General features: G+C 46.6%; 2 protein-coding genes across 2 annotated transcripts; both read left to right on the top strand.

Annotated features, from left to right (window-relative positions):
- Positions 1–84222: 84222 nt before the first annotated feature.
- Positions 84223–97714, top strand: LOC142777038 (uncharacterized). Its single transcript, XM_075881341.1, has 3 exons — positions 84223–84545; positions 86562–86804; positions 97285–97714. The coding sequence occupies exons 1-3, from the start codon at positions 84226–84228 to the stop codon at positions 97433–97435; spliced, it is 714 nt and encodes a 237-aa protein (XP_075737456.1). The 5' UTR covers positions 84223–84225; the 3' UTR covers positions 97436–97714.
- A 17573-nt stretch (positions 97715–115287) lies between these two features.
- On the top strand, positions 115288–271591 carry LOC119177157 (sal-like protein 3). Its single transcript, XM_037428557.2, has 2 exons — positions 115288–115836; positions 263165–271591. Exons 1-2 carry the CDS (start codon positions 115752–115754, stop codon positions 266596–266598), a joined length of 3519 nt encoding a protein of 1172 aa, XP_037284454.1. The 5' UTR covers positions 115288–115751; the 3' UTR covers positions 266599–271591.
- Positions 271592–288358: the final 16767 nt, after the last annotated feature.

The following is a 288358-nucleotide window of genomic DNA, read 5'->3' as shown; positions in this document are numbered from 1 at the left end:
ACCTTCATCCGGACATCGTCGACGTGAAGCATCGCTTCTTTGTCGGCGTTGGTTGGGGGTCGCCTTCACAGAAGCATGTACAACCCTAATTGGAGTGACCGACAGTGCGAAATGCGAGGTCTGCGGCACCGAATAAGACATCGACCCACTGCTATGCCGTTGCCTTTGATTTGCCGCTGCATGAAAGACGAAAACTTTCTGACGCGTTCCGACAATTGAACGATCGGCCACTCTTTGTGCTGATGCTGCTGGAGAACCGTCCTCGTCTTTCGTTGGCTCAAAAGCACTGAAAGCCCTCTTGCGTTTTCCGAGGACTATACGGGCCTAGGTGAACGCCTTTAACTTTGGTGTAGTGCCGCCGCTGCATATGTGCCATCCCATTTACTGACAGATATTTTGTTTCTTTCTCTTCTCTTCCCTATCTCTTTCATGTTTATACTCCCATTTCCCATTCCCCCAGCGTAGAGTAGCAAACTGGGCATGTGCCTGATTAACCACTCTGCCTTCTTTCTTGTTGTTCTTCCTTCCTTCCTTGTCAATAACTTTGATAAAGATCGACATATAAATATTCAAAAACGTGAATGCGTGTGCAGTCATCATAAATGCCTTAATGAATAGAGTAGATTGATGACTCTGTCACTTTACTGACACTGGAACATTAAGTGACACCACCTTCATCCTTTGATCAATATAGCGTCAATAGTACCGTAAAACTTTCGACAGCATGCATCTTGTTATTCGAATATTAAAAGAAGAAACGTTGGCCCTCTCTGTCTCAACATTCCGTTCCCTTAGAGGTCTCTTCATCGGGACTCATTACTCGACATATATTCGAAAGGTTTTTGGTATTTCTAGTATGCGTCAATGGATTCGAATGGAACACTATTGAATTCATCATTCGAAATTTTCGAATATTGCAGCAGCCCTATAGTTGCTTTCTGACAAAGCATGCGCTATGGATTAGTGGTTACTGCATCGGGCCCCCGTACGAAAGACACAGAGTTCCAAAACAACAGTTATAACATTCCGGTCAGAACTCGAGAATGTTTCAAGGACCTTGTGGCGGAAATCGTTCCAAGTTTGCAAAGTAGCATCCGTGTTCTCTTACCACGTGCGAGCGCTTTTTTGCCAGCACGAAGTATACGCATCGGCAAGTTTTTCTTGCACACTCCAGCAATGTGCCACAGCGACCAGTTCGAAGTGTTCAAGCCAGTCCTCAACATCCGTGTCCCGACGGAGACTTCAGCGGTGCAAAAATGTCACCAAGGAAAGGAGAGCTATCTGTGAAGGAAGGTGATCCGCCGATGTGAGCTGACACGCCGGTAAGATCAGTCAAGAACTCTGGAATCAGTCCTAGTAGTCACCGGTTCAGCAACACAGGAGTCGTGATGAGAGGTGGAGTTTCCAGACTAGTTGTATCGGTTCCAGTAGGCACCGCCTATGAGAGGGTGATAGAGTAGAGCAGATGTTGACAAATTAAAGCGTCAAGGCACGCACGGTCGTGTTGAGAGGCTGCAAAGGGGCCCCTTGATCTATGTGATCGTATAATTGCGATGACCTTCTGGATATGACTGTGTTCGTTGCAGAAGTTTTTAGGAGCACTTTTGCCTGCCCATCAGTTGGGGCCAGAAAGCCTTTCCCTTTGCACGCGCGTGATAGTATTTGTGTCTTTTTTTAATTGAAAAGAATGCCCTCTGGCATAACAAGCATAGATATAAACGACACAGGTTCATCACGCATACATAAACAAGTTACACTCATGCATAATGTTTAGCAAAAATCGGTGAAAAGGTCCTTTTAGCCACTCTTGTAAGTTCGGAGGGTGACCGGGACGGTGACCTGTTGTTCTAAGATGACGAAGGCGCGCTTGCTCTAGGCCCGGGCACGACCAGAGCAAGTGTGTCACGTCCATGACAGTTATGGAAGCGTCACAAAAGGGGCAGGTGGTTCCTTACGCTGCGCGGTACTGTTGCGGCCAGTGGGCAGTAACTGCCGGCGTAAGACCTCATGCACACGTTAGAGATTGAAGGAGAGGTGGATAGGTCGGCTTTAAAGTCCACGTCGCCCGTACTTTTTTGCAACAGTCATGAATGTTGTTGTTTTTTTCGATAATTCTAAGCCTATATAGCCACACCAATCACTGGTAACATCTAAGCCCATTCGAAGCCCCTGTTTACACACTTAATATATGATCTGGTAATTGTGGTGCCTGACTGCTGACGCAAAGGTTACGGGATCGGATCCCGGCCACGGCGGTCGCATTTCGATGAATGCCGAACGCTAGAGGCCTGGCACTTAGATTAAGGAATGTTGTGGGAAACGTGAGCGCGGCAGGGAATCAGCACAGAGAGGCAAGGAGCGCGTTTCTGAAGGACACAACCAACTTTTTCTCAGCGACTGTGCGGCAGACTATAGGCACTATAGGCTCGGTCGCGCACCCTCGCATCACTTCTGTTCCCGCAAACAACGCGATAACATTTCACCGAAAAGATGGGAAAGGGTGTCTGGCTATTTCTGTGCGACCGTGAGGCTGTCATATCACTTCCCCTCCTAGTGAGTTAACGAACGTTCATACCAAGATGCACATTTTTCTCAGTTCCATACGATGGGGCGCCTATAGAGACCCGTCCACTGCGTGTCTTTGTGACTTGGCGTGTTTCAACGAGTACTACCTTCGAGGGTGGAGTCACAGATGAAGGCACATGTGAAATGGTGTCTGCCTCTTCAATGTGCGCTGGTTTCAATCGATCTAGTGAGTCGACTTCGAGAGGACAACTCACGTCGATGTAAGTCAGCTAGCGAAGTTCTTGGGCCAGGTTGTAAAGCCCAAGTGGTTTAAATTTCCAGAGCCCACCAACGGCATCCCTCAAAATCATGTCGTAGTTTTGGGATGTAAAATCCCAACAATTATCATATTATCAGATGTAGATAAGCGCTGCACTGATGTCACTAATGGTTTTAATTGCACCGGGTCCTGTTAGTGTCAGATAACCGATCAGTCCAAATGTAGAGAAGCTAGCTGCAAGCCGGCCTTCACTGCAGTGTCACAACCAGCTATGAATACTGGATACGCGATAACTAAGGCTCTATGTTTTCGGAGTTTATTTTTCTTGAAGTTAACGAAATTGTTCTGTTTTTTTTAAAAGAAAATCCGGTGTTTATCAAGCTCATTTCTCGTAAACCTCCCAATTTGATCAGGTTCAGTACAGCGCATGTGTTTGCATCTTTTTATGTGTGCGGTGTTTGTGTCCTGTGCACTGCATCCTCGAAAAAAAATTATCTAAAATTCGGCGTTTAATTTTCCAGTATAAGTAGTTGCAATGTGCTGTTCTTGCTTTTCTTTCATATGAATATGCTTTGCATTGTTTCTGACAACCTTGTTTGTCTATCCTTTCATTGCTTCGAACTTTCTGTAAATTCAGTTGTTCATTCGCACTGTTGTAAACGTGCCAAAGCATGCATGGTTGCTTGCTGCAAAAAAGCATGCGTTATTTTTTTTTAAAGGGAGGGGTAATTCAAGCTGCTTCTCAGCTTCTTTCTCGCAGCTTTCCTCATCTTCTTTAGTAAAAATTAATAATTTTTGTTAATGTTACTATTCCCAAAAAGTCTGGGTGGTTACACGAGAGATCAAACATGTGCGTCCGGATGATTCTTTTGTTTTGTCTGGTTTTTATATGTTACGTGGTTATATTTGAGGTGCACGGAACCAAAAATTTTATTTCCAAAAACGAATCCCAGCGCATCAAAAAATATGTTTGAAGGTGGCAGCGCACACGTATCGCTATATTGCTTGCTGCGACATTTCCCGATTTCAGAGGCGAATTAAATGCGCATTATAAACGTTGTGTCAAATATTTTGTCTTCGAGTTTTAATACGCATCACAGTTAATAACATCTACGCTTTCTTTAAGCTGTCTGCAGAACCAAAAATTTCTGAAAAAAATGGAAACCCGAGTCGATGCGCCTTGGTGCATTTCTTATTTAACGAAAAAATTTCAAAAAAGTGCCAATATAGAGCAATATCTTTTCAACGTTCTTACGAAAGATTGTTTTTGTAGAAAAAGTACTTAAAATGAGAAAAAGTCTTATATGAGAAAAAGTACTTAAAAAAGTTAATTTTTTCAAAAAAGCTCATTTTTGAAAGATAAAAGAAGCCTCCTTTCCAATTTCAAGCAATTTTCTTTTTATCGAAGTCCGCTTATGTCACTCAATACATAGTTTCAATACAATAGGCCCTAATTATTGTTTTTTGTGATCGAAATACAGCGGGAAAAAGTGGCCCTTGCTGAGGGTGCTTGGTTCATGGCCATCAACAGTTGTCCATGAGCCTGCATTATACGAACACCTTCAATTATAATTTTTGCAGCAGTAGAAGAGCTTCATTCTGATATCTTTCATTGAACAAAAGTATATTGAAATTTTATAGAATCTATGGCACGCCGTGTGCGCCAGACTGGAGACGACCACCCTCCAAAGTTATCATGCGTGCACAGTTTGCAGCCTACAAGGTGAAGGTTACGTTAACACTATTTGCTAACACTATACGTTAACACTATTTTGTTGCCAAGAGCATGCGAAGCACGGCGAAAGGATTTCTTAGGGGACTTTGCTAAAACCAGCCAGGCGCACACAGTACAGCATATGTAATGGGCGCCAAGGAAGATTATTCATAACTGCTGGCTTCCATAATGAGCACGTGTGCTCGTATGGAGGTGCTTCTTCACGTCCCGTTTCTCTTGCACCACGTGCAGTAGATAAGGGGGGGACCTTAGATCCCGTAATGCAACGCACAAGGTACGTAAATAAGCTTTTGGTGGTGGAGGTGACGTATTTATTTCTCACAGAAAAAAATAATGTAAAAAATGGAGGGCACCAGTACAGGGACTGGTTGCGCTATTTCAGAGGAGGGATACCGCAGCCTCCACCGCGCGCTGGATAAGGTGGCGTTGGTCTTCTGACTCGGAGGCATGCGAGAGAGACTCGCACGACAGACAACATAAGCTTTCGGAGACATTATTACCTCAGTCATCTACCGAGCCATTCATTTCGTTTACTGTTATCACCTCTTCCAGCGCGTCGCTTACACTGCAGATAACTTGTTTCTGTACTGGCTCGATCCCGATGTTTCGGCTGTTTGAAAGCGTGAAGGTGGCATTTTATGTCGCAAAACCACCGCATCAATATGTGAGACGCTGTAGAGGGGGGATCTGAAAACTTCGATCACCTTGTGTTCATTATCATGCATATAAATCTAAGGTGCCTCTTTTCTGCAACTTTGCCACCATCGAATTGCAACATTCATGGCCGGGATAGAGAACTGCACAGGGGCGCCGGTGGCCCCAGTCAGGTTTTTTTCCTTCGACACACGCAAGGTGGGCCACACGTCATCAGAGTAAAAAGTTTAGATGGTCCTCTTCGCAAAACGTGAAACCGCGAGGCGTTCTTGAGACACGGCAGTGCCATAGGAGAAGCGACAGTATACGAGTGTGGCGTTGTTCAGTATACAAACGTCTCGACTTGGTATACAAAGCTGTTCACTATGCGCGATGTATGTGGCTCATAGCTCAGACCGGGTATTCTGTGCCGATCATTTACGCGTTCACAAGAAAAAGATTGCTACGAAAAAAATTTCGTTGCGTAAACATTTTGGATGTTGCGTCTCTGCGGAAGCTGCCAGAGGCTCAGGCTATTTATTCGGAACACCGACGAGATTTGCCGGCCCATTTTCACGCGCTGCAATTAAATCATCTCTTGATCCAGCAAGAAGCGCAATGGAATCAAAATTTTCTGAGTGGTAACTAAATAAACTTGTTCGATCACATGCATTGTTCAATCCTGTTTTGAATCGGCAAATACAAATCAGAAAACATGTTATCTGCCATTACCATAATATGAGACACACGTAAACCTTAGTTTTTACCAGCCGTTACTACTATCTTTGTTATTTTTTCTAAAAAAAAAACAACATAAGTGTTCACAAGCTGAAAGGTGTCTTATGACAGCACTGAAGGCAGTGCGTTCTGCGAGGCCACCTTGGCCCGTTATATTTCGTGAAAAAAGCCAATGAGGACATAATATTAAAACACTGTACTGAGTGACATATGCTGACTTCGATGAACAATTTTGGTTATAATTGGGACCGAGGTTTTTTTTTTTTTTGCTTTTTCGAAAGCGTGCTTTTTTTTAAAACTCGCTCCTTCGCGTGCTGCCACCTTCTTCAATCGCGCTCCATCTAGAAAAACAATCAATCCTGTTTTGAATCAGCAAATACAAATCAGAAAACATGTTCTCTGCCATTACCATAATATGAGACACACGTAAACCTTAGTTTTTACCAGCCGTTACTACTATCTTTGTTATTTTTTCTAAAAAAAAAACAACATAAGTGTTCACAAGCTGAAAGGTGTCTTATGACAGCACTGAAGGCAGTGCGTTCTGCGAGGCCACCTTGGCCCGTTATATTTCGTGAAAAAAGCCAATGAGGACATAATATTAAAACACTGTACTGAGTGACATATGCTGACTTCGATGAACAATTTTGGTTATAATTGGGACTGAGGTTTTTTTTTTTTTTTGCTTTTTCGAAAGCGTGCTTTTTTTTAAAACTCGCTCCTTCGCGTGCTGCCACCTTCTTCAATCGCGCTCCATCTAGAAAAACAATCCTTTGCGGGAATGTTCAAAAAAATTTTGCTCCATACTCGCACTTTTTTAAATTTCTGCGCCAAATAGAAAATGCGCCAAGGCGCATCAAAGAAACCATGCTTTTTTATTTTTGACCTAATTTGCCATTTTTTCAGAATTTTTCGGTTCTGCAACACAACTTAACAAAAGCATGGAAGTGATTCCCTGTGATGTGTATTAAAACATGAAGAAAAAAATCTCCACACAACATTTACAGTGCGCATTTATTGCGGCTCCGGAATCAAGAATTGCTGCGGCAAGCAATGGCGAGACGCGTGCGCTGCCACTTTCAAACATTTTTTTAGCATGCTGACATCAATTTTTGGAAATAAAATTTTTAATTCCATGCACCTTAATATACCCACGCAACATATAAAAAAAGACAGATGAAACAAAATCATAGTCCGGACAGGCATGTGTGATCTCTCGTGAAATCACCGTACACTCTGAAATCGTAGATGAAATATAAGCATAAAAACGCGAACATATTAGGTGTATTTAATATGTATGGAACATTCAAACGCACAAACGCGGATACATACACGCACGTACATTTGAATACATAATACCTACGTTTGTTCGTGCCACAGCCTTAAAGCTTGCTGCAATAGGCGCAAGCAGACGTCATAAGGTTACTACCAGTGATGCAGGTGCGTTCCTATTGATTGATAATTCTCAGCTTTTAAAATGTCGTCCGAACGTTGAAAATGCCCTTTTAAAATTGCAGTTTGTTTGATAAACGTGAATTGTCAAAAATTTTATAAGTCAGTGTTTATCGATTTTTTTTTTTTTCAATATATTCGAAAACACGGAGCCCTAATATTACCAGATTTCAAACGACGGTGCTTCAATTAATGCCCAACATAGACTTTAGAGTACCTAATGGACATATACACTCAAAGTATTTTGTCTTAAGGCTAAGCTTTATCACAATAAAATAAAGCTAAATAAATGCTATGCACATTTAAAATCGTCATGCTGACTCATGTGTTCCACGATAATGCATGTTAAAAACATGCAAGTTCCATGTACAATTCATCAGCAAGACCAGAAAGATAGACAGCTAAGTTTAGTGTAGAGTGAGCGCACGCCACTGCTCTGAGCTTCACAGTTTGCTGCGGCCGTATGGTACCTTTAGTCATACAAAACAGGCCTAAATACATAAAACGTCCTACGGGGGTATTCTAGATTAATTTTACAGCAGCCTCGAAGAAACACGAAAATCAATGAAACGAGCAAAACACATTGGTCCACCAAAGAAGTTTCTCGCACTTTCAGCGAAAGAAGGGAGAAACCAGAAAGACGAAAAGAGAAAGGTAAAGTTTTCGGAGGGCCGGCGAGTTCCATTACAGCCGCGAGGAAAGGATTTATGTGCTGCGGTGCCCAGCGAGATCTAGCGCCCCTACCTTTCACCCTCATTCTTTCTTGGCGTTTTGGGCCGCTTCACATTAAGCAGCAGCGGGCTTCGGCGAGCTCGGTCAAGCCAGTCCCAGCCGTAATCCGTACCGAGCCAATCGACGCTGCCACTAATGAAGCATGGACGAGGAGCGCCACTCGCAAGATGATTTCCAATTAAGATAGAACGGTAATTATGAGAATAACTCAAGAAACCGTCCACGCAACTCTGGTCGCGACGTGCTTTTGTTCGCCTTTGTGCGACCCCCCCCCCCCCCCCCCAGTACAAAATGGAAAAAGAGCACTGCCCTGCGGCGATTGGAAGTAAGTGCGGACTGGTTGAAGCACGTTACAACAAAAGCAGCTCGCGCGGGGTCATCTTTGAAGCGAGTCAAGCACTCCGAAACTGGTGGTGGCCATACATTGACACCTGTCCGTTGCCTGCGCTCGCTTCACACTCGCGAGTTGCGCATGGCAGTGGAGCATGCGTTAAAACACGTCGTTGAACACCGCCGTGTCCATCCATAGGGAGCAATTTATGGGTGCATATAAAAAGCGTGAGCTTGTTTTGTCAGGAAATTAACATGCTGTTGCACAAGCACTCAGAGAGAAAGAGCCAAAAAAAAAAGAAGAAAAGGCAAGTGTTTCGCCACTGCCTTTCCATCGTGCGAAGTGTGACTGGAGAGAAAGTGAACGACGACGACGACCGGATAGTGAATTACGCTCAGCCATAAAGCTGTCGAAATGATGGCCCAAGCGACACCACGCGTAGTTCGATTCCGGGAAGATCGCCAGCCTTCCGTCCAGGGGTAAACGCCCGGAAAGGCCGAGAAATGCCGCGTCGACTCATTTCGTCTCGATCAAGCGGTGTACGCGAATGGCTCCGCTGTATATTCTTGCTTCGGTGCGAGTTTATACGTTGTATACGCCGGCGGGTGGTCCAAATAGTTAGTTCCCGAGAGAGTTGGGCTCAACGAATAGGCAGGACAAAATTGTGTAAAGCCTTGCCGCTTAACCAAACCCCCCTATCCATGCTTTTACGATTCCCTGCAAACTGATCTCGTGGTTTCTATGCGCACTCTGCCTCGGTATGATATTGTTACCCCTCATATATCTCGGAAATTATGCTGAAATTCTTCTGAATCGAACACGTCTGTTTCCCGAGCACATTCACTGACTCATGCTAGGACACGCCTCCAAGAGTAGCCCATGCATTCATGCAGCGTCCGCCTAGTATTACGCTCTCTACGTATGGTGGTTGTTGCCTTCGAGATTTCATCTAACGCTTTCACATATGGTTTTTATTAATTTTTTGTTTGTTTCATGGTTGTTTATGGCTCGTAAGACGCTTAATGAGATTACATGTACCGGTTATTATTGCGAGTAATATTGTTCGCCGTGGAGCTGTCGCGGTGACGTTGCTGGGCTTCGGGTCTCAAGGTGACGGGTTCAATCCCAGCCACGACGGTCGTATTTCGATGAAGGCGAAATGCCAGAGCCCCGTGTACTGTGACATGTAAGTTCACGTTAAAGTACACCAGATGGTCAAAATTTTCACAATCGTCCACTACGGCGGCCCTCATAATCATATTAGTGTTTGGGGACGTCAAACCCTAAATATTAACATTTGCGAGTAATACTTTCTGTGAATGAATATTGTGGGCACGTATGACACAAATAACGCTTCAAGAGCCTTCATCAATAAAAAAAAAGGTATGTAGAGCATTACTTGAATCACTGACAGCAAATTACTATAAAACTTACGCGCGAGTCTGGCCGTAAAGTGGCAGGTTTAAATTGAACAGTTCATGCGTTAAAGACAGTTTTGCCGCCATGCCGCACATGAAGGTCATAGTTTCCCCAAAGTGTTTTAAACGACAAAAAAAGAGCACCATAAAGGAGAGTGTATTGGATGTCTGCCATGGAGGGAGCAGCTAACAACACATATTGTCTAACAGTGGTGGTGCTATTGCTGACCGACACATAGTTTCCTAATATACACTAGAGGGAACTCTGGAGCTAGTGTCTATGTGAGCTGCAACGCACGGTGCTTCAGCGAGCATGGGAATGATGGGTAGTACAGACATTTGTCTAATATTCGTACTTCTGGCCTGCTTTTGGCTCCGTGTGTGTTCGTGGGGCTTGGAGCTGTTTTCTTACGAAACAAATATTAGCAAACGTTCAGCGGATGCGCTTCACCATTTTATTCTTTTAGACTTACCTTTCCAAATCGGGTCACGAAGTTCAAAAGGTTTGAATCTTTCTTTCAAAACAAAACCGAAACACAGTAATAAAGGAAGCCGCAAGTACGATTCGCCGCCCGCAAGTGCGAAGACTAGGCAAATGTGTGTACTGCCCATCATTCCCATGGTCGCTGAACAATCACAGTGCCAGAGTCCCCTCTAGTTAATTTGAGAAAACTCTATGGACTGACACTCTTCTAAGCCTACATGAAGGAATGCGCATTGAAGCACACAAGTGAGAAGGCATTTGTCCTTGCTAATTTATGCGAGATAAAGCCGTTCAATACAAGTCATTCAAAAGGTACAATCATCGATTGGTGGGAGGCCTAATATCCTCTCGGCTGTATGAGCATTTATAATTTTACGTCTGTGCAATTATTGAAAGCTACAACTGTAAACATCTGATTGCAGTAAATGTCAGCAACTATTTCTTCTGGAAGAGCGCAGGGTCTGTATAATTTTAGGATGAGGAGAAGATTAGAAAGCCTAAGGAAGCGAGCGCGCAATGTCAGAAGTTACTAAGAAATTTTGAAGAGGCCAGCTCGACTGCACATGCCGGTGGCGCAGCGTATGCTGCAGACTCGTCCCCCCTCCATAAACAGAGCAGCCTGAATACAAGCGAAACACTGCAACCTCGTGCAGAAAACTCAGTTATATTCAGGATCTCACGATGAGGTCTTGTTTACACGGGTCATTAAAAATGCGAAAGACACTAATAAGGTGATCTAGTTTTCGAATCTGTCAGAGCTCCTTTTTCTTGTGTTGAAAGAAAAGAAACCGAGAGTAGCAGGTTATTTTGATTCGGAAGCATTATTATTATTATTATTATTATTATTATTATTATTGAAATCGCAGTGACACGCATACGCCAGGCGTGTTTTTTTGCATCGTCGTGAGAAAAAAATTAGCCCCATATCTGCATATTCATTTGCAAATGTCGTCGAAAGACGATGGTCTTGCGCCTGGAGAGAGTGAACAAAACGTTTATTTCATGCTCTGCATAAGAAAATCGGTTAATGGTATTTTGGAGGCGCTGAGTTCGAGTGCCTCGAGTGTGCAGCGGAGGCGAACGAGCCCATCAAGTCACGTCACACGTGAGACATCAGCGTTATCGGGCAGTTGCCTTGGAAAACAAAGCGTGCGGCTCTGAGACGGGCGTGCGCGCCTGTCTCAGAGATGATAAGGTGTAGAACGCAAAGTGACGGGTAGGTGCCACCACCATGTCGTCTTATCAAAGCTTTGGTACTTTTCGCCTTTTAGTGCAAGCGTTGCATGGTCAGCGCAGCGTGATAAACGCTGCGATCCATATAAAACTTATGTATGCCTTTTATAGTAAAAGACGCATATACAGTATAAATTACGTGTTGTTATGGTGCCTTAGATATGTGCAATAATTGCTTTTTAATTGACAATCACACAAGTAGGAACCACGAACCTTGAGCAACATTGGTGGCGCTGCGGATGGGGTCTGCCGTTTGGGGTATCGGCTGGTGCCGCTTAGAGTACCGGGTATCATTAAGGGTGGACAAAGAGACAAATTGACAGACAAACCAATATATTCGCGTCGAAGGTCCCCAAGAAAGACTATCGTCTTTATTACTATCACTAGACGCGTTACATGTTCTATGTGCGAGCGAAAGCGTGCTGAGGCAGCCGACAATGACGCATCAAGCGGAAAGGAAACTCACCACCCGTCCTCCCTGACGCGAAATGCCGATAGGGGAAGAGGGGCGGATGACCACATATATCAGGAGATGGCGAATACCTTTGTGCGTGTTGTGCTCTTACCTTGAGGAGGAGGAGGAGGAAAGAAATAAGCGGAAGGACAGGGATGTTAGCCAATTATTTGACCAGCTGGCCACCCTGTGCTGGGGAAAGATGTGAGGGGAATAAAAGATGATAGCAAAGATATGTTACATAGAGAGAGGGAAAAGACAAAAGACAGTGAAAGAGGAAAAGCAGAATCAAAGAGAATGAGACACGAAAGTCTGTCTCTAAGGCCAGTTGTGCCCAAAACGCAATAATGCTTTCGAAGCCTTCTGGGTCTAGGATGGACTCGGACAATAACTCAGAACCCTTTGTTCTGTATCGCATTGTGAAGTCGTGGCTCACAAATAACAATGTTTGGAAATTAGTTCTTGAACACAAATGGTCGGATATGAGAAATGCGGAGCTTGAGGTCTTGGAGATTCTACTAAAAAATCGAAGCTCCTTTGACTTATTTACGAAAGACTTGCCGAGGAGGAGCCATGGTGCTTTTCCAGACTTGATAGCACCGGGTTCAGCGCATCCACTAACTTAACTGCACTCTCAGCAGCCGGACTGTTAATGTTAGTGAGGAGCATATATGGTACTAATGAGGACCTTTACCATGGTTACGACTTCCTTATCTCGACTATCGCCACATTCTTGTTCCGAAGCGATTGTAGACGAACGACGCGGCGGCTCAAACGGCGGGTCTATCGCCGGCAGCGCTGGCCATGCGTCGGGTGCGCCGGCGATGCTCGTGTTTTGCTAGGATGATTTGTCGTTAGCGTTGTCGGACGCTTGAGGTGGTAGGCCGGCGATCATTTGATGAGGTGCAGTCCTTGCTTCAGCACTGCGGTTCCTCGGAAGCCTCTGGTGATCAGACCGCCGGCGTCGTACTTTGGCAGTGGCCTTCCTGTGGGTTGATCCGTCCCGGACCATGTGCCTCAACACTTGCATTTCTTTTTTCATGCTTGGGCAATCATTCGAAGATTCAACGCGAGGACCATGACAATTTCCTCACCTACGAAGTTCTGCCTATCAAGCGTCTGCGCTGTGTGACTCTGGGCACCACGAGCACACAGCAGGGTTTGTACAAACAGTACTGACATGTCCCAACCTATACCAGTTCCGGCATTGAAGTGGCTTCGGTACGAAGGGTCGCAGTGCGTGTCGAAAATGACCGACCTTGACTTGCGATGAAAGGCCGTCTTCCTTGACAACGAGTTTCACACAGCATGATTTGACAAGGCCACGGGCTTGCAGTATAGTAAGTTCTTCAAACACCGGTTTGACGAGAGCTGGAAAATCACTTTCGCCGATGGAAATGTAGTCGTCATAAATGACACCACTAGAGTCGCGGCCATCAGGTATGTAGGAGCGAACGTTGATGTCCTCCAACACATTTAAGTTGCTCAAAACTTCAATGTGCTTCGTTGGGTGACGTATATGGCGAGAAGATTCTTACGGCCGTTGATCCGCACATCCACGATCTGTCCCCGCGCGAGTGCTTCAAGAGATCTAGACGTGGCTTGACGATTGAGCCGGTTAAGACTATAAGCCTCATCGACCGGCACAAACAGAATTGTGTGAATCGGAGGCTCTCGCGTCTTTGTAGTATTCTTACTTGTTAATGGAGACGTCATCACTAGTCTTCTTTTTGGCTGACGACTTGTCGCAGACACGAAGTCATCTTCGTCGGAGCTTTCGTCGCTGGCCGTATAGTATCAGCGTGTCCTTGCTCTCGGCATCACTTGGTTGCCCGGTATGCTTTCTCGAAGCAGCTGCAAACGACGTGGATGGTTGGGCTGGAAGCCCAGGCGAATCTACGTCTATCGCCACAGTCACTGGAAGGGTGTCTTCCGCAAAGTCACAGAAAAACTTGTAAAATCACAGATACTGGTAGCAGTGTTGTACACAAGCACCACTTCATCGTCCTTCGACGGGAAAAATACAGCGATAGACTGCCCTTAGGTCACTCGGATCTTTACGGCAGCCGCGTTCTCTACATGACAGCATTTCTTCACGTGAGGTTCGATGCTAAAGAAGTAAATTGTTATAGCCTTACTTAGTATAGCATTCTAGTTTGAAGCAACGCTCTTGGAACAAACTCATTTGAATTAACGGTTTCTGCGCAGGCACACAGAGATAAAGAGTATAGGCACACGAGCGGGTGCAATCTTACAACTTGTTCATTAATTTTTTAAACATTCACTTAAAAATACTCAGATCTGCGCGATCTGGTCAAAAAAACACTGAGCGGCGCACATAGCTCCGCTCGGGATCACATGCCCTAATTAACAAATGACCGGAGCGAAATTTCTTTCTCAACAAAGGTAACCAGAGGTAACTAACAGACTTTTTGTGCATGCCAATCAAAAAAGCCTTTACTATGTTTTCCGAAGTTTGATATGTGGCGTTTAACGTCTCAAAACCACAATATAAGACACGCCTTAGTGGAGAGCTTCCGAAATTCAGACCACCTTGGGTTCTTTAACATGCACCGAAATCTGAGCATACGGGCCTATACAACATTTTTGCCTGCAGCCGCCGCAGCCAAGATTTGATCCCATGACCTGCGGGTCAGCAGCCGAGTACCTTAGCTACTAGACCCCCGCGGTGGGGTTTTCCCGAAGTTCGATTGCGATTCCTGTATTTGATGGTCGTGCTACTAAAACGAGGTGCACATGCGCACTCATTGAAATCCAGTAATAAATATGTAGTTGGGCGACCTTTCAGTGTATAGACATAAGTTCACTTACACTCGTGTTAGTACGTCTGTCACTCTGCCCTTCGTGCTATCAACAGCAAAAGCTTTGGGACGCGAAATGTTCGATAGCGTGAAATTACCGCTTTGTCTGTGAATGTAATTTCGAAATATATGTTCTACACTGCATTTGCCATTCCTACCTATACAGTAACTAGCTTTATTACGAGCACTAGGTACTAATATAGCGAAATTGGCATTTGTTGTTGATCCAACGTCCTGCAAACTTTTGCTGTTGATAGTACACATGACTGTGCGTGTAAGAAATACTCTACAATAAATTGTTCCGGGTACTTGTGTTTTACACTGCAGTTTGCCTGATGATTGATTGATTGATATGTGGGGTTTAATGTCCCAAACCCACCATATGATTATGAGAGACGCCGTAGTGGAGAGCTCCGGAAATTTTGACCACCTGGGGTTCTTTAACATGTACCCAAATATGAGCACACGAGCCTACAACATTTCCGCCTCCATCGGAAATGCAGCCGCCGCAGCTGGAATTCGATCCCGCGACCTGCGGATCAGCCGCCGAGTACCTTAGCCACTAGACCACCACGGCAGGGCTGCAGTTTGCCTGTGCCCTGTTGAATTCGATTGTGAGTACCTCAAATTACGCGCAAGTTTAGTGATGTCTAAAAAATGGGCATGCCGAAAACCGTCACCCACAAGTTTTGCTGATATTAACAGTCGTACTCAAGACCAGGATTAAAAAGTTACCAACGCCTGTTCTCGCCGTGCCATGGGTAGATATAAACTAACACCTATAGCGCATACCCGCCTACCGGTGCCCGTAGAATACAGGTATGTGCCACAAGTAATAGGGTTGGTTTGTAAATGCAACCTTGACTGTAGTTTAGCTTACCTTCGCTCTTCGGCTCGACGAGACATGGATAAGTCTGTCTTCAGGGCGCTGGTAGTCCGTGAATGTTACCTCAAACCCCTGCTGGTGTCGGGTGGCTTTTCATAAAATTTTGCGCTTTCCAATGTCCAGAAACCTCGCCGATCACTGTACGGGCAATACTGATCTTTTTCGAGCGTGCACGCACATATTACCCTGACATTCAGTGCTGCAACTACCATCGAATGGTGGCAGTGATGAAATATTGGCCTCACAACGGTGAACCATCGCTGTAACAACCGACAGTGATGGCGCAAAGGTTATCATACGCGTGCTGCAGCCAAACAGCGTGGTGACGCAGCATTTTTAAGTTTGATGGCCTGCCCGTGTCATTCAGGTGTGTGTAACGTGTGGCACGGTTGTCAAATGTATATGTTGCTTCCTCCCTGCATGCTCTTATCAAGCTGACGACGTTGTCCGTTCCCAGCAGAGTTACTCTGGTTCCCAGAGCATTACTTCGTGCACACGACGTCATGTCATCGCATTCGTCATCTGCTAAGCCGAGTCAGCACCGAGGTTTTCGGAAAAGTGTCGCTGCGACACTGCTGTACGCATGGGATTGCTGGGATGTGTCGGATTCTGATTTGACATCGTGTTCAAAAAGAGCCTGCACACCTCGAAGAAGCGCCTGACTACAACGCGTCCTTTGCGTTAAACTTTTTAATGTGGTACTGAACTGGCACCAAGTAAGGTATTTATCTTGTTAGCTTTACATTCTAACGGCTTTCGTTTAACTCTGAAAAGTTCTTGGTTGGCGTGCAACTTTGCGAAACGTGAAATTAACGAGCGGCGGCTCAAGTTAGAAGGCAGGCAACAGAGTCATCGTTGACTCTAATACTTTTTGTCGCCTGTTTTCTTCACCAGTTAGTTAGGCAGTACACGTGGGTCGGCTTACGCTAAAATGTAAGTTGCGTCAATAAGATTCGTTTATAACGATTTTATGTTAGGGAATCCCTATTTGTGTAGCCGTATTCACATTTGAAGCCAATGCTCGCTCATTTCCAGCTAACACAAGCCTCACAGACACCTATCCCGTCATTCCCTTGTCGGCAAAGCACCCCTGGCATCAGAACTTCACATATAAGGTGGCGCCTAGCTAGTTTTCCTGGAGGTATTATTGTGAAGAACTGTATAGCACCGATGGCAAACTCGGAATTCACCTTTGCAAAATGTGTATAGGAGCGCATGAAAGGAATCGTGGTAAACTCCAATTCTAGCATATTCTGGGTTTTGTGAAGACTGAATGAGAAAAGCATATAGTTTCACTTTCTATACGGATGTTAGAGCAGCGTGGCCACGTTCCTGCCTTTTACAGCGAAAGCTGTTATGAGACCACAACTTGGGTCACGCGCAGTTGTCCGCAGCCGCTGGTGTCCGTAACCACACCACGCGATATTAGAAAAAAAGATCAGCAGGAAGAAAGAAAACTCACTACCAAAGACACAGTGGGGCTACAACCCGGGTCCACTGGGTGCCAGCCCAGTATTATACCGCTAAGCTACGCTTGTGGTAGTGACTTGATGGCGAACTTGCCTTAGGCAGGCTTGATGTTGGGAGCTCAATCGCGTTAATACGACTTACAAAGCGTTTTAAAACACCGAAAGAACAAGCAGTCGTGGTACAATGCGAATAGTGTAACGAGTGAGTCATCCAGTGCTCGAACCCATTACAAAAGCTTGTTTTTGTTCAGCTATTAACTGTGGCGGATACCCACTTCAGGCAAAATTCCTCATCGTCGTCAGCCACTGCATGAACAATTGGCACAAAATTCCTCGCACTAGTTTAACGCATACCACGCTTTTAAGAAGAATGACGAAAAATAGAATAGCGAATGCCGGCCTACTACCCAAAGGATTATTATTAATGCCATGGTGGGTATCAGTCAAGTGTGCTTGCAGTAGTTACCCAATGAGTGTTTTGAAAAGGCTACGAAAGGCCGCTCTTCTAGCTTACGATGTCACGGTGCTGCACCTTCCGCGCAGGCCTGGCCGGTAACTGTATATCTTCGGCTACACTACCGCGGCTAATACAGCATATAGTGCATGAAGCCATGCTTTAGCGTTCCAGCATTCAGTGGGGTTGGCGGCGTTACGACACTTAATCCTGTTAATTGGCATTCTATCTTCTTGGCGCGGGTAAATAATTACCACTGTTTCTTTTTTTTTTCTTTTATAACCTACCACTTACCGCGCCTATGTTGTGCTTCCGAGCCCAGTGTGTGCACCAAAAATTATTCATCACTGCGCTTTATTGCAACGAAAAATGTGTTTAGCAGCTGCGAAGGACGTGAGGTCAGAGCCGAGTTCCTATGACTTGCAAGCCTTCATGTCATCACCTGAAATTATTAAAGCAGCAAAAATTAGACATCAGCCAAGCGGTCACATTTGATCGAATACGTTCGACGTGGAATGACCATGGAAGAAACAATTGGTGAACTTTGTAGAAGACTCACTAAAGTTGAATCTGAATTTGCTTTCCTACATCCCACATAAGGAAAGAAGGAGGAAACTTGCAAGTATGTACGGAAGATTGCTTAATCGCTGAGCATTTTCGCTGGCTTTTGAAATCTATGAGAGGAAATATACCCATCCCATCATTATAGTTTTGTGTTTCTGCTTTAAGCGATGCGCAAAATTAATATTAGTAATATCATGGAAAGATTCTCATTTGCCATGTGGCTTGAATGGGCACATTTACTATGTGAACTGAATGACTTCAACAGTGTAAGAATGAAATAAAGACAGACCAATTATAATGCTTTTTAACTTTAAAAATAGTACATTCAGTTATGAAATAACAAATTCGTTTATGTACAGGGTATTATTTTTTACACAATACTTTTTTTTTAATTTTAGGACAGTCACGCTCCAGTCATTTTCATACACGTACTCTATGCCAAAGCGGAAGGAACTACTTTGCTGCAACTAAAACTACATCCAAAGGACTAAATAACGACAACTTCATCGTTAAGTATATAATTATTGAGTAGAGGGCAGTAGTTTATAATATAAAACTGTAGTGTGTGCCAATTTGAAGAATAATCAATTTTTATAAGTTACGATAGTTGCACTTAGAGATATTCATCATTAAATTTTAAGGGTGAAATGAAAACTAATGACGTCTGGCACGCAGAAAACGCGGTCTTTTACTGTTACCTTAGCCCAAAACTGCAAGTAACACGGAAGTGCCGAAATTGGAGTCTATAGGTGCACCTAAATAGGATATCGTTGAGAAAATCGGCAGGCATTCTGAAATACACGAACAGACAGCGTGTTCTTTGGATGCGATGTGTGGTGCTTATCAATTTCTTTCTGATCTAGAAAGAAGAGTGAAAAACTCTTTCGCCTGTTTGCAACAATAAGCGCCACAGTGGCTGGCCCTGCGTTTTTTGGCTACACCAGGAAAGGAAAAATAGATATTTCAGCATCCTTGCACATTGCTCGAAAACAAAAAAAAAGAACACGCTCCAAGTGCGACGCTCGCAAGGCGATCCGCTGGTGCAAGCGAGATGGCTAGGCTGCTTTTTGCGGAAAGATACGGCCATGATGCGTCTTCATTAAAATTTTGTCACGTGTAACTCAGGTCTGACGTAAAAAGGTCGCGTTTCCTGATTGTCGGGCGCGATTATATTCAATTTCACCCTTAACATTTGATAGTGAATATCTGAAAATGTCCGGAACCTCATGATTTCCAGAAGATTAATATTCTATGAATTGGCACGCACTACGGCTTTCGAATGTAAACAAGGTCCTTCGAGTCAATAATTGACCCCCTCAGTGTCGAATTTTTTTTCGCGAAATGCAGTCCGAAAATGTACAATCTTTATTGCAGAAATAAAATTATTCAGATGATTCGATTTACGGAAAAAATGGCTAAAGTTGTTTTGCGGGTCGGTAGTAGCATCAAGGAAAATTATTGAAATTTTTTTTCTAAATAAAAATTAAACATTTCATTAAACAGCTCACACACCCAAACAAACGCACCGGAGTATTTTTCCGGTGAAAAATGCTTCGCTCTAGCACTAAACACTGGGGAATCGTCACCTTTGATCCTATCTAATCGCGCACGCTTCTGAGATGTCACTCCTTCAACCTTTTCTGAATCTGAACTTGCAAGTAAGTCCTCGTTCGATGGATTGAAATCCAATGAATCAGATTCGGCGCTTGGGGAATAGTCCACATCGGAAGAGTCGCCGCTCGACTCCCTAGTGCCAGAGCAACCGGCACGCACCTCTATAGCGTAAGCGAACTGCATGAGTGTGCGCGCGGAAGAAAACTGTGTGGTAGTGCGCCCGTTCGGAAAGCAAAACGAGTGAAAGAGCTATAATAATCTTTCGTCTTATCGCCAACGAGACGCAGATGGTTTTTCCGAGTCCTCAAAACAGGAAGCGCTACAACGGCGGCGTCAGATGTTATCGTGCCCCGGGGAGCAATAAACGAGAGTCACAAGCGTTCACCCTTTGAGATATTAGAAACCCATCAGGTATCAGCTTTGCGGGTGCGAGAAGCGATAACCACCCGAAGGACAAAACCGAAACCAGCCGCACCGCGTGCAAGCGTTTGGAGGCACGAGTGAAAGCCGCCGAGCCTCTTCGGAAAGGTTAAAAAAAACAGAAACGAAGAGATGGATAGATGAAAACTTTATCATATCTATTGATGAATGTGTGAAGTTCCTAGTCCGGGACCCCATTGGCTTGTGCCCCGGTCCTTGCGCGGGCCACCAGGGCCTCTTGGACACCCCGGTCCGGGCTGGACAGGGCCGCCTCTCACACATCTCTACTGAAATGCTAAAGACAATCTGTTTTGGATCTGTTGCTTTGGCACTTCCGTGCCATATGATACAGTGTTGCTAGATTAGTGTGGCACAGCCTGCATGTGGGTGAGGGGCACTGACAGGGTAGATTTCAGGGAGTACGTGTGGGTTGCAATACGATAACGTTTGTAAACGGTGCCAGGCTACCTGCGCGGCTTTACTGAGTTAAGGATGGGGTGGGGGATATCTTCTCCACGCAAGAATTTGGTTTTGAAATACTTCAGTGTATGTGGTCAGGTGGGCCATGTGGTTTGCCTGGGCTGGAGTCCCTGCACTGAAGATAGTCCCGGGTAAAAGAGCTTGGGTAGAGGCATGAGCTAGCTTGTCGCCTCTGACTCCACAGTGGTTATATAACTTGTTTCTAGTCTGCTTCAGGACGGCCGTCTGCTGCTTGTGAAAGTATTCTGCATCCTAGAAGACCAATTTTGCCTTTAAGGTGGTTATAGTAGGCTGCCATTGAGTCCGTAAGGATGAAGATTTACGCTGTGTTTCTGAGCGTGAGGACGATATAGACCTTCTCCCTGCTTGTAACATCATAATGTATGGTAGATATGCAGTAGACACATTGCCTCTGGTTTACTATATGCCATAGCGCATTTTCCTGTATGTAACCGGGTGGTGTCTACGAGAAAGGCGCTCTTGTGTTGGAGTGTTTATCATGGGCTTTGGCTCTTTGCGCCTGTCTGCATGGAATGTGGGGTTCATATTCAGAAGAAAGGGCTTGATGCTGATACCTTTCCGCCATGCCTCCGGCAGCCTGTGTTTGTTCATAACTTGCGTCGGTGGTGTAGTGTTTAATTTAGCAAGCACAGTCATGCCAGTTCTGAAGATCACTAGTCTGTTTATTTGATTATCGAGGTGGATGCTGCGGTGTGAATTCTGCGTTGTCGAAGTCGTCCTGTGGATGTTCATTGAGGGAGGTTCAGTGTCTTTTCAAGTGTATCGCGCAGTATATTGTTGATCTTTTGTTCATATGGCCTGGATATTCGGAGGTATGGATAGCTGTATATTACCAGACTTACTACAAAAGCTTGAAAGAGGCGCAGGAGGTCTTGTTCCTTTAGCTATCTGTGTTTGATGGCGATTCGGCTAAATACGCGCGAGACTTTCAGGCACCTGTTCCTAAGTTACTCTATAGAGACCGCGTTGTTTCCCATTTTGTTAAAGTGTGCTTCTAGCACCTTGATGTTCCTGGCTTCCTCAGTGTATAGGTGTCTCCTATCTTGATTTTGAGAGGTGTGGTTTTCGAATATCTGGGCCAGAAAATGAGCAATTCTGACTTAGATGGTGAGCATTCAAGGCCCGCTGCGTTACCGATTGACTATGCTGTCGAGGCTGCTTTTTGTAGGTTGCTCTCTATGAGTTGCAGTGAGCCCTCGACCATGTGGCTACATCATCTGCATACTGGGCGTGGTCGATTTCTGGAATTTGTTGTAAGGTGCGCGGTAGTTTAAGGATAGCAATATTCAAGAAGAGTGGTGATATCACTGCGCCTTGCGGGGTGCCGTGGTTACCCATGGTTATCGGTAGTGAAGGTACGTAGATCACCTATATGTATTGTGGCCCTTAGTTCTTCTAATACAGCTTTGACGTATACATATATTCTTGGTCCATAGCCGACTTCTGTCAAGTTAGTCATGATGGTGTGGTGCCTTACGTTATGAAATGCCTTTTTAAAATCTATTGCTCAGATGGCCTCTCTTGTCGTCGGGCACCTGAGATGGGTAGGTCGATTATCTGATGTTTAAGCTGTAAATGAACATCTTCAATCGAAAGGTGGGGGCGAAAGTCAAACATGGTGCCAGGAAGGAAATGCAGTTCCTCTAAATATTCTGTTATGCGAAACTGTATGGCTTTCTTCATGCCTGCGCACGATGTAAGGGATACCGAGGTTGATTGTCTATGTTAACAGGTTTGTCTGGCTTGGGTAGAAAGACTCAAATTTGCTGTTTTTCATTCTGCTGGTAGAGTGCCTGTTTAACAGTGCCTATTGATTTGATCTGTGAGGAGTTAGGTCTTGTCGTAACTGAGATTGGTTAGCGTATTTGTTGACACGTGGTCAGCACCTGGCGCTGTGCTTTTCCGCGTACAGTGAATGACTGTCTTGATTTCTTCAAGTCAGAACTGTTTAAACAGGCTTTGGTTATCGGGTCCATGGTAAGCTAGTATTGGGGTGGGGTTTATTGCTTTGTTAATGTATTTAGATGCAAGTGTCTAAAGGAGGTCATTATTTGTGCCTTGAAATCTGTGGACCACTCCGTTCAGAGTTCAGTGAGTGGTACCCTGGTAGATGCCATCAGGCGGCGCAAACTATGCAATGTGGCCTTCGTATGAAGCATATATACCCGTCAGAGAGTTGCAATTATTGAACCAATTTTCCTTAGCCAAGTGTGCTGCATACTGCTCTGCTGTGTTCATTATGGTGGGAACGCGATCCCTAAGTTTGCGGTTGTGTTTTTGCCGCTTACAACGCCAGGTGAGTGGCCGTCGTGCTTCTCACAAATGGATTAAGTGTGGGTCGACTGCCGCAGTTCCTGGTGTCGTTTGGATTGTTCGGCTCAATTCTGTCTGCAGCCGTACTTTGTGGTCGCCCATTCGGAGTACGAGCCGGGAGTGTTCTGAAATGGACAGTTTTCCGCTTTTCTGAAGGAACTCCAGTCCACCAGTTGCGTGGTTTTGAGGTGTCTTTTATGCTTCCTGTATTCTATGGCAATGCGAAGGATGTAGAGGTCGCTGCCTAGGTTTTCTTGTGAGTTCCACCATTGTGGAACGTTGGGCGCCACGTTGGGCGCCATTTTTCACAGGGTAGCCAGCCGGTCTGAGAACTGGCTAACCTCCCTGTCCTTCCTCATTTATTTCTCCTCCTCCTCCTCCACCATTGTGTTTTCGAGAAGTTATGGCCTAACTTTAAGTCCGGGCAGGTGTCCCGGCTAACGCTGTTGCGAATGCGAGTCGATTAGGCCGGTTCCGTATGAAATATGAGGTGCTCCTGGTTGATGTCGTTATATAGGTTCCTGTCTTTTTGATCCGCACTGTGATATCCCAACACGAGATGGTGGGCGTTGAAATCCCCTATACGATGAGTAGTGGGTTATGTTGAGGTTCAGTTTTGGCTTTCCTTGTGATGTCTCAGAAAGATTGTTTCATGGTTTGGCACCTGCTGTATAAATTAAGAACATATACGGATGGTTGTGATCTCTTATTGGGAAGGAGCTGCATACTGCTCAGCTATATGAAGATATAGTACAGGTTGGTGCCCTGATAATCTAGGTCGATATTGATCGCAGTACGTGCATTATGTAGAAGCATGCGGACTAATGTGTTATATTCGTTGTTGTGCGTGTTATATCTAGATATTTTGGCATCTGCGACTGCTGTTTTGGTGATGCCGTTGGTGATGTTTTGGTGATGCCGTTGGTCATGTTTGGTGATGCCGGTGGTGATGCAGCTTGCTTATGTCAAGCTGCAATAACTGCAGCTTGACATAAGCAAGCTGCAATTAGTCAAGCTGCAATACCTGCAGCTTTTTGCCGTCTCCCCATTTTTTTCTTATGGCTATTGCAACGCGCGCTGGCACAGAGCTGGCGCCACTATGCTCCGATACACTTTAGACAATTATGTGTGAAAAGTGTTTGTGGGGGAAAAAAGCGAAAGTGAATAAAAAGAGTGAATCCGCCTAGCACAATGGCATCATTTACACGTGGCTGTGCAAAGCATGCCTGCGCATGCTGTTGACCCTTTCTAGGATGTGCTCCTTCGTTCAGCACTGTTTACTTGAAGATTACATAAAGATATTTTGAACCACGGCCACCTGGATCATTGGTGCCCCGATCCAGGCAGCCGTGGTCGAACTAAACAGCGTAGCAGATGACACTCGCCGCTCAGTGTGCCTTGTGCGCTTGTGCATTGTCGGCAAATCTCATTACCTTTCAAGAATACTAGACTCTACCATAACCCACGTTCAGCGCTCACGTGATTTCGGTACTTTGTCCTAGCAAATCAGTCATACCGCAGCTTAGCCCTAGCATTCCGTCTTGTTTAACTCCTCGCATACGACTTTCATAAAACCTAAAACAGAGTAGCTAGCGCGATTTTTTTTTCTCCTCATCAGGTATACCGCGCAAGTGATGTTGAAAGTAAGCCACATGACGAAGTTCGTCATTTGTAACTGTCGGTCATGGTGGATTAGTGGTTAAGTCGCTCGACTGCTGACCCGAAGGTCGCAGTTGCGATTACGGCAGGCCGTGGCGGTCGCATTTTGGTGGAGGCGGAACGGTATAGAGGCCCGTGTGCTGTGCCATGTCAACGCACGTTAAAGAACGCCCCATGATCAAAACTTCCGGAGCCCACCGCTACGAGGTGTTTCATATCATGGTTTTAGGTCGTAAACACCAGACATCATTATCATTCTTTCTAATTACGGCTACAACATTAGAGTACCAGCATTATAAACACAAATATATTTTTTTTTTAATTTCGGCCTTTCACCGTAAGATAACTGGTGTTGGCCTTCATCATCATTTCTTTCAGAGTATTCCAGCATGTTGCACATGGAGCCGACCATCTCGCCGATTTTACCACCACAACCATAGAAATCCTGTTAATTTCTAGCGTGCCGGCAAATAAAAACTTTTCAGCCTACCTTTTTCGAGTATACAGCAGAAGAGTGCAATTTTCTGTCCATTTACAATGTCTTGATAACAAATCAGACGCACTTCGGGACTCGTTTCAAAATCCATCCTATTTTTATTAATATTGATTTACATTCTCACATCTTCAACAACACCTAAATGCCTCAGTGGGACACTTAAGTGACAAATATAAATTAATAATAAATAATTAGTTAGAAGTATTCACGAATCAGTACACTGATTACTGAACCACATTTATTTGCCCGCGGCTATTCCACAAGTGGAACGGTCACTTGAAAATAAAAGTGCGTGTATATGTGGACTGTGTGGGGTGGTTGCCCAAGGAATGCAGTTCCCACCTAACGGTGTTCCTTAATATCTGCACGAGGTGCACGTTCTGCGCATGTGACGCATCTCCATGCCAAGAACGATCCTGTCATTCTCGGAGAAAAGAGAGAGAAATAAACGTTTATTTAGAAAACATTGTTCCGACGGAGGCCCGGTGTCACCCTAAGGTGGGAGGGTTCCCTAGTGCAGAAACCCTCCTCTGGCTTCGACGGCTCTCTTGGCCCTGGCGACGACTTGCCGCTGGGCTTCCAGGTCCTCGAGGACGCATTTATAAATATCAGTAACAAACTATGGTGTTTGGGCACGCGCTAAGATCAAGCGGCACTCTACTTGCTAAATGCAAAGCATTTTTTGGCGAACCGACGCCTTTGGCCGTTTCTTTCTATCTATCTATCTATCTATCTATCTATCTATCTATCTATCTATCTATCTATCTATCTATCTATCTATCTATCTATCTATTTACCTATCTGTCTGTCTGTCTGTCTGTCTGTCTGTCTGTCTGTCTGTCTGTCTGTCTGTCTGTCTGTCTGTCTGTCTGTCTGTCTGTCTGTCCGCCTTCGTCAGGGTGATATCGATCCTTAGCATGGTATATACCAAATCATCATAGAAAGACATGAATATAAACGACGAACATCAGTGACAGCCACTGACTGGTCATGGCATAAATAACATGACAAGCCCTTTGTGTACGTCATTAAACCTTTCCCCATGTGCTTTAGTCCATATCAATCTAGGAGCATCTGAAATAGACATTGAAAAGTTTGTCACTTTTCTCATGGATTAAAGAAAATAAATAATTAAGCCACCCCTTGTTGTATTTGGTCATTCTATTGCAGCAGACAGCGTCTCTCATAATCATATGGTGATTTTGGGACGTTAAACTTCACATATCATCCTCAATATTGTAGCAGACAAATGCTCCAAAACATGTTGGAACGATCCTTAGTCATTAACCATTCGGTACAGATAGTTAATAAATGTAGTAAATGAACGGTCACCTAACACCAGATGTGGGTGTGTGTGTGGGGGGGGGGGGGGGTGCTGGTCTAATGTTACTTGCGGTGGCGGTGTTGACTATCCACTTTATAACAATGCAACAAACACCACATGTGTGCTCCTATGAGTTAGAAAGCCATAGTCTAGCGTTGCTGTTCCCCCCAAGAGAGTGGCAACATTTTTTTTTATTTTTATCCTTGTAGTGGTTCCTGAAAGAAATGAAAAAGAAGATAATTTCTGTCAGCCTTGTAGGCGGCACGGCTAAGTTTCTTGTAGAGGATAAAAATATAGGTAGAAAGATATAGGAGACTGGACACGTACTCACTGCACACGAGTGCAGAAAGAGGAGAGAAGACATAGGAAATATGGAGGACATGGTCGAAGGAGTTCGAGGATGGGGCACCGCTCCAGCGACACGGCGTCAGGAGAATCGGCGGCAGCTACGCTGGCGTCGGACATCGCGGGCGACACAACCGTTCAGAACGGAATCCAACACGCGTGTCCAAGAAATTAATTTTTCCCCTTATACAAGGCCCTTTCGTAAGTCTGGGATTAACTACATGCGCGCCTGGTTACTCTCCTTTACATTCACCTCTCTCTCTTTCAAAGGATAAATGTAGGGGTCCCAGCAGGAATTTGAATCCCGGCATTTTGCGTGACAATGTATCCTATCACAGAGCCACGATGTAGGATAGCAGGCCGAAGAGCACCCATCCATCTATCCCTCTGATCCATACTCCTAATGTTGTTTGACTTCAATATTCTTTACTGATATCATAAAAGGAAATGTTATGGAGTACATTTAGGGCACCGACTATTCGTTGACTCTATGGCAGGTCCGCGTACACCGAGTTATCGTTCTAATTACGCCTACGGGAAGTTTGACTTAGTTACATGTGCGCGAAAGTGCCTGTTTTGATAAATGCTATAGAACGTCCGGGCCGTCGTTATTGCCCCGCCTAGCAGGCCCATTCATCAGCACATCGTTGACCTTGTTCGAAGTCGGTCTGCACGTCGAAAACGAGCTACATGCCCAATGTCCTCGGGAATGCCACGTAACAATAATGGTTCGCAAAGTTGTCCCTCGTGCCAGCGGTCTCTTGTCTCCTCGGCTGGGCACCGGTCAGAGGAACACCACCAATGCACGTTCAGCGTGTGGTGTGCTTGTGCGCCGCCTTCCAGAGGAGGGCAGCAGCTTCATCGAAGGCCTAAGAAGGCAAGCCGGGATACGACGTGGGGAGTGAGCGCCGCCTCTCGGTTTGTAATTGTAACGGCCGTCCGAGAGGCCGTTTTCTCCGCGGGGGTCAGCGGATTATGAGGCGTCGTAAATCTTGGCTGCCCGGGCCGTGGCGGCGGCGCAGGGGGGTGGGCCACGGAGATGCCGGGCTAAGACTGCGCCTTTTCTCGTACTTCGCTGGAATGCGCCGGCCGCCGAGGCCCGAATAATATACACTCTCGCCGAGTATTGCCAGAATCACGATCGATAATTTTTACCTCCTGCCCGAATGCACTACGTCAAAAGTGACTTTTCCTCCCCTTTCTTTTCCTTCTTTTAGGCGGGTGAAAACAATGTAGGCGGGAAGAAAACGCCAGAACGTGGCCGCACGGAGTCGAAATAATGAGCTCACCAAGGATATCTGTATGCCTGACGGATCGGTAGGCCTTGCTGACACGGCCCGTGTCGCTGCCTTCATTAGCGCATGCGTTTTCAACTTAGCCACGAATACTCGAGGACTCCCGCGGCGTAGAAACTTTGTATACGGACGACCACGTAAAATGAAGTCATTCGACGACGCAATCTATTCACACTGTAGTAAGGAAGAAAAAAAAAGGTAATTGAGATGAAAAGAGTAAGAATGGCGCGGAAAAGGATACAAGTATACGCTGAAGAAGCGTCATATTTTGTACCCGCTTCAGCTCTATCGCAATATAGGAGTGTGCTGTAAACAACTTATGCCGAATGTACATCCTTCTCTTCCCCTTTTCTTTCTACGGAAGTTTTGGAAAAACAACAGCATGCGGACTGACGCGCAATCACAGCTGTTTATTTATAGTGATTGTCTCCTACGCATGGCTAACTTTACATGGTTGAGCAGCCTTTCTATTATGGTCATTCATTACTTCAGGTTTAATCAATAACGTTTAATTGGGAGCTTAAGGGCCCACGTTGCAATGTCAATATTGCCGACGTCGCTGCGGGATTCTCGAGCAATTTACGTGACTAAAAAAATACGACGAAATGGAGCACATGTTTATTGCCGACCAATTTTTCACGCATTCCACTAATTTGTTGGCTTTTTCCTCGTTGCGAAACCACTCGATTTTTGTTGTTCATGTTCCCAACGGTGTCGAGTGTTTGCACAGACCAGTCCTTTCAGATTCTCATTTAAGCGGACTTAAGTTAGGTACAGATGGAGGGAGGGAATCTGCGGATGCAAAAAAAAAAAAATACATTTTCTTTTCTTGGCTTTGCTTATATTTTTTAGGTGGTGGAAGGGGGGGGGGAGGTAACTGCATGTTCCGGTCTTAGATGTCTTTTTTCAAGGGGATTTGTCGGGGCTGTAACCATGTGATGAAGGACACGATTTTCAAAAATGTGATTTTATGTAACGCGACACTTTTTCAAGAGATCACATGTAACTGTTATCATTAAAGATTATGTCTGTTGTAAACTATCACTTGGAGCACTGTTTTCTAAAACCAGGAATCTGTTTTCTTTCGTTGGTCGATCCCTGAAGAAGCGATCACAAATTTTGGCTTTGGACTTACTAATTTAATGCTCAGCTAGCCCCCGTAAAAATTATTCTATCACAGCACGTCCTTGAGGTACCTCAATGAAGTTCCGAGTCTGTCTGCCTGCCTGCCTGCTTGCCTGCCTGCCTGCCTGCCTGCTTGCCTGCCTGCATGCCTGCTTGCCTCCCTGCCTGCCGGCCTGCCTGCCGGCCTGCCTGCCTGTCTGCCCGCCTGCCTGTCTCATTTTCTTGAAAGAGCACAAATGTTTCAAAGGTGTACCATCTGACGCCATTATTTGACATTATATTATCACACGCAAAATTGTACCACGAACATCGGCTGCTTGATGGGGGAACATTCTTTCCACTATACGTACCTTGGCATTCATTCCTTTCTAAAATTGTGATGGGTACTTCTCTCGTGACCAGCGAATGATTTTTTTTTTTTTTTACAAAGGGATGTGTTAGTGGGAGAAACGAGGCGATGTGGAGGTTGCTTTTTCGCGCACATTTTCCAAGTGAGAATTCCTTTATAATCTTTCGCATAAACACGCAAGTATAGTTCTGCACTCTCTGAAAGACTGCTTTCTAGAATAGACACCACCGCCACGGTGGTCCAGAGGTTCTGACGATGTAGTATACTGACCAAATGTGACGGAGCCGAATCCCAGCCCTGGCGGCCACCTTTTGTTTAACTAGGGGTCCATGTACATAGATTTAGGTGCATGTTAAAGAAACCCACGGGGTTGAAACTTCCCTAGCCCTCCACTATATCTCTCATAATCATGCCATCCTTTTGAGACAGAGAACCCCGGCATATATTTATGTAAGAAACAGACATGATAGAGTCAGAGCACTGCAATTTCGTCCGTAAATATTACTGTTATATTGCGCGTAAGCAACCTCCCTAAGATTTATGGTAAACTGGCCTGACCTTCAAACATTGATTTTCTTGTGCACTGTCGACCATTGTATTATACAGATAATCCAACACGTATAACCTGTTCTATAACAAGCCCCACCGCGGTGGTCTAGTGGCTAAGGTACTTGGCTGCTGACCCGCAGGTCGCGGGATTGAATCCCGGCTGCGGCGGCTGCATTTTCAATGGAGGCGAAAATTCTGAGGCCCGTGTGATCAGATTTGTGTGCACGTTAAAGAACTCCAACTCCACCAGGTAGTCTAAATTTTCGGAGCCCTCGACTACGGCGTCTCTCATAATCATATGGTGGTTTTGTGACGTTAAACCACACATAACAATCAAATAAATCATTTTCTATAACAATAAGTTCAACGCATTTATGAGTCGTTCTTTATTACATCTGCCGATGCATTCACAATTTCTTGTGCCGCTGTTCCATATATACACAGCATGCTGGGTGCGTCGATTAATTAGAAGCATGGCGGATAATCTGAGGTCAGGATTCTACTTCTTACTAAGGAAAGGAAATGAGGTAACGGCTTGGCAGATATGTCACTTGGCGTACAGGAACGATAACTACAGAAATTACTGGCCCCTTGAATGGCAACTTCAATTAGCCAGGTTCTCAAAGTGAATGTCGACAATACCAGCATATCCTTCGCACCACGGGAATCGATTGCATTCGGAGCAGTCATCGAGTAGTATAGCCCGTACCAGATTTTCCACATTAAGCCATGCGTTTCGAGTTGGGTCGAAGTCCTTGTATAAATTTAGTAGCAGACAGGCGGTCGGGTAGATTAGCATAATTGAAGCCCTTTCTGCGTAGATACCATTGCTGATTTGACACTTTCAGGAAGCAGTCACTGGTAATTTTCGCAGAGTGATCAAACCTAACCAGTTTCGCCAGTTAAACTGCAGTGAATCGCAGAAGAACGCTACTTTCGTGTTCTTTCGAGGTGCCCAGAATGAGCGAGACTTCCGCAATCTATCGACATCCCTCCGTGCGTATTCTGGCTGCGCTTGGGATTACAAGACGCGTGGCGCACGCACACGTTAACGAGTGTAAAATAACTGACATTACTGCAGTCGTTGTCGTGAAAAATGGCGCCATTTTGATCGCCCACTAAGTTGCGATCATTGGCTTTTGGTTTCGGTTTCGCCAGTGAATTTGGTAGAATTTCATTACTCCGCAATAATTACTAGAAGCCGCCTTTTCGAAATATAAAACAAGCCATGAACTCGTCGCATGATGTGCTTTGACCTGAGCTATTTAACCCGACCCCCAATCTCTACTAAATAAATATAATTAATTCGTTTAAAATACTGTCATAATTAATACCTTAGCCATCTTATTGAGAAAAGACTGTGATGGCCCAATTACGTGCAGCACCGTAAAATCTGCCAGAAAAGTATTTACTGTGGGGCAGGCACGTGGCCAGGATTTTTTCTGTTTTTCGGGCGAAGCCGGGGTGAGGAGGGGGGTGGAGGGGCAAGGCCTACTTTTTTGAAAGTCTTTCCACGGCAAAAGAAAAAAAGTTGCCCAGGAATATGGCCGACTGGATGAATTTCAGTGGTTGAAGGGAAGGGGGGGGGGGGGGGGGTCCCATGCCTTTGTGCCTGTTGTGGAGTCTTACAACACTTGCCAGAGGATGTGGTTGTTACTGAGAATGAAGTTGTGCCCACGACGAGTGTGACTTCCGGGAAAATTTCATTGTTGCTTGACAACGCTCGTTTGCTCATTTGCCGATATCTTCTGAAGCAGCACCCTGATCAGCGTGTCGCAAGCAGATTGTTGATAGTGACAGAGACCTGCTGTAAAGCTATAAGAGTTGGCTCTAGTGTTGGTGTGCGAACGGTTGCACGGCCAAAGACGTGTGTACGGTATCTTATAATATGTACGGCATGTGGCTCTTGTGAAACACTTGAACACCTCACTTTAGATTGTCATCCCGCACTCGTTATGCGGCGAGCACTGTTAATCAATGAATATCGACGTATTGGACTTAAGTGCACGACCGTTGATGATGAATGTTCTCGGTAGGATCTGCTGCTCGGAGTGTCTATAGGCCTCCAAAGCCTTGCTAACTTTCTTAAACAAAACGGTTTGCCCCCCCCCCCCCTCCCCCGTTTATAGATATTGTTTCGTGTGACAACTTTATTGCGTTTACGCCTGTGTTCTTTTTTTTTATCCTTCCTCCTTTCTTTCCACCTATTTTTTTTTTCTCTGTGTTTCCCCTTACCGAAGGAGCACGCTGGTGTTTACCCATCTATACGGAAGTTGACTTGCTCTTTGCTTATTTCCTCTATGTCTTCGTGTGTCATTTTCATCAAAATCAAATATTAAATAATAATAATATTCATCATAAACTGTATGCCACTAAAACGTACACTTATGAAGACTGCAAGAATATATTATATTTCCGTTATTTTTAAATATTTTTGGACACACGTTTTGGAGCACCCTATATATTTGTATGGTGAATGTTCTCATACCACTCTGCCATAGACATACATGTGATAGTGGTCTGGAAACTTTCGAGCTACCCTGTACGTCGCTGACTGTATCTGCTACTCTTGTATATATGTGACCAGTTTTTCCGCCATAATTAACACCTCGCACCTGAAAGAGCAAGTCGGGTGATCAACCAGGCTATGTTTACCATACAATCATAGTTTGTTATTCTTTATCTCCTTGTATGCCTTTCATAGCCATATTGCCATAAAAATTACACGGACCTTTCTCAGTTGCTTGAGTATGCGTAAATACCGGCGCGCCATCGAAGGAGCGCCTTCGCGATCTCGTGAGCGATGTGCGGCGCAGCCACACGGGAGCGCCGAGTATACTGCCATGACGTGTGGTAAGACGTGTCATGTAACGTCATATCGATAACTTGGGTGTTTGCATCCCGTATGCTTACAGCCGTTTTGATACCGAGAATGTTTAAACCCCTCTCTCATAAATGCGATTGATTAAAACCTTATCGGACATTATCCGAACAGATCGAACGCGTTCGGGCACTCACCAGATCCGATCAGGGTCAATCCGAGCCCTGAAGAACCTAATCAGGATACAACCGAACCTTATCGGTCTTGAGTAAACTTTCTAAAACAGTAATCGAAGCATATATCAACAACTAACTCGCATCGACTAAGCACATGTCCATATGCACCTTTAGCACCTCTCCATTCACTCACTCCCTGCCTTTCCTCTCTCTCTCTCTCTCTCTCCATTCACTCAGATGCAATGCCGTTCAGGGTTCCAGTTTTTTTAATACCTCGCAGGATATCGGTTCAATTCGCAATACAGTAGGTATGTCATGGGTGCGAGTCTTTAATCTCAATACCTCATCACTTCATTGTTACCATTTATTCAAACTAACAGAGAAGAAAGCGAAGGAAAGTATAGGGGATGTTATTTGTACGAATTACGATGTAAGTGTGAAGGAAGTAGAGAGAGAGAGAGAGAGAGAGAAATAGAGAGGAAAGGCAGGGAGGTTAACCGAGCTTGGCTCGGTTGGCTACCCTACACTTGGGGTGGGGGAAAAGGGGAACAATAGAACGAAAAGAGACAGAAAAGAAGAGGAGTAAGAAAGAGAAGCATAAATAGTCAGGTCGAAACAACACAGCACGGCCTCGCACAGTTCTTTCACAAGCGGTCGTGAAGTTTCGTGTTCCTTAAAAAGTACAAGAGGGCTTTCGTGGCTTGGCGCGTATGGGAAGCCGTCGGCCAAGGTCCCAGGATCTTCTCTTCTGTAAGCGGCCGTGAATCCAGCTGACAGAGCTTGGCTTCCATAATACGTCGTTCGGTCTGGTATGCTGGGCAATGACATAGAATGTGCTCAAGCGTCTCCTCGCAGGCGCAGATGTTGCATGCCGAAGTGCTCGCCATTCCAAGGAGACGAGAGTACGAATTCGTAAATGCCACGCCCAACCTCATGCGACACAGTAAAGTTTCAGCGCATCGTGGGAACCCGGATGGCAAACGAAGTTGCAAGTTTGGGTCGATCGAATACAGGTGCGTGTTGGAGAAACCCTGCGTATTCCATTGTAGGAGAGATATACGGCGAGCAAGTGATTGTAGTAGCCTTGCAGCGTCCGTTCTCAATAGTGGTATGGGCGTGCGCTGGTCTTGGTCATGAGCCGATCGAGCAGCTTCATCTGCGCGGTCATTGCCAACGATTCCGCAATGACTCGGCAACCACTGAAATACAATATCGTGACCTTCCGTGAGCGCTTCGTGGTAGTCGTGCCTTATCTGATATACTGATTGTTCATGTAGCCCGTGCTGCAGAACAAACCGTAGTGACTGTAAGGCTGACCTGGAGTCGCAAAAGATGGCCCATTGGTTAGGTTCCTGGTGAAGAATGTACTTTACTGCACCTTGAAGTGCTGCGAGCTCTGCTGCTGTCGACGTCGTGGTGTGAGAAAACTTGTACTGAAGCAACACATTTTCAGATGGAACAACCACTGCTCCTGTGGAGCTGTTGGAATTAGTGGAGCCATCGGTGTAAACATGTATGCGGTCGAAGTACCTTTCGTCCAACAGACGCAAAGTCAGTTGCTTCAGGGCTAGCGTTGACATGCGTGCCTTCTTAAAGATTCCAGGAACTGATAAGCGCACGTCAGGTTGACGAAGACTCCATGGCGCAGTTGCTGGATGCATGGCAAGTTTGAAGCCAGGCGGTAGTATCGTCCTGATGTTTTGTCACGATACCGCAGTACGAAGAATGGGGCCTCCGAGCTGTCAAACACGCTAAATGATGTGACGGTAGCCGTGATAAATGCCGAATGTGCGCTCTCAGCGTCTCGACAATGATGTGCGTTGTGACCGGTTGTTCTTGTGCAATAACAATAGTTGACACTGTCGATGAGCATCTTGGAAGGCCAAGGCATGTCCGAAGTGCTTGGGCTTGTACGCTTTGCAGTGCACGGATGTTAGTCTTGCACGTGTTGGACAGGACCGGAAGGCTGTACCGGAGAGTTCCGAGAAAGAGGGCTGTATAAAGCTACAACATGGAGTGCACGGATGGGCCCCATGATTTTCCGGCGACGAACTTGAATACATTCTCAATGCCAATGAGCTTTTTCTTCAGGTATGTGACATGCGGGCTCCAGGTTAGGTCACGATCTACGATGACGCCTAAGAATCTATGAGTGCTCTTATATGGGATTGATCTGCCATCGATGCACAAGGAGTAGAAAGACATCGGTTTGCGTGTAAACGCCACCGCTGCGCATTTTTCTGTGGCGATAGTCAAACCTTGCTGGCGAAGGTATGTCGATGTCATTGTTGCCGCTTTCTGTATTCTTGCGCGCACTTGAGGTCGTGTCACGCTGGACGCCCAAATGCAGATATCGTCAGCGTAGAGAGATACATAAGCCGTCTGTGGCAGCATTTCAGTGAGCCCCACGAGAACCAGGTTGAAAAGTGTAGGACTCAAAACACCGCCTTGTGGCACCCCACGACTTGTGAAATACTTATTCGTAGACCCATCTTCAGTTAAAACGAACATAGATCTCTTTGTGAGGTAGCTTCTTACCCATCGAAAGACACGATCTCCAAGTTCAGCTGCTTCAAGAGCATTGAGAACAGCCTCGTGGGTCACGTTGTCATAGGCACCCTTCACGTCTAAGAACAGAGCTACCGACAGCCGCTTCTGAGCTTTCTGATGCTGAACAGAGGTCACTAAGTCAATAACGCTATCAACTGAGGAGCGACCTCGTCGAAAACCAGCCATAGCATCAGGATAGATGTTATAATGTTCCAGGTACCATTCCATGCGTGTAAGCAGCATCCTCTCCATGACCTTGCCAACGCAGCTTGCTAGTGCTATAGGCCGGTATGATGCCAAATCGAATGGAGACTTTCCGGGCTTCAGCAAAGGCACCAGGCGACTACACTTCCACTCATCAGGCACCATTCCATCATGCCAAGACTTATTGAAAATGTCCAGGAGACAGCGCTGTGCCTTCGGGCCTAGGTGACGTAGGGCAGTATAGGTCACTCCATCCGGACCTGGGGACGATGAGCGTCTGCATGTGTTCAATGCCGCATGAAGTTCTTCCATGGTGAACGCAACCTCCATTTGCTGATCTCGTGCGACTGGAACATCCTGTGGCATTAGATCGATCGGTATAGAGATGTCGCCAGCGATCTTTGCACAAAATTCCCCAGAAACATCAAGCTGTGAGCGACGTTGATGTAGCGCCAGAGCGGCGAAGGGGTGACGCTGTTGCGGATGCGAGTGAATACCTCGAAGAGTCCTCCATACGGGAGACAAGGGCTTTCGAGGGTCTAGCGAGTCACGAAAATTCTTCCACCGTTGTTCATGAAGTTTGTGCATTCGACGCTGGATTTTTTTCTGAATGCGTCTGGATTCTCTGAGGTCAGAGATAGATTTCGTGCGTCTGTATCGTCTTTCGGCACGTCGGCGGACCGCTCTAAGTTGTTCCAACTCTTGGTCGAGTGCCGTGCGTCTCGATTCTTTCGAACATATCTTCGTGGAAGTCTCCATTCCACAACTAATCACTTCTTCAATGGATTCCGGTGGTCCGTGCATGCACTTGCTCTCCACTGATACCTGAAACTCTTCCCAGTCAATAAGTCTTGAATGTCCAGGGGAAGGAGAATCGTCCAAACCTCTGACTGTCACGTACGTGGGGATATGGTCGCTGCCACGTGTTTCAATATCTGTGAACCACTGGACTTTCGTGACAATGCTATGCGACACTAATGTCAAGTCCAGGCAACTGCTGTAAGTTACTCCTCGGAGATAAGTAGGGCTGCCGTCGTTCAGCACCTGAAGCCCGTGCTCTGATGCGAGATCAACTAGGTCCGTGCCTTTTCGATTTGTCCTGATGCTTCCCCACAATGGATGATGGGCGTTGAAGTCACCCATCAATATCCAAGGCACTGGAGTCGTTGCAAATATACCATTCAAGATTTGTTGATCTAGTCGACCTGACGGCGCTATATATGCGCCTATCAGTGTAAACGACCACTTCTTCTTTTTAACATATAGACACACCTAGTGATTTCCATTGTGAGAATCTACTCTTTGGAGAACGTAAGTGAGTTCTTTACGGATGTACACAGCAACTTGACTTCGCTCAATGCACGTTGAAGAAACGAACGCTTCATAGCCCGACAGACGAGGTATTTTTGAAAAATGCGGTTCCCAAATGATGATGATGGGAACCTTATTTTCGAAAATGAATTGTCGGAACTCAGGCATTTTTGACTGTAGACCTCTTGCGTTCCACTGAATTATGGAAGCACGCTTGACTTTTTCTCGGAAAGGCTGACGCGGTCTATGGTGCGCCATCTTGTTACTGAAGTCCGGCAAGAACTGGTTCTAGTGTGTCCAAGATTTGCAGCGCGCATTTAGCGGCAGGGATCTGTAGACTATCCAATAGAGTGCGAATAACACTCATGAACGACCTCAGTACAGAAAAGACTTGTACCTCTTGGGCGGACAGACTGCCTGCTGGGGGCATATGCGTTGTTGACTGTCGATATTGCGGTTCCGTAGACACGTGTACCCGCGGTAAAGTGGGCCAGTCAGAGCCGGATGTTCTCTGTAGCGCCACAGTGTCTTCCGGTACCTCTGGACGTACCCCACCTGGTGGCGGGGGCGGGGGAGGTCTCTGTGGTCGTGGCGGCGGTGGTGGTGGCGGTGGCGGCGTTAGTGAAGGCACCTTCGGCACAGGACTGCTTTTTCTTTTCTTCGAGCACCACCGTCGACGGGAACGCCGTCGTTGAACAACCGTTACCGCTTCCTTTCGTGAGGATCCGTCTTTAACCATTTGTCTCAGAATGCTCCTCTCTTTCTTCAGTACTGGGCAGTCTTTGGACGAGGTCTCATGGTTGCCGTTGCAGTTGCTGCATTTTAGGAGAGTTGCTTGGCAAGCCTCTGCTTTGTGGGGTCCGGCACAACGTGGGCATGCTTGCTTGTTGTTGCACACAGCACTAACATGACCCAGTTTTAGACAGTTGTGGCACTGTAGTGGTCTTGGGATGTATGGTCGGACAACGTGACGAAAATGACCAACCTTTACATGTGATGGGATGCAATCACCTTTGAAGGTCACCTTGATGCAACGGGATTTGCCAAGCCGGCATACTTGCAATATGTCCGTTGCCCCAGTAGCTGGCTTTATCAGAACAGGAAGGTCTGCGTTCGGTATGGAAACATCAACGTCATAAATGACGCCTGTCGTCGTGTCACTATCCTGCGGAATGTAAGTTCTGAGATAGATGCCTCCAAGCTCAGTGACAGTTCGCAGGGTATGAAGCGTAGCCGGGTGCTCAACGTCTATGGCCAGGATATTCTTCCGTGGGTTGAGTCTAATATCCTTTATCTCATTAGGCACGATAGCTTCGAGACGCGCTGATATCACTTGCCTGTTCATGTTCTTCAGGTTGATCGAAGAGTCGACAGGAACAAAAAGTATGGTATGGTGTTCAGAACTGCACGCCGCCTTCACGGTAGAGACGCTAGCTGGCGAAGACGCGCCGACCATTCTTCTTTTAGCTTTACGCTTCACTGCAGGGATGAAATCTTCGTCGCTATCTTCACTACTCGCCGTGTACAGTTCAGTGCTGTCACTGGTGCTGTCGTCCTCCCGGCTGTTGCGCTTCCTTGAGGTTGACGTCGAAGGTGACGCCAAGTCCGGATTGCGTACGGTGGGGCCTGGATCCATCGCTGCCCGCAGGAGAGCGATGATCCTCGGATAAAACGTAAATTCACACAAAAAACACCAAACGAAATAGGCAGCGTTCGGAACGAAGGAAGTAATGTGGACGAAAAAGTATACCCTTTGAAGGCTGAAGGTGTTGTCGCTGCCAGCGGCAAGTCTACATTTCGTCCAGTTTACTTTTTTCACATTTACATCATGGTTGCTCTAAATAATCCTTCCAAATACTTTCCTATATCTTGTTGTCTGTTAGTTCTAATTAATGTTGTGTCTAACAAGAAGAAACAAACCCTTGAAATTAACTTTTAGATTTTTGTTGATGTATTTCCAATTGAGTTCCATGTACTCCTACGGTTTTCTATTTTTAAGGATCATCGTAATGTTTTCAATTATCTGAATTTTCTGCGTTCTAATATTCCAATGTCACAAGCATAGGTCGGCGAACTCACTCATTTGTCGACTCACCCGAACTCTGACTCCGACTCACATCAAGTCGTGAGTCTAAGCGAGTCCGGATGTGTAATACTTCGGTAAGTCTGACACCGAGTGGGTCCGGTCAGATGAAAATTTTCATGAGTGTGAGTCAGAGTGAGCCCGTATTTGTTCCTTGAGAGAGTCTGAGAGAATTTGACTTTCTTTTGCCGACCTATGGTCACAAGTTGTTCAATCATGGGATTACTTATCAATTTCAAGATATACGTAACAGACACGATTTTTCTTGGATACTTGCTAAGGAATTCTCCCGTACTAAAAAAGCATAGTTTGCTACTAAAAGATCGTTCTGTGTTTCTAACTCGTTCACCCGAGGGCTTAGTAAGTGTTATATTAAACCTTTCTCAAGACACATAGACGTCTAGACCGGTCGATTTACACGGACACATAGATCAGTCCATTAAACCAGCGAGTGTAGTTGATAATGATGGGGGGAAATTTCGTTGTCCCTGGGACATTTCGGGGGTATGCGAAACGAACTGTACAGTACGCAAGAACGTTTACACTCTCGCATTTGTAACAATTTGAAAAAAAAAAGAGTTTACATAGGTTACAAGAACAGCGAACACTCTGCTACTAAAACATTTTCTCATTAAAATGTGTGCGTCAAGGCCGACTATATTACGCCTTTCCAGTAATGCATAAGGTGCTCTTCCATGAAGATATGTTCGAGAAACGATAGGCAGCTTAGCATAAGAGCTAGGTAAGCTCGCGTAGCGAGTCTTGGAAATAAAGGATTCAGAAAAAAAGGAAAGAAACAGATAGGCGTCACCCTCTGCAGACGATAGCGCATGGCATCGGGAAAGGACAGTTGTGACGCCCTCCTAGCCGCAGTTCATTGCGTCGAGCAGAATCGCCAAGCAGGCAGTGTTTCGGAGTCTCAATGAATCTCTGCTCTCACAGCGATAAAGATACAATGATGAGATAGACAAGATGAAAACTTCCGACCATCTGTGTCCTATGAGTCATAAGAATACTAGGCAGCTAAAACTTCGTGCATCTGAGGAGTCGACGGCCGTGCTTCAGAAAACAGAGGGGGAAAAATTACGCCTTTTCTTTTCTTCTTTTAGATGCCTGGATGTTCGTCGGGAATTGCCTGAGCCTCGACACCGTCGATCACCCATTACGGCGAGTCGGACATTATGAATGATCAGCAGGACTGAAAGAGAGAAGCAAAACGCAGTCCAACGGGCGAGACGGGTAGCGACATAAAATGGGAGAAGGGCGAGGGGCGGAGGTGAAACCCGTTTTGACAGACTGAAATCTATCTCTATGAATTTTGCGTTGGCGGCTGCATCTCAGTTCGAATGGGGGGGAACGTACTGGCGGCGGCTATGGGGAGGGCCGCCCAGAACGACGCATTTTGTTGTTGGCCGATGCCCTAAGCCCCGCGCTTCAGATATGCCGCACGTACGCTTTCTACCTGAGCCAGCGACACGGAGGGGAGGGGTTGGTTGTGGTTAGAAGAAAAAGGCGCCTAATTTCTGCAGCCCGGTAGGGAGCATGGCGCAGCGCCTGGAGGGGAGGGCACCGAAGCGGGCGGTGCCGAATGCAATCGGAAAACGCCCCCCCCCCCCCCCTCACTATCTGTTTTCGCAGAGCCAGCCGGCTTCCCTGCACTCTGTCGAAGCCCGCATTCGTTACTTGGCGAAGAAGAGCCGCCGGTTTTGAAATCGTCGCCTATACCGTCCCCGGTTTGGAAATTGTCGCCTATACTCTACCGCAAGTCTTTATTTGCGGCAGTACTGAACGCGGCTTTTCCACTCAACCTCATGCTTCGTATGTCTTTACCATCGTATATCTCTCATAGCACCCATGAAGTATCTGTCTCACCAGTACCAGAAAAAATCGACCTGTGCATGGCTCAATCTTTATCGGAAGCCACAGTCACGTCGTCTGACGCCTTTGTAGTGGCCAGCTGCTCACAACTTTACACTCAGTGCAAGAATATTGTTACGAGCAGACGACAGAAGGCGGTACAATATTTGCACAATCAAAGTTATTGGGGCAAGAACGACCAAGATGGCGCAAAGAGGAGGCAACCCGTCCTCCTTTTGTTCATCCTCTAGGCGTGGCGGGTGGGGGTGGGGGGGGGGGAGCAAATTGCGCATGTTGCGTGTGTGTGTGTCGAATTCCCAAACTGATTGTGATGAATAAAGACTGGATTTTAGGTAAATGCTTTTTTTTTTGTTCCTTGCCTCCTATTGTGCTACTTCCATATATGAGCATGAATGAGAAGCTAAGAAGGGCTTTCGTAGGGTTTTATAGTGCGTATAAGTGCCTATTTTCCAAATCGGTGCCTCTATGGACACTATTTAACTTCAAATTTTGCTTTCGAGTACCGTTTCAGATTGTTAATTCATGTTACTGGATGAAATGGAGATTTGTGAACTCTACGGGGGGCAACCCAGTTATGTAGTTCAACAAACTTCCGTAATGCAACCGCCACCAGCCGTGAAATGGGACGCGCCGGTCACCTCACGCCACTGCACTAATAGAGGAGCAGGAGACAAGGAAAATACGCTATTACTGTAAACCTCAATGAGAACACGTGCAGGCGTATACGCGAAAGTGGGGAGAGTAAGATAAAGGCGGGAAGTGGGCAAGAAAGAAGAGGAGAGTGGTATCTGTTGCCGAGGGCGTGGCAGGTGGCTTTTACCATCCGTTTTCCAATCCAGTGTACCCAAGAACTTTATTTTGCTAATTGCTTGGGTTTTAACGTCTCAAAACGGCCATATGATCACGAGAGACGCTTTAGTGGATGGCTCCGGAAATTGCGACCACCTGGGGTTCTTTAACGTGCAACCGAATCGGAGCACATGGGCCTACAACATTTTCGCCTCCATCGAAAATGCAGCCGCCGCCGCCGGGATTATTCCCAAGGAACTGAAGTGCCTCTTTGAAGACCTCTGTGTGGGAGCACAGCATGTATGCCTCTGTGCATCCGCAAGAAAACGCAGAACGAACGCCAAACCGTGGAGTGCCGTCAGGGGCAAGGAGAGTGTATACATAAGAAAAAAAAACTCCCGCGCTGTTGGCTTTTGTTTTGTTTTTAATCTACTTCTTAAAGGGCACATTTAATCTACTTCTTAAAGGGCACTTTACAAGGTCACATGGTAAATTTCATTAGTTGGATACTGGAAGTTCTTACGTGCACAATGGCATTCTTTTTACTCCAAGAATTTTTTAATTGGTTCATTACGAGCCGGGAAACCATGGTGTGAAGTGAGCTTTAAACTTTTCCACTCACCCCGGGCACTCGTAGTAATAATACTCATTATTCTGGCGTGTGAACACGACAGTTCCATTCTAGTGAGATGAGGCAATAGAAAACAACAGACGTAACTGCTGGCCAAATTTCTTTCCAGCCCTCCACGGTATCGGAGCAACTCGGAGCCGGAAGATCACACGACGCAGACGCACCAACAGGTCATGGGTGCGCAAAGTTGCACGCGAATGACATGCCCAAGCTATAGGTCGTGCACACCAGCGGTGTTGTGCCGTTTCGTCGTTCTCTGAGTGCCGCCTGTTTCTGAGGAATCGATCCCTGTATACGCGCACGTTCGAAGAGGCTGGCACGGATCATGTATCCTTACCACGATCAGCGGCATCGCCCCGCTAGAACTGCTCTGAGGGACGATGCACCAAAAACAAGCCAAGCGTTGCGGGGCTGGCGCCGGCACGACGCGGAAACGGCGAGAATACAAACGCAAACGAAATCTATAGGCAGCTTAGTCTCGTATCTCAGTAATTTTTTTTTTTAATGTGAACAGATTTTATATGTATGTTTCAATATTTGTATTAACGTTCATTCTTCTATATCGGAGAAACATATTGGGCAAATACGCATGTCACCTCTAACAATTTTCGCAGTGAATAATTCTGCAACGTAAGAAGTACTAATCATTGTGCGTCATATCCTCCATGTTGGGCCCCACGCTCATGAAATGAAGGGTAAGCAACGTTCAGCCTCACATTTAACCTTTTTGCGGGTTGCGTAGCATTGCAAGCCTTGGTAGACGTGGTCGTAAAAGCCCAGTGAATGCATTACGCTTGCCAGCTCGAAATGCTCAAACCTAGTCAGGGGCCCATTAAAAAGTGTTCAGACTAGGGAGAAATTGATCCTGCGCGACTAAACCGCGCCCATACGAGGCACTCTTCTGGCCGTTTAGTGGTCTGGCTGCTTGCTTCAGTTCTGCTCTTCTCAATCATGTCGAGGCCCAAAAGCTTGTTTATTCGACGGTGCAGACAACTACCCATGCTGGACAATAAAAGGAGAGGCCGTGTTCGGCATACCCTGCAGAAAAAAAGGACCATTACAAGCTATGTTTGGCACCTTTGTGCCATAAAAATAATTTTTTTTTGATTTCCTGTCTTAGGCACAGGTGGCGTGTGTCCTTACTGCAAGATTTGATTTTTTGTGAAAATTTACTGTGCTCATTTTTACGCTTTTACGAGCCTCAAACTGTGTTTTGCCTGCATATTTTTGGGGCCTAATATAGATTTTCTGTGCCTGAAAATCCGGCTTCTTGTGATGAATGCTCTGATAAACTCTGCAAAGATTTCGACCACCTTAGATTCTTTAACGTAACCCTATAAATCTATGTAGGTGCGCCAGCGTTTTCGAATGCTGCCCAAATTTAAATCAACGACGAGGAAATGGGCCGAAATAGATGAGAGATGAAATAAATGAGGGGGAGAAAGAGCATGTGATTACGATGGCGCTGGTAGCATGGCAGCTATTTTTGTAAAAAAAAAACAATTTCACAATTTTTCCTCTTCTTCTTTCAATTTTTTTATAGTGTGCTTGTGGAACTGAGGGAGGGATGGAAGAATGAGGGCATGCAGGTTTCGTAACTGGTCATTGTTATTGCGCATACGCTAGGCGACATTGCTTAGTATAACGGCTGTATATCTAAAGTGCTAATTGGGAAAAGCTGAAACACGTCATGCCGAGTTACATGCACGTTATTTTCTTCTGTATAGTGTCCGGCGCCCGCCTTACGCTGCCAGTGAAATGGGTCGTGTGGGCTGCCATTTGACTATAGGATGCAGTGTGAGAGTGACAGCGTTCGCCTCTTTGAAAAGTGTTTTCGCTTCCTTCCGCTTCACTTGCCCCCGCGAAGCACGTAAGCACACTTTCCCCACAACGAAGGAATTTTCCCCCTTAGTACCTTAAAGCTATACCTGCTCACACATGGCAACAGTAAAAGCAGTAGTTGACTCCCTGATGTTTTTTTTACACATTTCTACCTTCTCTTTTTTTTCCACCAACCAACGTCGCAAAGCGTTCTTGGAGCACCATTGCTTGCTGGTTTGTTTCTTTGTTTACGCTTTCTCTCTCTTTCTCTCTCTTATGATTGTCCCTCATACTTTGTTGTCAATTATTCGCTTTATTTGCTACGTTTTATAAGGAAGGCTGACCCTCCAGCTAACACTGTTAACGTAAATGGGCCAATTTAATTGCATTTTTCTGAAAGAAAAAAACTTCAATTCTATATGTTGACGCCAAGCGAGCGAAATGACCACCATAACTACTGGACGCAGCATGCGACCACAACGCTACAGCTCATAATCTGTCTCCACATTGCCCTAGCGTTCCCATGTTCCCGTTCGTCCTTCCTGCTCTGAAACTTTAAAATTGTACCGCAAGCAACCTTAGCCTCCGTCCCGGTCCGTAGCACGGACAGTCACCGATGTTTCGTGATTCTGTGGCGTCTACTGATCGCACACTAACCACAGTGGCTTCGCCGATTTCGGCACTCTTCACATCTAGGGAGAAACGCGATATTAACGCACGAGAATTGTTCTAGCAGATTAGTCTACGGGCGCACGAGTGCGTCGTTCTCAGAAGAGGACCATCGCAAAGCATGCCCCCGCTCCACTTTTCATTTTCTATTTACCATCGGCATAACCCGTGAGTGCAAACTTTGTGGCCATCATTGCGTCGGTGCACGGGCGAAGCGGGAGCAAGGTGGGCGGAACGGATTGCGGAGATCGTCTCTCGCCGGGCATCAGCGTCAACGAAGCAGGGACAGCGTGGCCGCAGCGGGACGACGCGCTGCGAACCAGGCGCGTCGCGAATCGCGGAAGGGCTGCGCAGAGCACGGCGGACCAGCTTCGATCGTCGGCTGTAAATCACGCCGCAGAGCAGCGAACGCCCCGCGCGCCACTTTTTAGTTCACCGCGTCTGGGCGAGGCAATTAAAATTGACCGCGCCGAGCATTTAACAGTTCCCGGGGAAACACGTGTCTCGTCGAGGCGCGACGGAGGTCGCGCATCTCGCGGCCCATTTGCGCGTGTTGTGGGCACAAACACACGTGCGCAGGCTTAGGCCGCGTAACTCGACTGCACGTCCTCGAATTTTATCTTGACCTTCCCGGCTGCCTGATTTATATGTCCAATGGCCCCGAAGCAGAAAGGATTGGTCGAAAGCCATACGGGCCGCCGCTCTGAGGACCAAGCCGGAATGGTAATGATGACAAACGAGCCTCCCCTCTGGACTCGAGCGCCTATCTGGGGCATGACGGTCGGTGTGCGCAGTCCCTCACGCGGCGGACAAGTTCGGAAAAACGCGTTGTCACCTTGTACGTCTGGACACCGTATTCGTGTTTGTTTTGCTATGTCGCAATAATCTCTGACAATATGTGCATGCCATTTTAAAACATAGAGGATACACACTAAGATCTTACTATTTCAACTATTCACATGCACAATATTTCACGGGCGTAAGTCCAAAATACTTAAATTGAGGCTGGTACAACTTACTGGGGGTGAGTTTGGTGTAGCATAACTAAAAAAAGCAGCGCAAAAATAACACGAGGGTAAGAATAAAATACCACAGGGAAGTGCGAACTTCAAACTGAATTTTATTTCAAGACGCATGAAAATGTGCATGTGTGTAATTGAGTAGCTGGGATCACTAGCCTTGATAATGAGGAAAGCAACTTCATTGACGGGAAAGGGATAGGGCCTGATTAGTCCAGGTTTCCGACGACGTGTAGGCGTATACAGCGATACCCTTGCCCGTCGAAGCAAAGCCAGGAGGACCTCGGAGTTGCTGTTGGGAAAGGCACCCTCTGGTCTGAGGTGCGGGAGGGAGGAAGAATGCGGTCGAGCGGAAGACTACATCGCCCTTCAGAAACCCGTCTTACCAGCTAAAGAAATGGCATTCACATTTAATACCTTCAGAAACCAGCTTATTTGCGCTGTTTTGTCCTGCGGCGCTATTGGCGGCGTCTTTTTGTTCCAAGTTTCAACATTAATAACCGCATAGCTATGTTGAAATCTGAAATAGCAGTACCATTCACCCCGACTTAAGCCAAGGCAGATCCGGGATGCTTTCCTTTTTTCCGTTCTTTTTTTTTCATTTTATTTCGTCAGCGTAGAAAACACATTTTGTACAGGCAGCTAAGCTACAACGCAACATCGTAGGAAGTGAATTGTTGTCCGTGCAGCTCCGTGTCTACCGATGCAATATAATAGTGAGGCTTAGAATGGAAGCTTTCGTGGGAACTTTGGCGTAGACGTGTATCTCGTCTCATTTGCATACGGAAATGCTTGCATGCAAATGTCCATCACTACAGCACTTCTCTTTTTCTCCTTCTGACTCAGAGAACTTTGCCCAATCAAGGGCGCTCAATAACAGCGGCGAGGTGGCGACAAAGCGATAAAGACGACAGGTGTTGCAAAGTGGATTGACGAAATCACCCGTGTTTTGTGCAGATGACCGCACTCGAGCCCGCACCGTCGCCACAGAACTGTTGACAATGCTGACTACCGAGTGCAACTCTTTATCGAACTTTCGTCTCTCTATCGCTACTCAGGCCTGTTTTTCTACTCGCCCTTCCACGGTGGTTTAGTGGCTAAGGTACTCGGCTGCTGATACGTAGGTCGCGGGATTGAATCCCGGCTGCGGAAGCTGCATTTTCGATGGAGGCGAAAATGCTATAGGCCCGTGGGCTCAGATTTAGGTGCCCGTTAAAGAACCCGAGGTGGTCGAAATTTTCTGAGCCCTCCACTACGGCGTCTCCCATAAGTATATGGTGGTTTTGGGACGTTAAAACCCACATATCTATCAAATTTCTCCTACTGAAATACATTACGGTGCGCGCCTTATAATGGTATGGACAAATGAACACTATCACATAATGCGAAGGAATGCAAGCTATGGTTATTACATATACGTTTCGTTTTAGATTTGGTGTTAGGTTTTGTCTTTTCTTTTGATGTATCATTTTTTGCTTTGTATAGTTTAGCTCAGTTTCCCTTTCAGCAGTGTATTCACCTTTTAGGCCGATGTCAATATAGCAATACCAGCAGCACGTGTTGCTTCGCAAGAAGCTTCCGGTTATTTCAATTATCACTCTCTAATGCTGAAGCAGAAAACTTGTTTTTTTAGTTGCGCCAGAGTAAGGAAACACTCTTTTTCCGCTTTCTGGTAAAATGAAGGCGCTGAAAGTTAATGAGTAACCCCTACAATGTTATGTGTAGCATAGAAGAAAATGTTTTTGAATTATTTAGCCAGACAAAACCGAGAAAAAATGATGAAAATGAGGGGGTTACTCACTAAAGCATTCGTTTCCCCGCCAATGCTCCTATAGGCTACATTGGTGCACAAAACCGGAAGCCATCCAGCAACTCTGTTTGTAAACATCTACCATAATAATGTATGGCATAGGGACCCCTTCCACAACAGACTTTGGGTGCCGTCGTCCCAACTGTATAAATATGGTGCATTGTGTTCTTTTTTTTTCTTAGAAATAATATATTGCCTGAATGTAAGAATCGCAAATCAGTGATTGGGTATGTACTGCTACAAGGGACGAAAAAGGACGCCATTCCTGACTCATTCCCTCTTCAGCTTGCTGAGGCCACTCCCGGCACCAGGGCGAGGTGGTCACACACAATTGAGCGAACCGCAGTGCACACAAACATACACCACTGCGGCACAGGTGGGTCAGGCCCGACGCGCTCGAGCGCCCGAATGGAATCTTGCCCGGTGAGCAACTTTTGAAGAGTCTACCCACCACTAGCCGCAAAAAAACTGGAGGGAACGCTAGGGAGTTGTGCATGTGTGTGCGCAAGCCAGGAAGAAAGTGAGAGAGTGCAAAGCACAGATTGCGAGAATAAATGAAGAGCGGAGAGAAAAGAGGGCATAAAACGTCCCGTGCTGAGCACACCTTACGCGCGCGCAAGCCAGGGGGTGAAAGGGGGGCTCAGTAGTAAGGGGGGAGGACGTGGTTTTCTTCGAACGGTTCCCGAGAGGGAGGTGCTTTTCTTCGTCCGGGCCTGGGGCGGCCATAAATCGGCCGCTGCGTCGTAAATCACTCCTATGGCAGGCAGCAAAACGCAGAGCCATAGGCGAGGCACTTGTAAATCATCGGGCTTTAGATCCTGCCTCTCTCGTCTCGATCAAGAATCGTCCCCCGCTCTGCCGGCCACCAGAGCCGCGGCGGGCTGCTGGCAAAGCGCGTTACTTTTAAAAGCGACGCTGCGTGCCTCGCGACTCGCGGCCGCCGCCTCTGTGGGACAGGGTCATCTCTCGACCGAGTACACTCTCCCAGATTTTGCATTTTTTTTGTTTTTTATCCGCCAGTCGGCACGCCGATTTCTTCCTCCTCTCGTAATATTGGTTCCGTTCATATTACTCGATCTTTCTTTATCTCTCTATCTCTACGTGCAGGACCGTCTTCAGCAGCCACTTTTGCATTTGTTGCTCATGCGGCTGCCCGACCACTCTTATCTCATTTCGATTCTATAGCGTCGATGTCCGGCACGGTTTCAGCGCAGCGTCAGCAGGCTGCTAGGTTGATACACCGGACATTGTTCTTCGCGTTTTTCTATTTTCTTCGGCAGCGCAACATTGAGCGCCCGACTGCTTGCTAGAGATCACTTTTTTTCTTCGTTTGGAAAAAGCAAGCATCGGCGCAAAGTTCATCTTTAACTCAACCGAGCGGAGCATAGCGCCGCTCATCGAATGAAGAAGGCAACACTCTTCGGCAGTACTCTTCGGAGATTCCTACTCCATTTCAGTGTGTTGCATTAGAGAACTCTCGTTGCGAAATCTTCGGCTGACATTGGATTGTGAATTTTATTGTAGCAAGCAAGCAAGCAAGACAGAAAGAAAGAAAGCAAGAAAGAAAGAAAGAAGAAAAGAAAGAAAGAGAAAGAAAGAAAGAAAGAAAGAAAGAAAGGAAGAAAGAAAAAAGAAAGAAAAAAGAAAGAAAGAAAGAGAGAAAGAAAGAAAGAACGCCTGCTGTGTGTTCCTACTTTCTATATGTGTTGTTGCTTTTTTTGTGTGTGTAGCACGTTTCCTCATTTCGTTTCGTAAGCAACTTGTAGCAGGAAACACAATTTAACTACTCATTCCTACGCTATAAACTAACGTCACTTCGTTTCATACTTCTCCAGTGCTCCTTTCTCGATGGCTTTTGTCCCAGTACATCATTGGGCCTCAACCGGTGACTCATACCATGATGGGTGGTACTCAATTAATCAACTGGTGAGGTTCATTTGCATTCTGTTTTGCGAAGTGACGGATGGCGCTGGTTCATAACTTTGTTCAGCCCGTCCCTCTGGACGGGTAAACGTGTATTTTGGTTCTTAGCACTGGCGTAGCCAGGGGGATTCAGAGCCGCTAAACATTTTTTTTCAGTTTTGCTTGTGTATATACGCACGCACACATACAAACGAACGCAATAACATACATAAAATTGCATTTGAAGCACTCCTCCTTCCCCCGAAAAAAAATGCTGGTAAGTTTTATCATCAAGACCAGGATGATCGAGAGGATTCATTCCGTTCGTATCTCATATTTGGGGTTTACTGAAAGAGAACAAGAACATGCAACAAATATTTTAAACATTGTTCATTTTACATGTACCTATTCGCTTCGTTTATTGTTATTTTGCTGTTGCAATTATGTGTGGGTCAAGTACCTAAGGTTCTTCAATTGTTCATTGAAGTCCTACGAAAATATAGAAACGGTTCAGGACTAGATACAGCTGATTTCAGGCTGAAGCAGAATCGTGAGTTGAGCAAGTTGGTGGATGTTCATCGCAAGTCATCCATCTATCAGTCTTCTAGATGAAGAATAAAACTACCTCTTAGACAAGACTTAAATCGTGTTGTAACACTTGTGCACAAGCGCAAAGTTTTGTGGGGCCAATGTTTGCTCTATATGTTCCTTCCTTTTCCAAATAAATTTCAGTTGAAAGTTCAGCGCTGTCTTCCTTAACTGTCCGTATGTAACTGTTGCGCGGTAAAATATTGTAGAGTGATTTCAGGCCTCGGTTTGCAACTCTTTGTATAAGCAAGCCGGAGAGATAGATGATGTGCGCAATAATTACTCAAGCTAAAAACGAGAATAAAAGAGAACGCTGCAGCCATGTGCACAATACGTGCACTGAATGGTACATCTTGGGAACACCGAATAGCGATCGCGCTTGCCTGCCATTTCAACTGATTCTAGTTGATGCACACGTTTATAACACAATATTCAGTTTTGTGAACCTCGTTTAGAGACGCCATTTTGAGCAGCACCATTTCATACTAAGAAAAAAAAAATGAAAGGGTCGTCATATACAGGTATGGTATTTTATTTTATCGAAACAGCACGAAACTACTTGTACCGCGCTGATTTGAAACATTTGCTTCGTTCATAGACACAAGAATACTGGTAAAGATAAAGCAGCGCAAAAAAAGACAGAACACACAGAAAGATGCACAACAGGTCATGCAGTATAGCATTGGGTCTCGCTCGCTGGATTCCGTGCCGACCGGTTGTGCCCTCGCGATCTCCGACGTCAGCGTACCTTTGGCCGACTGGGCTGGCCCTACGTCATCTCCTGACGCCGACCTCCGACGACAGCGTAGCTCTGACCTACTGGACTTGCGCTACGCCATCTCCTGACGCCGACAAGAGCTCTCGCAATTGTTCCCCGTCCTCGGACTCCTGTGACCGTCTTTCCATCTTTCCTATCTCTCCTATCCCACGGCTACTGACCCGCAGGTCGCGGGTTCAAATCCCGGCTGCGGCGGCTGCATTTCCGATGGAGGCGGAAATGTTGTAGGCCCGTGTGCTCAGATTTGGGTGCACGTTAAAGAACCCCAGGTGGTCGAAATTTCCGGAGCCCACCACTACGGCGTCTCTCATAATCATATGGTGGTTTTTGGACGTTAAACCCCACAAATCAATCAAATCAATCATTATCTCTCCTATCCCCTCGATGTGTCCTCGCTCACTGACTCTGTGCATCTCTCTCTATATATATACCTTTAATCCTATCCTTTTAATCCCTCCTCACCCCCATTACTTGTGAGCTACTGTTTATTGATTTATTTGTGAGGTTTAACGCCCCAAAACCACCATATGATTATGAGAGACGCCGTAGTGGAGGGCTCCGGAAATTTCGACCACCTGGGGTTATTTAACGTGCGCCCAAATCTGAGCACACCGGCATACAACACTTCCGCCTCCATCGGAAATGCAGCCGCCGCAGCCGGGATTCGAACCCGCGAGCTACTGTTGAGGTGTCGCACTCTGATGCAGACAGTTACGGGGCTCACTTTTCTCTTCTTTTCCATCTTATAACCACTTCAGTATAGCATTAAAAAAAACTGACAGCATTAATATATTATTATTATTATTATTATTATTATTATTATTATTATTATTATTATTATTATTATTATTATTATTATTATTATTATTATTATTATTATTATTATTATTATTATTTATGATACCCTAAAGAAATGTACAAAAGCGAAAGAATAAATAAGGAGGGTGCGGTGGACAAATGCCACCTTCAAGGCGCGCACTCAATGTTTCGGATGTAGGGAATAAAAAGAAAAGACGAAGATGAAAGAATACGCCGAGAAACCAAAGAATCAACAGGCAATGCACAGAAAGGCACCTCAATAAAAAAAAAGGAATCACGAGTAATATATTCCCCTAATGGGTTGAGAACTTAAGGAAACTCATAAACCATAATATCTGGGGTTTTACGTCACGAAAGCACAACAGGATGATAAGGGACGCCGTAGTGAAGGATTCCGGAAATGTTGACCACCTGTATTTTTTTTTTTACATGCACTGACATCATGCAGTGCACGGGCCTCCGTCATTTCACCTCCATCGAAATGAGCGCGGCCGGGATCTAGCCCGTGACATTCGGGTCAGCAGTCAATCGAGCCACTGTTCCAGCGAGGCGGACTAAACACATAAATGAACGGCGATACGTTTATGTGCTCTCAGGCAGCTTCGTCCCATTCGCAGTGTTTCCGTTGAAAATGTTCGTCCATGCTATGGTTCTGCCGTGCTCTACAGTGAACTCGAGGGTGAAGTTATCAGCTCAATTAACGTATACCGTTTCAGTAATATCTTCAGAAACCCACTGTGACACCGAGACGACGAAACATTTCTGCTGGCACATCTCGTGCACAATCGTAGCTGTAACTGCAATAACCTACTCAAATCACAGTAGCAGCTTTCTTATAAAGCAACTCTCACTACCACTGCAGAGATCGCATACTTCTGGCTGAGCATTTGGCCGCAGTTTTACGTATCCGAGTGCAACCAAGTGAAGCTGGTAGCATCCACTGGCTTCGTCGTTACAGCGTTGTGTATGCCTGCTTGAACACGTGTAGCGTGGTTTCCGCCCGCCTGTCGGTGCACCCAGCTGCCGCTTTTATTATAAAGTCCGGCGGAGACAACGTTTGCGCGGTGGTCACGAGCCGCACAATAATGTACTCGGCCGCAGCCTCGGGCATTCTGATAAGCACGGCCGTAGCACATTTATTAAAATGCGGCATAGCGTCGCACGCAGCCCACCGTTTGCGCGCGGACCATTTTCATAATGGGTGCGCCGTTCCATTCAGCTAGGCCCACGTGTCCAAAGCCGCAGCGCGTCCCTGAAGCCCGACCAAGGTGCGCAAACATGGCGTGGTGGTCGCGCTAGGTCTCAAGCTCCTTTTACGTTTTATTGCTGCTATCTTTTTTATTGATTATTTTTACAGCTTTCGCTTATCCTTAAAGCTACCGCACTCTCTACTCAGTCGCCGTTAAATGTGCGCAAATCTCACGCAGGCATTTTTTTTTCGCTTGTATTGTTTTACGGATGGCCCTGCGCACTGTTACATCCGAGTGCGTGACATGCGTCGTGGAGTCATCGATCAACAGTGAATTCGTGGTGGCCAGCGTCCGCACGTTCTTTCGGTGCTCGGCTACGTGCTTGGGCCGCGGGCCCCGTACTTGTTGCGGCTATCGATGATAACCCTGGCTGAACGGTGGCTGATTCTGTGAGGCGCAGAAAGGTGCAGTGCCTTGATAAAAGCCGACTTACATCCGGGAAATAAACACTTGTCAATGCAACAGGACCTTAAAAAAACAAAGAAGGGATGAACTGAAAGACGATGGGACTAGAGTGCTGATCAACAATAAAAGTCATTGAAGGAAATGCCGCAGCATAAAAAAGCCTTTGCCACGCAGAGCAATATTTAAGAGCTGAAACATGGTCATCGTGTTAAGTACACCCGTTGGTAAATAGTGCGCACCTCTGACACAAATTGAACGCCACTCAAACTGACTGAGATGACTGAGATGTAGTAGCGTTGCTTCTATCGCATGTAATTGGTTTAGAAAAATCGTCCAGCCGGGAAAATTGCTTTCTAGTGAGCACTGAGAGAAAAAAAATTCTTCGCTTTTCTAGGAAGTGAATCATGACAGATGGGGCGATGCTCTGGGTATCGAATTCATGAGTAACCGTACGTTAATTACCCGAGATTACCACTGTATCATCTAAATTGAGGAACATACAGTCTATATTCAAATCTAAGTTTACTTTGCCTTCCAGTTGTCTTAGGCAATTCAGGGAGCCTTCATAAATTTGCTGGACTGGAGGACACGCCTCGCGAGTGAATTCAACAACTCGCTATCTTACCGGTGGCGAGATACCATTTTAATATGGATAATTTGTGGTGACGTATACAGTGCTCGACGTGTGCCTTTGTGATACCGGTTCCCTCGAGAAGCTTCAGCATCTAGGCTTATTGGTGGAGATCAACTCATCAATACGCTTCTCGATAGGTTATTTTCGCCGGGAACAACGATATCTTACCTCACAATTAGCCAATGGCTACGTGTAGTTTTATCGCAAAACCTTTTTTTTTTTTTGTCTCGCATATGTTGAGACTAAAGAAAAGGGGCTATACATGCATGACCACAACGGAAGACAACGTCCTGAAGAGCTTCACCCCTAAAATCCTCTTATCGAAACGTTGGCTTCTGCTACATGTATACCCTAAGCGAAGACTTACAAACACTTGAAACCAGCGGGCATTTTCTACTGAAAAAAAAAAAGCAACGTTATTGTTCGAATGTGTTGATTAGCATTACTATTACGTGAGAAAAAGTAGACATCAAAGTCATTAGTGACTAAACGTCTTTCAATTATTTACGTTTGAAAAAACATAAATTTTATTCAGCTGCGCCACAGTCATTGCTATTTTCCTTTGTTGCAAAATGAAGCATACTGGCCTATTGGTTTCTCGTCTTAATTCAATGTGGCTTGCACCTGCTCCTTGAGTAGGGTCTATTTATAGCGCAGTGTCGTGCGATTGATCAGTCACTCCTGTTTTGCTTTTTTCTGTTTTCTTTTTTAATAAGCACGTATTCATTGGATGGAGCGCTACGAAGCTGACCCAAAATTGCTTTCTTCGTTATTACGAGGTGTACGTAATGCTATTAAGTTTGGCAAATGTGCGTAGACTGCTTGGCTAATACAAACTGGTTTACAATGCCAGTCGTATCAGCATGGGTGTTTAGGATGAACAGATGCCTTCTCGAGCCCGCTCTTCAGTCGGAGAGCAAGACACAACAACGGAAAAAAAAGAAAGAAAGAAAGAAAGAAAGAAAGAAAGAAAGAAAGGAAGATTATATTTTTGTTTCATTTCTCTGCCCGAACTTCCGGTATGCGCTACCCACTTTGCAACCATCTGACCAAACGCACGTATACGACGAAACAGCGCGTTCGTACAGGCATCGCATTGCAATTGTCCCGGTAGCTAACAGTTCGAAAAAAAATGGAGCTTTACCGTGCCGCCTGTGGCTAGGAGTGGCTTGTACTAAAGCCTGCTCTTTTCGCATAGAAAAATGGGACACTTCCAGATGTGAATCTTGCAACTGTGACGAGTCGTTAGAACATTTACTGTGTTTTTGCTATGTCACCGAACGCGTTGTTCTTCGAACTGCGTTGTACCAACTGGCCGAAAGAGTGTTTCCAGAAAAAAAAAAAAAGATCCGCGGATTATGGCTATATATACACGCATCTCCAGCGAACAAAGAGATGCGCGCGTCGCTACACTTTTTATAATCAACTGACCTTGGTCATCAATTGTAGGTATGGGCTGGACATGTATGTACACACATTGCACGCCTTCATATAACTTTACTATCTTTTCTTTTTTTATTTTTATTTTTATTTGTCGCAAAAAATATACACGCATTGAGGTAGAATATACAGAAGGAGGTCCCATAGCACAAGGCTGAAAGGGGACCTCCTGTTAGAAAATGACATGTTGATAAGTACAACAAAATTAACAGCGAAGCTATTGTTCGTTGAGAATTTCATGCCCGGTATACGTTGTGACGCTTCTGGGCATCATAAACGGGCTACATCGCGGTCTTGCTGGGCATTGATTGATTGGTTTGTGGGGTTTAACGTCCCCAAACCACCATTTGATTATAAGAGACGCCGTAGTGGAAGGCTCCGGAAATTTGGTCTTGCTGGGCAGCCCATTTCTGGTCGGCTAGGCTGGAGCTACGCAAAGCAGCCGCTCACCTCGCCGAAGAAGCAGCGGGGTTAACATCGTTGTACATTGTATTGCACTGTACCTTGTATGTCCCGCCGCGGTGGTCTAGTGGATAAGGTACTCGGCTGCTGACCCGCAGGTCGCGGGATCGAATCCCGGCTGCGGCGGCTGCATTTCTCGATGGAGGCGGAAATGATGTAGGCCCGTGTGCTCAGATTTGGGTGCATGGTAAAGAACCCCAGGTGGTCGAAATTTCCGGAGCGCTCCACTACGGCATCTCTCATAATCATATGGTGGTTTTGGGACGTTAAACTTCACATATCATCATCATGTACATTGTATACATATACATTGTTGTGTCTGTGTGTGCTGCACACTACTAACCATTGTCCACTAGTAATAAGGGCAACAGTTAGTCCAACGAACGGGTATGTGCCACATAAATCTGTGCGGTCTACCAGAAAACAATCACCATCAGAAACCCGTACGTGCCACAGATATAGGGTAAATCCTACTGCGCACAACTCCCACCAAAAATAAGAAGGCAACAGTATAGCCCAACAAGTAGCGTGCGCGTCACCACAGTCACACCACCGTAGCGCGATAATTTGTGGTTACAAAAGGGGGTGGATATCTACTACCACCTCTAAGCTTTACAAAGAGTGTTTCATAAAGAGCAGCGATGCAATATATCAGAACATCTTAAGCGAAGGCTCCCAGGCAAACCTGTGTAGGAGTGGTAAGGTGAAGATGCGATAAATTGTATACTACCACCTCAAAGCTTAACAAAACGGAGTGCTTAATTAAGGGCAGTTATGCAACATATGTGAAAGACTTGCAACACACAAAAATATGTTAGCCTGACGAAGGAAACGCCAGCAGCTTCGATGTTTCATTGGTGCTGAGTGATGTTTTTAACACGAAAGTGTTTTATGCCGGGGTTCACCACGGCTCTGCTAACATACTACCGTCACAGAAGTGAGGTTTAAAAATATATATCAAGAGATTGAATGAAAAAATCAGAAGGCACGCATTCGTAGCGCTGAGTCGAACCAGCAACCTCACACTTCCCTGCGAACGGCGCTAACCACTACACCACAAAGCATGCGTCGTCGGGAAGGCTGACTGCAAGCCATTTATACTCACCATACACCGTTTGGTAGTCCTCAGAGCTTCGAAACGTAAGCGCGTTTTCGTTATCAGTGGCGACATCGCCACGGGCTCCCGTTGCGCTCTAGAGGTCGTCGCCTCCACGAAGCGCCGCCTCCACGGAGCGTGGTGTCTCCTGCTCGCACGCTTATCACTGCAGACTTGTAATCCGAGAAAGGACGAAGGTCACTTCGCACGCTGCCGCGGCTACGTTTCCGAAAGGAGCGTGCTGCTAACACACGACGCAGGAAGAGTTGTGACAGTCGTTCGCGCTTGCGCTCGTTTCGTGCGTCTTTCTTTGTGTAGAAAAAATACAAAAAAACACAATATTCTCTCCTGATACATCTTGTCCTTCTTGCGAACTTCTGTGACGCAGCCAGTAGTTCCCGTAGCGTTTACAGCGTACATGCCCTCGACTGGTCCATATACATGAAGTACCAAATGTGATTTGCCTCCTGCACTGCCTTGCCAGGCCGTCGACCATCCGTTCTTCTTTGTCTCGCATGAATATCGTGCACGCTCCACCCATCACACTTCATTTTGTGTGTTTACAACTGCGCAAGCGGCGATAACAGCGTGCAGCCGAGAAGCGCGATGTCCTGTTGAGCTTTAGCGCTTACTGCTGACATTGATCACGTGCCTTTAAGAGCTAAGCGGCGATGAGGATGCATCGTGTGTACGAAGGAGAGGAGAAATTCGCGCCCTCGTCTTTAAACGCGGGGTGGTGAGTGGCCCTTCAAGTGTTGAGCTGTGACACTTGTTGGTCCACGCTCGTTCTATGTATATGCTTATTTTATGCGTGCTTGCTGTGTGTGCTGGGCGTTATCAGATGCTTGCAGTTCTTGTGTGACTTTGCATTTTGTTGCTGTTCTTGAAACAATCCACAATGAACGTTCAACTACCTCTGTGAAGACACGTTTCACTTTCGTGTTGTAACAATTCCTATGTAGCGGTATCAGCCATGTTTTTTTTTTCCTTTTGTTTTAATTTCTGAATTTCTTTCCCCCAGAAGAAGGTAGCAAACGGGACGCACGTCTAGTTGACCGCCTTCTATTTCTTTCCTCTGCTCCTCCTTCAATTAAAGCGTGAAACCGCTTTTACAGACGCCACGCCACGTCCCTCTTCAAGGAACGCCCGAATCTTTTATTTATGTTTGAAGACAACAGTGGTAGAAAGCTGTCGGCTTGAGGCGCGCACAACTCGTTGAAATAACATCACGGAAACACGCAAGTGTTATAATTGTAGTGCGTTGAAAGTTGCTACTGCGAACTGTAGTAGATCGTATTGCGTAATAATTACCATATCTAATTATTTTCATCAAGCCAGTGAGGCTTGCTGAAACACCACAAACAGGCTTAGGCAACGCTATTATAACACTGTTGACTTCGGAATTGAGCTTCGTTCGTGCAAGCATTCTGGCGAGTGCGTGCTTCGAGCAGCCACCCTTTGACGAAACCACCCGGTTCCGAACGGTCGCCTCAGGGTGCGGCATCTTTTTCAACCTTGACGACTTCATTCTTTGTGCGCCTTGCGGTCTTCGGGACCGGGAATGGGAAAAAAAAAGTTTAGGAGAAAAGCTCGGGAGAGCGCACGCGTTTGCCTTTGGACACTGCGCCACGCTGGCCCCGCTTTCCGCCTGCGCACGCATAGAGCGCGAGATTCCCGTCAAAAGCGGCTTTTTTACTCATCGGTCTTTTTAAGGGCTCAAAGACGCCTATCTGTCTCACGCATCTATTTTTTTCCCCTTTGAGCAAAGTGAGCGGGAAAAAAAAAAAAAAACGCGTGGGAGGACGTCGCCGCGGGAACCACAGATGGTTTTTTTTTTCTCTCCATTCCTCGGGCAGCGTGGACGAAGCGGATGAAGAATGTACCCGCGTGAGCCGTCAAACGACGCGACACTGGAACAGGCCGAAGAAACGAAAGAATTATGACGACCCATTGTTGTCGAAGGAAGCGTGTCTGAAGAGCTCCCACGTCGGGTCGGTGTGACGATCGCACAAAAAAAAGTGCACCTTTGTTTCCTTGGCGTCTTACTGTACGCATCCTCTTCTTCGCCCCAGAAGAAGAAACCTCGGGGTTCTCAAACGGCTTTTAGCCGCGGAAAAAAAAATGGGAAGCTCATATCGGAGGCTCTCTCCTAAGGACACGTGTGCCATGCATGAGCCACGCGCGACACACGGACACTGGGCGAAGTCGCGGTTGCTATTCCCGGTCGCTCTAACGTTTGCTCACTGTCAGAATGATAAAGATCACTTTTAAAAAATGCTTTCTTGCCTCACGCGATGCAAAATTGAGAAGAATAGAGAAGATGGTTCCAGGCAAAGCATCCGAACGCTCCTTGCTTTGTCGAACTCCGCGCGGTTACTTTTGGCTGTCGATATAATGTGCTGGTTGTGACCGTGCTCCTACAGCTGCTGTTATGAACAGTTTTCTCAACTGATTACAAGTTCAGGTGCGCCGTTTGGAAACCCTCTATGCATTTTACTCACTAAACTATGTACTAATGGATATAGAGCGCAGTACTGATTTATCTGTGTGTTACTACAGAGTGGTAGTACCCTGAATACAGATATGCAGTATATGCAGTGCTACAGTCTCGTAATGAATACGCATGATGCTCTTATGACACTCTGCTTACTGATAGTAAAACACTCTGGGCATGGACATACGCAGTATAACCAGAGTGCGGCTACACTCCCTGTGCTACTACAGTACAGCAATAGATACAGTCTCTGGCTCGTAAGCGCTGTAAAGGCCTTATGTAATTGCTTGCCTTCGATTACCTACAGATTACCTTTGCCTATATCAAAGGGTAGTACTTGCCTGACACCTTCCCTTACAAATACTTGTAGCTAAGTGCTCCGTCACAAACATCATTTTATTGCGAATTCGGAGAATTCGCAAAACTTTTGGCATATAAATGGTGCTTTTTTTCTTATAAAACCATTGTCTTCAATATGCAATGGCTAATTTGCACACGCTCTAGGTAAAAACTTCAATTTAGGAACATTTTGTGGTTGTTGGCCCATACTTCAAGGAGTACACTTTTTCAGCATTCGTCAAAATCACCTACTAATGGGGTGTTCAGATCAAATAACTTTATTCAGTGCCCTGCAAAATGGTGCGACGGGCCTGGATTCCACCTAAGCTTCAGGCGCTGGGAGTCTGCATTGCTCAACTCGGACCAGGAGGAAGAACTCTTGAATATCGAGGGAGCCGACGCAGCCGCCAAGGTCCAACGACTAATATGGTGTTCATTCCTTTTCTTGGAGGGACAGATTGTTTTGACTTTCTTTGTATTTTGACCCCCTCCCTCTCGTTCGTATCAGACATTAAGACAAGCTTAACCCTCCGCACTGGAACGGGTGAAAGAAGTATACTACCCAACGCCTTCTTATGACTGTGTCGCCTCAACAATTTGAAGGTGTATCCCACATGACATTATTATAGCGCTAGTACGCGTATCTTGGTAGCCGCCCGGTTTTTTATAATGAATCGATTAACTATCCAGCCGAAGTTATTGTAATAGCAGTGCAAGAAAGATAGCAAACACAAGACCTAGAGATAACAGATGCTGTATTTACCTTGCCTGGCTGTCTCTCCGAGTGTGAGCGCACAAGACGTTGGTTACACAGGGGACAGATAAGTGCTTCGGTGGGCCAACAGTGCCCCTCGAAACCAGTGTTGGCCAGCGTGTTTAGCTGGGGTGAAGCAAAGCTAGACTATAACGTATAAGGAGGCAACATAAGCATAATGGTCGAACGTACGCGTGCGTGTGGCTTCCCCGGTCCCACTGGCAAATACCCAGGTCCCACTGGCGAATGTATACATATAGTGTCATTTTGAGTGAGTGCACTTGAGCTCACAGAATGTCCCTTCCGTGGAGTGCTGCTACACGAGAAAGGGAAGCGTACTTTCGATATTAATGACCATGGGTACCTCAAGCACAACAAACACTTGTTATTTCACTTTAATGATAGTTTAAATAACGTCTTGGGCTCAGCGGCCAGTATTAACATATTTATTATTCAGCCATGACTACCGAGGCTTTCACTCAGCCACAGTAAAGTGAGTTTAGCGAACGCACTCGCCGGAAAGTGCACTTTGCAGCGGAACGAAACTAGTGGCGAAGTGCACTCCCTCGAAGTGCACTTAGGTTGCCCCGTGTGAAAAGGGTGAAATAGTGATGACATGCAGCGTCACGGTTAGGGATCGAGGCCTCGCCACTCAGTACTGTTATAGGAAACGTGCAGCCCCTGCGCCGTCACTGCCATGAGTGGCTGCTCGCGGCCACTTCACGATCTGAAGTGCCCTCGCGGGCTACGATTCTTCATCTCAGCGTCTGTTACGCCCGCGTTGTATGCAAGTGCGTGTGCGCGAAGGCGACATGTTTGATATAACAGGTAGGCTTTCAGAAAGTTAGCAGCGCGGGATTAATTTAGGGCCTCAAACGGGCATATAATGTACTGAATCAATCCTATATATATATATATATATATATATATATATATATATATATATATATATATATATATATATATATATATATATATATATATATAAATATATATATATATATATATATATATATATATATATATATATATATATATATATATATATATATATATATATATATATATATATATATATATATATATATATTGATGAGATAGAAAGCACCAACTTTCCACATTGCTTTAAAAGCACGATTTTTGCGGCAGACTGGCGTAATCCTGCAAGCATAAGCCGACATTGGTGATGATGTTTATATGCATTCTTTCCTGTCATTTGCCTGCTTATCGCTGAGTGAATGATCACATTTCTACCTTACATGTGTTAGACAGCCCACTGTGGTTGATTGATTGATATGTGGAGTTTAAGGTCCCAAGACCACCATATTAATATGAGAGTCGCCACAGTGGAGGCCTCCGGAAATTTCGACCACCTGGGGTTCTTTAACGTGCACTCAAATCTGAGCACACGGGCCTACAACATTTCCGCCTCCATCAGACATACAGCCGCCGCAGCCGGGATTTGATCCCGGGACCTGCTGGTCATCAGCCGAGTACCTTAGCCACTAGACCGCCGTGGCGGGGCAGCTCATTGTGGTGAGCGCAAGTAAAATGTACGATCGCCGAAATACATGCGTTGCATCTATATAGTGATGCCGTGTCAGTTTCACGGAGTTTGCTGTGCTGCAATCCACCCCGTTTATAGAGGTTACTCGGGATGCATGAGCGATTAAGAAACTTTGTCACGTGCCAGCGTTGCACATGATATTTCACGCAACAGAACGGCATTGTGTGGCTTCGCTTGCGCGTGCTGTGCTGTTAAGGGGCGAAGACAGTACGAGGGCAATACATTTTAAAATTGTCGTGGTCGCCGACGCATTTTGCCACTCATGCGAGGCTTCTTTCTTACTGTTCCTGTTTACGAACTTCGTTTCTCGACTAACGGTGGTACGGTGGAAAAACAGCAGCAGCGCACAAGGGAGAATCACTCAACCTGTCGACGGCATCCTGTCAACGAAATCCAGTCTGCCTCCTCGAGATCACTTGTGAATTTGTGAAATTTGTGAACTGCTACTGAGTTCCTTCAACCACTGTTAAAAATTCATAAGTTAACCTGCGTGAAGGGTAAGTTTACGGCAAACTAGAGCTACACATGTGGCACAGCATAAGCATTCGCGTGATCGCTTCCTTTATATACGTGGCGTATACCGCTGTGAATCAAGCGTTTCCAGGAGCCCGTTTCCGAAGCATATAGCCACGGCGGAAAACGGAAAAAAACTTTGTTCCAGGTGGATAATTTTTATAGTTATTTGCACAGTTTACGACACTGCGATTCTTACGGGACATTACTAAGCACCACTAACGATTAACCTGGCATGGCTATATACGTCCATGGGTTGGCTACTGCACGGAGCACGCGAGTCGCGTTCATTCACTCCCCCGTGGTGGCGAGATGAGGCCAACGGCAAACCGTAAGCGCTGTTAAAAAGATAGTAAGAGTATGAACGCGCGCTGTTTTGCTCGAAGGAAGTCTTTGAGCAAAATATAAGCGATGTCCGAACGCACCACCTGTCTTGAAGCGTTTTGCTTGAGCTACCTCACTTCTTCCCTATATAGTGGCAAAAAAAGTTTGTGTCCTCTAAAATCGCCTGCGTGATACGAGCCGTCACTAATCTGCAAATCGGGGTTGTTTTCTTCTGCCTGTTTATGCATGTGCCTGTGGCGTGCACAAATCATTGGGCTGCTGTAAGATCAAGTCCGGCCGTCGGGGCATATTTATATACTTAGCATCGTACAAGGACGACAGCTGTTATAGCGGCTATATATCTCGGTAGGTGAATATATTATATAGTTTGCCAAAGTATGCCTTTAATAAAAAAGAATAATAAGGAAGGAAGAAGGTGGGAGGAGTGCAGTCGTCTCAAGGATGTACTCGTAGCTCATCGTCGCCTATTGTGCATAGCACACGTGCTGTGCGAACAAATGCTCAGCTAGCAATTGTCGCTTCTTTCTCTGCATGAACTCACGTTTCACCATGCGTTTAGCACCATGCTTTTGTGTCTTGTGAGCACAAGCAGAACTCTTTAAAATGGCCCCTGTTTCTTTCTTTTTTTTTTTTTTTTTTTTTGAGGACGCAGAGCACAGTCAGACATTATGCTTGGCGTTATAATCTGTCCAGAAACAGAGGCACACGGTACACATAATAATCCGGCCTACCTTCTCCCTTTTGCCTAATAGTGCTTTCTTCGCCCGTATGCACTCCATGAACGACCGTGCCTACGTCGGAACGCAAGCAAATGCGCGGGTATGGTATACTTTCCACTGAAACGCACTCGCTCCTGCTTAGCTAAAATAAACAAAAAAGAAACAGGCACCCATACCTGGTTTCCGGCGTCTCGGAGGCCGAGGCGGTGCGCATCGTGACCTAATGCGGCGCTCGTCCCAAACTCGAGCAAACCTGCGTTGATCCCTTCTTTCCTTCGCGGCCGCGAGGGGCGGCGTCAGCGACCAGGCGCCGAAATTAATCACTGGAGCGACAGATGCGCTTATTGCCGCGGCTGAGAATGATTTCCCCGCACCAATCATACTCCGGCGCCTAGCGCCCCGCCGCCATTAATCAAAGGGGCTCTCGCATCCTATGTTCCGCGTTTCCCAGGCGTCGTCGTCACAGCGGGCTTCATTAGCCAAGCAGCCCCCCGCTCTTCGCAGTACTACGACGCGTGAGGCGGCCGTCTCGGCTTTATCTTCCTTTTCTGCGTTTCTTCGATGCACGGACCACTTTGTTCTTATCTTGTTATTCATTTTTTTCTCCGAGCCACCAATCCCAAAAGACGCTTGGATTACGGCTGACGGCGCTTCCTATGCGAGAGACAGGTGTTGCCCCGGCTGTCATTTTCTACCTGATGCCGCACTGGCAAAAAAAAAAAAAAAGGCATGCAGCGGACTGTGTCCCTATAATATGTCGACCCGCTCCTGTTCCCATTGGCTTTCGTCAGCGTTGCTCTCAGTAAGCATTTCGTGAATTGAGTGTAATCTTTTAACAGCTATGGGTTAATTGGAGAATAAATAAATCCTGCCCAATCAATAGATAAGCAATGTCGTATACCGTGTTTAGTTTTGATCCTGTAGGCCCATGTGCTCAGATTCGGGTGCACGTTAAAGAACCCCAGGTGGTCGAAATTTCCGGAGCCCTCCACTATACGCCGTGTCTCTCATAAGCATGTGGTGGTTCTGGCGTGTTAAACCCCACATATCAATCAATCGTGTTTAGCTTCCTAATTTTTCTGAAAAGACGCGTACCATGCCCCAGAATAAAGAAGAACGTCTATGCCTTGGCATTGCTCGCGCGTTTGCGGGTTTGGCGCCACAGCGTCGTAAACACCATTTGTATTCCTTAGTATGAGAACAGCAGTGCGTATGAAATAAAGTAAAAATGGGAAACAACGCGGCGTGGATTGGTGAAGATCATCTACCAGTTTAGTCTGGTGAAAGTGTACTACGACAATAATTTCCTCGTATTGGCGCATGAGCTTTCCTTGCGCATGCATACAATGACAATGGTCTCTGATGTGTTTTGCAAGAAGGTTCCCCGCTATATAGCTGTACACTCTTAGTAATGTTTTCTTTCTTTTTTTTTTTTTGAAAGAAATATACTTTCTTAGTGCACACGGAACGTTTCAGAAGGAAGAAAGAGCAGAGAGATAGGACAGAGCGCACTGTCTCTCTCTGCTCTTTCTACCTTCTGAAACGTTGCCTGCGCACTTAGAAAGTATATTTCTTCCAAAAATACAATAACAACCAGCCCATGTATAGCCACCCTTTTGCTGAGTAATGTCTTGCGAGGGAAACGAAAATGCTTGTCTGCTTTCCTGTCTATAGGGAGCAGCTTATCCAGGTAAATGATATCACTGTTTAATGCAATCAAGCACCGGATACTGAAATCAAGTTTGTTATGATTGTTTTACTAGTTATTTTAAAAATTCGTTAAAATAATCGAAGTATTCGTAACTGCGCAATATTTCTCCTATTCGTGACGTACACGGGGCCACTGAAAAAGCTTGGCGAACAGGGCTGGCCTGAAATCACCTTCATTATTCCTGCAGAATCTAATGTCAATTCGCTCCTTCGAATTAAAAAAAGAAATAAGAAAATAAGAACCAAGGAACATTATACTATGACACTTGGACAACATGTTATAACCGTGTACATACGTGCATAGCCTTGTTTTTATTTTCATTTTTTTTTCGAGTTCAAGTTTTTGCCGAGCTTATTGCATAACAGTATAGTCACCCGCTGTGGAGACGTGTACGGTATACATACACTGTACACGCATACTATACGAAGTGCGTAACGCAGAACATCGGAGGCGCGCGGAAAGAGAAGCACGAATGGGACACAACCGGGCGCTGGCTTGTTTTACTGCGCGTAAATAACGCATTGGCTTTAGGAGCACGTATGTATCGAGCGAATAAAACCGCGACACGTAATAAAGGGCGCTCACGCACGCAGCACTGGCCACTCGGACCGACGAGCGAGGACATAAGGGCAGCTGCGGGTCCAGTCTGGCCGAAAGATTTTGAGCCGCGGCTGACCCGCGAGACCACCGCGGAACAGAGAGGTCTCACCGGCCTTCTCCTTCCCATTCCGCGGTCAGTCATCACAATACTCACGTCCACTGCGTGCCTCGAAGCAATACGCGAGACCCCAGCGGCGATATAGGAGCGAGTCCGCGCCACCGCTGCTGGCGTTTGGCCGAGCGGCAACGACGCACATACGCGACGCGCGTGATTGCTAAGACAGCTGTCGACGTCCCGCGACAATTCCAGCCTGCCCGGGGCTATGGATCCATAAATGTTTCAAGAATCGTAAAAACGGGACTCCCCGCGGCGCCGTGCAAACCGTATAAACATGCGTCCGCGCTTCGGCGGTCAATACGGGACGCCGTGTTTGGAGGCCTGGCTCGGTATGTACAGGCGTGTGTTCGTACGTACTTGCAAACGTGGCTACGCTCGATGGGTCGTGACCGGCGCTTGCGTGACGAGCAACCACGTCCGCCGCCGCTGCTCGGGGCAACAGCGCGCCCGTTAGTTATGGGTCGCCACTGAACACGCACAGTCTGACGTGTGTGTACTTTTGTCAACGCTGTTCGGGCTTGTTTGGCGGCCGTTTCATGCGTGCACGCAAAACGAACACACAACAAAAACATCTTAAAGTTTCAAAGCGTCGCAAGTGCTAAAGAAGACTTCAATTCTACTGCATCGTTGCGCACCTTAAATGTGGGGATATAAAAGTTTAACAGGCATCCTCTGTTCCTTGTCTGCTTTATGAATCTCATATACAAAAAAAACACAACTTCACTATAAGAGGAAACAATTGGGATCAATACTTATTTATTGATGCTCCCTCTGTTTTCATTCTAGCATGCACGGAAAATATGGAATTTTGTATTTAGCCCGATGTAGCATTCGATAATATTGCAAAACATGAAAACTTATGATATAGTTTCATATAACGCTCTTTATGTAGCTGCTTAGTGCAGACTATTCAAAACGAGCACACTTGAATTGAATCAAAGAAGTGAGTATTCGCGTATACTTGAATGTTCTCAACTTACCGTGCGCCAATAGAGATTGATGTGTAGTAGTGTCTGCCGCAGTGTACTCACCGACTGGAGGCAGAAACCTATAGACGCTATCTGGAGATCATCTAGTGTCATAGGGATGCGCGGTGTATGTTCTCAGAGCTTGCAAGTTTTTTTTTCTTTTTGATATTCTGTAGAATTTTTTCTCAATATATGCACAGTGCGCTCACGGAATGGAGACTACGAATAAATGGCATTGAAACGACAAGATATGCGAATACAGTGGCGAGTGATTATGCGTTTTATCTGCTATACTTTCAAGGGATAATTGCATGATACAGAGAGACGGAGACAAAAAATAGAAAGAATATCATACATCAAATCAATAACATATATACCAACAACGTGCGGACAACAACAAGGTTTTTCAGTTTGTACGAACATTACTACCAACGCGATCATATTCAAAGAAGCCACTAATGGTGGTAGGAAGGTGCACTGTGAGTTGAACCTGAATGCTTTCAGTATGTACGTGGCAGTCGCCGTTCCATGTTCGTAGGCAAGATACAGAAACGTGACCTTTCACGAATTGCGCTCAGTATTTCCTCATTTGTGAATGGTCCTGCTTCCATTCCATATGAGGCTGTTCTAGAATTCTACTGCACGCGCTATGGGACCCAGCTCTGGCCTGTGAAGCTTGCACTATGCAATGCCGTCTGTTGAAATGAGTATTCGTGTTATTTTTTTATAGCATACCTTTCCACTCCCCCTCCCCCCGTTCAGGTGGATGGACTCGCTTTCTTTTTGAGAATAGACTTTTCTAGCCCTCTTTTCGGTGTTTGTACGTGCTTACAAGAAAACCAGTAATAAGGAGAATCTCAGATCGGTCATCGCTATATTCCTGCTTTGACACATTTGATCTTTAAACGAACTATGACGCGTGTAATAGTGAAATCTAACCATCGCGAGTCACCACGTGGACTATATGCAAGCAGAGTCGGGCTTTTAGGTGTTTCGGTATAACACTCAGCTCCTGATCCAAAGCTCCAGGTCCTCCATGCAAATCTGGCAGGCCAATTTGCGCGGCCGTCCGTTTGTTTATCTCGTGCACGCCAACCGCGTATTGAGGGGGTCCAGCATCAGAAGCCGGTGCCTGCTCGATGGCCTCTTGCGCGCGCCGTACACATTTGAACAACGGTGACCGACACGCGTGCATTGTGCGCGTGCTCTCCCTCGCGCTGAGGCGCCTGGAACAGCAGAAAGAAGGAGATCGCAGCGAGAGCGATGAGCCGAGATGGAGGAGGGTGGGGAGGGAGGCTCTGCCGTAAAGGGCGCGCGGTTTGTTTGCGCAGCGGCGGCGTTCCTTTTTTGTCACGGGGTGCCGCTGTCCGCGGCGCCCGCGAAACAAAAGACCGCTTTGTCGCCCACCGGACACTGACCAACACGACGCTTGTGGACACAGCAGCGGGGGCCTGCATGAACGCGACCGACCGCTTCCGACAAGATGATGGCTGCGCGTTGTTTCGTGCCACCGTCGCACAGCTCTATTGATACAGTCCGCGCGCAGTGGGCCGCCGGCATGGACCCGCGCCGGCCCGCTTCACGGTTTGCTTGGAATCGGGGTGGGCGCGAGTGCGGGATCGTTGGCGAAGGTCGAGTGAACCTCTGCGCAGGTAGCGCGGTCTGCTTGGTACTTTTGTTGCCCGGCCCCCAGGAGAAAAACTGGATTTCTTAAATTTTTTATTCAACTTTTATGTTTCTTTGTGGGCTTATCTATTCTACAGTCATAAGCTATGCCTACTATTTGATTGATATGTGGGGTTTAACGTCCCAAAACCACTATCTGATTATGAGAGACGCCGTAGTGGAGGGCTCCGGAAATTTAGACCACCTGGGGTTCTTTAACGTGCACCCAAATCTGAGCACACGGGCCTACAACATTTCCGCCTCCATCGGAAATGCAGCCGCCGCAGCCGGGATTCGAACCCGCGCCCTGCGGGTCAGCAGCCGAGTACCTTAGCCACTAGACCACCGTGGCGGGGCAAGCTATGCCTACTATTTACTTCGCGAAAAATTCTACGAGGTATTTCGCACAACCACAGAGCCACCAACAGAAAGCCTCAACCTTAGCCCAGAATATGTTTTGTTACTCCTGTCTAAGCGTCGGTGTCTATTGCATGGTATACCGTTGCCAATTTATTAAGCAGCCACCAACCAGTGTATACAGCTGTCGTTTCTCTGCATTCTTGACTGGATACTCTCGCTTGATTTCGTTTCTTATTCCCGATGAAACAAAAGTTGTTCCGGTATACGATCCATGTTTTAAGTTATCATGCACGCGGGTGTCCATGTAACGCAGTATCAGCAGACATTCCAGGAAATGCTGCACCTTCAAATTGTATGCACTAATTTACCATTGTCAGTGCTGTGGCACTTGAACTCAGCGGAGCTGGCGCGAGTCTATCAATTGTAACATCAGTTTCACCATGGGTGGAATAGCTGTCCTCAGACAGCCTCATCTTTAAGTAAGTCATTCAGTTAAGCAGTGGTCGCCTTTCAACTGGACGAAGAAGCTCAGAGATATCAGCTGCGGTAACTCCCCATGAGCACTGAGCGCACCAGGACGACATTTGGCTGGATCGTATTATCGTTCCAATTGACCCCACACTGTCTAAAATGTCGTGTTCTACAATAGAAGTTTTCGGCCATTGCGTATGGTACCCGTAGTCATAGTATAAGGTAGCCCAATATACAATATATTGAAGAACTGCAAGAATACTCCCGTCTCCTTCTATCGTTATTCTTGCTTGTTTGTTTGCTTACAGCATTCTGTTTCGCTTTAATTTCTTGAACTATACGCTAAAGCACAAGGGGACTGATTTCAGTCGCTAGAGAGATGGTGTTATACTTGAGTGACTAGACCTGCATGAAAGCAGAGGCTCCAGACGCCTCGAGGCACTTGTTATTTGCTTCATGGTTTAGTGAGGCTGCTAACTATTTGTTGATAAAATTCAAGCTTACACATCAATGAGTTATGACTACTGAAGTGAGATTGAGTATCTCCCCTCTCCTTCTCGAACACTTGCTTAGAGTGAGGCTCACGGCAATTGAATATTGTGTGCAACATTATACTTCAAGAGCATAGCACGTGGCGTTTACGCATTCTGACAATTGAAAGCAGCGTATGTGATCAAAAAAGAAAAAAATCTACAAAAAAGCACAATGAAGAGACGACTCCATTCGGTGCCAGCATTTAGAAGAGACGACTTGCTCTCATTGAGCTGATTACGTGGCTTTTGTTGAAGGCGTAGTACCCATTCAAAACGATGACAGAAGATTGGTTCACTTCATTTTTGCTTTTTTACGTAGCTGATTTCTCGATCTACTATCCAGCAATCTCTTGACTTACGTTGCAGCCACACCTGAGAGCATGCTCGGGGCATTCATGTACTCGGAGCCATATAAGTCGGGGAACTCACTCATGAATCGACTCCCTCGTACTCACTCAGACTCCGATCGAGCCATGAGTCTAAGTTTGAGTGAGTCTGGTTGAGTAATATTCTTTTTTGAGTCTGAGTCCGAGTGAGTCAGGCTGAAAAAAATTTTCGTGAGTGTGAGTCCGAGTGAGTTAGACTCAGGAAAGTTTCAGTAAGACCAATTGAGTCCAAAGCACGAGACATATTTGTAGAGTTAGTCTGAGTGAGTATCACTTTTTTTGCCAACTTATGGTGATATCTACTCATATTCAGCATGAATATCAGCCTTACACGACTCACGTTTATACTCCCGTATTCTTACACGTATTCTAAGGCGGCGTCTTTCATGCACTATTTTAATATTTATTGATGAGAGGCGTGAACTGCGTAAGAGAGGGCCTTGACCCCTACTACCAACCAACTCTTCCAAGGCAGTTCTTGACAAATATGTCTTATGATGGATTGATTGATATGTGGGGTTTAACGTCCCAAAACCACCATATGATTATGAGAGACGACGTAGTGGAGGGCTCCAGAAATTTCGACCACCTGGGGTTCTTTAACGCGCACCCAAATCTGAGCACGCGGGCCTACAACATTTCTGCCTCCGTCGGCAATGCAGCCGCCGCAGCCGGGATTTGATCCCACGACCTGCGAGTCAACAGCAGCTGGAGTATTTAGCCACTAGACCGCGGTGGGGCAAATATGTCTTAAGGTGTCATTTCTTTCGTAAAAAAATGATCTTACTGGTTCAGGAGCCCTTATAAATTTTATTCGAATTTTATTATAATTTTATCAACATCAGGCGCCAAGAACAGCACCAATTACGTGAGATATCGATGCTGTAGAGCATTAACATCATAGTTGAAAAACGTAATTCTAGGCTATAGGGGACTGATGAGTTGACTCACTCGGACTCACTCAAACTCCGATTGAGCCGTGATTCTGAGTCTGAGTGAGTCCAGGTGAGTAATATTTCGGTGTGTTTGAGTCCGAGTGAGTTCGGTTGAACATTTTTTTTTTGTGAGTGTAAATCCAGGTGAGTCCAGCTGGGAAAAATTTTGGTGAGTGTGAGGTCGAGTGAGTTTAAAGCATGAGATATATTCCTTGGGTGAGTCTGAGTGAGTTCCACAAGTTTTGCTGACCTATTCTCGGAGCGTTCATGTTGAAACACGTACAGGGATAACTAGACGAACAAGCAGCTTCATAATGTCGGTATATGTTACGAGTATACGGTGGCATAGGACATGTGCCCTATAGATAGGAAATGAACAAGACTTCTTGCTTGCCGTCTGTGTCCCGTAATGATACGATTAGAGCAGACTTCAATCGGTTAGATGGTATCTTTAATAGGGCACCATTGTGACTTACAGTGAGCACAATACTGATCAGGCTCTTACCAGCATTTCCAGCTTTCCTGATTAATTCCTGCCATTCGGCACTATTCGCAATGGGATGGATTGATGGATATGGCTGTACCCTTTAGATCGGGCGGTGGCTAGCGCCACCAAGCCGTAATACTTAATGAACCAAAATCTAGATTTAGTTTTTTTTTTTTCCTTTTAAAAAGGGAGGTTGAGGATTCCTACTTTGCAGTGAAGCGTTTATTTTCACTCGTGCCTTGACTTTAGCCACCAATCATATAACCTCCTTCTAGTTAATTCTACCCGCTTAAAGTCTATTTTGCCCTCCCTATCCCTTAACTCAACTGCTTTGAAGAACTCTGCGCCATCATCCTGAACTATAGGGCGAAGCGCTTTACAGAACATTATCAAGTGTTCGGCAGTTTCTTCTTCCTCTCCACACGCACTGCATACCGTGTCTACCCCTTCGTATTTGGACCGATATGTCTTGGTTCGCAATACTCCCGTCCTGGCCTCAAACCCATAGACTACCATGCCGCCAAGCGGAATTCAGGGGCGTCCTCTCGAAGATGGTCATAGGCAGACGCTCTCTTTGTTTGGCTTTGCAACTCAGTGTTAACACGTTAGCAAGAGACGAACTCAAACCAATTTGCATGTTTCGTGCATCGGGGAATAAACCGGACCGCCCGTGAGACGATACGTTTCAGTCGTTCTTGCAAGACATGAAGTTTTCGCGAAGTGTAAAATGCGGCAACTCACGCTTTCGATAATAATAGCCCGCAGAGTACACATATCAGCTTCGCGAGATTTTCTGTAGCCCCGTGGTTAATTAAATGTTATCTTCTGACCTATGCAGTTAAAACTCACCTTGTTTTACGTGCGTATAGTATTCGCCAGTGCTTTTGTAGTGCATCAATTCCCTAACATTCATTGTACGCGAAAAGTCGCGCGGGCTCCAGATTTGCTCTCGAAAACATAGCCAACACTGCACCTATTGTTTTTGTGCGTTTGATTGTAGATGCCAGCACACTGCAAGCAGTTCACTTGCGAAATGTTCTACGCGCACAGATAAGCGCGGTGAGTGACGTGGTGTTGGTGTGGTCTTTCGGCGGAGGGAATTCCTCAGATTGCTTTCAGCAGTGATGTTGAAAGAAACCCTCGTGACAACAAGCATTTCTTATTGGACGGAGAAGGTTGCCAATGCACCGAGAGTGACAGAGGCAATGAACGATCCGCATCTAACTCACGAGGAGTGAGTTGATCTTGATCTTCACGCTCACTCGTGCGATTATGTTTTTTCATGCTCGTGAGTCACCGTGATTGTAGTTAACGTATAATATCATTCATCTAAGTCAAAATAAGTTTTTTGTCATTGTATGTAGACCAATTACAATGGATATTATATGGAGCGCCGCATGCCGCCTACACGCTCGAGCTTGACCAGCGAAGCGAAATGGTTAGAGCAATGAAATATGGACTTATATATACGACTACAATTCACGCTTCTCTGCTAACCTCTCCCGCGCTTCATCGGTACCTTTCAAACGACGTTGTTCGACAAATTTTCGCAATTTTGACGTTGTGAAAAGCATGCGTGTGCATTCTTTTCGATATTATTGTTTCGATCGCGATGATGGGACCCGCAACATACCAGTGCAGTGAATTGCGCATGATTAGAATCTAAGCATGGTTGTGACATAAGCGCCACTTAATGCGAAGTCAAGTTCTTGTGTTCCGTCGAAGAAGCAACTCCATGTTGCGGACAGTGCTAGCAATGACGATTGCGTAATATGTTTGCAAACCATTGCCACGTAAAACATTCGGTCCCGTGCAGCCACGACGGCGCACTACCCGCTAGCGGCCTAGCACTGCGGCAAATCCGTCAGGCAGGCTCGCTACCAATTACCTCGGAGTGCCGTACAGTTCATACGTCGATTCTAGCACGCACAGGATTACGCAAGGCATCCTTGATGCACGGTCAATCAGCTGACACCACCACCCTTCGCGCTGCGGCAAAAAATGGGAGGAGGAGGAAGAAACTTTATTCAGAAAAAAAAATTGAAATGCAGGCAGTTTGGTCGGGCCCTCAGTCCAGGGCTCCGCTGGCACGAGCGGCTCGCTGGACCTGGTCAAGCAAAGCTATTTGGCTCTGCTTGTCCTCGTCCGCAAGCCATGCCTCCCACTGCCTGTGAAACATGTGTGGTTGCTTCGTGATGTGTGGGCTGTCGATGTGTGTGGGCCTCTGGGTGCACTCCCATGTTATGTGGCTGAGTGTTGGTACTTGTGAACACCACGGACAGGTGTCTTTATATCTTGCGGGATATATTTTACTTAGATGGTACAAATTGGGAAAGCTATTGGTTTGTATGCGTCTCCAATCCCTGCTTTGCTGGCTATCCAAGTCCTTATGTGGAAGCCCATATTCCTTTCGTTGCTTCCTTTGTTGGAGGAGGATGTCACGCGAATTGGAAAGAGGTTCAACGTCGTGGCCTGCCGTCGCTCGGTTGGTGATGCCTCGAGCTATACGGTCTGCCACGACGTTCCCCTCCAAACCTTCGTGAGCAGGACACCATATAATGTGATGGTCTCCTGTTATGGGTTTATTTAAAAATTTATACGCTATTTTAGGTAGCGTTCCTCGGAGAAACATTCGGCATGCCGCCTGTGAATCGGAGAGCACAACCACTGATTCTTCCCTGATTTCTGCGTTGGATATGGCTATGGCTATTGCTGCCGCCTCTGCCACTCGTGTGAAACAAGTTTTAACCGACGCCATTGTGGTGTGATTTTGTGCTACAATTGCCACTACATGTGACCCTCTGCTCGCTTTACTTACGTCTGTAAAGACGGCTTCTGAGCTATTCTGAAATGCTTTGCGTAAGGAGTCTGCTCTCGCTTTCCTCCTTCCTGCGTGATACGTCGGATGGGGTAGTAAACATTAAGCAGCTCCTATCGTTTGAGAAAGTGCTTTGGTCCGATATACATTTATTTGACGAACGAGACTTCGTCCGGTGATACCGGCACGGGGTGTACATCCGTGCGTTCTATCTTTTCTTATGTGAGTTCGCTGTAATGTTGGTGGGTATACGATTCGAGTGTATTCGGGCGTTCCTGGCATCTTCCTCTGTGTGTGTGTGCATTTTGAGCCATCCTTTTCGTGCATTATAAGCCTGAACACTTTGTACAGCTACTTTATGCAAGTTCAATGCTACGGAACACGCACTTACATGGGGGTACTTCACAGATGCTCACTGCTTCGTAATCCATCTGTTCACAAGATGCATTCGCAAAGGTTATCCGGACGTTCGAATTTCTAAACCAAGGAAGCCGAAAGACCAAGTAAGCCTTCAGAGTTCATATTTTACACTTTATTTTACAGAACACACCCGCACTGTTTTTGTCGGCTTGATGAGCCATACAAGACACACGGTTAGCGGTCGTTTTGGTAAGCCAAGAATTTGCGGCCGACCTGTAATGGCTGGCGCGAATAGAGCACGGCTAGCGGCCCACGGCTAGCGGCCGGAATGGTTGCTTCTGATATCGCTATGCAGTGAGCAGAAGATCCTCTCCTATAGAGTCGGAAATGTAGTGACTCGGAGCTCGTTTTCGATGTGCTACAAATGCAGCGTATTCTGCGCAGACATTTTGGCGTGCGACGCAACGGTGCGTACTGTAGGCTTGGCGGGGATGGGGGTAGGTAATGCGAGCTAACCGAGGCAATGTATCAGACAGCGTCATTCGTGGAAAATGCGCTTGGGAGCCCATATAAGGCCCCGGCGAGCGGCCCATTTCGGTAGATTAACCCTGGGAACAATCGGCGATTCTCTCATCTTCTATCGAGCGGAGCCGGCTCTAACCTGATACCTCCGGCCGAGATCTTCGGCGCGGAGCGCTCCCTGGCGGACATTCCTGCGGCCGTGCACTTTGTATGCAGCAGCGCACCGGCGGAGTCCGTGCAAGAGCCTCGGTGGAGGCTGGAGGGGGGCATGCGCGACGCAACCTCCATGCCTGGCGGCCACTGCTCCAGCAACCGTGAATTACGACATGGACGTGACAGCGGCCGGCGACTCGTAAAAACGGTCGCTCGGCAGGTCCGGCCGCCGAAACCGAATGGCCGTCGACGCATTGCGGCCTCCTGACGACTGCGGCCGCGAGCGCACCCTGTGCCCGCGTCTACGGCCGCCTTCACCTGCGTCCGCTTCTCGGCTCTGTTCTCGCTCTCTCGGCCTGCGTGATCAAATTACGAGCCCGAAGGCAGATGGCATGCAAGGCCAGCGCTGCCCCCATATCGATTCATAGTGACCACTGGCATGACGCCGCCGCGCAAGAGACCAGCGCAGCGCGCCACGCACGGCCGAGAGGGACGCGTCAACATATCCACCCTCCCTCACGCTTGTCTCGTCACTAAACCGCCACTGGTCCCGTAAAAGTGAAGAAAAAGTAAAGATGACAAAATCCGCACTCGCGCTTCCCGACGCTCGTCCGCTTATCTTGCCTATTGAAGCTGAGAGGTCGCCACTCGGGACTACGAGTTTGCCTTTTCTGTCTACGCTTTCGAGCGAAGAGCAGCCACCTTGTGCACGCGCCACGCATCTCCACTTGGTAATTTGGTGAAGCCAAGTTTGTAACCAGTGCACTCTGACGCGTACAACGGATTTCTTGTGTTGAAGGAATCTGGCTGGCTCCACGAGAATGCGTAACGATACCATTTAATCGTCAAAGTCTGGGTCTGTTAAGGCCGTTTAAAAAAGCACCAGGAAATACAGACAACACGGCCGCTCTACTCGCGAAGTGATGAGCTGCCCCTTAATATGCAAGTCACGCTGCTTACTTCAGTCGTTGAGAGATACGAGTAACTACGTAGGGATTTACTCGCGCATCTCGCGACAGTAAGTTTCGAAACAAAGAAATCCAAAACAACAGCACAGTTTATTTTCCTCAAGCTTGGCACGCGCAGCCTGAATAGAAATGTGAAGTGAGCTGGTCGACCACTCAAGTGATGAGGGCAAGTTTCACGTTCTGGTTACGCGCTGATAAGTTATCGAGAAAGTTGCCATTTCGCTCGAGCAAAGGAGTAAGTAACTCAGGTTTCGTCTTTCGAAGGCATATGCGTATCCAAGGTGGTGGAGGGTGAATGCCCGTCTTTCTAACTTTTACCCCAATTGCATGTATGTTACATACACAAACACAGCCACAAACATGCACATGGGGTGTACAACCCTCCACACACCCCGCTTGTCAATTCCTTAGTAGGCAAAATGATCGCCGTTCCCCTGTCTCCAAGCGCCACACGCATTCTGTCTTCACAACTACATGCTGCAGTAAAGTATGTCAGCATAAGCAGGGACATTATATTCAGGCCGGATTTCTCTCATATAGTCGAAATATTCCTTTTTATTCTATATTTGATGCTTTAGCTTAGCCACTTGATAACTTGGCAAACTATTTTACTCTAACCTCTCTTTTCGCAGACAAGTCACGCGATTAAGACGTGATGCTACGATTCCGGATGATGTCACCCCCGCGCTCCCTTTCGTGAGCCTGAGTGCCTGTCCTATAGGAAGGGCGTGTCTCTTTTGACGTATGCTGTCGTAGGAAATCGTATGCTGCGATTGTCGCTTTACGTATAGCGTAGTCAAAACCATATATATATATACACACAAATATATATATATATGGTTTAACACTACTGGGCTTTTGAATACTGAGCGCGCGCTCGCACCAAAGAGAGGTCTTCTTCTTCTTCGAGCGCCTAGATGACGTTAATAAGGGCGAGCCACTTTAGGGGTCTGGTCTGTCGTGTGCTGTCGTCGCAATCGGCGTAGTACAGGCAAAACCATGTATAAAAATTAAGATGAAGCTAACGAGAAATAGAAAAAAGAAAGAAAGAAAGAGAAAAGGAAAGGACAAACAGAAAAAGCACGTAAAAACTGGAAAAGAAAAGAAAAAAAACAGGCAAGGACAAAAAAGAAACAAAAGATGCTGCCCAGCTTCGCACTTCGTTCAAGTTTGACACTCCTATAGGGCGAATATTACCCTAATTTTTTTTCTCGAGCATTCGCATACTACGTTTTAGCGAAATTTTTCATCCCATTCACCTGCCTTTTCGTTATTCCTTTAAAACCCTCCTCCCCTTTCACCATGGAAGGATAATCAAACAGAACTGCAGCTATCACTCTTTCCATTCTACGCTAATCTTTCTATCTTGTCGTGCATGTAAACCCTCGTTCCTGTTTTCCAAAATGTTCGATGCTTACATCACAGGTTGCCTGCCTGTGGGTGTGAATTCGTCTGAACACCATTCCAGATTCTCGCGCATCTTCCGTGCATGCAGTGCATGCGAACTCTCAAAGGTTGTATACAAGTCTGAAGTCCTCTGTAAATGTTAATTGTTGCACTCCTATATGTACAGTTGTGTGCGGTTGATTCTAGGCCACGGCTGCTGCATTTCAATGGAGGAACAATTAAGGAACCTATATAACGCTTAGATTTAGGCACACGTTAAACAATGCAATCTCGTGAAAATTAATCCGAAATTCTCCACAACAATGCGCCTCGTAATAATACGATTTGTTACTGGTGACTTTCAAGCTCCCACATCTATCTGCTTTATGTATATGTGGTTCACCGGTTACTCTAAATCGATTAGCATTCCTGCATTTCCTCTCTCTCGCTCTCTCTTGTTTTTCTTCCTTCCACTTCAAGTTCATTTCAATTTAAACTTTCAATCACACTGTTGCATGCACATTTACTTTCATCATCGCTTGATTACAAGATCTTTTTCTTCTTATTTTTGCTTTTTTGAAACCTTGATTCTTGATGGACATAGTTCGTTACGGCACTTGCACCGTTTTTTGGAATCGTAAGCGAAATGGCGTTATTGGTGCACTCAATAACTTAAATCTTCGGATTTAAGAAAGTACAGTTGCGTACAGGAACGTCGCACCAAACATTGCTGATATAAGGAGTAATATTGACCACCTTTGATTGTTCTATGTGCGCATATATTAAAATTAACAGTCATTGTTGTATTCCGATAGTATCAGAACGATGCTGCCCGCGTATGAAATCCAGTCAATGGTTTCGCAATTTGCTGCAGTGCGACATCTGTGCCGCATCAGTGGCATGCTCGTTGTTGGTAGCGTCTTTACTTCTGAGCACAAGTGACGTATTCGCCAACACAGTTTGCACTTGCCGGTGCGCTGGAGAGCCCTTCTACGAACTTAGAAAGCCTGTTGACTCGGAAATTCGAATTGTGCTGCGAATACGTCAGTTATTGCGCTCCGAAGGAAACACGCTATATATATATATATATATATATATATATATATATATATATATATATATATATATATATATATATATATATATATATATATATATATATATATATATATATATATATATATATATATATATATATATATATATATATATATATATATAATAAAATAGAGGTGTTGTACGTCGATAAAAGTTCAGACGCAGCTTGGCAAAATGTGCTTTATCAGGCAGGTCTGGCTGATGGCGAGCGGCGTGCGCGAGCTACTACGACAGCCACCGATCATCATCGTCTTCTTCATTACCAGCAGAGCGTCCGTTATTTAGATTCATTACAATTACTCCCCGCGAAATAAGGAGCCATCCTGGTGACCTTTGGACAAGTAAGCACCGGAGGGTTGTAGCAAGGCTTAGTCCTCGAGACGTGGACAATTTCCTGGCCACGACGACGTTGGTCAGAAGATGGTTCCAGTGGCTCGATGAGGTAATTCACTGGTGACGTTTTTTGTAGCACACGATATGGGCCGTGATACTTGGGGACCAACTTGGTAGAAAGGCCAGGTGTAGCAGAAGGGACATGCAACCAGACGAGTGAACCTGGATCGTAGGAAGTAGTGTTATTTGATGCGTCATGGTGGTGCTTTTGGCGTCCTTGGTCTTGGGTTGTGAATGATCTTGCCAGTTGGCGGCATCCTTCAGCGTATGTAGCGACTTGAGACAGAGTCGTGGACTCTGAGGAGTCAGGTCTGTATGAAAGAATGGTGTCCATAGTGCAAGAAGGTTCGCGTCCGTAATGGAGGAAAAAAGGAGAGAACCCAGTAGTGCTTTGAATGGCGGTATTATAGGCGAACGTGATAAATTGGAGCACTCGGTCCCAATTGGAGTGGTTTGACGAGATATACATAGACAGCATGTCACCAAGGGTGCGGTTGAAGCGCTCTGTCATTCCATTGGTCTGGGGATGATAGGCGCTTGTAGTGCGGTGAACGACGTGGCACTCACGCAGCAATGCTGCGATGACGTCTGACAAGAATACGCGACCGCGATCGCTCAGTAACTCCCGAAGTGCTCCATGGCGTAATACGATGTTGTGAAGAACGAAAGTCGCAACGTCTTTTGCTGTAGACGAGGGAAGGGATGAAGTTTCGGCATACCGCGTGAGATGGTCGACGGCAACTATGATCCAGCGGTTACCGTCAGCAGTGTTGGGAAGGGGACCATAGATATCAATCCCGACGTGGTCGAATGGTCGGGATGGGCATGGTAAGGGTAACAAGGTACCGCTGGCGTGATAAGGGGGAGTTTGTCGTCTCTGGTACGTCGAGCAGGCCCGAACGTATTGTCGTATAAAACGGTACATCTCACGCCAGTAATATCGGAGACGTATGCGAGAATAAGTCTTCAGGAAACCTGCGTGGCTGCATTGGGGCTCGTCATAAAACGTGGAACAAATTTCGGATCGCAGATGACGTGGAATCACGAGTAGCCACTGACGTCCACCGGGTGCGTAGTTGCGTCGGTACAGCACGTCGTCGCGAGTGGTGAAGTGCTCGACTTGCCGACGCAACGTGCGAGAAGGGGGGGAAGCCGTCCGCCCAGCCAGGATGTCTATAGAATCGAAGCAACCCAGGGGTCCTTGCGTTGCTCAGATGGCATGTCGGCGATGGTGACGGCAGTGGCATCACAGGTTAGACTTTCGCAGCAGTCCGGGTCAGTCAAGGGGTAGGGGCGAACGGGATAGGGCGTCTGCGTCTGAATGTTTCCGGCCGGAGCGATAGACCACGCAAATATTATATTCTTGGAGGCGTAATGCCCATCGGACGAGGCGACCGCTTGGATCCTTCAGTGACGACAACCAGCAGAGGGCGTGGTGGTCATTCACGACGTCAAAAGGGCGTCCGTACACGTCAGGTCGAAATTTCTCTATCGCCCAAATAATGGCGAGGCATTCCTTTTCAGTTCTTGCTGCAGTTCTTTCAGTTCTTGCCGCAAGAACATGCCCGGCCCATGTCTATTTCCTCTTCTTTATTTCAACTATGATATCCTTAACCCCCGTTTGTCCCCTAATCCACTCTGCTCTCTTCTTTTCTCTTAAGGTTACACCTACCATTTTTCTTTCCATTGCTCGCTGCGTCGTCCTCAATTTAAGCTGAACCCTCTTTGTAAGTCTCCAGGTTTCTGCTCCGTAGCTAAGTACCGGCAAGATACAGCTGTTATATACCTTCCTCTTGAGGGATAGTGGCAATCTACCTGTCATAATTTGAGAGTGCTTGCCGAATGTGCTCCACTCCATTCTTATTCTTCTTGTTACTTCAATCTCGTGGTTAGGCTCTGCGGTTATTACCTGCCCTAAGTAGGCATAGTGTTTTACAACTTCAAGTGCACTATTACCTATCTCGAAGCGCTGCTCCTTTCCGAGGTCATTGTTCATTACTTCCGTTTTGTGCAGATTAATTTTAAGACTCACCTTTCTGCTCTCCTTGTCTAACTCCGTAATCATGAGTTGCGATTCGTCCCCTGAGTTACTCAGCAATGCAATGTCATCGGCGAAGCGCAGGTTACTAAGGTACTCTACATTAACTCTTATCCCTAACTGTTCCCATCATAGGCTTCTGAAAACCTCCTGTAAGCATGCGGTAAATAGCATTGGGAAGATTGTATCCCCCTGCCTTACACCCTTCTTAATTGGTATTCTGCTGCTTTCTTTATGAAGCAATATGGTAGCAGTTGATCCCCTGTAGATTTCTTCCAGGTTGTTTATATATACTTCATCGACGCCTTGATTTCGCAGTGTCTGCATGACTGCTGATATTTCTATACTGAATCAAACGCCTTCTTGTAATCTGTGAAGGCTATGTATAGTGGTTGGCTATATTCTGAGCATATCTCTATTACCTGATTGACAGTATGAATGTGTCGATTGTTGAGTAGCCTGTTCGAAATCCTGCGTGCTCCTTTGGTTGATTGAATTCTAATGTTTTCTTAACTCTGGTAGCAATTCTCTTTGTAAATAGATTGTATATATATTACGGAGAGCAAGCTGGTCGGCCTGTAATTCTTCAAGTCCTTGTCCTCTCCTTTCTTATGTATTAAGATGATGTTAGCATTATTCCAAGGCTATGGTACTCTTCTCGTCAGGAGGCACCTCGTAAACAGGGTGGCTAGTTTTTCTAACACAATCTCTCTCCATCTTCCAGCAGATCTGATGTTACCTGGTCCTCACCAGCAGCTTTACCTCTTTGCATGCTCTCCAAGGCTTTTCTGACTTCGTCTATCATTACTGGTGGTGTGCCATCTGGGTTACTGCTAGTTCTTATAGTATATAGTATTAACGTCGGGGTTGTCCGGGCTACTGTACAGGTCTCTGTGAAACTTCTCCACTATTTCAGGTATCCTATCCATATTGGTAGTTATTTTGTCTTCTTTGTCCCTTAGTGCATACATCCGATTTATGCCTATCCCAAGTTTCCTCTTCACTGCTTTGACGCTTCCTCCGTTTTTCAGAGCGTGTTCAATTCTGTCCATGTGGGGGTTCTCGTGAGCGGCTTACGCGAAAGCGACCGGGTGTCTGATATGCGGCGGGCTTCCGCCTCGTCAGGCGTCTCCTCGGGTCTGCTCCTGGGGAATCCACGGCAGTCGTCTGCAGCCTCATCCACTTGATGCGTTAGGGGCAGGTTGTCGGACGAGGCCGCTTTACCACGATATCGAGGTGTGTTCCGTGTCGTCCTCGGGCGATTCAGTTGCGAAAGCGCCGAAGACGCGGGCGTGACCCGTCGTCTGGCGGCTTCGCCGTTTCGGCTACGTTGCTAGTGCCGGCCCGGTCCACCGACAGTGCCGTGGGCTTGGGCAACCCGCACGGCGCGACTGAGTCGATGCAACGGAAACGCGAGCAATATATATATATATATATATATATATATATCATCAGTTGGTCTTGAAAACCTAGTCTTTCTGGTTCAATAAACGCGTGCTAAAACGTCTGAGACACTCTATAATATTAAGAAGAGCCTCATTCAAATAAGCGAAAAACTTCAATTTCAAATTAAAAAACTATTCTGCCTGAAAAGAAGACAGAATGAAAACTTTGGTGTGATTTATCGGCAGGTGCATATAGATGAGCCATGTGCATTTCCATTTGTCTACACGTAACACAACCAAGGAAGGTTCTAGTTGTTTTGCCGCCTCTTTTGATGCCGTGTAATATTAGAACATTGAAATTCATGTAATTTATTGATATGTGGGGTTTAACGTCCCAAAACCACCATGTGATTATGAGAGAGGCCGTAGTGGAGGGTGGAGGGCTCCGAAAATTTCAACCATCTGGGGTTCTTTAACATGCAACCAAATCTGAGCACACGGGCCTACAACATTTCCGCCTTCATTGGAAATGCAGCTGCCACAGCCGGGATTCAATCCCGTGAACTGCGAGTGAGCAGCCGAGGACCTTAGCCACTAGACCACTGCGGCGGGGCATTGAAATTTATGACGATGGGAGGCATTTCTTATAAGAAAATATGAAACTCATTAAACTGTGCCCGAAATACCCATATATTCAATGCTACCAATGTCGTTCCAATGCTGCCAAAGTAATTCCGTAAATTGCCTCAAAATTCTTTAAAGCGCGTTTTTAAACTCAAGCACGGCGATGAAGCACACTTGGCAGAAGACGACGACGAAGCTGATGGCAGCCTCGCGCGGCCTGCAAGACAAGATTGATGCCTTTGAGAAAAAGGCTGGAAACACCATCATGTCTGCAGATAATGGCGGCCAGCAGCTCGCCGGGGCTCAGCCGGATAGCGCAGCCGAAGCCGTCGCCCCGGCACCAGGCTCCGCGAGCACTGCAGATGGGCCGGCTGCCACCAACGTCTCTCGACGACATCAGGTGCTGGCACGCACCCTCATAAAAGCGTTCAAGTCTGCTGATAAAACGCCTATGGGGATTACGACGCGGTCACGTCTCATATGCGGATGCCCCATGACACCAGAAAGAGGCTTTCTTCGGTACGTGTCTCTCTCTAACTCTCACAGTGTCGACTGTATTTGTCTGCAAAGTAAGGCAGGCGCTGCGCCATGCTCCCAACCGGGCTTCAGAAATCAGGTGCCTTCTAACCACTACCACCACCGTTGAAAAGTTCACGTCACCGAAAACTGCCGAGAAATCGGCATGAAGGTGGAACTGATATGGCTGGCATGACTGTCCGATATGGTTTGGTACAGTGAATGTTCTGTTCCCGGATGGTACGAGTTTGGGAATCACCGACCGCTGTTAACAATTTCACTCTCATATACCATCTTAAGAAAGCTAATTTGTCAATTGCACTGCATCCTCTGTAGAGGCGTTTACGGCATAAACAAGGTAGTGAATATCTACCTGTTTCGGCTAGTTCGCAATTTGCTATAGGCACGAAAAAAAGAATGTCACGCAGTTATAAAATGTGTCGCAAATGCGGCTTAAGAAAAAGAATTAAATCCGCGAATCAGTACGGCACCAAGTAGCAACAGTGGCGTGAACTTTATGATAATGCGAACATTGCTGATGACACTCGCTTATTAACCAAGGGGAGAGTGTTTTAACGTTGTCATTATATTTATGGTGACAGAGGACCTGCCTTTGGAAGCTCAATAATGAAAATCCGCATACTTAGTCTCACAAATGTCAGTATGACATAGCTTGTATTATTTCAGAAGAAGAATCATCTCGCTTCTATCACATTTCCAGAAACTTTATCACTCAACATCTTTGTTCACTGCATGCCACATCAGGGCCGCCCATCGTATCTTTTCGCGTCTTGATCACCCCTTTAAAGTGCAACCCGTTTTTGCTCGCACTAACTTCTTAAGTAAATCCCCCTTTTTCTCGCACTATATCATTGGAGCAAGCTACCTTACGACATCGTTTCTTCTCTAAATCATGAAGATTTCCTAAATAATCTTAAAAGTTATCTTAATGAACACTAATAATGTTTTTGTGTATATCTTTTCGTGGTTATTCTTTGCAGACTGTATTTCAATCAGCAAGAATTATCCTTTTTATTGTAACGTTTTCTTGTTGTTTGAGCGTTGCAAAAAACTTTTCCTTTGAGTTGTTTTCCCTGTTCCTTCTTTTCTTCATCTTTTTTATATAGTACTTTTCTTTTATCAGTGTTTCATTAGGGCTCTGTTATGTAATGGTATGTTTAAATATGTATGAAAGTTTGTACTAAAGTATAGCATATTTATATCTATTGATATCAAATGTTTTATTTTTGTTGAAAATGTTTGATGCACTTGTAACAACTTTATTGTATTATAACTTCCTTATGTACTGCCTACTCAGGCCCTTAAGGTATTTGAATAAAAAAAATTGATAGCCTGTTACAAATCATTACAATGACATATGGCTCGTCTAGAAGAAAAAAAATGACCGACATTAAAGTCTGAGAGAATGAAGATGTAGAGGGCTCGGGCCGGTTCATGATTAAGATAATTTCTGTTTGCTAGAGGCGAATTATGCCGAGCATAAATAGTTGCATTCTCGAAAGTGCGCGTGTTTTAAAACTCGAAATATCGAATTGAATCAAACGAAAATTTAAAACGACGGGCTTCTAATATATATTGAATATAATAAGAAATACTCTTGATTTTGAACGAATAAAAGGAAATTAAAGAGCTCCATGAAATATGTTGGGTAACAACATGTTAATTTTATTGTTTCATACATGAAATATATTAGCGAATGACTATCTTCTCAAATTAATGAGCACCTTGTCTACGTCTTATCATGGTCCCAGCTTGTATACTTGTGCGCCAAAAGGATAAATCAGATACAACATGGTGAAAAGTCTACATTCGTTCAACTCAGAATCTCGCAAATATGAAGCATCAAAAAAAATTGCAATGTACCGCGAGCAACAACTGAGTAGAAAGATTTGTGTGCAACTGTGAAGTATAGTTTCGAATGCATGTTTCTGTAGAGCGGTTTCGACAACACCTCGCACTGAGTGCGCACGATGTCTTTAGCGGAAGTTGCACGCACAGTCGCAGCAGGCTGCAACAGGCCGCGGGAGACGGAGCCGCCACCCCGCAGCCGTCTCGACAGATGATCGTGCTGCGAGGCCTGGTAGCGCTGGCCGCTTTCTTGGCGGCCGCTTCGTTCCTGCTCAGTGCCATGTTCCTGGCACAGTCGCTACGCTCGGAGCGCACCCGCCTGATGCAGAAGTTGGAGATCCCGCCGCCGGACCCCAAGCAGGCCCCGGTTGCGTACATGCCACCTGCACAAGAGTACGCCTTCGCATGCCCCGTGCGACGTTAATATAACAACTGAACGTACAGTCAACCACAAAGGTTTACGGTCAACGTGAGCGCGCGCCAAGCTGCCTTTCCACGTCACCTAGTGGTGCGCCATCTTCCGTCGACCACATTGCTAGGCCTGAAACGGCTCTTCACGTTATTCACTATAACCTTTCAATTTTCGCCGCCTAGTGCATTGTTATTTCACAGTTTCCACGTGAAGCGCTTATCTGTAGTATGGCCATCACATTTCTATTTTGATTGATATGTGGGGTTTAACGTCCCAAAACCACCGTATGAATATGAGAGACGCCGTAGTGGAGGGCTCCAGAAATTTCGACCACCTGAGGTTCATGCACCCAATAAGAGCACACGGGCCTACAACATTTGCGCCTCCAACGGAAATGCAGCCGCTGCAGCCGGGATTCGAGCCCGCGACCTGCGGGTCAGCAGCCGAGTACCTTAGCCACTAGACCACTGCGGCGGGGCCAACATTTCTATTTTCATAGCAGGATCAAAGCTATCACGGCGTGCCTCGAATGGTGTTTCGTTGGCCACGTATCACTTTGTGATAAAGACTGCGACTGATAACAGTTATGCGCATACACTGCTCTCGAGGCAGAAGCACGCAGACACAGATGCAGAAAAGCACGCGTCACGTTAAAAAAGTGAAAGGCGAGAATTGTTGGTACCCAATCAGAAGAGACAGGCCAGAGATTAAGGGAGGGCTCGGCCGCTGCGCTTCAGCCTATCGCCGTTGACATAGCGGAAGTGTCGCAAAAAGGCTTTTTGCCACGCGCTCGCGTGGTCCGTAAACGTTTGTGGTCAACTGTACGTGGCCTGGTTTAGCCTGGTGTAGTTTGTATCGTGGCAAAGAGATGTTCCGTCACTCGATCCGTTCGCCTCGCGTTTCCCCGCCGATAGTGGTGAAAACACCGGTTTTGGACGGAGTGTTGCGTTGTTCTATGCCTCCGCAACAAGGACACGCAGCCAGGGTTGCCGTTGAGCAGGCTTGAAAAGCAGCCTGATTTCCAGCTTGAAGTAGTCAAAGTGCCAAGCCATTTCACTCTATCGCCAAACTGAATGAAATCGGTATTATGACTAGAGTTTTAATTATTGCACAATATGAATTGAGATAAGGGAAAACATTGAAAGAAGATATTATTGTTTGCTCTTGCTTTGTCTTCAAGCCACAGGTGAGAAAATGTTTCATTTATTTATTTATTTATTTATTTATTTGTGTAAAGCGAGTCCAAGAGCATTAAAGAGGAGAGTGGATCAAACGTAAACAACTAAAAAGATGAATACAGCAAGTAAAAAAGGACAATAAACCGACTTCAAACAGACTAGTTAGTGTTTGTGCAATTGTGATTACTGCGTAACAAACACGAAGATTATCAATGAGTAAAGTAACCCTCGTATTCACAAACGCTCCTCGACTCGACTTCCACCCTTCACTTGACAGAGTTTAGCACTGTGCCACCACTCGGCTGAAAATGACGCTTCGCTACTCAAGAATCGCAGCAGATTATTGCTGATATACAGTGACTTGCCGTGCCTAGAGACGGCGCTCCCATCGGCCTTCTCAAGTGAAGGTGAAGCGCTGAGTGAAGGGACGTTCTAGAATACGGGGGTAAGTGCATTCGTTTCTTGCGCGTGTTAGGAAATCTTCGGGTTTTATAGCATAGAATGCCTACCTCACAGCGATAACCAAAGTAGTAGGACATAAAATGCGGTGATGCAATAAACGCATAGCTCGGCATACTCACTCATGAGTACACTCACTCACACTCATTCATACTCATTTGAACGTGGTGAGTGTGAGTATGAGTGAGTACTGATGAGTATGAGTAGGAGTGAGTAGAACGTGAGTGAGTACTCATGAGTATGAGTAAGAGTGAGTATGAACGTGAATGAGTACTTTCAGTGTGAGTACAAGTGAGTTTGAGCGTGGTTGAGTACTCATGAGTGTGAGTAGGAGTGAGTATGAACGTGAGTGAGGGCTTTGAGTGTGACAAGGAGGGAGTATGAACATGAGTGAGTACTCATGAGTGCGAGTAGGAGTGAGTATGAACGTGAGTGAGTACTCTGAGTGTGAGTAGGAGTGAGTATGAACGTGAGTGAGTATTCTGAGTGTGACAAGGAGGGAGTATGAACATGCGTGAGTACTCATGAGTGCGAGTAGGAGTATGAACGTGAGTGAGTACTTTGAGTGTGAGAAGGAGTGAGTATGAACGTGAGTGAGTAGGAGTGAGTGTGAGTAGGCGTCAGTATGAACGCGAGTGAGGGCATATGAGTGGGAGTAGACGTGAGTATGAACGTGAGTGAGGGTGAAGGCTGAAAAAATTGTGGTGAGTGAGTGTCAGTGAGTAGTCTCTCAAAGTGCCGACCTATGAATACACGTGTCCTAAGGGCGCTGTGGTGGTATATACTATGAAATTATTCGAAGTGGAAAAACATTTTGATGCACTCTATGAAACGGAGGGAGAAAGACTGTATTTCGTGACTTTTAATCTAGCAGCGCGATTTGGTTAGAGTATCACATTCTTTCTGCTTACATTACGTGCGAATTGAATATCAATGCAAACATTGAAATACTCATAACAAGTGACACCCCGCCGTGGTGGTCTAGTGGCTAAGTCACGCGGCTGCTGACCCACAGGTCACGGGATTGAATCCCGGCTGTGGTGGCTGCATTTTCAATAGAGGCGAAAATGCTGTAAGCCCGTGGCCTCAGATTTCGGTGCACGTTAAAGAACCACAGGAGGGTCGATATTTCCGGAACCCTCCACTATATAATCATATAGCGGTTTTGGGACGTCCAACCCCACATGTCAATCATAACAAGTGACAAGTTCTAATGCAAGGCTGTTCAAGAGGTAAATAGGATGACTGTTAGTGTTTCGGGCGACACGAACAGACTTGAACTTCGTGATAGTTTCATAAACCATATTTAGCCCCAGGTGGCAGAGCAATTGCGTCAGAATGGTTAGCACGTACAACATCAGTGTACCAGAACATAGTTATGTAGGACAGACTTCTTGCCAGAGTAATTTTGAAATAATCCAGCTGACAAGCCAGAAGGCACACTAAACATTTGTTGAGCTTGCATTGAGTGATGCAAATATCGGACAATGAAGAAGACCACAGGAGGCGGACATTTAAGCTGTTCTTCCTTAATCCAGACACTGAAATTGATTATTAAATTTATCACAATAGCAGACCAGCTTCATTTTCTTGTAGATTTACATGATAATAATAATTGTTGGTGTTTACCCTCACCAAACTACAATATGATAATGAGAGGCACCATACCGTGGAAGGTACCGGAAACTTCGATCATCCGGTCTTCTTCAACATTCCCTGACGTCGCACAGTATATACGGGTCTTTCGCATATCACCTCCTTTGAAATTCAGCTGTCGCGGCGGCGATCGAACCAACGACCTTGAATTGGGTCAGCAGCAGAGCACCGAAATCACTACATCACCACGGTGGTAATAAGAAAATTGGCTACTAAGTGCGCCAACACAGATTGTCAGTGTAGCCAAAGTCACCGCCATGGCGCCAACCTCGAATTTTCATAACCAGATGGGGTCCTAAAGTAGCCAAATGGGCGCAAAGTAGGCACCAACGGCAACACTGCACGCACCACGTCCCGGTTCGTTGTTTCTGTGTGCATGTGTACGTGTACGTTATAATATATACAATGAACATGACATACTGTTCACTCAAACCGGCTCAGATGAGAACATGTAAAGCACTGATGTTATGAAAGAAAAAAAAAGTTCTGTAGACCAGATTGATTGATGTGTGGGGTTTAACGTCCCAGAACCACCATATGATTATGAGAGACGCCGTAGTGGAGGGCTCCGGGAATTTCGACCACCTGAGGTTCTTTAACGTGCACCCAAATCTGAGCACACGGGCCTACAACATTTCCGCCTCCATCGGAAATGCAGCCGCCGCAGTCAGTTCTGTAGACCTAGAGGCAATGCCTGCGGGTGTTTTTCGTGCTCAACTACTTCTTGCGCAAGAATTTCTCAGACAAATGACGAAACATGCACGCACAGGCCCGAACATCTAATAGAATTTATTATCAAGGTGAGACATACATGTATACGCGTTTGTGACAGAACAACAGAGCCAATGACTCCGCTGTGCAGTGTACTGGCGCGCATCAGCTAACAACTCCCTCAGATGTAGCGTCACCTCCAAGAAGGCTGTTTACTTTGTTAACAATATCGAGGTCCTGCTCACGCAACTGCTACCCTCACGTTGCGTCTGAGCTGCCTCCATAATCTCACCCGTGCGCCGATCAGTGTGATGGAAAACAGCAGTGCACCGCTGTCACACAGGTCCCGTTAATTAGGGAGGCTATCGCCGGGCTAATTCCAAGGGCCGAAGTATCGGCCCCCCGAACCGCACCACGAAAGCGTGGACAATTTAGAAGTGGTCCTTTTTGGCGCGCCAGCGGACGCCGGCTGTGGCCCAAAGAACAAGTCAGAGCCGAGAGTTGATAAACAAACAAAATTATATTCTCAATAATGGCAGATCGAAAACAATACACAAGAATGCACACTCCACAATAGTTGCATACAATATGTCACCAATCAAACAACGTACTACACAGTACAATCAGCCACACTCGAAACAACGGACCCAGACAACAATACGCACTACAATGCAGTCGAATGCATCGAACAACCAAGACACTTAAAGACTAAAGAGATAGGAAATCTATTCAGTCCAAAGTTCTTGGAACAAAAGTCTGGATGATACTCTTCCGAGAATCACTCACTCAAAGTCCAGCGTTGTTGTCGTTCCGCTGCCCCTTGAAGTTTCTCTTCCAGGAAACCTCGCGTCTTCAGTTGGCCTCTCTCCAAGCTTCAAACTTCTTCGCCGGAAACACGTCGGCTTCACACACGCAGCTGTTGCCACGCGTCTTCGCTCGATAGCGGTAGACACACGCTCTTGCCTGTAGCTCGAGCCTTCACCCCTCAGGTGGAAATCCTCCTCTTCTTCTCCTGCGTTGTCGCTACGGACAAAACCTTCGCCGACTACACGGCGGAATCCCTACGCGCTCTGGCGCTAACTTCCATCTTCTCCTCCGAAGTTTCTCTTCCAGGAAACTTCACGTCTTCTCCTGCTTTGTCCCTACGGACAAAACCTTCGCCGACTACACGGCGGGATACCCTACGCGCTCTGGCGCTAACTTCTGTCTTCTCCTGCTTTCTCGTCTCGGCTGCTCGATTAAATACCTTCCGCGCGAGATTCCAGAAGGTTCTCGTCATTTCGTCGGCGCGATACGCAGCGAAGGCTGGGGAGAGGGCGAGACGGTTCGAATGCCCTCCGCGTCGGATGACTCAACTCGGTATGACCACGCCCCTTTCCCTCTAGAAAAATCGAGTGCTTGCTCGGCCGCCGTTGTGGGATGAGGAGGTTCGTCGGCGAAGCCACGCTTCCGCGGGGAGAGGGAGCGTGCCCGGGGAGCTTGTTTTCTTTTTTCTTTTTCTTTTATCGTTGACCTCGCGGCGTCACTCCGGCGTTTCGTCGCGAGGAGTTGGCGGCGCGCTCTTTTTTGAGCGCTCGTTCTGTGACAACCGCTCGTAAAACAGATTGCACTCACAATCGTGGTAATGAATAGCCAAATTCCCATCACTGCCTCTGTCCACTCTGTTCGCGTGTTCGTTAAGGCGGTGGTTCAAACAGTGACCTGTTGGCTCAATATAACGCGCAGATATGACAACTTGCACGCCGACTTTAGCACCAATCTTTTTGAGATTGTGCGTGATGCCATCCATGTCGTGGATCATAGCCACCACATCAGGGGGTGTCCTGATGGTTCCGCTGATTGTCCTTTTCACCTAGTTGAGCCGCAGCTTTCTTTTGCATCATACTAGTAGTACAGCATCAGTCCCTCCCACAATCATATCTTGCGTGTGACCAGCCGACGTAAGGCGAGGTACTTACGCGTTGAAACTTTGATCCAAGCAGTGCTTGCATATCTTACTGAGCCCATTGTTCAGATCCTAGCTGATTATGACTCCCTCGATCAATTTGGGGTAAGTGAATCTAAAGCAGAGTAGTCGTTTTTGTCTACGTGGTTCGTACACCCAACGTATATACGTGTCTTTTGGAAACATGAGGCAGATAGATGTCTAAGAACCTGAACAGCCTTGATCGGGCAACTCGTGCGTGACCACTAGGGGTGTTAGATAGGCTACGAATATTGCGAACGTCTGAGCCACATTACAGGAAAAAAAACATCGTAAGCACTTTTAGCATAACCAAAAATTTGTCAACATAACGAAACAGGCTTGGGTCTTCTAACGTGTCATCATTGAACTCTGTCCAAATGTGCCATCAAAATGTTGCTCAGTACAGGTGCAACGCCCCGGAACCCATACTATTCCTTTCTTCTATATATATATATATATATATATATATATATATATATATATATATATATATATATATATATATATATATATATATATATATATATATATATATATATATATATATAGAGAGAGAGAGAGAGAGAGAGAGAGAGAGAGAATATATCATTCAGGGGAAAGTATACGTTCAGGTATAGCGCCAATAGATCTAGAAAATACTGAACAGATATTCCACACTCGTTCTGAAACGATACTGCACCAGAAATCGAAAATGACTCAACACAGGTTAATACCAGTTAATGTTAGACTTACTACAAGTATTTAATATATCTATACTGAGAACGCATTGAATCCTACACTACTTGTTCGGAATTCCTGGTACCGAACGCGTCATCCGTTTCCAATAACGTCAAGTTAGAGTGCGAAAGCCGCACGCGTCTGAGTTCCTGGGTTAAATCTTTCGCTTCCCTTTTTTTTAGTATAGATATAGATACATGTTTACAGGCGCGAAAATCAGAGTCAGTAGGGTTTTATGCTTTCGTAACAATCCCAGCAAAAGGAAAACGCCAACCCCGCTGCCCTCCTCGTGCAATTGTACCAGGCGCAGGTTGCTATCTTTAGAGAAGGATGTCACCTTCTTTACGGTTAGGCAAATTATAGAGGCCGACATCGCATGAAAACATCAGCATCCTCTGTTTCTTTCTCAATATACGGCGCCAGGCTTGACACTTGCCGTACAATGGAATTAAAGTGTTGGAGCCGATGGGTTTGGCTGCACGAAACACTACGGTACGATACTCAGCTTATGACACACTATAGTCTGGCAAAACAATGCGGCTGTCAATGTACACGCTGTCACCTGAAATGGCTGTAAACGGTCGTAGCAGGGTCTTTAACAAAAAATGTTCCGCTATGAATCCAATTTGCACGTTGCGCTCTCGTCACCTTAACATGGGAAGGCGCCCGCTGAAGCTGCAGCTCATGGTAGAATACATCTTGGTTGAAACGACCTTGCTTTTCACATTCTGAACGTAGCATCTTGCACACGAAAATGCCATGGTTGACGGAGGGCCTGTCGCCACCGAACACGTCACACACTTCGTACAGTTGTCTCCGGCGAAGGCAATACGCCTACACCAGAGGCGAATGCGTGCTCTCCAGGCTATGCGTCGCCACTAGTCCAGTTGTAGCTGAGAAAGAAAAATGTGGCATAAAACACAGGAGCCATGCAGTGCGTTGACTGCATGAAAAAAATCGTGTACAAGTTACCACTTTCATGTGGACAGCCTTCGGGACTTTGTCAACACTGGGCAAACAAGTCGCTGTTTGAACCACGGCGAACGTGCGGACAGGGTGGAAAGTAGCAGGGATGAAAATTTGGCTGTTCATTGCCATGAGTGTGGGTGTAATCTGTTGTGTGAGTGGTGCACAGCTGTTTCCCAAGACGCTCAACAGCGCACACGTGAGATTGTGAAGACTGTCCAGATGTGACGTGAGGGCAGCAGTTACGTCAGCAAGACCTCAATATCATTGAAAAAGAAGAAAATGACCTTCTTGGAGAGGGCATTCCGGAGGAGTGAATAGCTGATGCGCGCTAGTGTACACTCTGCACCTGGCTCGGTATCATGAACAGGCACGTACTTCCAACTGAATTTATTACTCCTATATAATGTATGTGTGTTGTGTGTGTGTTTGTGTGTGTTTTGTGTGTTTGTGTGTGTTGTGTGTGGTGTGTGTGTATGTTGTGTGTGTGTTTTTGTGCTTGTGTTTTGTGTTTGTGTGTGTTGTGTGTGTGTGTTTTGTGTGTGTGTGTGTTTGTGTGTGTTGTGTGTGTGTGTTGTGTGTGTTTGTGTGTGTATTGTATGTGTGTATGTGTGTGTGTTTGTGTGTGTATTTGTGTGTGTTGTGTGTGTATGTTGTGTGTGTGTTTTCTTGTGTTTGTGTGTGTTGTGTTTGTGTGTGTGTGTTGTGTGTGTTGTGCGTGTGTGTGTGTCGTGTGTGTTTGTGTGCGCGCGTGTGTGTGTTTGTGTGTGTGCTGTGTGTGTGTGTGAGAGAGAGAGATAGATAGATAGAGAGAGAGAGAGAGAGAGAGAGAGAGAGAGAGAGAGAGAGAGAGAGAAAGAAATGTTTCGACCTTTGTTGAAGAAATTTTTGTGTAATAAATAGCTGAGCATGGAGCACCAACTACCAACTAGCTCGAACCCACACCTTGTTCATCTATTTTTCTGGCCAGTAAAATAACTGGAACGTCTCACACTGAGCCTTGAGAGCAAGTCTTATCGTTACGGCAACTGAACGGGTGCTCTGTTTTTCTACCGTGTGGCACGTTTGATGACGCGTGAAGGCAAACGGCAACAAGTGCCGCTTCGCAATGTCAGTTCCAACAGTTGCTTTCTGAGTTTTATTCACTCCGGGAGGCGTAATTGGATGTGTTCGCACTTAGAGTCAGTGAGTGCTGCTTCTTGGGCGACTTTTAATAACATACTCGTTGCGCTTTGAATTCATGGACAAGGTGAGGACCGCAGAACACGCACTCACCATGTTGTTTTAGTTGCAATACTTTTGTCGTGTTTTCTAAAGCGCAACCTAAGGAGTACGTCGTTTTCTTTTTCAAATTCGAAGCATTTCTTAGCAAGCTTCAGTGACTTAGAGCGTATCTATCTCTCTATCTATCAACCCACTTTTGTTTGGGTGCTCTCGTGGTCACCCCCTTAAAATGGCGTGAACCAAAATTATCATGAGAGGGTAAGATGTTTGACGAATATGACGCACTGGTCGAGACATGCATAATGTCACAATCTTGTCACGTACGTCGTCAAACATTTGCCGCCAGACAGTGGCACATACCCATGCTTAGGTATTTGCCACTCGTATGCGGGTATGTGCCACGAGAACACACACGGTCAATTTTAATGCGCGAGCGTAAAAAAATACCTGACATTGGTAGCGTAGTCCTGACAAATGCAAAGAATAAGTGTTAAAGTCTTAGCTGGAATCAAACCCAAACATTCTGCGTGGTAATGAAGCATTTTACCCTAGAGCTACGCCAGGTCTCAGAAGTACTTTTACGCTAACCTTCGTAAAACATCAGTAGTGGTTGCAGTGCTGCCTACAAAATTTTATAAACATTACATATGTACTCCTTTGATACAGCCGTCACGTCAGGTTAACGTCAATTGTGGTTAGTTGCCTTGCGCTGAAGTTGATTTATTTAGCAGTGTCCAGGGCCAGCGTCCTCGCGAGCATCAGCGCTTCATATTAGCTTCTGGTGTCGCTAATACGCATGTTACAGCTGGCATCGTTGCGCAAGTTCAAGCAACTGATTATATAAACATGTGCAACTCTTCAACATATATCTGTGCGTGCAACACTTGTACATATATTTAGCGTCATTTGATCCCGTGTCGCTCAATGAAAAAAATTTCAACATGGTCACCTTCCCTCCGCATGCTTCGCATAACGTCGATTCGCAGGTGCGTGGGATCTGCTGATTTTATTGACCACTTTGCACCTATGACAAAGTTTTCTAGTGCTCAAACGCCATTACATTCGCAATCGACATTCTATGGGCCGGTTCTGAACTCCTTTATTTATGAGCCCCTTTCATACCCCCTACTACTCTTATATTAACCACCATTGCTATAAACCCTTGCTATAGATGCGATTCCTGGTACAGATAAGATTCCTGCTAATGCTGAACCAGTGGACAAAGAGGCGGTGGGTAGACGAGCCGGATACGGTAAGCACTGAAGCAATATTGCAATGCTCATCGTGTCGAGTGGTGTTTTCCGTGTTTTGACGGCCACGCAGCCTCTCAGTGAGGTGGTACCAGTGGCATTTTAGACGTCTGTGAGTGACAATGTGCGCAGTTGAAAGATGTCCTCAAATATATTATGGGGTTTACATAAGACTGTGCAATGTTGTGGTAAAAAATAAATGAGCCCAGGGCTTGAGGAATGAGGAAGTCTGTTTCATTGTTTTCGATTAGCTTTCCCTGAACACAACAGGTGCATAGTTTGCTCGTCACTGTTGCGCCGTCACCAACAACTTAAACACTTCCTGAACGCGCAGAACCAACGCGGAGCCAGTCCACGTGAAGCGGCACAAGCGTCGTCACAGCAGACGCAGGCGGTTGCCTCTCGCAGAGCCGGGAACGCCGGCGTCCGGCCCTCGTCGACGTGAAGACGAGGCGACCGACGCCGAGGACCCTAGCGTCGTCTGAGTTCTTCATCGCGTTGCTACTGGCGCGTGTGTGGGCTCATCAAGATGTGACGCCTGAAGCTCGTACCGTTCGCTACGCGTACGTCTGTTCGTGACGCTACGGAGAGACTTGCAGTGCTTTAGAAACGCCTGTTGCTGAACTTTGACACCAACTCGTGCCATGGTACCGTAAACAGAAACGTGTAACGCTACGCCTATAGCCCTCTGGTATGGCTTGATGCATTACAGCAAGTGTACGTCCCCATGGGCCACCTACTCGTAACAAAGTATACCCTGCATCATTCGCTCAGCATATTCACTTTCTCTGTTCTGTGTGTCTTTAGTGGCCATAAGCGCATGTATGTGGCATGACGAAGGAGCAAGTTGATATTGAGGTTTTTGTTGCTTAGATGTGGCAATCCACTAGTTCTGCCATGTGAATCGAACAGAAAACTTTTATTGGATGCACTCACATTACCATCTCACTACTATAATCTTCTGAGCATGTTGACTGTATACGCTGTTGCGTCTTGTATGATGACCGGATATGATCTAGCCTTTCAATAACTACTGGAATGGAACAGCTTCTGCTTTTACCCGTATAGCCTTAATTACGTTTTGGATCAACACGCAATACACGCATAACGATTTTAATCAAGATTACCCACTTATGTTATAGTATAAGCCACAAATGCAGTTGCGAATGTAGATTCTCCTTCAAATATTTTCCCGAACTTATCGTACGAGGCTGTTTGAAATATGCCTCGCATTTACAAGCTGCCGTGGAGGTGCAAAAAGCTGATGGTAGCATGGACTAGTCGCGGATCTCTGTATTGAATTAGGTGTTGGCTGTTTACTGGAAACTGTTTGGTGAGTGGTCTTTAGGTGGCTTTTCAATAGGAAAGGGGGAGGAAGGTATTGTGAATATTGCTGGAAGTTGTAGGGCACCGTCTAAATAAACTTTCACCAGAGTTAATGTAGGCGAAAAAAAAAATTGAACAGTCCTCTACCTGTTAGAGGAATGGGGCCAAACGAAGCTTGACGTGGGCGTGCCTGGCCGTCTTTTTTTCTTCTTTTTCTTTTCCGTATTTATTTATTTATTTATTTGTTTATTTACTTTTCTATTTATTTATTTCTCTTTCTTTCTATTGTTTTCTCATTTGTTTCTTTTCCTTTTTTGTTCTTTCTTTCTCCGTTTGTCTCTCTCTTCCTTCTTTCTCTCTGCTCCGCCACGGTGGTCCAGTGGTTTAGGTACTCGGCTGCTTACCCGCAGGTCGCGGGATCAAATCCCGGCTGCGGCGGCTGCATTTCCGATGGAGGCGGAAATGTTGTAGGCCCGTGTGGTCAGATTTGGGTGCACGTTAAAGAACCCCAGGTGGTCGAAATTTCCGGAGCCCTCCACTACGGCGTCTCTCATGATGACATGGTAGTTTTGGGACGTTAAACCCCACAAATCAAATCAATCAATCCTTCTTTCTCTCTTTTTGTCTTCTTTTCTTTCTCTATTTCTTTTTCATTGATACATACTTTCTCTTAACATAAGCGTTCAGTTTCACGATAGCACAGGGCCATTCTCATCGAAAGGCTGAGTTCGGGCTGAACCGGCATGCGTATTTTATGTTTTTTTTTCATGGGATTCAGAACGGCTAACGAAATGAAAATCACGCAATCAGGGAAGTGCAGACTAACAATTCAGTTTTACAGTAGTCGGAATTTTTCTGAAATGCGCGATTCCCGATATCGACCTGACGCGTTTTCCACCAGATCACTTTTATTTCACCCACACGAAATATTTCAATGAAGCGCTGATAACAAGCATGCGGCTTCCCCCCCCCCCCTTTTTTTTTTTAATTTGTATGCATCAAGGCATCCAAATGCAAAAAAAGATCGCATTTGTTTCGCATTTGTATGCTTCAGTTCAGTTGGCATATGAAAAGTATTGGCGCATGGCCTGGTGGTCAAGACACTCGCCTTGGATCTCTCACCAGTGAGAGATCCAAGGATTGGATCTCTCACCTTGACCTTGGATCTCTCACCAGTGAGAGATCCAAGGTCAAACCCCAGCCCCAGAAAGAAAATTTATTTTGATTTATGAATTCTTTAGTTGACGTAGGTTGTGGTGGGCAGGGTGTTTTGGGACACCACAATCACCAGCTTTACATGCAAGTGTAAGACTAAAATACTTTATCTACAGTAAGAATATTATACAGAGCTCACTGCAGGGGAAAGGGCTAAAGGCATTCAGTCTAGGCAAGACCCCTGCCCCTCGATACAAGTCGATACAAGCTCCACTTTAAAATCTCGCTCAAGAAGATACAATAAAATGAAATGCGCCTTCAACGCGCCTGAAGAGACAAGCTCATCCAGTCACACTGAGGCTCGTTTCGAAAGCTATACCTCTGAGTGTGCGAGGGACAAATTAAGTCGCTATATAGTGCCAATGTGAGTGAGTGAGTGAGTGAGTGAGTGAGTGGGCAGTTGCGATTGGCATTGGTCAGACTGAGCAGATGTGAGTGTGACAGTAAACACAGTTACGACGAAGACGGCACGATTCCGTAGTGAACGCTTCGACCTCCATCAAAACAGCCAGTCGGAGAGCGCTCAGCAAAGATGCATTCCAAGATTCTGAAAAAAAAAATAAAAAAATTAGGGGACCCTTAATAAGCTTCGCCTTTAGGAGTTGAACGCAATAGCGACATCCTGTTCGTAGAGCATACTTCAAACACTTAGTGCATGAAACCTTTTTGAATTTGCTATGAACCCACTACGTGGCCTTAAGGGAATAGGCGCAGTAGCAAGTGCATTTTTGTAGTGGGGTACCGGCTTTCAACCACGGAGCCATTTTGATACACACATACTCTGGCACCCGTTGGCAATGAACGCTTGACCACGCATTATTACTGCAATATTTCATGTTGCACTGTGAAGGATTTATACAGGACACGTGTGTTTGTGAAGCATGCAAGCTACTTTCACTGCATTTGCAAGCAGACGAACTTCTTTTCACTTTCTTTTCAAACGGAGGCGAGGCTGTGTGGTAGAACATCCGCTTGTCACACCAGCAACCCTAGTTTGATCCCCACTCACTCTTCAGGTTGTTCTTAGCATCTATTTTATTTCTATCGTTCTAAATTTTTCGGTCACGCATAAGATCATTTTTCGCTCGCAATCAATGACGCCAACGCTGACACCGGAATTTCTGCGAAACGAGCTCTTAAACGTTATCGCGTTAAAAGGTTGGGTGAGGGTATAACATGAAGCGATAATATAGTTTAATGAAGAGCCTCCTGCCCAGTGGCGATGCAAGTGAGTGCGATGCGCTCGCGTTTGCATAACTTCAGAGCAGGGTTAACAGTAAAAGCTCGGAAGAAGTACATGTTTTAGATGGAAATGATAAAACGCATCTTTTTTTTTTGTACTGTTTTGAAGGGCCTTAAAGTTATAAACGTAAATATGCCTTTGTTCTAGTTTAACTGGTAAATGAAGTACTTACTCGAGAAGAGTGCATAGCGTGACCAAGCTTCACTTTGGCAGTTATATCTGACAGATGCGGCACATTCTACGGTTCTCGTGTAAGCGTTTCACCATTATCATCATCATCACGGCTCCTAAATAGTACTATGAGACAAATACAGGCATATTTGTACATCATGAAGATGCTGTCGTTCTGGGATATAAAACCTGAGACGACGACGACGATGACAACAACAACAACAACAATTATTATTATTATTATTATTATTATTATTATTATTATTATTATTATTATTATTATTATTATTATTATTATTATTATTATTATTATTATTATTATTGTCGGCAAGGCAAATGTGATACATAAAGTGACGCACATGAACCGAAAGCACAAAAGAAATCACGAGCAGAGCGACAATCTTTCAAACGTTATCTTTCCACCATTTTCAGTGTTCTGCCTATTGCGTGACTCAAGCACACAGTTCCAAGAAAGTTCCAAGGCTGTGCACCAGCGGCGGCGCAACGCCGCTGAGGCAGAGAATAAGCTCGGAATTCAGGCTCTGAAGCGAAAGCCTAATCGAGAGAGAACGGCCCGGGCGGAGTCTGCTGGATGATCGCGTCCTCCTCTCCAGTATGCGGCTTCTTTTACTTTTAAAGCCGGCCGGCGACCGAACGTTCTCCCTGCTCAAGTGGGGCGATGTTTTCCAACTAAATACTCGCTCTACAAGGCTTCCACGAGTGAACTTCGGGTGTCCAAAAAAATAACCTCCTCCGGCTGATCATTTCTAAAGTCATTCGATGAAAGTACGCTCCGTATGGAAGTGACATCGAAGCGCGCAGACCGAAGTGGCATTTGTGCGCCGGCCAAGTAATATATGGCGTCTAACTCCACGGGCATACTCTCGGGAGAATACTCTCACCTTTCCACTTTCTTCGACACTTTATTCCACCTCCTTCCACGATACCACGACATGCTCGCTTACGTGTTCCGGAAAGTCTATATAGTCGGCATCCGTCGAAAGCAGATAAACACACAAATGCTTAATAGAAAGCTGGAAACTTTCTAACTCGATCTTCTGCAAACTGACCTACAACTTTTTCACTGGAAACTTTCGCCGAGCTTTTTCGCTTCGAAACTTTGAGTGAAGCATGCCTAACTACACAATTAAGAATAAAAATAGTGTGGCATACCAAAGGCAATATTCAAAAACCTCCATTCGTTCGCGTCGTCACAGCCTGTGGTTTTGTCATTTTAAACTACGACCACAGATAGCCCAGAGGACACCCTGCATATAATTAATACCACGTGTAAGTGCATGTCATATATATATATATATATATATATATATATATATATATATATATATATATATATATATATATATATATATATATATATATATATAACAAGTTCGGTTCGTGCCCACGGGAAGTTTATCTTTTCACCAACTTTTCTTTCTTCACATTTTACTTACAATTTGATCTAATGACCTCTCCTATACTTTTCCTTGGCATTATTGTCTTTTAGATTTTTATTGATATTGTGTCAAAACATGGAAAAAATTACGGCATATTCACGGGGTGAATGATGATGAATGGGCGAAGCTCCGGAGGGATTCATCGGTAAACTGTGAATCTTCCGTGTAATTCGCCCAGTCGATCATCATGCAAAGACGTGAGAAACGCTGTGTGTGTATATACACAAATCAACTTTTATTTGTTCTTAGACGATGGATGGCTTGCGATGTCCCTTGCCTCGCGCGCTCGCACATCGAGATTCTGTCTGCGAGCGCGCGCTGCTGCCGCCTTGCGCTCTCTCCGCTGTGCAGCCTTATCCATCCGGCGACTCCGAGCGCGCGCCAACAGCGAACGGATTTTATTACAACGCTCCCCCTAGCGTACGTCGCCGCACTAAATCGAACGATTGCCTTCAACCAATGACACGCGCCATATGTGACATCATTCCTATTTTATAAGATCTCGCGTCTTTCATCAACTACAAGTACCGCTTTCTAGTTTATAACATCTTGCATCTTTTCATCATCAGCTACAAGTACCACCATCTAGTAAACACTACAAGAACTAAACGAGAGGTGGCTACATACAGGAGACGGTACCGCCATCTAGTGAACACTGCAAGAACTAAACTAGAAGTGGCTACATACAGGGGATGGTACCGCCATCTAGTGAACACTGCAAGAACTAAACTAGAGGTGGCTACATACAGGCTACAGGGGACGCACAGCCCACGCCCTAAGGAGCTTCGCCCCTAAAACGAGCCCTTAAGTATCCACTTCTTTCCCTTATTCATTAACGAGGGTCTCGTACTGGCAGACTTGGTGCCTCAGGTTGTATACGAGGGACTATTGGTCGGCTGCCAGCTCGTAACACGTTCACGTGTCACATGACGCCACACAGGCTCATAAAAGAGTGTGCCATACTCGCCGCCATGGCTACAGATGGCGCTGACTGACACTCCCACGTTTAAATTCACATATATACCCAATAAAGTGACTGGGAGGATAGCCGCCGTGGTAGCTCAGTGGTAGAGCATCGAACGTGTCATTCGAAGGTCGCAGGTTCTGTTCCTGCCCCCGGCAAGTTTTCTTTTGACCCGCTTTTCCTTCACATTTAACTTACATTATTATCTAATAACTTTCCCTATACTTTCCTTGGCATTATTGTCTGTTAGATTTCATTGATATTGTGTCAAAACATGGAAAAACGAGCCCATAAGTATCCGTTTCTTTCCCTTATATATATATCATGTTACCTTGTTGGTTGTTGGCCCGTACCCGTATATGTCCCTAAGTAGTTGTAGTTGTCGCAACTTCTCTGCAAGTCTACTTTCGGGGTCCGTATGACGAGTAAGTGTATGCTCTTGGCAGCCACGATGATCTTCCACATGTACATTTTGTCCGTTTACGCAAAATGAGTGAAATACAATATAGACAATCAAGTAAATTTTAATATAGCTGGCAAATGTTTTTTTTTTAAACGGAAGAATAAAATAACCAGGCCTGCACAGGATGCGCAGAACAGTCACAGCGTAAACTGCAATAAATCGTTGAACCCGTGCTAAAACGCGTAAGAGGGCATTTATTGCAGTAAGGCGATAGAACGTAATTCAAGTTGTACACAATTATCAAAAATACAGTGACGTGTGCTTCGTGACTTAAAAAGTGCGTGGAGAAGGACATGTAGCGGGACATCTCACACGTGATTGCTCACGTGAAAGGACTTCTCCGAAAGACTTTTTTACAGTAGAGAGCTGTTAGACTCGAGGTTTTTCGTGTGCCTTACAAAGGGCATTGTGTTCATGATGAACCAGCACACGCTCTCTTCATCTTCGTCCTCTTCTGTTTCGCTCCCAGGACACGTACGCCGATTTGTGCGGTATGGGATGCAATAACTCTGATGGGTGAGATAACGAGTACAGAGAGAGAAAAAGAAAAAGAAATACGGAAAATTCTTCGCAGAAAAAAACTTTGGCAAGGTAGAATTAGAACCCGTGTACCCAGGATTTGAGAAAAGCGTCGTAATCACTCAGGTTCACATGCACGCTAGCGCATTATAGCATAGCCTTGTAATGTGTTTTACAAAAGAGTGGGAAAGGGAAGTGAACGTGAGGAGGAAATGTGAGGGTGATGAAGGAAAGGATGAAGGGAGAACGAATACAGAGAGAGGACGAAATAGAAAAAAGTTATGAAGAGATAAAAAAAGGGTTTAAAGAAACAGATAAAAAAAAGAAAAAAATTCGGCAGATCGCACGCTATATCGGAAGAGGCTTCATGCGAAGCAATCGGCTAGTAATCGTCCATACTACATTTTCTGGCTTTTAGCCAGTCGCTCCGATGTGGATTGACGTGTTTTTGTAAGTGTAGCAGCTGTGTGTACATCGTGGCCTTATCAGGAACATTGAATACGCCGGTGTTTAAATGTAACTTATGGTCCGAGGTAACGTCAACTCCGGTTAGGGCATATCGAAACGAAGTGCACTTCAAGGGGTGGTGATGGGAAATCAGACCCAACTTTCACCAGCGTAATCCTCCGGGGTCAAGCAACGCTTGAATAGAGCTTGCTAAATCACAAGCATACAAATGGAACGCTTAATCGGCTGCCATAAAACCGGAGCCAACATTGGAACCGCAATTGACGGCAACTCCCCAGGACACCTGCGTCACAAGAGTATACATATGTAATATTTATTGCGTTGTTATAAGATTAAATACGCAATAGTGGAACGACATTTGCCGTTCCACCGACGTTATGCCTGCAGGTGCTCTTTATCCAAAGCACTTTCAGAACCTGGCGTAGCTCTGTGGTATAGAATACGTGACTCCCACGTAGAATTTTCAGGTTTTATTCCTCCTGGGAACCTGATTTCTATTCTCTGCATTCGTAGGGTCAACGCTACCAATGTCAGTTTTCTCTTAACGTTCTCGCATTTACGAAATTACCAACGTCTGTTCTCCCTGTTTCAGGGCAGGTATAAACTGTGAATCACCTGTGGCGCATATACCCACATACTGCTGCCCCAGGTATACCGCTACTTTCTGCATGTGTTCGGAAGGAGGGGCTTGTAACATACACTTTTATAAAAAAGAAGAGTGTGCGTGACTGCTTTCGGGGGGTTCTGACTTGTCCTGTATACGAATCTCTTTGGAGAGACGTGGTAACTGTATTGGTGGGTCAGAGTCACCGTGCTCTATAGGAGAGTCCACTTACACTGTTGGGAAGAGTGAAAGGACTATTCTGCTGTGGATCGCACCACCACTTCTAAGAGAGACAGACGACTCTTGCTGGTGACACTCTTATACATGGGTAAAATGACACCCAACGAAGCGTCAAGCGATTCTACAACTATATTAGGCGACTGAATTATGCTCTATAGATATGCATGACCACTGCTGGAAATAGCAAAGTATTCATTTTAAGCAACCCCAATTGTCATTGCTGTTGTGTCCAGTGACTGCAAAAAATAATAGTTCAATTTTTCGCACTCTTTTATTTAAGCGCGTGAAAACAGCACCCCCTTTCCAGCAGAGTATACCACAGAAAGCGCGAAAAGGTGGTCTGTGAGCTCCAATCAAAGCCGATGAGGTATTCCACATTTACATGCTTGTATGAGTACAGCCAACCAAAATGTGTATGATGTGCATAAGTCGTGCAAAATCAACTGTGGAATCAATATTACGTTTCCATATATTTATTCTTTAGGATTATGAATACATAAAAAAGTGACACTTGTGCCTTGCCATTGTCGCTACTGTTCAGCGTGAGCAGCCATGAAAATTGACCCCCCCCCCCCCCCCCCACAAAAAAAGAACGCGATATCATGAGAAAACCGAATCATAAAGAATTTGCAAAGCCTGCACGATAAGTGATTTACGCAGACATAAAGAAGGCTCAAACAAATCGAGTTCAAACAGGCACAGTGAGGAACCAAATTTTTAGCCGTTATCATGCAAAACACAAGTTCCAAATAGTAGCTTTTGCAACATGTGACTTGGTGACAAACTTGCACTACAATATGACGTTAGCTTCTTTACACAATAAACACAATTTTTATAGGCTCCTTTGTTTAGGTGCCGCTCACCTCTTTTCCTACGTCGTCTTGTCGAGCCAAAGAAAATCCAGGATTTGATTGATTGTTATGGGGGGTTTAACGTCCCAAAACCACCATATGATTATGAGAGACGCTGTAGTGGAGGGCTCCGGAAATTTTGACCACCTGGGGTTCTTTAACGTGCACCCAAATCTGAGCACACGGGCCTACACCATTTCCGCCTCCATCGGAAATGCAGCCGCCGCAGCCGGGATTCGAACCCGTGGCCTGTGGGTCAGCAGCCGAGTACCTTTGCCACTAGACCACCGCGGTGGGGTGAAAATCCAGGACCGACTGCCCCGTTTACAGGGCGAACGCCGCTGTTATTTTCCCATCACGAGTGCAGAGGCGCCAGACCATATATCAACACCTTTATTATCCACGAGTGTACCAGTCAAGTGAAGTGAAGAGGCTGGAGAAGTGATTCGGGATTCTGCGAATAGCCAACACACAAACACACAGACCTATTAATTTCATTTCAACCACCCTTTGTCCAAAATGTTTGCGGAAACACGCATCTGACAGGAGTGTTTTGTTTTCTCAACGAAAACAAATTTTAACGTAAATGAAGGAAGAGGCCTTGTTTCACAATAGACACAGGCTAGCCCGAATGCAAACATTTCTTTTCTGAGAAATCGCCCCAAAGTTTGCTTTCAGAATTAGCCCCCAGCACATTCCGAAAAACAAGCTCACCCTCTGACAGTCAGGGGCACACCGTAACCACACTCTAAATATAGTAACCTGTGCAAATGTGAACTTTTTCACATTTTTGTGCACCTATAACCTAAAAGTTACATAAGCGTAACCTTTACATTTGTAACCTTTCTAATGGTTACAAAATTAAAGATTACATCTTGTTTATTTAGGTTACACCCTTTTCTTTCGGAATGTAACCTTTGCAAAAGTATACAGCAATCGAAAAGACATAGGTTACTTTCAAAACGTCCTTTATTAAAAGCACCATACTCACAGAACCACCGCGGCCGACAGAAAAAAAAATTTTTCAAGTGTGCTGCGCCCACTAACCTTTCGAGTGCTCTGGCTGCGCGCTCTGCGTTGGCATTTCAACATTGATTGATTGATATGTGGGGTTTAACGTCCCAAAACCACCATATGATTATGAGAGACGCCGTAGTGGAGGGCTCCGGAAATTTCGACCACCTGGGGTTCTTTAACGTGCGCCCAAATCTGAGCACACGGGCCTACAACATTTCCGCCTCCATCGGAAATGCAGCCGCCGCAGCCGGGATTCGAACCCGCGACCTGCGGGTCAGCAGCCGAGTACCTTAGCCACTAGACCACCGCGGCGGGGTGTTGGCATTTCAACAACTCCACTGCCTTGTTCTGTACCACCTACGTAGAATACGCAATGAAATAAGAAACATAATCGTGTCGAAACAAAACGTAAAACTCTGTCACGCTATCGATGCCGTCTGCACAATATGGTGCGCTGAACCGTCAGACAACCAGTTTCGTTTATGTGTTGCATAAAGCATAATTCTGTGGCACCACACAATAAGCATATTCACTCGTGCCCCAAGCGTATCGTCAAAAGCTTACGGCGCAGAACTCGCTTCACAAGTACAGAAAGCACGCACAGAGTTCTAGAACACTTGTTTAAAATATTGAAGCCGCAGCCATGCACTGGAAGCTTGCGCATTTATGACTACACGAAAACCCGTAATCACCGCTGCGCACAAGCACACATGAGAAGGTGATATTTCTTTGGAGAAGGATAATCACCCAACTTTTCAAAGGTGGCACATGACAACATGACGCAGCTGCGCTGGTACTCTGTTATAAACAGGAGCACAGATAGCAGATGAATCGACAAAAATATCTCTCTACACTGTGTCGCGAGCAATAGGTCAGTCATGCGCAATGATAAACTGACTTGACTAAAACTCTCTCTCTCTCTCTCTCTCTCTCTCTCTCTCTATATATATATATATATATATATATATATATATATATATATATATATATATATATATATATATATATATATATATATATATATATATATATATATATATGCAAGAAAGAGACGACGAAACTTTCGTGGAAGCGTCTTTACTTAACGTTTTCAGCTGGCCCACCAGCTGAAAACGTTAAGTAAAGACGCTTCCACGAAAGTTTCGTCGTCTCTTTCTTGCATATATATATATATATATATATATATATATATATATATATATATATATATATATATATATATATATATATATATATATATATATATATAAGCACCCTAACAACAAAAGCCACTTACCCAAGTCAGTTATTCGGCCATGAGCCGCTGGGCAGATGTAAAGGATTTCAAAATCCAGTTTTACTACGTAGGGAGTTTTCTATCACGTGATTTTTAACCTGCGTTTCAGAGTTTATTATCGCGTGACTGCAAGGTGCAGCTGCTTCAGCGGCTTTTGCCCCATACCCCCCCCCCCTCCCCTATAGTGACGCTCTTAGTGAATCCTGAAGGTACGCGAGGACCACACATATTTTTGTTGTTGTTGTTTTTTGCATCGTCGTGCCTCATGACTGACCTCGAGTCAACGCACTTTCACTGGAACTGGAGGCGGCATAAGCACAACAAGCGAGGACAGCATTTTGTGAACGAAAAAAAAAGAAGGGGGGAGGGGGCTCTCAAAAACAAAAGAAAACCTGCTGTGGAAAGTTGTCCTGCATATTTTCGCAAATTGTTGGCTTTTGCTCGGCGGTGGCCTTGGAGACAGACGGTGCAAGAAGCTCGGGATCTGTGTGTCTGGTTGAGCTGATGGATGCCCCGTGTTTCCTACATCATCGAGCGACTATGCGCTTTTGAGCGTCCCCGAACCTGCACGTCGCGGATACTTCACTTCCGTGCCGAATCGCGAAGATCTGCCGGTGGTAAGAAAATCAATCTGGTGTCATCGTACGTCGTTGCTTCCTGGAGAAGCGTTAAGCAAAACGCTTCACTATGTCGTCGGCACCGAGCCGCGGCCGCCAGTGACCAGTGGGAGTGTGTCGCCGGGGCAGGTGAATGAAGCATAGCATTCCACAGAAGACGATGTCTGTTGGAGTAAAGTGCAGCCCGTATTGTCCGCCCCATGCGCCAACTCTTCTCAAACATGTAGCACGAAGGCGAGCACCGATACGAGCTAGACGGAACCAACAAGCGGCTGCCGGTGAGCACGAAGAAAACCGAGACAGGCCGTCTCTTTCGTTGGAAGTACATACATCGCCCCATCCCCGTAAGACTCCGCAGATAGCAGAAACGTGTTCATTTGTGTCTGAAATAACGACGAAATTAGCACAGGACGTGTATTCTGTGATCGCCAGTTGCGTTTCATCGCATAGCCATGCTCCTCGAAAAGGCCTAGCACGCCGTCGGTAAGCAGCTTGTATGCAGGCGTGCACCGCTCTTCTACGCCCGTTGTCATGAATACGTGCTGCTACCGTGTGCACCGTCGCTCAATGAAAATCATTGAGCTGCAATGGTTTGTGTGTACTTAAGTATATTTTATGGACTTGCGCATCAGCAGTGCTAACACGTGTGGGGTCAAGAACCCGATGTGCCAAGTAATTATCGGATAATCAAAATGTGAGATCAGGTAGATTTCTATTAAAAGGTTGGTGTGGCATTTAGTGGCCTGCATCCCACCTTAAGTTTACGCTTGCTCCTTTAACCGTTGTTGTAAATACATGTACAAAAAGAGCTCTCCATACCGGTACTACAGGGCCGGTCAAAAAGTTGTGCCTATATATACCGGATTGTCAAAGTACGGTCGAGTAGCGCGTGCAGTTTGTCCAAGTGGTGTTTTATTATGCATTTGTTGTGTGTGCGTGTTTGTCTGTATGTGAATCTATGTGTAATCAATTCTGCCGTAATTAAATATTTAATAAGTTTGTCGCCTCTGGGCGAATGCACCCGTCAATTTTTATTTTTTTTACCACCGGAAATAACTCCCGGAAATCACCTCAAAAACCTTGTGAAGGTAGTAAAAAATCTACTCTCTCTATACTCGCTCAAAACCTCATTGGGGTAAATAATTACTACCCTTCCTACGTTCAAAAACTCAGTTAGCACGAGAGTAAATTTTTACTTCGACAGTAGGTGGTAAAAAAAATGCAGGAAAGGTATTGCGCTTGAGGACAAGTGGTTTACCCAGTTTTTGAGGTTATTTCAGGTCACTTTCGTTTAATGTGTGGTTGCAGTAGTCGCAACGAATGGCGTTTGCTGTGGAGTCGGGATCCGGTGAACAAGAAACGACATAACGCCCACAATCACAAGAAGTTTCGTTGCAGCTGCCACGCAGCGCACCCCACATGTCTTCGCTGCTCAGCGGCATCACCGGTTTCACGCAACGCACACAATCCCAAGGAAGCGAATGGGAAACAAAGTTTGCAAGCGCCGCCAGAAAATGGCGTGCCTCACGCGTGCTGCCCGGGCGATTCGGCGCTGCACGCTGCATGCTATGCGCGCGGTGCGTCGTGGCCTGTCGTGGCGCCTGTCGTGGCGGCGCCTTCCCGCGGTCTAGACTTCGTGGCGCCGAACGCAGCCGACCGCCGAGTGGAGGAGAACCCACGCTTGCGGCTGCGGTATAGACTTTCACCATGCTTTTACCCTTTCTTTTTTGGCGAGGGACGCAGTGAGGCTGTGTACACATAAGGTACAGCGTTGTTCATAGGTTATACGGACAGGTTACACTGCGCTTTTCGCGCTGGTAACGTAAGCATTGCTCGAAATGTGGATTTCGTAACCTTTAGGCACCGCAAAATAACAAAAACGTGAAAATAAACTCCTTTGGAACCTTTATTTCATAAGTTACTCCCGCCCAAAAATTACATTATAGGTAACCGTATTTAGAGTTCACGGGGCTTACAAACGTAACTCCCCCTTACATACTCAGTAAAACACGTGCGAGTACACGAGCGTCCGAAGACATGCCATATGCTAAAACTACCGCACATAGCTCTCACACTCAGGCATACTCCCTCGATTCTGTTATGACTCCGAACGACATCGCAGATGTACGCAAAGACGAGAACAGCAAACAGAAACGAGGGAACACATCGAACGGTAGCAGCCGCAACAACGCGCGCCGTCTGGAGCTTTTCTTGTAACTGGCGAGGGGTGTCCTAAAACATTTTAAGAGACTATACCGCGTACGTGCGGACAGCATCGCGCTATATCTGCACCTCAAACTATATGTATTTAATTAAGCCAACAAAAGACATTATACACAGTGCGTCTAAGTGTCCTGTATACGCATACTTTTACGCTTCCACGCGCGGAGGCATGCCGCAACCTCCAGTATGGGTGTAAATATTTTGACATAGACTAAAGCACACCTTAAAGCGAGCCCTTTCAGCAATGCAGACACAATGTACGATTCGCCTTTGATAAGTGATTTTGAGTGATGCAATTGCTTACGCAACAGCGCGCATAGCAGTCTCAACTCGTTCAAAGACAGTTTTACTTGGACAACTGCAACAGCCTCGCGTAGGTGGGATACTGTTGGGAATGACAGGCAGCCTATCTCCGCAGGGCTACTGCAAACGTCTAGCTAAAGCTGTGAAATGAATGCCTACGAAAGCAGTACACTGGCCGCACATGGTCATGTGTCTAAAGCTATTCCTCACTCCAAGCGTCACTGCCGAGCACGGAGCATGGCGTGACGGCCGCGAAATTAAGATGCGCATGTTCGCTGGATCTCAAAAGTTTCAAAACTATACGAGACCCGCAACGGGGCCAGCAGTATACGCCGGCAACGCATTGAAAGAGACGGAGGCCCGTTCCGGCGGCGGCACGAGACACCCCGGCGCCGGGGTGGGCGGGTGAACCCGCCACAACATCGCCGAACGGCAAACGTGTGATATGCGTGGCGCGTGCGGCGACGCCTTCATCGCGGAAGCAATCGCGGTTCCCGAGAGCGCTGCGATTTCGCCTGAAAATGTTCTCTCTTTTCTGTTTCCACCTTTCAAAACGGGTCAAGTAACTACCCCAAGAGAATCGGCGTGCTATAACCCCCTTTTGACACATTTTTTTTCTTAGAGTGTACGACAGACGAGTTTCACGTTATTCATGTCATAACAAGACATAGATAGATAGATAGATAGATAGATAGATAGATAGATAGATAGATAGATAGATAGATAGATAGATAGATAGATAGATAGATAGATAGATAGATAGATAGATAGATAGATAGATAGATAGATTCAGAGTGCCTTTGGTTCACAAAAGAATGTTTCGCATTTGAAAAAACAGAAATTATAACCATATATAATATAGTATAGTATAGCAAAAAGTGGGCAAGAGAGAGGTGAGAGGATAAAATCCTATAGTAGCCAAACCAGGTTCAGCCAAGTGGATCAATACATCCCCTGTGGCCCAGCCTTTACACCAGTTTGTGCACGCGGCGCTATTTGCTCTTTTCCTTTTTCGGAGAGGTGCTCAGATTCAAAGTACTGGCACATGCAATGTGCTTACCTGCGTGTATATCTATCATGTAAACAGCTGACAAAGTTTCTTATAGTATTTCGGCTCAACAATGGAAAAAAAAAAAAAAAAAAAACTCGCGTGGTTGACTCTCAACGGTGTATTCTTGTACGGCCTTGGCACGAACGCAAGTGTTGTTTTTTTCTTCATTACGAGCAAAACAGATATATTTGCTTAAGGAGAGCATCTGCACGTGCACTGTGGCTCTATGAGTGCTTCCACGTTGTAAGCAGCATTTATTGCCCCTTAATGATATTCCACATGTACAAAGTGGTCATAACATGACCCATCGACGTCTTCCATAAAGTTAACTGTGGTAACAAAGAATTAAACAATGGGCATCCGGCCAGCCTTTCGTGGAATCCTCTTGGTGAGCTCTAAGAAGGATGAACGGAGTACCAAGGTCGATGCAAAGCTCCTCCGTGCCAGGGCGTTAGCTTTTATCTTCTGCATTTGTTGGTGCTTCCTAGTTCTCCTTTTTATTAATATTTTATTTATATTTAGCACATTATGGGAGGGTAGGCTACGTTAGAGCCAGCTATCCCAACATCATGGCAGTAATGTACACTTAAACAAGGAAGTTAGAACAACCTAATCAATCGCCACCTACCTTCTCTTTCTATTCTTTTTTCCTTCCCCCCCCCCCCATTTTTTTAATCGTTAGAGCTTGGTCGCTGTGGGGATAGTTTTTTTTTTTTTTTGCTGCTTGCATTGTCCATTGAAGCACCTTTAACATTCCCTCTTTCTTGTTCGTTCATCGCGTTCAATTTTCCAGCAGAGCCTTGCCACTGTTGTCAAGGCTTGATGGATTAGTATGGCTTTGAATGCTTTCATACAGGATAATGGTTCTGTAGCCACCCGTCCGCTGAAATCTTTGACACTTGTAGGATTGCCGTTTACGGCTGGCCATTGACAACGGGTGTGGAGGTAGCATTTGGGCCACTGACGTACGGTGTGCGAAAAACGTTAAATGGAATTGTATGAAGACGTTGCTACAACACTGCAACGATCAACGCAGTTGTATAAAGGCTATCTCGCTAGAGCAGCGAGAACATTGAACATGCATTCATGGTCGTATTAGTCGTATTAGGATCCTACACTAGTAATATACGTTGTGCCAAAAAGGAAGTACGGTTGGACTTGCGCGCACCAAATGTGTGTGCGCGTTAAGTTCAGGCTCCCTGTTGAGACATATTTTCATGAAGAGCTGGAGTGCTTTGTTTGACTATTTATCTGACATGCTACTCTAAGCTTTTGGTGATGATTGCGGTATATACACTGATAAACACTTTACATATACAGCCCTTAGGAGATCATTCTCATTACGTCTACGAATCATGTCCGCCTTAAATGAAACCCGTTGACACGGCCGTAAAGCTCTGCAATGAAGATTTGTGGGTGTCGTCAAGCTTTAGTTTCTGGCAGCTTTCTTCGCTCGTCTTTTCCAGGGTTCTTTACTTTAACCCTATAGCATTCATAACAACAACAGAAACATTATTATTATATTACATTAATAATACATATTACAATTATTATTGATGTACACAAAATGTGGAAGCAGCTACCCCTCTCTCACGTTTCTAAGCACGCGTCACTTTCACATGCTGTTTATTTTTATCGCAGCTGCACAGTGGCAAACCTCAAACGCTGCCACGTATAGCACTTGCAGAAAGATTTAAAAAAAAAAAAAAAACAGCGGAAGCAGCGCTCCATCATCGGCAGGTTATGGGCGCGAGCGCTCATATCAAACCGAGCGGCGTGGTGCAGCGGGAGAGGTCATCTGTGCACGCCAGAGTTGCGGTCGACCGCTCTGGAGCAACGACCATGGGCGCGCCTTTCGCCTGCGCGCGGAGCCCCCCGGCGGACGACCGCGGGACTCAAAAACGATCGCCCCCCTCCATAGCGGCGGTGAGCGCGAGCGCTCGTGCGCGCAGAAATACAGAAACGAAGATGGGGGGCGTTGCGCAGGCGTCAAAGGGTCCCCGCTAGTCATCCAATACGCGGCCGGTTATGACGGCTCCTCGGTTGGTGCCGTGACCGAGGGGCGGCGCTCTCTGCGGCGGCATCCCCTCCCTTCTTTCTTCGCCCACCGCCAGGGCCGCAGCGGCGCTGCAAGCGCTCCGATCACTCGAGCGCTGCTCGCCGGCGAGCCTCCATCCCAGCTCTGTGGTGTCCCGCCGACGGTATGGCGGGGGCCCCGCTGCGACCGGGACGCTGCTGCTTGTGACCGCCTGGGCGCCCAGACCGCGGCCGCCACCCCCGACTACGAGAGCCGCTGCACAGCAAGGAGCACGTCTTTCGTCGGCCGGCAAGCCGCCCCTTGAACACCGTGCGCGACTGTTTGGCTCCTCACGTGGACCCCCATCCCGTGCATCTTGCGAACCTCGTGCACAGCGACCCCTGTGACTCTCGCGGCGCCGCTCTGCATAGACCGACGCTGTTCAGTAGATCTTGATACTGTTTGGAACATTGCCTCCGAGTCAACCTGGTGCTCCGACGAAATTTCTCAGGACGACAGGTGCCTCGCTGCGTCGCGACACCTGCTAGTGTGTCGTCGGGGAACTTGTGCAAGACGTCGCTTTGCGACCGCGTGCACTTTGGGTGTGTTGTCACGGACGAGCGTCGCTTGCCGTAGCCACGCTGGAGAACTTGGTGTGAAACCCTGATCGCCGCTGGCTGCAGACTTGAGTGACCGCCAGCCGGCTCGAGGTTAGCTGGTGCCGGAGGCACGTAGTTGTCGAGTGTGGTGACGGTACCGCGGTCCAGCTGACTATGTCCCGACGGAAGCAAGCTTGTCCCAGTAGGCACATCGCGTCACCAGCGTCAAGCTCCCTCTGCGTCGGGAATAGCCACAACGGTGAGTGCGCCGCGCGTGAATCTCGCGCCGCTTCCGCTGTCAGGCCTGTGGCGGCAGCGCCTGGTGGCGGAAAGCACGTGACACCGCGCTGCACGCCTTGAGCACAGCTGCATCCGGACAACGGAGGCGGGACGTTTCCTCATAGACTTCACTTTAACGCGGTCAACAGCCCATCCATAGCCAGGTGCATGAAAACGCACAAGCGGTGACATTGCGTAACATTCACACATGAGGACGATGGCTTTTAACTTGACTACATTGCGCTTGCACACACGAGCGTTAGTATACCATTACATAATGCCTCGTGACCGCATCGCTTCTTTAGCATGTGTTTCAAAACTTTAGTTTTGGAGCACATCTGCCTCACCACGCAATTGAACCCTGTGTCTCATATGAAGCCACTGAACGGCACGTGAATCGTCACGCCTGTTAAGTAGTAAGGGCGCTTGCAACCATTGTACCATCCATAGCCTGTTGACCAATGTACGTGAACACATGATTGTTTTCTAGCAGAATTTGACGCTTACGTCGCCCTATTTTTTTTTTTTAAGTAACTCGCATTCAAACTTGGGTGCCACAGGTACATGCAATGCGGGTGGGACGCTTGACGCAAGAACTACCACTGATAATATGCATTTTAATTCTTAAACTTTGTTAAACTGATTGATTGATACGTGGGGTTTAACGTCCCAAAACCACTATATGATTATGACAGACGCCGTAGTGGAGGGCTCCAGAGATTTAGACCACCTGGGGTTCTTTAACGTGCACCCAAATCTGAGCACACGGGCCTACAACATTTCCGCCTCCATCGGAAATGCAGCCGCCGCAGCCGGGATTCGAGCCCGCGCCCTGCGGGTCAGCAGCCGAGTACCTTAGCCACTAGACCACCGCGGCGGGGCAACTTTGTTAAACTACTCATGAATTTGATGCTTCTGACAGGGATTGGTGATTAAATAACGTATGGCGCAAGCTTGCAGCTAAAAAAAAAAAACAATGGGGGGAAGGGGCAGGGGAGGCGTAATGTGAACCTTTGTGGGGCAGATGGCTTAAGACATATTTATTTCTTTAGCCATTTTTCCTATACTCACCGATCTGCTTTTTAACAAATGGCTATCTATATATGACGCATGTAATCTACAGTGAAAAAAATAATGAAGATGTATAGTTGTATTTACTTATCCTGCGCAACTTAGGAAATCGTTAATCATACAGGTGTAATCATACAGACCCGTAATGTCCGATCTATTGCAAACTAAACCGAAAGGTTCGGTATGAGCTATAACGAGACGCTTGCTCATTCCACTGACCTATAGAAATATGGTCGTGTAGGAACTGCACAGGCAACGGAGCACAATGTGGGTGCCTGATACATCTATTTAGTTATACACCGCAACTCTATATAGGAGTGATTCAAAGGAGAGAGCGCTTTGTGGGCGCAGTGAATTAAACTCGGCGTTCGTTTCATTCACTGTCCCTGCAGTACAAAAGCGGAAGGCGGTGGTATAGAATTATGTCGATATGATTTTGTCGCTTGCTTGGCTTTTGCGTGACAGGAAGCATTTTCAGCCCAACTGCATGGCGGTGGAACTGACTCGCACGATTTATGTCTCATTCTCCTCCTTTTCCTGCGCGTATTGCGGTTCTGCTCAAACATTCGTGGCTGCAATGAGTCTTGATGGTAATTTCCAGAGAATACTCAGGGACACGAGGAGCTTTTCCTGACGGCAAACAATAACTGGTCGTTGTACAAAGAGCTTCGAGGCGCATATGTGATGCAGGCTTGATTAAATTGTCAACGTCGCGCCGCATGAACAACCACACAGAGAAAGAAACACATATAGACACTACACACTGCCTTCAACAATCTCGATCCGCTCAAAGACGCGCACGTGAAAGAACCGGTGGTTGGAATATGCCCTATTGAGTTACAGCTCGGTGCTGTCATGCCGCGGACAGGCCTTGTAGGCTATAGTACACCGTCGCATATGTGTCCTGGGAGAGCTTTTAAGTAAAGTGTAAACATAAGAGTTTGTCTTCTTTGTTAGGCACAATATTAATGAAAACTGATAGGCAATAACGACAGGGAAAGTATAGAGAATGTTGTAATAAGTAATTGAGTATGTCGAAGGCAAGTTAAACATATCCCTACGTCCTCTCGTCTCGGTCATCAAAATTATAAAACGTAATCCCCACTGGCAGCACAAGTGTAAACAAGAACGACATGCTACGTGAAAACCCGGACATAGCTGTTAGATGCATGCGGATTACGGAAGCTCTCCTATTCGTGCCAGCAGCCAAACAGTTTTTGGATCGTTTAAGCTACAGAAATCAGAAAAATAGCAAGCAAAATACGCGACCCGGGCCCATATTATTAGCGTCGCAGTTGATGCGCGCGCTGTGCTTGCAAATAGTAGCAGAGGCGTTTGCATTATAGACGCGCGTGCATGGTTTTAATCTTGGTTGCGAGCAATCTCTTAAGAGTCGCACGCACATTTCAATTGTCCCCGTTCGTGCACTCTTGTCTGACTGGAAATGCACTAGATCGCGACCAGGATCGAAAACGTGCTCCATCTAGTAAGTATGACGCTGCATGCTTTCATCGAATAAGAGGTTCTGTCAGCCATCGAGTTTTTTCTTTCTTTTCGCGGATTTGTATGGAGATGCTTCGGTATTGAGCGGAAAGGGAGGGGGGGGGGGTTGCCTGACACGACGAACTACACGGGGTGCCGAGTGTTTCCTTAATGTTTGCTCTCGTTCTCCTATTCTTCAGCTCGTACACAGTGGTCACGTTATAGTTTCCAGGATGTGCGAGATAAACTATTGGCGCGGACTTCCTTCTGAAACTCATCCGCTGTGACACGCGTGCGTTGAACTGTTCGAGAGGATCCGATAGTTGGATCGCTCAGTTTCCTGCTCCGCGCGAGGTTCCATCACGCTTATCGCTTACCTCTGGGCCAGAAAAATTTAGTTCAGCCCTTCGCTTTACCGAAAACAAGTAAACGTGCTTTGAGTGAGCGAATCAAGAGAGAGAACAGTATAGACGCTGCTGATCGTGGAAACCGCAGCTCCGATTTTCTGATGGGGGTAGAATGAATCTACGTGCCGAAGCACGCATATATAACCATGCCTGAGAGGGCGTTTACCAGCAGTTACTGTGGCCTGGAAACTACTTGGCGCGGTTGGACGCAACTTGCTTGAAGGCTTGAGAACGGCGAGACAAGCTGCTCCTCCCCCCCCCCCCCCCCCTCGACTGCGGTTTTCTTCAACGCGACAAAACTGTGTCGCTCTTACTTTGCTTGTCACTCTCATGTTTTCTCATCGTCAATCTCTGTGACCCTACTCTTGAGTGCTTCCTTAAAGCCCTTCATTATCAGAAGAATGCTTGGCCATTTGATACACATGTGCGAAGTGTGCCTGCTGAGATGAAATACCACGTGTATTATGGTATGAGCATGTGCTTTTTTGATGTACTATGAGTATGTGTCCGCATCACTTTTTAGAGCTAGGCATCGTATGTAGTATCAGAGTTGCAGATAGCCTTTTAACCAAGGCGAGGGAAGGGAAGTGATTGCACATGATATTGGGCGTATTAGCTAAATAAGGACCTTGTAAAATGAAGGAGAGAGAGAAAAAAATTTCACTGATGATCATGAGAGAGGGGGGTTTGTTTAAGATGAAACATGTTATCATGTGCCGAAACAAAGTATGAAGCGTGATAAACAGTCTCATAAAATGCGGAATAAAAAATTCATGTTTGGAATTCGTGACAACTAAAATATCAGGTCTATACCAGTTAAGTTGTACTGTATGGTGTTTACGGTCACTATGGTATTTCCCCATAACGTACATATTCTTGTGACAACTTCACTTGAGTGGTTCAAGCATGTTTGCATTGAGTGCTCATTAACCTCGTATACGTAACAAAGGTTCATAAATATCTACAAGAATTCATCGCTATAGTGCTAGTGTTTAAATCAAAACATTGCAGAAGTATAAGAGAGATGTGTGCATGAAGTGACGAAAAATTGTCGAAAAGTGTATGCCGCCGGAGCCAGCGTTTCGGCACGCGCATCTTGTCCTCGTCGTCAAGGCAGCAACCTATCTTGACAAAGGCCACTTGTCAAAACGCTGGCCCTGTCGACATGCTCTGCTCAACGGTTTTTTCATTACACTGATGTTTGTGGTGGCTTTCCTGTAACCATCTAACCAAATTCACTTTTCGAATGCTAAACACTTACTGCATGCAACGTCGCACTGTTACTCAAAGTAGTTTACTTTTGTCGTAGTTCTCTGCGAAAACTTAGACGACTTATTTGCCGATTGTGTCTAAGATATTGCGTACCATTTCTTCGACTCAGTTTCCTTCCTTTCATTCTTCTGCGCGACTGACATCCACACACGAAACCGTATGCTGTAGTGCACACATTTGTAGTGTCATTGCAGGAAGGCTAATTTCATCTAACGCAACTTTAAAGACCCCACATCTGTCACAACGACGTGACTATAAACGCGCTTTAACACAAATGGCTCGATGCATAGCGCTTGTGCTTTGTGAATAAAAAGCGATTGAATCATCGCATATCGTGCCCATGTGTCCCCTCTATGTTGCGTTAAGATATAAGATGTCCGAGGCATGTCTCGACCAATTGCGAACGACCTGCTTTGTGCTTGAAAGAACGCCGTTGACGTCTTTCAAGTCCAAGGCCGGTCGGACGTGACAGTGAACAGTGTAATTATCATATCATATTAATTCTTCTTTACTTACTTTCATATGTATGTCATCAATATTTCTGTTACATATGTATTTAGGTGAAGTGCAGAAAATAAGGAGTTGATATATGAACTAAACAAAAATTAGGATTACCTTTTCTTGACTTTGTTGTTCCTTTGATCTATATAAGCTTGCACTATATACAAACATTTATATCTCATGAAGAACAGGTTATTAAACATATGCCTAAATCATACCTCGTGTTGCAAATGGAAGCACGTAAAGGAAAAAAGAAAACATGTCAGTGTAAATTAACAACACAATATACGTATCTCGTTTGTAAATTGTTTTCAAAATTGTAATTTGTTGGTAGCCTAGCCGCTTTCCTGTCTCCCTCGCTGTTTCCTGTGCTGTTTCATTTTTGGATGAATATATCGCCTTGTTGTAAACAAGCGTGTCACAGCATTGTATCTTTTCAACCAATTCGTCAAAATTGGCTTGTTCGTTCGGAACACTTAAGAGTCCTTCTCAGAAAAAAAAGTGAGCCTGACACGTTTAAGCAGTCCGTTTTCTTCTTCAATATTCAATTTATTTTATCAAAACTATCACAGGTCCTCCATGCTTGTGCAAATGTTTTTGTTTCTCCAAGTATAGACGTCAGAAACATGACGCCTGCATGGCAATATTCTTTTCAACCGCCCCCTCTAGGTACCGTTCTCAAGCCTTTCAAGCGCTGCACTTGAGTGTAATAGACGAATGGCGTGGTTTGACATTGCCTAATCGAAGTGTTTTGCTTGGCACGACGATATTTCCATGCTACCTGTTGTCAAAATCAGACAAATGATTTGATTAATTACGCTGAATAAGCTACTTAATGACAATGATAGTGAGTGACCTTTGTGCGCGACCGTGGTGACCGCAGTAAATGCAAGGGATCTCAGCCTGAATATCAAGGGATCTCAACCGAGACCCTGCCGGCCACTGCAGGGTCTCGGAAGCAGAATCTACGAAGTGTCATCGGTGGTCAAGTTCAGCGGCGGGATCGGTTGGAGTTTTCGAGTGAGGACAAAACATTTTCGTAAATTCGAGCATTTGTTTTTTCTCTAATGCTGGGGTTCATTATTAACCGATGAGCACGTCAGTGCCTCATAAAAGTTTCCTTGATAGGCTGATTAATCTAGGCACATTTTTCTATCTTTCTGTATTTTATTAATGACCCCTCATCTGCTGCAAGCCATTCTTCCATAGAACATCCATTGACACACGTGATATCGAGCACAGCCAGGAAAAAAATAATAATTATTGCCCGCGCTTTTTGTTTCCCCGTATGATAAGGAACGCTGATAATGTAGTCATACACCAAGTTCGGGAACGTTCAGCAAACTGTGTCACACAACTTAAGATCGTTATGTGCCACGCGAATACCGGTAGCGCTTGCACCTTATGAAGCTCGTTGTTTACAAAGTTCGCGGTTGCAGTATGTAGTCGCAGTGGGTGTACTAGCGCCGTATGTCCTTCAGGCGAAAAGCGATGGAAAAAAAAATAAAAAAAAGGGAAGTCATGCTGGAGTTCCCATGCACTGTAATCCGCAACTTGAAGGGGCACGGCGAATGCGAGTGGGCACGCTTTGGCCGACCGTAGGTTGGGTGGGGAGGACGATCGAGCTGGCTGGCGAAAAGCAGCGCTCATCGCGGCTCGCTCTTCCTCTCGCGGTCGTGAGAGACGCGGCCGGCAAATGGGCCCGAACCGTGAAAGCGAGAGTGTCGGCCCTCCTTCGGGCATCGCGCGCTCTCTCCCCACGCCGCGCGCGCCCCTGTGTGTGTGTAATGATAGTTTCGCTTAGGCGATGACCGTGTAAACGGAGGGCGGGAAGGCTGCCGGTTAGTGCTAAGTTGAGACATTAGCCAGCCAGTCGCGCCGCCGCCACCCCTCGTCGGGGCCGCCGGCCCCGTTTAATAGTCACACGCGCCATGCACGTTCACTGGCCGCGAGGGCAGTTCACTCCATCTTACTTCTTTCATTGTTTTTCAACTGCCAGCCTTTCGCCATCGTGAGCACCTCAGTGGACTTATTTACTTTGAGGCGATCCAAGGCTCGAAGAAAGTAAGCAGGGTACTGAAGCTGTTCTCGTTCTTTGTCTCATTCCCCCTGAAGCTGTAAGCTCAAGTTTAAGGAAGCTGGCATGTATGGACAACGTCACACTTTCAGCGTACAGCTGTACCTCCTGGCTGATGCATTTTGTCTTTCAATCTTCCCTGTCATGGTCACATCATTTGGATACGTGATGTATATACAGGTTGTCTTAGCGGAAACAACTGCCTCGGATAAGCTGGCTGGCGTTTCGATAGGTGCTCACTTCATCAAGGGTGCCTCATCATCCTTGGCGTGTTATAGTTGAGTTGTATGCCGTTACGACTATGTGTGCAATTGCAGCTGTTCTTGTTAGATTCCGTATAAATTCCAGAAAATTGTTAATACGATTCCTGGTGCATCGCTGGATAAGCATTTATTTGCATTAGCCTCGTACTGAATATATTTGCGCACGTATGTTTTCCTTGAGTGACTTGAGCCTAGTCTCAGTATGCCTGAACGTTACGCTCGAGCTAAGTCTCGATAATGCCGCCAGTTACAATGAAAAGAAGCAGAATGGGCGATAGGTAGGTGGTGGTTGGGGCCATTAAAAGCCACTACGCTGTACGGACTGTTCGAGGGAACGCTTGCGTGTATCCGGATTTTGCTCTCTCGAAAAATTGCAGCGAGAGATTTGCGCAGTACCACTGGTGTTTTTCAGTTCTTATTCATTTTGACAGACTAGCGCCGTGCATAAACTATGTTTTCTCGTTCAGTTGGAGTAAGGGGCGCCAACAATATGACAGCCGCTCATTTGAGCGGCTTTCTTGAATCGAGAACATGGCCAGCTAGGCCATGTTGGTTGGTTTCCGTGGTATAAGTTCAGAACAGCAAATAACACACGGTACAAAGCAAGAACACATCAGCGCTGTTTGTGTCACTTCATGATCTGGCCCTCATGTTAAGCGTTGTTTTATATTATCATGGCTCTCTTTAACAGTGAGTCGTACTGCACACATATGCTAAAAGGTGTTTCCTTCCAACCAGGTGGTTCAACTTAAAGGTACAAGAAGATCCTTAGCAAGCTTCGTTTTATTTTATCCGTGCCAGTGTTTCGAAGCGTCGTGATCCCGAGAAGAGGCATTCATACTTTGAGGTTACCCCATTAATCGGTGGCACCGTTTGTCTGCATTAGGGGCGTAGCAAGAAGTTAATTTCAGGGATGGAATATCCGACCTTTCTACCCCTCCCCCCCCCCCCCCGCCTTTTCTGATCATGATTGTTTGTGGGAATGTTCAATGTAAAAATTTTCCGCGGGTGGGAGTGGTTAAAGCCTCCTCTGGCTAAGGCAATCAACTGCAACACTCCTGTGATATGTGCAAACGTTAGAGCTTGGGATGACTTGTGCTCACATTTAAACAAACTCTCGGTAGCGGTAATTTACCAGGAAATTCAACGAAGCGTCAAGCGTCCCACACGTCAACGAGTGATTGCCAAAGAACTGTCGCGCTCATTATATTGCAGTGCTATTTTTTTTTCTCGGTAATAAAGCTGATTATTCTCACGCACCTAAACATTTATTCTCGTGTTCTAATTAGGACGCTGCATATGCCATAACAAAGTATAGAAAAAAAAACACAAACAGACCGACAGAAAAAAAAAAAACATTTGGATTCTGTTATCTGTGTCACTGATATTTACGTGAGCTTCTAGGATACTTACGTGACACCATACTTTGCTGATGTTTACTTCATTAAGCTCCCATAATTTACACGTTTAAAATTAAATTTTCATTACCCTTATTACACATTTATTATCGCTGAAATTCTTGTTCTTTATGTTCACTGTATTCGTGCTATATTTATTCACGAAATTAGATGATTGACTATTCGCGGTGCGGATAACTTCTCTTTCGCTTCCATATTCCCCGGTGTCCGCATATAACTGCTTATGCTTTTCCTGTTATTAAACGGTGTGGTTGTCATTGTATGCTACACTTTACTTGTATCCCAATTTTAAGCAATCTATAGAGGTCATAACTTGACGTCTTCACCATCTTAAAATAATCACCAAAAATCAATCAACAAAAGCCCTAGAAAATCACATCAAAGTTTTACACTGAAGGATACATATAGGTACTACTGCGCTTCTCATACCCCTTTTTTTTCTACTTGGTCGGTAAGTTTTATCTTATTCTAACGATTATATTGCTTGCTTCTTACTCTTTCTCTGGACAAGGTTGATTGATATGTGGGGTTTAACGTCCCAAAACCACTATATGATTATGAGAGACGCCGTAGTGGAGGGCTCCGGAAATTTAGACCACCTGAGGTTCTTTAACGTGCACCCAAATCTGAGCACACGGGCCTACAACATTTCCGCCTCCATCGGAAATGCAGCCGCCGCAGCCAGGATTCCAACCCGCGCCCTGCGGGTCAGCAGCCGAGTACCTTAGCCACTAGACCACCGCGGCGGGGCTCTGGACAAGGTTCACAGCAGTGTCCACGACACTGGTTTTTGAGTTAGCTTACCCTGTGGTCAGTTTACAGCAGTCGACTTTTGTCTGTGGTTCTCCCCGCTGAATAGCTCATCTCACCCAAACAGTGTACAAGAACAAAACATACGGCCCACTTAAAGTCAACAACGCTCCGGCCTTGTCGAGTCTGTGTGTTTGGTCACGCTCGCGAGAAATTTATAGGGCACGACTCTTTGCACCGGATGCCTTGGCCGCCACAGAGAGCACCGAGACGCGCGCATATGGCAGCGCCCATAAAGCAAAGTCGTGTTTCAGGGATCTTGTCGAAGCGCTGCAAAGGCTCCTCCGGCCTCGCGTATACGAAGTCGGGACGGGTCTTTTGGAACCTGTCCACCTTCCCTCTCAGCGTGCAGGGTGAGAGCGCATTTCTTGCATAAGGTTAACGCGAAAACAAACACGGGTTTTACGATACATGCTTGATGGGAGACACCACATGGTCTATGTGTACACGCGCACAAAACTATCAGGCCTATCGTGCATTTAGCCGAGGTGATAGATTAATGGAAACGAGGGGTTCTGACTCCCCCCACATTTTTTTTATCAATTTTTCTCTTCGTCTTTTGACACCAAAAAGCGTTGTATAAGTGAGTCGTACGGTTAAGGTGTGTGGTACTGTAAAAGGGATGGAACAGCGAGTGATGTGTTTTTGTATTAGCCACTTCCTAACAGAGTTTCGGCAGGCCTAAAGACATTCAATACGAGGGGTTGCTGGCCAACTGCTGGTAGGTGCACTGTTCCAACTGCTTTATAGATGTGACAAGAAATGTCGTATAGCTGTCACACGCGCAGCAGGAGTTTCTGTTCCACTGACTCAGCCGTTGCGGCCCTACACGGAAATAATCGCTTTGCGTTGGCAGCTGGGCTAGTCCCTTCCGGTGAATACTGTGAAACATTGCATTAGCGAAGTAAGACGTGGTGGGGATGGAATGAGACGCGTGGACGATGTGTGTCTCTGCCTGTGCTGTCGGTGTCCTTGTTCGCCGGTGTCCTTGAACGCTTTGACTAAAAAAACACACAAACCAAAAAAAACATCAACAGCAAAAGAAAGCATCTATCAGCAATATAATATGGCTACTGCAGTAGTGGTAAATGCAAAGAAATACTGAAATTAGCGTGTCTCGATTCAACACACCAGTTGTAATAGACGCCGTAATGGGGATTGCAACGGATCTGTGTAGACCGGTTCCAGTGTTTCAACGCACACGTGAATCAAGTGTACAAGCCTTCCTTATTAACTTAATTATTCTTTCGTCTTGATCAACAAAGTATTGCACGAGTGAGATTCATCAATATTGTCAATAAATTGCGTAGATGCAAGAAATGCAAGGACGACAAACAATTTAAGAAAATCGTAGCACGTAGGCAGGATAACTGCTCGTCATTAAGGATTACTCGAGGTATTTTCAGAAGGCAAACGTACGAAGGGGAGACAGAAAGCTAGGTGGGCCGATGAGATTAGAAAGTTTGCAGGTATAAGGTGACAGCAGAAAGCACAAGGCCGGGTTGATTGGCGGATCATGGGAGAGGCCTTTGCCCTGCAGTGGGCGTAGTCAGGCTGATGATGATTATGGAAATTAGGGTGAAATAGTTTGATATTGAACACAATTAGGCAACTGCTCCGCAATTTTATGATTTCATAACTGTCTCGAAATCCTTCATGACCTTACTAAATCTCAACAGCATTAAAAAAGTCGAGGACGATCGATCGATAAATTCTAGGTAACATTGTGAAGATGATTTCTCATTGTAGGCCGAGAAGAAGGAAAGCAATATGTGAATCGATGGTAGTTTTTCCGTGAGCAAGTTTATGCAGCAAGACAACGTGGTCACCATGTCTATGGGCCGAAGGCTTTAGCAATAGCTTGTTGTTATGTTGTTTTGGTGAGAAAAAGTGATTGTGATGGTCATGTGTGCATCTAATAGCTTTCTTTTTTTCTCAAGGCACTCCAACCCCTCTTATATCTTTAGAATAATGTGGTGACCACACAAGTGACTATATACTCTAGTGGAGGCCTTAAGAGATCTGCATGCCGCCGGCCGTCACTGTTAAAATGCAGCCAATACTGCCAGGAATCGAACCCACGACCGTGTGAACCGCAGCAAAATGCCAAGGCCATGCAATGAGCTACTGCAGAGGGCTAGCTGTGCATACACCATTTGTTTTCCTTCTCCCTACGTATACTCTGATGTGACAGCTGCGCCCCCTACACTAATGTTCCATGCGCTGGTGCTGTAGGCACTGTACGTAAATAAATTAACAGATAAATAAATAAACAAGTAAATAAATAAATACCTCCACTCATACACCGACTGTGGATATCCTATGATTTTAATTATTAAGGCTTAGTTTGAGATGCCCTAAGGCATTAAGGCCTGAAAGCCCGAAATGCCTCGTCAAAAGCGAAAATTGACCGGCGTCCAGTGTTGGCATCCCGCGTGGACGGCGTCAAACAAGTGGTGTAAATAAATGATCTAATTAATCAACTGTAACGAATCATTTTGCAAACCTTCTATATGTGTATGTTTCGCCGCCGCAAGTGAACGGCTTGAAGTCAACCTTCACACAAACACACACACACACACACACACACACACACACACACACACACACACACACACACATTGCTGCAAAATAATTATGGCTAAAGCACGCTTTCACTGTCAACACTTACTGCTGACTTTGTGCATGGGAAACCTGTGCCAGCAACTTCTCATTGCGCGATTACAAGTGTGATCTGCAAATACCGATAGCAAGTGATCTCAGCTCCGATTGCTGCAACGCTAACAGTTTTGCCTTCGATCCGTCGCTCTTACGCTCGCACATCCGGAAAATGCCGCTGCAAAGGGAAAGGCACCGAGCAGAATTTATACTGGAAGAAAGCAACTCTTACAGCTTTCCATATGATTAACCAGGAACAAGGCGGTTCAATGTTCTCAGGAAACCTAAAGCCTGTTTATCAGATACTAATGTGTATACGGCTCACGAAGTGCCGAATGCTTCAATGTTTACGAATGCTGCAATAAGCGTCCGGAAGATTTTGTTCCGAGGAGTTTCCACTACTTGAGACCGTTGTCCTATGGTTCATTCACGCTATTAAACATGTAAAATTGGCCCGCGGATAAAGAACCGTGAGCCTATACACGGCCGCAAGCACACGGTACACGCCGTATAATAACAGAATGTGAAGGAATGTCCGCGTCGTTCGTCAGAGTAATTGCGCAAGACAAGCCGGATTGTTTTGAATAAAACCTATTAATATTCCCCTCTCTGCGGCTTCGTGCGCACCTTGCGAGGCTTCCCGCCGCCAGTCCGCGCGGCGCTCTCTCCTTGCCACCCGCTGGGAAAACAAATCTTCTGCATTGGTTCTGACTCCCCGTCGGTTATGGCGCAACAACTCTTACCAAATGGTCGTGTCTGGCTTTCGAAACTCGCCGCATGAAGGTGAACAGCCTCGGACTCATATTCGTGGACCGTCCTGGAGCGCGCGTGCTGGCGGAGGGCGCACGCGACCGCCAGAAGGGGCCCGTCCCTGCATCGCCGCGCCCGGCCCCTTCTCGGCCGCCCATTTTTCTGGCCTTGTATAAAGTATAGACTCGTTTCCGTAAGATTCATGTTGCCAATGTGGGCGAGCAACACTCCGACAGGGCTTACTATACTCATTCGGGGGAGAATGCGGTGTTTATTAACTTTATGGTGACGCCGTGCAGGATGAGCTTGAGTTGAGAATGGTTCGATTCTGTCAGCGTCGGACTGTGTATGCGCTCGTAACCATGGTATAGTTACGTGCAGTTAAAACACCGGAGAGCCGCCATGCGGCTGTATGCTGCATAAATTGGTTGGCAGCCGTGAGAAAGGCGAGGCGTTTCGCCACCGACATCTTCTATGGCAGAATGACACACAGCCTGCAGCAACCAGGGTCGTGCGGGCACGGTGTCCAAGCATGCGCTGGTGCGCGCGCGATTTCGATCAGCTTTCCTTTATTTATCCTCCGCCAAGGGCATCCATGGGCGCCGTAGGCTCGCGCCGCTTTGCCGGATGCACGGTTCTCGTGATGCAAGGCGGTCGGGAGAAAGCTTCTAATGGGAATTCATAAAGAGGAAAGATGAAGGCGGCCCCTCAGAGGGGCGCGCACGTCGTTATAGGCATGCGAATACTGCACTTCTGACAGCTCATTAAACGAGCCGGACCCCCAACCCCATGCACGGCGTGCACGCTCATAATTGTTGAATGCGCCCGGGAGGGGGCGGTTCCGCGTCCCTGGATGGGCGAGTCTCGGCCGGCCAGAAAATACTCACCTGATGAACTGCCACGACCGCGGCGTGCTTGCAGATGCCGAAGTTGGTCTGGCCGGCCTTCGTGCGCCGGTGTAATAGTGCCGGACAGACAGCCTCGGGCTCCCAGGTGAAGTGCGCTTTCCATGCTTGCCGTTTGATTCTATGTCGACAACCTTCTGTCTGTTAGCATTGGTGCGACTCGTTGCGTTTGGACATCCCGTCCGCTCAAAACAAACAGCTGCGGGAGCGTGTGCTGGGCACGAAATTCCACGCCACCACGTGTTGGGTTAATGGCGTACACAATTTCGCAAATGTTCGTTTACCGCTATCTACGCATCCAGGTTTTCAATTACGCTAGAAAAAATTGTTGGCGCTGGCATGTATACGTCCTTAGTATAATAAACAATCTAGCGTAAAAATATAGTTCCAAAGTTGGGCTAAAATATCCGCGCGTTTGGCTGTTTAGAAATCTCAGATCGTGTTGAAATGATCTATTACCTGTGATCGGTATTTGTGTCCTTTCTATGCGGGACAGTCGCCAATGGCTGATTCCGGCTTTTCTTTCTGTTCTACTCCTTCCCTGTCCTGTATTTTTTCTGGTGTTGCGCTGTAAGAAAGTTCACGATGGATCCTCAGTTATGTACTTGACATAGCCGTCTAACTCCACCAAATGAAAAAATTGATTATTTTAACTTTCTTAATCACACACCCAAATGATCTTTTTAAACCAGCTTAGACGCCTGAGGCTACAGAAAAAGTAATTGCTAGGACATCGAACTATTGCTGCATTTCTCTGATTTTCGAGTATTTTGGACACCTTTCTTGAAACACCCGGTATACACGGCTGAATTGCTTCGAGGATATTTACCTGCCCTAAGGGTTTTTCACTTAGGGCAACCATATTTACGGCCACATGAATTTTATGACGAAGCCATTGTTGCCTTTGCAGTTTGCCCTAATCCACTTTTGCCCTAATAAGCTCATCAAGGGAGAAGCTGTCGAAATGGTGTCTTTTATTATAGCTGTGGTTCGAGTGACAATGACATTATCTCTATGTATCTCAGCGCCACATATGTGACCTAAACAAATCAGTGTAGTGGAGTCAGCTTAGCCTATGCACAGCTGCCTTGAAAATCGATTTGACATGTTGGCATTACTTCACCATTTCACACAAAAAAAAAAAAAACACCAATACGTGTCAACTTCAGTGAACAAACAGCAGCACTATGTGAGAGTATTGGTGCAGTGTAAACGACCAAACTTTTTGAAGTTCAGTTGTAGCTGCGGCGTCCATGTTTGTGGGTGCCAGGCCTACTAGTTCGTTTAAGAAGCTTCTAGAAGGTCGAATGGTATTGTAGGACCTGCTTCGAGGCCGTGCGTATCTACATAAAGCATTATCTGTAACACAGCTAAATACACCTTTTAAAAGTTAATTCTATAATTTATTTGCTGCATTGAGGACGTGGATTAAGTGATGAAGACGTACATGTCACAATTTTTGATCTGAATGGCAAGAGCGAACGTTCCAATATGTAAAGCGCCGATAATTAGCACGTTGAAGCATAGCCATAAACAAGACTTCTTGAACAATGCTAGTGCTGATGACGAAGTTGGTTAGTTTGAACGTAATTATGAACGCATTCGTAATGATTGTCATTGATTTGGAAAATGATGAGAGAAACGGAGAGAAAACTTTTATTTGTGCAAAGATAAGAGATATTCCTCGTTGGCTAGAGCCCTTAGTTTAGGGCCCCATTGGTTCGCGCCACTCCACGCGCGAACACGTTGAAGTGAAGTGGTGGGTAAGCAAATGGGCCTTGAAGGGTGATTATGATGGTGATGATAAAAGTGTTGAACATGATGATTAACGCTTTGATGATATTGATAATGAACGACGATGATGAAAATGCTGATTCAGAACCGTTATCAAGCGGCCACTTATGGTTAGGATGATAGCAGTGATGATGAATACGTTGAATTGATAGTTAAGGCGTTGAATATGATCTGTTATGATGATAATGATTAATGCGCCAAAACCGAACCGTCTGCAAGCGAATTGCCCATGTACCATAAATAAGGATGATCGACTAACTGGTGTTTCCTGCGTCCGCAAACGTAGACACTTGTTTTCTTCTAGCGCTAAAGCCTAGCTTTTCACGTTCTCGTTTTATCCTATTTTCGTATGCATTTTTGTTGCATACATGCAAAATAAAATATTTACTTGCGCAATTTGGCTGGCCGGCCGTCTTACTGTATCCGAAGGGCGGTTTTGCTATCCGTGCCTCAATGCAGGGTCAACACATCGTATTTCAAGAATACCCCGCCACATTGGAATGAACAGTAACAAAGAGGCAGACAGGTTTTCCGAAAATGCCTTGAATGAAGAGTGGCATGGCGCACCTCGTGTGTCTGGGGCGCATATTTGAAATATTATAACGCAATGAGCTAACCACTGTTCTATGTATACAAGTGGTTGCATAGCCCCAAGTCAAAGCAATGATTAGCCTACTTTAGGAAGTAGATCTGCCCGAAAAATTCTTAGTGGCGGCAGATGTCCCAGGATTAGCGATATTCTAAGATATCGAGTGGAAGTAGCTTGTACAAACAGCTTCCTACACAAAATACACCGATCCAGCTCACCGGAATGCTACCGAGGTCACGAAGATGAGAATGCTCTTATTGTCCTGTTTATTATGTCTTATTATTTTGGAGGGCGTACAGTACGCAAATGAAAGAAAATGAAAATGAAAGTTAAAAAAAAGAAACTGGAATGTTTATAGAGTGTCGGCCCCTCAAAATAAAAGAATTACTTGGTACATGGCCTGAAACAATCTTCAGAAAAAAATGTGAACATCCTCCTCAAAGACTTGTTAGCGCACACCGAACTACATGAGCGCTTGTGATATACAGCTATGTGTTATATACGGAATGATGTGCTATATTTAATGTACTGTGGGCAGAACTAAAAAAAATGTGTGCGTGTGAATGCTTTATTTCTGTGTAAAGTTCGGCAAGCGAACTGTACATCACCATGTTATTTTAAATTGTTTCAGTGTGCTATTATGTTTTCTTTTTTTAACTGCACAGTGTTCATTTCGGATGTAGCCTGTGTTATCTGTTGAGGTAACATGAACTTCAACCCCTCTCCTCAGCAGGACAGTTACGAACGAATAGAACAGAAGTGGGCATGGTATACGGAAAGGGTTATTGTCACTTCAGCGGATTTATTATGCATGAAAATTTTTTCACAATAAGAGAGAGAGAGAGAGACAGAGAGAGAGAGGGAGAGAGAAATGTAAAGGCAGGGAGGTTAACCTGAAGCAAACTTTTGGCTTGCCGCTCTGCATTGGGAAAGAAGCAAGGGCGAATAAAAGGTAATGAAGGAAAGAAAGCGAGAAAATGTATGAAGAAACTATATATTGAAGAAGAGAAATGATTATGACACCCGTGCGCGTGTGTGTGTGTGTGTGTGTGTGTGTGTGTGTGTGTGTGTGTGTGTGTGTGTGTGTGTGTGTGTGTGTGTGTGTGTGTGTGTGTGTTTTCGCGACTATAAGATGATTTCAGCAGAGGTCGGAGCTCTTGAGGGATTTCCCATAAAGTTATTTGGCGCTTATGTTTAGCGGATTGATGGCACACACTGCAGATTTTCAATTGCCTCTTCATTTTAGAGAAAGAGTGGAACTGTTTTTGTAGTATTTGGTAATGTAAAGCTGTTCCGCTGAGGTGAAAGTCTTCGCAAACACTCTGCGTAAATCATTTATTTTGAAACTGAGTAATGTACCATGAGACTTCTGCAGTAAACGCGAGCGCTATCCTTTCTCACATCGGCAAGGTTGCAATCAAAATAGTTTATTTCTCTTACGCTTAAAAATGACTCCACCGATATATTAATTCCACCTTTCTCGTTAAAATTCCGTATGGTTGATTCTTAGCTGATTTGCATTAATATTAGCCGGATTCTAGGTGATATTTATTGCTTCTCTAGTCTAACAGCAAGAAAAAAAAAGTCCACATGAGTGGTGACGCATCGGTCTTGTGATTCTTGCGAGCTGTAATATAAGATCCGCAGCTTTCTTGGTGTTGTTCTCAAAAGTATAAAGCGGTTACTTGTAGGTACCCTTTTAGTTCTTATACGTCGTGGTTCTGCTGGCTTGTCCTGCATAGTGTAGGAATGGTTCACAGATGCTGTCGTGCTACACGGTGGGAATACAAATACCGTAAGCATTTCGAAACCTGCCTATACAGGGAAATGGCAATGTGCATTGCGCGCTTCAGACATGTATAGCAAGGAGCACATAAATCAGGAAATAGATGAAGGCAGTAAAGTAAGAATTCGGATAAACAGCGTGCACGTTAATGTAGACGTGTAGTGAAAGCGGGAGACGGCATATTTCGTTCTACTGCTGCGCAGGGACTGTGTCAGCGTGTAATGAAATGTGACAGGACGCATGCTTACGCATCCGTGGACGTGCGGCTAGACTTTAGGCAATAAGTAATAAACTGCCGGATGTCACTGGCAAACCACGTCAAATGGCTGTACGGTACTGAAGACGTTTATAAATACACCACGCAGCAACCGTATGTGGCTCCATCAAGAAACGCCACCACGGCCGCTTGATGCCACTCTTTCCTTATAAGGAGACCCCTGCACGCTGGAAGAGATGAGACTGGAAGAGGGCAGAAGGGGAAAAAAAGAAGGACGGCTTAGGGAAGAGATCGCTTGAAGGGCTGTGCGGCGACTGCACATCAGAAGAAATATCCATAGTATAAGAGCAGAACAAACACATCGAAGCGGAGAGGGGTCGCGTCGCCTAGCTCCCCACGACGCATGCGCAGTGAAGCGGCAACGGCGTTTGGCCCCTGCCTGCCACTGCGTCACGTGTCAACATTGGCTGCATTTGCATAATTGATTGCGCGGCGCGCTCTCCGTGCGTCCACTCCCTCGAGCTAGGGGCGCGTGCTCGGCCCGAGGAGCCGCCGAGTCGGCTTCCACGCTTAGCGAGATGGAGCCACCCCAGCCGCCGGTGGCTGGAACTGGCAACTCCGGGTCGCTGCCTCCTGTGTGTTACAATATTTCCTTCACTTTATTATTCAGGCTCCTTGTTCGGGGGAGCACGCTGCGAGTAATTCCGCGAGGACGTCTGCGCCCTGTGACGCCGCACGTATGGCTCTGGCCGCACTCACGTGCGCCGAATGCCGACTTCTCTGGCCTTGTATTGTTTTATGATTATGCAAATTTCACGCCCCCTAGGCACCTGCCACTTTTGGCTGACTGAGCAGGAGCGATGCACGGCATGGGCTTGCTGTGTTATTATTTGAGCCGGTCTATTCGCCTCGCTTTTATTCCCTCTGATGGGGCGGCAAGTGCAATTCGAGCTCGGTGATGTAGGCGACAGCTTATCACATTTAAGGCATTTTCACCGGAGCCTCGCTACTGGTCCAGTCACGTAAAGTGCCCCGAATGGTTAACTCCGGGGTGACGCTATTTTCAAATCAGGTATAGTCTAATCGCGTTACCACTTTTGTTCTTCAATTTCGTGTTGAAACTGAACCAGGATCGGCGCTGAATCAAGGGGAGGGGGGCAACTATGAAGGATACACACCATTCCGAAACTCGTACAGAGATAGCAGGAGCGATACGCTGAATAACGTACATAGAGAGTTTCCACAGTGTAGGAATACGTCATCCTCAATGCCCGGAAGACGTCATCGCACATGGTTGGTTTGGGCAAGACTTCCGTATACCTATACATGAAGCCAACAGTTAAATTTTAACTACATGATATTACCGACGCGTTGTAGCCTGCAACTACGCATTTGCTTGTGTACGAGAAACAAAAGTTCGGAAAACAAAACAGAAGCTTCGATAAGGGTTATATCTTCTTTGGGAATATGCAGTAACGCAAGGCATATATCACCCACGTCACCGCGTGATCTATGTATAGCTCACTTGCCGTAGGTTAATGCTTTGCTTATTATTATTATTATTATTATTATTATTATTATTATTATTATTATTACAAACGTAAAGATCAGGCGCGTTCTTTTCGTTATATTTAAGGAACATAAGGTTGACTCTTACTAACTTTTTCACGCCTTATCTGCGTGATTATTTTAGAATCGTGATCGAAGTTCCTTCTATCGGAATAACGCGTTGCTGGCCATGCATACACCCGTGCACGTATAGGACTGCGTATATAGACGACCCACCACCGTGGTCTGGTGTTTATATGATGCTCTACTGCTGACGCGGAAGTCGCGGGATCGAATCCCGTCTGTGGTGGCCGCATTTTTGATGGAGGCGAAACCCGTGTACCTCGGTTTAGGGGCGTCTTAAAGAACACCAGATGGTCAAAATTTCTGGAGCCCTCCACTGTATACGGTGTCCCGCATGATCATATGGCGGTTCTGGAACGTAAAACACCAACAATTATTATATAAGGACGTTGGGGCATCCACATTGTGAAACACACACAAGAACGCAAGAACAGGTGTACAGAAGAAGTACGTAGTGTGTATTGATTGAGTTCAGTGTTTCAACGCAAGCCATCAGAGGTGCCGGATTATAGTGCCAGCTTATATGCAACCATATTTGCTTCCCCTGGGTCCCGTCTCCAAGTGAACGCTGCTGCAACGACCTGAAATCGGACCTGTCACCTACGGGTCAGTTTAGCAGCAGAATGTTACAACTGAGCCGTGGTGGTATATAGACGAATGTCAGAATGGTTACGGATTAGAGTTATTACACGGAAGTTGCATTCTTTAGCTATTTTGCATTGAACTGCCGAGCTGGTCAATAGCGGATAGTCGTAGCTAAATCATGTAGTACATTCACCGAACAGAAGTAATGCTGATTCTGATCAATTCTCTCACTATCGCCACCCATGCCGGCAAGCGTTCCGTATTCGTCGCATAGTCAGGAACGCTTGTCAATGATAACAAAGCTAAAGTATTGTACTTAGCCGCCATGTCAGTGCTCTCTCTCTCTCTCTTTTTCTCTCTCTCTCCCGCTGTCTTCGAAAGAAGCACATGTTTCAGGTGATGCTTGTAAAGGGTGATCAAGGCTGCTGTCAACCTCCTCGTATATTCACAGTTGATGTGTGGAGACTACACAGAAACCCGGTTCCAGGTTTTTTTTTTGTTTTTATAAGAGAAAGGGGGTGATAGATCACGATTGTTGATAATGATGATGGTGACTGCATGAATCTATCCGTTGAATCGTAATTAGTAGAATCGCGTCCCAGCCAGTATTGAACAGCTCATTTGTCTACTAGAAACACTGAAACGTGACATTCCGCTCGCCAAAAGCAGAAACTCTCGCTATCGGATGTAACAGGTCTGTAGGTCTGGTAGATTGAACAAGCGCGCGCACATGCTTCTTACGGGCATCAAACGGGCATGCGGCATGACGGAGGGGACGAGACCAGAGTTACCGTAATGCAGTGGGCCATATCGCATTGAAGGTGCGAGATGTGCGGTGATCGCTCCTTCCCCCCCCCCCCCCATGTTCATTTGCTGTGACGGGTAATTGTTTTGACGAAGAGAGTTGAGACCACCATCCATGGGGTCTCAACTGTTCCCGTTGAGAGACCGCCATCCTTTCCTCACGGCGTGTATTTCCTTTTTACTATTTTTTACTTTCATTTATTTACATGCTGGCGGGTTCTTTTAAATAACCAGGGAACATTGTTTCTCCGGAACAAAAGAGCAGTAACAGATGGTGTTGCACACACAAACATTATGGGGAATGGGGGATCAGGACATCCCGACCCCTCTCCTGAACTTATACTCGACTGCACAGACTTATGTACGTGGTCTTCATAACTGCGTCTTTCATTGTCGTGGTATTATTACATCTGTAAATAGCTGGTTCCTGAATGGGTGTATAAGAGAAGGTGACCGCGACGAAATTGCAATGTGCGTTTCTCTAAGCAATTAGTCGAGGTGTAACTGATTATTCAATACTTTCTAATCGCATTGCGAAGGCTGTTGACCATATAGTAAAAAAGAAAAAAAAATATTATTCTTCTTTGTCCCAATTGGTGTGGCTCGCGGATGCACTCAAGCGTTCGTTTGTTTGCAGCTGGTGGACAGGACCAGTGCAGGTTTTCGCTTGCCCGAAAATAACCTGGATTGAGAAGAGGAGCCTGAACATTTTGTAAAGACGATAGTCTTTCTTAGGGACCTTCGATGGAAAAATTTGGGTCTGTCTGTCTGTCTGTCTGTCTGTCTGTCTGTCTGTCTGTCTGTCTGTCTGTCTGTCTGTCTGTCTGTCTGTCTGTCCTTAACGATACTCGAAACGGCACCAGACGATATATCAAACGGCCGACCCGATCCGCAGTGCCCACCAATATTGCTCAAGGTTTAGCGTTCATACTTGTGCAACTTTCGATTAAAAAGCAATTATGTCGCATATCTGAGGAACCATAACAACACGTCAATATTCTGTATGTGTGTCTTTTACTAGAAAAGGCATACATAAGTAATTCTAAGGATGGTAGCGTTTATCACGCTGCGCTGACCACGCAACGCTTGCACGAAAAAGCAAGTGTTTCCAACGCTTTGCTAAAACGACACGGTGGTGGCACCTATTCGTCGCCTTGCGTTCTACACCTTATCATCTCTGAGACAGGCGCGCACGCCCGTCTCAGAGCCGCACGCTTTGTTTTCCACGATAACTGCCAGATGGCGCTCATGTCTGACGTGTGACGTGATTTGATGCGCTCGTTCGCCTCCGCTGCACGCTCGAGGCACTCTAACGCAGCGCCTGCAGAATAACATTCACCGATTTTCTTGCGCAGAACATCAAATAAACAATTTGTTCACTTTCTCCAGGCGCAAGGCTATCGTCTTTCGACGACATTTGCAGTGTAACATGCCTATATGGGGCCAATGTTTTTCTTTATGTGGTGTACATTTTGACTAACCGTTATGCGTATTGCTTGTATTTCGCAGTATAGGCGGGGGGAGGAGGGGCTGCCGGCAGAGCAGCAACAACGATCCTTCCGATTGAAAAGTGTCGGCGAGAAGCGCGTCTGTGCAGCGTGCAAGCCCGTAGGGCTTAGTGGATTCCTTACGCATGCGTGTAACACCGGCCGCTCCTGTACGTCCGGAGAGAGAGGGAGACAAAAATGCACAGACGAAGACAGGAGCTCTGCGCTCATTTGTAGGAATACCGCCTCATTTATTGACAGCTTCTGGCGCACTGCTGCAGAGACGGCTGCTGACTTGCATCCGCTGGGCGTGTAATTAAAAGGGGCGCCCGTAATTTCTCGCTCGCTCCCGGGGGCGCAATATGCGAGGCAGCGAGGCTGGGCGGCGAGTCAATATGCGCGACCGTCGTCGACTGCCGCGTTGTTTTGCGCTGGTGGAGCTGCAGCTCGCTGCGCAAATATTTAGCGGTGCGAAACGCGCGCTCCTCGCCGTCTAGTGGGCGTCGCGGAAGAAGTCGCGTCACTCGGGGTGCAATAAGCGAACGGCTTAACTTGTCGTCACGTGATTCCTCCTGTGTGCACATTACGATGGCCGTGAGCTGGCTTTTCAAGCATCCACGCGTACTCGGGGTCCCGCGATGAAAGGCACGCGCGAATACGCTTGCCAGCTATGTCATGAAGGAGTGGCAGCCCGTCGTCAGTTCGCTCAAGCTTCCGGTGCCCAGAAGTACACCAGCAAGTGGCTGCGCAGTCGTAGTTGACGTGGGGAGAGAAAGCAAGGGCAAGTGGCGTTGTGCCTGGAGCCCGTCAAGACATAGACAGACAGACAGACAGACAGACAGACAGACAGACAGACAGACAGACAGACGGACAGACGGACGGACAGACGGACAGACGGACGGACGGACGGACGGACGGACGGACAGATAGATAGATAGATAGATAGATAGATAGATAGATAGATAGATAGATAGATAGATAGATAGATAGATAGATAGATAGATAGATCCTCGCGGTGACTAGCCATAGCGGCAAGTATGAATGCCTGAAGTGGTGGTGTGGCGGCGCTGCTGGTCCTCTTACGCGCAGTGCCATCTGTGTTGTCAGCAGAGCACTCGCAGGTCTGTTGTTCACGTGCTCGTCTCAATTAAGCAGGTTTCACATGCCAACGAGTGCGCCACAGTGTCAGCGGCTGCAGCAGCTGTTCTGCAGCAGGTGCCCGAGATATTCACCATCAATGTCGTGGTTAGTATGTTGTGTTGTTCCATTTGCTGTTTCAGCAAAACGTGATTTTGTGCATCGAAGCACAAAACACACATCTTTAGTCGCACGTTAGGCGAATAAATAACTTGGGACTGTTATCAACCTGGAAATTCGCTCGATGTGAATATGCCGCCCGAATTCCCGCGCTACAATTTGTAAACTGCAATATGTGTCGGGTAAGAATGGCAAAGGTAATAATTGAACTTATGGCAACATAATACATTTGAATTTATCATGCATATTATGTCCACCACTTGATGTAATCGGTCTTGTGGATTACAATGGTTCTATTGGTCGTAGACTATTTAAAAAAAAATTCTACAAACTCAAGCCCCGCGAACATATGAGCGTAGCTGACATTTATGTCATAGTATGCTTTCCATGTGTTGGGTAGCCGACCGGGCTCGGCTTGGATAACTTTTCCTGATGCCTTTTCTCTCTATCGCTCTCTCTCTATCCTGCTAGTCGAAGGGTTTTCCTCGTAGGCCATCGAGTCTGTCATCCGGGACAAGTTGTGTTTTATAGTGGTCAGAAAACAATTTGTTGCTATAAATTTGATTCGTGTCGTTCCGAACGAAAATTACTCATACATAACTGGTTTACGTCAGATTTATTCCCTATGGGTTTTTTTTTGTCGATAGATAATGGTTAGTTTTGCTTTACTTAGTTCATTATTAATGAGCATCATTTTAAAACCAAGGCGGGGTTGATTCTCCTCGTCTGTGTGAGTCGGTTATTGAGATTACACAGCCCACCAGGCTATGGGACCGGCTTTAGGCATCCGTCTCAGTCTACTCGAAGGTGAAAGCCGTTTTTTCCATTTTCTTTTGAGTCGATGTATTGACTTTTTCCCCATCTAGTACCCGCAAGCTTCGAAAGCAAAAAAAAACAAAAAAAACTTGGTTTTGCTGACTTCAGGATTGGATGCGTTGTAAGCCTCATGCACCCGACCTCTTCTTGAAGCAAGGCCATAAACCAGGCTAACATCCCCAGGAACTTCAATGAAGATTTTTGTCTCCATCTGACCTTGTTCTGCACTGCTTCCAGGATCGTTCCACCTTTGACCAAGTGATGATGCCACATGATAACGTCACCATGTCACGTCATGGTGATCTGAGAAAGTTTGGCCATCTGGGACGTCATGATGACGTGATGTGGTGACGTCATCATGCGATAATTTTTCGCGCCGCTCCGATTCTCTCGTTAGATGCCACCGACGTGGGACAGTGGTCAATTTTCGCGTTTCATGCGGCATCTAAGGCTTTCGCTGTAATAGACACCAAGAACTTGCGGAATTTCGTGTGTCTATAGTCCAGCTCCCTCGCTTACTAGCTTGATCCCGCTTAGGGCTGCAAAAATAATCGTAGAATGCAGCTGGCAAGTAACGACTCTGAATTCGGCTCCTTGTTTATTCGTCTTCGATACTTACTGAATACTGTTAGTGGGAGACCGGGACGTCACTAAAAACTACGCGCCTTCCATGTTCTTCCACTCGGGAGAACATGTATATCAACATGTAGTTATAGTTCCTGTCGGTTAGCTTTCAAAGAGTGTATACTTAAAAAAAAAAGTGGATAATTGGGACGACTTTCGTAGCGTAGGCCGTAAGGAGTGCAGCCGCCACCGATAAGTATATATCACACCCCGCGTCGCGTCGTCACGCCCCCTTTAGGCGATCATCAGCGCCAGTGACTATGAAAACTGAGCCGGAGCGGTGGCCGTTTGCTTCGTGTCATTCTTCAGCTGTTGCGTGTCTCAATAGGATGGCTGTCGAGGGCGCGAACAAGTTGCACACTCGTCGTCGCCGCCGTATGAATGAGAGCCAGCTGCGTAGCGCGCCGTGCGTCCCGATAGCGCGGGGCGGCATTCACGGCTCGCGGAGTCGCGTGTCAGGAGGGGAACTCGGGCTCCCTTCCCTCGTCGTGCGGTGCGCGGCTGAGCTGCGGAGCAAAGAGCGGAGCCGGCGGGATTACTCGACGGGACGGAGGCAGTCCCATACCTCGCCATTAAGCTCCTGCTTGTCCATTACCGGTGGCCGCAGACATCTTGGGAGAAAGACGCGGCGACCACTGCCGCCTTCCATGTTCCAGAGAACGCTCCGCGAGGTCATCTCTGCGCGTTTTGTTGTGTCCGTCCGGAAAGAAATGCAAACTAGACCAAAAACTCGCAGCTCTTATCGCGGTTCGCACTGACTGCAGCATGTACCGCGTTTCCCCCCCACCCCCACCCCCTTTTTTTTTGAAGCTAGCTGACCGGTCCAATTTATGTCGTATAGATAGCGTTGTGCCCGTCGCGGTTATTCGGCGTTTTTTACTCGCCCGGCCGAACAGGTGCTCGTGTGCTCTATCAGCCGAGAGTTTCAAAGTGGTCACGCATGTTTTAAGCTGACCGCGCTGTCCTACGATAACATATATCTTGACTTGCATGCTTTCGTGCAGGAGGAGCTTTACTTAGCAGCATGTATATGTTATTTGTATACTCGGGGGCGCCGGTTACATAGGGTGTCCGAGCTTACGTTATCCTATATAGCTGATGCACAATATTTTTTATTGTTCTTTTCTTGTTAGCCGTGTAATTAGTACAAAGCTGGTGGAAGCGGACTGATGAACAAACAGCGTATAAGTATCAAAGTTGTTTAATATAACGGCGATTGCCTGAGCCGTTGGTTTCACATAGTGAGGGGGTTCTAGCCAACTACGTGGATGAGGACAGAAACGCCTTACACACCGCGCTGGACTAGCAACTGAACCGTTGCTAGTCCACTGGTGTGCCATCTCTCCTTATCTCCTCATCCAAGTAGTTGACTGGAACCCCTTCGTATAGTGTACCACCTTTGTAAAATCTTTATGAAGAGATAACAGAGACTCAGTATATTGCCGTGCACCGCCAGGAAAGTATAGTTGAGCAGAAGAAATGGTAATTGATTCAATCGCAAATTTAATTATTTCTGTGCTAGCTTTATCTTGATAAATCAGTAACACTAGAAAGCCATAATTGATGTGGATGTCGTGGTTAGTAAACGCAACTAGGCTGTTGAATCGGCGATTCCTTGTTGATATATAGCTAACAGCCTTATATATAGGCATATCATTATGATGGGCCATTTTGGTGTCTCCCTGTGAGCGTTCCTCTTGAAAACTATAGGTATGATAACATTGTTAGCAAGTCGCACCCACAAATACAATGCACAACATTCTCCGCTCGCGCGAATCACTTAAGTCGTAATTGTTTCTATTACGGTCCTCGATATCTCAGCGTCCGTAAAAACTGCGATAGTCGACGCATACTCCGTGCCGTAATAATGCGACCTCGATATGCTGGTCGTTGATGTGATGGCGTGACATGACGTATATATGGGTGCTCTTTCGTCCCCTTGCCAGTAAGTCGGTGATATTTCTGTAAATAAATTACACTGTGTGCAATGCTGCTACATACAACGGAACCAGTCTTTGTATATATATCAAGCCTGACATTTGTCATTACAGCTGCGGGTAACCGAGTAAGACAGATGGTTCTGACGTTACGTTAACCTCGGTTCTTTGTAGCTCTTTGTCTTTCTTCAAGCAGTGAGCTTATTAGGGCACCTCAATTGAATTAACGTTCGCAAATATCGATTGCTTAAAATATTTTTCGAAAAGGTCAAATTTTTTCTTTGCAGTTTACTGCAGCTAGACAAATGATAAAATGCGCCTGTGAGATGCTCTCTTCATGTTTTTATTTTCGTATGTAAATGCCTATTCACTAGCTTTTCGTGGCTTTCGTTATAAGTAAGTACTCGTCAAGCAAGGGTTAATAAAAAAAGGCTTCCAAAAAGACCACATACTTTTGGTCTTCCTGCAATGCACAATTGATTGAAAGCCTCGAATGCGCTTACAGAGCTGCTCACTGAATAAATGCTACATTTTTTACCATAATTATACTCAGCTTCATCAATCTCAGCAGCATGATATCGCGTGGTTTCATTCCAATTTTACCATGGTGTACGGTTCAAACATGTCTTATTCTGGCGATCTACCACACCAAGTGTCCGGTTCTTCTATTATCTTAAGAGCGAAGCTGACTTGATGCGAAGAAATGCAACCGAGAATGACGGCTAGGTGAGTGAGTTGGTTAGGGTTCGCACTGAAGTATTACGGCAGCGCGGAAACGATTACAATGGACAAGACGAAGACGAGGCATGCGCAGGACTCACAACGGGCTCCAGAAAGACTTGTGAGTACAGTGCATGTCCTGTCTCCATGTTGTCCTTTGTACCTCGATTCAGCTCTGCCGAAATACTTCAGCAGAGAACGAGGGGAAAAATTTAACTTGTCCAACGTCGTACGCTTTTGAGGTCACAGATTCGATTCTCCGCCGCCACTTGCGCATTTCGTCGCGTGCTGGTGGAAAAACTCCAGGTGGTCAAAAACAGACCGTAGCCATCGACTCGGCTACCTTTCGCTGTACACGTGTGGTGTTTTGTAAACGTAATTTCAAGCGGCTGACTGATGAGGTCCCATCAATCAATCATTTCTATCCTTAGCGCAATGACCACCGGAGAGAGCAGACAGAAGCGACGGCTTCGTTTTAGTTGCGTCACGCTCTCCAGATCTTGTTGACGAGAGAGCGGCAGATGGGAGGAGCAGCGCGAGTTGCATTGCATAACCGGCCGATCTCTTCCCGTGAAACGGACATTGCGCGTGGAATTTCGGACCCGCGCAGTCTCATTATAGAACCACGAGTGGCGGCTGCAGCGGAAATGAGCGCCGCAGAGACCTGTCGCGTCTGCCGACCGAGGCTGGACCGCTGTCAGGGCATCCGATGAGCGATGACCGGCCCGCAGAAGGCGTCCGTGCGCGGGGCAGCGAGCACAAAGAGCGCGGCGACGCGCCATTGGCCGCCGAAGCGGACAACAGCGGCCACGCTCTCTCCCTCGTCGGCACGGCGGGAGCCCGCGGCCGTATTTTTGGACGGCACATCCATAAATCTGCGGCCGTGAAGAACGTCTCCGGCCGAGGAACGCTCCGCAGCGCGAGTGGACGCCACGGGCGGTCACCCTCCTCGGCTGCTGGACGACCGGGTCTCCTCCATTGGCGGCGCTTCTTACACCGAGGGCGCCCTCCCTCGGCACATCCACAATGGCCGCCGCGGAAACGATAAACCAAACACCATAACCAGAGCCCACGCAAACCGGGATCAAAACGAAAGGGAAAAAAAATGACGGGGGGGATGGCACAGCGCATGTACAACCAAGAATGATGCACTGCTCTCGCAAGAGACCGGCGAGGCGCGCCCCCTCCTCGGAGCAGGCGCCACTTTCGCTCGGTGCTGCACGGGTGTTCTGCTATCGTCGGCCTTGCCTTATCTTTTGCTTTTCCGCCTCGACGTTTGCGTCAGTGGGATGCAGATGTCATCGCGTCCTGCTCGTTTGTGGGGCGCAGGCGGCGGGCAGCTGGGGCCGGCCGAGGTTTTACCCCCGTCTTCCCAAACAACGACGCTTCTTGGAAAGGCGCCACAGGCCACTCCTTGTCGGCACGTTTGCTCGTTAGGGCGCCCCTCCCCAGCGGAAGTCTCCCGTATGGCCCCCTTTTTTTCTCCCTATTCCTGAATGCTATCCACTGGCCTGCTTTCTTCCCTTCACTGTTTACTTGTTGTCAGACTCTGTGTCCGGCTTCCTTCAACCAACGCGCTCCTGACACGTTGGGGGACTCGGGCCGCTTTCTGCCTCTGGCATGTTTTCCATACCGTTCCACCGACTTTTTAAAATTCTTTTTTTTTTACTTGTGATTGGACACCGACCATGTTTCGTTCCTTCAAAAATGAGTTACTGGCTGCTCCGTAGCACACGCGTTTTTCGACTTCCTGGCAGCCTGCTGCGCTGTGCAAGCAAGCTAGGGGCGGTTCCTCATTTTACCAAGCCGTGTCCGGGAGGGGTTTTTTCCCGAGAAACTGCAACCCCTTCGCCCCCTCCCCCTTTCTTACTGCTCGCCTCCCTTTTTCGCATAAGCATGTGAATCTTTTGTGACCACATGCATTGACGTAGATAAATTGTCACACTTCCTGTGTAAAATGTGTAAAGGAAGAAAGGAGGGAACAGAGAAACGTTCTTGTTTTGTCGCAATATTATCCACCATTCGGTACGCGAAGAGTTCGGATATCCATCTTCAGCTCCAAAAGTCTTTTTGATTGCTTCACCCGTGGCAAAGCGCCACCTGTGCGATATGTAACACGGAAGTGCTGCTGATATTCCTAACAACTACACGCCTGGATAAAACATTATGAATTGGATACATCTTCGTGTGTTAATATACGCATTATTCGTGTGCATGTGGTCATTGCATAGGTCGCAGTCGCCACACTTGGAGTTTGCGCCAGGGGATAAACCTGGCAAACACCTGAAGAGTCATCACTAAAAATTTTTATCGGTAGTGCTAAAAGCGTCTTCCAGCTTTTTTTTTCTGTCGCTTTTCGATGCACAGTAAATTGACCACACCTCCCGGCCTGGTGGTCTATAGTGCTCGACTGATGACCTGAAAGTAGCGCGATCGATCCCCTGTCGTGGCGGTCGCATTTTTGATGGCAGGTAAAAATGTTAAGAGGCACGTGCACATAGCTTTTGGTGCACGTTAAAGGACCCCCAAGTGGTCGAAATTTCAGGAACACTCCACTAAGCCGTTCCTCACAACCATGTCACGGTTGACTTGGCCTTCTGTCTGGACTTTCTCGACTCGAGACGGCTGTGCTTTGCCGACTGTGGCTTGGTGTCGCTTTCATCAAATCTTTGGTCTTCCGGATCGTTATGGAAGATGGTGCTACCTATGATAATTGCGAATGCGATGCAACGATAGACCATGTTTTTTTTTCTTATCGCTGCATATCCTTGCTACAGAGCGTACAGACTGCCGCTAGCTACTGCGTTATCTCGCTTTGATGACAGACCCAATGCCCACACAAACTGTTTTCGCACAGAAAATCAGTCAAGGCCTTATTGAACTTTTCGCGTGGTAGTCGCTGATTGAAGAGGCTATGAGCACCCCTGCTCTTGTTCTTTTCTTTTTTTCGCGCGTCTACTTTTTTTCCGGCTTTCCTTCCCAACTTTCTTTGTGCAGGGTAGCAAAACGCATGCTACTATTTTGGATTACTTCTCTGCCTTTTTCTCATTTTATTCTCCTCTGTAGACCGTAGAACTCGAACGATTGTTATACATTGAGGAAGCCTGCATGCGTGTTTCCTTTGGTTCAGAAATCAGCGCTGTCTTGAGTTAGATGCATTTTCTAAGCAAAATCAAAACAGAAAGAAATAAATAAGTTTGCAAGCTCAGAGACGTGTATTAAGCGTTTTTATTCCTGTGTTTCCGCGGCGCCCGCATTTTGATGCGGACAAAATACAAGAACGCTGACGTACTTTAAGTGAGGTGCACGCGCGTTGAAGTACCCAGTGTTGTGAAACCTGATCCGTACATTCCCACTACGGCGTGCCTGATAATCAAATCCTGATTTTAGTCGTAAAACGCCAGAATTTAGTCGATTCTTTTTATTTAGTTAAGTACCAGAATTTCGTCAGTTCTTCTCTGTACCGCCCGAACTGAAGTTCAAGTTTAGTGTTCCTATACTTCCGTTGGACTTGAAAGAGACGTCATATCCGATTTTCGGCGGAGGCGAAAATGCAGTCCCGTGTGCTCAGATTTCAGTGCACGTACGTTAAAGAACACCAGTTGGCCGAAATTTCTGGAGCCATCCATGCACGGCGTCTCTCGTAATAATATGGTGGTTTTGGGACGTTAAACACCACATATTAATCAATCAATCAATCAATCAATCAATCAATCAATCAATCAATCAGACGTCATATTCATGATATTTGTGAAAATAAATGTAACGTGCAAAAAGCACATACATTTCCGTCACTCTGTTGGTCTTGCTCAAGCGTGGGCCGCAGTGAATGAATCTCTCTCTGAGGGTGACCACTATATACGGTTCTCTCCCTGAGGGTGTATTGTGAAACGCCTGCATTGAAAACACTCGCAGAACCGCACTGGCGGCCGGTGGAGTGGGAGCTTTGCTGCAAACGCACTGGGGAGGGGGACATAGTGCGCCGTGGCCACAGTGCCTGATTACAATCATGCGTGTCCATCGCGTTCATTGGACTCCACACTTCACTCTCGTGCATCGTGTCGCAACTATGTCCGAGCAGCGCTGAAATATGGCACGTCTCTAACGGAATTATGGCGCCAACGCGCTCTGCTGCAGTGATGGATTGCCTCGGGAGCTTTTGACCAAAAGGCCCTTCGGTCGATCCCCTTCTCCGGGTGATTGAATTAGGTCTTCGGCATTTTCCGTTTTCCCTGTCCACTCCCAATGCGCTTTCCGCCACTACGTCTCTTTTTTCGCTTCGCCTTTTCCGGTTTCGTTTTCCATCGAGTCCGATGTACCGGCACGCCGGACTTTGGCTCTGCGCCCTACTGCCACCGGAGCGCACGCGATGAATGATGGAGTTCTCGGGCGGCGCCTCTGGCGTTTTGGGTCGCCAGATAGTCCGGCCATGGGGGCAGTCGTTACGGGCTCTGGGTTGTGACGCCGCTGTTGAAATAAAAAAAAGTGCTTAAAATGTCAACGAAAGCATATGTAGACATCGCTTCACTTTTTGAAATAATACGTCAACCGTAAACTTCCTTCCCCATGCGCCTTGGTAGAGTGCATGTATGATCAAGTTCACCGGTAAGTTGTGGATATGCCACCGTGATTTCTTTACGTTTGCTCTGCATGATTCGTTGCTTGTGTGCTGCAGCGCACTGTGGTTCAGGAGGGCTCATCGGACACCGTATGCACGTGCGTGCTGTTAATGTATACATGGCTGCAGCGCAAGTCTTCGAAAGACCGCTGACACCGGAAACATGGAAGCTGGACGGAAAAATAGATTCGAAGGACATACTTTTTCTTCCTTCAGTGCGTACCACCATTTTGTGTAAACATTAGCTCGTTACACAACCGTGAGCTCTACGACAGCAAACGCCCTGCAGATTCTCGGTCGAGGCGTCATAGCGACATAGTTTGATTGATTGATTTGTGGGGTTTAACGTCACAAAACCACCATATGATTATGAGAGACGCCGTTGTGGAGGGCTCCGGAAATTTGGACCACCTGGGGTTCTTTAACGTGCATAGCGACATAGTCGCTCATGCATTTCCGTGAGTGAAAGTATCCAGGGGAAGATACTGCATGCAGGCTCAATGCTTGAATGCGCACGTTAACACGTACCAAGGAATGGTAGACCAGTAAGTGCAATGTTCCAAATTTACTATTCTTCCGTAATCAACCTTCTCCACCGTGTGTGGGGTGGTGGTGGAAGGGGTGGAGGAAAGGAAGGTAGGAAAGACGGAGGGGAATTTCGAGGGCTCATTTCTTCGTTTGACACAAGCTTAATAAAAAACCAGAAGATAATAGTGCCAAGGCAGGCATAGGGACGTTGAAAGTGCTGTTTTAAGTGGGTTGTAGTAATTGCGGTATATAAGTGAAGAAAGTAAAGTGGAGGAAAAAACAACTTGCTACCGCGTCGGATGCACGCCCGATGGTCTCACCAATCGAGCTCTGGTAGCGGTTGCCTCGTGGCCCACTTTATCGGGTATTTATGCTGGGCGATTACCGGGAATTTTTCGGGTATATAAGCAGCCGAGAATGGCAAGTTCAACTGCGTGTTAAGGTTACTCGCAAAACTGAAAACACGTGCTGTACCATGCAGAGTTGAGGTGTCATTTATTTATGATACTAATAATTGTTGGGTTTCCACGTACGTCCCAAAATCACTTCATCATAATGAGAGACACCGTAGTGGAGGGCTTCAACAATTTCGACCACCTGGGATTCTTTAATGCCCACCCATGTCTAAGCACACGGTACTCCATCGAAATGTGGCCGCTGTGGTCGGGATGCGCAGTGCCATTAGTGGTCGAGCACCACAAACTCTAAAACGGCAAATTTAGTTTACGTGTGACATTGCCAATAGTAGCGGAAGGCTTTGTCAATGTATGTTGACCGCGGCGATCGAGCCGAGTTACGTGTGCATTCGACAAGACTATATCGGCGTGCGTGGGCATACAGCGAGCACAGTCTATGTATTTCGAAATCTTATAACGCTCTTACGTAAGTACTTGACAAGGTCGTTCTGTTGTAAGGCTGGAGAGAATGAGAAAAAAAAATGGACCTGCCACATCGCCTGCGTTTTGAGGAGGCGTACTCAAGGGCGGTATATATAGCAACGCTGCGCTCACGTATGCCCCTTTTTGGAGGGAGGCAATGCGACGACATATTCCGGTGCATCCGGCGCAATAAGTCAGCGCCGGCGGCCAGTCAAGGAGAAATCTTGTTTCCCAGATCTCTTCATACGGACGCTTATTCGGCATCGAGGCGGGCTCTTTGAGGGTGCGCACACTGTTGCGTGAGCTCGGCTTAGGCGGCCGCTGTTGACAAGCTGATCCCGTCGGACAAGTGGTCCCACCGGGATTACTGCCTTGTCAACGCCCGGCGCAGCGCACCCTCCACGCGGGACGGCGCTCCGTTGGCCAGCCGGTCTGAACCGCACGCTCGTCTCTTTTTAACCACTTGGCTTGTGTTTGCCGTTGCTCTCTATAGGTCTGCACCCCGTGCGCTGTCCAGAAAATGTTCACCGAGACGGTAAACATGTGATGGGCTGCCCCTTTAATAAGCGTCAAAGATTTCGTGTTACAGAAGGGGCACATATACCGTGTGTTGTGATTCTCAGTTTTCAAGGTTCCCTGGACACGTGGTATATTGTATACGATGCGGCGCCGAAGCAGCACATTTCTTGGAATTCTTCTTGACGTAATAGGCTGTTATATAAATTGTCGTCTTCGCTTCGTTTTACTCCAGGAGTGGTTTACAAATGTATACAGGTCTCCTGCAGATTTTTGGCATCAGCAATACACGAAAACAATGCCATGTTCCGGCGTCTTCGCCGATTGCTTCGCATCTGGTTGAACTCGCTGCGGCTTATGCCCCGTTTGCCTCTTAGCTCGAAGTGAATCGTGTTTCAAAATTTTCCTTTTCATTTATACGAGGTGAAGAAAAGTGACATGGATTGACGTGACTAAAAAAAACAAAACAAAAAGCCAACTGGGCTTGAAGGAAGTGCGGAGTTGGGCGGCCTTCTTCGTTTTTGTTCTCTTTCTTCGTGGCTTTCTGTTTCTCTTTTCTCTCTCTTTCCCTATCTCTATTTTTGTTTCTGTTCCTGTTTTCCTATTTCTTTTTCTATTAAAATACTCATTTCTCTTTCTTGCTCTTTGTTCGCTTATTCTCTGTCTCTATTTCTCGCTTACTCTTTCTTTCTTTCTTTCTTTCCCGCTCTGTATTCTCGAAATCTCTCTCTCTCTCTCTCTAGGCTTTGCTTTCTCCCTTTTCCTTTTCGTCCTCCTTCTCATAATCTTGCTTTCTTTTTATACTGTATCATACAAGGCTATTCGATGCTCTGCTAACGTTTCTGGATAGCCGAGTGATTACGATCGTCGCTCGCCTTGGGATTGTGGTAACGCCGTGGGCTTGAATCCCACCTAGCGAAGAAATTACTTTCGCCAAGATTTTTTGTTTGTTTCTTTCTCTCTGTGTGTTTACTTCCTCTCTGGCCCATCATAATTATTGCAAGTCACGCCGGACAAATCGGAGCTCATGTTCTGGGAGCGAAGCATATAGGATGACCACGAAAAGTTCGGGCCCGTTCATGATGATCGTTTGTGCTCGCTAACAGATCCGATGTTTAATACTATGCGCTTACTTTCGCATGGAACGACTCGCACGTGCTAACTGACGCGAACATATGAACTCCCGTCAAACGTTTTAGGCTGCCTATTGTGTATGTGACACATACAAACACACACAGACACACGCATGCATGCTGCGCTACCCGAACCCACTGTAAATGTTGAAAGTTGGCTCAGTGTGCATGTGAGTGTCCTGTGTCCCCCTCCTTTTTTGAGTCATGTGCCGAACTTCCTCAGGCTTTCGTATGACTGACCAGTCATGGAGAATCTGACGGAATCTGACGGACAGTACACGCTAGTATGCACTGCAAGACCAACCGGCGCAGATCAGTCGTGAGAAAACGCTGCATAAACGGCTAATGTAGATGAACGAACTGTGGGATATTTCACCGCCAGCGGAAGCCTTAGATGAACTCTTTCTCGAGGCCGTCAAGTACAGTACAAATAATCGTAGTGTGTCAGTTGTGAGCGTGCGATTTTTTTTTTCATGATTTAGCGAATGATTAGGTGTAAAAATGGCGTTAGTTCAACCAGCATGGTGTAGCGTCATTCCGAAATTGACTTCACGAAATTTAAGTAAAAAATAAGCAGTGCTCCTACAAACGCGGAACATTAAGTTCCAGTGTTCGTACAAAAATCTATTTTTAACGGTTGAAAAACAAGAAAGGAGATAGGGGGTAAAGGTTCGAGGCAAGTGTGGGAATTCCGCGTGTACTTAAATAAACCAAGATTCATTTATCGTGGCGCCTTTTTTTTTTTTTGTCGCGAACGTACTCGTCAGTGAGTTATCCCAAAATGGCTAATTGGAAAACGCCAGGAAACATTTGTAATGAGAGTCCTTTCTATCTGCAGCGAATATATAGTCGTATGCTCACATGCTGCTAGCACTGAGCGTATACGGGCGGTTCGTGTTTGGGCGCGCTGGTTTACTGTGCATGCGTTTACTCTGCGCGCATGCGCCATGGCTCGACTTGGTCCACCGGCGGCTTCAACGGCAGCGCCACTTTTCGCCGTGCAACTCCTTTTACGTCGTAAGCAGCACAGAATTGGGCGGAGCGGGATAATAACACGCATACTTTAATTGTGAAAACTGGCACGCACGAAAGCATCAGACTACGCGACCACGTTCAGAAAATGATCGACTCCGTATTCCGTAATCAAGCTTCAAGGCTCTTCCAGTATAGGCTGCACAACCAGACGGTTTTGGACAATATTAAGCATGATTAAACAATATAAATGCTAGTCACAACGCGAAGAGAATGCTGGAATATGTAACTATATTTTTTGCTCTTTTCATTTACACTGCGATCTAATCGCATGTTATGGCTAGTTATTAGTCCCTTTAAGGTCAAGAGGCTATTTTTCGGCCGGAGTTTCAGAATGACACCATAGAAGGCTTCTTAACGGCGGTAGTACGTGTTTGACGATTTATAAGGGATTGATCACAATTTTTTTAAATCTACGTATTTCTTCTCTGGTCTGCATATTACACTCCGGTTAAAATTCTCTATTACAGTGTGCAGGAATTATGGTTAACTTGTCGCCGTAGAGGGTTCAGTTGTCCGAGAGTGATAGGGACCACAATGAGTAGTAGCCATGCATAATTATTTATTCCTGGCTCTATGTCACACGACTTTTATAGGAAGCATACTCTTTCTGAATTTCCGTGCAGTAACTGACTTCTGGAATACTGGGGCTTTGACTTGTAGTCAACAGTTACTCCTCAGGCTTTCAGCTCGGTCTGTCACTTCCCCTTGATTTGGTTGTTATGGCGTGAACTACTCAACCTATTCTTCATTATTCCTCTGTTGACTTTCTTTTCATTTATGTGCTCAGAGATGACGCCGTAGAAACGCATGCTTAATTCTTGCCCTCCTTTGTATCGCTGCTCCATCGCTTCGTGTCTCACACGCTTTTCTGTCGAGGCAAGCTGCAGAGAGGTGGTCTAGCTGCGCGCGCGGATCGTTTTCAGGCCTCGAGCGAATAAACTGTAGGCTTCAGTGCTCACCCAGAGAGCAGCTCACTAGGGTCGTCCTCACAAGCTGAATCGCGACTGCGCGCACTGACAAACGGAATGACGCACTCGCCAGGCCGTGTCGGAGAGAAAACTCCTGCCTGTTTGTTTATGTGCATGAAACAAAGTTGTCGGCACGACGCCACTGTCGCACCCGGCGGCCCCGTTCCTTTTCTCTCTAGCGGCTTGTTTACCAACGTCCCTGACAACAGTCCCCCCCTCCGGTCTACTTTATAGCTGTCCGACTTGCTTCTACAGTGTGCGCGCCCTGCGCTGTGAGGCACGAGCCTGCTTTCTCCGCTTCTGCATGACAGCCAGCGCGTGGAGCGGGGAGGCATGGCGCGATGGGACCGCCAGAGTTCATCCCAGCCGCGGCTCCTAACCTTGCTTCGTGTCGCCCATTTACAGCCATGTGCCGGCTACATTTAGGCCGCACGCATGCCACCCTGCACTGAACGGCGGGCCAGATTTCGCCTGCCGTTTTCCGCAGCGCCCCCCTCTTCCCCTGCCCGTTTTCTGCCCTCCCGCGGCATTCCCCTTCCATCGCGGCGCGCCCCCAGCGTCGTCATTTCTCCGCGCCAATCCCCCTCCTCCCTCATCTCGCGCAGTCCATTGTCGGGACTCCGGAGTGTGTCGCGGGCCCTCTCGACCGTGGCTGAACCCGGCTTGGACACGGAGCGCTGAGCTGCTGTCGACCCCTGCCCCGGCTACGTGTTCCTCTCTTTTCCGCATTCGTTTCTGCATTGCGCTCCTTCCCCCCCCCCCTCTGCTTGCATTGCCTCGCCTTTATTTGTTTGTCTTTGTATGTATGTGTACATCATGTTTCGGGCAGTCGCACTGACAGCCGGACCTCTTAATGCGGACCTGTAGGCTACGACCCGCACCTATACTTGCTGGCTGCGCTAAAAGCGCGTGGGAATCGCTGACACTCTGCGGCCCGCCTCACCGGAACCTCTCGAAAGCGCCGCTCCCGTCCAACAGAGCTACATTTGTAGGCTCAGGTCTGGCGGAGTCGTCATTTCTTCCATTGCTTTTCTGTGCAGGCATCACTTGTCTGAACAACGCCTCGCCATTTCTAACAATGTTCATGATTCAAAACCTTAAGATAGTTTTTTTTAAAAAATCATATGGAAATCGCGATAAGGAAAAATAACTGCAGCCAGTGTTTCTTCGCCCTCTCTGAACAACATAAACAACCTGCTCCTTCTTTTGCCTTGTTTACTCCTACCTTCAATTCTTCGTACATATTTCAGTAAGTACAAGGAAGAAAGAAAGAAACGATCAAATTAGCCCCGCATAAAAAGTTCTGTAATAAATGCTTATCAGGGTCATTTATTTCGACTAAATTCCCCCACATGCGCCAAAGCTCGACAGGCGATTCTAGCCGCGTTTCGGTTTGTTTCAACGTTGAAAGGGGGAGGCGACAAAGAGAAATAAAGGAAAAACAAAGCAGGGAGGGCCCAAAACAGAAGGGTTCCTTGAGTGTGTTGATTGCAAATCTAGATATACACACGCACTGCGCGGGAGCAATAGCAGCGGCCATAAAGCATCGCCCTAATGTACCAAGGCAGGCGCGCTCCGATCCAAGTCACTGATCCCCGGTGAACACGATGGGAAGGAGGTTTCGCGTTGCTCGGCAGTCAAGGGCTCTGCAGCGGACGGATGAAACCTGGCGTCCCGTCGGCGATAAATAATCGAACGATCGAGGGGGCTGGGCGGCCTTTGTGGCGTCCTCTCGCGGCCGGCTTAAGTCCCCGCATGCCATGTTGTCCGCGCGCACACAATGCGGCCCAAAAAGCGCCGGCTCGTCTCTCGATGCAGCGGCGAGACGCCGTCCCGCGGGACCCAGGGAAATCTGGAGCCCTCCCAATCCGCGGTTTGGCAAGGGATTACGCGGGCCCGGCGTACAAGGGTTGCGGCCTCCGCGCTATTCCCCACTCTTCGCGCCCGGCGCTGACGACAACGGCGCAAGGCACGCTGGAGAAACCTCGGTTCCTGCCGAACGAACAATGCGCAGCATCTGCGCGCGCGAAGATCCATGCGCGGTCAGCGCACGTCAGCCGAAGACGCTGCGCCATACGAGGGGTCGTCGCAGGTGCAAGCACTTGCGATACGCTATACAGCGGCAGCGTTCAAGTGGCCGGGCGTCAAGTGAGGTCTCGCCTCCGCCCCTTTCTATACTCGCAATGTCACCTTTCTTAAGCCCTGGCGCATTCTACACGATGTCTCTGCCGGAACGCTGGACGGCCAATGTAGGGATATTACGGGTGAAAGCATGCACGGGATAAGATCTTTAGGCACGTCGTGTAGGGGAGTGCTCCGGAAAAGTTTTGACCCCTAGCTGGGTGCTATTTAACGTGTAGCTAAATCCATGTTCATGGGCGTGTCTTTTTTTTTTTTTGGTAATTTTGCCCCGAAATAAGGGCATTCGCGAGTACGCTGCTAACATCGCCCTCGAGGTTAGCAGCGCGACACTCTATAGCCGCCAACTTGCCACGGTGGGCCTGTCGCAGTCAGTGCGGCGGCAGGTAAAAGTGAGCACGCAGGTACGACAATGAATAGGGCGCCTGAGCTCTACAATATCTGTACCATCTAATGTATACGCCAATGGCCGCAGTTTAGTTCGCGCTTCACAAACCAGTTGTAACGTTCGTCTACTCAATGACGCTTCTTCTCAACTTTATTGCTCGCGACATTGTGGCACTTATGGCCTCTTTACTGCTTCGTTGTCTCGCCACTCATTCGGAGTAGTTTGTGTGCTGTAACAGTGGTCCCGATCTCACGGTGTTAGGTACTGCTGAAGTGCGCCCACAACCACCGGCTTTCGCCTCTCTTTCTCTTGATCTTGGTGACAACGGAGGGCGCAGTGAGCCCGGCCGTCCAGCCCGGCAGTTGCTCCGCGACAGTGTGTATGTTCATGTCAAGTATGTCATCACGAATCGTCTCTGCAAGTCTTCCCTGAATGATAGCGAATTGAGTACGCCAGAAAGTGTCGAGCATTCTTCCGAAATTTTTGGGAGGGACTATACTACGCAATTTTCTCTTTTTTCTTTGTTCATCTTGAGTATATATGTTGAATTTAATGAATGCGAACCTCCTTATCAGTTTTTTGACTGCATGCTGAGGTGGCGCCATCAGTGAGCGAACGACTTGCCCTGCACAAACCAAATATCCAAATTAGCTCCGATGGAATTTCGTATTGCGCTCTATGTATTGACTGCAACATTGGCAACGTTGTGATAGAATGACGCAAGCAATGGGTCAAGAGTGACATCCAGCTCAGCAAAGAGAGGATCGTGAAATGCTCGCAAGTTTAGTGGGTGTGCCTTGCGTGGCTTGCTTGGTGAATGATGATTCATTGATTGATTGATTGATTGATATGTGGGGTTTAACGTCCCAAAACCACTATATGATTATGAGAGACGCCGTAGTGGAGGGCTCCGGAAATTTAGTTGCTTAGTGATTGAATATCCCCTGTGTAGTCCTGCATGAATGCAAGCTACATTAGCTTGAAGCTGTATGGAAGCCCTTTAGCGTTGTCTAGAAGTTGCAGAAATTGAGGTGGTGTTTGAGCTCTGTAAATGCTTACCAGGAGTACCGGAAGGGGCTAATAAAAATTACTTAAAAGCTTTTATATTCATCTGGAAGTCGAAGTCTCATAATTGGCCTTCGTAGTATAGTTGAGCTGAGGGTTCAATGTCTAGGCAGATTATTCAAGCTGTGGTAATTGCCATAGGTCCCTCTACAGAACCGTTGGATATCCCGAGTGTGCGTATACATCGAGTGCGGCTACATTTGTACAACGCGTCATCAGTTCACTTCGATGCCTCGAGTAATGCTATTACGAACGAAGTGGCAAAACGAGCGCACTGTGACCTAGATACCTTGCTCTGCCTTTCTTTTCACACAGACGTCACTGCGAGTGGCCGCACTTTTTTTTTTTTTCACGAAAAAGGCAGGAGAAGGGCAGCTAGCTTCGTGCACGACGCTCGGTCGCTGGGGACGAGGGATCCCACGAAACTGAAATCGCGCGCGTGCCAGCTTCGATGAGGGGCGCGATGCTCAAGAGCAAAAGAGGAAACAAAGAGAGCCCAATAATAGTGGGATGCGGGAGAGTGTGCAGGCGCGTCCGGAGGTGCCGAAAAAGTGAACAACGTGTGGGCCTCCGGGCGACGTTGGTGCGTGTTCTTTTGAAGTGCTCACTTGTGCAGGCCGAAGTCTCTCGACGAGGAGGTCGCCCCCATTTTTAGGGACGCGGGAATATGGTGGACGGAAATAGAATAGCGGGCCCGAGTCTCTTCTCTCCGGGCGCCCACAAACGCATTCTCATCCGAGGCACAGCGGGGGGACGACGCTACGCAAGCATCTATTGTCACCCGCAGCTTCCTTCCCCCAAGCTCGCGCGCCGCTGCTCTGTTGTCGCCGCATCGCCCGCCATTTGTTTTCCGCCAAGCTTGGAGGGGGGTTCGTAAAGTCGCCTTCCCTTCCAGGCCCGGCTTTGACGCACCAGCACGAACCACCGCCGATTTACCTGTGCGCGGCTCGCCCGAAACGCCGGCTGGATTTCGTTTCGCCCACGTGTTCGAGCATCCCACGCTCGCCGAGCAAACAGGGCCCCGAATCAATTGATTCCTCCGCATCGGCTGCAAAACCACTCGTCCCGCGCACGATTGGAGGTCCGTCTCGGGGAAGAAGACCGCCTGAAGTTCACATTGCACCCCCCAAGTACTGGTCGTTGCTGCGAACGTTCGTATCTTGGCCTCGTGGGTAGTCGTCTCGAGACGCTTGTACGAACGGAGAGGTCCGTTAACCACCTAAACGGGCAGTAGTCTGGTATACGGCGCATGCAGAAGAATCTGCAGTATATATGGCGAAGGATGCATTCTCCGCCCCCCTTTTTTTGTCATGCATATCGAGAAGCGTGACGTGACACTGCCCAGTTGCGTCATCGAGGTTGTCGCTGTGGTTGTCACACTATCTGTATAAATGAATATCCTTACGGATGACTGCTTCTGCAACGCCATGCATTTGAAAACAGGTGTGAGTGGTGAGACTTATTGGTGTTTCTTATGGTACATTCTTTAAGCGTTCCGGATACATTACGCTGGAGGCCTCTACACGTTGGCAATATAGGCGAACTGAATCGGGGCGATGGGGAAAGGTATACAGTGTATCCTGTAAATAAAATCAATTTCTTTTTGTCCTCACTTTTATGACATACCATAAAAGGGGGAGCTCAATTCAACAGAGTGTCCTACCGTCCAAAGCGACAATTTTCTCTATCAGAGTGCATATTTATATTGCGAGTGAGTTGCTGGTCGCACTCTGTATGAAAGAGTGGGGCGCGGTGTGTTTAAAAAAAGTGCTCATCGCAAATAAAGGAAAATGCGTATTTCGTACAGAATGAGGAGTCTGTCCCATTATCTAAGTCCCGCCGCGATGGTCTAGTGGCTAAGGTACGCGGCTGTTGACCCGCAGGTCGCGGGATCGAATCCCAGCTGCGTTGGCTACATTTTTAATGGAGGCGAAAATGCTGTAGGCCCGTGTGCTCAGATTTGGGTGCACGGTAAAAAACCCCAGTTGGTCGAAATTACCGGAGCCCTCCACTACGGCGTCTCTCATAATCATATGGTGGTTTTGGGACGTTAAGCCCCACATATCAATCATCAGTCCCATTGTCTAGTATAGTTTCAGCCAGTCATAACAACAAGATGCATTTGTCATAGCACGAGTTATACATAATAGCACGAAGTTCACTGCATTCAAACCCACAACGATAAACACGTAGTTCGCCCGTGTCTCTTATCGCAGGGATAGGTCTTACATCACATGAACAACAACAAAAAAACCCACTAAGGTTAGAAGAAGATAACGTATTGGGGAGGTAGAATTATATTACTAGAACGAGAAATGTTGTGGTATTGAAATTGACGCATTTCCACATAGCGGTTCAATATCAGCGCTAGCTGTGCATTTTATTCTCACACCGAAGCTCTTTTGTTTTCACCCCGAACAAAGAGGGGATAGCTTGTTCCATTACACGATTCATGAAATGGTTGATAGCAACTTACACGCCCGTACGCGTATTAAGCGAGCACCCCAACAGACGTCATTCATGTCGAAATAAATAAGCTATACCCTTTTCTCCGTTGGTCGTTGTTGCCCTTCGTTTAAACGCGCCCTCTCAGGTTGTGCTCTCGTGAGAAGAGGTCAAAGAGAGCAAAACGTTGAGTTGCCCAGAGCACTGTAATCATGCCAGCAGCCACTCAGTGTCCGATAACCTCAGCTAACACTGCCAGTTCGATGAGGCAGTGTCGCAATCCGGCACAATCTCGGGCAGGAAAACAAGTTTTGTTTCCAGTGCTGCAAGTGCTCTGTCGGTCGCTCGTTTCCGCGTTGTTCCTGTCGCGGCGCAAACACATTGCCAGCCTTCTCGTTTTCGCGAAAATAAAAAGAAAGGGGGGGGGGGCGAAACAAATGTAGGTAAGAGTGGGTGTGAACCCCATTCAGGCAACAAAATAGCAGCAAACAGGCACAAATGGGACGAAAGAACGAAAGCGCAAAATGTAAACAGCAAGAGGAACATACAACTGCGAGCGCATTACAAAAGGCGACCGGCTTTCAGAGTTAAAAAAAAAAAGAAATCAAGCAAGGCGCAGCAGAAAAAAAAAGCGCTTGAAAAAGCCGAGTGGAGAGAAAAAGAAATAGTGAAGTAAAACGCAAGAGAATGAAATGCAGCACGCAGAAAGGGATGAAAAAGAGGGGGGGGGGGACGAAAGTGGAGTGCAGAGGCGGTGGTGGGCTTTTCGCCAAGAGGAGGGCTCTTTTCCAGTGACGGCGGCTGCCGCTGTGTGCCGCCGCACGGCGAGTCGAACGGCTTGGGGCGAGAAAGAAGCCATTTCCCCTCCCGTGGCCATCGACTCCGTCGCTGCGTAGCGTAGCCGGCTGCAGACCCATTGACGCCGCGCGTCGGCTGTCCTTGGTTGGACCATCGCTGGGGTCGGTCGGTGCTCGCTTTCATCCGACGCGGCGCACACCTAGTCGTCTACGACCTGGCCGATTGACTTGCAACGCGGACAGGTGGGGATTGAAAATACGTATGGTGGGTCTGCTGTGACTGGATTGTCCAGTGCTTCCTGTTGTGAGCATCGTTCTCGTAAGGACGGCACGCTTAGCTCGCGTCAACACGCGACTGAGCCGTTAAAAGACAGTCACCCTCGCTCACTTTAAATTGCACATGAAAGTAGCGCCCGCGATGGACAATTGTGAATGTGTCATTGCCGTTTTTTTTTTTTGTCGTATTCATACCTCAAACTGAAGAATATAGGGCGGCCATCGGCCAGGTGTGGTGAAAGCTCTCGCTTAATATTTCTTATCGACTGTTATATAGTAAAGGATGCAGTATCATGCGTTATTAACGGCGCACATCACAATGGGCCATGCATTGCGCTTTACTGTGGCGCTTGTTTATTGCCTCCTTTGAGACGTCTTGGTGCAGTTGTTGCTGAAGGATGCTGATGAGGAGCAATAGGAGGCCACGGGCGCAGCCGGGGCGTCTGGCCGAAGCGTCGTCCCCCGGGAGTGCGTGGCGGCCGGGATTGTGGGCCGGCCGCTATTGAGGCACCGCTGGGGGACACCCTAACCCATCATCCAGCAGGGAGGATTAGGTCCGGCAAATAATCCCCGGACTCAAGCGGCTATGGCAACGGCAGAAGCCAGTCCGTTCGGTCGAGACAGACGAAGCAACGTGTCGATTGATTGGGTTGCCGCTCGCAATTTCATACCTTGCTGCCCGTGCCGGCCGAGAAAGAAGAGACGGGGAGCTCAGGTCGCCCCGGCGGAGATTTGCCGGGCGGCGCGGAATGAAAACGGAGAGTGGCGCCCGCCCAACAGCTCCCGTGGGAACCGCCGCCCAAAGGGTCAGCGAGGCAGCAACACGACCGCCCGGCAAACGATCCTCGTGCATCTCTCGCCCCGAATGCTTTCTCGCTAGCTCTGTACATGTGCGCTCAGTTTTTGAGTGTGCAAATGTGAGGTGCTAACATGAAGACACGGCATTCCATGTCTGACCTGTTTAGCGTGCTAGGCGGAATTCATATGGCCTCACTATATGAGAAGGAGGGTGATGAAAGCAATGTGCACGGCTAAATGAATGATTGTAATTAAAAAAAGTACGCGTGTATGCATATGTATGTATGTATGTATGTATGTATGTATGTATGTATGTATGTATGTATGTATGTATGTATGTATGTATGTATGTATGTATGTATGAGGCCCGTAGCCAAGGGGGGCGCCATTGCCCCCTCCCCCAGAATTCAAAGGGCGGGGGGAGTGTTTTACCGAGGACAAATAATAAAGGTTTGTGTTTTTCAAGGCCTTCAACAAGGGCCCCCTCTCCCGCCGAAAACTATTCCTGGCGGCGGGCCTGGAATGAACGAAATATATATATATATATATATATATATATATATATATATATATATATATATATATATATATATATATATATATATATATATATATATATATATATATAGCGTGCGTGGAGACCAAATTGTTTCTCATAAAGCGGGATTTTGCCGACCCCTCTAACCCTGAGCAGCTTCGAATTCGCGTTGTTCCGTTATGTTTCCTGGCAGCGTCGCCTATTACGCGAACGAGGGGAGCGGCAGGCTGGTGGTGTTTTCGGCTGTATCTTTTGTTATCGACGACAGATTATGGGTTGCGCGAACGTTCTGCTGCAGCGGAATCTCTCGAGGATTTCGTGTCCTGGCTACAACTTTTGCTTGTTTCTTCAACAACGCCATTTCTCCGGGGCCAGTGCACGTTGCGTGATTCGGGGCAACGTATAGATTGTCTTTTCATCCGCGGACCGGCGATTGCGGCGTTACGACCGCCAGGAACTATGGACGGATTTGCGACGGGCGCGGAACGGGAGAGAGCCGCATCTGAAGAAGCATTCGTGTCCGCTGCCGGCAGTTGCTTGCGATGATGTGTTTTGGCGTCCCTTCATAATGCCGCACGCAGTCAGGTACAGTGAAACCAGCTCGCAGTAACAACATGGCTTCAGTGCTTGCATGTGACACCGCCTTCCATGTGTGCTATCATCAAAAAAATTTGCACAACATGTGTTCCCCCTTCCCGCCAGAGTCGCGTGTATAGCCACACGCTTGCATTTTCACAGATTATATAAAAAGCTACTGGTGGGTGCTTAGAGACAATACAGAATGGCGTACTGATAATTTATGTTATCAAGGTGTTAGCGCACATTCGCTGATGACAGTTCGTGCAGTATACGGCAAGGTGTCTGATTATATTGGCACTAACTGTCGTCTATAGTTTGCCCCTTTTTTACATATTTAGTCTATGTTTAGTCAATTCTTGATTTCGTATCCTTCTCGTGTTTAAAGGGACACTGAAGAAAAAACAATCACTTCGTTTCAATTGACAAAGTACACTCTGAGAATTTTAAAGATTCATGTTTCACTATCGTAAGTTCATTATTAGCGGAGAAAATCCTGATTGAAGTTTCATTTCGTAGCGTTAGCTACACTGGCCTCGCTTAGAAAGTTTCGCGTGGCACTGGTCTGCGCATGCGCAATGATACTCCGCCGCCACCACGCGCGGCTCGCCGCCGGTGTGCGCGTAATTCGATGCGCTGCGCAGACGATCAGTGGTGTCACGCACCGGAGCCGGCACCTCCTTCGCACTCGGCCGCGGCCGCGCGCGACTCGCCGCCGCCGGTGAGCGCTTTCCAGAGGAGTGCCGTCACAGCCTTGGTAGACATATGGACGCCGACGCGCGCGCCTTCCCTGTGCAGTCGCCATCTGACACTGCGCTGGAGACATAGCGCCTCTGACTGGCGTTTGCCACTGTGGTATAGCCATGGAGAAGGAGAGTGCAAATGCTGCTCAACGGTGCAGTAGAGCGGAGAAGCTTAACTCATCGGATCCCGAAGTAGTTGCGCGGCAAAATAAATACGCATGTGCCACATAATACGTATACCGTGTGTGGGTCATTGGAACAGCTGTAAGCATGATATCTGCAAAGCTAAGAATAATCAGCTGAACCTTTGCTAACGCTACGTATATCCTAGCATAGCTCAGCAAAGTCACCCTCATTTTTTTTTAATTTCGCTCCAAAATCTTCACGTGTGACGTAAGAATTTTGAAGGTGTATTTATGATATATTTGTGGCGTTGGCTCGATGAAATTTTCTGAAACTTTGTATGCTAAGTCTACGGTACACACAGATTACAGTGTACTTCATTTTTATCAATCGGAAGCTACGTAGGGCCCTGTAGACGCGTTCGAAATTTGCTACACGGCGTTTGGTGCGGGAATCTAAAGGTGGCGTCACCGGCGTTTTATTTTGGCGTGCTTCCTCGCTTACTAAGCGTCGTGTCGTGGTAAGAGGGGTGTTTTCGGGATTGTAAAAGTGTACTTTACTGATACGAAAAAAAAAAAAAAACAAGACACCAACGCCAGGCCTGCGCGGAACGTGCAGCACTGTCGCAGCGAAAGCTGGAAGAGTGGCCTTTCAGAGCCTTTTCTAAACACTCGTTGGGTACCTGCTACAGGGACACTTTCTGGGTACCCACTACGCCATAAATAATCATAATTTATGTGTAACAGACCGGCATTCACTGTGCTATCCTTCGTCATTCTTTGGAGAAGCGTGGTGTCAGCTACATGTATAGACTTGGAATTTTGTGCAAATGTTCTATGCAGTGACCGACCGATGAAGAATTAGGCCTGAAGTGGGTATGTGGCCCAGTTAATAGGTGATCAAGAACAAGCTGTTGTAAGGCGTTGGAGCATTCGACGACCCACTGTTTACGCAATTCGCAGTCCACCCGATATAGTTCCTTCGCTGTTCTAAAACGCTTTATCACTCTTATAAACGCGATTTCTTTCCCGACACCAAGCCTGGCTAAGGCAAACTTGCAGAACGACTTTTAAGCACCAGTGTGGCTCAGTGGTGGAATACTGGGCTGGCATGCAGGGGATCCCGGTTCGCATCCAGCTGCGTCCTCGATGTTAGTTATTTACTTGGTTTTGTTCCTTATTTCGCGCGATAGTGGTTACGGACACTGACGGACAACTATACGGCGCCGCACATGACCGGTGTTGTGGTCTCATAACAGCTTTCGCTGTACAAATTGTTTTGCCCTTTGGTGTCCGTTAAACTGCATTTTCGCTGTGACTTTATCAGGGCTGTCAGTGCTTAATTTGCATTTTTTACTAATATTGTTAGTGATTCGTTGAGCACATTATGTTCTGCTTGCTTAAAAGCATATCTTTACTAGATAACGGGCCACTTTCATTATTACCACTTTTTTTTTTCCTGGGATGATGAATGCCAAGAAAAAAAACCATGCAGATAAAGTAACGGGATGGGCTTTAATAACCTTCGCCTCGCGCTTATCCACGCTCAGTGTGACGATGACAGTCACCGAAAGACATTTACAATGAATTTGTTGTCACACTTGGCAACATTGTGGCAACAGATTCAGCTATTTCTTGTCATTTTCTGTCGCCTTCAACGGCAAAACGGCTGCCACAGTTTAAGTCGCACGCCGTCGTGAATTCAGTTGGGAATGACTGACTTTTGCTTTATAATTTAGAAAAAAATTGTGCCTAGGTAGGCATTCACAAAACTTTATGTACGAGGAATACCCGTATGTGTGATGGCTTTGTCTAATTTAGTGTTCTGCTGTGCTTCGCTCAACAACTATCTGTTTTTGACACGTTTGTTTTTGTTTGGGCTTTTACCAATATATCTTTTCTTCTTCTTTTTTTCTAGACAAGCGCGAAAGGTGCGCTATAGCCATAAAACGCTTGTTGTTCGCCTTTCTCGCCAGCTCCAGGACATTCAGGTGGTTAAGAGCTGGCGGCTTGACTCGTTCCGGAACGGTTGAGTGCAGCTATTATAATACTTGAACCGAAGCCAACACAGTGCAGCCAGCGAGCGACCCACGCTCAGCTTTCGGCGGTGCAGCGCTGACGGAGTCGTGGTAGAGGCTCGGAGCCCTGCTGCTTGCGGTGCGTCAGCGGCGGCCGTGTAGCATAGCGCGCCGTGGCGTCACAGACAGCGCAGCGGGGAGGGACTCGCGGCGTAATTGGTGAGCGCGCGACCATGCGGACCCTGGACACGGACCCCGCTGGCAGCGTCCACTCGGCGGGAAACCCTTTATTATTGGATTAGCAGAGAGACACGCTGCGCGCACCAGAGCGCAGGCCATCTTGGCGCGTCTGTCCGGTTCGCGTCCCGGAGTACCCACTCATAAAAGCATCTCGGCGCTCCGCTGGACACGGTTGCGCCTCGTAATGGACCAGTGACGAGCCTTTGATGCCTTCCCGGCGGCTGACCGGCGGCTGCCCGGCGAATGAGCAAGTTTTCTGGCGCACCAGCTCTTTGCGTTGACTGCTGTCTGCTTCTGGGCAGGCCCTGCAGGCCGCATATTGAGTTGCTTCTTCGTGCGTGTGCCAGGTGCATTCTGTTGTGGTGGTTTTTCTAGAATGCATCGCCCGAAAGCCGTTGTCTTGCGAAACGATGGCGTAAAGAGCGATGTGTAGATCATTGAGATGAAGTTGACGCGTTTTTATACACTGACGGGACAAGACAGAGAGAGAGAGAGAGAGCCGCGTTTCACTAAGAAGCTTCGATTGACTTGATACACAGTTGTTGTTCGCCAGTTGCCTTATCGATTGAGTTTAATGTCCCAAAGCTATCAAAGACAACGTTCTGAATGGCTCCTAAATAATACGGACCGCCTGGGGTTCTTTCCAGGGCACTAAAAGCGCAATATACACGCACGCGTGGACGTATACTGCCGTCGACATGAAATTGCAGCCCCCGGGGCCTGTCGTCAAATTGGGTGCGGCTGGAAAGCGTGAAAGTTGCATAAAATACAACAAGTGAGTGGTGCACGTGTGCTCTTGATTTCCTAATTTCGCTTGAAGTGGGACATTCCTGCGTTCCATGCGTGTCACTAAAAGCACGTGTATACACGATTTCAATCTAACATGTTTCATTCAAGGGAGCTCTTTGCTCAGAGTTCAAGTATAGCGCGATTCCATTCTTCGATTGTGTAGAAATCCCCGCATTGGTCATCGGCTACAATTGAATGAAAATAACGACGTCACCTTCTAAAAGCAGCAAAAAAAAAAGTGCAGCTACACGTATGGCACGTCAGTGCTTTTCCCACGAGCAAAAAATGCAGATAGCGGCAGCACTTATCGATTTTTTTGTTTTTCTTTTCGTATATACTTATACCACGCGGTGAGCAAGGCGTGAACCGTGTGCACTCGTATCCCGCTCAGCATATCAGCTTAAAGGAAAACGGACCCTTCTCGACTGGCGGATCCGACTGTTAGGTCTTCACCGCGCCTTCTATAGATATAGATGCGCGCACGTTCACGAGAACGCAGCGCGACACGCGAGGACGGAGCGGCGTCCATATACGCGGCCGACGCTATAGTCAGGCGCGTAGATAACGCGCACTTCAACCTAGCTGCGCCGTTCGGCAAAACAAGCCGGCCAACCACAAGTGCCCCCCACGTGGGACCCGACAAAAGCTGCACGTCTAAAGCAGTTCACCACGCCGCGGGAGAAAGCCGCGATGCCACCGCTTCGCGGCGGGCGTTTATAAACCACGTATAGTGGTTTATAAACCTAACGCACGAAACAGCTTCGGTGCGATATGAACGTCGCGCCTGGTTTTCTGTCTTTTTTTGCCCCCCATCCCCGCCTCAGTTGTTATAATGCGCGGATACCGATAGCGCGACAAGAAGAGGCAACCGTAAGAGAGGCGCTGTGTCGGGCGTGCCACGTAAAAGTTGACTTTATCCAAAGGTCGCCGACTCTAAGCCGGCATATTTCAAGGCGGATAAATCCCCGAGAGCCACCACGACGAATCTATCGGCGCGGTCGTATACTCGCATGTATGGGAGGGTTTTCAGTTCGCTTCGGGCGATCACGGAGCACACGCGCTTAAGGGAGCGCCCCAACTGTGGTCATCGCGAGAATGAGCGTAAGGATCGACTCGGAACATCTCGCGCTTCTTTGTAGATACACAGGGCTGGCTGTATGGGTATCATTTTTTTCTAGACTACAGCATGGTGCTTAAACATCTCCTGTAGAGGAAAACTCCGTGTATACTGCTTGAGCACGAGGAGATGGGTAATATGGGCTCGAGAAATCAGAATGTAAGGCAGCTAATTACAAAAAACGTTGTTCAATATAATTGTTCACTAAATGTGATACTACACGGGTTACAATTTAAGAATTGCACGTGGACGATCAGTTGGCCAGGCGTATCTATACCTTGAACGTATCCTTGGAGTGACATCGGTTGCTTGAAGACGTTCATACACGAACAGTACGACAATATACACTGCTGTTTCCGTTACCTTTGCGTACTACGTCTGTGTTCGTGTCTGTTGCGACGCATGAATCGATGGTTATAGACGATAAGTAAAACAGCAGCATGCATTTTGCCGGAAGTTTCATCTCTCATATAGCACAACCGGTATACCGTCCTCAGAATTCGCTCCACACAAGTAGGAGATATTTCTCACGCACACCATATATATGTGTGCTTATATACACGTTCAAACAGGGGGAGAACGTAGGCGCATAAATACAGGTTTACAATAACCAGTCATGTCAAATGCGAGCGTTGAGCATTAAACCAGGAACGTTTTCCGTTTTTTCTATCCACGTGTCAATGCTACTTTTTGTTGTTCTATTTTACTGCGCTCTTTTTTTTCTTTGCAAACTATTTCTTCCCTTTTTCCGAATAGCAGCTGTTATTATAGCGTTAGTATTATTTTTCTTTCACGCGGCGTTGGTTATTTATTTCTTGCCATGAGCGGCACTTCCTATCGTACTTCGACAGCGCTTAATTCGTAGAGTCATAAATTCAGCCCGCATTTATTTCTTCGCGCCGTTTGGGAAACCAGCGTCTCCTCATACGTGGCTAAGGCAGGTATATAAGCAGCAGAGGGGAGAAGACAAAAAAAAAACAATAAATACGACCAACTCGAAGCCATGGACAGAAGAAAAAAAGCTTCTTTCCTCTCTGACGCAAAAGAAAGAAAATGCCAATACGGGCCAAAGAAAGATTCAGTAAGTAATATAATGAAAAGCAGGAAAGTGGAGAAGAGACAACGCCGCCATAACCGGTATAATATTAATGTCCCCATTGGTATTACGACGGGACGAGTGTCGCAGCGGAGCGAGACCGAGCAGGCCCGGCGAGATAAGAACCAGCGCCAGCGGGCACCGACTGACTGCATCGACTGCATCATGAGGCATAATGCTTCTATGCCTCTATAATAAATATTGCCCTCTCCCTGCGTCGGCTCAATCCTGCGCGCTTATTAAACGAGCCCTCGAGAGGCCAATGATGCCACTTGGTACCAGAGCACGTCTTTCGTTGCCGTCTTTCGGACGAGACCGGATCGGTTTTGGATTTTGTGCTTGGTAGCCGCCTTCTTGCGCCCGAATCGCTCTCCTGGTATGAAGAATGCCGCATGAAAGGCCGCGGCGAATCTTGCGCCCAGCGATAGCGCAGCCCTGTGAAGCTGGCCGCGTGTAGCGTACGTATACGCAACTTCCTCGGCGTGCTTGCGGTCTCGCCACCCGCGGACGCTCGAGTACACGGGCTGCGCATACACACAGCCAAAGGTCGCGCTCCGTAACACCACCTCCAAGGAGCCCGCCGAAAAATTCTCGACCTTCTCGGCGTCGTTCGATATTGGCGTCTTCAAGGTCACGGCAGGGTGTTGTATACGGCCCCGCATTTACGGAGGAGAGTTTCAGTTTCGCTACGCGGTGCGTGTGGCGCGCCATATATACACTTTGCGGGATATTGCCACTGTTGACGGTTGAGTGGCGAAAAGAAAAAAAAAAGGGGGGGGGGGGGTGTTTGGTGCTAGCATTGTTATGGTGTTCGATAAAATGGCTGGCGACGAAACTCTGCTGCATTCACGAAATACTGGCCGGTCTAATGCGGAGGTGGCGAAATTACTCCTAAAATTGTAATTTGATTTCGTTTCAGGTCTATGAATGTCTGAAATGTAATTAAGTTACGTGACTATTCGCAGCTGGCCGACAATAATTTAGTTGGATTTGCTTTAAAAACGTTCACACCATCTTCATTTCCGAGTAATAATAGTTAAACCGTCGCGAAGACAACTCGGTGCTCTTTTCATATGGCACGTCTCTCTGACATGTCCCGAAGCTAGGTTTACCTCGTTTCTACACATTGTGGCGGGAGAACCTGGGACTACAAAACAACCTATCGTCGTTTTGCGTGAAAAAAAAAAAAATGCCTGTCTCACTCTGCATCCTACCACCGCAATATGCTGTGAACTACAGCACGATGTCGTTCTATATACAGCTTTAGCCACTTGTTCTGGGAACCACTCTGTTTGACCGCCGAACAGGAGAACATGGAAGGCACGCTTGAATGTCCCTTGAAATGCAATAACGGCTACTTCGTCCCCGGCTAAGCCGTGTTAAGGCGAGCGGGTTAGCTCGAGCCATGCGGTCCACTGCTTTGAAGGGAATTGTGCTAAAGCAAACTCGCTGCCATTGATTGCCTCGCACTGGCCTGCTTTGTGTTGAGTTGGTTCGGCCGAGCTCTGGCGTCTTTTAAGGGGCGCCGGCGGACCGTATACATTTTCTCCAGATCAGCTCGTGCTGAATCTGTGCTAAAAAGCGAACGCCAGCGGAGGTCGCCTCGGATTTCGGTTCTCCGTTTCGTCCTCGGCCGAGCGAGCGGACAAAGCGTCGCCAAAGAATGCCCGCAGACGCTGTTTTCGTGAGGGCGGCGGGCTTAACGTGCCGATTGGGCTCCGGGAGCCGCTGATCGAATTTCCTCGACGGCCGTCGCCGCTCCCGAGGCTCGTCTTTCGACGCGGCGATGGGCGCCGGTGTTCGCGCGCGCTGAGACCGGAATAGAACGAGAACACGGCGGCTGAAAGGAAGGCCACCTCGGCGCGTGCCCTCTCCGCTTGTTTCGCGCTATTCCCGTCATTCAAACCGGTGCGCCCGCCGAGGGACTTGGTCAAGCGTATTGGCAAATTCGTTGCTTCATTGGGTGCCATGGTAGCCTTATTTATTTATTTATTTATTTATTTATTTATTTATTTATTTATTTATTTATTTATTTATTTATTTATTTATTTATTTATTTATTTATTCAATTTCGCGTTCGTATTTATTTCTGGGTACTATAACAAAAGCTAATTTATACTGTGCTACCAACGGCTGCTCAGACAGCAGCGTATCTCATATCACACTTCCCGTTGAATGTTACCCGATGCTTACCTACGGCGCGAGTGCAGACATGACTGAGCCTTAGGGATGGCAGAGGTCTATTAGTGCCGCGCCAACACTCAATGCATTCGAAGTAAAGCAGAACGCAGGCGTGTTTTCACCCCGTCTCGGTTCAGGTTTAGCCCTCTTGTAACAGGCCAATCACCTTCGTGGCACGTGATGTATACGTGTTTTGTGTGTGGTCATTCATGTTTACACCATGAAGACCAGTGGGACAACATGCAGCACCAATCGTTCGTTGCCCCGCCATGGTGGTCTAGTGGCTAAGGTACTCGGCTGCTGACCCACAGGTCGCGGGATCAAATCCCGGCTGTGGCGGCTGCATTTCCAATGGAGGCGGAAATGGGAAATGGTGTAGGCCCGTGTACTCAGATTTGGGTGCACGTTAAAGAACCCCAGGCGGTCGAAATTTCCGGAGCCCTCCACTACGGCGTCTCTCATAATCATATGGTGGTTTTGGGACGTTAAACCCCACAAATCAAATCAATCAAAACCAATCGTTCGTTGGTGCAAGCGTGCACTTTCTCAGCCGAAATGGCATAATTGACGAGCCGTTTGTTTCTGAAGAATGAAAACAAGAGCTCAGGTTTTTTTTTTTTAGCAATATAGTTGTCGGTTGCTGTATGCTTAACCGCATCGTGTAACCATGTTTGGTTACAAGCTATGCATCTCTTAACTGCGCATGCTTTCCAGCGTATACAGTTGGTTGATTGATTGATTTTTGCGGTTTAATGTCCCGAAACCACCATATGATTATGAGAGACGCCGAAGTGGAAGACTGCGGAAATTTCGACCACCTGGGGTTCTTTAACGTGCAACCAAATCTGAGCACACGGGCCTACAACATTTCCGCCTCCATCGGAAATGCAGCCGCCGCAGCCGGGATTTGATCCCGCGACCTGCGGGTCAGCCGCCGAGTACCTTATAACCACTATACCACCGTGGCAAGGCTCCAGCGTATACAGGGAAGAACCGTTCGAATGATCGAAGAACTCGCCATGGTGGTCTAGTAGTTGCTCGACTGCTCACCCGAAGGACGCGGGATCGAATCCTGACAGCAGCGGGCACATTTCGGAGCTCCTGTTCTTGAAATTTAGGTGCACGTGTCAAAGAACACCGTGCAGATGATCCGGTTGCCAAAGCGTTTCTCTATGACGTCCACCATAACCAGATGGTGGTTTTGGAAAGTGGAACCTCAACAACAGGCGCGTAGCCAGAAATGTTTTTTTTTTCGGGGGAGGGCACCCTCTGAGAATGGCCATTTTTCGCTCTCCATGCTATTGCGAAAAAAATTTAGGGGGGGAGGGCACGTGCCTGTTGTGCCACCCCCTGGTTTCAGCCCTGCTCAACAATTCTTATTGGTTTGGCCGAATGCAATAATGGGGAAACAAACGCGCACAGGAAGCACTCGGGAGTCTTGACGACGTTATAAAACACAAAAGTGCAGTGAACAGTGTTGAAGGTGCATTACCAAATCGAGATAAGATCAGATGACTGTTGTGTGCCATGATAAAGGGTAAAGCGAATACGCTTGAGGAACATATAATCAAGTTTTACTTTTTATACGAGTGTGACATCAAATAAAAGGTGAAAACACGGAAAACATGCTTAATATGGTGCACTGCGACGAATCGGTCCTGTGCGGATGGCTAAATTACAGCAATAGATTCGGCGTTGCCGAGCGTATTGTCAATTGGCATGTTGCAACGTCGCACTTGTACATCGTTTTGACTATTTCAGTACGGAGCGAGCAACGAAAACGGTTCGCTGCGCAGTGGTGCGTGAGACGTGGCGGCGTTTTGACAGAGATCGGCGGGAGTGAAATGCAAAGGCCATTTGGCGAACGGCGTCGCGGCAATTAATGTAAAAAGTAAATTCTCTCGCGAAATTCGGAGGTTCACGCTGCGGAGGCCATGCGGCGTTCCCGCTGCGAGCTGGCGCGTGCCTCGGCTCGCGCCAACGGCCCGCACGCGGGGCTCGTCCATCACACGTGACAACGACGCGTCTCTCTCGCTGTCGAAATGGCACCGCCGTCGTCCAGGACATCTGTCCCCTTGCGCCGGTGCGATGCAACGGAGCGCGACTGGACGCCCCCCAGTGACCATAAAGGGGTCCGACGCGCAGCTGAAGGGAGCAGCAGCTGGTGCAGAGAAGTGGACAACCGGTTATGCTGGCGGGAGGCTCGGACACGACGAAGAATGTGTCCGCGGACCTTACAGTTGCGGGGGAGGGTCTTCATATCTGGAGTGGACGGCGGGCCAGAGAGGCCCATTCACGAGAGGACAAAGGGCCGGCAATTGAGGGATGTGCGCGTGCGTGGGTCAAACGGGGTTAAAATGGTCCTCTCTGCTCTAGGGAAACTGCGCGACCTTTGAACCCCACCGCACCACGGGTCATTGCGGCTATTACAGTGATGGAAAGGGGGGCAGCGCGCGCGTTTAAGCGCTTGTTTTTATGCCCTCGAAAACGGCTGTTCCGAAGGCCGCCTCACCGCGCAATTTCAGGTGGCGATCGCCGAGCGTGTTTTTCTCTGCACCGTTTCTGGCAGCGTCTGCGAAGGCAGGCTTGCACGCGGTCAGAAACTGTCGGTACGAATATCGTTGCTCCCTGTGAGCACAGGTTCGGCATCACGCTGCGTCCGGCTAACGACTCCAAAGGCAGCGGGAAAACAGCGCACGTCGGCCTGCAGTCCGCGCCTAACAAGGCACCCGCACAGAGCAGTCCGTGACCGTCTTACTCTGCGGTGCCGCTTCTGCGCGGTGTATGCGTAAGCGCGGGCCTCACGCGGCGCCACACAGCTTCTCGCTCGTCCGTGGAGGCCCGCACGTTCGTCTGCCGCTCAAGCGCATCAAGAGCCCAGCTTGCGTTAGCACGCCTTCTCTTGCACGTTCTGCAGGGCCCACTAATCATTTTCAGACACCTCCGAAGTCTCGCCTTCGCCTTCACTGCTGTATGGCGCATGTAAGATTTGCTCCCCGAGGAACAGCGTTCCTTTATGGCGCCTGCAAGCCGCACGCATATTGCGCTGTAAACACCTTCTGGCATTTTTTTTTTCTAGTCTTTTGCTGATTGTTAACAACACAGCTGGGTGTGCTGTGCCGCCGTCTTCCTCGTTTATAGCTCCGTGGCGGAGGAAGGTTTTCGTACTTGTCTCGCTCTTAACAGCACGGCGTTTGCTTGGTTTATAATTGACTGCGGCCACGCCAGGTGTGTTACTTTTTTTGCTTTGTATGGGCAGGGATAACACGGAGAGGTGTCGTTTTGTATGCCAGAAACATTGAGCTGCGCTTTGCCCGGGCAGTTTTCCACCAATCGCGAGCACAAACATTGCGCAAGAACTCCGACAACGCACCTCTGTCTGCGTTCGGGTCGCGTGTCTTTTTCTCGCCAGAATCGGCCCGTCTGTGGTGGGCCGATCCGGGGTCCCGCGGCGTCGACGCAAGAGGTGCTCGGCTGTTCGATGGCCGACCTCGCCGGCGAATGTTTGCGCTGGATGTCGGCAAAAGCCGTCGTGGGTGGCGGCAAGCAGTTTGACTAGTGCTGGTGTGCGTTTCCTTGCCTCCCTTCCTACTCGCACGCACAGACGCACACACGCGCGCGATTGTTCGACGACGCGCGGCTGCGGTCTCTTCCGCAGCCCCTCGTCGGCGTAAATTTATTTTAGGCGGAAACGCGGCCAGATCTGCGCGCCTGTTGAGCGGCAGGCAGCTCCTCCACGCTGATCGAGCGGCCGTCTCGACGAGGAGCTACGGTGGAGGTGGGCAGAACAAAAAAAAAAAAAAATAATAAGACAGTTCATACCACTCGTTCCTTCCGTGCAGCTAATATCGCCGCCCGAAGAGAAACGAGCCAAGCTCCGTGTCTCTCTTGCCCGAGGCAAACAGAGGGATTATTCCCCGTGGCTGCCATGCTACTTTGTTTGCCGAGGGCGAAAAATGCTCCAGCCGAGCAAATAATTTGGCCGATTCGAACGCAGCAAATACTGTTCTCGGCCGCCACGAGTGCGCGCGCCTCTGTTCGCGTCGGTGTAATGCTCGGGACGAGACCGCCGTGGCGCTTTTCCCATAGGATGCCGACGCGCGGTTCAGGAGTGGCCCCGAGCTGTCAACCTCACTGGGCGCTTGCAGCTTCGCGCCTGCAGTTCAGCCTCTTTTTCTTCGTCACCGCAGCTTTCATCTTCTTATTCATCGACTAGACAGGAAAAAAAAGGAATGTGTGTACAGCGTGCGGAAGAAAGCGAACAAATACAAACAGTGATTTGGATTGCGGCGCACGAGTGAGGAATTCTTGCAGTTTTTTGGCGATTCCTCGTCTCCTGCTGGGAGTAAATTGAAGAATTGAAATTATCTTGTTTACTCAACGCATTTTCTTGTTATTTTGGGAAAACACTGCTCTCGAAGCTGCGTTACACACTCTTACTGCATGCTGAAATCAGCTATATTTAGAGGGTTATTAAAGGAAATAATAAACAGTCATTCAGAAGCAACAAACACGGGGTGTGGTAGCTTAGGAAGTAATTATTTTCAGAATTATCCCAGAGTGAAATGCCTCAAGCGAAATAAAAGGTTCGAAAGGGTGAACGGTAGAGGGAAGATGCATGGCTGAATAGAGGAGGTCCATGAATCGCGGCCCTTCACTGCGAAGAGGCAGTAAACGCTTAGAAAGGTGAAGAGTATATGTCAAGCAACGCGGTATCGGCGAAACTGGCATCCGGTAATAAGTGTAACTCGAAGAAAGCAAGCAATTCCGGGCCCTTGAGCGCGTGCAATAAATTGTGACGCGGGCAAATGTCACAAGGGGTAGGAAGCAGCTAGATTAAACTCAGATGGCAAGAATCCGCGATTTAATCGGAACAGGTTCTGCAGAAACAGGCCGAATTAGAAAAAAAAATCTTACATTGACATGAAAGTATAATTCTCACCTGAGTCAATATGGCTGAGTCAGTTCTGCTCCCTCGAATTTACACAGTCAGCCTTATCATATCTTGTATGGCAGATGAACGTTGGATAGGCAGAGAAATAGCTTTCTTTCTCAAGCGGCCTGTTCAGCTCACGCGCTTATCTTGGAATTTTAGGAAGAGCTCTTGCTTGCCTCAACTCATGTGACGGTTCGTTCTGTGTCGGATGTGCGAGTGCTAATGTATATAAGTACTGCAGCAAGTTTGTTATTGCCAGTGGGACGTAAAGGAGAAATTGCCGCTCCAATAAATATAACAATAACTGTGGGGATTGAACGTGACTCGTTCGATAATGACGAAACAGTAGAAACATCCTCCGAGTTCTTGTCGTCGTTTTGTGAGTTCACGCAACATTATACGCAATACGCTGTACAAACTTGATGGTAGACCTTTTTTCTGAAGAGCACATCGTCGCATCGTACGTGCCATACGCATCACAGGCCAGGAAATCATGTGAGCATTGTTACGTTTTTTTTTTTGTTTCCCCCCTTCAAATAGACCGGGTTAAGCGATTGCTCGTAGGCGCGCAATGGACATGCACAAATGTACCTTGACGGTGCTTTCTTACCTCTTCTTTCTTTAATACCTCGTCCCTTCCCCCCCCCCCCCCCCCTTGCAGGGTAGTTAAACGGGCGCGCGTCTGGTTGACTTCTTTGCCTTTCATTCCGTCCCTTCCTCTTTCGCCTTGCCGCCGAGGCCGGGATTTGATTCCATGGCCTCCGGGTCAGCACTCGAGTGCCGTAGCCACTGTACCACCGTGGTGGGTCAGCTTTTCATTCCAAATGTTGACGAAAACGTGTTGACATAACTGTTAAAGGGACACTCAAGGCAAATAACAATTTACGCCAGAGTGAAAGATCAGTCTTTGGCAATGTCTAAAATGATGGTATTATAAACAGCAGTGCTCTACTAATCGAGAAACTAAGTTAAAAGTACGACACCACATGTGCCAGGAGTGGGATATTTTTGAAATGGTCCCAATGTTGCGAGAGCTCCCGGCTACAATTATTCACGGGTAACCAAACCAGCTGAAGTGAAAACAGAACCTTCCATGCATTACAACATTCAATAAAGTGCCGCTTGTTTGTTTCTGTTTGATTCCTAGAAAAAAGAACCGCCTGGCGTTACTATGGGGAATAGTGTGAGTTCAAGTTCTGTTTTCACCTGTATGGTTGGATCAATGCACGGATTGATGGATGCTATGGGCGTCCCCTTTATAACGAGGCGGTGGCGTGGTTGCCACCAGGCTCGTAAGAAAAAAAAGTGAAAAGAAAACTTTCTTCTTATGTTGGCCGAATGCCTTATCTACTTCGATCAAATCGATATTATTGTAAGAAAGAAAAATCTAAATTTATGTTCCATCTCACTGCCTCTTCAGGTAGAATGACCTTATTTTCCCACTATTTCTTTCCTTTATCTCTACTTTTCTGCCACCAATACTCTAAGTGTCTCTCACTTGCTTCTATCGCTGACGTGTTCAGCTTTCTATGTTTGTCCCTAAAACACAAAACCTCATGTAGGCTAGTATCAATACGTATACCTGAGTGGATATCGCCGCATTGTCAGAACATGTTCCATCGTTTTCTTAGCTCCCCCACAGCATGTATATTGTTTATCTTCTTTATTCAATCTCGCTTTATGACTACGCGTTCTAGGGCATCCTGACGTCACTTCGACCAGTAAAGCGCTTCCTCTTGAATCATCATAAAACATATCCCGCCTTATTTCGTTCTTGCCCTTTCGGTAGTTACTGAGAGCTGGCTTCTTTTCCATCGCTGTCCTTCGAGAATTCCTCTCCGCCTGTCTGACATTTCGCTTAATGCTCCTTGTTGCCATGTCGCCCACATTGCCAGCTGTATATTTACGGGTGAGCCTCCTAGTTCTGATTCTCCACTTTGTGTCCACACTCTTCCTATACAAATACCTGAACACTCTTTCTGCCCATCTATTCTCCTTCATTTTCCTAAGCATCTCTTTAAATCTCATCTTGCTGTGAGCTTTCCTTACTGGAAAAACTGTCCATCCCATATCCCCCTTTACAGCCTGGTTAGGCTGGATAGGTGCTGTCATCTAGCATGGCCCAGTTGAACCAAGCAAGCAGAAAATTGTTCCGTTGTTGCTGTTGTGGCTCCCGCTACTTCCGCCCGGCTGCTGCTAGTGTTGTGGCCGCGCAGCTAAGGCGGGCAACATTGGGCACGGCAACAGTTACATGAGAAAGACGTCTTTCAAGCGGGTGATTTGCAGCGCGGTAACACGATGCGGACGACTAAAACGTGCTTTTATTTCAAAATAAGCACTTCCTTTGCACGAAAGTAACACTACGAGGTTTCTGGGCCCCTACTTCAACAATCACTTAAAATGTGCCCTTAGTGTGTCTTTAAGAAGAGTAAATGCGCCCCGCCGGGGTGGCCTAGTGGCTAAGGTACTCGGCTGCTGACCCGCAGGTCGCAGGATGGAATTCCGGCTGTGGCGGCTGCATTTCCGATGGAGGCGGAAATGTTGTAGGCTCGTGCGCTCAGATTTGGGTGCACGTTAAAGAACCCCAGTTGGCCGAAATTTCCGAAGCCCTCCACTACGGCGTCTCTCATAATCATATGGTGGTTTTCGGTCGTTAAAACCCACATATCAATCAAGAAGAGTAAATGCGTAATCACGTGCTATATGGCTTGCTATACCTTTCATTGTATGGTTGTGTGGATATTAGATACATCAGAAATAACTTATCTGGCGCGAACAATGTGCAGCAGGAACGTCAAATGACGCACCGGAGGTAGGGGGGGGGGTTGGAGGGGGGCAGGTTATAGAAAACTATCAAATTTATCGTCGGAGCATCGAAACGAAATCATTGCTCTTAGCGAATCGCTCAGCAGCTCACCTTAAAGCTTTTCATGTATATGCGAGAGACCTTATTCATGAGCATAGTTTAGCGTTGAAAGTGTCCTTCAAAGCTCTGAAGTGCGAAGAGGCACAAATTGTCAGCTGCCTCGTGGTCAACGTTCTCGACAAAGAACCTGTGGTACTGCGTAAAATTGTTTTCTTTTTTTTTTTTACTGCACGAATGTCTCAGGATCTGATTTCAGTTTCACATAATCTGTTTGTTTTTACTGATCGCGAGAACAAAAACAAACGCGTTTTCTTACAGCTTTGAATAAATAAAGAGGCCGAGTTAATATTACGAATGAAAGTAGACTTGCGGAATTTCCTATTGTAAAAGAATGCAAAAACAAACAAGGAACCCATTAAGAGACATTGGAGCATGGGCCACCCAGGCTCACGCTAGGACTTGCTCTGACTCAAACCGAGGCCCACTCGTGTTTACAGACAAACTCACTCAGACAAGCACACTCGCGCACAAGCTCACACTCGCGCATGTGTCAGAGCGACTCGACACATGGTGAAGTCGCCGACATGTCGTTATGGCCGACAAAACAGGGCTGATGAAAATTAAAAATGCATGTCTTTAAATTGGTTAGAAATGGCACAGGGCAGGAATACAGAGTAGTTGGATATACTATGAGATCCGTTTTCCTTTTCTTTCTGTGGTGAACATGCTTAGTTTGTACGTCGAAGGAATTGTTTCTGTTTCGACTTATCGGCATCGAGGAACATTTCGCGACCGATTCGGAAAGCGAACGCGCCTCCTGCAGCCGAGCGCGCTGTGAAAGGGGCCACTCTGTACTGCATGTACAGTACCGCTGCATACGTTGCAGAAGCGCATGCTTGCCTTCTGGAGCGGAGAAAAAAGGGCGCCTTTGCGAGGAGGCTGGTGCACGACCTCGGAGGAAAACAAGAAAGCGCGAGCTCGGGGCCATCCGCGGCTCTGCATTGTGGGAGGCTAAATTTAGACCAACTGGCTGAAGACGTCTCATCCAAGACGCTGCGGCGACGGTCGTGGTGTCACAAAGGAAGCATCGTGACGCCGACGTGCCAGATGGCTTCGCCCCCGGGCCAGCGACGACGCTATATCTTGCCTGGCCCGTCGGCGCTGCGGCGGACGTATGCAGCGTGCTCCGCCGCGTGCCGCTGGCATCGCCGATCGGGCCTATACACTCCCACCTGTCTCCATGCTGGAAGCAGCAGTGCAGTTTGGCGTTGTATTTCGCCGATAGGGTGGCTATTGGTTTCTCGACTACCCGTTCGACAAAGAATCGGTGCACTTTATATCTCGTCGTGCTTCACTCTCTTTCTCTCTTTTGCTAGATTCGTAGGGTAATGTGTTTAGTTGACAGCACTATGACAATTAGGTGAAATCTTTATGCATGACGGCGCACGTGATTCTAATTACTCAAAACGAATGCCGGCGTCACCATATTGGGCAAAACTCATTTTAAACTGTCCTCCCAGTGCACTGCCACTCATATTATTGACAGTAGTCACAACGTAGTCACAACAATATGTGATATATATGTGTAGTGTTTCTTTCTTGTAATTTGGTGTGTGAAAAAGTACCACGCGTACCACGGTCATCCGTAATCTAGACGTTACGTCACCAAATATGTGCTATATATATGCACATATTTGTGCTTCTGTAAATTTTCACATTATTCGCCACTGAGATCTAAAAAGCACTGCATACATTGCTACATGCAAGCGAAATAAGCGTCATCCACTGACGAATTTTACATGAACTGGGAAGTTGACCAATTTCGCCCTTCTCAGTTGGCGTAAATTTGGTCAACTGAGAAGGCTTGATTTCGAGAAATTCGAATAAATTTTCTGGTAACTTCAGGCTACTGACAGGTGATTGACATTTTTTTTTTCGTTTCGCCAATCTTCCTCTACCTTGCGGGATTGTTGATTTGCTACTATGCGGATATGTCCGCTTTCAACTTCAAATACTTTAGTGCGCATATCTTTTGAAGCGCGTGCCTTTTTTCTCTTCCGGGACGCCAACCTTCGTTTTCTCAATAGTGCTGCTGTAGGGCAATGAATGCAGTCTTTCTTAAGAGGGCGGAAGTGGACCTTGAGAATGAGCTGGCAGAAAGACAAACCAGGCATTTCTACATTGCTGCGGGCTTCTGTTGTGCACCTCGGAAAGCGAAAGAGAAGGCTATAGTTTTAGGGGCTTTGCATGCGTGTTTCCGCGCTCTTCCATGTAGGCCTCCTTCATTGCCACGAACGGATCAAAACGTAGCGGAGGGATAACGACTCGCAGACACACACTGGCAAAAGAAAACGAACAAATTCGCACTGCCTCGAAAAGAGGAAAGGAGCCGGATAAAACAGCTCTCCCTGTCGCGAGTGCCTTTATTTGCTTTCATTTCTTCGCCTTCATTGCTTTTTTTTCTTTATGTTTGCTCTGCTGCAGTCTCTTGAGTTCAGTTTCGAGGTGGTTGTTTTCGTCTGTCTCGGGCCCAGCGTGCGTCCCCTTGTGTGCTTTGCTTTATCCACATTTGCGGTAAAAGCAGGTTCGTCTTTTTTTATTTATTCTTGCCTTACTGGCTGCCTTTCCGCCAGAAGATTTCCGTCATTGCCTCTTCTGGAAGGAGGATTGTTTTCGCTACTGGATTTGTGCCAACTGCAGGCAAGCACGCATTGTCATGCCCATCTGCGTATTAACAGGCTTGGCAACGCACTTCCGCCTTTCTGCCCCAGCTTCTCCGTTTTATCGACTTTCTTTGTTTTCTTGTTGGTGCATGCCTACGTGCGATCTTGTGTTCGTGTCTACGTGTCTGTATCTTGCAAGGTGTAGTGGTCCTCCAGCAGTGCGCAAGCTGATACGTCCTTCCATATATACTCACGAAAACCTCCGGTTTGAGATGGCATTCCGCAAGGTGACGTTCACGAAGCGCTTGCGACGATGGATGACACGAAGGCGGCAGTCACGTGACCTTGATTCATGACCACCACTATGTTCAATTACCGCGTCTTTCCTTTTTCTCACTACAGGCTCCTCTCCAACGTCCCTCCCTATTACGTGTATTTTGATGAGCTAGATGACTCGAGAAAGCCCCTTTGCCGTCTGTCATGCCTACGTCATTGACAGCTGACAGCACAGTATATGTCAAGGTGGCCGGGTTGCGAGCATGGAGAACTAAATTGAATATTCGAGACTTTTTATGTTGTGGATAACAGCGTCAGCTCATTATGCTCATTATGTAAAATTACCCTCTCAGCAGCACTCAGCTGTATAATTTGAGGTGAGACGGCAACAAACGAAAGTGTAAATCAGTGGGGTGTTTCTTTCTAGAAATCTTGTCGCGGGCGTTTAACGCGAGTGTTTCATGCAGTATGAATACTTGCGTATCTAAACGTACTCATACATGTGCCCTGAATGATTGGCCTTTACCAACCGACGCGCTTATTCCGGTGTTCCTCTAGAGCGCTTTCTTCTTCATCAGCAGCGATGAATGCAGCCGTTTGAAGACCACATGCCACTGCAGCGTTCGTTTTACATGCATCTCTATAGAAGGACCGAGGACAGCACACCCAGTATCATAGGCGGGGATGTCGAGGTCTTCGTTCTCAGCGTACTCCATAAAGCACGAAAGGTATATCTCCAAAGCGTGACGCTGGCCTGCTAAAGACGAGACCGGCGTGCTCGCGCGTGGCGTCGTGTCCCCTCAAGTACTCTGCCATCCTGAGAACCACAGCGACCCGCCCTGTGGCTTGGCGGTCCTCTAAATCACAATGTACTCACGGAGAGGTCTCTTAACGACGCCGCTCAATAGACGACGAGTCACGATTTCTCAACGACCCCCATCGTCCTTTGTCTTTGAGCTCTTTCAGGCAAGGCTGCCAGCCCGTATCACTTATTTGTTTCAGTATTTCGGAAAACGCGCTGTCATGTGGCGCAACAGCCATCTTCCCACATGCACACGTCGCCGCCTCGCGATGATGAACCCTGCCGGGGTCCAGCGGCGGTGGCGGCATGGCGTTATGTGCTCTACCGGGTTGATGGCTGTGCCTAAGCGGCCGGTGGGTGTGCCGCCTTCTCACGACGAGGGAAGAGAGAGACAATCGCCGCGGTCTCGCTAGCTTTTGTCGCACGCTCATCGAGGCCACCTTGATGGCCTCGCGTCTCATTGTGCTCGGGCGCGCGTCCGCGTTTCCCTCTCGGATTACGCGGCGTTCGGTTTTTCGCTTGGCATCCGGGTTTCCTCGTGGGGCCATTCCTTCGGTTCGCGTAGGTGACGGCCGTGACAGTCGCGGCAGTGGACACACAACCACATTCAGACACGTGTGTCGACTTTATACTCTGATTAAGCCCGTTCCGCTGATACTGCTGCCATAAATTGTTGCTTGATAGGTGGGGTTTAACGTCCCAAAACTACCATATGATTACGAGAGACGCCGTAGTGGAGGGCTCCGGAAATTTCGACCACCTGGGGTTGTTTAACGAGAACCCAAATCTGAGCACACGGGCCTACAACCTTTCCGCCTCCACCAGAAATGCAGACGTCGCAGCCGTGATTCGATCCCGCGACCTGCGGGTCAGCAGCCGAGTACCTTATAACCACTAGACCACCGCGGCGGGGCTGCCATAAATTGTTCTTAATATCAGGTTGTCGACCTCAGTGCAGCAACAGTGAGCTAAATTCGACGTGAGACGCTGAACCAATAGTATTTTGCTTACGCTGTTCATTGGCCTCAGATAACATAATAAACTAAAAGTAGTTTTATATGATCTTCTGTATACATTCAGACACTGGTGCGCCGTGACCGTCCACTTAAAAGGCAGAAATCTGTGACTCATAAATGACGCCCATGTCCGCTGGAGATTAGGTTGTATTCATTTTCTTTCTTTTTTATTTTGTGTTTGTTGCTACGTGTACTTTGTGTTTCGGCCTCCTAACGCTTTCATAAACTCGGTGTAAGAACCGCGGCTTGGTCTAGGCCTGTGGCCGAAGTGTCAACAAAATTCACATTTCACCCTTTTTCACTTGTCACTTGGTTATTTTCTTCATAAACACATATGCTTATTTTGTAAGCCTGTTGTCTAACTGCAACGCTTTTCCTTGTGGGTCATTGATTGTTTCGGTTAGCACAAAACACGGCTTGTTGGTTTCTTAATTTCTGCTCTCACATGTGGTAATAAAATTGCGCATAAAGGTAGAAGCGATAGTCTGTGGTTGAAGTTCAAGTGCAAGAAGATGAATTTGACATGGCAATGTAACCCACCAGGTACAGCTGAGTTGTTAGAAGATTGCTGCCGTTTCAAGGAAAATGCATTGAGCTACGTAGCAGAAGCTTAGGTGCAGTGGTGACAGAAGTCTGTATTGGCCAAAGACGTCGAGCCTCAAGGGACGAAAGAAAGAGGTAATTGTATGTCCAACGCGTTATAGTAATGCAGTTAACATAAATTTAGAGTGTTCTAATTCATCTTCTTCTTGTAAGCAATAATATTATAACGCGTTGCTAACAATATTGAATTGGCCGTTCGCAGAAGAAAAAAAAAACGCAATGTTTTGCGCGCCCAAAGTTAAGGCGCACTCAAGGAGTGACGAAGCGAATAGCGCAAACCTCGGATACACAGCGCTGTGCATGTGCGTTATGTGTCTCGCTTTGTACCGCATTGCATGCGACACACCTCTGAATGAATCACCGACAAGCCCGCCGTGTAGTCTTGTGAATTTGGTATCGGCGTCAAACTGACGCAAGTCTGTTCAGGCGAATACCATGCAAGTTGCCCGTTGTTATCTAAAAAAAAAAACCAACAACAACACGTGGAGCAAAGCATTTGGCGCGCCCGTGATTTGCTGCGCATCGAGGTACGCGTATGGCTGGAGCAACGAGCGCTAACATTTGCGGGTGCAGGATTAGAGCGGGACCTTTGATATCGCATTCTCGCTGGTATTCACTATATAAATTGTGTGGAGCTGACCTTGGCTTGCTTGCTCTGTAGGAGGAAACGTCAATGAGCTGTGTAGTCGCGGCTAAGCGGTGATAACAGATCCGAAGGCTTCGTTGCCTCTGTAATTCGATAATATAATTGTATTCTGGAAGCTGTTTGAAATACCGCAATCCGAACCAGCCTATATACGCACTTTGCTCTTCATGCGCGCTAAGAAAGAAAGAAAAGGGCGAATATTTCGTCTGATGCACATCACACACGACGTGAAAGCTTAAGAATCTGTACGTTTACCAAAGCGATGCACTCATTTATGTAACCTCAAGGCATCGCAGTGGGGTGCTTTGCATTTTTTTTTTTCCCTCAACGCCGCATTCAACGCGGCAAGCACCTCGCAAAAGTCGAGAGCCAGGCTGACGTAACAACATATATGATGGCTTTCCGTGCTGGAATACATATACGACCAGCGCGAGTGGTGTGGTGTGTATACGAGATCTGAGCTATTCCGAACGTGCACAGCATTTGCAGTACTTGCACGCTGCAGCGCTACGAATAATGCCACAGTGCGCTTTAACGAACATCCACACACAACGATAATTCGGCTTTTTACCCAAAAGGAGCGAGCTTGTGCACGTTCTTAAACTGTGGAAGTATACGCCCGAGACATTTTGAAATAAGCTGTGCTACACACAATACACAGAGCTTCGGGCTGCTGCAGCTTGTGCAATAAATTGCGGTCTGCGTGCAAGTTTTAAACTCTTTGGGACCCATTGTGAAACCCGGCGGAAAAGCGGTACGCTGTTGTGCGTAGTACGTTAAACAATGCCGTGAATAAGAGCGAGTAGTTTTGTCGTAAAAAAAATGTTTCCTGCAGGTGGTGCTAAATAAATGAAAAAGAAAAGGAATTCGCACGAGCACCACCATGCGAGCCAACACGAAATCATTCGCCATGCTAAAAAAAAAAAAAAAACCTTCTAAGTGTAATTGAACTCAACATCGTATAGTATGTGTCACTTCCAGTGCAGCCCCGCCGCGGTGGTCTAGTGTCTAAGGTACTCGGCTGCTGGCCCACAGGGCGCGGGTTCGAATCCCGGCTGCGGCGGCTGCATTTCCGATGGAGGCGGAAATGGTGTAGGCCCGTGTGCTCAGATTTGGGTGCACGTTAAAGAACCCCAGGTGGTCGAAATTTCCGGAGTCTCCACTACGGCGTCTCTCATAATCATATGGTGGTTTTGGGACGATAAATCCCACATATTAATTAATTAATTTTCAGTGCCACGTCTGATTGAGCATAAACTCGAGTTCCGCGCTGCTGCATGACGTCACATCGCAGAAATAAGCGCACTGCGGCCAATAAACAGGTGGCACCAGCAACGGAAAGCAGCGAGAAGCTTCGGTGGAACATTGTCGTACGCTTCGAGCAATATACGGCCGACAATTAAGCTGAGAAAATACCGATTATGAGCGCATGATGACTAAACATCTTGACGTACCGCGTGTATGGCGTAGGGCGACGTTCGTAATTTCAATGTTGTTTTTTTTCTTTGTCAGAGGGGAATTAAAACTTCAAACTTAGTTGCATCGCCACACTGAAGTCCTTTGGGAGCGCCTTGCCCTCAGTTGTAGACCTATTCTACGTTTATGAACAGTGCGCCGTCGACATACTGGGGCGCTCGCAGTGACGTCACGACGCAGCCCGAAGCTCGCCACAGTTTTGGGCTGGGCGGAGCATAAGAGTTTCTCATCGTTAACTATAGAGGGCGCTCTAGCGCTGCGATCTTTCAGTGACCATGTTATTTACAGGCATAGCACATGTATTTGCCTAGTATTCGTGCTTGCGCACTTCGAGCGTAGTTGTGGTTTTGTTTATTGCAGTGTTTTGGTTTTGTTTCGAATAAAAGAAGGAATTGTTTTGAACTTCATGACCCAATTTGAATTGGTAAGCCTAAAAGGTTAGGTGGTGAAGCGCTTTTGCTGAAAATTGGCTGATTGTTGTTTCGTGAAGCCAGGTGAGGTCAAACGGAGCCGAAAAATTAATCAAATCCATGTACTGCATTATTCGTATGCCTGCTGAAGCGCCGTGCGTTGCACTTCCTACAGACACTATAGCGCCATACTTCCCTCTAGTGTATTCATAGGAAACTCCACAGGTCAGAACCTGTGCTTTGCGACGTCGCTACAAGTGTCTCCCAGAATGTCGACAGCGTCTGTATCGCTGTTTATAAACAGGCTTACAGCAGCCAATACGCGGCGTGCTCCTTAGCATCGTGCAGATGAGGCGTGCTTGACTGTACTTCACTTGGACAAACAGGCTGCGGTATGCGCAGACATTCGGACTTGCTGCCACCGCAGCCAGGTGGAGTTCAGTGTTTTACAGCTTCGTGTTTTATAGCCCATGTGCTATACAAGCAGACCCTGCATGTTTCGTGTTGTGATACTCAGTTCCTTCGGTGGTATGTCCCAGAGGCGGTGCAAGCTGAAATTGTGTCCCGGGTGCCCAACACAACTGGCCTTCTATCTACAAAAAAATGAAAAGGAAAGAAATGGAAAGAAATGAAATATTACATTGTAATCACGCGTTCCAAACTGAACCGTTTGGGTTACCATGCGCGACGCACGTTCACTCGGGGTGTGGATAAGGAACGTGGTCTATACTCCGCGGTGTCTCTGAAGTCCAGGATGTCTGTGCCTCTCTATACCGCGCATGGCCGGGCTTGACCGAACGGACACATCGGTGGCCGTGTCGACTCGTGTCGCCCAAATTGTTGTTCCCGTTTTTGATAAGCGGCCCTGTTGGCGGCGGCTCTAAACCGGATTGTGGCAGCTTCTGTCGGATTTCCTTGCGTGCGCCTTTTATCTTTCACCTTCGTTCCTGGCGCTCAACAAACACTCGGAGGTGGTCGTTCGTATAGACCGGCTCTGCATGCACGCTGTGAACGAGTATACTGCACGACTTGCGTGTTCTCATTTGGGCCTTGCTGCGCAGTTTCTGTTTATTACCGTTATCACATCTGTTAAGTGTGCCTCGGTGTGGCGGGTGCCTCTATATCAGGAGTCTCAGGCACGTGTTTCGGGAACCTTCTGCTAGCAGCCCGCGCCCACACGTGACTCTATTTGCCTCATACTTTAGTTACGACTTTGCGACAAAGTTTTTGTGACTTTGCTCAATTGAACTCGCATCATTTGCTTGTCTAATGCGATGAATGATGTTGTGTTCTTGTTTGCTACACACACGTGACTGGTCTCTATTGGATTAATTAATCAATCAATAATAAATAACTCATTGGTTAACACATCATGTGTTGGAACAAAAATATATATTCGACATAATCGAAATCGGGATGTTATTCAGTCTGCCGATAAATACCGATACGTTGTTCGAGTCATCTGACGCCAAATACCGTCAAGAAATAACCAACATATAAGAAAAAAATAAAGGAACGGCCCAGCTTAATTGAAATCACAACATTAGCTGTTTTTTTTTTAACAGTGAAGCTGTTTTTGGGCGAGCCTATCATGTCCGGGAACCAACGTAGATTGTAGTGAGACTGACCCGCAGAAAGTTGGTAAATCCCAGTACGGGTATGTGCCAATCCTACTATACCACTTCCGACCACTACTCCAGCAACTCACCATTTAGCTCACTGATGCTGCCTAAATTCCTTCCACTCCATTCGCCCATGTTACAGTGTACGCGAAGAGAGCAGTGGGTTTACTCCGCCGCTCCTCTCACGCTGTTAGCGTTGCATAGGATAGGTGGCGCCACAGGCAACTTCAATGGAAGCTTCACTTGCAGAAGCTGCTCGCCGCTGACCGCATGCGAGTCGCGACGTGTGATTCTTTCATATTTAAAATAATCTTACTTGTATTAATTGCCATCTGACTATATTTCGAGCGTATGTTACCTTCGATTAGGCTTTTGCTCGTGTTCTTTTCCGATAGAGTTTGTTGAAAGTCAGCCCGATGGCAGCCATTGCAACCGATTCCTTTCTTTTTGTTTTTTTAGTGCCACGCAGTTAATGCTTTTTTTTTTTGGTGTGATTGAGTTCATTGCACTATATCTTAGGTTCACTATATCTTCCTACCGGGCTCAGCCCTTGTTAACCTCCCTGTCTTTCTTTTATCATTATTCTCTCCCTCTCACTATAACCTTGTAGACCACATCGCATTTGCCCCTATATGCACCTCGCGGAAAAGGACGATGTAATACACCCTCGAAAACATGTGGTTTCATGCCGTGTAGACTGGGCCTTTCGTATCAAGACTATGCCTAAATTTTGCCTTCCAGCTCGGAGTTGGAAAACAGAGCACGCCTGCTTCTTTTCCAAGCCTAAACATCCTGCAGGTATGCTTGCTGGGTTTGTGCCTTCGCTATGGTAGAATGAAATATTGTTGCTCAAGTATTTTGTCTCCATTTTGGTTGTTGCACGAAAGATAGTAGTTTTCTGGGGGCTAATATTTACGATCTTTCGCTAAGAGAGCTATACAGGGGGAGCGCTGCAATGAACCTTTGCCCCCCTTTCCTTTTGATGGGGAACCCTGCACACGCTTATTATTGTCCGCCTGAAGTTTCCGATTTCTTCTTCTTAAGAGCGGTCCTCTCTTTCGTCGGCTTTTTACAAAGGTAGGCTGGCAGATTGGGAAGAATCGTGGCACCCACGTCATTCCCACTTCACTCAACCCTACTGCACGTCACCAGCTGAATGCAATTTTTGTTCAATTCGCTATAGTTATTTCTGAATCGCCCGCAGGGGAAACAGTAGTTTTCAATAAATAATTCCTACAAACTTCTGGGGGGGAGGGGGGGTCATGCTCCGTCACCGTGCCGAGGTACTCTTTGCTTTGTTAGACACAAATGAATGGAACAGACAAGTAAGGGAATAAAGAAGTATATATATATATATATATATGGTCTGTGAAAATGTGAAACGTGACTCTGCGTCGTCATCGCGCCACATCTGTCGGCCTCTGTCAATTGCAGACGCAACATACTTTAACTGTGCGTTTCATCTCTGTATTGGAAAAAGGTTCAATACCGGACCGTAGGTTGGCCTCGTGTTTCAACATCTTCGGTATCTGTCCAAGCTTGCTTTAGATAAGAGACCTGCTTTTCATCCGCCGTGAGCCGGAGATTGGCCCGCATTTCTATATGATTATTTTTTTGGACACGCGCGTACTGGCGGACGGGCGGCGTTTTCGGGCGAACTAGCCAGATAAGGCTGCGCATTAAAATGTGAGTAATACGAAAAAAAGTTTTCGCTTCTAGTGCCCGCCTCCACAGCCACACTTCCTTGATCATTTCACACTGTGATTGGACTCTTTAAAGCATACGGGATGCTATAGATGTACCATGCGGCGCGAGATGTTCAGAGATAAGGGTGATTTCGCCGAGGCGCGTTTGTCGTACGCATCGAAGCAAATAGTGAGACGCAATGGTAAGCATTGAAGTAAACTTGAAGACGGCCCCTGGAACGAGCAACATCTTCGCGCTCCGTACAGACGGGACGACCCTGGGTCAGTTATGTATTGCGCGAGCAACACATTCTGCGCATCGACGTCCTTATTTGATGTCTTTTTCGTCCTCGATGCTTGCTGCATCCAGATTTATCTCTGCGGGTCTTCTCGCATTTGAGTCGGCTGCCACCCGCTTGTGTATGGTGCAAGTTCTGTGTGTTTTTCTCGCTTTACGCGATAAATTTTACAGTCTCCTCTTCGTCAGACTTGACGTTCGGCGCGCTGATCCCGGCGACGTTCGTTTAGATCTCGACGGCTTACGGGCTTCTATATAGAGGCGCCGATCGCTGCGTTTCACTCCAGACAGTTCCAGCACTATATGCAGCTTCCAAAGTACCTTGAAGAACGGATGCTGGAAGCGAGCACAGAGAGAGAAAGATATCAGTCTAAACGAAAAGGCAGAAAGCGCTCTCCGGATATTGATAAAGGTGATGAAATTTTCCCGATCGGTTTGTTTCAATTTTATTTCTCCTTTGGCCAGTTCTTTGATTTCCTGCGTTATCGTCTCCCAAACGGCGTGCACGTATGTGTTCTTGTATCCAGCTCTCAAATTTTATGGCTTTCCACTTTTGGTGCAGTGCAATGAGTCTGCTTTGCGTATCCGTCTTCGACGTCTGTGCGCCCCATGGGAACTCCGGCGTGACCAAGGAAACTGGCCGTTAATTCTAATGGGAAGAGAACTGAAGATAAGGACCATCGATGACTAAAATGTGCACGTCCCACGCCGCCCAACTAGGAAAGGCACGTGGGTCTGGCGACGTTTCTCCGCGGTTACGGCTGCTGCGTGCCTTCCACTCCGCCCTCCCCCGTCTCCCTCGCCCGCGGAAAGGAGCCCGCAAATTGCCGCTCCTGCGTTCGCGACGCTCGCCGTGGTTGCGGCGAAACCAAGTGGCGGCCGTTGCGACACACGCAGAGGACTTCCGAAATTGAGTGGCCCGTTCCGTCTTTCGGGCTCATTGTCTGCTTATCGCTCGGAATCTAGGCGCCACACAATGGCCAGAACAAGCGTGGATGTTCCGTAGCTCGTTCCCTTGCCCGCTATTTGGACGATGTATGTGGAAAGCGGGGCTAGCGAAGACAGGAGGAAGAGGCTTAAAGAACAATTAGGCTTCGCAACAAGTCTTTCTGATCGGGCGAGTCCGTAAAGCGGAAATTTACTTGCCTAACGTGGTTTCCCAATGTTGGCAACCACTCCAGCCCGGTGCCTGTTGTGACGTGCGCCTAGCCAATTAACAACAACAAAAAAGCGCTCTCCAAGAAAGCCATACCTCGCGTTTAGGTTCAATTAACTTGTTTAGAGCGAGTCATCCGGTCGGTGCGCGTTAGGCAAGCCGGAAAGAAAGCACGTGACCGCTCAGCGCACCACCGTTGACGGGGACGCGCATGAATAGACATGCGCCGCGCTGCCCTCCGATGCTGTTTTCATCTGCAAGAAGCTCGCGTAGGCCAGTTCTTTTATGAAGGCTGCGATTATTTACGACGTTTGCTTGAATGCGCGGTATCGGCGGCCGCGCCGCGAGAGCTTGCAGTCATCGCGAAGGCACGTCACGGACCGGCCGCAAGATAACAGCGGCCGGGAAATGGCGCCGCTGCTACCCGCCGTGGCCACAGGCCCGCGTATGTGGCACTTTGCTGCTGCTGATGTCGAGCCATGGCTTATAAGTTATTCATAACCGCGTGCGACATCGCCGCCATCTGCGAACCGCGCACAGTGTAGGCCAGTCACTTGCTGGCACGAAATTTTTGCGACCTCGTCCCTCCGCAGCGGGCGGGCGCCTAGGTTCAGGCGCAGACCCGCTGTGATCGACGCCGCGACCCAGCGACGGGCTGCGGAAGGCGCGAACACTGGCGCTGCCGCGCTCGTTGCTCGCGCGCTTGTGCCTTAATTGCCGCACTCGAGAGGAAAGCTACGTTACGCCAAGTATAGTTCGTGGAGCTCGCGGGCTGAAACTGCTGTCGTTGCGCATACGTATACAAAGCTGAATCCTTAAAGACCTGCGTGACATTGGTATAAGCATTAAGTTTCAATGGATTCCATCACATGTGGGTATAGCGGGTAATGAGGCGGCTGGCAGACTTGCCCGGAATGCTCTGGAGCTGACACCAACGAAGAAGGCTCCCAAAGACAGTCAGCGTATCTTACGAGAGGCTGTCAATAAGCATTTTCACTCGTTATGGCTGACGCCTCACCAGCCATGTGTGATACAAGGGCTATCAAGGGAAGAGGCCTGCTTGCTTCATCGCATCCGAGCGGGATCAGCGCGTACACCAGCATGGCTCCACAAGATCAGACTCTCCGCGACGCCCTGGTGCTCGAAGTGCAAGGAAAACGGTGATATAGAACACTATTTGCTTAAATGTCGTGAGCTTAAGAAGGAACGGCAAGGTTTATTTGATGAACTGCAACAGTTAGGCTCGCCATGTGACAGCGTGACTGATATTGTGTTTCCGCGTGGTTCCGCAATCTTCAGGAAACAGGTGTCACGACTTCTCTTGAAATTTTTGATTGCTACGGACCTCGCATGTGACTGCTGATAAGTGACAATTATGTTTGGGGTATAGTGCAGCGAGATAGAGTACCGGAACAATACTGCAAGTGGAATAGCACAAAGGCCGCCGTCTTATGCAGGATTACGTCGCGCTATGCATGATTTTTATTTTAAAAGCCTGCTCGTGCTTAATTAAAAAACAAAGGACATTAACTACAACTAGCAAAGAGAAAAACCGGGCGGGGCAATTGTCTGCAAATTATGCAAGGCTATATCCGCTGGCTACTTACAACATCCTCAATCTCAACCTCTTATACAAAGCTGAGAAGCGAACGTATAACCCCGCCCATTGCAGAAACTTGCAGCTGGTGCTATAAACTGGCATCGTCCTGCTCTCTCTCTCTCTCTCTCTCTCTCTCTCTCTCTCCCTTATTTGTGTATACAGATATGATGTGCATAGTCTTGCACTCACGTTTAGAGCAAGCGAACACAACCTTAACTCAAGTTCTAATTGGTCGACCCAGCTTAGTTACGTCAGGCTTAGTTACGTCACGATAGATGGAGTATACGAACACTGGCGGCCAGCATGCGATAAGGACAGGCCGCATGCTAGCGTGGTCGTTCCACCTTACCAGCAGCTCTCCACCAAAGGCGGCTGCCACCGAAAGCGATGAAAGTTCTGGTCCACTTATATAGCTAGACGTATCATGAAGGCAGCGCGAAGTAGGGTCGAGAAAATGCGTGATTCAAGCAGCCCATTTCACTCTCACCGTATAGACTCTATGCCACCCAAAACAGCAGGCCTTGTATGTATTAGCACAGTTCCGTATTCGCACTCCAGCGGCACCCGTGTGATAACGATGGTGAGACGAATGCTCTAGGTGTTATAGAAGCGGGGACCTACTGAATGACTTCTCCGACAAAGTACTCAAGGTCTACAGACAAGAGCATCATGCTCACGAGAACACCGTGATCATTTGCGTAACACATATCCCCTTCCAGTGCGTCTCGCTACGAAGTCAACGATTGCGGCTGCGATCTCATTGCAGTGTGAGCTTCGTCCACTTCGATAATGATATGCCCCTTCTTGCTCCCAAATGTGAACACTATAATAACAATATTTTTCTCGTTTTTTTCTTCTTTTTCTTTATGAAAAATTATTATAGGCATGCACGTTTTTATTATTTTTTTGCAATAAAGCCTTTACCGAAGTCCCCCTCCTCCTCTCACTCTTATAAGTGCCTTTGGGTGCCTGTAGATCTTTCTGATTTAATAAGTACAGCAATAGTCCCTTGAAACCTTTTTGAACGTCCTGTCTGATAATGGCTGCTACATTGCGAAAATAAATCACAAATATGGGTCAAAATGCTAATTTTCTCGACACTGTTCCAATATTGAGCCAATGCGTCCGCTTCTTTTATCACTTTATATAGAAAGCTACAGAGTACATAATGTGATTATGTTTCACGCGGAAAAATCTGTGCCATTTCTTTAAAAATTGCTAAAACAGAACTGGGCACGCAAAGCAGAAAAGTACAGGTCTGAAAATTTATATCCACAAAACTAAAATAATGTGCAGTCTCAGCAGAAAACAGCGTTTTGCGATACATAAAGAAAAATTGTAAAGGAATATATCTACTTAGGACAATCAATAACCGGGATGCCGAACAATGAGAGTGAAAAACCCAGAAGAATAAGGATGGGGTGGATCACATTTACCAAGCATTCTCAAATCATTAATGGTAATCTACCACTAACCCTCAAGAGGAAGGTATATAACAGCTGTATCTTGCCGGTATTTACCTACGTAGCAGACACTTGGAGGCTTCCAAAGAGGGGTCAGCCTAGATTGAGTATGACGCAGTGAGTGATGGAAAGAAAATTGATAGGTCTAATCTCAAGAGAGATGAAGAGAGCAGAGCGAGTCGGGGAACAAACCAGGATTAAGGATATCGTAGTTGAAATCAAGAAGAAATGGACACGGGCCGGGCACGTAGCATGTAGGCCGGATAACTGCTGCCCTTAAAGGTAACTGGATTCCCAGAGAAAGCGAACGCATGAAGGGGAGAAGTTAGGTAGGCTGATGTCATTAAGAAGTTCGCATGTGTAATGTGGCAACAGAAAGCACAAGACCGGGTTGATTGGCGGGTAATGGGAGATGCCTTTGCTCTGCAGTGGGCGTAGTTAGGCTGATGATGATGATGTGATTATGATGATGATGAAATATGTAGTATTTTGAGATTTTTTGTCAATACCGAAAATAACGATAGTTAGAAAAAAATGAATAAGCTATCATAGTCATGAAATATCAGTCTCTTGAGATTAATATAAAAATTGTTCCGCAGGAAGGACTCAAAACAGTAGCATTGAATAAATTACCTAGCGTGACACTGTTTCACTCCCTTGCCCAAACTGTAAAGCGCCATCTAGGCTATAAACAATTTTTTTCATGCAAAATATCTCGTGAGTTACTACCCCTGACGTTAACATATACCAGCAACGATTTGTTTCAGTATTATTGTAGATGGTCGAAAATTTACCCTTTTACCTGTTACACTTTATATTATACTATATGGGTCATTCCATATCAAGAGTACCAGTTAACTTGCTACCATCTCCGATCATGGTAAAAAAATTGCAGCTAAATGATAATGTTTGCAGTAGTTATTGAAGCGTTATATTTTGCGAAGAAAAAAAAATTGTGGTGCCTAGAGGGCGCTTCATACTTTGGCACCTAGAGTTATATATGGTAACTCTACGGGCACCTAAAAGAAACTGTGTCGCACTAAAAAATTGATACAATATTACTGGTTTTAGCAATTACTACGAAACAATGTTTTTCCTAATCTCAAGGCGCTAATCTTTCATGACTATGATAGTTTATTCATTTTTGTTAGATTTTTCTTTAATTTTTAGCCTGGAGAAAAATTGTGATGTGTTGCATGTTTAGCATTTTTTTTATAAAAAGCCCATTTTTTTCGCGAGTAGCGAGTAATGTATTAAAATTTTCTGCTTTATAGATTGCCATGGTAAATGAATAAAATACTTCGGGAGCGATTAAAGCAAAAACATTGCCAGAGTAATGTCGCAAAGTCTGGAAAAATACCATTTTGACTCGTATTGCGCCTTCGTTTTATAATTGTAGTGGTATAAGTTAAACTATGGGTAATATATTGCTGCAGAGTATAGTTTATCAGCTACACAAGCAAAACGTTTTATTAAAAGAGTAGTTCTTTTTTGAAGGGAGAGAAAATTTTCCATCTGAACAACCACTAGGTAGAAGGAAGCCTGCCTTTGCCTCATCTTCACTGCATATCGCGTCAGCGCGAGGTTCCAGCGAGACTTTACGGCAGCAAATAATGCATGTCATACAACTGCTTGTGACTTGGTTTAGTAATATTGCTGTATGGAACGTCAAAAAGGACAATAGTGCTATGTTTATGGAACGGTATCAAAGGGCATTTCATGTTCAACCGCTTCGTAGTCTTAAAAAACAGAATTGACTGCATACAGTATCGGGGCGTTGTGTTTGGCTTCTGAATCGATACACATGATCTTAATAATTAATGTGATAATTTAGATGTACCTTACTTCAGGTAATTTTATGATGTTTCAGACACAGACCGAAGCGTTATCGTTTGTCACTGGTGTGTATGATGAAGTGATGGATCCTGGGTGTGCACGTTAGAGGTGATTCGATATCGCGCACATCATGTGTTACTTGGACTGAGCATTGTGCAGGTAAAAGAGAAAGTATACGATGTCTCTGACGATCTGGAGACACCGCAGGCAAAATGGCACCTCGCAGTTTGTGCGAGTCTTCGCGCCTCACGTTGACCCTGAGAGGAAAGCAGTGCGCATTTATTTCGGAGGTCACATCAGAGATTGCAAAGACAAATACTATGTTGTGCACACAGAAAAAAAGTTGCTGGTGTCAGCTGGAAGATTTAGAAAAGAGAGGGGGAAAAGCAAAGAAATCATTTAAGCATAACAGTTAACGCTGCACTTTACCTATTTTGCATAACTGTACATTTTTGCTATAGGCGATTTCATTGCAGGATTTGTGGGACATTCAAAACAATATAAAAGGTCAACAATGATTGATATGTGGGGTTTAACGTCCCAAAACCACCATATGATTATGAGAGACGCCGTAGTGGAGGGCTCCGGAAATTTCGACCACATGGGGTTCTTTAACGTGCACCAAAATCTGAGTACACGGGCCTACACCATTTCCGCCTCCATCGGAAATGCAGCCGCCGCAGCCGGGATTCGAACCCGCGACCTGCGGGATAAAAGGTCAACAATTGTTAAAAAGAATAAAAGGTCAACAATTACAAAATGGAATGATTTCAGTGAAAGTGGCATTTCAGTGGTATTCGAAGGTTTAGCTGTGTTTTAAGCTTTTGTAATTAAGCTTTAAAACTCAAATATGTGCTGTAGTTGTGTGAGTATATCGCACTCGTTTAATATTTCTGATGTATCACGTGTGGTACATGGTTTATTACTTAGCCTTTGCTTCGCAAGATTCCTTCATCATCGACTGGCTATATTGCGCTCAAAACCACTTTTTTTTTTTTTTGTTTTCAGCCCATGCTCCCAGGACCCCCTCATGCGTATACCAATAAGTTCCTTGCGATCAGGACACGATGTAGCGATGGATCGAGTTGTGTGTCCTACAAGCAGCAGTGCATTTGTTTTATTTTTGTACGAAGGAGCAGACATTGCTCGTTGCTGGCGCCAGTATCTTCTCTCGTATACTCTGGTCAGGAGTCGGGGGCGATTAATTAAAGAAAGCATGAATTAAAAGGTTTGGTGCATAATTAGCGAGGTGCATGTTTTTGTTGTGTGTAGCTCCAAAAGAATTCTCGAGAAGAAAAGTGAGTGGAAGACAGTATATGTGAACCGCTGGCCATGATAAGGAATCATTTCGTGGTGCACTGGGTGGAACAGGTGGTGAGCGCGGTGGAAGGGCGAGTTGCTTTCCAAATGGCGGGAACGTGAGAAGCTTCGGGTGGAATACCTACTGCGAGAAAAATGCCTTCGCTTAGCTACAATGTGGCGCGAAGGTTTTGATACCTGGTGATCGCTTGCGGCCACCTGACGGGAAGCGAGCTGGTCGAGAACCAGGAAGGCGGCATGCGTTTTGACTGTAGGCTATTTTACGGACGCGTTTAAGTGCCGCCATCATGGGCTGTTAACGTTGCCGTTTTGTGTCTGCAACAACCAAATGAAAACTGTGTTACGGCCGGCTTAAACGCATAAACACGGCTGGCATGGTGCATTTGAAGTTTTGTGACCTCGTGAAATGGACGTCACGACATACAAAACTGAGAGATCATTCAACAGATGAAGATGGCATCACCTATTAATCCAAAATAAAATCGTCTGTTGATGGTACACCTCCACTAGGAGCTTTGGTGAGGTGAACAAGTCCGGAGTTATTTTAAATGTGAAGCATTTTTTTGGTGTACCGAAGACTTCAACCGTTATTATCTGTCTGTCCGTCCGTCCGTCCGTCCGTCCGTCCGTCCGTCTGTCTGTCTGTCTGTCTGTCTGTCTGTCTGTCTGTCTGTCTGTCTGTCTGTCTGTCTGTCTGTCTGTCTGTCTGTACAGGTCTTTATAGGCTCTCGCGGTAGCTTCGCAAACCTAATTTATATCAAAATTTACATGCATGACTTGAGTATCATGACGTGCATGTCATGTCTGCCATTATATAAATAATAAGATGCCAACCTAACGCATCGGTGTCCCTTTAGTTACTTTGTTGTATACTAGAATGTGCGCAACAAAACCTGCGTGTATCACAAACATGAATTGCATAATACGCATGTCATCTAGTAACTCGTGGCAACAGTGAGATGAACTTTTCGTGAAGTCGTTATGGCCGTTTTTCTATACAATAGTACTTAATATATAATGTGCATATTTAAAGGAAAAAACATGAGGTAATGAATCACATCTCACGACATGTCATGTATGGCGTGGTATAGGTTACATAATTTGAAATACGCCCTGTTACAGTCATTTGTTTAGGTAGAATATATCTCAATGTGCATGATGTAACCCAAACGTGATCGCATGACATATCATGAGTGGCATGACGGTGATGATATAAATCGCAAGCTGTCATTACAGTAATTGCTTTAACTCAGTATGCATGACACGACATCAATGATGTGACATACATGGCATGACATGTACCGTAACTAGTCGCATATCAAAACAACACTCACCCGCAGGTCGCGGGTTCAAATCCCGGCTGCGGCGGCTGCATTTCCGATGGAAGCGGAAATGTCGAGGCCCGTGTGCTCAGATTTCGGTGCACGTTAAAGAACCCCAGGTGGTCAAAATTTCCGGAGCCCTCCACTACGGCGTCTCATATAATCATATGGTGGTTTTGGGACGTTAAACCCCACAAATCGATCAATGAATCAAAACAACACTTGTGAGGCAACTGCCATCCATTAGGTATCGTACGCGCACACTTGCGATATATATATATATATATATATATATATAACGTGCGTGTGTGTATGTTTCATGCATGGTAGCCCTCACCAGCAGAAGCGTTGGCGAAGTCATGTGGTACGTCCAATGGTCCAATATAGTGTACGTGTGACCTCGCGTCTATTCGTGTGACGCAGCGGTCACAAATTATTACCCCATTTTGTGAAATAACACTTCTAAGTGAATGAGATTTATATTTAGCGCAGAAACTTTTCCGTTTGTTAAACGCGCGTCATATCAACCTTTTCGCGTCGCTCTGAATGTGCGCACAGGTGTGTCATTCGATATTTGGCCGGCTGAGTGAGCTGTGTCTTATTCCGAGGCTTCAGACAACGTACCCTTTTATTTGTTGTCACGTTTATCCCAGACGCTGTTTCTTGTATATGACTACTCCGGAATGTGCCCGAGAAGATTCGCTGCCCTCGACGCGTGCAAGGCGGTCGCTTCGCCGCTCTTTTTCGAGTTAATAGCCTGCGCGTCACTTTCAGCCGCCCTGAAAGACTACCTCGCTGCCCAGGTCGGGTTTGAAGTCTCGTGCGTTGGTTCTTCCTGCAGTCCGAGTTGTCGAATCCCTTTAGTGTGTGTGTATTTTTTTTTTTGCTCTCTTTTCACTGCCGCAAGAAGGAGTAGCAGCGGGTCGCTCAATAGACACTTGACACCTTTTCGTCGCCCGTTATTGGATTAGGCGAGCGGCTTCGGCAGGCGGGCCGGTCTTTTGTCCACGCGCGCGTTTCCGGTGGCCGCGCCACTTATTTGCATGCCTTTATGTCCGGGGATTCGGTGCGCTTACTCGCAAAACCAGTCGAATGGCTTAAACTTTAATTAGAACAGGTGATGGCGGATATTCACTGACAATGCGATGTGTGCGCCCATGCGGTCTCTTTTTTTCCTTCCAACGGCCGCTCTTTGGCATGCTCGACGGGGCAGCTGGCTCGCTTCGCTGATTTCGAAATTCTTTCTCGTAAGTACGTCCCACTTCTTCCGCGGATATATATATATATATATATATATATATATATATATATATATATATATATATATCAGAGAGAGACATACAGACAGACAAAACAGAGAGAGAACTAATGAAACGAAGTGACAACCCAATGAAAACATAGGCGACAAACATCCGTTGGTGCTTTTTAACGTTATCGTAATTACGTTCACCTATACGTTGAAACTGGAGTAATTGAAAAAAGTTTATGCACAGACGAAATATGTAGCCTTGTGGATCTTCCTGTCCTGTCGATGTGGCAGTTAATAGGGATATATGGGGTCTTACGTGCCAACACCACGACATGATTATTAGGCATGTCGCTGAGGAAATCTCTCGCGATTTTCGATCTTGTGGTGTTATTTGACGCGCACTCACATCGCGCCATCCGCGCGTGGACAGATCTCTGCCATTTCGCCTGGATGGAAGTGTGACGGCCGCCGCAGGTATCGAACCCGGGACCATCGGGTCAGCAGCCGTACACCGTAACCGTCGCACGACCGCAAAACGGTTCCGCAAAAAGGGTATACCCTATTTTCTCGCGCATAATCCGCACCGTAACAAAGAGTGAAAATTTTTGTTTTGCAAGAGGGGGTAGGCGTTTGGGTTATATTTGAAAAAAAAAAAATGCGGCACATTGAATCGTCACAAAAAAGTAAATAATTTGGAATAAATAAACGTACAATGTGTCCTTTAAGAAGCGCGAATCTCACACGTCAGGCATACTGTGTATACGCACACAGACTATCTCATTGCAGTACAATGTCCACTATATCGCAAGTGCTCTTGCAAGAACGCACCCACCGGTTGCGTTTTTTCGCCCTCACATCCGAAACGAAACCCGAAAAGACGCAATAATGAAGTGTTGTACGACTTAACGCAGTATTCTGCACATGTATTAACAAGCACTGTGAGTAGAGGTATATAGTGTATGCGCTCACTGATATAAATCAGTCATCTGCTGCAGTTCACATCTGAGTCCCGTCTTCCCTAGCGAGAACGCTCTTGTTCTTTTGTCCCAGAAAAGGATGACGAGTTCGTCACTAAATAATCTTCTCTTTTGGATAAAGAGAAACTTACTTTTGATTGGTTAGACGCGTGAACGACTTGCCTTGCGACGCTACTGCGTCGTTGACTAAATTTGTCACCGTAGATTTATTGTGCGGAGTTCCCTGTCTCTTCCAGGCATTTCGTGGCGCTCCGTCGGCTGTCAAGCGCGCCCCGCGGCCGTCGAGCGCACCAGGACGGCCTTGTGCGCTCTTCGGGCTTGATGAGACATGTTGCGCCATCTGGCGTAACTCGTGTGAACACTTCGCCGGCATTGTGCGGTGGTTTGGTACGCTGCCCGTTTCCACACGCAGCGCGTAGACGAATTGGCAGTCATATGCTAGGAGAATATTATTATAGGTTTCGAAATAGAAGAATGCGTAAGTTGCTTTCTTGCTCTGTCATTTTTTTGTTACCGGCTGAGATTTGGCAACGCAAGCAGAGCGGAAGCTTCTTTAGGTCCCGTAATATAAATCTCTCTATTAACTGCTGTTTTACGCAGGGCTCCTCTTGTGTGCTTGGTCCGTTGTTCTACGTCGCACGTCCCCATTCACACTCAACGATTGCTACTGCGCTTTACCAACAAGGCCCATTGTAGCAACTGCCGCGGCCGGGAATAGAACCATGATGGGTGTTTTTTTTTTTTTTTGTAAGATGTAATTAGCGTGGTGAAAGTTACGTTATCGAAGTCGGCAAGCTTGTTTCATGAACTGTAAGGTAGACATAATCAGACTCGCGGAATAGAAGTGCGCTTATGCGCTGAACAGTTTCTCTTCTTATTACTTTATTTTTGTGGCACAGCACGAAGTGACGTGGAAGTTTATTATATTAATCTTTGAAATTTCAGTGACAAGTGATGTTTAGGTGAAATATAATGATTTGAACATAATAAGTATTACATTCTTTTCGCATAGTTTTCTTTTTATAATGATCGGACATTTAGCACCATTAATCGAAAATGGCCTTCAATTACTGGCATATTCATGACGGGGTGGTGCACAGAGATATGTTGGAAATATTTTGGGCTGGTGTTGTTGGGATCCTGGGGATTAAGAAATGTGGGGAGGGCATTCACTGCCTGACGGCACTTTAAAGGACACGCCCTGGTATTGTGGAAGCTAACAGTGCGCACGTGTCTATACTCCGTTTCTGCAAGATATTAGCCCATCTGGCCGCATTCTTGCTCCTATACCACTCGCAAAAAAAAAAAAAATGTTTACTGCTGGAAAAGAAGGCGCTGTCCCGGCATTACTGTTTCAGAGAAACTGGAAACATGTGAGGAAGAGCAAGAAAGGAATACTATACAAATTTTCTGCATGAACAGACAAGTTCTACAAAGGACCACGTGGCATCGCTTTTTTTTTCTTCTAATTTTCGAGCTTTTTCACTGAATGTTTCCAGTTTTTTTATATGTTCAACAAATAAAGTAGTTGCTTTATATACCGAACGCGTTCAGCGCAGAAACAGTATAGTTAGATAATTATGAAAGCGCCACACAGGAACATTTCTGCTGCACTGCATGTGACGCCACAATTGTGCACATCGTGCACAACATGCATTTTTGTTGGCGACGCACCAGGCAATGTCCATCATTTTGCTTTCTATCTTCCGTACACGTCTTCATATACTCATGATGGACTCCTTGTTTGTTCACGCACTCACTTAATAATTTTCAACAACGCCCGAGCAAAACTTTAATCGGAAATGGACTATTAAGATTGAAATTTTCATGTCAGAGCGTATGTAGCAGCGCAAAACGAAGGAAAAAAAAACAATTCTGGTGCAAGAGCGTCCGTGTGGGCTGGCGCAGTGCGCGAATGTTTATGACCCATGCACTCGCGCAACATTTATGTATAGCGGCCGCTGTGTTGCCGGGCGACGCCCATGGGGCAACTCCCGCCGACACGGCCGTTTTGCGCTGAAGGCTGACGCTTTTTGAGTCGGACAAAGCTTAGACCGGTTGCTGGCCGTGCGTGGCTCACTTGTAAAATATGCCAAGAGATTGGGGGCTCTTCATTGAAACAGTTCATAATGGTTTCAGGCGGCATTTGCTTGTGTGACGCGATTGTAGATATGTCGCTCGGCCTTCGAGTTGCCTTTGTCGGATAGTTAAGCTCGCAGAAATTAGCGTAACTCGGCGAACCGTGACTGCATTCAGGGCTACGTGGTTATGCGGAAATGTTTGAAAAAGGCGGTGTTCGGAGTGCCTAAATTTGGGCGCGTTTACTCGCGTGCTCTGTGTAAGAGAGAGACACACAGAAATAAAAGGTTTCGCACAGTCGTCTGCCTCCAAAAAAAAAAAAAACAGAAGTAGAAGAAGAGAGACACTGAGATACGAGCATACTAATGTAGAGTGTGCGTAACACACGATGAGGCGTATGACTCAGCTCTTCAAGGACCCCTGGGCCTCAATCACTTGAATCTATAATTGTTGTTTTACGTGACATCTTGAGGTGGCCTCAAATCCTGTCTTTTTGTTAGGCCCGATACCATTTTTGGCGCTCTCATGCAGCCATCATTATCACGGTGGAGGCTTTTAGGCTGTTGAGAAACGAGCGCACATTTTTGTTGCGATCGATTCAAGCATTCGAGAAAGCCGGGCATGTGTTCATAAGTATGGCCTTCAACTGATCAGCGCTCGTAAATTGTGTAGTTTCCACACACTTCAGGTTGAAGTTTAAATGTGACGCAATAGATATATAGACAAGACAGGATAAATGAGTAAATGCTTCTTTAGTCGAATACCAAGTTTTCTGACAGCGACGCGAGCTTGATACGTTCTGACGAACGAAAATGATCAACTTGGCTCTGCTAAACTTATTCTCGAGAGTTCGGCTCTGTGCCACGGAGACCGCATTTATAGATGGGGGCGGAATGCAGTCATACACACATTATTGAGATTTCGTTCCACATTAAAGACACCCAGGTGGCCTAAATCAATCTGCACTCCCTCACTGTGTACGGCGTGGTTTCGCCACGTATATAATATGGGATCCCGGAAATCGGCTAACTTGCCAACAAAATCGGTGGGGTATCACGAAGAACGTTAACGATTCAACATTTTTATTATGACGTTTTTTTTTTGCAACAGAACCATAATCATTTCTACTTCTGCAGACGGAGAATAATAGACCATGGTAGAATGGTAGGTCATATAGTAAAATAATATAGATCATGAGACTCTAGCTTGGTACGCTGTCCATCATACTCTTTATTACTGGACCATTGTTTCGTAATGGTAAACAGTGACACGTACAACGAATAGCTTTTATGGAATAAGAAACTTGGCAGGAGCTTTATTTATTGTCGAACGGTTTCGACAGCGTGGTTTGTAACTTTGCGTTCAAAGTGTTGGCGAAATGAACTCTCAAATTGTGATAACTCATCATTGTGACACAGTGTTATCTCTATGTTGGATGATTTCTTGTCGTACGCGTGCAAACCAATTTTTTTTTTACTTGCAAGGTCACCTGTAGAGTTAACAGCTTACCGTCGCAAGACGAAAGGTGTGACGATAGTTATAGCACGAGAACGAAACGACGACACAGAGACACGAAGGACAGAAGGACACGTGTCCTTGTTGTTCTCGCGCTAAACCAACGTCATGCCATACGAACTAGCCCAAGCTGCCACACCAAAGGTGTGTCATGCAAATAATAACAAATTTGTTTCCGTGCATAAGTCTACATAAAATCGAAGTAGTGTATTACTTGAAGAAGCGGATAATTGTTTTATCTTCAAGCGAAAATCTTCGAAATAACTTTCGTATATCGACAGATTCGTACAAAGCAGTGGCTCGGCTCGCAACAACTGAAGACGTAGTGGCCAATAGCATAAGAAAAACGTTAAAGGGCTTAGAGGACAGGAGAATCAATGCAGGAATTTCGTGGACGCCGGGACATACTGGCACGGACGGGGGAAACAAAGCCGCTCATGCGGTCGCTGCTGAAGAGGGTGGGCTTGGCTCAAATTCGTTCATGACCCCACACCCCAGTCCGTCGCCAAACCTGGCGGACCTCCGCAATCCCTACCTAACAACGTTGCGCGAAGGTTCTTCTAGCAGATCATTTATGCACTGCTTTCGCGTAAGATTAAAAACACCCTGCCGTGGTGGTCTAGTGGCTAAGGTACTCGGCTGCTGACCCACATGTCGCGGGATCGAATCCCGGCTGCGGTAGCTGCATTTTCGATGGAGGCGAAGGAGGAGGAGGAGGAGGAGGAATAAATGAGGGAGGACAGGGAGGTTAAATGCTGGAGGCGAAAATGCTGTATATGCCCGTGTGCTCAGACTTGGGTGCAGGTTGAAGAACGTACCCCAGGTGTTGAAAATTTCTGGAGCCTTCCACTACGGCGTCTCTCGTAATCATATGGTGATTTCGGGACGTTAAACCCCACATATCAATCAAATCAAAATTAAAAACAAACGGTAAACGAAGGGTATTACAAGCTACACCTCTGCTAAGCAACAAGGGCTCAATTACTCGCCAGCAAGATATATTTCTGAACCAGGTTAGGGCCAGCGCATGGAGCATACACACCACATGTACTTGACAAATGAATTGGAGCTAGACAAGCTATTACAAACACTTCTCGTCGATGCTTACATGTATTGTCGAGAATTATGCTGAGCAGATATGCACCACCTCATTTGGGTTTGCTCTGCCATTTCGCGAGGCCAATCACACATACAGCATTTGCCACTCGACGACATAAGGAGTTTAGGCGTTGCCCTACAGTCTAATGATGAAGCACAAAAACACTTGCGACATATTTTGTAAGTTGCCTGTTTCGAGTGCCCTGAAGGAGGTCGACCACCTCGGGCGATATAGCGATTCTACGGAACCTCTACTTCGTACAACAGGTGAACACTAACTCATGTTCGTGTGCTTATGCTGTGCACACAATAAACTATTCCTCACATATTCCGAAACTGCGGCCCAGAGCCGTCTTCGTCATTGAAATAAAGGTTTAATTCAGTCGTCCATATGACAAATCTCAGTGCGACGTTGCTTAATTGGCACGGTATGGGTTCATATGTCCCAACAACAGTTGAAACCGAGAAATAGTGATGTGACCGTTTAAAATAGCCGCTGTCTTACTGCCTCTTTCAAGATATGTGCCCTCAAATCATTAGGGGAAATACATCCCTTATAAGGGCCCTGCAACACTTTTTCAACATGGCCAGAAAACGCTGCCGATTGCTAGTCGGGGCTCCTGTGAGCACGCGAGCCAAATATTATAGCACTGCACGCGGCAGGGTTTTTACAGTTACGTTTCAAAGGCAGCTAGAGATTGATCGCTCTTCTGTCGGCAATCATACTCCATCGACTGGCCCGACCACGCCAACAGACCAAAGAAAGGACACGACAGCTCGCTGATTTGATGATCGCGACAACGCGTGCAAGGTCGCGACGTGCGCTCACGTAGACTGTTCCCCCTTTGTCGTCCTTCCTGTGTAGCTTCCAGTGCTCTCGTCAGCACCCCATAAATATGAAGAATTAGGAGCCGCCTTTTCACTAATAATACATACTTCCACACCTTTATTTGATCGGCTTGTTTTAAAAACTTCAAAATAATCAAATGGTCTGTTCGTCCGTGTAGAACTGGGGCCACAGCCTTATGCAATGCGCGGTATTCACTTATTAAGCAGGAGATTCATTTGCTCAGTTCATGCTAATGAAGAAATACTTTAAAAATAAGACACTTGGATGCGCGTATACGAGAACTGTATAGGTAAACAAGAAATTCACTGGGAGTGCACCACCGCCGCCTCCACGGTGCAGTGCAGGGTCAAACTCTCGTATTGACACAAATTGTTTTTTACACATTAATTGTAATAATCGCCTTTCTTTATGTATATAACTGTGGGTAGCTTGCCGTAAAAGGCATTGGCTTTTTGCCGTAAAAGGCATTGGCGTAAAAGGCACCTGCTTTTTTGAAGAAACAAAAAAAATCTACCGAAAAACGAAACTAAGTAAAGCAAACACCATGGCGATGGAAAGTTGGCTGGCTGTAGGCGGCTATTCAAGTCAGTCCTGCAGTGCTGCATATATTAGCCGCTCATATTAATAGGGTAGGTTCTAGGATAATGCAAAATAATATTTGTAAGAATTCGGTGATGTGAAACGAAGTCTCGTAAATTAAAATGTGGTCGCTGGCAGAGAGTTAGCCGGATACAAGTTTCTGGTTCATTGTTTTTATGGAGAGGTGGAACAGAGTGGCGATAAATACGAGAGTACGGAGAGAAAGTTAACAAAAACAAGAAACAAAAATATTCATAGCACCATACTGTGATTAACGGTTCAAGCGTTCCACACAATAAAAGGATGATAGCGTACATTGCATGCAAGGAAAATAATGTCCGTGAGCTTTTTAATTAAATTGTTATTGACGCCAACGGGAACTTCACAAAATTTTTATCCGTGGGTCGCTTTCGTGGCTTTCATGTGAAAATTCTTTTCTAGCTCCCATATGGTAGTCAATTATTTTTCCATTATCATATGCCTTGTATTTGTTCAGCAGGTATCTATGACTTCGTTTCCGCTCAGACGGTTTAGTGCATTGTATTACAGGACTCACAAAGTTGTTTAGTTGAAGCAGGAAATGCTAAGAAAACATCCTAAATGTACCGTGTACCAAAGTGTCTTAATTCAGCGTAACTGTGCTCTCACTCCTAACCTGGACGTCTTTAAAGCGGGAAACACTGGTAAGGTTAATTGAAATGCAAGACTGTGTTTTGGGCTATATACATGTACTACCTTCTAACTAAACACCGTAGCCTTTCAGTTTATGTATATTTATATTTTGAACTGTTAATGGTTTTAAACGCCTTTTGGGCATCTCATATATGACAACGCAACGTGCGCGTCGGTTACAAAGCGCTCACCCGAGCAGATAGGGCTGGAGAGCCTCCTGTTCAGTGCTGGTTCCAGCATTGGGTGTAACACGTGGGCTGTCAGCTGGTAGGTTTCACTACCCGAATGCTCGCGTTTCCTCTGAGTGTCGAAAAAAAAGGGAAAGCAGCCTCGACAGCTCGCTTTAATCCACAGTCATGGAAGCCACGAGCACAGCTTTGGCGCAACATCGTTTCAGCGTCTCTGTGTATCGAGCGGCTGGGCCCGGAGAGGGTCGGATGACCACTTGTGAATGGCGCCCAAACGAAAAGAACCCCGTGAAAACGTTGAAAAAAAAAAAAAATCGACGGGAGCGCCTTTAAGGACTCCTCGAAGCGGGGAGGTGAAAACGATTAGGTTCGCCTGGATTGGCGCCCGCTTGGCGCGGGTGGGCTTGCGGTGACAAACGGGGCAGCTTCGCGCCTTGATGCAGGCCACCGTTAGGGCAGCCACTTTTTCAGGCCCACTTTAGTCGACTAGCGTTCACCTAAACTCGCGAGGCTCAATTGGTCTAGTTTCCATTAACCTGACGGATTGTCTAGAAAACGAACGCGAAACAATAGTGATAATAACAAATACAAAGTTGAGCGATGTTCGTTGTTTGGCCTCAACTGAAGACCTGTTCTTTTTGTTATTTTACGTCTGTCCTTGTTGATGTTGCGAGGGTGGGGGGGTTCGAGGGAAAGGGGGAGAGATCTATCTGTACAGAGTATATGCGTGTAGCTCTGAACGTAACACCTGCGTATGTCCTATTCTTGTTGCTATGCGCATGTTCACCGTAAGTTTTCACACTATTCTCCCGAACTTTCGCACTCGGCAGTTTACGCCAGCGCCGCTTATGAAGGAAAACAAAAAGAAAGAGACATGCTGAAATCGTAATTTTCACTCGAATTGAAAACGAACCCGAACCGGTATTTTTGTAGCGCGCCTGAAACTATACCGAACCCGAATCGAGCCTTAACCGAAAAAGGAAAAAAAAAATCTTATCGGTTATCAGCTTCGAAAAGTGTAGTTTCAAGATGACGATGATAGTTTATAGTGATTGGCGTAAGCCGGTTCAAAGTATAAACTACAAGAGCTGTTGTAATCCAGCGACTAAAATTTACTCATTTAAGGAAATTTGGTGAGTAAATATTGTTGCGCGCCAACGACCGACTTCTCGAACAAACACACGAAAGAAGTTGCTTAATTCAATATAGTCATGCCGTTGAGTAAGGATTTCTCGCGTTCAGGTGGGCTGTCTAGTTGTTACGTTGACGAGCGCGCAGTAAATCATTATGTCACAGATCTCAATACGTTTGTATTCATTCAAAACAATAACCGATCTGTATCCGTTAACCTAATTAGTACAGCACTCCGCCGTGGGTTGTTTCTGATTCGTTGCTCTTCCTCTGATGTTCAATTTCTGGGTGATGGTGTACCAGTTGTAATATTGACGTGTCATACGTTCTGTATGCGCGTGAATGAAATTGCGTAAAGAGTTTATTTGCCGAACAGATTTTATACGAAGCCTTTTCTTTTATTTAACTTCAAATAATATTCGAAGGTTTTCTCTGGCATTCCTATTCGACTCTGCTAAAAAAAATTTGCCCCCGGACATCCGCACAAAGTTATCCTAATTTACCCATTCTCTCTAATCATGAAGTATTTATCGAACTATACATGGAAGAGAGAGCTTATTGAGACGGAAGTCTTCAAGGGACGCAAACGATTCCCACTCAACGCAGTGCTGATCAGATAACCGACGTTATGAGTATATGCCTTCTGTAGCCATTTTCGTCTCTCTGCCTTTCCTCCCCACGTCTTTCTCGCTTCACTGGCATTTATGTAACACTGAACTGGTTCGTGAACCGGATAAGTGTTGCTAACCGTTATATATTGTTATTTCTCCGAACCTGAATTTAACAGGAGTGAGATGAAGTGCTCTGAACCTGAAAAGAACGGTTTGACACGACCCTGACAAGAGACGCTTCAACCATTCCGAGTGTGACTGGCATGCTTGTTCGGCTGCAGGAAAATGATTCGCTACTGCTGGCGTCATGTCTAACAACGATGTAGAAAGAATTACCTTGCATTTATCTAATTCAAGTATCACGACAACATGCCCACATCGTTACATATTTCTCTTTATTTTATTACGCCAAGCATAAGACTAGAGCGGCTTTTCCAAAAATGATAGAGCTAACAGCATTTAATGAACATTCTTAGTGTAGCAATTGTTTTGCCATTTGGCGTCACATGGCTGAACTGCGCCTGGCTCTGGTGGCGAGCTCCGGAAAACTTGAGGATAGGCGCGGGAGAGGGCGCAGGCGAGTCTCTGTGTTTAAAGTCCCTCTAAAGCAGTGCCGAATTTTCACCGCTCTGTCTAAAACCTCTTTTGAATTGCAATCCTGCAAAATAGGGATAAAAATATTTCCGGGATTGATTTTGAGATTTTATATAAAAATATTAAAAATATCTGCACTACTCAGAACAGCGAAAAATAACTGAACGTAAGCACGAATACGCATATATTTAGCTATAAACAAATTTGAAGTACGTAGCTATAATATATTTTTTTGTAATTTATCGTCAAAGTTGCAAAAAACCAGCAGAGCTGGTAAGCGTGGCACTGCACGTCTTCGTCATTAATGATTTACTGTACTTCAAAGATAAATTTTCCGGCAAAACCAACTGCGGATCTCCTCTTTTACCTCATCAGGCAACAATATACAAATTTTTAAAGGAGTTTAAGTGGTCGACCGGCCACGCTTTGTTCGATCTTACTTGGAATCGCCCAGAAGAAGAGAAAAAGAATTTTTCGGATGGCGCACGTAAGTCGTAATAGGCACCGGAGTCCCATATGTTTACACGAAATTATTTTCGAGCAGCTTTCACAGCGTCTACACAACAATGATTGCTTGTGTACTAATATGTACACTAATATGGTGCGGCCAACTGATCCCGTAATTGTGGCTTCATTCTGGTGTGACCAGTTTAGTCACACAGATACTCCCACTCTACAGAGTCATGCATGCCACGTGACAAGAAAGTGACGAAATTTGAATGAACGCGCGCCAACGCAAGATGTGGTCAGAAACATGGGTCAGAATACTGAAATACGCTAGAAGACAGCATAATGTTTGCATGCAATGGGTTGTGCATATCCGTTTTTTTCTTAAAGCATAAATAAATGCGAAAGAGAAATACTTGGCAGTTTCCACAAAGTGCCCCAGTTGCCGCCCCAGAGTTGTATGCTTCCTAGACAAAGAGCCCCGCCGCGGTGGTCTAGTGGCTAAGGTACTCGGTTGCTGACCCGCAGGGCGCGGGTTCGAATCCCGGCTGCGGCGGCTGCATTTCCGATGGAGGCGGAAATGTTGTAGGCCCGTGTGCTCAGATTTGGGTGCACGTTAAATAACCCCAGGTGGTGGAAATTTCCGGAGCCCTCCACTGCGGCGTCTCTCATAATCATATGGTGGTTTTGGGACGTTAAACCCCACATATCAATCAATAAATTCCTACACAAACAAAAGGTTGCTATTTCGGTATTCGGGAGCACAGTTCTACAGAAACAGATAAGCGCGAAACAATCCGTGCCAAGCGAAGCGATGCGCCGGCCTGGGCGAGATGACATGCAGCTTTTCACGAAAACATGATGCCATGGCGTGCCGTCAATTGGAATTTTCTCGCTCCCATGTGACGAGTAGTTCCGGTCTGATGTAGTGGAACTGTCGCCCTGCACGCATTGCGCGATCGGTGTCGATTAATCGCTCTCCTTACGGTCGCCGACGTGGGATCTCTCGGCTCAAAGAATGGCAATAATTATATAGCCTTCTAAATGTACCAACTCAGAACTGAACTCCCGTGATATCGCTACAAATTTAGGCACTGCAGCCATCCCCATTCTTCGTTAACCAGCGAGTCTGAAATATAGCGTCTCGCTCCGGCATGAAGAAGAGCCGAAGAAACGGAGACGAATGGTCGCGGAAAGGGGAACACATGTGGAGGCCGACTTGAAAGATATGTCTCTCCGGGCCAGTGTATCTTAGTTGTTGTCACACCTGAACGTCCTCTCTTTGTGTACATGCAAATATGCGTGCACGTAGGTTCCCCGCGGCGCCCACGGGACAACGTGGTCGCTGGTGCGGCGCCGTAGGGATTCGCCGGGCGGTGGCGCTCGTGCGGCGTGTCAGCCGGTGTGTCGGGCCGGCTGGGCTCCCTGAGGGCAGGTACGCGCCGGTGCCGGCCCCATCAGTCACGGCAGCCCACTCCGCTTTCGCTCACCTGCCTATCGTGCACTGCGCGCATCCCGCCGGAGTATAGGTGCTCGGCACAACGCGAGCAGGCCGCGTTTACACGCATTGATTGATTGATTGATTGATTTGCGGGGTTTAACGTCCCAAAATCACCATATGATTATGAGAGACGCCGTAGTGGAGGGCTCCGGAAATTTTGACCACCTGGGGTTCTTTAAGGCGTACTCAAATCTGAGCACACGGGCCTACAACATTTCCGCCTCCATCGGAAATGCAGCCGCCGCAGCCGGGATTTGATCCCGCGACCTGCGGGTCAGCAGCCGATTACCTTAGCCACTAGACTACCGTGGCGGGGCCGCGTTTACACGCAGTCGCAGCGCATTCATCGCTGTCCCAAAACGCGGAGATGCAGCATCTGTATAGCACGTCCACCCGAAATACGGCTCGCGTTAAAACAAGAATGAAACAGCGTATACTAACTGCATCAGTCGAGAGACAAACCTATAAGCGCCGAAGTGACACACAAGCCGATGAAGAGATAGCGCCTGATGCGATGGACAGATTTCTGGGAAAAGGGGGCTTTACTGAAGTTGCGTGTGAATCTTTCCTACGTACCGTCCAATTGTATCTGGGGTTTTACTTTCCATGTCCACGATATAATTAGGAGGTACGCCGTATAGTGGAGGGCTGCGGGAATTTCGACCATCTGGTGTTCTTTGACGCGAACCGACATCGCACAGTATTGACGGGCCTCTTTTTCGCCTCCATCGAACTGCGCCCGCCGCGGTTGGGATTCCAGGTCAGCATCCGAGCCCCGTAATGACGGATACACCGTGGCGGACATTGTGTCCCGTCTAGTAGATCGGCTGTATACAACTTACAGTGGTGCTTTACCAACACGCCCAGTCTTCAATGATATACAGCTGTATCGAAGAGCCAGTGACATCAGACGTTAGAAGAAGGTGACTATCTATTCCACCGCCTGTTTGTATACCGTGCGATATGAGTTACTTAAATTTTGATCAACTGAATTGATCTCAAATGGGCCAGAAACTCAGAATCATGCCAATGTGATAATAATTCCTATAAGAAGGGAGACGCTGCAAAAGCTCGTCTCTATATTTGTTTGTACCAATCATTGTAACTTGAATTATTATTAAACTGACACTGAATAGCTAAAGGCACATTGTAAGGTCTTGCTATCGGAACTTTACAAAATGTTTGTAATGGTGTAATGTAACTTATAATCAGGAAAGCGCTTGACGTCAGCCAGTTAAAAAAAAAGATATTCAACCTTGCAATTAGAATTGTGTTATCACTCAGGTATTCTGATAATCTCATAATTAGCAGCCCCTACAGATTATCACAACCCAAAACACGAAAAAAATTGTTACATGTTTAGTAGCGAAATAAGCAACAGAGGAGACGTCGCGTAATAAAGGAATAAAAAATGCGTGCGTGTGAACGTCGTATAAAGCGTGTGCGAAGACTCCACAGCAAAAAATAAATTTTCATTGAAAATAAATAAATAAATAAATAAATAAATTCAGAATAAACAACTCTTTTAACTCGCTTTGAGACAACCATGAGGTCGGAGCTGGCGTATGCAGAAAAGAAAGAATACACTAATAATATACAATAGAGTTAAACAGTAAAATAGGAGCAAAGATAATCTAAATGTTACGTAATAAAAATAAGTGAAATGTAATAGGAGGGCCAAATATGTTAACGAAACGCAAGAAAAATAAGGTATGGATAAATACAGTTCAAATACAACAAATCACAGAGTAAGCTGAAAGACAAAGAAGCAGGAAAAAACTTGTACTATATGCGAGACACCATGTTAAAATGGCGTAAAACTTGCATAAAGACGATGACTGTGAGTTATGAGAAACATCCACATCAAGGAAATAAGCATAATAATGGATTTGTATGCTGAGTATGTTTGACTTTTGGCAGAGGCAGACCGGTATATGCAGAAAACGTTTGATGCGCTCTAATTACTTATTGGTGGGATTTTTTCCGCACTGAGGTGATGGCAATGGCAATACTCTAACTTTGTTAGAACGAGATCCAAAGTCACTTCTTTCTTCACTGTTTTCTGTACCTACCCAGTGGTGCTGCTGCTGTATTTGGAAATTCCATTCCAGATTGCCGACGCATACCAAGTCGGGGAAGACATATTGCTGTGTGTGTGCAATTAACGGAAGGCTACAGAATAATGGATAATCGAAATTTCTCGATGGCCGTTTCACTTAACAAAACACGTTGCGGACTATATAATTGGTGGTTGATTCTTACCTAAAATATTCCACTGTTCTTTTTGACGAAAACAGGACAGGGTATCTTGTCGTGCGTTTCTCCGTCCTCTACTCGTTAAAAGTATCGCTGAAATGCTTTAAATCAACCTATCTCGGTGATCTTCAAACAGGGCTGAGAGAGTGAAGACCCCTCAGAGGAAAACGTTTAGTATGAGCAGGAAAATGTAGGTGTATATAAAAGCGAACACCACGGGATCATTGATCTCACAAACATTACATAACAATCTAGAATTTAAGATTATTCAATTAATGTGCTTGTATAGTTTTGCTAGAGGAGGTCATGACTTCTGTTTTGCAGTATTCATGCCCTTGCGTCATTCTTAAAAAAAAAAAATCTGTCTGCACCAGGCGACAGCCGTTACCACAACAAATGTCTTCAGATACCTTTTGGTGACATCGCCATTTATCTAGAGGAATAGAATGACCCCGGATGACGAAAGAAACATCACTAATAATAATTATAAAGAACAATGGGTCTATTACTGACTCTTATAGTTGCCTTGTACCAGTGGCGTAGTGAGGAGGTGGCACACCAGGCCCTTCCCACCCCTGCCTGTACCCCACCGATATTTTTATCGCTATTGCATGGCAGAGCGTAAATATTTATTTGAAAAAGCCCCCCCACCCCACCAATTAATTTCTGCCTACGCCCCTGCCTTGCACAAAGCAGGTGTTCAGCCACTTGCGGATAGCATAACATCATCTATCGCGACTTAAACGCTGTAGTCTGATAGCTGAAAAGTCAGTGTCCAAGTGCTTATACTTGACCAAAAGCAGTGAGTGGATGACAATATCAAAAGTCTTGCTAAAGTAAATGGCATCAATATCTGAAGCAGATGCGTAGAGATCCGCGTCATGAAACTCGCAAAATTTGCAATAGCTGAGCCATCAGTAATAAATCCGTGTTGATGAGCAATCAGTTTCTTTCACCAAAACCGAAAGACAATATGTTGTAAATAGTGAACTCAAAGATCTTTGATGGGGCACAGAGACGGGAAATCGGTCGGTTATTTTCGAGACACCAGTATTAGAGGCAGGCTTTCACAATGGAACTTCATGCATTCAAATAATAATAATAATAATAATAATAATAATAATAATAATAATAATAATAATAATAATGTCATATACCACATCGTTGTCATAATAGAGTGTGGAAAATAACCGAATAATGTCAAGGTGGCTGAGCAAGAGCATCCGTCTGACAGACTTTTCGCGTTAGCTTGTTTTTCGTGCTGGTTTATTATATTTCTCTCAATTAAATAAAGAAACCTTACCGGCTTCCGACCAAAGGCGTTCCTTTCTCACTTAGCAGTAAGCTTGGGGAAGACGTATGGTGGATATACTGTACTATATATAGCGCGCCATGATCCCTTCTATACGCCATGCAGTGTTTCGTACGCCTCAACTCTCGTTGCGTGATGGCTGTAACCGAAGTAGTGAATGCTAACAATGCGAAATAGTTCGACGTGAAAAGGAGAAAAAAGTAAACAAACAAAAAGCGATGAGGCATTCATATTAGAGCTAGTGTTCTGCACAGCTTGTAACAACTATTTGTTTCTCGGCGTAAAAAGGCCCGGCAGCAGTTTTCCAAGTAATCATCAAATGGCTTCATTAAAGGAGTTTCACTGCACTAATCTACTGCCGCAGTATTTTTATTTTTCATAATCTGTCTATATGACGAGCGGAGCAATACCGGCATTCGTCACGTGCTTCTCCAGCGACTGCGCTAAATGTTATACGCACGGGAAGGCGGGATATGACAAGGAGAAATAAAAATTGGCAGTGGCTTAGCTCAGCTATGCCAGGATATGCGTAGCGTTAGCAAAGGTTTAGCTGATTATTTTTCCTTTTCCATGGCTATACCACAGTGGCAAACGCCAGTCAGAGGCGCTATCAACCGGCTCCAGCGCAGTGTCAGATGGCGACTGCACAGGGAAGGCGCGCGCGTCGGCATCCATATGTCTACCAAGGCTGTGACGGCACTCCTCTGGAAAGCGCACACTGGCGGCGGCGAGTCGCGCGCGGCCGCGGCAGAGTGCGAGGGAAGTGCCGGCTCCGGTGCGTGACACCACTGATCGTCTGCGCAGCGCATCGAATTGCGCGCACACCGGCGGCGGAGTATCATTGCGCATGCGCAGACCTGTGCCACGCGAAATCGGTTCAGCGAAGCCAGTGTAGCTAACGCTACAAAAAAAAAAAAACCGCCCGTTCGTTGGCGTGCGTCATGACCTTAGCACTTTTTTTTATTGCTCCAGACAGGCCCGGCTTACTTTCAATTTGATTTTGACCGCAAACGCGGCCATTAGGCGGCATCCCGCGGCTGCCGCTGTAACTGTGCAGCTCCCGGTGCTCAAATCAGCTAGTGGCCGTGGACTTTGGGTTTATGGCGTGGTCATTTGTGCTTATGACATCATTTGTCAAGACAAGAGCGAAACATTTGTTGCTTATATTCTATGAGAATTAATTGCGAATTGCAGAATGCGTCCTGCTCTCTAATGTTTGTTGCGCGTGTTCTCAGGAGCCTTGACTACCGGTCGGCAGCGTTGTCTGACCATGCCGGAGAAGCGTTGCAGGGTCCATCGACCCGGCTTCCGATTGAGCTCTCTCGAAACGACTCATCGTAAATGGCGTGATGGCGTACTCAGTCACTTTCCAGATGCTTCCACCAATACTCGTAAGTGAAGCAGTTATCTGTATATAGAATATAGAGCATTGAACAATAGGGCGCCTATTCACACCACTTCGGTCAGCCATATGCTAAACACGTCACATCTTCAGTCAATGAATCTCTATGAGCGAAATACAACCTCCGCCACGTTTTCACCCATTTAAACGCTATAGCGATTTTTTAAGATGTACTATAGAGTCAACAACCCTTCGGGTGGCATTCTGCACTGCAGCTATAGCTTATGCATGAGTCGTGTCTCTGTTTGTGGATGCCAAGACGCGAGAGCCCAATGTGCTCCTGAATTATGCCGTTAGCTTTGCAGCCATTACTTCATGAAGAGAGCGAGGGAAAAGTTATTTAATTTAGCATTGCTGTAGCATACCTTCCATAACATATGCCAGCTCTTAGTTTCCTGTTATGATTATTCGCATCACTCGGTGTTCATATGTGTGCTCTCGTATACAGCATTAATTATCATACCGTGGAAATTGGTTTTTCCTACACTAAATATGAAAGTTAATTAAAATGATGGAACGTTTCTCTCCATCTCTGCTAACTTGTAAGCTTTTTTTTTTCTTTTTCGTTTTGCTCGTGGCATTTCGTCGAGTATCAAAAAGTATTCACGTCTGTTTTTTTCCAGGGTTATGCTTATATATACTCGAGTGCGCTTTTGCAGAAACGAAACGTTTACGGCTATCAGCAGTCGCCAGCCTCGTTTTTATTTACTTAATGCAGTGAGGATAGACTTTAGCGACAATGTGATCATTCCTTTGTCTGCTGAGTACATTGATTCTTTAAGGTTAAACATGGCTGGGGAAATGAATGTGGCATGTAATGAATAAAGCCGGCATTAAGAGGAATATGTGAGCGTTCCGGTTCTTCCATTTTTATCGCATTAAGTTGGAGCTGAAGGTCACTGCTGGCTCGTGGTCATATGAGTCCTCTTTTAGCATATACCATGAACCCATACACCAATAATGCAAGGAATTTTCTGATCCGGCATTCGTGTCACTGATGATACTTCAACGCCCACCCACATGCCCCGCGACATTGGGTCATCATGGCGCGCGATTCAACAGGTTACTCCATATACACCTATACTGTACTTATGTGCCGTGCAATACATAGTAGTGCGACTGCAGAAATGCTACATGTGTTGCACAAGCTTGAAACAGGGGAACATGTTCTGCATAGCTATCCCTTTGGATTTCGCATGTGCGTACCTTGGCTATCTGATGTTACGACCTACGTTTATAGGCAGGCAGGCTGGCAAAGACCTTTATTATACTATCCAGAGGCTTCGCTCAAAACGTTTATAGACCTGCATCTATAAACGTTGTTCGCGAGCACAGTTTGCATGTTATATACATATAAGATGCACTGATCGCAACAGTGTGTCGTGTTTATTTTTTGGGGGGGGGGGGGGGTGAGGGGGAAGGGTAACGCACACACATGCATTGTGGTGTTGCCCTATGTTGATCGTGCTCTTACTCCTTCAGAGATGTGCGTAAGGCGTGGTCGATTCGAGCAATCAACCGTGGTCGAAAGGCTGCTCGCTGAAGCGAACTTGGTTAACGTGCGCTGTGACACAAGTTGCTGAGCATCGCCTTACGCTGCTAGCACCGCAATGTCTTTGTCTGTTGGCGTAAGCTAGGCGCAGTTTTCCAAGTAACGGCTCCCATCTTTATCTGTATCGCTCTTCGGGTCGGCGTATCCGCCGATCGTGGTCACCGAGGAGCCCATCTGCCGTCATAAAACCGTCAGCTCGCATCCGAGGGCTCGGTTGAATCCCCGGTGAGAATCTCGGCTTCCGTGCCGATGCATCAATGACAGAGCCGATTCTTAGAGGCCGACTGCTGCTGTCTTCCCAGTGAAGGCGGCCGTGCAGCGAAGCGAGCCATTTCTTCACATCGGAAGGAGAAAGAGAGCGATTGATGGGGGTAGGAAAGCGCATACATACAGCGCCTCAACTGACGGTATGGGAAAGCAGGAAGGGGGGGGTGAGTGAGCGAGCGGCTCATAACGCGCATGCGCAGAGAACCCCGACGCGCATTCATATTGGATGCTGCTCCGGCATCTGGGCTCCCCGGCGCCGCTGCTTTATGCTGGATATTGTTTCGACGGGAGGCGTATTTATCCCGAGGCCGGATCGATCGCGCTGTCTCCCATTATGGATGGACCGAGCCGTCGAGGGTGAGGGTGCACACGCGCGTGCTAAGCAAACCCAGCGCGCGAAGGGAGGGGGGCCAAAGAGGAATGACAAAAAGCGCGCGCTGCGAAACGAACGCGTGCGCGCGCTTTCTCGCCCAAGTATTCCAGTTCGCTGTAGTAACGTTGGCCGCCGTGCACTCTCCTTTTTCTTTCCGTCGCGCTCGTCTTCCGCAGGAGGGGGCGAAGCTAGACAGATGGAAAGTCCGCGCAAGGAGCGGGAGAAATGACGGAGCAACGGGGCGCGCGAAAGACGGCGGCAGCGCAGCAAAAAAGAAAGGAAGAGAAAAAATATGAGCCGAGGCAGAGGGAAAGCGCGCCAATCGCGGAAGGCGCGCTCCCGCGCCCAAGCGCGCGGTCGGGCGCTCCATCGACATTTTTCTATTAAATATGGCGGCGGCGCGTCAGTGCGCCGGGGAGGGACCGGTAGGAAAGAGAAGAGGGCGCAGAAAAGGAAGGAGTGGAATTGCCGCCCTTCTCCTCACGCTATGATTGGCCGCCTGACGCGATATGATAATGGCGCGCGTCGTGGCCATTGGTCCGTCGTTGGGTGGGAAGGGAGGTTCTGTGCTTTCCCCCGTTATGACTGGAAGGAAATATGGAGAGAGAACGTCGGTCGGGCGGGCGACGAAGCGCGGCAGCGGGCCGCCATTTTGGCCCCGGTCGGATGGCGCTTATGAGGTCGGCTGCATGGCATGCCGACGCGGGCTGCGCAGAGCGATTGCGCAGAGGGAGGACGCGTGTTTCCCTCAGGGTTTCATTTTTGGGGTGGGGCTCGGTGCGCAAGTCTGGCTGACACCCCCGCAGCCCCTGCGTGATGCCAGGCCATGTGCGTCGGCACGCAGTGGTCAGGAGAAAATGAGTGTGAATATTACTTTATTTAATATTTATGTGTGTGCGTGCACGCGCAAAAAATTTTTGGCAGACGTATCGTCATTTTTCCGCGCGTTAAGTTCACTTCGAGCATGCTTTTGCATTGCTGTGGAACGTATCTATCACACGTTTTAATAATTTTTTGAATAGGGTATTTCTATGCCACAGGAGTCGCCATAATAAGGGACACTGCAAGGGAAGTTCAAAACAGCTATCACAAATGTGAAATGAATCATGAAACCAATGCACCTCTTTTTATAAAAGCATATCCGGAATGGTCCTTTTTATGTTGATGCGGTAATGTCACTGATAAGCTACTAACTGAACATTAACATAACATATTCAAACAGAATTTGGCAATGGATTACAAGCCATATTGTCGAAGGCATCTCACGCAAAGTGACTGTGAAGAGGCGAACGAATACTGGCTTGCACATAATGGATTTCTTCGATGGTCTGAAAAAGGCAGTGAAACTTCCCCGCTAAGCGCGCCTGCCATGCTCAAATGCGTGACTCACGGTCCGGTTATAGTAGTGTGTTGTGTGTGCGCTTTGTCCTTCGTTACTAGCTCTGACGGACATGGGTTACATCATTACAGGTGCAGCGTAGCCTGGATATATTTTCGCAGTTTCAGATTATTATAGAACGTTATTTATGAATTCTAATCTAAAAGATTAAATGAATAATTGTTTCGGGTCCGTAGACGCGTACGTAAATAACGATTGAATGAAACGAAAAAAAAAATCAAATTAGGGGATGGATTGCTGCGTTCCAAAAAACGCTCTGAAAGTTTGCATTGTGCATGGAGCAGCGAAATTAAATAAACGTGTGCTGAAGGCATATTTGCCGTCGCATCGACCCGTGTTTGGCATTTCGCGGTAAGATTCAGATCCTATGAACGATATCGGCAAATGTATAGCACCTATACACCGTAACTCATTGTTAACAATACGGACACTGTCGTGGATTCACACTTTTTTAATTCAGGGAACGTTGAGCTCAGGTAAGAAATATTTCACGATGGATGTGCGAGCGCATATCTTAAGCACGGACCATTTGTTACAAACAGAGACAATGCAAACTTTCGCTTGTGATGGCTTTTGTGTCATTGCAAGTTGCGTACGTAGCACTAAGTTGAGTAAGGTTGAAATGCACGTGGAACGTGTTCTTATGCGAGGTGTGCTTACGTGCAGATACCGAAAGTGAATGGTGCTAAATCAGAACGCGACCGAGTAATTCTCATAATATCACAGATAACTTTCATTATCTCGCACTCAAAAGGTATCAATGACATCGGCGTGGGGTGTACTTTGGAATGGTGCGATATTTAGTGTCATTGAAATATGAAAAAAAAAATAGATAAATGAACGCCCACTCAATTATTTCCGCTGCTGTTGCTTTCGATTGCCGTATAGGTGCCAGAGTTGACAGGTTATACGAAGGTCGATTGCTTTGAGTTCGCTGAACTTCTTGGCCTTGTGACAACGCCGTGGGCGGTCTTATTTCTGTTGGCGGTGGTGAAGTCAACATATAATTGACGGAAGCTTTGCCCACAACACCGCGAGAATGGAGAAGTCCTACTTGAAAGCTATCAATACAACCAAGACGAGTGTGCATGATCTGCCGCGTCAATAACGATTCACTCGCGCCAAGGTAGAACATCAGGAAACAAAAAAAAAAAAGGGCTATCCGGAGTGTTTTGAACATAATTATGTGTGAGAGAATAAAGGCTAGCGGAGACTCCGCCAAGAAAGGTTTGTTTAGTGTACAGCAACCGATTTCGCAATTACTTCCTTTCTTAAAGAGCTCGTAATGTTAGCCTATTAATACGTATACATTCTAAGAAGTAAAGGAGGAAGAGCGGTATTGAGGTTGGTTATTTGGAAGAGTAACTAACCTGCCACAGCCATTCCTCTGTTTTAGGAGTAACTGCGAAAGGATGAACTCTTGCTCCCCATCCTTGCGGCTATTACTATATACTCCTTAACAGTTGCTCCTTCCCGATACTCCTCAAAGGAGCAGCAAGTCACTTTTTGAGCGAAAGGAAAATCAATGCTTGGTCGGTTAACTTTACCAACATTCTGAAGTTTGTGCAGGCATGTGATTGAATGTCGACTATACAATAGATATCGAAGCATCACATTCAGAAATCAATTTCAGGAAATTTCCCATCAGACACACGCGATTTGTACTCGAGACCTCTGAGTGAGCATGCGCGTGCACTAAGCACTACACCACGCTACGGCCCCGTATGGAAGGAAACGGGTTTACGTATAGGCACCGATTGATCGTGGTTCGTCTACGCACGGCGCGAAGATGTCTGCAATTACTAAAAAAAAAAGAAGAAAAAAATAGGGTGCGCTTTTACTCAAGGTAGGAAAGCGCCCCTCCGGCCGTGCCGTACGCAATGTTTTTCACATATAGTTCGTCCCTTGGGGTAGCATAGCGCCCTTTCCGTGTTAACTGTACAGTTACTCCGGAAACTTTAGAGTGTGGGCTATCTGCATACGAGTACTCTGTACTAAAGTTGAGCAGTACAGCAAAAAAAAAAAAAAAAGAAAAACTTAAGTATCGATTATCTATTTCATACCTATGGAACAGTTTATTAGTCATATTTAAGCGATCTTGTTTCTTTGCGGTATATTTATACTATAGTGACTGAACAAGAGATATGGCTCTACAGCCAAAAAGCTTTCGGGACATTAATTTGCTGCTGAGATCTATTATCGAGTGCTGTCTGATCGTCGCAAATGTGCATTTTACTGCAAACCGGATTGTCAGCCACATATACCATGTTTGGATTTTGTTTTATAGTGGTGTGAAACCTCTTAAGGTCAAAAGTTTCCTATAGCAAACTCCGCGACAATATGTGACGGTTATTGTTTTCTTCAAAGTCACCGGATAGGCCTATACGGCCAGGGTCAATCGTGTCTGAAAAAAAAAAAACATTGAATAATAACTTTAATAATTAAGCGGTCTTAAATACTTTCAGCTCATCAGTGCTTTCTTATCTTTCCACGCATCTCTATGCCAACAAGTTTAATTCTTTTGGGGACTTCTTGATTTATCACCTGCGTGTTGGTTCGAATGCATTAGCGATAAACCAACATGCGAATACTGGATGCATATTTACATTCTCGGCTGAATTAATGAAAATTTCTTGCACTCGTTACTACTATAGTAGCAATATCACGCGTGCGCGCGCCATGGTATAAATGAACCGCAAATCAATCAAAGGAGGAATATCTGTTCAAGAGCCATCGGGTAGCCCTTAAATTTCGTCAGCCCTTTGCTTCCGCTGACCTGCTTTTCTAGTCAAGCTTGAAGCTTCGGTTCTATGAAAAAGGAAACACAAAATCTTGAAAGAACAATGCCTCCCCGCCTTAGACTTCTGGGGAACCCTCAAGCTTTTACAAATGTCCCCATGAAGGACGCCCTCCATCCGACTTGTTCGCAGACAGCCTCACAGGAAAGCCATCGAAGAAGAAAGAAGCTCAAAAAAAAAAAAGAAAAATTAATGGAACCGTTTTGTTTGCGCAAGGTTCGAGATATATACCGATATAATGTCGAACGTATATGCATGTCGTATGCATTATGAGAACCGCGTGCCAGCAGCATTATACAACGCGTCAACGCTAAAGTAAATGCAAGCGCCTACTGAATACATCCACATTAACTTGTCAGGGCGCAGGCGAATGTGACTTGGACACTTGCCGACCCTCGTTTGTACGAATCACTTCGGCTACCGCCGCATGGCGCCGTCGTGCTTAGAAATGGTAATTTTTATTTTTTCGAGTCTGATTTCTTTTCCAGCTTGCATTTATGCATACTCATGCGGCTGATGCGAGCGTTTTCTTCGCTTAGTCGCTTGAATTTTGCTCTTGCATCACCGCCGGTCAGACACGTGCTAAGTTTTCGTGCGTGCGCACTGCTTGTGCTAAGCGGAAGGTCGTAAAATGTGCCATAAACGACTTTTAACGCTGTGTAGGAAAAAAAAATGGAGCGTCGTGCCATTAGGGCCAAAGCATGTTTTAACACGTGACCGTTTCATCGCTGTATCGGTGGTGTGCGGACTGCAGTTGAAATGCACGTATTCTCTAAGTGTTCTATGGAGTGAGTGTTTTACCAGTCTCACGGCTTGCACTAAGATCAGATTATGCTGTTCGTCTCAGTAAATGAAGAGTACATCTGGGCAAAAGTAATAGCAAAAAAAGCAGCTTAGTATAGTGCAGCATGAAAAAGGTTCTCAGGTTTCATCATGCTTGCTACCCCCCCTCCCCCTTTTTTTTTGGTGTTGTAGTCCGTTACAATATTCCAAAAAGAGTAGTTGAAATTTCTGAAGTGTCTCCGCGCAGCGATATATATATATATATATATATATATATATATATATATATATATATTCTCAGTGCATAGCCGAAGAGGACATTATTTAAAAGACAGGCCTGAGTCGGTTGAAATTTTAACGTATATAGAGATGCTCAAGCCGCGTTGACAGCGCTCTCGCCGCCGCGCATGTATACGGTGAAGCGCGGTGCACCCCGGGAAATTTTGAGCAAACACGACACGTCTTGTTTAATAGGGGCCTCGGTGACTGTGCGAAGCTAGCTTCCTCGAGTGTACATACGTGGTTGACGCGTTTTGCTTTGTGCAATCGCGGTGCCTCGCTGTATGCGGACGCATTTCCATTTGTCGTTTTTTTCTCTCCGCGCGCGCGTATTAACACTAAAGTTTTCCTGGAACCGCGAGCGGCCGCCGAGAACCTCGGCGCGCTTCGTGAATTGCACCGTCGCTTGGCATGCAAGCCGAAGTTCTGGCCATTTTCGCTCCGTACTTATTTCCGCGCGCGGAGCGTTAAGCACGGATGCGGTGCGTTGTGTCTCAAAGCTGGGAGAGATTTTGTGTGACGCGGCTTCTTCTGGAACGCAGCAAAATATGCATTCGGCGAAGTTCACTTGCGGCATGTGTATACGCATTGCCAGTGCTGCATTTGGAGCGAAATAGAAGAAGCTGCGGTGACGGGTTTTAGCCGTACGTATCTGACGTGAACCGCATTTGTGTATATATGCATTGCTCGAGCGGCCGGCTGCGAGCATACAGAGGCGTCGCCTATAGTGGCCCAGCTTCCGAATACTATACTGTTATCAACAGCTTTGAAGGTAACAGCGCGCAAGGTAGGGCAAGCGAGAATAACTAAATCTGTTTGCAAGAACAGACCCGTTTATAAACAGTCCCATCCGACACTGGATAACATGTACATAGAACACCCACTGGGGCAAGACTTTAATGTAGCTCTGGCCTTTACTCATCCCACCTCTCCCTCATATTTTTTTTCTTTTGCCCTTTATAAATAAAAAATAAGCCCCTTATATTTAAATTAGGGCAGCGAGATTAATAGCTGGTAACTATACGGCTGTCATTCAAGAATCGCCCTAATAAATCAAGACCTTGCATTCGTGTCACCGGATCAACGCCGCGTCATTGCCCTTTTATCTTTGTTTCGTAGGTACATCTACCGTAACAAATGTCACTGTTTGCCGCCTCATGTCCCTCTGCGCACATGTCGACGCACTCACAACGCACGTATATAGTTTCATGCGCCTTCATGTTCACTTGGACGTGTGGAGGTTTGGGCTAGTTAGTAGCGCTCGTCTCCTTCTTGTCTCTTTGTCGTCCTTCTGTTCTCGTGCTATGCCTTCGTGGTCACACACTGGCACTTAACTCATCACCGTTACCTCGAGCCATAGCGCACATGTGTACAAAGGAAGCAGTAGCTTCTGTGTCTACCTTTTTTCTCCGTTGTAGTCCTTTGTATCATATATATATATATATATATATATATATATATATATATATATATATATATATATATATATATATATATATATATATATATATATATATATCGGCTCCGACCGAATATTCTTCCATTTTTTCCCGCACCTTCGATGTTATAGTGGTCGTCACATCTCTGAAAAGGTTCTTTCACTGCCGTAGTTCGAGCAAACGAAAAGAAGCTCCTGATTCAAACGACGTGTTCTAATAAAACATCGAAGCATTCGTGGAATGGTTGATGAAGTGTCATCATACGAATTATACGACATCCCGTGCAGCACCTTGGACCGCCGGTATTAGCTACCTATACTGGACAAAAAGGCAGGCTGAACCACACAGTGGCTACACAGTGACGAACGTAACCCACCACTGGACAACGCATTGTACTGCATCCATGCACTTATCGGCCCATGACACTGTCTCTCCAGGTGCTCGCCGACTTTTTTTCCCCGAGAGAGCGCAATACTAAACTGCTCTTTGCTTCTGGGAGGCCTACAATGTTGACGCTCCAAAAAATTATAGCGCGGAAAAGTATGCAAAGATAAGTTACATTTATTAAAGTAATTCTGATCGTGATAGAGAATGTTTGTTGTGCCGGGATATTCAACTATCGGCGGTTGTTTTACCGCTTAATTCTGTAGATAAGATAGTCGACAATGAGCACACCTGTCGATGGAATTCGGATCGGGCTTACGTAAAAGGTAATCTGACTGCTCTCCCAGCAAGACGGCATCACTAAGCAGCGCGCTGAACAATGTTCGGAGGGCGCACAAACGAAGGACCGTTTAAATACGCACGCGCAAGGTGAATCAGGGTAGTTGACCTGACTCAACTATTGTTCCGTCAGTGTGGTTGACAGGCAGAGTTTTCGCCCCGTGCCCGGTCGAGACGGTAGGCTATAGCATCGCCACCTCTGCCGGAGGCCGCGCTGCGGAGCAAGCGCCGCCATGCGACCGAGGGGGGTTGGCGGCGGCATTATCGATCGCGACTTGAGCGTCGTTAATGAGCAGCCGACCGCCAGTCAAGGCAGCCTGCGAGGCGTCCACGCACCTCCCGCGCGGCACGAGAGCCTGCGCGTCACCATGGCGACGCCGCACGCGCTCGCATCGCCGGGATGCGCGCCGCCATCCTCAGGTGTCTTCTCTCGCTGCTTTTTGCTTAAACGTTAAAAGTGCATTTGCTGAAATATTATTCTCCCGTACTACCGTGCGCTTACATACCTCGGGTCTTCGTCACATGGCACACTGTGCTTCTTTCCGGCACTTGGAACATCCTAATTTTCTTTTTTTTTCGAAAAAGATGCGCCATGAAAACGCTAACATACTCCAGTGGCCACGAAATTTGACATTCTCCAGACAAGGCCACATATATCGTTGCAAACTCGTGCCTCGATGCAGACTATGAATTCATGCAGAGTGTAGGTGTAGACTGAGCACGCCGACGTTGTACACTCAACAAGTGCGCAGCTTCTGTAGTGCGGCCCGCCTGGTCAAGCAACATGGGCAGTACAAGTCTGGTACACCGCGCTGCAAACGCGCAAGGAAGCCGCCGTACTCCTTTTTATTTGTTTTTTCGCTCTGCACAGGAATCAACGACAACGATATCCACCTTATCACGAAATCCAAGCTAGACATCAAGCAGTTACCTGGAGGAGGCTCCAGGCAGGCACCGATCTTCGTGTATTCTGGCAGCTTCATCAGGTACTGCAGATACTAGCCGTAGACTGCTAACACCCCGTACCTCATAGTATGAGAATGCCGCATCAACCAAAGAATCTCTCCCACAGACGAACAGGGCGTACAACGAAATCCGGAAGGCCAAAGAGAGGCGTTACCATGAGCACCGACTCCGGCTCGTGGATACGGCTCGGGCGTCGTTAGCAAGCCATAGATACCCGGAATAAGGAAGCCACCCACCTCTGCGCAAGGAGGACGTGCGCTTGGTCGTTCACTACAGTTTAACTATCTCTCACGCCTTATTTGTTGGTTAAAAAGTTCAATTTAGTACTTCAGCACTGTGGTTAAAGATTTGCTTACAGGTTACGCACTATACGATCCCATGCAATAAAGCGATCGTAATTCGCACCTCACCCCATCAATGTGTACTTATGTCTTCTACAGAGCATAACTGAAAACAGAATTACGTGACTTTTTAATTATATGACTTCATCTCCGGAGTGCGCAAACTACGGAAAACGAAAGTACAGGCGGGGGGGGGGGGGGGGTGTCAAATGTTCTCAAGCCACGCTAGATAAGAATAAATGGGATAATGAACTGATAACTTTTAACTTTTGACACCCCCCCCCCTCCTTCCCCCCCTGTAACATATTACGTGCACGTATATAGCTGTTCGGTGGGGGCAGTGGGAGCCGCTACGTAATACAATGATTGCCCACCGTACGACAGTATTTGGATATATAGTTGTCGGAACTAATGATCGCCCTCCCCCCCCCCCCTTTTTTTTTTGTTCCGCTCCACAACTTTTCGTTGAGAGGTACCTTCAGTTCCGGCGCGTACAGCTCTGTTTGTTCTCTCGCCTCCGGCGGTCAGCAGCCGATGGCCGTGAATCGTTTCTGTTGGGGTGGGAGGGCGGGGAGCCTATGAATTCCACCGCCGCGCTGCCGGTGCTCATGATCCGGGAGCGCCGGTATCGCCGGAACGACGAGCGCTTCTGTTGTTCACTGCTGCCATCTTTCGCCCACGGAGTAAAACGTGTCAAGCCCGTAATGCCCTACGGGCCCTGAGGGTATTCTAATAAATAAATAAATAAAAGTGCGGGACGCCGGGAAGCATAATTTCGGTATGTGAGTGCTGTGCAGAGGACGCGAGATCGAGAGGCAATACCTTCGCGGAGTGCTGTTTCTCGTGAGAAGGTCTGTTACGCGCGTACACCAACGTCACTGATGTTACTTATGATATATATATATATATATATATATATATATATATATATATATATATATATATATATATATATATATATATATATATATATATATATATATATATATATATGCTTCCTAAGCTGTGATAACGCTACATTTCTATTGAGGGTATACCTTCTCGCGCCTCGTTGGTGGCCCGATCGGCACTTTACAAACGTCTTACCGTCGGCAAGGGTGTTTAAAGAAAGAACAGATTGGACTAAAAGTAATCCGTACTTTATGCTTACCGTAGTGTCAGCTGCAAATTAATGTTATCCGCCTGGATATGCCCAACGCAAAGTTCTAATCGGTCCCCTTCGTTGCGCGAAGAGATTATGTTACCTTGTGCGTAAGAGTATATACCCACAGACTCTGGGTGATCACCGAAGGTGTACATACGTGTTCATGCTGGCTTTTTTTTTTTTGCATTTACGTCTCTAGGCCACATAAAGCTAATTAGAGCTTGTATCACTCGGCTTATTCTGAATTACGCTTGCGTATTAGAAGTACGCTCGGCAGCGGGGATGGAAGGACATCTGTGAAAGAGGATTGATAGATTATTGGAGAGCCAACAGTGGTGTTGTGCATGTGAATACGTATGACGACATGGGCAATCACACTCCACTTGCTTTCTTTGTGTTATGGCTCAAAATAACCTCTGCGGGCACGGCCGGTCAAGTGTACTGCTGGGGTGTTGTAAGCTGTTCATCTGCACTCATGAACAGGAGAGAAAAAGAACCAGAAGCTAAAGGCCGTTCGTTTTACGTCCCCAAGCGACATTAAAACGATGCCGATTCGATTACCGACCGGACGTTTCCCACGCTCGCAACCAACGATGAATGTTGGCGCTGCACCGTGCACCGTTATGGTTTCATATTGCTGAAAACGCTTGTTTCGACGGCCAAGTGGCCGAGCTCAGCTCGTGATCAGTATGCCTGCGGGCGCAGGGATCGACAAATAGATGGTGCAGGGGCCGGGTCCCGACCCCGACTGCTGCAGCTCGTCGAGTCCGTGAGCGAGGTGGAGGCATGCGCGGTTACACGGCAAGTTATTTCCTGTCGGCTGTATAGGAGGGACATGTACATGGCCGCTTCCGCTAACTGCGTTATCCTTTTCCCCGCGCTATTCTAATGCAATTTTTGGGAGAGCGCATCCTTCTTCCTTCAAGCACCCGTGTGGTATACAGTCGGGTCACTATATATACGGCAGGTGTAGAGACGCCTCATAAAAATACACGCCGCGCAAAAAAAAAAAAAGCGCTAGTTCAGGCGTTAATGTGTGAAATATGACGCATATGTTCCTGCATTACAGTGTTTTGTGTAATGGAGGAAAACGCGCTCGAGATGTGGCATATTATTTTGGTGGTCGTCCTCGAAGGCGCTTATGATATATTTCTGCTTCAGTACATATGCTTCGCAATATTTCGTCGGTTGTGCTATACAGGCCATCTCTACGCCTTTGTATATATGTATACGGTAATAGTGCGTGTATACGATATGCCAATCTCGATGTGCGCATGCAATTACAGCGAGATGTGGGGTCGATAACGAATGTACCCCAGAACGTGTCTTGCTGCGTTGATTTCTTGGTCAAGAGCAGATAAAATGTCTTACAGGAATAACTTCACAAGTTCGAGTGTATATAGTCTTTCTTCATTCCGGTTTTTTGTGATTCCTCTTACTTCATTCCAGTTTACGAAACCCGATTTATTTCGATTCAGAAATCAATCAGAATCAGTTGATGTTTAGCACAATCCCTATGCATTGCCTTCTACAGTTTTCTTTAATTTCCTCTTCTGTGCTAAAGGATAAAAAAAGACGTGTGGAACATACACAGCCGAGGTTAGAAATACTCCCACTAGAAGTATACGGGTTGCCATTAGAAATGCGGGTTGGCTCCCGGCGGCACTAGGAATCGAATGAAGCATCTACAGCATTGTAAATGAGTGGCCCGACATCTTGACAACCGCTGCTATCAGCGTGATGACGCAAAGCAGTGCAAGGGCCTGAAGAGGCGCCGTGAGGTCAAAAGAATTCTCCGGACGAGTTTTTATTATGCGCCATCCTTTAACGTGAACCAACATCTTCGTGCAAGGCCGTATTTTTCAATAAAGGCATGCCACTCAGTCGCATGCAGTGATGGGTATACATGAATCCTACACTCCGTGACTGTTACAAGTTTCTAGTAAGGTTAACTGAATTGTCTTTGTTAAAGCTTCGAAGGGTGTTATCGGTAAACCGTGAATCATTCGCTGGCCGCGTCCGTCCGTCCGTTCGTCTGTCTGTCTGTCTGTCTGTCTGTCTGTCTGTCTGTCTGTCTGTCTGTCTGTCTGTCTGTCTGTCTGTCTGTCTGTCTGTCTGTCTGTCTGTCTGTCTGTCTGTCTGTCTGTCTGTCTGTCTGTCTGTCTGTACGTCCGTACGTCCGCCCATCTAGTCAACACTCCTATTACCGCCATCTCGCATGTTTTCATCATATAGAAGTACCGCCATCCAGCGGACATTCCAAGGACTAAAACGAGAAGTGCCTTTTACATACAGGAGACGCACGACCCACGCTTTTTGAGGAGTTTCGCCCCTAGAAGAAGAAAGAGACAGATATGGAGGCATTTCCAGTATACGTTTAATGAAATATCTGTCTATGTGTGCCTTCATTTCTCTCTGTCTTTTTTATTAAAAAAGTAAAAAAAAAAACATATGTCTATGTGTGCCTTCATTTCTTTCTGTCTTTAACGTGCGCCACGAGAAAACTTACTGCCGATGAGCTATACCAACAAGCCTGCATCGCATCTCTCATGAAGGCGTTGTTACTCTGCACTCCCGTTGAACAGCCGTTTCGCCATTCGCCTTGTCGCAGTAGGAGAAATCTAGTGCCGGCGTTAAGGAGACCCATGCTAAACAAGAAGTAAAAATAAGCAGCGTAAGGGCATGGAAAAGCGATGTTGCTGTTTCTTTACTTTCGTTCTCTGTCTTTTACCTCCCACGCAGTGTGTATACCTGCAATTCTCGCGAAAGACAACACACAAGCAAGGGCGCCACGTGCACCGATGCGCACGGACAGATGGAGAGGGAAAAAAAGAGAAAAAAGAAAACGGCGGAGGTCGCGCACAAAGCTGGTTCGCGGGCCCCGGGCGCGCACCCCGCACAAAAGGCGCGCGTCGGAGAGCTTATATGGCGCCCAGTGCACCCTGCGTGCAGTCCGGGCCTCATACGGATTGTGTTTATAAATCTTGCTCCTCCCTGCTTAGCGATGGCCGCTCGCTGTGGCGGCAATAGTCCGACTGACAAGACGGACACGGGAATGTACTCTGCTTTTATGAGGCACAGCGCGCGCTGCCTTTTCCCGCCGGACCCGGCTGCCGCGACGCGATTCATGGGCGGCCCCGCTCTGGCGCTGCAGCCTGCACGCCGTGGCTCTGTCCTACGGAGTCCGTGAGCACGTTTTCCTCAACGTCTTCATCGCTTCAGCCGAGAGAGGAAGAAGCCGCGCCTCTTTTTTTTCTTAAAAGGCGCATGCAGCTCAACCCTCGCTCGTGTTTATTCAGGCTAGTCCACGAATGCAAGCAGTCATACACTTTCAGTGGTGGTGTAAGACTGGCTCTTAACCGGCAGCAATGCCTGGAAATGGGACAGAAATATGTAAGCCGTGCCGAGTGGCTGAAACATGCAACCGGGAAGTTCATGAGCCAGCGAGTTTGTAATACTCTGAATATTGTTGCTAGATATTGGCGGACGTGCGCGTTATTGTTTGCATACAGTGAAGAAGTTTATGGTTATGAATACTTTATCTTCCGTTAGGAGAGCGAACGATGATTGTGGCTCTTTTCAAGGTTAAGATTTTTTTATTTTTGTCATTTTTTTGCATGCGTGAGTCCATAGACTTGCCAGAGAACAGACTTCTGGGCTAGTTAGTGTATTATCCTCAGTGAAGCTATAGCGCTGATAAGACAGATACTAAAGAAACAAGACAGGGCTTGCGTAGACATAATTATAATACACGATCATACGTAAGACATAATCACGTTTTTTTTTAAAATGTGTTGTTTTTTCATTTGCTTAAACAATCACATAATATCCAAGATCGCCTGCCGGCTTTGGTACTTTCGTTTAAATATAAACTCGATGAGAGATTTGAAGCAGTCTACAGAAGGTATATTTTCGAAAAAAGAAAATAAAGTGACAAATAACGCTCAGATCAGCGAAAAACGCGGCTTAGGGAACTCATCTGGACTGATCCTTACAAGCCGAGTGATCGGTTGTGCGCCATTTCGATGTTCTATTTCGTCCAGCAAGTCTGTCCGCTCCGCATTATACTTCTTTTCTTTTTCGCCTTCGGGAAAAATCCGCGAGAAAGCCACGTGGCCCGCGTCCGCTGCGAAGCTCCCGCATCGGTCGCGTGTTGCGCTTGGCGCGGCTGCCCCTCCGAGTCCTGATGTCGCTTTGCGCTTTCTTGCCGCGCTTTTGAAGGCGAACCCGGCGTTAAGCGGCGGTTGCCCTTCCTTCCATCCAGCCCAGCGACGGCGTTGGAGGTTAAGGAGGTGTACAGACTCGCGCGCGCCACTAAATGGGGATCGGTTTCCCCTTCTTTGCCGGCTTTTTGATCTTTTCCTTGGCCGGCGTCCGCTAACACGGGTTTCGTTTTAGGCGTGAACCGTTTAGGCCTCCGCCGGCGTCTTTCCCGCGCCAGTCTGCCAGTCCCCGCGGGAGCCTCCGGTTGTTATTAGTCGACACGGCATGTTGCCGGCGGGGCACGCGACGCCCCATCGGCGGCGTTCAACGAGGGCGTCCATGTGGCCCCCGCTGCGTTAGAGCTCGAACGCGAATCTACCGGAGATTACAGCCGCGATTCGATTCCATATGACGCGTAATTTGAGGCTCGGAAAAGTATAGGCTGACCGGTAAGCGGTGTTATTCATCTCTGGGCTACGAATAATACGACGAATGCGCACAGCTATCGCTATCTTCTCGTATACGCTGCATTCGCTGTAGTTTCCTTTTATTTTCATTTAGCAACTGCCTTTATAGCATTCGAAAAGGTGCATTAGGGTTATCGAGCCAGATTTAGGTAAAAAAAACGTCGTCATTGGTTACCTTCAAGATTTATTTTTAACAGTATTTAATCATTAACATCATTCAATGAGACATTTCAAGCCTATGAGAGTGTGTCGGCTAGACTCTTTTGTTGACGATAGAAGCACAAAGATAGTGAAATACAAACAATCAACAAGAAGGGCAGGCTGTTAAAAATGTACGAAAAGCAATGAAACAAAAAGGGGAAACGGTACTGGCGTTATATATATATATATATATATATATATATATATATATATATATATATATATATATATATATATATATATATATATATATATATATATATATATATATATATATATATATATATATATATCTTATTGTGCAGCAAAAGCAGATTATGCTATATAGTCGGTACGCTCCCTTTCAACCTGTTTACCGAGAGAAAAAGTGAAACCATGCAACGATGCAGAACTGACGCGCTCTTGTCTTCAACTAAAACATATGTAATCATATGCAGGAGGAGTATGGACATTTATAGTTTCATAATGATACACTCTAAATCAGGGGTTCTCGACTATGTTGCTTCAGGGAACCCCGTTAAGCCCCACTCAGTGCCTATGACCCCCCCCCCCCCCCCCCGATTCGCGCGCGCTTTCATAAAGCATTTTTTATTTGGTTCACACCACGTTCACGTGCAATAAACTTAAAAGCAGGGATATATGACAAAGGTTGATTGATTTCATATGTGGGGTTTAACGTCCCAAAACCACCATATGATTATGAGAGACGCCGTAGTGGAGGTCTCCGGAAATTTCGACCACCTGGGGTTCTTTTACGTGCACCCAAATCTGAGCACACGGGCCTACAACATTTCCGCCTCCATCGGAAATGCAGCCGCCGCAGCCGGAATTCCATCCTGCGACCTGCGGGTCAGCAGCCGAGTACCTTAGCCACTAGACCACCGCAGCGGGGCTATATAACACAGGTTATTCACTGAACTGCGACTATAGTTTCATTTTCCTTCCACCAACAAATCGATGCGAGTCTCTGTAACAATCAGGGCTAGCCGCAAGTTGGCTGCTGGATTCAGCCGACTCGTTTGCTTATTTTTCAGATAGGCAATAGTGTCGAGCATGTCCGTCAGTACTTACGGGTAGCCCAAAACGCATGAAAACTGCACAGCTTTCAGAGGTACTAATGAATGCAACAATTTATTTAAACTACTAGGTAAACGGGGTCAGTGTGAAAGGGCATGTATATTATATTTATTTCGTTATAGTATTGCAGTGTGCACAATTCATAATAGAGGGACGAGCGTATGTTGGTGCAAATGGCTACAGCCTGTCCACTGCCTTATGGTCAGCACCTGTTTTCAGACAGAAGAAAGGCGCATGGTATTACATGAGGCTTCTGAAATTTAAGTGCAATAACTTGACCGCGTACGTGCCCTGTTCAGGAGTCCGGTACGCTACAAGTCGCTGATGAAAAATATGCGCTAAGGTCTGCTTATCGACACTCGGGCGTGAGTGATAGAAGTGTGATAGATCGATCGCACCTCGCGTTCGCCTTCTAATTGAGTGGCTTGGCGAGTGCGGAAACGGGGAAAATTTATCAGAGGCACGCGAGAACCCGAAGAGGGGTCAGCGCAACTCATAGGTTCCACAGAACCCACATTGAGAAACCATGAATTAGAGGGAAATCTGGCGCTATAATGTATGTTTTGTTATCTGTTATACTTTTCGAATTTGATTTTTGTGTCCCCTCATTGAAATTAAGAAAGGAAATTTGTATGTGTTGTTCCTCTTCACCCGAACAAATGTATGGGTGGAGGGTCCTGACCTTAGTCAGGCAGAGGTAATCTGCCTTTAGTCCCTTCAACCGAGGCAATCTTATTTTTTGTCTCAATAAACAGTGAGTGACGGGAATGGAACGGGAGCTGCAGCTTACGGCACTTCAGCCATCACGGGAGAGAAAAGTAGCACATGGCTTTGCCTATATAATGTAGAATTCCGGTTGAGTCACATCAAGGTTTTCTGTTCCTTTTGGAGCAAATGTGTTCCAACGGAATTGCGAAGGTAGAGGTCAAGTTTTCCAAGGAGAGAGTAGGAGTGGATTCAGAGGGGGAGCGACTTCAAGGAGCACGAAAAGTCGCTCCGCCGAAATCGGTGGTGTGGAGTGGAACTCGGCGTGGCGCACTCCGTACACGTTCGGCCGCTTGGTGGCACCGCTGCTGTCACGTGTTTTGCGACAGCTCCGAGTCTGGAATCTCCAGTTCCTGCACGAGCAGTTGAACGGATCATGCCACCGACACTGAAACTACTTCGTACGAGTCGTAAATCAACAGAATTTGTCAACGGAATTGGCGGAATGGAATGCCCACACGCAAGGTATTCTGGGCAACTCAAAGACTTCCGTTTCTTTCTTGTTTCCATGCTTGCTCCGGGGGCGCAGATTGTGTTCCAATCGCGGATTCGGAGGCATTGCTCTACGCCACATGAGAGTGCTCGCTCACAGAATGAATCATGCTGCTCCGACTCTGCCATTGGAATTCGTCATAAGCTGCGTTCTTTTGGCTCCTCGCGCCCTCGTCTGGATTGCAGCCGATTTGTCGCACGATGAAGTTCAGCAAACGTTCAGAAGCCCATGCACTCACAACCTTAACCCTTTTAGGCTCCTCTATTCAAATCTGCTCACGAGATTCACAATGAGCTGTTCTCCGATACAAACATAGAAAAAAAAAAACGCCACAAGTTCGTTCACAGTCGAAAGCCTGAAGACTTTGCAAATCCATATTCTACAGATCATTCCTATGACGGCTAAACGATCGCAGCGCCACAGTCATCTCTAGTAGGCTAACTATTGTATATAGGGTTGACACACCATGCATATGCACCTTCCTTCATGCCCCGGTGCCTCACAACCCTCTACGAGAGAGAGAGAGAGAGAGAGAGAGAGAAAGAGACTTTTATTGACTGATATGTGAGGTTTAACGTCCCAAAACCACCATAGGATTATGAGAGACGCCGTATATGGTGGAGCGCTTCGGGAATTTCGACCAGCTGGGGTTCTTTAACGTGCACCCAAATCTGAGCACACGGGCGTACAACATTTCCGCCTCCATCGGAAATGCAGCCGCTGCAGCCGGGATTCGATTCGGCGACCTGTGGGTCAGCAGCCACTGTAGACCGTCGTGGTGGGGCATAGAGAGAGAAAGAGAGAGAGAGAGAAAAAAAAGTCTCTATTTCAGTGCGCACCGATATAGCCCGCGTATGCATCGAGGCATACGTGCGCCAATAAGCTGACATAATCCCTAGAAGTTATGACCTGCACTAGTCTGTTATATTTAGGAAGGTGGAAATCTGGGCACGCTGGCACACCATGTTTATGAACGGTAAGAGCGCACTGAAAACAAACGCCCAGTACTCAGACGGTGCGCCCTTCATTTTGTTCTTTCTTGTTTCTGCCTCTTTCATGTGATACGCATCGGCAAATGTTACAGTTTATGCGCCGTTATCCTCTCTACGGCGCCCAAGCTGAGGGCAATAAAAGCCAAAACGAAAAGTAGGAGCATGGAATAAGCTCAAGACAGCGCAAACAAAAAAGCATTCGCCCGCGCTGTGGCTACATGAGAACAGTTTTGTAGCGGTGCGCGGTGCTTCTGACGGAATGAAGAGAGCGTTTGATGCTCGCTCATCTTGCACAGAAGGGACAACATCCTTCGTTTCGCCGCTGCCTGCAGGTCCTCGTTCATAGAAGGTGCCGGTTCTTTGGTGTCACTCTTTTTTCGGCATAACCTTGGCGTTCAGCCTCGCTCCTTTCTCGGAGGCTGCAACGGTCAGCGACATAAGCGGCTCCTGGATTAGGTGCGCCGCCATCTTTTTCTCTTTGATTCCCTGCCGCTTGCAGTCCGGCAACGTGCACTGACAGCAGCGCCCCCTTGGCTGCGTGTAAGCCGGCTGCTCCATAATTGCCCCCAGGTTTACCCCAGGAGGATTATCCTTTTCCCGCTCCGACTGCATGCCAGCGAGGTCGTCAGACGACGCTCGCAGTGTGGACTATACAGCACGTGCGGCGCGAGTTACTGCTGCTCCCGGAAACTTGCTGCTTGGTCGATAGAAAAACAGCGTTTGCACCAGTTCTTCCTCGTGTCATTCAACTACGGCGACTTCGCATTTTGAAGACGTGCAAGATGACTCTTTCATTTGTGAGGGGTGGTGAGGCCCAGAAAGTAAGGTTGGCAAGCGATTTAATTGTGCTTTTTTTAATGGCTGGTGTGATAGCCAGATGGCCGGCCGTTGGCAATGCTTTGACGTTTGATATTTTACTTTCGATGCGCCGGGCTTTAATTGCAGCTAACCTTGCTGACGCAGCAGAATGCTTATTGTCAGGTGTAACTTTGCAAATGGCGCCAAATCTCCGCACTGGAGTTTCGTTACGGTAAATTCAGGCACATCGGGCTGGCCTATAGCCGACCGACTTGGCACCACTGGTCTCCCCGAATCCCATTGACGACAGTTGCACTGAAGCACTACCTTCGTGAGGTACTTGTATAGGGGTGGTGATATAAGTACATCAGAAGCGATACACACCCCACGGCGAAGGGTCTTAAGGGTTAGCGGCCCCATCCGATAAAGCTCTGCTCGGGTTTGAAATGTCAAAAAGCGTTTCTCTCCAAAGTACGCAAAGAGGTGCCTGCTTGCCTTTGGCCGTGTTTACCCTGAAGCTACAGACAATGCAGAGCTGGCACATATCGGCAAGGAGAAGAGCGCCGAAAAAGCACGGCGCGCAAGTCACGAGGCTCCGGCGGGAGCCCGATTTGTCTAAACAGCCTCGGGGAGACCCCGCCGGCCCAGAAGCGTTCCTGCTGCGAAAACGGATTACGCAGTTGCTCGGAGAGCTGAATCGGATTTAGGCCTAGCCTAAAGAGGCCGCCGGGTGGGGGCCGCCGCTTAGCCGGTGCGCCACGTCCTTCAGCCGCGGGGCAATAAGCGTGTATGGCGCGAGCTGTGATGAGCCCGGCGTCACGCTCATATATGCCGGCGTGCGCGCTATACGCACATGCGGTGAGCCGAGCTGCTCTCTTGACGTTGCCGCGTACTTGACCGTGGAGTCAGGTTTTTTGAAACAACAGTTCGAGTGAAATACGCTGACGCTAAGCCGAGTGCCGCACACGACCTACGCGCACCTCCGTTCTGGTGAATATATGTAGCCTTTCAAGGCGAGCAAGCAGACTACGAAAAGTTTGTTATTATTTACTGCTTGCTTTTCGCTATCGGCAAGAATCTGACGAAGACCGAAGAACGAAGAATACGAAGATGGCATTCTTCTACGTAACGAAGACAGAGAGAGAGATGGACGCCTATATATTGTCCTAGAAATGTTATGCACCTTATATGCACCTTAAATATGCACCTTAAAAGAAAACAAAGAATGCCTGCCGTCCACTGACACTCCTTTCTTGCCCCAGTCTTGTTTTTCAATGGGCATTGCAGTAGTTTAACGAAAATAGAAGCTTCCCTCATGCGAGACAATTCATGACCTATCTTTCTCACCTTATACCTTTGTGACACGACCAATGATATGTAATTTCTTTCGAAAAACATTGGGTAGACTGATGTGTTTTTCTGCGCTCTTGCCCACTACAGAAAATTACACACACACACAGACACACACACACACACACACACACACACACACACACACACACACACACACACACACACACATATATATATATATATATATATATATATATATATATATATATATATATATATATATATATATATATATATATATATATGACACTGGTGGCAGCGTTCACGCTGACACTCGCAGCGGCGTTGCGAAGGAGCAAAGCTTGGGGAGTCTCAAAGCACGCTGCGATGAACTTATACTAGAACATGCCAATCGCTGCTAATGGGAAATAATAGAAGAGACATCGACTGGACACAGAATATATATATATATATATATATATTAATATATATATATATATATATATATATATATATATATATATATATATATATATATATATATATATATATATATATATATATATATATATGTATATATATCTCGGAAGGAGCGGGATGTGTTTTTATTTAGACCTACTTGCTGTATAGAGGTTGCTCACAGAATATATTTTATATTTTATTTTTTAAACAGAAGACAGTAGCCATGGAAATGAAAACCAGCACGGCTGACGTCGTGACCTCGAAGTGTTGGAACAGCATGAATATTTGTAACTAAGCGAGTAACTTTTATTTACATCAATTAGGAAAGACGCATTGCCAATCTTTTCAGGGTGTGCCTGACAAGGAGACCACGTATTGTGAGTAGACTACTACTCACAAATCGAGTAAAAAATAAAGTAGCTTTTTCATAAAATCTAGCTTGTTTTTCCGTGCGACAGCAAATAAATGAAGTGTCATTTCCCTGAAATCACCTTTCATTTGCTGGGTGACGTGAGTACACCCGCGCTTTACCAGCCTCGCTTATGTCGTTAAGGTTGGCTTACTTCTAGAGATGATGTTCTAACAGGCTTGCAGTCTTATTTCCTGTGATGCTTACCAAGATAACGTTGAAGGGTGTGATTAGATTTATCGAGTGCATACTCTTCCTCGATGGAAAGGAATCATTTTCATTGCGGCAGTAACGGCCATCGTAGTATCATGCAGGTGACGGCTTTTCCGCTTTCGACGAGAATGTCGGCCATTATTTCATGCGTAACAATAAACTCACTGTATAGCTGCGCCGTCCTCGGATCCCACCATTGCTGCGGACGTGCTGTACAGCTTCTCGAGACAGCTAAGCATCTCGTGAAACGCTATTGTGCGGTCGAGGATTGCTTTCAGTCGGCTGCACAGTCACCGTGCGACACTACCCCCGCACGTCCGTTTATTATCGGTTTGAATAGACAACTCGGCTTCACTTTTGTTTTTGTTTTTTCAACCGGGCGCTAACGACACATTTAACGGAGCCGCTTCGCTGTCTATGTATACGATTTCCCGGACTGCCCACTCGAACGCTCGAGGGCAGCCGCACCCGGCGGCTGCAGAGATCGGACCACCGTGGGGCAAGGTGTATGGTGCGGTGCGGCACGGCGGTATCTTTCCCCGCCCCCGGCAGCGTTTGCGGAAGTGGGCTGCTTTCCTCACGGCGCATTTATCGCGAAGTGAAGCGGTCGCACGTGGGGGTTCGACCCGCGTCGCACGTGGCCTGGCCGGGGAGCCGAGCCCTGTCTCGGCCGACTCTGTGACGCATTCTTCACTGCAAAGCCCTGCCGAGCTGCAGCCTGTAGGGTGTACTCTCTGCCAGCTACGCGGGCCCAGCGTTTGGCCTGCGCCCGATACTGGCCCTCATTGATCCAAGCCCGTGGCGCAACAAGCCGTGTGAAAGTGCATTAGCAAACAGCAGCGTCGACTTTAAGGTCCGAGTGACGTTCTTTTGACTCTGTATCTCGGCTGAGAAAACGGAGGTGTCAACAAATGACGGAAACAGCAAAACAAGCAAATGGAAACTTTCCAAGTGCGGGAAAAAGGTGACGTCGTTGTGTGCTTACCTAATAAGTCATCTTACTTCCCCAAGCACAAAGATTAAGTTCAAGTAAATTCACATCTGACTGCTTGTGTAAACCGAGTGAAAAAAAAAAAGAAAATCACCATGTATACCGCATTTACTGGATTGTAACGTGACCGCGATTGTATAACGCGAGGGTTGACTTCAAGTAGCACCCCCCCCCCCAAAAAAAAAAACAAAAAAAAAAACAAACGCGTTACATTCAAGTAAATGCAGTATTTACTTGAATGCAACGCGAGTTGTTTCTTTTTCGTGTTTTAAAGTGAATAAAGTGATTTCTCTACCAATTAACACTACGTCTGCTATACGCAGAAGTAAGCTCTCGCAAGATCAATTCTGAAGATCATCTTCCTTGCGATGCATGAAAAGTCGTGTTTCTGTACACGTTGCAGCGTTCTGTTTTGTTACATTCTGAATTCATGCATACCCAGACATCAGTATACAAATCACAATTATGTGAGGCTCAACAATGACATGTAAAGCTTGCCAAACGTGAATGTTTCTCCATAGCGTATAGTGATTAGCTCCTTTTCAGAGACAAATCAGCATAAACCTCAACGACAGTGGGTGTGCAAAGAGTTGTTTTTCGACGTTGTCATATAGCAGCCAATTTATTGAAATGGTGGAACAGTTAAGTGTCACGTAATCTTCAATGAACAAGTCTGTCTACTTTAGAGATACCTCTGAAATAACAGTATGTGCCCATTGCAGGTTCCATGCCATGACCCACTGTTTCACTGGCAAAAAAAAAACAAAAAAAACTGACCACTGCTGCTATAGTTGTTTGTTATGTTCTATCCTAAGCAACTTGTCTTTTTGGGGCTTACAATGACGGCAACACCATTACAATGGTGGTGGTGAACAAAGCTTCGAATTTCTGTGCTCAAGCTGCAGAGATGACGTGGTGTTATGACGTTAAAGGTACAATAAAGTAGAACAACGACTTGGTTTAGGTTGATGAACGGTTCTCTGACAATTCTAATGTCGTAACTTTCACCATCATGAATTGATTATTGGAGGACAAAAATCAATGTTGAAGCTCCAGTTTAAAATTTTGTGCCGAAAATTGCGCACGTGAATCATGGATTTTAAAAAGTATTTTCCGTTCTTTCGCGACGTTTATATGACCTTCACAGATGACAATGATCATCATTTCTTCCCTATTAGGAAAGTCTATGACGTGACTGTGTTTGGTGCGGCAATCTCAGAGTGGCGTCTTCCCCTGCATTTTTTTTTTCTCGCGCGTTTGTTCGCTTACCAGACTCACGGTGAAACTGGCGTTTTCGGGAATGTGGTATTGTACTTTACTAGTACGCAAAAAAATCGTTTTTCTCTTTAGTGCCTAAGAAAAGTAAGAGCGCACTGAATACGAATACACAAAGAAAGGACTCACACACGCACACACATGGTGTGTGTGTCCTTTCTTTGTGTATTCGTATTCAGTGCGCTCTTACCCTTTTTAAACATGGAATACCAACATGCCCACCTTTCCACCTTGGTGATCTTTAGTGCCGTTTAATAAATTATAACTACGACTGTACAACTTCTGTTGTTGTAGGAAATATGCACTCTCCTGCTTATGGACTAATACTCAGACAAGTAGTGTGGTGCAAATAAATAAATGAATAAATAAATGAATGAATGAAAAAATAAATTCTTGCATATAAAAGCCCGAACAGTTGTTACGCAGTTGACTGCCATATGGCTGCAGAATCTACAACGCTAATGATTTTAAATCTACAACGCTAATGATTTTAGCCTTTGTTTGATGATGTATATAGGTCTCGTATTCGAATGTAACTTGGATAAGTACGCTGCATTGGGCATAAGAGCTGTGACAATACAGCCGTGTGTATATCCAATGTAGGAGTATTTGCTGTCATACTTTGAGCGGCATGGGCAACCCGAAACCCATTTACATCACAGTAATATATATATATATATATAGACCCATTCACTGTTTATTAACACAGCCCTTTCATGACATCTCGTTTTGTCCACCAACGTGCCTTAATAGCATAGCTGGGTACAAGAGCTTTAGAAAATTGCCCGCTGATTTTCTACACTTTCTTTCCTTTATTTGGCAAATATTTTCAAATAAATGTTTTTTTGAGCTACATAAAAACTTTAAGAGATTCCTTTTAACTTTACGCTCGTTTCTTTCATATGAAAGACCAAAAAGAGACATTTCTTACGTTTTAAAAGGAACTTCAAAACGTGCTTTCAGTTTCGACGTTAGGAGCTGGTGAATGAGGTGACCGGAAGTTTTCTGGGGTACAACACTTGAAATTGTGAAACCGTCTATGCAAAGAAGATCCATGCGAATTTTCCAGAAAAGAAATAAAAAAATATAGCACAGCTTGCACTACGGTCGTGCAAAGTTGTTTTACAGCAGAAATGGTGGGCACCTGTAGCTGGTGTGTCCGTAATTGACCAAGCTTTTACCCTCTCATCCCTCTCTTTCCCATCCCCTAATTTACTATACTATACTATACATGGAAACGCTTGCTTTCTTTTTGCTATATTTTTAATCTTTTTGGTTTAATATTTTTATCTCTGTCTATTTCTTTCTCTCTCTCTTTCTCTATGTAGTCGTTCTCTCGCCTTCTATATTTTCTGTCTTTCTTATCTTTCTTTCTACTTACTCCTCTTTTTCTCTCTCCCTCTGTGCTCATTGTCCGCTCCTTCTCCCCTCCTCCTCACCCTCGCATTACTTTTGCACGCGCTTGCTGTACTATGCCAAGCAACTATATGTTATAAGTGGCTACGATGCTCGCCTTCAGATCGCGGGTATGCGGGCGATAATCTCGCCTCGCCAAAGAAGCTTTTCCCCCAAGAGTTTCATACTTCCTGTTTCTTTATTTCTCTCTCTCTCTGCACGCATTCTCTCGCCCATAAGATTCAATCCATCCCACGCGGGAGAAATCGGCGCTTGTGCTCCAAGAGCGAAGCACCAGATGAAGACGACGAAGAAGACGACGAAGAAGAGGACGAAGAAGAGGATTAAGGTAGTGCGTGCGCGTGCATGATAGTGGTAATTTATTTTCTCTTTGCGTGGACGATTGGTCTGTTCAAACAGCCCCGTTGTTTATAAAAAAAGCTGCTTAATTGAAGAAAAGGGCATTCTGGTTAAGATTCGAACCAGGGACCAACGCCTTTTCGGTGAGGTAGCAGGATGACTTATTTGTCAAGTAACAAGATTTCTTTGTGAAAAATCCGTATGGACTTGCTTTGTGGCTTCGTCCTCGAATTGAGGGGATTGTTCTAAGAACATATATGTACTTCGGGAGATTTAACAATTGTTACGCGGAAATAGTAGGCAAAAAGACAAAAAAATATTATGTCCTTCTGTGTAATAATAACAAAAGTTTCTCCTTACAGCTTGTGAAAGATTTCTGCGAAAGATAACTAACGAAATTAAAATAGTAAAGAAAGCCAACTTTATTTTTTTTTGCCGTTTCTGGTAGCAAAACTAGCTGTTTGCAAGTTTCTATTTGTGCCCTGTCTCGCGTTAATTCTTTACTTTATAGATTGAGGAAAACGTCGGAGCATATCCCTAGTATGGCTTTTTTTTTATTGCTCCATTTATTAGCCACGAGAGAAATGTTGACACGCGCGCTCGCAAAAACGACGAACATAGATCACGCTCTTTCGTTGGCAGCTATTCGCAAATGAAAGGAGTGAGAATCCTCCATTTCCAGATTTCCAGCCACGCTCTCAGCGAGGGACGCATATGCCTTTGATCTGGGATGCTGCTTTCCAACCGAGCATCTCTCCTACCACGCGGTGAGAGCTTTCCGTAAAGAGTGGGATGCCGGGTTGCGCTGCTGCTGCTGCTATGTCTCCCGGCTTCAGTTCGAGCCACTCAAAGATATTGAATTCCCGCCTCGCGCCATTCGTATATGCGCGGGGCAATGAAGTGATTACCGGGGCAAACAAGTCAAGCGTCGCGTTATAGCGGGAAAAAAAGAGGGAGAGAGCTGACGAGAGACGCAAGGCGGCGATACACGCAGTCGACGCAGGGCAGCGGCTATGAATGGCGGGGCAGCACTGGGTGCAGGCGGCGAGCAAGTGGGACGCGCCCATTCATCTTCCACGGTTGTCGCTTTCTCAAGCGCCCTTACGAAGCGGCGCCGAGTCGACACGAGCCGCCACTCCCGGGTGTGCTGGCGCGTGCCGCGACACACGAGCAACGGAATGAGTCATTCCTGCTTTTGTGACGGCCCTCAAAACTGCAGGTATCGCCTTATTATAAAGTGTGTGCGCTCTTTCGCCTATTTTTGATTGATTGCGACTTTCGCGCGGGAAGAACGTTGCGGGGGAAAGCGTTGACGACTTCTCGTCCACACGGCGCGTCTGCAGCGTCCATAGGACGTTTTTTTTTTTTTTTTGAGAACTTCAGAAACAGCGGATGTAAAGAGGATTGCGCGTGCTCAAGGTAGCTTAGCTCTATCACCAGAGGAACTTTGGTGCACAGCTGCAAGCGTAGAACGTAGTGTAGACAGCATCCGTCAACTCTGGGATCGCTATTGATTTTTTTCGATTAAAAAAAAACAATCTAGTTTCCCCTTAGAGACCGTGAAAGCAAACTGTCCTAGCGATAGTTTGCGTGACACTGGGAACTTACTCAGATTTCGAAGCAACTGCATTCTGCATTTGAACCCGATCTCACGCGATGGCCGTGACTGTTTTTAAATGCGAAGCATTTCCTTCCGTACTGCAGGCACTTTGAGCGTCTATGCTCGTATCCATCTTTCTTTCTGGCCGCCTACGTCTGGGTGCTCTCGTGATGACCCCCTTAATTTGAGGTAAACCAAAATTAGTGTGGGAGGGTATGATGGTTTCACGAATACGATGGGCTGGTCATGATATGAATAATGCCACAATTCCGTCGCGTATACGTTGTCAAACACTTCTCGCCAGACAGTGACATACACCCGCGGGCGGGTGCGTGCCAGGCTGTTGACATTTTATGTCTACTGCAGGAACGGCGAGAACACACATACGTAATTTTAACGTGTAAGCGTTAAGAAAAAGCTGATATTGGCAGCGTTGACTGTATAAATGCAAAGAATAATAGTGAGGGTCCCATCAGGAATCGAATCCCAACATACTTCGTGGCGATGAAGCCACGCCAGGTCTCGGAAGTGCTTTTCAAATAGACCATAATGTTCGTAAAATGTCAATTCTGGTTGGAGTGCTGGCTCTCCAATTTTATAAACATTACATACGTGCTCCTTTAATACAGCCGTAACGTCGCGTTGGCGTCAATTGTAGTTAGGTGCCATCCCCTGAAGTCGATTTATGTAGCAGTGTCCAAGAATATACTATGCCTCGCAAACACCAGTGCTTAATGTCAGCTTACCGCTTCTGGCGTTGCTAATACCCATCATGGCATCGTTACTTAAATGCAAACAACAGAACATAAAACCTATGCGGCTGTTCAACGCATGGCGGTGCGTGTACTTGTATACATATCTTTATAGCTACTTCGGGACGTTACACTCAACAAAAGATTACAACAATCACCTCCCACGTGCATGCTTCGCATAACATCCATACCCAAGGTACGTGAGATCTGCCAATTGTTTTTTTACGTTTAATTCGTAGACGCCCCAATACGCTCAGCTGACTAATTTGTGCCACCAGGGACGACCAGTCGTCAACAGTGCCTTTCTCGGTCTGTAGGCTAGCTGTTCCTTTTACGCAATTAAGGTGGAATGCTGTAGTCCCACGAAATACTTAAGATCGGAAATGCTAAAGACCCGTGCAGCCCGTGCCAATCGTGTACTGCAGGTTATAGGACTCAGGATGCCCAAACTTACGTACCTTTAGATTAACGGCCGTCTTGGCATACAACATCAACTCTACGCGAAGCACTCCCTAAATAGGCAGCTTTAGAATGGAAAGGTATTGCGCTAGTGTTTGTCACCACTTCGCGTACGCAATACGCTAACCTCCTATAGGTGAGCACATTATATTTCGACAATAGTGTACGTACTCGAACAAAGCAAAGGCCAAGAACCGTAATAAAAATTCCCTAATGAGATTTACAGATATCGTCCCTAGGTGCTTTAGAGTCCACCCATTGCCCCGCCGCGGTGGTCTAGTGGCTAAGGTACTCGGCTGCTGACCCGCAGGTCGCGGGTTCGAATCCCGGCTGTGGCGGCTGCATTTCTGATGGAGGCGGAAATGTTGTAGGCCCATGTGCTCAGATTTGGGTGCACGTTAAAGAACCCCAGGTGGTCGAAATTTCCGGAGCCCTCCACTACGGCGTCTCTCATAATCAAACGGTGGTTTTGGGACGTTAAACCCCACATATCAATCAATTGAAGTGCACCCATTCGTTCTTTAAACTAAAAGATATAAAGAAATAATACTTACGACGTTTTTGTTCTTATGCGTTCCGTCTAGCTGATCGCGTCTGGCAAGCCTGAGTCCCCCTTTTCAGAGCCACCCCATTTTACATAAAAGAACAAGAAACTAGAAAAAAAAAGTCTACCCCATAAACAGCCGTAAAAAAAAAAAAAAACACTTGTAGCTGAGAAGTAACTGCGATGTCACACATTTCGCTCAGTAAAAAAGAAATACGATATACTCCATGGTGCAGAAACCGCACCAGAGTTCATGCAGTGGCCCTCCACGGCAGTCACAGGCCTGGCGCCTGGAAACAGTCTGGCCCCGTCCCAACGTTCACCGTACGCTTCGCGACAGGCCGCTGATGTTTCGGACTGTTTATGGGAGTCTGGTTCGGGGACGGCTATACGGACGGCTTGTTGCTGTCGCTTTGGTCGTCGCTTGTGCGGCCTGCCAGTACATAACGTAAAGACATGCATGATGAGTAGTTGTCGTCACTTCCACCGCATATATCTCATTCAGGTGCTGTCTCACTGGCACTTGCTAGAACAAAAAAAATGTTTGCTAGAACGCTTGCGGAAAGCTATTGACACATACAACCTACCTCGGGTTCACACCCCGAAACCACGTTGTGTGCTGTTGTGAAACACTTCGAAAATGTTGACCATCTGGTGTTCTTTGCCTTGCACCGAGATCGGAGGGTACACGGGCTTCAAATATTTCACCTCTGCTGAAATGCGACCACCATGGCGTGGATGGAACCCGTGCCTATCGGTTTAGAAGACAAGCGCCGTGAAGACTGCACCACCGCGGTGGACTCCGCCTAGTATATCTTGAAATGCATATTTAATAAGCACATTCCTTTTTGCGCATTTTTTTTCTTCAGAATAATCTGCACATCAATGTGTATGAAAGGCACGTATACTTTCACTGTCTCTTGAGTGGTGACAATTATTGCTTTGAAATATTGAAGTATTGAACTGTTGAAATAATACTACATGCTAGATCACTTATTACCTATAGGGAAAAATTATTATTACTGCGAGAAAAATAACCTCGTTTTCAAGTCATAAGTTCCTGCCTGTCTTAGATACCGAACGAAACCGCAAGTTTTTCACGCACAGAAGGAGAACCAATATTGTTTCGTGCCACGAAACAATACTGTTGTCAAGTTGGAAACTATGTGAACGTTGCTTTGCTGCTGCCTGATTTGTTACGGTTTGACAGACACTACAGTGGTTTTCGGCTATTTGCTCCTTTAGTGTATGCATGATACCGTTGTCAGTGAATGACTGTGCTTCGAGCATGCAAGCCACGCCGGTTCTTCGCGAGTTCTTTAGAGCTACGCCAGTGCTTTAATATTCTTCGGAAAATAACCCTATCATGTCGGCAAGAGAGATGCGTTGCGTGGCAGAATCGTGGAATTCCACCATGCTTCACACAACACGGAAATTGCGTGAAGAGTGAGGGGTGTAACGTTTTCTGTCCATTACAAAGGTCTAAGCCACTATTTATCATCATCATCATCATAATCATCATCAGTCACAAGGTAAAGGAGGTCTCCAGCCACAAAGGGGCGCGTGTTACCTTGTACAGACGCATAGTGTGCGCAGCTTTGAGACACCTTTGTAGCCTGCGTACCCTGATTATTGTATGCACACCTTTGAAATATATATAAAAAGATAGAGGGGGTGGCACGAGGCGTTGAAAGCGTTGATTTAGGGTATAGTAGAGTAAAATGTGACAAAAATTTAAGATAGTGAATATTTATTTTATATCACTCCTTACAATTTAAACATCAAAGCACAAACTTTCCTTTGGGTACAAGGTATGTGCTATTATATAAATCCTGCCATGCTGCCACCGTTCACAACAATGTTTGAAAAATACATAAAAAATTCTCCAAGTGTCTCGTTTTGTCCCAACCTGCGTAGAAAAACGAGACGCTTCGGGGAGCAAAACGAGACAGTGTGAAAATAATTAATTCTTTCAGTTGGGAAAATGATAATTTTTTTTAAAAACACTCCAAATGCTCTCTATGGGCTCTTACGCAGTGTTAAGGAGCCCAGTACTTGGACTCTACGCATTGAATCTAGGCAGAACGCGGTTTTGTGTACTCCGAAACTCCTTGCAGATCCTACACGGTCAGTCTTTATTTGTGGTAATGTTGTGTTTTATTGAACATTTGAACCTCATTGGATTATTCAGTAATTAAATGCTAGAGATGTTTGACGTATCTTCTTCACCTCTTTTTGCCGTATTGATACAGAACTGCTCAGACATTTTATAACTTTTAACTTCGTCCGCTGTGCTTTGCGAGGTCATGAATTTAAAACTATGCTAGATCCAGATTTTCTAGTGCTTGTTTCTTTTTTCAATCTGGGTATTGGAGAAAGGCATTAAAACTCAATCCCAAAACGTATTCGTGAACGACTTTACTTGGTGATTCCGTCATTTTTCTATGCGTCTCTTGAGAGCATCGTTGGAAACGTGGGAAAACCCATATGCTGCGCGAATGGAGGGAGTTATGTCCTCCCTCAGCGTTTTGAATGCGAAGCATTTCTTAGCGAACTTTGAGCGCATCTATCTATCTATCTATCTATCTATCTATCTATCTATCTATCTATCTATCTATCTATCTATCTATCTATCTATCTATCTATCTATCTATCTATCTATCTATCTATCTATCTATCTATCTATCTATCTATCTATCTATCTATCAATCAATCAATCAATCAATCAATCAATCAATCAATCAATCAATCAATCACTATCTATCTATCTATCTATCTATCTATCTATCTATCTATCTATCTATCTATCTATCTATCTATCCGCCTACGACTTTCAGCTCTCCTGGCCGTTTCGATAATGGTATCAATGACGATGAGCATAAACGACAAGCCATAACATGAAAATCACGTCATGTATGTCATGAATGTCATTATTTACAATTAATGGTTTTGCTGCTTCTGTGGTGGTTTCGTTTACATGACATATAGCGAAACTGGTATGGTATGAGATGACTGCATGGCGAACACAAGTGACAGACCCTGGCGTGGAAATAATGACATGCATGTCATGTAAGTCATGACTACACGCCACGCTCATGGTGCGTTTGCGGTCGTTTTGCTAGCTTCACGTATATAAAATTAGGTATTACGGGACGTGAATGGATGAAAAAGGTATGTGAGTGGTGCAAACATGATAGTCATGAGATGCGGGTCCTGTAAGAACATGACTACATGACACGGTCATGATGCGCTCGCGACCGTTTCGCTAACTTCACATATACCAAATTTGGTATTACTTGACGCGAACGGATGACGAACGTAAATGGCACGTCCAAACACGATAATCGTGACATGCGTGTAAAGTAAAACATGACTACATGCTACGCTCATAGTGCGTTCGCGGCCGTTTCGCCAGCTTCACTTATACCAAATTTGCTGTTGCGTGACGTGAATGGGTGACGAAGGTATACGACTGGTGCAAACATGATAATCATGACATGCGTGTCATGTTAGAACATGACAATATACCACGCTGATGATGCGCTCTCGGCCGTATCGCTAGCTTCACATATACCAAATTTGGTATTATGTGACGTGAATAGACTACGAAGGTAAATGACACGTCCAAGCATGATGATCATGGCATGCGTGTCACGTAAAGTATGACTACATGCTACGCTCATAACACGCTCGTGGCTGTTTGCCTAGCTCCACATATATCAAATCTGGTATTACGTGACGGGAATAGACGACGAAGGTGAATGACACGTCCGACCATGATAATCATGATATGCGTGTTATGCAAAACATCACTAATTGCTGCGCTCATAGCTTGCTCGGGGCCGTTTCGCTATCTCCACATATACCGAATTGGGTATTACGTAACGTGAATGAACGACAATGGTAAATGACACGTCCAAACATGATAATTAGGATATGCATGTCATGTAAAACATGACTACATGCTAGGCTCCTAGCGTGCTCGCGGCCGTTTCGCTAGCTCGGCGTATACCAAATTCGGTATCACGTGACGTAAATAGACGGCGAAGTCAAATGACGCGTCCAAGCATGATAATCATGACATGGAAGTCAAGTACGGCAAAATTTATGTCCGCCTCCTAACGTTGTGCTGATTTTAAAGTAGCATATCAACCTTCTTCATTCGTGTTCGCATATGATCGATTCTTACGGTACGTGGGATCTGTCACTTTTTTTTTTTTCATGTCGCTTTCTTCCCAGAAAGCTCTATTTGAGATTTTTTTTGTGTGTCCAAAACCTCATAAAGGAAGAAATATAGTATATAATGAGTGTAAGTTAATGGTGAGAGAGAGAGAGAGAGAGAGAGAGAGAGAGAGAGAGAGAGAAAGGAAAGACCGGGAGGTTAACCAGATATTGGCATCTGGTATGCTACCCAGCGCTGGGGGCGGGGAAATAGGGGCAAGAAAGAGGGGGTAGATAAAAAAAAACACTCAGGAAGGGCGTTCTAGCTACAACCGTTCAGTGAGGCCACGGTGAGTGAGGCCGGTGAAATTCACATGACACTCTCTAAGGCAATTGGATGCTTTTTTGTCGCGTTTTGACTCTCTCGCATGCCAGAATTCAATATAATTTCTTTTTTGTCCCCGGGTACCAAACGAACTAAACATTTGTTGTTATGTAGCTCGTAGTCTAAAGTAAGAAAATAAATATTTACGCTGATGTATACTGATGCATGAGTATAGCTTCATGCACGGGTCCGAAAATTTTGCTGAGCAGATATTCGCCCCTTTATCACGGGTTAAAGAAAGAAGGAGAGTGAGAGAGAGAAAATCAATTTTGGCTATGTAGCAGATCGCTGTACGCAGTTATCACGGATAGCCGATTATGTCCGTTTCGCCGCTATGTCAGTCGCTGCGTTGGCTGCGTATCCCGGACTCTGCAGTTGTTTTGAAAAACTTTTTGTGTCGCCGTCGCTTGCCATCGGACGGTCGTGGCAGAATGCTATCATATCTGAACATTGGCAAAACGAAAGAATTGGTTTCGTGGTGGACACTTCAGGCAATATTTGATGTGGCACTGTATTTATTCCTACTTTAGAGGTGGGTGGCGCACGTAAGAAAATTCGAATTTGCAAGACCGTATAGGGTGTGCTGGGGAAGGGGGGGGGGGGTGGTCTGACACCCGCCCAAATTTTTTCATGTTTAAGCTTTTCGGGTGATACTAGTCTACTTGCACGCCATAACATCAACCACTAGTTCTCCATAATAGCCGTTTTACATATAATAATAATAATAATAATAATAATAATAATAATAATAATAATAATAATAATAATAATAATAATAATAATAATAATAATAACTTTGACGCAGAAAACTTGTAGAAATCACGTCAAACTTGTTAAACTTCACCTACGTTTAGCCAGGAGAGCTATATTTTATTTATTGTGGCAACGCGTGTAGTCACACAAGTTTAGGCGTAACTCCCGAGTGGTAATGCAGGCTTATAATCTGTCTCATTTCATTGAGGCAAGTGAACGACGCCCGTGCAGAGCACGTGCATCGCGCCAAAAAAAAAGAAAGGCACCGTATACGTTTTTGAGTTGTAGTCAGGAGCACCAGGGGGGCCGGATCGAGACAACCTGTACATGTGTCGACACTCATCTTTATAGGCGATGTATACGCGAGATGGCGTTGTGAGCGCGTCTCGCTCCATAAACGACGCTGAAAGCTCCTTAGCTCGACTGCACAGTTTCGCATTCGTTTCGTGCGTGCGGCGAGCGCATCTGGTCGCTCTTCTTGCCGAGTGAGGTCGCTCGCGAGCGTAAGTGGCCCGGGAAGGGGCCCATAAGTTAGCCGAAGGAAAACACGCGATGTCAAACAGGCGCTCCTCGGTCGAGGCGAGCTTTACGAGGCGGAATGGTTCGCGCGGCGCGAGAAGGGCCTCGCTCCCGGGTGGGCCACGAGAGCATCGTTGGCTCGCGCCAACGAACGTGTTCCATGCGTGGGGGCAGTTGTCATAACAACTGAGAATAGGAGTTGATCCTTGTGCCAGGCGACTACGCAGCGGTGCGGCTGGTCTGCAGACGTGGGTAAGCACGGGCAGATGCGGCTATGTCAATCCACGCGCTCGTCTTGGCGGCGTGAGCGTTTCTTCACGCACTGCCTCTTCGCGCTGCGCCGTTACTGCGAGGCCGCTGCTTGAAATGACCAAGGTGGGTATGACGGTAGCTAGGCGTCAACCGAGGCGTTGGTTCCCCGTCTGGTCAGCGTAGGAACTGGTGGACCAAACTTATTCGCTGAACGGGAGTACGAAACTTGCGGCTAGCGTCTAAGTGGGTTGCTGCATCGCTCTCCAGGTGTAGCGGCATTGTTGCCTATTAAAAAAAGTAAAATATGAAGATTGAATAAAAATAATCGCCTTGGGAATAAGATTGAGAGGACCCCGCAAGCACGAAGTAGATACGAATTGGGAGAGGGGGGTGCAAAACGTGTATTGCTCGAGTGTATCAACACAGCGCCCATCTTATATATTATTAGGACGTTGTGGGCTGGCGCGCCGTAAACATCACGACTAACACAAGGTTAAAGGGTGTGGAAGAAACATAACAGTGCAGCGTCGTGCCATCTGTGCCACTGTATCGCTGCGTGGTTGTATTAGAAAGCGGTATTGTTCAAGCTGGGCTTCAGTTTCGCTTCTGACATTGCCCTCGATCTTTTCATGTGCGACAGCAGGACGAGTATGCAATGAGAGCAAAGAACGACCGCTTCACCAATAATGAAAGCTATAGTGTTAGCTATCATTCCAGGAGTTAGAAAGGAATATAGCGGAGAAGGTGGTGTAAAACGAGTACACGAATAGCACTCAGAGGAAAGGGTAGGCGTTGATGCGTGATTGCATGAATGAAAGACGTATCGCGCATGGACAGAAAATCTAAGCAAGCCAGAGTGTGCGAAGCAGGTGGAATTGCGAAAGAAAAGTTCGGCATTAAGTTTTTGCGCTAACATTTGTTCTTTACTGACCAATAAACACGAGAACAGCTTGATTTGAGAGATATAACTGTTTTAATATCTTGTCATTTTCATCACTCAATTGCGATGTCTTGTCGGAAGCTATAGCATTTCCCTGGTGTATATGGTTTCTCTGTCCGACCGTATGTGTTAGAAGCAAATGGATGAGCTACGGTCGTTTTCACGTACATCGCAGCATAATGAAGTTCAGAACATAATTCTATGCATAGCGAAAAGTAAGTTTCCAAGGTGCAATTATTTTCGCTGTTCTTTGTGCAGACTGGTGAACTCTTGTGAGCTCCGTCTGTTGTAAGCATTGAATTCTCACAAAAACGCATTAAAGGACGTCCCAGTTTATGAAACACATGACTCCAGCGTGACGAGCGCGAAAATTGTCAGACGGAGAAGACCATAGTGAATTGGAAAAATACGATTGCTTCAGGGGTCTTATGGATGATGGAAGACGAAAAAAAGGGGGGATCCTTAAGCTTTGCCTTCCAGAGTGGAACGCAATAGCAATATCCTGTCCCTAGTGAATACTTGAATCAATTGATGTGTACTTTTTATTGTATGATGTTACCCGAGGAGTTTAAATTGCGGATTACTACAATGTAATCAATAAAGTTGAAAGTGATTTGCGTCAGCGAAGTTTTTCCTTATGGCGTCATTCTGTATAATGGGTGGCACGCTTCAAGCCATGAGTATATACTCGTTCGCGTTAAATCTTTTCAAACTTTGTATTCACCCTTTACGTGGTCTTAAGGGAATACGCGCAGTAACGTGTGTGCCTTTTGTAATGGGTGGCTGTCTTTAAACCACGAGGTAGTTATGATACTAACCTGTTCTGACGCCCCATTACAATGTATGCTTGTAACATGCAATATCACATATTGTATTCTGAAGGCTGTATACAGGGTGCGTGTGTTTGGCAAATCATGAACATTGTTTTGTCTGCATTTCCAGGCAAAGGAAGTTTTTGTCACTGTGTTTCCGAACAGGTGCATGGCTTTGTGGTAGAACACCTACTTTCCAAGCCAACGGCCCTGGTTCGAGCCACACTCGGATGGTTTATTTTATTTGCATCTTTCTCGATTTTCTGGTCACAGACATGATTTTTCGCGTACAACCGGCGGTGCAGATGCTAGCATTTTGCGAAACAAGTTCATTAAAGCTATCGCTTTAAGGGGAACTTCGGTGTTTTTTCTAAATTCTCTGATTTCAATAAAACTTTGAACATGTGTTCTCGTCGGTATAGTGGTTACATGTGCCAAATTATACAATGGCAAGTCATTTAGTTTTTTAGAAAAGAAATTTTAAAATGGTAGCCGATTCAGGAACCACACTTGTCAACGCTGGCCGCCCTGTGTATGGGACGTAAGGGCCTACGTTTTTTTCAAAAACCCCGCCTTTCCCAGCAGACGAATGCAGCGCGCGCTTTTTTCTACGAGGCGACGACGACGCGAGCACAGTTCAGTTTCGTCAGCTGCATACAGCGTGTTAGTCGCCGTTCACGTCGGGTCTTGCAATATTGAGCAACGAGGAAATCTATTCTGGCATGTCAGGTGCTTCACGCGCTGGCGGGTCGAAAAAAAAAAAAAAAAAAAGCGGCGCTTCCGCGCTCAGATAGTTACTGCAATCATCGCTGAACTTGTCACTGGTAAGTTCAGACGAGCTGCGGCACAGCTTGATTCCGTGTCGGATGACATTTCCAACGTGCTTTTCGCGCATCAGATGAGGCGCGTGAGCTAAGTTTGCACCCTGGCCAGCCGTGGCGGAGTGTAGTGGATCGCGTGACGTCATCGGCGATGGATTCTCATGACGTCATCCGATACCCACATAAATGACGGAGCAGCTCCCTCTTTCGGTATCTGTTTTGACTCGTCGCTTATTGCTCGATGAAAATTATTGGCGAGTGCCTGGGTAAAATGAACCACCCTATAGCTTTTGCAGGACTGTCGATACTATTCGAAAACAGCAGTATGACAGTTTGGTCGCAAATGTACCGGAGTTCCCCTTTGAAAAGCGAGACGTGCGCGCCCGCCTCCCGTGGGCAAGTGAAAGCACGCAGGCGCACGTGCACGAACAGGTGGTAAAGGGGGGGTCTTTTCGTTAGCGTAGGAGCTCTGCGCAAACAGCAGGGGACTCAGGCGGAGCCGTTCTTTCACCGAGCTTGGCGTACAATTAAGCTTTTACCTTCTATTCAAGTGCACAGGTTCAGAGACAGGCGCCTTCAGGCCGCGGAATGTGCCTTAGGTTCACAACAGTCGTAGAAGCCGGGCCGCCGGAACGCGAGTGCGGAGCAAGCGGTGCTAGGAGTTTCGTTCGGGTCGCAATATGAGCGTCGTGTTAGCGCCGCCGAGGCGGCCGCTCGCAAATGGAGGTTTATGCCTGTCGTGGCCCCGTTATTGGAGTCACGCCGCTCCTGTCGACGGGAGACGCCGCACGCTACGCTACATTCGTGTCTTTGCTGATAAAAACGTTAAATGTGTAAGGCTGTCTACTCAAGATGTCGTCGTGGAGGCACGGCCGCAAAAGCGTTATCTCGAATAGCGGCAGCTCCCCTTTTTTCATTTTTATATTGCGCGCCTGCTGGCGATCTGGTTGTCACGTGGGCGCCGTGCCTCGCGACTGATCTGCCGCCAAGACAACGGCCAAATGTTTAATCTGGCGAATATATTTTGCGGCTCTTTTTGCCACGTTTGTATTTTCCCCCCCGCTAAACAACGCGATGTGCGGTTCGGTCACGTGGCGATGAGGTGGCCTGCTCTCTGTCATGTCTGCCGCTCATGTTTTTGTGTGCGCACAGGACACGTCGGCGGGGCCTGGTTGACCGAAAACGCTCTGGTCTCTGGCGATGTCTATCTCTTGAGACGCGCGCGCTCCGTTTTCCCGATCCCGCTATAAGCTCCCCACCGCACTGTCAGCGTCGCATGTGCCACCGAGATCGCTCTGTGGCTGATTTGGCGTAAACAGGCAGCGAAGAACAGTGACGAGCCTAGGAAGAGTGTGTGATCTGCCGAACTGAATCTGAATAAGGCGACTCTTGGCTACGAAAACAAGAAAAGTTTCCTTGCCGCGTTAGGTAGCTAACAGGGCCGAGTTCTCGCTTGCATACGTGGCTCAGATAGCATCATACGCGAGAGGCCAACGGCTGCGGGACTCGAGAAAGAGGAGCTATACAGCAGCTCTGGCGTGTAAGGTAAGCGTTGCGAGAAACGATGAAAACAAAAGCGAGTGCCTTCGCCGTGTTTGTTTGCCACTGATCTGTACTGCCGAAGACGCTTCTCAGTTCCTAATATACGAAAAATCGCAGAAACCGAAGGTCCACCGGTCTTGTACTGCTTTGCTGATTGTGACTCCACAGGCAAGCTCTGGCTTAAGCTTCCTCCTTCCTTACGATGCCTGAGGAAATCTGTCAATGTGATCGACATCTTTTCGACGCGTGGTTAAGCGAGCATTGCCGTAAGAACCATACCTCGAACAGCATCGCACGATATATTTGAAATGCTTTCTAATGATAGTTGCTAATATGGCAAATTGAAAATAGCAGTTTAAGGCCTGGCGAGGTGAGTCACCATCGCAACGCCGAAAACTCACCTCACCCGGCGTTTGAGTCAGATATTTGGATTAGTGAAGTGATAAGGCGCGAGCAGACAAGCGATGCTATGTCGGGAAACTTATCTCTGCAGCGTTCGTTATAAGTAGGCTGTACACACAGGTATTGTGCACTCGCGTATATCTATGGTATAATCCCATCGCCTTCCGTTTTTTTTTCGGTGTTTCAGGACGGGTCCTCCCTTCGCCAGGGGATAAGTTCATCCCCTGATATATATATATATATATATATATATATATATATATATATATATATATATATATATATATATATATATATATATATATATATATATATAGCTGCTTTTCGTCAGATGATATACACTTGAATCCGAGGAACGTAATAGTTCGTATGGAGTCAATACGCTTGTTGTGTGAGCTATAGTTTAGTTTTGCAATTTGCCTCAATATCAGTAGCGCTGCAATAAAGCTCCTTGGTGGTTGATAGGTACTAGGGTAGAGGGTGTTCCAATAAGAATTGCTTGAATGGGAATGAATTTAAGTAGCCGCCAAGATAATTTTCTCTCGTTAGTCGCCGTGTTGTGCCGTTACTACTAATAAAAATAAGGTAACAACGGGTGGAACCATACCGAAGGCGTGTGCCATAAGTTTGTCATTACCTTCTTCCGCGACTTCACAACTGAACTGCAGAACCGTGCACTCAAGTTTGCAGGAGTCGACTCCACCCCCTCTGATTTCCAACAGTGTCATGTTCCACACTCATTGGCTTCATGCCGTGGAATAGCGACAAACCAATCTGCAGTCCGTGCCGCCTCGCCTTTCTGTCGATGACGCGCGCCTGTAGCATACGACCTCGCGAAAACCATCGACGTCGGGAAGGCTAATGAAGACACGTGAATGCTCGATGAAAGACTGAAACTGTATATCGGCATCCCATAGGTCTCCCTGGTTCTTTCTTCGCGGGAGGAAGCACAGCGAAGATGGCGGCCGCTCTGAGGACGCCATCCGACCCCTATAACTCCTTGCAGCGCGAGCACAAAAGCTGCTGCTAAGGCGCAGTGTTCAGATTGCCCCGGTTCTCGATTATTTGATCTACTTTCACCCGCTCGGAGACTGATACTACTTTCTTGTTTGCTCTGGCGATCGCATTCTGATATCATAACTACATTCCCTATGCTTTGGCACCCCTCCTCCCCGTCTTCGACTCAAGCCACGCGAAAGAACGCATTAACCACTGGCCATAGTGAATGAAAGCGAAAAAAAGAAAGAGAAGAATATCAGTGCGAATGAAAACAAGCACACACGCGTAGATAGAAGAGGAGGCGGAGGCCGAGTAGCGAGCCGGGCTGCTTGGGTATGCGCGGCACGGGTTTCGCTAACGGTGTTCGGCGTTCCCCAGAAAGCGGGCAACCCGTTGCCGCTCTATACGCGCTTTGTGGCCGTAGCGTTCGCGGCATCACTTCTCCGCACGTGAAATATTGAAGGCTGGGCGCCGCCTCGGAGTAACGCGCTTGACGACTCTTCCGAGCCCATTGGACGGGGGAGCCTTCCCGGCGTCTCGGGAAGCGTACCAATCTTGCGGATGGATAGTGCGCTGGCGGTGGCCCGAGGTGGCGCGCGTGTTATTCTATTCTGCTGCTTCTGTTGTTGTCATCCGGGCATGAGCGGTTTGTGCCTGCTTCCCACCACCTTCTATACATCTATATGTATGTGCATTCATTCGCGTCGCTGCTGGCGGCGTCTCGATCGCGAGCCCCGCTCGCGAGAATCACAATTCCACTCGTATACGACTGTGCAGATGCCCTGGGCGCTTCCCCGGAGATGGCTTCCTCGCACGGTTATTTGATGCCAGGCGCCGGAGGAAGGTTTGCGCTGGCATCTTCTTCGGTGTAGGAGAAAAAAGAAAAAGAGCCGGTGCCGCCTAATTGTGTTTCCTGAGTGCGTTCAACGTCACTTGCGCCGTGATCGTCAAAACGAAAAAGGGCCTCGGGCGTCGTATTTCGGCTGATGGTGGTGATGATGCTCAGCAATCGAGCGCACCCTACGAAGGCTCTTAGCTGTTCGTTGTCGGAGGCTGTTGTGGCCTGCAGGTACAGTGCGAGAGGTAGGATGAGGATGTGCTCAAAAAAGTCTTACATCTTGTTTTGACAATTTTATGCACGCAGGGAACGTTTACATGTATTTTGATGGTCTAAATTCATGATCAGCATATGTGTCAGCATGGAGGCCTTTTCCTAATCAGTGTTAAATAATATTTTCAATATCGTTTGTTCTTTATGCGTGCGTGACCTCCGTGCCTTTCCTCCAGCTTTTTTCATCAATGCTGCCAGTCTGTGTGTCGTGATATGTTGTTGTGGACGTGACGCTTTTCGTCAAAGATTGCGGCTTCCAAACAAACGGGTGAAGGTTGACCCGCTGTTAGTGGCCTGCAGTTATACGCAATTAACTACCCTGCTTATGTCACCATTTTTACAAAATTATTACGAATTCGATACACAAAAGGCAAGCCAGTCAACGCAGAATTTTCCTGGAGTGATAATTTCGAGGCCAGCGCTCGGAAAACCTGAGTTTACACTTGAGTCCGAAATTTTCAAGACATTTACCATGCTTGATTGAACTGACAAGAGCATTTTTTTTTACTACGCCTGTAATATTTCTTTGTCTATTTTGTCGACATCTGGTGTATCAGCTTTGTGGCGTCCCACGTCTTGTCTACCTTAGCGTCTTGCTCGAGGTATGCAAGACCTGGAGATCGCGTAATATCAAGTTAGGCTACTATCGCAGATGAATAAAGGTCGAGGTATTCGAGAAACTATTCCGAGGAAGCATGGATCCCAAAGTTGGTTTCCGCGTCTTTCTCTTTACCTGACAGGCATGCTATCGCCATGCCGGAAGACGCTTAGTGAACGCTCAACATGTTTACAGCGCGCGTTATTACCTGCTACAAGAAGGACTCGCTTTACACACCATCTATTTTTAAAATGTGGGCCAGACTACGCAACGTTATCTCAGACACATAAAGGGCATAGTTGGTATATAAATAATGTTTACTTCGGTTTGACATGCCAAAATCGCGATGTTATTCTGAGACCCGCCTTAGTGGGAGACTCCAGATTAGCTTCGACCACGGGGTTCTTAACGCACACGTAAATCAAAGCGCATGTGTTTTAGTTGCGTTTCGCTCCCTAGGAATGCGGCCGCCGTGACTGGGAATCGAACCCGTTCCCTCGAGCTTAGCAGCGCGACATCCAACTTCCAACGCTACCACGGAGACTTGTAGGCACGAAACCATGTGTTTTTGATGCGCGAGTCGCGAAGAGCTGTTCTTTGGAGGCTGTCAAGAGTAGTTTCTTTGTGATATTGCGTATAATAAAGGTGGTGATATTGTGTTGTCATCAATCATGAGCATTTGCGTAATTTAGCCTGGCGGTTAGAAGCTTCACTGTTGACTTTTTTCAAAGCTGAGCCTTTGCAGGGGAGTAGGAAGGTGACAAGGACACTCGACGTTCCGGGTGTCAGTTTGCAATTAGTGGTATCATCTCCGAGCCCAGATCTTGTTGAATACAACGAAGAGCTTATGGTGTCCTGTACCACGCTGTCAATTGTTTACTAAATAATTTGACCGTGTGGTGCACGTGCCTCGCTTTCGACGAAAAGCGTGTTCGTTCTCATAATGAGCACCAGTATTATCGGTATTTCCTACGGTGCTTGAAGGAGACGTTTCAACAAAATGGAAAGTGGGCAAAATTTCGTCGCTACTCTCGGAACAAACGCCTCGAAATCGGCGATAGTTTCACAATGCGCTAGTAAACATACAGGGACCACTTACCAGCTTCATTTTCGCACATACATCATATTCGCTAATGTTCTCGAAGAGGTGATTAGCAGAATTGAAATTCGTGAATTGTTTGTTGCCATTCATTACTTCCTTTCTTTCCTCCTCCACCTCGTGAATTGTTTGTTGTTGATTACTGCACTAACTTGATGTTTTCTGCAGCCATGAATTCAGCTAGACATAATCACCGGTGTTTCGAATACCCTTGAGTTTATAACATTCGATGGACGTCCTTAAAAGAGCTCGTATATCTGTCTACCGTTCCACTGATATATCTGTATTCCAGCTACTTGTCTACATCTGTAGCATTCACGCAATGCTGAAGGCTACAGATGGGTGTTTCGTAGCTAATTATCAGTCGACGTTATACACCCTTCCAAGATTCCAAATCTGGGGCTTCCCAGACTGCGGCCGACTTTTTTTATTTCTGCATGGTCAAGAATTGGTGGTACGGGTTTTGGGAAGGGAGAACTGCACCTTTTCATGTCCATGTTAGGCGTCAACTCAGCATGAAATATAACATACAAGGAGCATTGTTCATCTTGTAAGCGTGTAGTCAGGTCTGTAATATTAGCACTTAGAGAACTCTTCAAAATCAGTGATACAGAATGTTTCAGGATTTACAAAAAATAAGTCTTCTGCGTAAAATCGCCGATAGTACTGATTGATGAGAAGCTTGTTTTAATGCCGTCGTTTAGACACGAGCAGTGCTTTCTTTTCAAAATTTCGGATGTTTTCCATTGACTACAGGTGTTCCTTGTCTTGTGTGCAGGTTCGGGCCGAGGTGGGAGCAGCACTGGCGGCGAGGAAGAGAGCAGCGACGACGAGCACGTGTGCGGCCGCTGCCGTGCCGAGTTTCCTACTCTCGACCACTTCTTAGCACACAAGCGGTGCTGCCCAAGTGTCGAGACAATGGGGCTACCAGGCAGCACACCGAGTCGGCTATCGTGCAGTGATGACGATGCGGCTGGCCGTCAATCAACGTCGGACGTGGCCGAGGTGGACGAGGATCCCCTGGTGGTGGCTGCAGCTGCGCGACTGCCTTCGACGCACGTGGCGTTGGAGGCTCTGCAGAGCACCAAGGTGGCCGTGGCGCAGTTTGCCTACGGCAGCGCTGGAGGTCCTGCTGAGATAGCCGCGCTACACGAGGCGCTGATGGCGCTGCAGCAACAGCAAGTCGTCCAGCTCCACATCATTCAGCAACTGCAGGCGTACGTGGGTGCCACACCAACGCTTCCTGTAAACCTGACCAGGGCGGCGGACAGTACACCGACACCGCCTCCTCCGCCGCCACCGCCACCACCGGCGCCTCGGACCGAGCCCAGTCCAGATGCCCCGGGGCAGACACACGCGACCCCGCCGCCGCCGAACACCGCGGTAGACCTGGCCGCCAAAGAGATTGCACCACCTGAACCCGCTGAGCCGCCACCGGAAACTATCTCCAGCGGTGCCTTGCTGGTTGCGCCGCCCGTGGGTCCGCCGCCACCGGACGAGCCCAACACGCTTGAGCTTCTGCAGCGGCACACTGAAAAGGCGCTGCAGGACACCATGAGTGGCGGCTCGTTTCTGCTAAATGGCCTCGGCTCTCCTGACCCGAGTCGTCTGCGCAGGAAGGACGGCCGGCCCGACGAGGCTTACTTGCGCCACCGGTGTCGTTTCTGCGGCAAGGTGTTCGGCAGCGACAGCGCGCTGCAAATCCATATCCGCTCCCATACCGGGGAAAGACCCTTCAAGTGCAACGTCTGCGGGAACAGGTTTTCAACGAAGGGCAACCTGAAGGTGCACTTTCAAAGACACCGTGCGAAGTACCCACACGTGCGAATGAACCCGCATCCTGTTCCGGAGCACTTGGACAAGCATTTCCCGCCGTTGGAGCCTCCCGGGGATCGCAGCCCGACATCGCCGTCCGGCGCCACGTCGTCACCACCACCGTCGCTACAACCCGCACTGGCTCTACAGACTGCTCCTTTGGGTGTCTTGGTCAAAGCAGGGTCCCAAGTGCCACGACCCGATGATCTTGTTGGACCTAGTTGCAGTGGGACGCTGGCGTTACGAGCCACGGGCAGCAGAAGCATATCTCCTGGTACTGAAACGACCAATGTGACTACATCAATGGGTTCTCCACCGCTGGAGGGAGAACGCCCTTTAAGTCTTAAAGCCGAGCCAGAGGATGATGCAGAAGACAAGGCGTCGGACGAAGACAGAGACTCCGGCGGCATCAGTGGTTCCGCTGATGACTCTATGCCCTTCACCTCAGCGGGATCGTTCATGAGCAGCTCCTTTTCCGCGCTTCCGACGCCTGCGGACGCAGCAGTGCCACTACATGCGGACCCCGCGTTTTACCAAGACTTGCTGCCGAAGCCTGGAAGTAACGACAACTCGTGGGAAACTCTCATGGAGGTGACGAGGCCGTCTGAGACATCCAAGCTGCAGCAACTGGTCGACAACATTGAGCACAAGCTGAGTGACCCGAACCAATGCGTGATATGTCATCGTGTGCTCAGTTGCCGCAGTGCTCTGCAGATGCATTACCGGACACACACCGGTGAAAGGCCGTTCCGTTGCAAAATATGCGGTCGTGCGTTCACCACGAAAGGAAATCTTAAGACACACATGGGAGTGCATAGGGTCAAACCACCGCTACGTGTACTTCACAAGTGCCCCGTCTGCCACAAACAATTCACTAACTCTCTTGTTCTGCAACAACACGTCCGTATGCATGGATCAGAAAGCTTGCATCCGACGCAAAGTTTCTCAACAACCTCACAGAGGCCCACGCCACCGCCAAAGACTTCTTCGTCACCACCTCCAACTTCTCCTTCTTCACCAATGCCTGAGCAAAAGAAAGAAGAGGAGCGGTCGCCCTCTCCGCAGCCTCTGTTGCGGCCTCTGAGTCCTGAGCGCCCACCGTCGCAACTAACGTCATTAGCTGCTCTTGAAAATCAGGTTAAGGGCATCAAGACGTCGTTGCAAGTGCCAGCATTACCTTTCGGCCCTTTCGGAATAGGCCTTTCTTCTGGTTTTGGGCGCTACGACGAACAGTCGCCTCTCTTTAATCGAACGCCAGAAGCTGGACAACGGTCTCCGGCATTTTCACCGCGAGCAGGATCTGAACTGTCAACTGGTGATGAAAGATCAACTCCAGGAGCGCCTTCGCCATCTGGTGGAACTTCACCACCCGTGAACGGTGGTCCGCTAGATCTAACGCCGCGAACCTTATTAGGTCGGCCAGCGGACAACTTTTCTGGTCGCTTTTTTGCCGCTCCGCCGTTGGGAGGATTGCCGTTTCCTGGAGCCGCGCCCGGCCGCCCGAATACAACATGCCAGATATGCTTCAAGACGTTTGCCTGCAACAGTGCTCTCGAGATCCACTATCGGAGCCACACCAAAGAGCGACCGTTCAAATGCAGCGTCTGCGAGCGGGGCTTCTCCACCAAGGGAAACCTCAAGCAGCACATGCTGACACACAAGATCCGAGATTTGCCGGCCACCTTGTTCGCAGCCACCCCTACCTCGAGTGCGAGCGCGCCGAGCCCGGTACCCAGTCCCGGGCGCTCCTCGAGCCCTGCTGATCAGCGACCCGGCGCCAGCCCCGACGAGAATCGGACCAAGAGGGTGGAACCGGTGGCTGCGCCGCCGGGTGGGCCGCCGCCGCCCCGGCGACCTCCTGGCTTGCCAAGGCACGTGTGCCACGTGTGCAACAAGCCCTTCTCGAGCTCTAGTTCTCTCCAGATCCACATGCGCACACACACTGGTGACCGGCCCTTTAAGTGCTCCGTGTGCGGCCGCGCTTTCACCACCAAAGGCAACCTCAAGGTGCACATGGGTACGCACATGTGGAACAACGGTAGTTCGCGTCGCGGCCGCCGCATGTCCATTGAGCTGCCATCGCTGCTGAGTGGGCCCAAGGCTGACTTCGTGCCGCCACCGCCGCCACCCCATGAGCTCTTCTACCCCTACCTTGGGCCGGCCTACCTGAATGGCATGCTGGGACCGAAGGCGAACGAGATCTCCGTCATCCAGGGCGCCAGCACCGAGCCCCGACCGGGAGATGAGGCCGAGCCCCACAACGGCGCCTGGGCCTGGAAGATGGCCTGCAACTTGTGCGCCAAGATTTGCGGTTCGTCGCTCGAGCTAGAGGCTCACCTCAAAGCGCACCATCGCAAGGAACTGGAGGTCCAGTCGCCTGACAACGTGGCCGTCTGAGGCCGCCCGCACCCCTAGTCCATGCCCTTCCCAATTCCTGTAGCCCAAGTGGCCCTTCCCCGTAACTTATTGTCTCGCCCTCATCCACGAGTTGGTTATGTCTTCTGTGATAGTGCACCTCCCGAACTGCCGAAACTGTTTTTCTCCCCTTGTGTAACCTCGTTTTCATTAGTTCGGCCCTCGTCGGTCGCAGCCCTTGGCGCAGCCCTGGAGTGTACAGTGTTTCTGCAGGGGCCGCCCGAGCGGTGCGGCTTTGCAACACCCCCCTCTTCCTCCTCGCCTCCCCAACGCCCCTAGGCGCCAGCCAGCCGTCGGGCACAGCACCAGCTGAGGGCCGGGGGAACCACGCGAGTGATACCTGGGCTGTGATATGTGTGGTGCCCCTGGCCCTTTTTGAGTAACGCGTTCCCCACACCTCCCCTCCACGCGCGCCATGCTCTACGACGGCAAAATACACTGGGCATTCCATTGCTACACACACGCGCAAGCGGATGCATTCCGTACCTCCTCCCTGTTGTTCTGTCTTCCTATCCAAGCCCTGGGCCGTCCCTGTTCAGGCATAGCGCTCGACGGACCCCGTGAACTCCTGCCGCCTCCTCCCCCCTCTTGGTTTCTCACTGGGCACGCTAATGTGCACGTGCTTCGGGCGACGCCGCGAACCGGCACATAAAGGCCAACAAATCACGTGTCATCGCCAGCCACTGTTTGTACTCTCTTCGAGATGCTCTTTGCAGCGTTGTTGAAGCCACAGGCGCGAGGGCATAGATTACAGTGAGGAACAAAGCGTGCGATATTAGGTGTACGATGTGAGCTAGGAAAGCTGTTAAACGTTACCTAAATCGCAGAACTCCAACAATAGAAAAAAAAAAAAACAGAGACACACTCGGAAGTGCGTAAGGCAACGCCATCGTCTCACATTAGACCGCCTATTTGGGCTCGTGTTTAATAAAAAAAAACAGACTTTGAGCCTTGAGCTATCGAACAGAAAACAAAAAAAGTTCTCATCTTTTCTTGTTCGCGAACATCATTATTTAGTCATCTCAAGTTTCGTCAAGAGAAACCAGCCACACTGGCGGCTACTTAACAGTGTTGGGAAAAGTGTAATTGAAATTGCATTTTGTTTAGCGACAGCATTTTCCGCGAGACAAAACTTACATTGGCAGAGGCGGCCATATTAGTTCTGTTTAATTTATGCCAAGCTTGCTTCAGTTTTCGGTCAACAGTTATTAATAATAATAATATTTTTTTTTGTTCAGGAACGATGTCAGCACTGAGATATCTGATGCATTGGGCGCAGTACACTGAAGCTAGGAGAAACCAAGTACAGGTCGCATCGCGGAAGGCTAAGCGAAGCCGAAAATTTGCGCATAACTTGCATTTTTCTCCACAAATCTATTTCAGTCCTGTAGGGGTTCCCGTCGTTTTTTAGGACCTAGTGCTGTCTACATTAATCGGAAAATGTTGCCTTCGACTTGTTAAGCTTAGTTGGAAGTCATAACATTTTTGTCAAAGGCTGTAGCGGTATACACTGCGAACATTGTCATACGACCTATACCATAGCGCTTGGAACTTCGATGTAAGCAGCGGCGTTGGAGCGTGAAGCTTGTCGAATCGGATGAGGTAGCACATACAAACGGCAAAACATCTCAGCGGTACAAAATTCAGTGTTTTCAACGTATCTTGTAGCATAAATGAAGCCGCTAGTGACACGCCGTGCGTGGTTTCGTTCACGTTTGCGCAACGAAAGTGACATTAGTGTACTAGATGAAACATCGCGGACAGGTCTCCCTATAGTAGTTGGTTACGTGAGCAAGTGAAGCTGCCGTACGTGCACATTTACTCAATATTCCTCGCATTTTGAATATAGAAACGAACAATTCACCAAAGCATGGCAACTTAAAAGTGTTTTTTTTTTCTTTTTGTGCTTCAATAATGCGTGACATCATCGTCTGAGTACTCCTATTATTACACCGCACACGTCGGGTCATAACGCAGGGTGCTGCTACTACTGAATATGTTTCCATCTTTTCGGTCATTGCGAGGACGCCTGCCTTCTATTCTAACATCGTGGTCACTCCTCCATACGCGTTCAAAAAACTTCGCTCTTTTTACCAAAGTCGAAACTGATAAAATTAGCGAAGCCTGAGTTTATCTACGCAGAAACGAATCTCAAAATACGACGCGTTTGTGATTAGCGCCGCTTGCCGGAAAGGCCCTTGTGATTCTATTGCATAATTTTGTTTCGTTTACTTTATAAACGATTGTTCTGATATAATTGATTGTTTAGAATTTCATCGTGACAGAAGCTAACCTGAAATGTTCAACGGGATAAGAACTTTACGTGGCATCTTGCGAGTTATAGTTGCCTCCATAATCTTAATTGAGATTTACAAATAAACTAGCATTCTTTTGACCCGGTAGTTAGCCTGCGAAGTTGCGCAAGGTCAACGCCCTGTGGCTCGTAACTGTTTCACTTATGGTCACATCGCTTGCCTGGTTGGTACCAGAATAGTACTAGCTGCTGCACGCATGTTTAAGTCACAAGCTCACCGTTCGTGCGGGGTACTTTAACGCCATCGAGCTGGTGGTTAAGCAGAAATAGTATTTTGTTCTCTAATTTTAGACATTATTCATGCAAGACTCCGCATGCTAGTCTCGCGTGCATTGCGTCCCGTGATAGGAGCGTTTTTGGCGCGATTTACTGGCATATCCAAAAGGACCATTTGTACCGATTCTGTTCACTTTCTGCGTCGTTTCTTTTAAGTAGCGATGTCTTTTTATTCCTTCCAAGTAGGCTCACTTTTTGTTTCTGGTATTGTGCTTTTCTGGAGTTAGGTTTTCGTGAAAATGCTGGCGTGCTGCGGAGTTGCTGTACTTTCTCGCACGTGTGTGTCTGAAGGTGGTAAACCGAAGCGTTTTCCCTGGCGTTCGTTCCACCCGTTCCTTTTTTTTTTTCTTGCAAGGAGTGATGCGAATTGTATACACGGTGTAATACTCAGCACATCTTTATTTTTTTTTTTCTCTCCAAAGCGCGCAGTGTGCGTGCGCATGCCTTATTTCTTTTTTCGTTAGCCACGTTTATATTACCTTTTGTGTTGTTCGTTTGGAATTGTGGCGTCACGTATCTTCCCCCTGAGGGTTCCATAGCGACGCCGCGGGTGGACTGCGGCAGTGTTCTTTCCTATCCCAGTGGCGTGCATTCGTTGACTTTGTGGTCCAAAATCTGACACATCCCCCTCCCCGTCCTCGATCTGACCGTCGTTGCGTGCTGTATTTTTAATCGACAAGGGGGGATTCGTTTTGTGTGTGTGTGTTTTTTTTTCAATGATTACGTCAGGCGGACGTGATCATCCTTGGGGCAGTGCTCCGCCAGCCATCGTGTCAACAGAAACACTCCGGAGAAAGCTATTTTTGTAACACTTGTAGCGGTTGTCAACGCTGCCTGGCGGAACACTGCTCGCCTGACCAAGGAGCTAAAGGGAACGCTCGTGGGCTTGCGAGAGAATCATCACCGATCAAACTGCGTGACTCGGAGCAAACAGTCTGTCTGTACCCAACGAGTTTTCGGCATGTTTTTACCCTTGCCCTGCCCCACTCACACTGCTGGCTGACCTCCCTCGTGTCGCGCAGTGCCGATAGCTGGTTTTGAGACGCTGTTATTTCTGTCAAGGTGCCTCGGTTTCATTTGTGAGTGTTGTCGACGCGAACACGCACATTCACTCTTGTATAGTCAAACTGCCATGTTCACTCCTGCAAGTCGCTCGAAGGGACCATGAAAGGAACAATACGAACAGTCTGTTACGTCGCCTTGCCGCGAAAAATGGGGAATTGCAAGCCCAAGAGACACGGTTGGTGTGTCGTTCAAATTGAACTATGGATGGCCTCTTCTCTCAGGGACTCATTGCATAATAGCAATTTACGAGCAGTCTGCGTTTTTCTAAAGAAAACAACAACAATTTTACCTATTCACCCATATTTGTTTTGGCGTAGTTACGTATATCACAAATGTCGCACAAGATGTATAATCTGAATCAAAATTCTTCACTCATTGAAAGCATGAAATGGCGTGCATGAATATACGTTAACCTTATTAGATGTCGCCAGTCGGACGCGGTCAACTGGAGACAAGTTCGTGGTGAATTTCATGGTTCCCGAGATGTGACGATTGCGACACAATTCTCAACAGCTCTCAACAATGCTGAGTCTGGCCCATTGTATAACAAGCAGTGTCAAGGTTTACAATATTTACTTGTTGTGCTTCTGATATTCGTTTATGTCACATGGAAGTGCTTTATGACGACTTCAACACAATAGCAGAGAAATGAGTTCTTTTCCTCATGCGCTATGCGCTAGGAGTTGCGCGCTGGGGCTAGAAATATGTCAAATGGATTGCGTGTCTGGGATGAACATTGTGCTGTGCATGCAAAGTCTGAGATGTCATTACCTTGGAAGGCAAAGTCATGAGCTGTGCTCAGGCACCTTATCTTCCCAACGTTTTCGAGCCCTCCTGGCACCCCACATGTATCTGTGAACACCCTCCAGCGGCCTCTCTTTGTACGCTCCAGGAGGCAGCAGAATAAAACAAACGAGGACATCGCCATGGAAATACATCGTGCCGAGCGATAAATAAAACTCAATTTTAGACGGAGGTCGAGCGGGAAAAAACTCGTTGTGTTGTCTTCATTCTTGACGTTGCCTTGTCCACCAACTTCAGAAAGTGAATGTTGATGGGACAATCAGAATGTTGTCTTTATGGTCTATATGTGTTATCCGTTGCTCATCACCTGCTAGTGCGACCGTCTCACAATGTAAGTAATTCTCCAAAGCTTTTCGGAGTAGAAAATTATCAAATTAAATATCTTATCCGGCTTTTATACACGCTGTGCTTGTTAGGTGGATACAGCATATGAAAAAAAAGTGGATGCATGTTTGAAGAGTCATGATGTCTAAAATAGAGAGAATAAATGGATAACATTAAAAAGTGGCAACTGCACTTACAATTGCGTAAAGGTTTCGTGTTGCCTATAGGACACTCTCGTACTGTCTTTTGGGCAATACCGCAATATGGGATTCACCGTTGACATTGCTCGTAACGCAAATGATTGAAACATTTATGGAACTCGAAGATCAAACTCGCTTAACAGTGTAATTACTGCGTTCTAATCACTTATAAGTGGACATATTCGCTAAGGTAAAGATCGTATTTTGTGCGCTAACTTCAAGGCGACATGTGACACTAAAAAAATTACACAAGTATTTCGGAGATTAAAGGTATGATAGTCCTCGCTTGCTAAACATGAACACACACACACACACGCACGCACACACATACACACACACGTATATATATATATATATATATATATATATATATATATATATATATATATATATATATATATATATATATATATATATAAGGGAGAGAAGTGTATACTTAAGGGCTCGTATTTCCGTGTTTTAACACAATAATGAGATATAACAGACAGTAATGCCAAGGAATGTACAGGGGAAGTTATTAGAACCAATGGAATGTAAATAAGAAAAAAGAAAAGTGGATATATATATATATATATATATATATATATATATATATATATATATATATATATATATATTAAACCTCGCCGGCATATAGCTTTCTATATATATATATATAGGGGTTTAGCGTGCACTGACACTGACATCGCACGGTAAACCTCGCCGGCATATAGCTTTCATTGTCAAGTATCACCTACCTACCTACCCACCCCCAGTCGCGTGCTGGGCATACCCGCATAAAGCCGTTCATCATTTAGGCGGGTATGTGCCAGAGGGGATTCCTATATTAACCGAGGTAAAGGGAAAATGGACATGAAAAAAAAAACAACTTAACCAGACACACTGCGTTGGTTGAACAGAAAAGGGCGTACCGCTGTTTTATGGTTGGCATTTTTTTTTTAATTTAGCCCCTTCACGGTGGTCTAGTGGCCAAGGTACACCGCTGCTGACCCGCAAGTCGTGGGATCAAATCCCGGCTGTGGCGGCTGCATTTTCGATGGAGGCGGAAATGTTGTAGGCCCGTGTGCTCAGATTTGGGTGCACGTTAAAGAACTCCAGGTGGTCGAAATTTCCGGAGCCCTTCACTACGGCGTCTCTCATAATTATATGGTGGTTTTGGGACGTTAAACCCCACAAATCAATCAATCAACTTTTATATTTAGAAGGCAAACACTGGAAAACACTTTGCGAGCCGGCTTAGCCTATAGAACCACGCGGTACAGATCGCTAGCAAATGTGTTACACCAATAAATAGAGAGAGAAGAGAAAGCAAGAAGGAAATGTGTGTTGAATTCGCTGACGCGTGTGCAAGCGAACAAGCCACAGGCGTTCACACGCGCCCGTACCCTTCAAGATGCACTGATGCGCCTTCACTGCTTTTCCGGTGAATGAATAGTCAAGATGGTGCACTAACACCACCTGCACGGAAAGTATACTCTTTCGTTGAGATCGCAAAAATATCGTTAATACAAGTGCGCAAAATAAACCATTCGAAGTTTGAAGCACTTTCTAGGCAATGGTAGTGTGAACGATGATATCACGTTCCGGTTTACTTGGTTTGCAGCCAAATTTAGAATAACAGACTAACAAATGAGCATGGAAGAGACGCCATACAAGCAGGCAAGCGCTCGCTGACAAATGGGTTTAATATTGTAAAGACTGCGCTCATAAATACCCAAGTGAATCGTATGTGAAAGACAGGAGAATGACGTTAAAAATGAAAAAAAAAATACTCTTTAGCCTACCTTTGAATATAGAAAACTGATAGCCGAAACTAGAAGATAAAGCTTGGCATCAGAAAAAGAAGAAGAAATGTTTGTCTAAGTCCTTGCCACATAATTTCTTAATATGGTGGCCTTCTTCTTAAGTGATATGATTGGTTTCGCATTTGCTCTTGTAAAGCTAATTGCGAAGAATCATTGTATCTTCAAACGGGGCCACATAACATGTGCATTTACAGGCATGCCCAACTAAATGTGCGTTCATATCATCTAGATTTTTTGTTAACAGGTTTTCCTAAGCAGTCATTAACATATCGCCCAGTTTATCCGATCTAAAATAATTCACAAGACAGTTGTGATGGTTCCAGGCCCTATCTACTCATCTTCGGTATTACTGTCAGCGTTATTGATTGAGTGATATGTGGAGTTTAACGTCCCAAACCCACCATATGATTAAGAGACGCCGTAGTGGAGGCTTCCGGAAATTTCGACCAACTGGAGTTCTTTAACGTTCACCCAAATCTGAGCACACAGGCCTACAACATTGCCGCCTCCATCGGAAATGCAGCGGCCGCAGCCGAGATTCGAAATCGCGACTTACGGTTCGGCAGCCCAGTACCTTAGCCACTAGACCCCCGCGGCAGGGTGCTGTCAGCCTTATCTAGATTCACGTTTGCGCTCACGTCTACTCACATATATTCCAAAACAGTATTGTTCATTCACCATTTTATTATTTATTGATCAGAGGCAGGAATTACGTGAAGGAACGCCATGGACTCCTTCCCGCCAACTCTTCCAAGAATCTTCTTGATAAATTTATATTGCGTTGTCATCTCTTTAAAAAAATGTCCCTATTGGTTTGCAACCACTTACTACTCGTATTCAAAGGTACTACATAAAATAAAACGCCTGATAGGAGCACAGATTACGTGAGATACTGTTGTTAAAGAGCATTTACACCATGATGGAAAAAGGCAATTCTGGACCAACAGACCTATGAGCCGAATCATGCGTACTCACTCCGACTCAAAACGAGTTACGAGTTGGAGTGAGTTCGGATGAGTAATATTTTCGTTAGTTTGAGTCTGAAAGGTCAGTTCGGTTTAAGAAAATTTTCGTGAGTGTAAGTACAAGCGAGTCCGGATCAGGAAAATTTTGATGAGTCTGAGTCCGAGGGAAGGCAAAGTGCAAGATATATTTCTTCATTGAGTCTGAGCGAGTTCCACAATTTTCGCCGGGCTATGCTTGACGGTGTGCCTGAAGTCAGAGGTCAACCAGGGAGGACGTGAATCTAAATACCTTCCGGACACCTCGGACTGGGTGCTCACGGAGAGACGACAAATGAAACTGCAAATGGCAATATGGTATTGGCAAGTTTTAAGTCGACAAACGTACAGGGCAAAATTAGGTTCGAAGAGCGGCTAATACATATGAAGGTCAGTAAGTGGAAAGAAAAAGTGTTGCGGTACTGGTAGAGGAGGAGCGTTGACTCACAGCCGAAGAAAAGAATTAGGCGACTCACGGGCAAGTATACGGCTGGCAGTGTAAGCGATATGGGCACAAATATCATAATACGAAAAGTCAGGGAGGCGGGGAAGGTTTGTTACAAAGCTTTGTTACAAAGTAACTGCCGGACGGGTGAAGACGAAACAAATAGGGAGGCAGCTTATGATCACTCAAAGGAAAGCGCTTTTCGGTTGCGTTAGGAAACGTAGTTTGAAAGTGATATTTAGCATAGAAGTGAAGGTGGTTGCTGTGGGAAAGCTAATGAAATGACGGAGCATGTTTTAATTGAATGGGAAGATAGCTATTCATGTGAAAGTTTCAGCACTCTCATGCGCGAAGTATTGGGTTTTGGGGACACTAATGGAAGGGCAAACACGTCTGCGATATAAGTTAGTAAGATAAGTTAGTAAGATATGGTGAGAAGATGAGAGGAGGAGTACCAGGTAGAAATGAGAGAAATAAATAGTGGTAAAAATATTGTTACTCTGCCTTGAGGCTCAGAAAGCTTCGCTGTGGACCTGTTAGCGTTATTTGAGTAGGGCCATTGAAGGCACCTTCACGCTAGCGCTGCCAAGCCAGAATGAAGTGCGGAGCTGGGAGGCCTTCTTTGCTTCTCTTTGTTTCCTTTTCTCTCAGCACTATGTTTTTTCTGTGTCTTTTTTGTCTCTGTTTGCTTGTATTTCTCTGCTTATGTATTTCGTTCTTTCTCGCTCTTCATACCTTTCTTTTTCTTTCTAGCCCTGTATACTTCTTCTTTCATCATTCTTCATGTTTCTCTCTTCCTTATTATTCTCTTACTTTTTCTACTTTCCTCTTTATTTCTGTCTAGCTGTGTTTTACTTTCTCCCCTCCTTTCCTGTCTCCTCACATCTTTTCGATTTGCGCTCGCTTCCTTTTTCCAGCCCATTGCTATGCTATGCTATGCTTTGCTAGCGTGCATGGCTCGCCAAGCTGTTGCGAAGCTCGCCTTCGGATCGTAGGTACGCCGGTTTGAATCCCACCTCGCCAAGGATTTCTCTTTCTTACTACCTCTTTCTTTATCGTTCTTTTTTCATTGTCTCTGTTTGTACTCGTTCTTTCACCCAACAAAGTCATTGCATCCCATGCCAGAGAAATCGGCGCACGTGTTCTGGGAGCGAAGCAGGTCATGTAAAAGACGACGAAGATGACGGCGGGTGCCGGTGCATAATGCTGATACTTTTATGTCAACCACTATAGGCTTTGCTGTATAATTTCATTAGATAGACAATGCGTTAGGCTGAAATAATGATAATAATAATAATAATAATAATAATAATAATAATAATAATAATAATAATAAAGCGCAAGTCAACGCATTTATAGGCACCGTATCGACACTGCCCAGCAAAGCTCCTCACTGTCTCCAGACGCAGCGAGGATTGTGCAATATCCTTTTTTAGGTGCAGGGAAGCTTGACCAGCGTGTCGCCTACCGGACAAGCGTATGGATAGATCCTCAGAAGTTTTCTTGGCCTCTAGGTATACCTCCTTGACGCCGCCTCACGGCGCGTGAGTGATACGTTGGGCAGTAGTAATTTCACTGTTTATTTATCGAAATGTTTGAGGATAATGTGAAAATGTTTACAAGAACGTTTGTAGACTGTTCCCTTCAGGATCGTTTCAATGAGAGGCTCAATTGACGGGAAAATGTGGCGTAAAGGCAGAGATTGATTGATTGATTGATATGTAGGGTTTAACGTCCCAATGATTATGAGAGACGCTGTAGTGGAGGGCTCCGGAAGTTTAGACCACCTGGGGTTCTTTAACGTGCACCAAAATCCGAGCACATGGGCCTTCAAGTAAAGGCAGAGAGAGGTTATCTAATAATAAACCAGCCAGCTGGCCTATGTTGTTGTAATGGTATTAATGGGGATAAATGTTATAAAATATTGCAAGAAACAGAGAAAAAAATCACAACATATACATGGCGTGAATGATGATGAGTGGGGCGAAGCGTCAGCCTGCCTGTCCGGCTGTCTGTCTGTGTGTCTGTCTGTCTGTTCTTCGGTATGTCTGTCCGTTCATCAGTTCGTCCATCCGTGCGTCCGTCCATGCTTTCGTCCGTCCGCCCATCTGTGCGTCTGTCTGTCCGTCCGTCCGTCTGTCTGTTTGTCTATCTGTCTCTGCCTGTCTGTTTGATACTGCTGGTTACTACTGACGCAGGACAAGGTTAGACTGAGAGGAGCTTCGCCTCTGAAATTTGTCAGATCCGATGCATTGTGGGAATTGATTTCATGTGAAGCAGGCGGCAGGGTGGTAGGTAAATAACTTTATTGATCCATGAAAGGATCATTTGAGGGTGGTGTGGGAGGGGAAGAGGAAGCAGGATGACAACGGGCCCCAGGCCTGTTGTCATCCTGCTTTCTCTCTTGCTAGGTGGTGGTGGTAGTGGTTAGAAGAGGAGAAAGGCACCTAATTTCTGCAGTCCCGTAGGGAGCACGGCACAGTGCCGTGCTCCCTACGGGGCTCTTGGTGGCCGGGCACTTCTGTGCTTTGGCCACCCCTCTGGCCCAGCTGACTGTCCGGAGCTGTAACCATGGTTTCGAGCTGCACAGAGCAGCCTCCCATTGCTCCTGATGTTCTGACCCTGGTTATGGTGGCTTTGGTTTTTTCGGGCAATTTATAAATACATGATTGAAGTCAGCTCTAGTGCTAGGACACAAGGTTCAATTAGGAGAGGTTTCCTCATGCGTAAAAAAGGAAAGAAGGAAAGGCGTCGTGACAGTGGCCGTTTGAAGTCTGCGACACAAAACCTGTCAAGTAGCAACTTAAGCCGCTTCCTTTAGGAGTGAACTCCTTAGGCCTGGGTCGTTCACTCCTTTGTAGTAGTAGTAGTAGTAGAAGTAGTAGTAGTAGTAGTAGTAGTAGTAGTAGTAGTAGTAGTAGTAGTAGTAGTAGTAGTAGTAGTAGTAGTAGAGGCAGCATTCGGCTCGGCGCAGACGCTTTTTTTTCATCGTGCTTTTGATATTGTTCTTTTATCAAAATGTCACCTTCTTCCCCACCATCATTTTTATTGTTTGCCCGAAAAGAAGCAGAAAAAAAAACATCTGCGCTGCGCCGAATGCTGCCTACAGTCTCGTATCGCAATGCACGTGGCAGCCGCTTCTTCATCAAAGTCTTCGTTGCTTTCTTTCGCCCCCCCCCCCTTTTTTTTTATTGGTACCATCCAATCATCGCTTAATGTCCATCATAGTCACCGATAGGCAGTTCAAGCGATCTTCGCGTGTGAGAAGCCTTGGCTAATTTGTTCAACTTACATTTGCACGGGCACTCAAAGCGGCGCGTTAGGTGGCAATCACCTGGTAGTTTTTTTTAATTTCGCGCACTTACAAAACCTCGAAAAAAAATTAACAGCGTTGTTATCTTACCGTAACTTCAAAATTTGTTATTTCTGGAGAAGAGCTTCAAGTTTTGTACTGATTTTTTTTCTAGAGTCAGTATTTAAAAAGTTCATTAGGCAATCTTTGTTAATTATCTTGCTTGGCGGACAAAAATATTCTGACATGCTACATACAGCTAAGAACAATACTGCGCTAGCTGGAGACGCGTGGCACTCATAAGATTTTATTGCTTGGTGCTTTTTTAGCTGAAACACCCTGTATATAGTCTTTTTCTGAAGCAGCTTCAAACACTCTCGTGACGCTATGCTTTTAAGCTGCACTTCCGAGAATAATTGCTGGGTTCATTTTAGGCTCAAACCTCGTATTTTATTTTTTCATTCCATCGCAATTTTTCACCCATGAACAATGCCGCTGACGCCGACACTTGATTTTCTGCGACACGCGCTCCTGCACGCTATTGTGTTAGGATTTCCAAAGTTTGTTATCGCTCTCTCCGGCACCGACCAAATCACATGTGAAGCATACCCGCATGACATAGCCCGTGGTACGCAGATTATGGTGTGCGCACTCGTAACTCTAGGGAATTGATTGATTGATTGCTTTGTAGGGTTTAATGTCCCAAAACCACCATATGATTATGAGAGACGCCGTAGCGGAGGGCTCCGGAAATTTTGACCACCTGGGGTTCTTTAACGTGCACCCAAATCTGAGCACACGGGCCTCGACATTTCCGCCTCCATCGGAAATGCAGCCGCCTCAGCCGGGATTTGAACCCGCGACCTGCGGGTCAGCAGCCGAGTACCTTAGCCACTAGACCACCGCGGCGGGGCGTAACTGTAGGGAAGGGTTTCACAGTGCAAGTAACAGGAAATTAAGGTTATCCATGCCGCAACCTGCAATTTTTTTTTTGCCATATATCCCTGTCCTCCTATGCCGATTTTGGTGTATACAACATTGTTGAGATGGCCAGGAGAGAGCGTACACGTTAACGACTATAAATATAAATAGAAACATTCAAACTGCATTTTGTTCGCTAAGAAATGCCACGTATTTAAATACTGCGTATAACAGTACAGGCTGCAGAGAACATAACAAACCTGCAGGCTCGAACAAATCGCAGTGAACGGATGACAATGATGTATTGTCTTCTATAATAATAATAACGGGAGTTTTAAGAGCCGCAACCACCATATGATTATGAAAAATCCTGTAGTGGAGGATTCAGGCAATATCTACCATCAGGTGCTTCTTAACGTGCACTCACATCGCACAGTAGATAAGCCTATGCCATTTCGCGACCACCGAACTTCGACCGCAGCGGCCGAGGCCGAACCTGTGAGCTTATAGGATTAGTGGCCGAGACCGTAACCAGTGATCCACCGTAAAGAATGTTGTCATCTATTGTCATCTGTCAGAACTGTTACTTGAACATACGCGATCTACATATATGCACATACCCAATAATCGATGCAAAGAATCAACTGACGATATATTTCTTGGCTTTGACTATTTTTCAGGGCAGCACCCAATCACTGCGAGAGAGCTAGCCAAAATATGCAACAAGTTACAGTATTCACGGTACAGTTTTACGCTAACAAGGTGCGTCAGTTTTGTGCTGTTTATTGAAGCCGTTGTTCGTACGCCAACAGTAAACACTGTTTGTAGGCTTTGGCTAATGGCCGTGATGGTGCACTCACGCTGCTTATTGGCTGTGTACTTTTGGTACTTTTGATTTCCTGTTTAATCTTGACGTAGTGCAGAGTTCTTAAAACACTATAGGACAGAAGGGCGCAACCCTTGCAGTCACTTCGTTGTCTTCGTAGGCCCCAGCACTTAAGCGTAATAGCGGTACAAAGCTGGTCAGCGGACGAGCAGCTAGTCGGCAGAGCCACCAGCAGTTGCCATTCGTGCATCCGCGACAAGTGTCCACGACGCCGGCGTGCGTCGTGGTGTTGTTGCCATGGAGACGCCCTGGCTGCAACGCCCGATTAGCACGCTGTGATCAGCCCTTGAATCAATGGATGCTGAGCGAGACAAACGAGGTGCACATTATGCGTCGTCTGCTTCGGTGGCAGCCAACGCTGTTCCTCATGCGTCGCTTGCGCCGGTTTCCAGTGCATGGTGGGCACCACCTCGGGCGTCTTGCCGCGTGCAAAGAACGCCGATAGGTGCTCTTTGCGAAAGGAATACGGCTGCCCGTACAAGGAACGGGCGTCTAGGGTTCAACGAGGTGCCTGGGTGGCATGCAAAACAAAGAACAACAACAACAAAAAGAGCGGGGCCACGCCAACACGACAGTCGCAACTTGGTATACAATGTGATAGCAGTAGCCTCCTTACGAGCTTGAATAATGTACCCAGGAATGTACGGGGTTTCGTCGAAAAGTGGTGGGTGCATCAGGCAGGTCACGCCGTGAACAACGAACCAGAACTGAGCACACATTGCGTGATGTTCCCACGTGGAAAGCGCTCAAAATTTCCGGAGAATGTAAGCATGCATGACAATTACTGAGTCCTTTATTGAACTTGATAAGTCATATTGCGGATTGACAGATTATGTGTATTTGCTAATTAAAATAGGCAAACACATAACCAAGCCTTTGTGCTTCTTTTTTTTTAACAATGTGGAAACATCTAGATCAACTAGCAGAATTACTTTATGCGGATTCTGTGTACACCAGCAAAAGTCGTCACTGTAGAAGTACTGAAGAAAAATAACCTGTTGCATGCAAAGAAAGAAAACTAAAACGAACTAAAGCGACACATGTTCGCGAAACCAGGTTTTCACAGAAGGATATGACGTGTTCTTACATTTTTTTTTTTGTTGTTGTGCATAACCTTTACTAGCTGTCCTCGACAAGCCGAGAAAGTATGCTCCATGTTCATGCTGCACTCAAAAAAAAAAAAAAAAACTCCACATGGTGACAATGAATGCGGAGTCAAATCACCCGATTCTCATATCGCAATTTGAAAGTCTGCACCTACACAGCTTAGTAGCTAACTTGTTCTTAGCATTCTCTACGACATGGTATTAACTGGTAGCACTACAGGTAAAATAAATAACGAATTTATTTGTTTATACCTGTGTTTTTATATATTCATGCATCTGTTCTTTCAGCTATTCCCTTAATTATTTATTTACTTTATACTGTAGTAGATTGCGCTATGTGCAGCGGATCTTTGAATCACAGACACGTCTTTAAATTTCCTGGCTTGAGGTCGCGGGGAGTCCAGATGAGTTAGGCAAAGGATTTTTACCCCCAAACTTATCTAAGCGAGAGTGAACGTTGATCGCTTCCACCTTTAAACTTCGTGCTTTGCAAAACTACAAAAATTTCTGTAAAAATGGCAGCAACAACGATAAAAAATAGCATCCCTTACACACACTCACAAAAGTGGGGAAAAAAAACTAGTTTCTCTATTTGTTATTCAAATGAAAGCTGTAATAAAGTATTGCGAAACTTACAAGTATGCCGTAGACTGTTGAGAGGAGAGTGCAGGAAAGTATTAGTTGCTCCACAGCCTCTGATATTAATGGCAACGCTATGGTGATAGCACCGATACTCGCCTCCGAGTTCAAGTGTTCGATGATGCCTATACCCCAGCATTAGCCCTGTCGAAACCCTCTTACAGAAATCTGCAACCACAGCATTCACTCCTGCCGTTTGTTGTTGGTGTTGTTGTTGCGGGGTTTGCTTCTGAACTTGTTTTTTACTCAGTCATCTGCACGCATGAGCACATAGTCACTACATTTACGCGTGTGGTTATTCTTTCATTTTGATGCATTCGGGTTTCACCGATAAAAACAGTCAACAACGCCCGACGCAGTTCACACTGCGATGCTTGGGAAGCATGGCAATTATCGTAAATCAGTCGGTTGAGATTACAAGTCGGACGCAAATAGCCAAGTATATTCGATATTTTAAGTGAGCACCAGCGATAACGCAAGAGGGATCGATGACTGATCTATGAAAAACGACGCGTTTCATTGATAATCAGATTATTTGACGGGCGACGCTGCTGTTGCCAATATAAGTGTAGAGCTTGAAATGAATTGATTGATCAAACTTGTGCCCGTCAATTTCCGGCCACTAGTTCACCTAAATAAAGACTTCCGTACTTCCGAGTCCCTCTGGAGCCTTCTTCACCATCACAACCACACCACAATATCACTGATAACCCAAACTACAGACCATCCTCATAGACATTATAATAAAGCTGGTCATGAGAATCGCCTGATTTAACCAATCAACATCAGCAGGGACTCGATAAAGGTAATTTACAATTACTACTTGTTTTCACAGATGATTCCTTTCAGCCGAGCTTAAATCCGTCCGTCGCGGACAAAAAAAAAAAAAAACACGGGCAGGTACGTGGCACAAGAGATGAGCAAGCTATCCACCTAGTTAAAAGGAGCCAAATTTTCTCACGTAAACTTCATCGGTCTAATCCAAAGACTTTGATCACCATGAGCGCGAGAATTTGGCCAGCACGCACCCCCTTGATCGCGGCTCTCAGGTAGTCCTATTCGTGACGGCGAATTACTTAGTCATATCGAACAACCCAACCTCCCCTCCAAATTTCACAACTCCGTATGTAGATTCATAGAGACATTTACCTATGGCTTCACATGACCTCATTCGCGATGCTTACCATTGGAAGGTTTTCCAAATCCCTACCCTCTCGGACCACAACTACATTGATTTCTCGTTTTCGCAGGCACATACCAGCAGTGCTAAACGATTAACTAATCTAGGAAGAGCGAAAATTCTTAACAAATTAAAGGAAGATACTCGGCTGCAACATTGGGTCACCTGAAGCCTTGGACATGGTTATAGGCATGGTTATGCCATATATTCCGCTTTGGGCCAACGTTACTCACGACTCATAACATTGCGTAGTATATCAGGTAATGGTTTCGCCGCCCGAAACGTTATACGAGGACTAGGTAAATCCGTGCACTATCCATCATTCCCATGGTTGTTCATCGATCGCAGCGGCAGAGCCCCCTTTAATTCATTTTAGAAAACTCTATGAGAGCGAATACCAATAAGATGTCTAGCGAGTTTCCGCCCCCCTGCTAGTATAGCAGCAAGTGCAGTACGTTCAGCGATCTGCGAACAGATGTGATCCCACTCGTCTAGAGCAGTGGGATGCGTGGCTGTGGGCAATGTTGTCCGCAGCTGCTACTTCACATTAACTACAAGCTTTCGCTCAAGCTATAAATATAGCAAAGGAGTGCATGCAGTATAACAATGTTACGCATTAGTATAGCATCAGCATTTGCCAAAGTTGGCTGACGTTCGCAACAAAGGCCACCGGCGGGGCGTTCTAGACGAGTTTGACTCCGTCTGCACCTTTTGTTGGTTTACAAGATGCAGCCCAGGAACGTTCTTGTCACAGGTTTTCTTGCCGCCAATGAAGTGCCGTGAACAGAAGCGTGATGACGACGACACGTGGAGGTTCTTTTGATTTACGGACGACACCGACTGCTTCGGCAATTCAGGCGACGTCGGAAAGCGATGCATCGCGAACATGTCACACCTTCACTCATCGCGTGGCGTAGTGTGGGTGTGACTCGCATATGTGCACTCGCATACGACCCAGTGAAGGCCGGATGGTCTATTTTTCAAATACCTGACAAATACCTGACACGAAAGTCACTTTTTATAAGAAAGAGGCGCCCAATACACGTACTACATCCAAGCGTACCATGTGTGCAGCTATGGTATACCCAGCCCAAGGCACGATGGCAATGCTGACAACATACCGTCGACCCCTGAAGCCACGGAGAATATCAAAAGAAAGTAGGGAGCATTATGTCACGCAGCCAGCCCTGGCAAGCCAAAGCGTTTTGAAGCCAGTCGTGTCGGCCAAACACGTGACCTTTTGGGGTGAGATGACGCAAGCAACGAGACTTCCCGAAACTTCGGGGCATGGTGCCCGGAAGCTTTTAATCGAAATGCGGCGTAGACCGGCCGGTTTAGCTAGGAGGTCTAAACAACAACAACAACAACAACAACAACAACAACAACAACAACAACAACAACAACAACAACAATAATAATAATAATAATAATAATAATAATAATAATAATAATAATAATAATAATAATAATAATAATAATAATAATAATAATAATAATAATAATAATAACCTAGGTTCCCCTGTTCCAAACCACGATATATTTATAAGGGAGCCGTAGTGTAGGGTCCCAAATATTTCAACCATCTGGTGTTGTTTAAGCTGCACTGACATCGCACAGAATATGTGTGTCTACCATTTCTCCTCCACTTTAATGTGACTGCAGCTGAAAACCCACGCACTGCGGGTTAGCAGCAAAGCACCGTATCCACTGATAAACATGGCGGTCTACCTTATTGCAGCCATCTTGGTTTATGTTCTGATGACTACCACAATATCTTGTACAATTCCTGAACTGGGAATCAAAAATCCTCTGATACTGACATGTTTATGGCTTTGAGCAGTTGGACAGAACTGTATTTTTATTTCTTGAAATCGTCAATCTGCAGTGTGGCGGGTCGGCCCAAACTGTTTCAACTTTTGCCACGTATGGACACGTTGCAGGGTTATTACTTTTGTTTTAAAAAAATAGTCAAACCTATCGCTGGTGGGATAGAAATTTCCTGGAATACCATGCATCACAATTACGTACGCCTTCTGTTTTGCAGGTCGTCTATTTCACTGTTTAATTCTGACACTCCTCTTTAAACTGTATTCCCTATCGCCTCACACTTTTCACTATTTTCTTTAGTGTCTGTAAGTGGTACAAGTGTATTCTTGATGAGAGGCAGGCGTGTTTGAACACCCTGCATTCCAATTTGATGTTCAGATTGCAAAGCCGTACTTTGTCGTGACAGTAGTTATGATCTTTTGCGGAAAATAGTTATTAGGCCCGAAGTTTTGTTTTCCCTCGCCCTTCATAATTAACCATAGGTGAATTATGCGATTCACACCCATACAACCTGAGCACAGACAGGTGGGGCTTGCCAAAACCACAAGGCATGCATAGGTAGTTTTTAAACACTTTGCGTAAAATAGTGTGCCTGGCAGTGCCAACAAGCCCACTGAAGGAGATATTTATTATCAGGAAGCAGCGTAGATATTTTGAATAGTTGGCGAGGGTTAATCTTGGTCAAACAGCATGTTGGGGCAAGACACTAAGAAAGAAGGGAGACAAACAAGTGAAGAATTACAAGTTTTTGTGAGAGCCATAGTGTTATGTGTGGGCTGATTGCATTAACTACAGAAATAAGTATGCATAGGTAGTTTGAACATGTCGCATGAGTTTGTCACTTTTAGAAAATTTTAGTATTTCTTTTGACTTCTCTCGGAGTTATGCACGTCACTTAAGAGAGAGAGAATAAAATGAGGGAAAGGCAGGGAGGTTAACCAGAAAATGGAGCATCCGGTTTGCTACCCTGCACTAGGGGAAGGGGGAATGGGGAAGAAAGATTGGAAAGAAAGCGAAGAGGGAAATAGACGCGCGCGAAAAAAAAGGGGGGGGGGGAGCTGGGGTGCTACAGTCTATACAATAGGCCGCTGACACGCAAAAAGTTCAGTAAGGCCTTCACTGATTTTCTGTGAGCACACAAATCATGTCGTCTTTCCAGCACTGATTGTTCAGACAAAGGTCTGTCGTCAAGGCGAGCTAACGCAGCAGCTAGTTGCCGTCTTTGCGCGCTGTAATGAGGGCAGTGACAGAGAACATGCTCTATAGTTTCATCGCTGCCGCAATGACCGCAAGCAGCACTGTCTTCCATGCCGATTCGGAAGGCGAAAGCTTTGGTGAAGGCGACACCAAGCCATAGTCGGCAAAGCACCGTTGTCTCAAGTCGGGAGAGTCCAGACGGAGGACGGAGTCGACGAGACGTGTCCAGTCTACGCAGTCGCGTGTGCCGGAAGCACTCGGTGTTCCACAGGGATTTTAATTCTGCATTAGCGATTTTTCGGATGGTCATTGCAGCATCAGTCCTTGAAAATGGTATAGATTTTTCTTCACCATCTTCGTGTGCTGATCGGGCAGCTGCATCGGCATGTTCGTTGCCCAATATGCTGCAGTGACTTGGAATCCACTGAAACGTGATTCTGTGTCCTTCGTCGAAGAGGTGGTGAAGCAGCTCTCTAATTGCGAGCACTAGTTGTTCATGAGGTCCCCGGCGTAAGGCGAATGTCAAACACTGTAGTGCTGCCTTAGAGTCCGTGAACACGCTCCATTTCTTGGCTTCTTGGTGTTTAATGACTTGAATTGCGCTACGTAGAGCAGCAAGTTCCGCAGCTGTCGATGATGTCTGGTGGGATAAATGAAACTTCACCGTTGTCGCTGTTGCAGGAAAGATCACCGACCCTGCAGACCCATCCACTTTAGTTGAAGCGTCAGTATACAGATGAGTATGGTCACTGCATTTCTCATATAACAAGAGAAGAGAAAGCTGCTTTAGTGCTGGAGACGAGAGCCGGGCTTTTGACCCTATGCCTGGAACCGTGAGTTCAACATGTGTACAGGTCATACTCCATGGGGGAGTTGAAATCCTCGATGGAGTTGTATATCCCGCAGGAATGCGTGTGCGATATGACAAGACTGTCTGGCAAAATGAGGCACGAGGTCGGGTTTCTGGCAGTGAAGCTAGATGATGGGCAGGGGCACGAGTAAGATGCCTCACGTGTGCTCTGAGCACTTCCATCATGATATGCGTCTTTAGCGGGTAGTCATTAGCGATCTCGCTTGTCTCAGCTGATGATGAACATCGCGGTAGCCCCAGACAAACTCGCAGAGCTATGGCCTGGATGCTTTCGAGAGTCCGAATGTTGGTTCTACAGGTGTTGGTCAACACAGGCAAACTGTAGCGCAAATAGCCAAGAAAAAGCGTCTTGTACAATTGCATCATTGCATGTACTGAAGTCCCCCAGGTTTTTCCTCCGAGATACTTGAATAAGTTAGCAATTTCAGTCAGCCTCTTCTTCAAGTGGGCCACATGTGGGCCCAAGCAGAGGTCTCTATCAATGAATACGCCTAGAAATCTGTGCGTCCTGACATATGGTATGACTTGGCCATCGATTGATATAGCGTATGGTCTCATTGGCTTTCGACTAAAAGCGATCAATGCACATTTCGCTGGCGAGATTTTCAGACCCTGGTCCATGAGGTACACTGATACCAACGTCACAGCTTTCTGAAGTCTTGCGCGTACCTGAGGCCTTGTCACGCCAGATGTCCAGACGCAGATGTCGTCAGCGTACATGGATAACTTGACCACACTTGGTAATCGTTCTACAAGACCAATGAGAACGAGGTTGAAGAGGGTTGGACTCAAGACGCCACCTTGCGAGACTCCACGATGCGTTGGGTGTTGGGAAGTTGGACCATCTGCAGTGTTCACAAACAAGGTCCGCCCTTGTAAATAGCTGCGTGTCCAACAATACAGTTGCCCGCCTAGGCCCACTGACTCAATGGCTTCGAGGATGGCGTCATGTAGAACGTTGTCGTATGCTCCTTTTACGTCAAGGAACATGGCTGCAGATAGTCGTTTACCTTCCTTTTGTTGCTGGACATATGTGACGAGATCTATAACATTGTCGATCGAACATCGGTGACGGCGAAAACCAGCCATGGCGTTCGGATATATCTCATAGTATTCCAGGTACCATTCAAGCGTGGCCAAGATCATTCTCTCCATTACCTTTCCTACGCAACTTGAGAGTGTGATCGGTCGGTAAGAGGCAATGTCCAGGGGAGATTTGCCAGGCTTAAGGATCGGTACCAAGCGGCTAATCTTCCAATCTTGCGGAACGACGCCAGCTTGCCAGGAATCGTTGAAGATGTTAAGGAGTGCTTCTCGTGCCCGTTTACCAAGGTTGCACAGCATCTTGTATGAGATGTCATCCGGGCCAGTTTACGAAGACTTATTACATAAGACGAGCGCCGCATCGAGCTCCTGTGATGTAAGCGGTATATCCATGCGTGGGTCCCGTGAGTGAGGGATTTGATTCACTGTATGTAGGCTTGTGTACGCTGTCTGGCCCATGGTCATAGCGCAGAAATCTTCTGCTACATCAATTTCATGCCGGTGATGAAAAAGTGCAAGGGCTTTGAAGGGAAAACGCTGCTCTG

The sequence above is a fragment of the Rhipicephalus microplus genome, chromosome X (genome assembly GCF_043290135.1).
Source record: "Rhipicephalus microplus isolate Deutch F79 chromosome X, USDA_Rmic, whole genome shotgun sequence".
Taxonomy (NCBI): domain Eukaryota; kingdom Metazoa; phylum Arthropoda; class Arachnida; order Ixodida; family Ixodidae; genus Rhipicephalus; species Rhipicephalus microplus.
The sequence above is the reverse complement of the archived record's forward strand: the minus strand, read 5'-3'. Positions and strand labels throughout refer to the sequence as shown.

Excerpts from the sequence above, each read along its gene's own strand:
- LOC142777038 (XM_075881341.1), top strand. The coding sequence starts at position 84,226 with ATGGCAGCCTCGCGCGGCCTGCAAGACAAGATTGATGCCTTTGAGAAA. Across the intron at positions 84,546-86,561 it reads CCAGAAAGAGGCTTTCTTCG|TCGCAGCAGGCTGCAACAGG; the intron begins GTACGTGTCTCT and ends TTGCACGCACAG. Across the intron at positions 86,805-97,284 it reads TACATGCCACCTGCACAAGA|AACCAACGCGGAGCCAGTCC; the intron begins GTACGCCTTCGC and ends CTGAACGCGCAG.
- LOC119177157 (XM_037428557.2), top strand. The coding sequence starts at position 115,752 with ATGTCCCGACGGAAGCAAGCTTGTCCCAGTAGGCACATCGCGTCACCA. Across the intron at positions 115,837-263,164 it reads CGTCGGGAATAGCCACAACG|GTTCGGGCCGAGGTGGGAGC; the intron begins GTGAGTGCGCCG and ends TCTTGTGTGCAG.